We start from the raw sequence: 202,992 nt of genomic DNA on the forward strand, positions 1-202,992 counted from the left end.
ACTTTTCTATTCAAATTAATTCTTTTATATTCTTATTTACTATTATAATTTTAGCTTCCATTATATAGAGAAATATCGATTTCTATTTTATTGAAAACTATACTATAATATCACTATATCTAATAAAAACTACTTTTTGAATAGATTTTCTATTAGCTGAAGATCCCTATATCGAATCTATATAAACTCAATATTCATATAAAAGCATATTAAGTCGATTTGAATAAACTATACCAATTAAATATATATCAGTAAAATATTAAAGCAAATATTTTGTAAGCATTAAATAACTTTCCCCTAGTATATATATAATATAAACAAACTAGCCTATAATATATACTATATTGAATTATATATAATTAAAGGAATAAATAATACTACCAACAATTTAAAGATAAAAAATCTTATCATCTTTATATAATAACTCTTTTTTCTCTATATCTCGAATTACTATACCTAAAAATAAAAGCAAATTCTTAATATTAAAGAAATCAATTCCAAATCTATATAAAATCTTCTTTATATAATTTGATTAATATATTTTAAATGATTAATTCTATTAATAATACTCTATCTAAATGTCTAGAAATATACTGATTTTATCTAAATCTTTATATTTTCATTTACTTGAAATCATCTTTTTTATTAAATTCACATTAATGCGATTTCCTATTATTAATAGATTATCTATATATAATAAAATATATACTCCCTTTTTTATAAAGAGATTTGAATTTATTATAGATTCCTTAAATCTAATCTTTTTGAAGAATCTTTGAACAATAATTTACTAAACTTTTAACATTTATTTTAATCTATAAAGTGACTTTTTCAATTTGAGGTATAATTTGCTTTTGAATCTGATTTCAAGAAAGATTTCTTTGAAAAATTCTAATACTTCTATAAGGATTTCTGTATCCATTAACTTATCATTCAAGAAAGTAATATTAATATTTATATTATTAATTTCTAAATCTTTTATAATAGCTTTGATTAGTAAAGTACATAATATTGAATATCTTATTATATTAGTAAAGGTTTTTTGAAAGTTTATTTTATATCTTTAAAGATACTTCTTGATTACTAATTTTGCTTTTTTTCTAGTTAATCTATTGAATTGATTTAGTTTATTTTTCAAAATATATTTACTATTTAATAGTTTTTGGCCTATAGATATAGCTTTATTTATAATCTCAAAGATATTATTATTCTTTAAACTCTGTAATTCAGATTTGATTACTTTTATTTATACTTGAGCATTCCCTTATATAACGTTTTCGAGTTCTATTAATTCTTTAAGTATTGAATTAGAATTACTAATTGAATAATCTTCAGGATATACGAAGGTAGTATGTAGTGTAATTATATACTAAATAATCTAATTACTAAAGATCTTTCTCAATTGTTTCTTGCAACTCTCATTTAGAGCATCTCAGACCAGAATAGCTATTAGAATAGATCTAACTCTTGGAATTTCTACAACTATTTGTATTCTTTATCTTGAAAATAAAGATATTTGTATATTTTGTATAGGGTGTTTAGTTTCCTATAGTTGTTGTTGTTGTAGTATTCGCGAAGAATAGATTCGAGCTTTCTCTCACTCTTTTTAGATTTGAGCTTCTATTTACTTATTGATATATATATCTTTGTATATATCTTCTTATACTACCAATTGTATTCTTCTTTTTGTAGTTTTTTGTAAATTATATAGATAAGATTTCCTTTTCCTTTTTATTCCAGGTAGTTCTGAAATACTCTTTTCTTTAAGTTTTTTAAATAAATATCTATATTTATTGAAGTTAGTATCTACTATTCTAATAATAGTTTTGATATAAAAATTAAGGAGGCAATAAATATTATTTCCATCCATTCTAATCATAATATACTCTCTTTTGAATATTCTAAACTCGAATTTCTTAGTTATCAAACCTGATTACTAGAGGTTTCTAGTTTATACTTTACAACCAAATATCCTAAGCTTTTTAAAATCAGGCTATCTACTATATATAGCCTCGTATAGCATTATTACTATAAAGAGCGTTTTTGTCTTTCCAAAAGATAATACTTTAGTAAATAATCTATTCTTTAAATATACAGTATATTTAATAATAAGTTCCTATATATTAGACTTAATACCTAATTCGCTTAATAGTGATCTTACTATAATACTAATATCTTAAATCTTCTTTTTAGCTATTTTATTTATAAAATGCTTTTTAGGAAATAAGGATTCGAATATTAATTCTTTCTTTCCAATCTCTATTTAAAAAGATATACCAAATTCACTCTTTCTATTATTTACTCTAATAATAATAACCTTACAATTAAACTCTTTCTTAATCTAATTAATAAGATTTATTAATATAGATATAATAATTTCTACAGATTTATTTTTTATAAATCTAAGCTAAATTCTTTTTATTATATTATCAACAATTGTAATAAAATATCTATTTCTATTTTCAGAAGATTCTTGAATTTCTAATAGATTTATATATAAGTGTTATAGTTTTATAAGTATATGAATAACTATGTATTTATTGAAATACTTATTTATCCTTTTTACAAAGTAAGACTTACAAGCTTTTTGATTAGCACTTTTCTTTCTTTTAGTATAATGCAATTCATTTGAAGTTTTTTTTAGCTTATTCATTTAATTATAATTGAGATAATCTAAATAATAATATATAATCTCAGCTTTATTATTATTTATATTAATCTCTTCTATTTCTAAATCTATATCAATTATATATACTTATTAAATAAATAATTATTGAATAATATAACTACTATTAATATATCTTATAGCTATTTCTAACTAACCATTTTTCTAGTATAATATTGAATCTCTTTCGAAAATAACTTTTTGATTTGTTTTAACAAATATTCTAATTGAAATGAATTGATTATTCCGAAAATCCTTAATATATTAGATATTTCTTAATATAAAGTTTTTAATAATAGTTATTTTATATATAATACTTATAGAATATATATTATTTGTAATTTTGATTTTTTGTGGAATATCCCATTATATAATATTAAAGAGATTTTCAATGAAACTAGTAAAATAATAAGAAGCTTTTGAATTAAGAATCCATATATTATTTTGGACTTTAGTATATATTATAATATAAGAATAGAAGAAATCAATATATTCATTTATTATAACTATTTATACAAAATTATCATTTTTAATCTTTTTATTTGAATATAAAGCTTTTTTAACTTTATTATACTCCTAGCAAGTATTTTATTAGTATTCTTTTTTTTTATAGAATTTACAAATATAAGATTCAGTTTTAATAGCTTTGTTAGAATTTGGTAAAGTAATATAACCTTTTTCAGATATATATTTTCTTTCATTTCCATAATATTCTCTATATCCTTTTTCGTTTCTTTCTTAAGCTCTTTTATTATCTCTTTCTCTTATATTTCCTTACACAATATTAACTATTATTAAATAACTTATTATATTTTAAGAAATTCTTTTAGTTTATTATAGAATATATAGTGTATCTTGTATATTCATATTTAATAATATAATAAAGTTTTATTATATTTACCAGATTTTTATATTTAGCAGTGTATTCAAAAGATAAGAATAAATCTCTATTTCGAATAGAGATTGTATTATTATAAATAATTTATATTGATAATTGAGGAGTTGATTGAAAAAGAATTAAATTGTTTTTATTTTAGAATCGAATTACTTGTGGGCGAATTATTGCCAGAGATTCTGAATATGTTGAAGATTTGTATTATTATTGAATATTAAGAGTTTCGCTTAGGTTTCTGTAATGTTTTCTATATCAATTATATATATAAATTGAAAGCAATATATAGGAATAATACAGGAATTGATAATAGAGAATATAATTCCTACTTTTCTATTCTATTCGATAATATCGGCTCGATTGCTTACTAATCTTACACTTCTCTCTGTATATAGAGATAATATAGATGCTGCTATTATAATAGTTCAAATAGCTTTATAAAAATCTATCCAGTTATAATCATTAAAAGTAATTAATATTCCCCATTTTATTTAAACTGTATCAATAGTAGTCTTGCTTGTTATGATATCAAGAGTAGGGATAGCTATAAAAAAATAAGAATTCAAGATTCAGGGGATATAGAGGTATAAAATAAAGTTTATAATAACATAGCGTTTATAACCTATTAAAAGTAGATAGCAAATTATATATAATAAGTAATATATTAAATATATATATTGAATTTATATATCCGGAAATCCCAAAAAAGGAGTTTTATAATGATATGCACGTGCCACACACGTACTACACATGTGAATTCCAACAATAAGTAATTATAAAGATTTTAAGAATTAGATTTATTTCAATAATTATTTTGGTTTGAAATACTTTGAATAAAAGTTATAAAAAACAATTAAAAAAATCTTTAATAATCAAATTATTTAGTATATAATTGTATTATATATTACTTCTGTATATTCTGAAGACTATTTAGTTAATAACTCTAATTCAATATTTGAAAAATTAATAGAACTTAAAGATACTATATAAGAAAATATTCAAATATAAATGAAAATAATTAAATCTGAATTACAAAGTTTAAAGAATAATAATACCTTTAAGATTATAAATAAAACTATATCTATAAATTGAAAACTATTAAATAGTAGATATATTCTAAAAAATAAATTAAATTAATTTGGTAGATTAACTAAAAGAAAAGTAAAACTAATAATTAAGGAATATTTTTAAAAATATGAAATAGATTTTTAAAAAACCTTTACCAATATAGTAAAATATTCAACATTATATATTTTATTAATTAAAATTATTATAAAAGATTTAAAGATCAATAATATAAATATTAATATTGCTTTTTTAAATAGTAAATTAATGAATATAGAAATCCTTATAGAAATATTAGAATTTTTCAAAGAAATCTTTCTTAAAATCAAACTCAAAAACAAATTATATTTTAAATTAAAAAAATTATTTTATAAATTAAAACAAACATTAAAAGTTTGGTAGACTATTATTTGAAGATTTTTCAAAAAGATTGAACTTAAGGAATTTATAGCAAATCCAAATCTTTTTATAAGAAAGAAAATATATATTTTATTATATATAAATAATCTATTAATAATAGGAAATCATATTAATATAAATTCAATAAAAAAGATAATTTCAAGTAAATGGAAATATAAAGATTTAAATAAAACCAATATATTCCTAGATATTCAAATAAAATACTATCAATAAAATTGATTATTTAAAATATACTAATTAAATTATACAAAGAAAATCTTATACAAATTTGGAATTAATCTTTTTAATACCAAGAATTTACCCCTACCTCTAAATATAATAATTCGAGATATAAAAAAAGAAGAGTTATTATACAAAAACAATAAAACTCTTTATTTCCAAATTGTTGATAATATTATTTATTTCTCTAATTATATATAATTCGATATAGCATATACTATAGGCCAATTCATTTATATTATATATATATTAAGGGAAAGTTATTTAATACTTATAAAATACTTGCTTTAATATTTTACTAATATATATTCAATTAATATAATCTATTTAAATCGATTTAATATACTTTTATATAAATATTAAGTTTATATAAACTCAATATAGGGATTTTCAGTTGATAGGAAATCTGTTTAAAGAATAGCTTTTATTAGATATAGTAATATTATAGTATAGTTTTCAACAAAACAGAAATCGATATTTCTTTATACAATAAAAGCTAAGATTATAATAGCAAATAAAAATGTAAAAGAATTAGCTTGAATAAAAAAACTAATTAAAGATTTGAATAAATGCTCTAAGGAAAAGTTCTTTATTCCAATATTATATTACAACAATACAAATGAAATCAATTAAATACAAAAAAACAAGTTTTATAATAAAATAAAGTATATCGATATTTGATAATATTATATTTGAAAAAATATAATCAATACAAAAAGGCTATATATTATATGAATTCCAGGAATTAAGTAGATAGCTAATATCCTTATAAAACAATTTATATACTCTAACTTTATAACTCATAAAAAAAATCTAGGATTAAATCTGGAATACTAAAAGTAAGTATATCAAAGAATATCAATAAATACTAATCCTGAATTCAATTATATTCTATATTTTAGTTGATTTGATTAATTTAATTCTTTATTAACTAAATTAACTAAATTAATTAATTAAATTAATCAAATTAAATAATTTACCCAAAATTAATCAAAATCACTAAGTTCACCTAACTCTTTAATTTTATTAATATTATAAGATTCATTATAATTACCAAACCCATCAAATTTATCGAAAATCATATAAATTAATTGAATTAATCGATTTATTATAAATTGACCAAATCAATTAACCAAATTGACCAAATTGACTATTTAAAGGAAAACTATATAGGGTAACAAATAATCTAAAGGTTTATTTATATAAAATTAGATTTGGGTTGTTTACTATACTAAAAAAATAACCATATAATTCGAAGATAATAAATCTAAAGCAATCTATTAATATATACACAAAAAAGATTTTATAAAAGTAAATTGAATTTGTACTACTATATCTCTTTATAATAGATTAGATTTCATTTAATATAAACAAGAAAAACAGAATTCAAATAAAAGAATACTCTTATACTACAATACAATATTAGATTATAAAATTATTAAATTCCATTAGAAATATAGAAACCATAGATAATACTAAAATATTAATATTATTATAGGAATTAATAAGATTCTTTATAAATATATATATATATATAAAGTTTATATAATTTAGATAATAGATTTCTATTATAAAAAAGATATTAGAATTTATATGTATAATATATATATAATATATACATACTATTATAAAACTCTTTCTTTAGGATTCCTGAATATATAGATTTAATATATATATTCAATATATTACTTATTATATATAACTTACTGTTTACTTCTAATAAATATATAATCTTTTTATATTAACTATATCTTTCTAAATATAATATTATTAAATATTAATATACTTTACCTTACTATAAAACTTATTCTTTTGTATTTAATTAACTCTATTTATATTATTATAATATAATATTAGAATAAAGGGTTTTTTCTTAAAGCTTTTATTTAAATCTTTTATTAGCTTTTTTATTCAAACTAATTCTTTTATACCTTTATTTATTATTATAATTTCAGTTTTTATTATATAGAAAGATATTGATTTCTGTTTTATTAAAGATTACACTATAGTATTATTATATTTAATAAAAACTATTTCTTGGATAGATTTCTTATTAATTGAAGATTCTTATGTTAAATTTATATAAATTCAATATTTGTATAAAAGTATATTAAATCGATTTGAATAAATTATATTAATTGAATATATATTAATAAGATATTAAAGTAAATATTTTATAAGTACTAAATAACTTTCCCTTAGTGTATGTATAATATAAATAAGTTGGTTTATAGTATATATTATATTTGATTATATACAATTAAAAAAGTAAATAATACTACCAACAATTTATAAATAAAGAGTTTTATTGTTTTCATATAATAGCTTTTCTTTCTCTATATCTCGAATTACTATATCTAAAGAAAAAAGCAAATTCTTGATATCAAAAAGATTAATTCCAAATCTATATAAAATCTTTTTTATATAATTCGACTAATATATCTTAAATAATCAATCCTATTAATTACATTTTATTTGAATATCTAGAAATATACTAGTTTCATTTAAATCTTTATATTTCCATTTACTTGAGATTGTTTTTTTTATTAAATTCATATTAATATAGTTTTTTATTATTAATAGATTATTTATATATAGTAGAATATATATTCCTTTTTCTATAAAGAGATTAGGATTTACTATAAATTCTTCAAATCCAATCTTTTTAAAGAATCTTTGGATAATAATTTATTAAACTCTTGATATTTGTTTTAATTTATAAAGTGATTTTTTCAATTTGAGGTATAATTTGTTTTTGAATCTGATTTTAAGAAAGATTTCTTTGAAGAATTCTGATACTTTTATAAGAATTTCTATATCTATTAGTTCATTATTCAAGAAGGTAGTATCAACATTTATATTATTAATCTTCAAATCTTTTATAGTAGCTTTAGCTAGTAAAGTATACAATATTGAATATCTTATTATACCAATAAAGATCTCTTAGAAGTTTATTCTATATCTTTGAAGATACTCTTTAATTACTAATCTTACTTTTCTTTTAGCTAATCTACCAAATTAATCTAATTTATTTCTTAGAATATATCTATTCCTCAATAACTTTCGGCTTATAGATATAGTTCTATTTATAATCTCAAAAGTATTATTATCCTTTAGACTTTGTAATTTAAATCTAATTGCTTTTATTTATATTTAAGTATCCCTTTGTATAGCATTTTTGAGTTTTACTAATTCTTCAAGTATTAAATTAGAGTTATTAATTAAATAATCTTTAGAATATACAAAAGCAGTATATAATATAATTACATATTAAATAATCTGATTACTAAAAATCTTTCTCAATTGTTTCTTACAACTTTTATTTAGAGTATTTCAAACTAAAGTAACTATAAAAACAAATCTGATTTTTGGAATTTTTATAATTATTTATATTCTTTATCTTAAAGATAAAAATACTTATATTTCTTGTGCTAACTTAATAATCTATAGTTATTGCTATTATAGTATTTGTAAAGAATAGATCTAAGCTTATAGCTTATTTTGAGTCTAAATATTCTGTTATTTATTAATATATATTTATATATCTTCTTGTATTTGTTATACCCTTTTTCTTTTTATAACATTATCATATAAAGAAGGTTTTTTCTTATTCATTATCCCAAACTATTCTGGAATTGCCTTTTCTTTAAAGTTTTTAAGAGAATATCTGTATTTATCAAAATTAGTATTTATTATTCTATTTATAATTATATTATAAAGATTAAAAAGAAGATAAATATTATTTCTATTTATTTTAATAAAGATATAATCTTCTTTAAATATTCTAAATTCGAATTTCTTTATTATTAAATTAAATTATTATAGATTTCTAATTTATACTTTGTAATCGAATATCCTAAGTTTTTTGAAATCAAGTTATTAATCAAATATAATTTTATATAATATAATTATTAAGAAGAATATTCTAGTTTTTCTAAAAAGTAGGGATTTAATAAAAGATTTGTTTTTTAGATATATAATATACTTAATTGTAAACTTTTATATATTAAATCTTATCCCTAATTTGCTTAATAATGATTTAGATATTATATTAATATTTTGAATCTTTTTTTTTGTAATTTTATTTATAAAATATTTTTCTAATAATAATAATTCGAAAATTAAATCTTTTTTTGAGATCTCTATTTGGAATTATTATTCAAATTTATTTTTATTATTATTTACTTTGATTATAGTAATTTTCGAATTGAACTTTTTTTCAATTTGATTAATTAGATTTATTAATATGGGTATGATGGTGTTTATAGATTTGTTTTTTGTATATTTGATTTATATAGCTTTAATTATATTATTAATAACTATAATAAAGTATTTGTTGTTATTCTTTGAGAATTTTTAAATTCCTAAAAAATTTATATAAAAATGATATAGTTTTATGGGAATATGAATGGTAGTATACTTATTGAAATACTTATTTATTTTCTTTATAAAATATAGTTTATAAGCTTTTTGATTAATAGTTTTTGTCTTTCTGGTGTAATAGAAATCATTTGAAGCTTTCTTTAGCTTCTTCAATTGATCATAATTGAGATAACTAAATCAACAATACATAATCTCTATTTTATTATCATTTGAATTAATATCTTTAGTTTTAGGATTTAAATAAACTATATAGATATAATGAATAAAAGATTGTTTAATAATATAGTTTCTATTGATTTTTTTTGTAGATATTTCAAGTTATCCATTTTTTTAATAAAAAACTAAGTTTTCTTTAAATATAACTTTTTGTTTGATTAATATAAATATCCTAATTGATATAAAATAAATAAATCCGAAATCTTTAATATATTATACATCTTTTAAGATAAGATTTCTAATTATGATTATTCCGAAAATAATATTAAAGATGTTTATATTATTTGCAATTTTTATATACTAAGGAGTATTTCAATATATAATGTTTTGTAGATTTATAAATAAACTAATAAAATAATAGAAAGCTTTAGAATTAAGTATTTATATATAGTTATTAAATGCTTATATATATATAGTATTGGCAAAATAGAAAGAAGTAATATATTTCGATTTTATTATTGTAAGGTATATAATAACTATATATATAGAGTCTTTATTGATTGTTTTATTATCTTTTATTATTTCTTTAGTTTTAATATAAATAAAGCAATCTTTTTATATATATCCTTTTTTTTTATAGAAATTATAATTAGAATTATTTGTTTTAATGATTTTGCTAGTTTTTGGTGGATATATCTCTTTATCATTTCCTTGATATTCTCTATAACCTCTAAATCCTTTTCTTTCTTAAGCTCCTTTTAATCCATATCTCCAAAAAACTTTTTGTATAATATAAGCTAATATAGAGTTTGTATTAGCTTAAGGAATTTTTTTAATTTGTTATAAAGCATATAGTATATCTTGAAGATTTATATTTATAAATATAATGAAATTGTATTATATCTACCAAACTTCTATATTTAATAATATGCTTAAAAGCTAAGTATAAATGTTTGTATTAATAATAGATTGTTTTATTTTAAATATTTTGTATTTATATTTGATGAAGTGGTTAAAGAAAAATTGGATAATCTCTGTTTTTGAATCGAATTGTTTGTGAATAAATAGTTTTTGAAGATTTTGGATATATTAAGGATTCATAATATTATTGAATATTAATAGCTTTACCCAAGCATTTGGAAGATTATTTATTATAAGTAGAGATATCAATTGAGAGTGATATATTGGGGTTAAATAGGAATTGATAATATTAATGACAATTCCTTTTTTATTCTTTCAATTTATAATTTTTAAACGAGGGTTTACCAACATCTCTTTTTCCTCTGTATATATTCTTAATACATTAGCTTTTAGTATTACAAATATAATATATTTATAGAAGTCTATCTAGTTGTTGCCTTTGAAGATAATAAGAGATTTATATTTCGATTTAACTGAAGTCGAATTTATTATATTTGAATAACATAAATTTTTGTATCAAAATGCATTATAAAAGAAATAAAAAAGGAAGCTTTTTATAATACAATGCTTATAACCTATCAGAAGTAAACAACAAGTTATACATAATAAGTGATATATTGAATATATATATATTCGGGAAATCTGAGAGAGGAGTTTTATAGTGATGTGTATATACTATATACATGCTATATATGTGATTTCCAACAAAGATATATATGAAACACATCAAACTAAGCCTGAATATTCTCCGGAGTTACTTCTTTAGTCTGATTAGACTCTAATTAATATAAATAATATATTTTAAGTTTTGGATATTGTTTTTGGAATCTATAGATCTATTTATAATCTATAAATGGAATTTCTATCAAGATAGGATTTCGAAATAATATAATCCAAATATATTGAAGACGAATTTTGTTGACTATTTCTTTTATTAATATAAGTGTAATAGAAAATCTAGTAATAATAAGTTATGAAATCTATTATATAAAAGTATTTTCTTTTGTATTTGAAAGAATTTGAGCTATTTCATAGGTTTGGAAATGTATTTTCTTTTTAGCTAGTTTATCAGTTAGAATAGACTTAGGGATTTCAAAATGCTTTATAGTCTTTTTAATTGATTTAAATTCTTTCAATTGAAATGAAATTATAGTTTTTTGAAGTTTTTCTTTAATTTGAATAGATGTAGAAGGTGATTGGGTATATATAATAAAAGTTATTATAGTTTCAAGTTGGTAATAGGCTAAAAGTGTTCGAGTTCTCTATATGTTCGAGTTCCCTATATGTTATATTAGATAATTATAATATTTAGAGAGAAAAAATAAATTATATTAATAAATAAAGAAAGTTTATAATTATATATAAACGAATTTTGTATGTAAAATGAGTGATATATTTAGTGATATAATCTATTCGCATATGAATCACATTATACTAATAATGCATGTATATCTCTGCAGCTATCAGTCAATCAATTGTTTCCGGAAATCTTATCACATGAACAGGGGGTGGACAGGCCTAAAACGACCTTCTCTTTCGACTTCGAACACTAAAGATTCGCTGTATAAAGTTTTCGACGTTCAAAATCTCAGAGATCCAAGTCAAAAGAATGGCCGTCCTCGATTCTTTCTTGATTATTCGTACAGTAATTCTTAATCGGAACCACTACATCATTCTATCGTGTTTTATTTTCGTTAACAAGTACATACGCTTGCTCACTCCCCAGGATTCCCGAGGAATTCTGCCATGAAGTCCAAATTGTGATTGCCTGGACTTTCGAGAACAAATATACTTTTCACCCAATCCTTTTTCAACTTATGGAATTTTTAGTTCAAAGGTAAGCAAGCAAGCAATCGTGTGGGCAAGCTAGAAGAGTAGATCTTTTTTCTTTGACAACACTCATACCTGAATAGTTAACATTTATCAACATGGCAACAACTGTGACGACACATTTTCTCTGACGTTCAGTGGCAAAGAAGTTGGATGGAGTGATAGTATCATTTAGTTATAGAGTTTGTCTTTCCAGGAAATTCCATGGTATCGCTTGTCTCGTGTCATCTTTCTCAGCTATTTCTTTGCGCCCGTTTGGCATTGAATTTGACATCGCGATTCAATGAAGTTTTCTTTGAATGTTGCTGTGCGTCTCGATTTTTAGGCCACCATATCCTATAAATTCTCTATCGTCTGCTTTTCCAAATTTCTCGAGATCCTACCGAGTACATATCATTATGAATACTTTTCTGCCATCTGGTCCATGGGAACCAGCCATGTCTTCAGCAATGTCATGATTTAAGTTTCACGTATAATGATTCTAGATTCGCTTCCTTTCTTGCCTGGTAGATCTGAGACGTAATGGCATATTGATAGCTTCATCTTGTAGGCCTTTTTGCCCTCCATTCATCCCATGTAATCAGCGATACATTTTCTTAAAACCGGGAAGGTCATCTCAACTGCTGAATCTATCAAGAGCGAGTCCTCAACCAAGAAAATCAAGCGCTATGTGAGTCTTTGCTAATTACTCTCTGTTCAATTCTGTATCGCATTCCTATCTTTCCATTCCATAGGAACTCTCGTTTTTGTCTGGTTCTATCAAGTCTAGAGCCAGTTTCGTGTTTTGCGATAGATTCAAGAGGTATTTGTCTTGGATTCGCGACGTCCTGAGACTCGGAGATAAAGATCTAGATGTCGGTATTGATATTCGATAAACGTCGCCATAACATTCGATCAATGTTTCTTGGTTCTTTGGATACTGCATCGAATGCCGTTAACTTCAATCTTCGTGGTTTAGACTTTAGAGACTTCAATTCATGTGCCAATACCCGCGGTATTCTCAATCGTTCTGACTGTAGAGCGAGATCGAATCCGGAAGAGTCCGAAAGTAGCGTGTCGAAGATGGATGGTTTTTGTCATTCAGTTTCTAAATCTTGAGCTTTTCAATTGCTTGAGGGTATGAGTCGAATTTAAAACTCGAAGCGTGTGCTAATAAGCAATGAAATTTTTCATATATATTTGATAATAGTATTCGAGTGTTCAACATTAAATGGTAATTGTTCTTTCATGTGTGGTCTCTTTCAGAAAGATGAAGGAATGTGAGCTATTATCACCTCATAAATAAGGAAGGTGCAATCATGCCATGTCTCGCCGCCCCTATGTATCTGCCAATAGTCTGAGCTTCGCAACCCGTTTCCGTAACTTATCGCAATGAAATGCTGCATCTCAATGCTCAGCATACTTAACATGGATTCACATTGGCCTGTTCATTTCGCATATCCTCGTGGGAACAATTCAACATGTGATCTAGTATCGCCTTCTCTCTTTTTACTTCATGTTTAGAGATGTGTTCGATTCCTACCAAGTACGTCCCCATAGCATCTTCACGATCGATCCAGACTACAATCTATTTGTAATAACTCGAGTAGCGTTGCCGTGAAAACACCGATTCCATCCTCAGTAACCAATCCTTTCACTCGAAGTATCTTTTCAGGGGGATTTAAATAATTCAACCATACGGACATTCTCTTTAACCAATGCTATCCCTTGCAATATATCGTTACGTTTTTTAGGGGGTATTTTGGACAATACTATCGATTTTAGTACACTTTTACATTATCTCAAAGGACCATTGGTTGAATTTTGAAGCCGCGAAATTTCGAAATCCCCCCTCATGCAGTTCTCTTTTACCAAGTTTAGCCATGTATGTCCTGTTTGCTCAAAATTCAGGAATCGCACTAAAAGGTTTAAAAGAATTATTTTGCCTATAAGTATCATCATTTTCCCCCTCTCTCAGATCTTTTCTTCTTCTTCTTCATTATACGAGTTTACTTGGGGTCAGCTTTGTCTGATAGGGGGTGGTGGCCCAAGTACAATTCAGCATGCTCAACGTAAGTGTCAGTTGCAACTACCAACGAGTTGATTTTTTCTTTAGAATTTCGATCACGACCGAGGGCGACCGCGATGATATGGAAGGGAGGATAAAGGTAGGGCGTGTGAACATGGCCTCATATCGTACAGGCAGGAGATGGGCTCGTCTCTGCAGGTCAAATGCGATGTGGGTGGGGGGCATTGTTTCTCTGGCTCTTTAGCTGGGATTCGAAGCCTACGATACAATTTAGATGAATTGGATTGTTACAAATTCGGCTTTTTACTGTTGTGTGGGCTCTAGTAAGACAATTCGAGGCGACTCTGGTTATCTTGTAAATTATTTTTATATGATATGTACAATCAATATGACCGCAATCACGCTGTGACTTCAATTTTATCGAATAAGTATTTCTCAAGTGGCTTGTTGCTGAATATATGCCATTTATCATTTGCTTCACTGACGCTGCGGAATATCGGAAGTCTAGTTGGTAATGGCATTATACTCGAGATGAGCCACAGCCAATAATTGAAACCCTCGCATTTCAAGCGGAAAGCTCCAAGAGTATTATATTGCATCTACTGCAGCTAAATGCCTGTTTTATAAGCCTGATCAGAATATCAGGAGTGTTGGCCACGTTAGATTGAAGTATTGGTGAAGCATAGTAATCGAGCGAAACCACCTTATTGTACAAGCATAGAATATATATTCATGTACTAGCCACACTAATTACTTTCGCGAATTATGTACATTAGTCACTCGACTAGACACTCTTCAAGTGAAGGGATGTGCCCAGTAATATGCAGCCAGTCACCCAACTTAAAACCTCATCGATACAATTGCTCACTATAGACAATCGAGTCTGTTTACATCTATCGGTACTCAGATTATAGACTCTCTAAAAGGTGCAGAGATGTAACATGAAGTTGTGGGCCAATGAATTTCCATCTGAAATTAAATTCTCGCTAAACTTTATTTTAAGGTTTTAGGGGGAACATGGGGTAATCTTAGCGATGGGGTAGGTGAAGGTAGGATCAACTTGGTCTAGCGTCCCTAGTTAAAGACACATTATAATAAATTTATGTGATGCTACGAGTTAAACTGCAAAGATCTTTTCCTAGTACATACCATTTACGACTAGTACATGATGTTCTAGTAAATCAAATGATGGTAGCACGACTAAATGTGAGTCGGATATCTTGATAGCAATACAGCTGTAAGTTCTCAGTCATTGTTATTGTACATACAAGAAACTTCTGTACATGGTCATGGTTCAATTGCCATCGGTCTGCCTCCTCGTAACACAGCACATCGAGGTCGCCAACTAGAACCTCTCAAAGTTCGTCCGAGCACAGACCACCATTAACATATCGTCCTCGATCACCTGAACAGAAAGTCCAAATGCTGACTGATTACGCTTATAAACCTTTTTGTTTCTGAACACCGATCATGCAGTCATCCCGATCGATATCCTTGAGTAGAAGATGATTAACTCCTTATCCGAACTCCGCTCTGTTGATGTTGAGAAATACAATTGTCAGCAACGGGCGTATTATTCATGGATTCGTAGCTTATAAGAACGGATCAGGTTTTCACGATTCTCACAATTCACCTTCAGAACTGTTGAAGGTCATTCTCAGTTTGTTATCTTACCCCAAAATGAATTCCACCCCAGAGAACTACGGAATTGTCAAAACAGCTGTTGGAGAAGCAAGATTGCAGCCAATTCCCATCCCACGACTTCGGGATGGTTACATTTTCGTTAAGACAATTGCCGTTGCAATAAATCCCACAGATTGGCAAACCGTAGATGAAAAGTCCAGTCCAAGGACAAAGGGTCCCACGCTTTTGGGATGTGATTTTGCCGGGATCGTGGTTGAGGTTGGGAAGGGTGTGGAGAAAGAATGGAAGAAGGGAGATAGAATAGCGGGGATGGCACATGGAGGTTCGTCTTGTGTATAATGAAATGAATCTGTTTGACAAGTGCTGATAACAATATAGGAAATGACCTCGAGCCTGAAGATGGAACATTCGCAACGTATATTGTGGTCAAAGGCGATGTTGCATTTCACATTCCGGATAATGTCAGTTTTGAGGAAGCTGCATCGCTTGGCGTCGGAGTCACTACTGTTGCATTGGGCTTCTACAAATACTTGTCTTTAACCCTCCTGAAATTTCCGCTTTCCATGCCGAATCGTCAGCGCGAGCTCCCTATTTTGATTTATGGAGGAAGCTCGGCAACTGGAACATTAGCCATTCAGTTTGCAAAGTTGTAAGTTCTCTGTCCCCAGTCAACCATTTATTAATAACTAACAGATACCATAAAAGGTCCGGATTGCAAGTAATCACTACGACGTCACCGAAGAACTTTGAGCTGTTGAAAAGCTTAGGTGCGGATCATGTTTTAGATTATGTAAGAGAAGACAACTTTTGGCTTGTGGAATTTCTTGACTAAGTCGCGGCTTTGTCTGAAGATTGAATCTACATCTGAAATGCTCAAAACTCCAAGATAGCGTGCTAATATCATCCAGCATGATACCAACTGCGGAGCCGAAATCCGCTCGCTTACTCAGAACAAACTTCACCACGTCTTCGACACAATAGCCACCCAATCCAGCGCTCAAATCTGTGCCAATGCACTATCTACCTCCGGCCACAATCTTTATGTAAATCTCATGGGTATTGAAATGCCCAGAGATGACGTTAGAAACATTTTCTTCCTCGGATACTCGGTTACTGGCGAAGAGTATGAGATCGAAGGAGAAGTATGGCCAGCTGCTCCTGAAGATTTTGAACTCGGGAAAAAAGCTTTTGCACTATTGGAAAGATTGTTAGAGAATGGGCTGATTAAGAATCATCCGGTGAAGATAATGCATGGTGGCTTGAAGGGAATATTAGAAGGAATGAGAGAAATGAAAGAAGGAAAAGTAAGCGGGGAGAAGTTGATTTACAGAGTTGGGGAGCCTTGATATATAATTGAGGGATAATTATGTCTTGGAATGAATTCCCAGTGCTATCTCACCGTTCCAATAAATGAACTAAACTTCAGGGTGCTTCTCACAACATATCATATGGGTGTGGGTACTTATGGCTTGGCTTTGTATGTAACTCAATCTGATGATTCTGACCGCGTAGTTTAAGAAAAATTCGGCCTTTGGTGCCACAAAAAGGTGATGGTCCAAGTGATGTAGATATCGACTACATCTACTCACTCAACCTTCTCCTTGATTCACTAAGCTTTCAGTCTAAGAATGAACCATTGGTCTCTCCTCATACAAGCAAAGTTTTCTCAGCTTATGTGATAATCGCGGATTACTTGACATGAAATCAATCAATTATGTATAAAAAGTTGCTTCATGTAGTTCAATGTCCCATTCTCCTCATGATTCTAAATGAATATTTGTATTTGGTCTTTGTTCAAATGATTTCTCTGGTTCGATGCAGGACTATTCACATATCATACCATTTTTGAAGTCGATTGATTATCATTGTAGGTCAAAGAAATGTGTTATGGTGCAAAGTCTCTTATATTAAAATGCGTCCGTAAAGAATGAATGCCCATAATCTTAAAGTGAAGTTTTGACCATCTATTACATATAACAGCACTTTGACACCTCGAAACGTGATCATCTTTCAATACCTCAATCGAATTCACATGCGACTGTATCTTGAATGAAAACCGAGTCCCCTCAATATTCAATACCACCCTACACGATTTCAACACTCGCTTGTTCCATTTCGATTTGACACCTTCGGTGGGAAACCCACCACCTATGGGTACCTAATATTCATCGACAAATAATCTTCATATATCTTCCGCAAAATCATCTTGTGATTCTATAGTCAGACTTTGGATAATAGATCTGGAAGCCCACCTTTGGTACTTATCCACGTGCGGGTTCCTGTACGATTTCCAAGCTTGATCTAATGCAGTAAGACCACCGTTATTCACAATGGAAGGATCTGCACCTTGTAATAAAAGAATTTCCACACCGTCTCTCGAAGAAAATGGGAAGAAAACCTCGGCTGCAAGACTCAAAGCAGTATCCCCTTCATTATTCTGTGCATTGATAGGCGTACCGGCATTGACAAGTACTGGCAACAGCTCATTCACACTGTTGTCACGATGTACAGCAACATGCAGGGCTGTGCATTGAGAATTATCAACCGCCGCTATGTCTACGCCCTTGTGTATTAGATATTCAATAACCCTTTCGAAGTTTTCAGGATAGTAGCCTCTCATATAATTATGATTTTCCTTAGCTATGAAATGTATAAGTGTGGCTCCTGAAGGATCCTTGGCCATGATATCTGCCCCAAATAAACAGAGAATATCTAGGATGGCGATATTGCCTTGTAATACAGCAATTTTTAAAGGTGAAAAGTCTTGGTTATTTTGTTTGTGTACGCTTTCGTAATTGTCTTCCAAGATTCCATATTCATCGACACCCACAAGAGAAGAAATAACACTATTGGTCTCACCATTCGAATTGGCTCCATGATGAAGTAGAAACTTGACCATTTCTTCGCGATCTTTCTGAACAGCTATACCAAGAAGACTGTGACTTTTGTATCGATGTTTCAGTTCTTTTGTGAGCGAATCGTTGACATCTATCATGAAATAGTCAAGTAGAGTCTTCGCAACTTCAATGTGTGAGGCCTCGATAGCTTCACCAAGGCTCATGCAGATAATCTCGTGCCCGGGACTGCCTTTCGCATAGTAGTCACTATATCTGCTAAGAAATTGTCTAACGATCATGAAATACCCCTCCTTAGCTGCATACACCAATGGGTAATATATTTTCCCAACAGAATCGGTCATAGATGCATTCCAATCAATATTTTTGTATGGCAACAAAGTCATGATAATTGCCATCAATCCGTATATACAAGATATGTCTTGGATATGTGGAGGGTTTGTGGGGTCAAATTCGTAGCTTTTGATTTTACAGAAATCTCGGCGCCGCTCTGTAACTCTGGTGGTTTCAATCCACTGTTCGTATGATGCACTATGGCCCATATCTAGATCATTACCGATAAATTTTTTCAAAAACTCGCTAGTTACCACATCTGGCTGCCCTAATTTACAATGTTCAGGCCAGTACTTCACTGCGTAATATTGAAAATATTCACGTTGTCGAACAATTTCGTGTGCCTGCTCTTTGGAAGTGATGGCAATGCGATTACGCAAAAAAATGTAGAGACATCGATTCATCATGAATAATTCTCTGGATTGGATGCTGAAATAATCTCTTGGGGCGCATTTTTCCAGAAATTCTCGGACCGAAAGATGTGCAAAGCGTAGAATCCGTTCTTCCTCATCAAAGATTATCAAGTTGCAACAAACGTCTAGTAACTCATCAACTGTAGAGACCAGGACATCGTTTGTGTCAATATCAACAGTGACTGCAGCGAGCATCTCAATCTGACTGAGTTTCCGCCTCGTGCTTAATAACACCTGTAATGTCCTGATGGCGGCTTTCTGACTTGGCTCTTCCATGTTCATAATATCTTGATAAACAAGATGATGAGATTCTTCAAGCGATTTCGGGAGCTTTCTGAGAACACTATCAATATCTCCTTTGACCCTAACCTGCTTACACAATTGCTGTATCTGCAAGGTCACCCATCTAAACCTGTTTAACGGTTCATCTTATCAGTAACTGTCGTCTCCAGAACAGAAGCAGATGAACCTACATTCCTTGAGATCCATCGATAAGAGCTTGAGTTATTTGTTGCTCTATTTTCTTCTTTTCTTCGGGTAGAAGTTTTCCTTTAACTATCCTTTTCTTTTCAATTGCCTCGGAAACTTCCTTTTTGACATAATCCTCAATATCTTTGGAAATGTGGCTAGATTGAATTGAGATGCATGGTGAATCGTCAAGTTGACTGACTATGTCATTGTCTCTCCTGCTCGAAATGAAAACCTTGACAACACTGGCAGATTCATCAATGATGGTTTTCAAAGATTCAATAAGGCTGTATCTCTTACTAGGGTCGCATTCATCTAGTGCATCTATCACCACATAGAAAGGATCTACTTGAAGTATCTTAAGAAGCACTTCAGTAGTCTCATTCGAATTCAAGAGCTCCTGTGGAGGAGAGATTCCTCGGTTCTCTTTTATCAAATTCTTGAAAATCTCAACAACAGGCTTTCTGATTGGAAGATTAGCGGTATTTGATGATACTTGCTCTAAAATACTACGTAGAACTTCTTCGGGGTTGGCTCTCTCGGGCTCTGCAGTGTTACGAGAACAATAGAAATATGCGACTGGAGCCGCAGTCCCCATGCTGGAAGACTCCTGACAAAGACTTTCGATCACCGCGGATCTGCAAATGCTGTCAGAACTCTGATTGTGTTGATATCTCAGCTGGCGTTACCTACGTCAAGACGCTTTTCCCGCAACCGGCTATTCCATTGAGCCATAGTATAGACGACGCACTTGAATCCTTCCACTGGATGTAGTCTGCCGAATTTAGAAGCCATTCGCAGGAGCCTTCAAGGCGCTCGCTCCGCTTTAGTTTGTGATGCTTTCGGTACGGTATTGTTGAGAGCCATTTTAACAACGTCTCGCGCTCTTGAAGTTCTAAAGAATCTTGGTAGTCCTGCAAAATTGTTGCGCTTCTTACGATTGGTTGTTCAAATTGTCGAAGAATATCTTCGAATTGACGAATGTATTGAGCGTCAATCAACCTGGTACAATCTGCAACTCGTTGATGTTTGACCCATACCATTTTAAGGCCATCTTGTAATTTATTCGAGGGCAATTTGATTGCCGAGATTAGACGGTTTGGGGTGCTTTTTCGATATATTTGAATTGCATGTGATTTAAATGTCAAAATCGCCACATAAAGTTCCAGCAAGGCTCCATCAAAGCCCGTGTCATGACCAGCAGATTGTGAGTACAGATCTTCGAGCACCTTGCACTGAGCGATCAACTTTGGGATTTGTTCCAACCCCTCGATCAAAATCCCAAGCGACTGGCTATCTTCGACTGCAATCGTAAGAAGCAATCGTACCGCTGCCTAAGGGAGAGCTGCATGGCCAGGGTCGTAACTAGCGATAACGTCTCCCACATCCTTCACTTTATTCACCCAGATAAGGATCTTTTCGAAGAGATCTCGGAAAATCACAGTTGTGCCATTCTTCTTTTTGTATTTCCAAGCTTTTTCTATGCACAATTCCCACTCTTTGTGGAAAGATTGTGGATGTCTTAGAGAATGTCCAAATAACCCGTTCGAATGGGGTCTAGTTTGATTTCGTCTTTGTCTTCCTTCTCCAGTGATTCCCAGGCTTGGTGCCATCGTTTCTCGGCCACTGTACGCTGCGGTATCGTGGGAGTTGAACATGAGCTAGCCATTTCGAAAATTATACAATTTATATATGGTTGTAAAATATTTGGGGGGAATGAATTTCTTCTACGTTTTTGGGGCGTTGCCATTTCTGCGAGGCTGGCCTTGGTTGCCATCACAATTGTGTAACTATCCAGAAGGAGCCGACAAACTCACTGGCCAATTAATAACCTTGTCCATTTCGAATCCCACAGTTCAAGTGGACTTGAATAATCAAAATCACAGGGGTGGAGGTCACATATGATTTGCTGGTTATTAGCCCAGTGACCGCAGCTTGGCAATAAGCTCTACCAACCTAACCTTGTATTTGAGTTCTTGATTGAGTGAATTGTCGTTCTTTCTCAGTTCGAGACTATAAGGGATATACTTCATTAGACCACGTTGTTTCACACACCTTCTCTAGGTATATAAATTGTGATTGTTTTGGTTCCAATAGAAGGAGGTGGAACCTAAGCCTTAAACCCTAATTTAACAAATCGCGACGGCTCTCGGGCTGATTTCATACCGTATTGTCTCGGACTCAGCTGCTAGATACTCAAAAGAGAGCTGGGTGTTTGCAGGATGCGCCGTGTACAGGTGTTGAGTCTTCGCACCCTCTTGTTCAGGTATGGGAAGAGTTATAGTACCTCGAGATACCTACCCTCCACAGTCTAAACTACAGGTTTTATAATTCAATACCAAGCGCGTCGATTGATCCCTCTTCGTTTTAGTCTCCTCTCCACCTCCTCCGCCACTCCCACCTTAGACGATTTCTATCTATATCCTCCACTCTCCCCCAACCAACTTCACACCAAGTTAAAACCACACATTATATTCAACTCAAGTCAGTTCAGCTCAACTCATCCTCAACCCTAAGCCCTCGGTCCAACCACTACCAAACAAATCCCTAGCACTAGAAACATCAAAATCAAAACCAAAGAAAAATCAATCCAAAACCAAGACTAGATACAAAACCTGAAGTCAATCCAGAACTAATTCACCACCACACCCCCTCCCCCTTCCCCTCCTCGAACAACCCAAACAAAGATAAATCCACTCCCCAAATCCACCAATCAATAAAGACCCTCCTCAAAATCCAAGAACAGGGTAAAGTAACAAGCACGGAACAGAAAGCTTATCCAAAATTACTCGACGACTATAGGTAATTAGACGAGCAAGTAAACCGAGGAATTCAAACCACAGCCAGGGAGCCTCAGGAGTGAGAAGATAAAACATAAAAGAGAAAGAAAGACGACAGGAACGAGAAGAGAAATATAAAAGATACGATGAAAAAAATATATGTAAAAAACACGGATGAGCAAGTTCCCACTCCCATTCTCCTTCTTCCCCTTCTTCTCTTCAAAGAGTTCCTTGCCTCTAAAAGTTGAAACTCTTAACTACTTATTTTGCTACTGACAAAGTGTATATAGCGCTGAGTATGCATCATCATCATGTATTTTCGACGTTAAAGACTGATGTAGAGAAAGATATATTCAAGAGTTGATATCAAAAAGATATGAACTGAGATCAGAAAACTCTCCTGCATTAATATGCATACCTAGGTACCATCACATCATACAATTACCCATACCAAACAAAATCACACTCAAATTTCACAGACACAAAAAACAATAGCAACAAGCACATTGCCACAAATGAAGCAGAAAACTATGCAGTAGTCAAAATAACCATCAAATTGATATGTTCATGACTATCCATCATCTAGTGATCTGATTACCCTCTCCAATGGATTCATTGTCCACCCTCATATCTCTCAAAATCAATTCATGCATCCCTCCAGTCTCATACAATCATGCAATGCATCCTTATGAACCCATTCCATTCCATCCCACCCCCAACCATCATTTGAGTCGTGAAGATAACTATTTGAAAACAATGAATTTGTGTGCCTTTTAGAAGAGTGAAAACAAATCCAGCCAGCCATAATGTTGATATAAATCCAGATTTGTTGAATGTGCAATCCAGATTTTTTGCTTGTGCATCAAGTCGTTAGACAATGAAAATAAAGAAAACAATAAAAGCAGGAAAATGAATTTTTGGTCGTAGTAACACAGTTAATTTTTAGTATGAAGATCGAATTCTTTCCCTCAAGAAAGATCAACAACAGCTACCAAAGGATGTGCAAGCTAATTTTGGCCAAATGAATTAATGTCCATAGTTGCCACCCCATCCACCACGTTGTTGGTTATTACCAAAACCCTGGTAACCCCCATAACCTTGGTAGCCTCCATATCCACTACTCTGGTGACCTTGACCAGCAGCCTGGTGACTTCCAACACCTCCAAGACCACCATATTGGCTACCAGCTTGGCTACCATGGAGTCCATGTCCTTGAAGATGACTTGGGTATCCACCATATCCACCTTGTTGAGATTGGGGTGGTGGCAAGACTGATCCAGGGGTGGCATTGGTGGCAGAACCAGGACGTCCAGCTTGGGACAAAGATGGGCTTGGTCCATTGGTTGTCTTTGATTCACCGAAAGGTTTCAAGTCATCACTAGCTCCTGGTTGGCTACCTTGAGTTGCATTGTAGTGCTGACCTGAAGGATAAGCACCACGGCTAAATGCATCATGAGAACCGGCACCGAAACCGCCGCTTCCACCTAATGCTTGAGGAGTCTGGGACGATTGGGACGATCCAGCTCGGCCATACTCGCCCAACCCTCCTCCGACTGCGGAATCGCGACCATGGAGAGAAGATCCAGCGAATCCTCCAGCAGCAGGGGTAGAAGTGTGGTCATATGGTGCACCAGGGGACATGTAACCTTGGTATGGTTGACCATGAATGCCACCCTTTCCACCCCCATATGGAGAGCCACCGTAGCCACCGTAGCCCCCGGCTTGTTGGAATTGACTCATGTAAGCATTGTAGTATGGGGTTTGATAGTAAGGATGACCATATGGATAGGCTCCCTGGGGTTGTTGTGAATGGCTAGGTTGAGGTTGGGTCGTTTGAGCAGCAGCACCAGTTTGTTGTTGGCTTTGAGCTACTGGGTTAGGAGTAGTGTGTCCACTGTTCTGTCCTTCTCCTGCTCCTGCAGTTGCATAGCGAGATTGGGATTGTTGACCAGAAGTTTCAGTTTGGGGTCCATTATATCCACCATAAGATCTTTGAGACGATGAAGCATCTTGACCTTGGCCACCTTGTTGCAAGTTATATTGTTGCTGGTAGTAACTGTTGTAGTTTTGTCTTTGTGGATCAGAGGTGTAGTAAGAAGAGTAATCGTTGGGTGCAGAAGAGAATGCACCAGATTGTTGCTGTGCCTGGGATTGAGATTGGCTTGGGTAACCTTCAAATGGGCTTTGCGAGCTTGGTGCTTGTTGACTGAATGCATCGTATGGCTTCTGTGGTAATGAAGACTGCTCTTGAGATCCTGGTTGTCCATATCGGCCATATTGACCCAATTGAGAGCCAGCTTGAGATCCTTGTTGAGGTGCACCTGTGAAGTAGAAAAATTAATAGCTGCTAAGTGAACGTGTTGGGCGCGAAACTTACTTTGAGAAGAAGGATGAGTTTGTGGGGAAGGAAGGCCGGGGGCAGCTGTTGGGTGAGTAGCAGCAGGCAATCCTGGAGCTTGCTTTGGGGTTGGCAAGGTTTCAGAAACTGGGGCAGCTTGTTGAGGGGCGGGAGGCAGAGTAGCTCTTGGTGCTACTGGGGAATGCTGAGGTGGCTGAGCTCTAGTTTCTGGCTCTTCACGATCACCATCAACATCATCTTCGCCTGTAAGGTTGAATGCGCCGAATTGTACAGCAGCTCTATCCACTTCACGATTTCCTGGCATGCGAACAGCTTCTTCCTGGTCGAGTACGCGGCGTTGAAAGCTTGGTGTGCGACCTGATGATCCGGTAGCCTTTAATGCAGAAGCTTGGAAACCACTGGTTGGAGCACGGGAAGCAGCTGAAGTTTGAGTTGGCAATGCTGTGTAGGGTGTAGAATTTCCAGTAGCATTTCCAGGAGCATTTCTTGGGTCCCAGGAGCTTGCAGCAGTGCTTGCGGCTGTCGCACTTGGGGGTGGAACAGATTCATCTGGAACTTGTTCGAGATTCGTTTCCGTCAATTCGTCCTTCGATGGGGTGAGATTAATATTAGCTTCGGGCTCGACAGGTGGCTCGACAGGTGCAATAGGTTCTGGAATTTCGATGGTTTCTGGTTCGGGAACAGAAGGCTCTGGCTCTGAAACGACTGGGGCTTCAACGGGTTCCTCTGGCTTGGGGAGCTCTGCAGGCTTTTCCACGGGTTCTGGGGCCTTCTTTGGCTTAGGTGCTGGTGCAAACATACTTGCCCAACTCTTTTTGACACCATCAGGAATAATAGTTGAAGCGGCACTTGTAGCAGCGGCAGCAGTTGTAGCAGCAGCGTTGGTTGCTGTAGCACTCCAAGTGTTATCAGCCTCAGCAGGTTTGGAAGATTCCGCATCGGCAGGGGTATCTTTAGTCGTGTTTTCAGTAGTGGCAGCAGTATCCCAAGCGTTGGATTCAGTTGTAGGAACAGAGACTTCGGCAGTTTCGTTACGTGTACCATTTGTATGCGCAACTGGAGCTCCACGAGTTCTGCCACCTCTGCCTCTTTCGTTACCGCGACCACGTCCTCTAGTACCGTCGAATCCACCTCGACCGCCCCGGGAAACTCTTCCAGTGTTGGTTGACTCATTAAGAGGGGCAGATGAAGTTGAATCGTGAGCTTTGGACTTAGATCGGTCTTTCTTATTTGAAACTTCTCCCCATTGTGAAATGGTACCTTTGATGGTGAAAGGTTAGTAAACATAATTTAGGAAAATAGTCTTGATAAAGATTGTTGAAAATTGAATGAAATTCTTACCTTCCGAAATGCGCTCAACAGTACTTTCTAAATCTCCATCGGTTTCCTCGAGGGCCATAACGACATCCTCGTCTGTCCAGCCTGGAAACAATTCTTGGATGGTGCTCACTTTACTACCATGCTTCTTCTTTAATTGAACGACTTCACTATTATTTTGCTCAATTGATGCAGTAGTAGATGTGTTCTCGTTGGTTGCATGACTTCTTGCTCCGCCGCGACCACCAGCTCTTGATGTAAAACCTCCACGACCACCACGAGCTGAACCTCTGCCACGAGGCGTTGGTCTGGGTTGTACCTCTGACATTTTATGAGGGTATGTGTATTTGTGTAAGCAAGAGAAAACGTAATAGGAGAAAAAGAGTTGAGGGAAATGTAGAAGATTGTTGGATTGTGGAGGGTTTTCGTTGTATTGTTAGAGAGGAGGAATGACGCTTTTGGTTTGGGATTTTAGGTGAGGTAGGTTAAAAAAGGCACAGGGCACAGATTTAAGCTCTCCTTTTAATAAAATCGGCTTGTCGCGTCAGTTATGTAGGATTATCCACGAGGTTTACTTCTAAAGTAACAAAATTTATTTTAAAATGCGAAAACAAAAGGGTTTGTTACACAATTGAAAAATTGCAATAAAAAGAATAGACAATTATTGGAAGTTATTCAAATGAGCACCACATAGCAAGACATGGTTGATTTCTTACTCTCAAATTTTGAGAAATTCTGATTCCTTTACTACAATTGAATGTTCAAAAGTTTCCTTGGCTCTGAATTTTAGCGCAATAATCACGTGAGATTAGATAATACCTTGGCTCTATGCATCATTTTCATGGAGCAAACTCTTATAATTGGTTGGATTTATCACCAAGGGCGTTAGGCGGCGGCAAAAAGAGCAAACCACAAAAGACCACAAGATCACGGCAGACGAAAAGTGCTTGGTATGAAATAAGGACGGTAACCTGGAGACGAGAGGAAGTGGGAGAGTGGCTCAAGCATTGCACATTCGAATGCACTCAGGTATTGATTGATATCTTATAACACTTGTTACTGAGTCGATTACAATGTGAAGCTTTCTATCTGACAGAATGACAAGCGTTAATCGTGGCTATCTAGATTATGCATCAAAACAATGATTCATTGAATTGATAGAAATCGAATAATTCGAAGAAAGCAGTGATTTGTTACGTCCAGAATGTGGCTGAGGCTGAGGACTGGTGGGTGGCACGAGTGGGGTGGATACGACGATTATGAACATGCGCTGATTGCTGGTACAACATCTTGAAATCTGCGGATTATCATTATCGCAAAAGATACCTAGTCACTGCTGCTGGCATACCTCAAATCCTATCATTTGACTTAGGTATATCCTCTAATTGCACTACCAATCTTACTCATCCCCACCTGTTACAGATGTGGTAGATGAGGTGTACACACATACTGACCGTGCAAAGGTTCCTACTGCAGAAACCGAGGAAGTTGGCGTTCACTCACTCCCCTGACCGTTCCACCCACTTTCAACTATTCCATAGTTTGATTGTCATACTACGAATTAAGTAATCAGAAGAGGGCCTGCATCATTACGTCGATCGTTCTACCTTCAATACGACTTACCATAAAACATTCTGCTTCCAGGGACTGCATTTAAACAATTTAAATTGCTCGCAGACCGGACCTCTTGACGATGTTTCGAACTACTCCACCAAGTCTCTTTCGCCAACTGCCCGCCCTTCTCAAATTTAAGCTTCATCAACCCCTACCCTTAACTCAACGTGAATCTACACAATTACTCGAACTTCTCACGACATCGTTCCGACAGCAACTCGACTCGGAGCATGGTCCTTCGCACACGAGTAGCAATGTCGAACCAACTCAATCCAATAGACAGTATCAAAATGGCAGACCCAGACGTCTCTCAGACTCTGGTCATAAGCACACCGATCGACACATCAAGTCCATTCTCACAAATCCTCTTTTTAACCAACGAACGCAACAAAGGGGCGAGCCTGGATCCACGCAGGATCCAATGGATACATTTGATAGGGCTGTTGGGCGCGGAATGATGACTTTAAATTATGCAAAAGCAATTTTGATGGCAAAAAAGAAACAGCTTCAGTCTTCGCACGAAACATTGGAAGAAAGTATGAAGAAATCAGGCGCCGGACTCAAAATTTTGAAGTGGTTGACGTCAAGTGGTATAAACCAGAATATTGAGTTCTTATTGCAAGATCAAAGATTTGCAATTCTACTCTTTGAGTTCATGCGTGCAGAAGGTTATGAAGAAGTATTTTGGGAGTGGATAAGCAAAGCCATTCACAATACCAACGCTACAGAATTTGAATTCCGTGGTGTGGCTCAACTCCTTTCTAAAATTGTTACACTTACAGCCAGACTCGAGGCATCGTTTAATGATTCAATCTCTATTTTACTTCGAATAACAAACATGGCGAAAGACTTGCGATTCGAAAAGGTTCACAGTCTTTTAACACAACCCGGACAGCATGTATTTCACTTAGTTGTCGAGTCCTCTCGACAAGTGCGAGAAGCCACTTCAATAGAAGCTTTCAAGACATTCCAACAAATTCTGCCCGCGTTTAGCATCCATGATGTTGACCTGCACACTTTAGATTTGTATTCCCCATACCATCGATCCGCAGACCATTTCTTAGAATTCCTTCGACAACAAGATTCTTCAAGAGGGTCGGAAAGCGAGGACCTTGTACAACCATTTGAAAAGAACGAGGCGAAGAAGATGGTTTCGATATCTCTGATGGCAGCCAAGATTCTACTCGAGCAGAATCGGGTCAACGATGCAACTTGGGTAATGGAACACTTGCGCACAAATTATCCCAAACTATTAGGAATTGAAGCAGATAATCAGGAACGGAAAGGAGAAGTTGATGAGGCATCAAGTATTCAAATACTAGAGTCCTTCAGCATAGCTTGAGCCGTAGCTTGATTTCTAGTTAAGCTGGCGAGCATTTTGATGTATTTATATGTAATTGGCGTTAACGGCGGGTTGACCATTGGTCAGTGGATGGTTGGAGGGATAGGACACGCATTGCGATACCGATACATCAATGGCCATGTTTGGAAATATAACATGAGACTAAAAATCAAAGTCTATAAACAAATGCTTCTCTCCTTGATGACTTATTGCGGAATATTCTGGTTGGTATTAAGATTTTTCAATCTCATACCGCTCTCAATTACAATACAAGTCACCTGTTGAGCTGGAGCATAGTAGAGCATGGTAGAATGTCATTAGCAACCCTTTTACCGTATTGATATACATAAACAGTTCACAGGATATTTTCCTTTCATCTTCATACTGCTAGGCACTACATTCCACTTTGGTAGACACAGCTCTATGTTCTCTATTGCAGTGCGTAGAATTGTAAGACAAGTGATGACGTTATAATTCTGTTCAGTCCTGGTCAGCATCACGTGAATAAACGGGTCTACCCATGCATTAGCTTGATGTTCTCCCCTTGCAGGTCTCGGGATCAGGCACAGGACAAAACTCTTCATCATCAACATTAACTCTCATGGATTGAATTGAGTTTCGGGATCGGGTAATTGAGGTGAACACATCTCAAATCATTCAACATCTCTATCTCTTCGTGTCTCTCATATCATCACAACATTACCTAGGTATTGATCTTTTCTTCAATCATTTCTGCAGTGATATAAATATGTGGGAATGCATCCAAACCCTGCCACTTCCCCGCAATTCAGATCGGTTTTTGATTGCGTTGATTGCGCCTCAAGCACCTAGAAGATTCTGCAGAAACACAAGAAAAGCCGTAGCCGACCATGTCCGATCAAATCAAAAGACAGAGGAAAGAAAAAAAAGAAGAAGGAGAAAAAGGCAAAATAATTTGTGGCTCAATCAGGTATTATATTCCTCTTTTTTCCAAGAATTCTCGATGCCGTAATCAAATTCTTGGACGTCTGATTCGTTGATCCTACATCTTAAACTTGATACTTTGACGTATTGGGTGTAATACCCAAAGGTTGCTAGAAAATCTAATCCATTTCCGGTATCCCCTCTCTACGGTAACCTGGAACTAACCTTGAAAATCATTGCAAAAGCTTGTAGTGCCCGAGAGAGCTTGCAAGCTTGGAGCGTCATATTTCACATATTTACTTTGCTTTGCTTTTCAACGTCAACTCTTTGATTATTTCTCGGTTTATTTTGTCGCAACGCTTCAATTGATACGAAAATTTCTATTTGATTACTCCGATTGAATCGCAAGAGACAATTGAAAAGATTGTGGAATTTGGATTGATATTTTTATCTTGGGCAACTAAGTTATACTGAAAAATTTGAAGATTCCCTAAAAGACCTGGAAGACGAGACGATTGGAAAAGATGGCTGACAATAAGATCGAAGAAGGCGACAAAGGTATGTTGAGATCTATCACTTGTTTTCTATCTACTAGAGAGAAGAACTCTGGATTTTACCACCTGAAAACTTCTTGATTTGTACAAACTTCCCCTCACAATCGCTATTTCCATTCTCGCAAGCTTTGCGCTCCGAGATTCCTTCAACTTCCTCAACTTCTTCAACTCCACTCCACTTCACTCTACTCCTCCCCCATTACTTCACTTGCGCATCATTACCCTTTCACGCAAGACAATGGCGATCTTCAATTTACCTCGGCTTAATTTCACACGACTGACAAATCTTCGTACAGTTTCCTGGAGCTGGGGCGGCGCAAATCCAGATGGAACCGCTGCAGAAGTCAAGCCTGGTGAAGTCTCAGTCACTAGTCATCGCGGAAATGAAATCAAAAAGACGGGGGATGAGGAGAATCCAGCAGTACACATTGAGAGAAGTGGGAATGATGTAGTGAAGTTGGCTAGTGAGTTGAAGGTGGAGGAGAAGGGTGAAGAGAGTAAGGAGGGAGAGGAGACAAAAGAGGAAGAAAACGCCAATGAATCAAAGGAAACCAAGGAGGAGACCAAAGAGGAGACCAATGGCGAATCAAAGGATGAAGAAATGAAGGATGAAACCAATGGTGAAGCCAAGGACGAGGAGAAAAAGGTCGAGGCAAATGGTGAATCAAAGGATGAGGCCAATGGTGAATCAAAGGATGAGGCCAATGGTGATTCAAAGGATGAGACCGACGGCGAAACAAAGGTCGAAGAGGAGAAGGTCGAGACCAATGGTGAATCCAAGGATGAAGAGATGAAAGATGAAACCAATGTTCCAGACGAAAAGGTCGAATCCGAGGAAGAAGATAAAAAGGAAGAGGACGTGGAGATGAAGGATGGTGAAGATAAGGTTGAGGAACAGATCACTGAAGAAAAACCCGAGGAAAATGCTGAGGAAAATGCTGAGGAAAATGCTGAGGAAAAACATGTCAAGGAGGACGAGAAAAAAGATTCAAATGGCAAAGAAGATAAATCCGAGACCAAACCCAAGGCCGGCAACAAGCGCAAAGCAGATGAATTGGAAGATGAAGCAGAGAGTCCAGAAGAGAGCGGCACCAAAAAACAAAAGACCAACGCTACTTCTAATGGCACTGCTAATGGTACTGACTCGAAGAAGAAGCCTGGTAGACCAAAGGGTGCATCCACTGGTACACCTGCCAAGAGGGAAAAGAAGCTTCCTGCTGTTGGTCAAGCTCAACGAAAGACAAGAAGTCAAGCACGCAAGGAATCTGTTTAGGTCACTCAAGAGATCACATTCTCTCCAATTGAAGGCTTGATGAACTTCTCAATTTTTGCACACATTTCAGACAACGAAAACCCCACGTGGGGCGAATGACGAATATGATTCCTTTCAATTGGAAAATTCTACGATATAACTTTGGATGCGTTTTCGAATAATCAGACAATCAATCGAATCGAATCTTCTGGGTATATGGGGAAATATAGTGGTCGGTTTTAGTGGTTATTTTATTGTATTGCATTTTTACGCTTTGTATACTATTGCGGGAAAGGAAAGCTAGGTACCGAGATTCAATGATTCTCTGTACTGAAATTATTTGATATGGATTGAGAGGGGCATGAGAGATGAGAGACGGGAAATGACGAATGATGGGATTGAAATGCGATGCAATGCAAAAGTGGAGCGAGTTATCAATAGGAAACCACCCGAATATGCAGAATGAAATTATTATTTACCCGATGTGAAATGCCAATTTTGAACTCGATCTTCTGTTGTAGGTTATTGAGTACGTGAACTTTGTGATATGTAGTTTGTGACATGGTTCGTGATTTGTGATACGGGTTGGTGAGACAAAGTGAATGTTGAATGGGGTAATGATCACATCACACACTCTCTGTGAATTGAATCACGTTGGTAGAGTTTGAGACATGGGATATATGTGTACTGATCTGTAGGTCGGTCGGTCGGTAGGTCTGTAGGTAGGTATGTGATATAACCTTAATTGTATACCTAGACACCGGTATCTAGGTAGGTGGTGATAGTTGATGAATTGTTGTGAGCGGGTGGTGGGTTTGTGGGTATGGGTATGGGTATGGGTAGATTGGGTTTGTTTCTTGGGTTTGGGAGAGTTCAGGTCGATGGGTGAGTGGGTGAGTTGTATTGTATCTTATGTTTTATGTGTATATCGTTTGTTGTAGGTGTATGTTGTATGTTGTATGTTGTATGTGTATGTTGTATGTTGTATGTGTATGTGAGAGGAATGGAGATTATTGATTTATTGGAGGGGGGGGGGTTAAAAGATTGTTTTATGTTTATGGGAGGTTATGCGGATGGATTGAGTATGTATTTGAGTACCGGTGTGGTGGATGGATAGAAAGGGAATGGGATGTGGAAATCAGTCACAGTCTGTATTTTCGTAGATGATGTATTGTAGGGTAGATTGGGGGAGAGAGGGGATGAGTGATAGAATGATAATTGATGCTGCTGCGGGTGATGATGATGTTGATGGTAATACTGGAACGTACTGACGAAATAAAGTTTACATACTAGGTTAGGTATATAGAGTACCAACGCAACATCGTCACATGGATATTCCCCGGTGTGTGGATGGAGCGAGTGGGAAATTCACGGATTGATTGATGATTGTTGGTGGATGTAATGGGTGATGGATTATAAAATGGTACATGTATAGTGCGATGGGTGGAGAGGGAGCGGGAGAGAAGAGAAAGAGAGAAAGAGAAAGAGAAGGGTCTGGACTGGACTGGACTGGATGTTGGATGTTGGGATTGGATTGGATTGGATTGGATTGGATTGGATACGATAGGGATGAGTGGTGTTGGAACACTGCCACCATTTTTATGTCGGTAGGTAGATACTAGGTAGGTAATTGTCTTGTGTGAGTTCGTGGAGGTAAATTGGTAAAGTGGTAAATTGGATAGATAGATAGGTAGATGAAGATATATATATCTATTTTCTCCATGGGATATTAAATAATACATGTCATTCTGAGATATCTCTCTCTCTCTACCCATCCATTCACAAATGTCAAGATTGTTCTATAAATAACCACTACAAAAACACTACAAAAACACCACAAAAACACCACGCAAACGCCAAGAACAACGACGGTATAATTCTCGGGATACCATTTTTGCGAGCCAATGAGAGAGAGAGAAACGTTACTGATTTCAACGTTAATCCATTTGCATCCATTGTGTGGTTGAATTTTCGGGAGAGGTGACGAGTGAGGTGTGATAGGTAGGTAGTTTTGGTCTGGTAGGTAGGGAAGAGAGGATAGGTAGGGAAGTAGAGACTTGGATTTGGTAGATCTTGGACGGATGGGGTTGGGGTGATGACGATGGGGGTGCTTAGGGGCGTGGTGGTTTGGACTGTGGGTGGATTGTGGATTGTGAATGTATGGATGTATGGATGTATCGGTAGTGTGTTGGGAATTTGAGAAGGGAGAAGGGAGAAGAGTTCTCGCGGCTGCGGGAATCTATATTCGAGGTAGACATGATGCTTTGGATGACTGGATGGATGGACTAGATGGACAATGCAACGGACTGAAGACTGAGTTCTGTGTTGCTATGGCTTGGTATGGCTTGGTTGATGATATCTTTAGAAATACGAACCAAGGAGATGAGATAGCGAGGTCTATGTTTATTGTTGGTATTTTGTAAATGTAACTGAATGAAAGAATGAACAAATGACTTTCCTTTGATGCCATTCGAATTCGAATCCGATTGTTCGTGATTCATTCTAGACTCTCTCCATTTTAGTCTTTACTATTTTTTCCCTTCCTGAGGTCATTCTCGATATTTATCATACTGAGTACATCTCATTGACATTGGTACGAATCCGGTTTCAATCAAATAGAATTCCTATCCATCGGTACTTCTCATTGTGGCTTGCCTCTGAACAATTTTCCGAAAATACTTTGATTTCTTCATTTACTTCAAAAAGCACCCCCAGGGAACATTACAAAAACCTTGAACGAGCGTCATTTTCATAAATATCCTAGTCGTTCATATTACAACATTACATGCGGTATAGGCTGGGTCAACAGGGGTCAGTTTGGGTGAAAAAGAATCTGTAGGGGTTGAACCAGACCCCGTATCGCTATCAAGGGTTATTAAGGAACGACATACCAATACTGAAATACATACTTACTTTCATTTTCATACATACATTCGACCCCCCTCGATCTTCATCCATTCAATCCTCACTCACTCGCTCATACAGAGGATCATACACAACGTCGCTTTCCGAAGAGGAGAGAATCGTCAAACGTCTCGTTATCATTCCACTACTTTACCTGCAAAAGGATAACACGCTCTTCGCGCATACGAATACCAACTCCTCTTCTGCGTTTGGCCTTGGGCCTGTCACTGCCACTCGCTCTATACAAAACGTTACATGGAGATATCCAAGATGGAGGTAGGAAGTACGACGGGAGTCCTCGCCAAGAGAGTGTCGGATACACAGAAATTGTTGGATTTGTTAGCAAATCCTTTTCGAGCCCAGGTTTGTTTGTCCCCCATGATGTTTTCTTTTTCCCTTGCGAACATGCATATCTAATTGTTGATTGTTGGGTCAGTTGTCACAAAATTCCATCTACGCAAGTCTCGGCACATCGATAGGATTTACCTTGTTACTCGCCATCGGTTTCTCTCTTCTTCGTCCGTACAATTCTGTCGTGTATGCACCGAAACTCAAGATTGCAGATGATAAACATGCACCGCCGCCAATGGGAAAAGGTCCTTTGGCTTGGTTGGGGCCGGTGCTCAAGACCAAGGAAACCGAGTTGGTGACTCTCATAGGGCTGGATGCGACCATATTTTTGAGAGTGCTGAGGATGTGTCGGAACATATTTTTATGCATAACGGTGGTGGGCTGTGGAATATTGATCCCGATTAACATGACCAAGGGTCAATATACTTCGGAAACGGATTTCGTATCTCGAGTCACGCCGGTCAATGTTTGGGGTTCGAATAATTGGGGGATGACCATCTGCGCTTGGTTATTCGATCTCATTGTTATTTTCTTCCTATGGTGGAATTACAGGGCGGTACTCAATTTGAGGAGAACGTACTTTGAAAGTGCGGATTACCAGGCCAGTTTACATGCGCGGACGTTGATGATTAACGATATTCCCAAGACGCTACGCACGGACGAGGGAATCGGTAGAGTGATTGATGTTGTGGCGCCCCAATCTTCATTCTCGAGAACAGTCGTGGCGAGAAATGTCAAGGAACTTCCGGAACTTATTGAACAGCACAATCAGACAGTTCGTGATTTGGAGGGTTATTTGGCCAGATACCTTAAGGATCCTGCGAATCTACCTCCCAAGAGACCAGAGTGTACCCCTTCGAAAGATGATCCTAATTTTGGATCATATGTCCGAGGTCAAAAACTCGATGCTATCGAATATCTTACTGCGCGTATCAAGGAATTGGAATTGGAGATCAAGGAAGTTCGTTTGTCTGTGGATAACCGAAATCCTTTGCCCTATGGATTTGCTAGTTACGAAGCTATTGATGAAGCACACAGTATCGCATTCGCAGCACGGAAAAAGCATCCCAAGGGAACCACGATTGTACTTGCTCCTCGACCGAATGATATTATTTGGCAGAACATGCCGTTGAGTAGGCAGACCAGAAAAAGGAAGAGAATCATGAACAATATTTGGGTCACTTTACTTACAATTGTATGGATGGCACCGAACGCTTTGATTTCAATCTTCTTGGTCAGCTTAACCAATTTGGGTAGTGTTTGGCCTGCATTTCAAATTTCGTTGTCGCAACACACGGTTTGGTGGTCGATTGTTCAAGGTGTTGCTTCTCCCGCTGTTACATCCTTGGTCTACTTAGTACTTCCAATCATGTTCCGTCGAATGTTGGTCAAGGCTGGAGATCGTACAAAAACTGCCAGAGAAAGACATGTTACGGGAAAGTTATACACTTTCTTCGTCTTCAACTACTTACTTGTATTTTCGATTTTCAGTACTGTCTGGACCTTTGTCTCTACCGTCATCAACAAAACCAATGATGGAACTACAACTTGGGAAGCTATCTACGAAGCAGATTTAGGACTGTTGGTCTTCATTTCACTTTGCAACATCTCACCTTTCTGGGTTACTTCGTTACTTCAACGAAATTTGGGAGCAGCTGTTGATTTGGCTCAATTGTGGACTTTGGTTTGGAGTTTTTGCGCCAGGAAATTCTCGAGTCCTACGCCTCGTGAGATGATCGAACTGACTGCACCACCTGCGTTCGACTATGCAAGTTATTATAATTATTTCTTGTTCTACACTACTATCACTCTGTGCTTTGGTTGCATTCAGCCTCTAGTCATCCCAGCAGCCGCTATGTATTTCTCTCTAGATGTTTTCTTGAAGAAATACCTCTTGCTTTATATTTTCATTACCAAGACAGAATCTGGTGGTATGTTCTGGCGTATGCTGTTCAACCGAATACTTTTCGCAGCAATTCTCGCCAACCTTGTCGTTTTCCTCTCCACTTGGGTTCATGGAGATGGGTCACACATGGAAGCTTATGCTGTAATTCCTCTTCCATTCCTGGTGCTTGGTTTCAAATGGTATTGCGCACGTACCTTTGACGATAAGATTCACTACTATAGCGTCCGCAATATGCTCAAAGATCCAGAATCTTCGCGATCCAAACTCTTTGGTAGCAAAGGCGATCGTCTCGCTTCTCGCTTCGGTCATCCAGCATTATACAAACCACTCATTACACCTATGGTTCATGCCCGAGCTCAAAATATTCTAGCTTCTATTTATGGTGGTCGTCTTACAGATTCTAACAACCACGGCTCGGGCGATAATATGTCAGTTTCGGGATATTCCGATACATTTGCCATGGATCCTATGCGTGCGGGACAACCAGGTCGATCTGCTAAGGGGGGCATGCCTGGATTTGAAATGGTGCCGGAGAATCGTCTGGATTTCTCGTATTACAAGGGAAGAGCGGAATTTGCGGAGGAACATGGTGGTTCGGGTGGAATTTATGGAAAAGCGGAAGACATCATCAGGTCGGATACACCAGGTAGTTCACGCTGGGGACCAGATTCAAGACCAGGTACACCTGTTAATGGTTTGGGAACGCCAACATTGCCAAGTTTCAGGCCAGGGACACCGGATAGTGTGAAAGGGGATATTGGTATGAGTGGGGGATCTGGGATGGGGATGAGGTATTATGGAGAGAGGAAGGATAGTTCGGGAGAGACGATTGGATTGGTTCAGGGTGCACAGGATATGCCTGCAAGTTCCTTACCGGGTGTGCAGGAACGAGCACCGGGTTTCTTGGGTGGTGGACCAGGAGGATATGGTAATTTACCGCAGGAAGATATGGATGGGAGGGGAAGTGTGGATCATGATCCGATGAGTTATGATTATTTCCGTTCCAGGAGGACGAGGAATTAGATGTCGGAATGAAGGGGATGGGGGTGTGGAGAGTTGAGAGCAAGGAGATGAGAAGCTGAGAAGGTTGTATAACAGGATATGCAAGTGAAATGAAATGGTAGATATTGGGAGGTGTATTTTTTTTTTCTCTCTCGGCTTTATATGGAGATTAGCGATGGGAATATGAGTCTTGAAAGGCTCGGGATTAGCATTGGTATGCATGTATGCATGAATGGAAAGGGTTGGGATGGTTGGTTGGCTAATGGCGTTTTTGGGTTGTTCTCCTTGATTGAGAAATTTGAGGAGTGGGTAGAGTGGGTGGGGATTGGGGGTTGTAGATGGGCGGGAGATGGAAAAGGATGAGTTAGATGAGAGAAAATAGAGGGCAGATTAAGTGACGTCACTGAGTGTAGTTGGTTGTAGGTTGTTCTTGTGTATACGTAGGATAGAATAGGATAGGAGGGATTTTTGAAATTAGACAATTGAATGGGAATATGAACAGGGATCATGAATAAAGGATGAGATTATGAGCATGGAGATGATGTGATAGAGATGCTGTGAGCGAATACGAAATTGAAAATGGATCTTAAGTGATATAGGTAGGTGATGATTGAATACTCGCTCGCTTGGTCGATAACTCGCTCGCTTGGTTAATTGGTTGATTGGTTGGTTAAATATTTGTTTGTTCGCGTGATTTATTTTTGATTGATTTATTTTTGATTGATTAATTGATTGATTGATTGATATGGGGATTTTGACTTGGGATTTTGACTTGGGGTTTTGGGTTTTGGGTTTTGGGATGATGGGATGATGGGAAGGGTTGGAGAAGGGGTGGAATGAGGGAATGGGGAGGGAGAGGAAATGGGGAAGGAGAGGAATTTAAAAGGGGGGAGGTTGTGGTAAGCGAGCGAGAGAGAGAAGAAGGGGGGGCGGGGCGGGGGTGGGTTACTTTTAGGAGGAGCGGTTGTTTTGTTTATTTTGTTTATTTTGTTTTGTTTATGGATGATTTTCTATGGGAGGGGGGAATCTGGGGGTTCTGAGTATGCTGTGTTATTGCTTTTCATGTATAATCTATTGGTTGTTATTTGATGATTTGATGATTTGAGAGAAGAAAGAAGGGAGTTTTGAAGTGAGATTTAAGGCATTTCGGAAGTGTTGCGATTGGGGGGAGATTTATTCATGGGGTTTTATTTTGGTTGGTTGGTTGGTTGGTTGATGGGTGAGTTGCTTGGTTGGTTGGTGAGTTGATGGGTGTACATTCTTCCATTTCTTTTCTTCTTTCGGTGGCAGAGGGGGAGAAGTATGGTTTTTAGGAGAGGATACGATATCTGGTGTTTGGATGGAGATGAGATGGTGATGGATTGGTCATGAGGAGGGATATGAAGGGGTATTTGTTTAATGTGGTTTTTGAGGAAAAGAGAAAAGAAGATGGTTTCTGGGCGGAAAACTGTCAGTGAGGTGATTCTTGAATCTTTGCTATAGGTAGGGGATAGGGAATGAAGTTTATGTAGGGAATGAGGGGGTGAATTGAAGTGAAGGGTTTGAGAGTAGACTCGGAGTTGGGTGTTGATTTTCTTGGGGAAGAGATTAGGGGGGGTTGTGTTTAATTCTTGTTTGTGTGTTTATTGATGTTGATGTTGAAGCCCAACAACAAAAACCGTCCGTTTCCGAAAGGGTTGATAAGCGATACCCTCACACCAGACCCTATCATCACAGTCCAGGAAATTGAGGATTCGGCGTACGATACGAAACAGCTCCTCGACCATGAAAAATTGCTTCCGGGACAGTTCAATCTAGGTCCTAATTTTGTACCATCTTTTGCAGACCAGGTAGAAGTGCTTAACAACCATGTAGCCGCGGCTCGCATCTCTATGACCGGTGAGGTAGGCCTCAACCAAGATTTCTTTGACACCGAACCCAATTTCATAAATCTAAAGACTGCCATCCGCGGGGTTTCAAATGCGCGTCGGGCGAACTTCAGCAAGCATAAATTAGGTCAACTATTTACAAATTGGCGAAGTCAAGGAATTACTCCAGTTTGCAAGACAGTCGTTGCAGTAGATTCTACACCTTATTTTGATATTGACACGGCCATGACAATAAGTGGCTCAGCCAACTCTGCAATTGACGCGAAAACCGTTGTGGATAGAATTATGGCTGGGGTTGGACCCCTGGTCCAAGACAAGACCGTTAGAAACCACGCAGCTGTTATCAGCAGGCTAGACCAATGGACAAGCGACCTTAACGCCCCTTGTTGATTTGGTACATCGGAGTACAGGCGCCATGGTAGATACATTTGCAACCAATAATTGTTTCAACATCAGGAAGCTGTATGGTCTTTTCAACCATCAAAGTCTGCTGTAGTTGGATGTGAATTTTGCTAGGTCAAGCACGAACCACTAGATACATATCCATTCGACATTCCATAACATACGGCTTTAGATAGTACCTACTAATTCACCGTGATCAATTAATAATCCAAATACAAAGTTCACCGTACAAAGCGCCATTATGATTTTATCCAGCTCAAATATCTTACTGTATAAGAGAGGCTCCCCGCTGATGCTAAAGGTTCTGCATTCCACCTGTTTAGGAATCCCATTCTCTTAACTGCAAGCCCGGTTTCCGAATCCTCTGTCGAAATCGATACGCACTCACCATATCATCCTATTGTACTTCTAAGACTATATCATGGCGACCGAATTTACTAAATTTCCAGAATTGCCATTAGAGCTACAACGCAAGATCTGGAGGTTTTGTGCCATGTGGATCGTGTCATGGAGCTTGACTGCCCGGATCCAGAAGTTATGAGAACAAAGTGTGTCATGAAATTGACATCCAATGCAAACGCACAACAGCCAGCATATAGTCTGGTGTGCCACGAGGCGCGCGATGCCGCATTAAAGGACGGTGGGTATTTATGGAACCTACACACGTTGTGGAAAGCAAAATGATTCCAGAAGAAGCCAGATTGGGAGGACCCAAACCTGCTCAACAATCCGTGGTTTAATCCAGGAAAAGATATTATGCATCTCAATGGGGATCAAAGCGATGCGGAGGACTACGAAATATCTAGTGATCAAATCCCACATCAAACTCTCATTGCGTATGCCAAAATCGCTCGGGGAGGCTCATTCATGGCAACTCTTGTACATCCTTTCGAGAAGCCAGGGTATTTTTTCTCTTCCCAACCCCTCATTGACGAAGTCAAGGGCAACTTTCCACTCATTGAGCAGATGAACGGCTTCAAAGTCTGTCTCACGGTCATTACCATTCATGCCACAACAATACAGGTTGTTGAACGCTCGGCTGTTTGGGAGTTCGGCGGCGCCGGTCCAACTCGTCGAACCCTCGGATCGAGAGGCCATTCGTCGTATGTACGAATTGTGGCTCACTACTTTCCTGGAAGATGCTAAGTTAAAGGACTCTGAGCCTGTGGAAATATTTGAAGAAATGATTCCCACCCCCGATGACTTCGAGGCTCGTGTCTGCAAATGGCATGAGGAGTATGAACGTGTATGGCTCTGGTAAACATGGACCGAAAAGCATCGCTATGGAACTTTGAATAGTATTGATTCACCCCGAGATGTTTGGACTGGGCCAGACTTTGACCATCTAGGACGACCAATGACGGGCCTCAATCCGGAAAATATATATATGCCCAGCCACGAATTCAACAGGGCGCACCCGTGGCTTCAATCTATACTTGATAAGATGCCTCGTTTTCATCCGGTCATCATGTTCAGGTTCTGTGAAGCCAAGTGCACAATCGAGTCATAAAGCCATATGATCCTTCAACAGAGTTCCACTATTTTCCGAAGAAGTGAGGCGGCAGCAATTACTGAATACAGATAAAGCTTTCATGTGATCTTCTAATCATCGTCTGCACACAGAGTGGTAGATCCTTCAGGAAATGACCAGTCCCTCGTCGAGATTCGAGATAGCAAGTCTCCCCGCTAGTACTTTTGGTGGGATATGCACGAACAAAAATGATGAATTATTGGTACATGATAACATCTATTTTCAATACACAACCACCATTTCTCGTGAGATACTAGGAAAAAATCTATGGTTGGATTGGACATTCACTTTCTCCGACTATTAGTGGCAAACTTAGGGAGGGTTGCGATCATCCGGGCTACAAAAGTATTCACACACTAGTAGCAGCGAGGGTGGAGAGTGAATGGAGAGTAAATATAGCTATTTATTACCAAAATCATCAGACAATGTATATGAGAATATCATCAGTGACGATGTGAAGCTTGAAACCAGACATGACTATGAGTAATAAAAAGAATTGCTGCAATGTTAAAAATTACTAATCATTAGCTATTCCTTCATATATAATCAAGAAATTACAATCACGGATACGCTTCTTCTGCAATCTGCTCAAGCCACTTCTTCAAATCATCTGCAACTCGCTCTCCCATTTCAACATCACAGACAAAATCCTGCCAACTAACACCCACAGGTAATCCCGCTCCCTTGACACTAATAAGCGAGATCACAAAAGCCGGACCCGTAGTCTCCGCACTCGATGCGAATCCCGCTCGATGAAGTATCCATTCATTTTCTTCTTCCTGCTCGGCTTCCGCAGGCGATATCTGACTCTCATTATCGATTTTAGATTTTCCGTCGAAGGTCCCAGCATCTGTGATTGACCATGAGAATTTTCTGGGTTTTTGAGCCGCGTTTTTTATTCGTTGTCGCTGATTTTCTATGAATTTTATTGCTTCTGCAGAATCATTCTTCAAACCCCTCGCTATCCCCCTTTCAATTTCTCCACGAATACCTGCACCAATTCTCCAAATCTGTCTCAGCTGTCTGGGTGACAGAAGTAAATCCTGATTGCCATCTCCGGGGATTTTATCGCGTAGCTGGGCTATAAGTCTCTTATCAAAGTCATGCGAAACTGAAGTCTCGTAATTCCCCATCATTCTCTCTACATTCAATCCTGCCCAGCTGGACCTCGAGGAAATAGACGGTATGAATCTTCGCATATCCAGCGTCGTACAACTTTGAAATGCAGATGCTGTGTTATCGTCTAATTGTGACGCTAGTGAGATAGTCATGAGTGCGTGCAGAAGACTGATAAGTGTACTTTTTTTCTTGCGACATGCGACGTGAATATCGTGGAGTGTGGTTCTGGAGATGAAGAATGAGCGATGTTGGGTGGAGTATGGGATGAGATGGATGGGTGCCCAGTGAGCTAGAGTCAATGTTTTCCGTGATATAGCTGCTGGATGGAATGATTCCCAGAGAGTTTTGGCGAGGAAAGATATACCGAGAGAAAATTTATGGAGTTTCTCGACTGGTGGCGGGAGGATTGGAGTTGGATGAAGTGGAATGAGAGAAGCTGCTGTGGTGTTATCTCCAGTGGCATCATGCTGAACTGTCATTTTAAGAGGTCGAAATAAATCTTCCTGGAAGATGCTCCCGCTGATTCCATCGCCATACACTTGACTCCACGTAAAATGTACTTCTATTAGATTAATTCTTTCTTGATATAATACAACAACTCTCCACCCTGGTTTTTCTTCAATTTCATAAAAATTGCTATCGATTTCGGAAAGAGTGAGTTCTCTCGAAACATCATCGAAATCCTCGGGTGTTTGCAAAAAACGCCATGTGAGATGTTCATTTAGATTTAAATGTTGTAGCTGTTTCCACGCTGGATTTTTAGAGTCCGCATCAACTGTTACAGCTTGTAAGATTGAATGAAGGAGAATTACTTCGATCATAGCGGTTTCGAACATACGTATGAGACGGTTGGGATTGGATGAATGGTTCGGGGATGATGTGTAGCGACAGGTGATAGATTTGTTGCGATGGCGATCTAGTTTATGAAGAGCTAGGTAGTACGCTTCTCTATGCTTGTCAGTATGCGTTTCCCAATGTTAAGAAGTGGGTGTACTGACTTGTCACCCAATTTGCGGAAACTTTTGATTTTCTCGCTGTTATCGGCTGGTGTGGTCTTTGGGCCAAACTTGAACATTGTGAGAATACGAGAAGAGTCGAGATGAAAACGGGACTTCAAATTTGGGAAAGCAGGTTGAAATGACTTCGAAGTTTACGCAGTTTATGATAGTGAGGGTGATTATTCTTTTTTCGAGATTTTTGAGTACCTCTATATTCTTACGGCTAGATCGCGGCATATTGGATGGTTGACTTGAGAGTGAATTGCATGATGTCGTTGATAACTTCAGTTTCGCGGTATAGATAAATGTGAGCCGATACTCTTCACAGAGGTCGTGCATGAAAATAGTGAATAAACGCAGGAGAGAATAGTGATTGCGGGGTGATAAATGAATGCAAATTAAAAAAGGGAGGCATAAGATTAACGCCCCGACACGACCTTCGGTGTTTGAGCTCTTAAATGTAAAATTTGGGAATGAAGAACTTCGAGTAATGAAAGAAGATTCAATATTTTGACCTATTTTAGTGTTTGAAACTTCTCCAGTGCTCACAGTCTGGTCGATGTCAAATGTATCATCAATATATGAGCACTACCTATAGTGTTCAATGATTTTAGGTTCCTCAACTTTCAAGTCCTAGATATCCCCAAGCCTATTGATGTTTAAACTCCTCCGATGATTAGGTAGAAATGGGAAAATTGATGACCTTCATAAATCTGCATCATCTTCATCTGGGAGTGGCATTTGATCATGACCCATCCCATCTCCATTGTTTTCAAACGCGGAGTAATCTTGAAAGCCAAGAACCTCAACAGCAGGGCTAAAAGGCAAAGTTCGGAAAGTTCTATCGTCAGGATCCGTATTCGAACTTGTGCTAGTACCCAGATCTTTGTTCTCCGCCCCAATCTCTTCCTTAATATTTTCCCTGTCCTCCTTATTCTCCTGGTCGTCATCTTGATCTTCTACGTCACTATTATCAGCATGGCTATCGTACTCTAAATCGTCTTCGTACACGTCTTCCTCCGCGTTATCGCTATTATAAAAATGCTTGTCTTTTTCCATCGGAAGCCAAATGTCATCATCTTTATTCGAGATCAGAAGTTCTAGGTGGTCGGGCAATAAGTCCTTGTCAAGTGGAGTGAGAGGTTTGTGACCAACAACTGTCGGCTTTTGATTCTTGACACACGTAAATAAGGAAGGAGTCCTGCCTGGCTTTGCTATAACATATCGTATGATAGGTGGATACTTGAACCAGGTATGTTTATTGATATTTTCTTGATAGTCTAACACAATTTGATTAGTTACGTATGTTTTGGAAAATCCTCTTGACGGAAGGACCCAATTACCATCTTCGAACTTGGAGAGTTGTTTTCTAAAGTCTTCTAAACTTTTCTTTCTTCGTTCTGCTTCTTTGAATAAAACGGAGTTAGGCTTCTCATAGCCCTGGGAGGTAAACCTTCGAGAGGAAAGAGGCTCATCACGACCATCTACTGGCTCGACAAAAGTGACGCCATGGTCCAGGGTAAAGGCTACATCATTTAGAACGACGTATATTTCCTCACACATCTGGTACGGTAGAAATGCTATTGTTCCTAATGTCCAGCTCATTACGTTGCTGTCCCATTGCGGACGCGGATCATGCCATAGCTGATGGTTTATGGCAAAGATCTTTACCATACGATATGAAGGACATCCTTCATACAATGCCAAAGAGGTAGGAAGTTTGCACTCAGAATTGTCAACGAGCCACATGATATCGGCGTCTGGGTTCATGTAATGTTTTGGAAGTTGTGCATGGCAATTGTCGTCCCCCCACGAACCGTAATTGCAAAATGTGAAATGAGAAAATTGTAGCTGAATGCCCTCATCATATGCCTCCTTGCATGTTTGCATAATTTCCGTAATCCTGCTACGAGTTGCCACGTAGCTAGATACAATGTGAATGTGAGGACCTATCAAAGCATGTTTCCAGATCTGACGTCGAATTTCCAATGGAAATGTCGAAAACAACGGAAAGGAAACGTCCTCGTGTAGAGTAATACTGGTACCTAATGTCATCAAAGAATTAGAGACATTCAAAATACCCCAAAAGCTTCAAAGTATAATAGTCATTCGGAAGCTTTCGGAAATTCTAAGTACCTGATATTCCCAGAGAATCTGACAACACATTCAAAGGTTCTCAAACTCTGTATGATATTGCACCTTCGAAGGATTTCAGCTTCTGAAAGTGAAGTAGACTTTTGCATACCAGTAAAACTACCCATTACATTGCCCAATTCATTCGTAGCATCCATATTGCTGATACCGATGGCTTGAGACAGATTCTGACGATGATGATATCGCGGAAAATATGGCAGTCCCCAAGAGTGGTGGTGATTCAGCCCGCATCAGCTAGAGTATCCTAGACGAACTCTCTGCTTGGAAAGATTGAATAAATATTGTACTTCGAATGATTTCTAAATATTGTTGAATGATTCTATTGAAAAAATCTGACTTAATCAGGTAGAGATTAGTTATATCAATATTGATGAGTAAATGGTGTTATGGCTTGTAACATAATCCATGGGTAAAATAGTAAAACATGATCCAAAAGACAAAGTAAGCTTACCTAATGGCCCGTGAAGCTATCCGATTGCCAACTCTGCATAAGCGTTATGTCTCTGAGGCTTGAACTGTAAAGAATATCTTTGACTGAATATTGAAGCTGAATCTTTTAGATAGGAAAGAACAATGTATATAATGGTTGACTGGAAATGTTATTGTTGTTTTTGCTCTACTGTGCTGCCTTGGGATGAGTACAGAATCTCGTTTATCAATCGCGCTAAACTCAATCAATCTCAGTCATTTACTATCACGTGCGGGCGAAAAGACCGCTCAACACATAATGATTGATTTACTCCTCAAAAGAGTTTTTTAATCTATTATCCGTTTTGTTTGACAAAAAAAGAGTATCAGCCCACTCGATACTGGCCGTCGTACTCTAAATCTGGTGTTGACTCAAGTAGTAAGGTAAATAGATGGTTGAGCCAACAGCCGAATCCAAGAAGATGCTTCGGTACATGTAGCGAGTTTGTTCTGAAGAGTAATGGACCTCTTTGACTTCAGTTGCTATCATATAAAGGGTAAAAATCATCTCAAATCATCAAGACACTAAGGTTATCAGATAATTAAAGAATAGAAGCTCATCTTGCAGCTCCTTCGCTACCCAGGGTTTTAACTCTATATGAGCCTGTCGTATACTTGTCAAATATGCTTGCAGAAAGAGATTGCTTGATACTAGAATCTTCGATTACTCAAGTCATCAAGATATTAAAAGAGTGAAAAGTCAGTTCGCTTTGCATTATTCAACGCATTAACAACCCGTGATATTTTTAACAGTGCTAATCAAATTCCATCCATCTATGCTTAATCGGATATGGGGTATCATTACTTTTTGCAGATTATCCTTTTCTTGCGTCTGCTACCATTCATATTCATCACTTTTCTTATGCCATTCACCAAAGCCATCTTCTACACGATTTAGCTCCACACAAGCACTTCTCACTTCCCTGCTCTCCATCATCCTTCCCATCCACATAATCGAAAGTTAGCTCCGTCATTGGTCGAATATCTTCGATTGCGAAGAAAGCCAAATCATGAAGGTTTTTCTCAGAATAATCTCCAACACGAGCAAAGATTCTCATGTTGGCTTCACAGGAATGGTTAAAGAAACGACTAGGTCCTGCGTAAAATTCTCCGTCGATAACATATGGATCACCACGTAAAGTCTCGTCGAGACTGTCCGGATCGGTGAACTTATCGATGTTGAAGAGGTAAAGATCTTTTCTTCTACTGATAATTGCATTGTCGCGACGTCTGTCGGCCTCCTGAGCGGTGATTATCTCGCCAATATAGCAGTCGATAAATGCACCGGCTTTGATGGGAACTTTGCTTCTGACACCTACGATTCGTTAGATTGTTGATTCTAAAATTGGAGAATAATAGACATTACGTACCCCAACCACGATTTTCGGTGCGAAAGACTTGTAATGGTACGCGTCGTCCTCTTGCAACAATTCGATTATCACAAGTTTCATCACAAGCACAGGCTTCATGACACTCGTAGATAGGTGCTTTGCTATCCAAAAGCTGCTCTTTCAAACATCCTTCGCTATTGCCCCCGCTTGATAGGCATATACATTATGATCTGGTAGATCAACCTCCGAATCTTGGAGACAGTGGCAAGTCAATCCATGGCAGTTGTGACTGCATTCACATCCGACTCGAAACTCAGGATCAGCCCGGGAAACTCCTTTCCTGAGAATAGACTTTTCGATAAACGTGAAATCCTCAGGAAGAGTTAAGCTTTCGTCTTTGCAGACAATGGAGATTGGGTATTCCTTTGCATTGGAGAAGCTGCGGATTTGACACCAGTGACAGTCTTTGAGGGAGGGCTGAGAGAGATAAGTTAGTTGTTGCTTGATTGATAGAATTCAGGGGTCAAACAACAAATGAAATATTCAAACGATGAAAACATTATAGAGTTTCAAAGGAAGAAGTCCAGACAATAGAAACCCGCTTGATTCTACTCAATGTTCGGGTAAAACTCTGAAATTCTCGAAAAGTATCCGAGTAACCTCCCAAGCCTCGGATCATTCCCGAGAATTCTTGTGAATCTGTCATCTTGCTCCATACACCACTGTGAGCAGTGAGGACAGAATATCTTATTCAAAATCATTCAATCTCCAACAACACAATATCATCTACTCATGTCTCCCCACCTTATACACAACAAACCTATACCCACAAAAAGAAACAAGTACAAGTACAATAACAACCTTTTTTTCATCCCCCTCGTCGCTATGATTCCAGAGCTTCATTTCCCATTTTCGTCAAACTACCTACTATTGTTCGAAAACCCTGGCTTTTCTACTCACTATTCAAAGCCCACTCAGACTCCTGTAAACCAGACCACACCACACCATAACCTCAATCACCAGCTCACCCAACCAAACCAAACGAAACCAAATTACAGAACGAACGAACGAACGAACACAAAACAAAGCAAAGCAAAGCAAAAAAACAAGAACTCACAACTTCATGACCAAAATAATGATCTCTATAAGTCGGCGCCATAATCTTCGTCGAATAGGTTTTCAACATACGTGCTGCTTCTTCTAACTTCTTCCCCTCTTTCAACTTCTTCAAATCACTATGGAAACTCGATTTACTCGACTTGTCCCATTTATTCATTGTGGTTGGTTCGCTTCGTGTCTCTGTCTGGTGGAGAATAGATGTAGTTGAGAATGTTAATAGAAACACACCTTTGATATTGTATTTTGAAATTGTATTCATCTAGAGTTTTGGAGACGAAGATAAAGTAGATATACGTAAGGATCTAGCTATCTATAAAGATCAGAATCACCTCTCAAAACCCTTTCTAAATCACAAAATTATTATTGTTTGCCAGTCCAACCTAGTAATTCACTCAGTACCGTTTGCTCCCGGCAAGGGGTGCGGATAGCTCCTTCCCTAAAACCACACCACATCAAATAGCTATCCAATCGATTATCCCCACAAAAAGCGGTCAACATCTTTACTCGCGGCAGAATATATTTTTATTTTCGACTCTGGTATCAAACCATCTCCAGATATCTTTGCGCGGGGAATTTCAAACACATCTTTTTTCCCATTCCCAATTCAACAACTCCAACTCCAACTTCAATTCTAACGCCAAAATGTCGACGGATATCAGGGATACGAAGTTAATCAAGGAGTTAGCTGCAAATGGTATGTTCTATCTCCTCCTAACCCTACAATTCCAATCCCATCCTAACCCCCCCTCCCAGACAAAAAAACCCGCGACGCCGCCCTCCTCTCCCTCCGCACCTATCTCTCCGCCTCGCGCTCCCTCACCCCCCTCGACTATCTCAAAATCCACTCCGGTCTCTTCTACAGCATGTGGATGTGCGACCGACCCCTCCCTCAACAATCCCTCGCCAATTCTCTCGCCTCTCTCCTCTCCTCCCTCTCCCCCTCCACCCAAGCACCCTTCTACACCGGATTTTGGGAAATCATGTCTAAAGAATGGGAGCGCATTGATGTGCTGCGCATGGAGAAATTTCTGCTGCTCGTAAGACGCTATCTAGCCGCTGGCTTTGAGGTTGTGGTTTCCGGCTCTTCAGCTTCTGCTGCTGCGGGAAAGAAAAATAAGAAAGCGTCGAAGAAAACTGTTTCGGATGCTGGAGAACAGATATTGGAAGTTCTGTCTTCTATTCCCTGTGGTTCGGGTCCCGATGCGCAACGCACACCGAATGGAATGCGCTTCCATGTAATCGATATCTGGATTGATGAGCTTGAGAAATTGGGTGCGATTGACGCAGCAAAGGAGAGTGAAGAGGGCGCGGAGAGATTGGAGAAATTGTTGGAGCCGTTGAGGAAATTAAGCAAGGAGAGTATTAATAAGACGGTTAGGAATAAGTGCAAGGAGGCACTAGGGGATGAGCGCCTGCCGGGGAATGAGAAGAAGGAGGGTGCGGAGGGAGATGATGTGGAAATGAGTGATGCGAGCGAGGGGGAGGAGGAAGGATGGGGTGGGATTGACGATTAAGGAATGAGAATTGAAGGGCAAATGTCGAATGTCGAAAATAGTGAAAAGCTGAATTCACATGGAAAAACATTTCTTTCGGTGTTAAAAGAGGATCTATGGAAGAAATTCCACGGCGTCTAGGGGTTATTTTGAGGACATTCAATATCCAATGTAAAAAGTCATTTCACATTCAGAATTTCTCATAGTAGAATAGAAAAGATCTCTAATTTTGACAATATATAAATATCAAGTCGCTGACGCGAATCAAACCATCTTTGGGTATCATTTGAGGTCAACTATAAGTACCACAATGTCTGAAAGAAAATTTAAACGCCTCGCCCAGATCCTATCTTACCGAGAGCCCCTTTCCCCCCCATGCACACATAACAACCCATGAAATTATGAAAAAGAAGTTCACCCACGAGCCAAGGAAGACTCAAACAAAACCATGGGACTCATACATGTGTCCTGTTTTCGAGAGTACCGTACCCAATCCCTTATGTACCTCGACTTGAAATGGTTGAAAGGGAACCCTCTCCCCATCAATACTTATATACCCATCCCCTTTCTGTTTCGGGATGATTCTATATCCGAGTATTTTACGATACCATACGTCAGGAATATCGAACAATTTTCCGTTTTCCACCGACAACATCATCTTGATAGCTGAAAGACGACTTATATCGCCGTTGATACATACGAGATCCATGTAACCGTCACTTGGAAGGGCAGCGGAAAAGAAATTGGCATCTGAGGCCATGTATGCCATCTGGATTCTTGTGTTAGCATTTGTGTGATTCTGGCGTGCAGATCAGAGTATTCAAAAGCCGAGAAATCCTCAAGATGTTCAAACTTTTCAATGTTTAAATAAAATGTAGGATATCCGGGAATCGCTCAAGCCAAGAGGATGAACTCACATTTCCACAGTAGAAATTTCCCAATTTATCATATGGAACCATTTCCCAACCCTCCGGCAATTTGTCGCTCACAGTACCATATCTCAACGGAGGCAACCCATCTTCCGTCCCACTGCTAGCCGAAGCATCGTCATCTAAAAGGTATCTGTATCCCCTCCTCTCGCTTGCCGGTTCGTGATTGCTCATCTCCTTTCTATAATAATCTTTTATACTTGGTTTATCTTCTATCGCAACCTTAATAGCAATATCACATGGATAAATTGCTTGTCCAATAAGTCTCTCTAGGAACCCATATGTGAATCGTGCACTTCCCATCCATCTCAAATGTTCGGTAGCTAAATCAGCCTCGGCCACAATCCCTACAGATTGAGATAGGAAACTGATTGTTCGTGTTTCTCCTTGTGTGACCGACATGAGATCTAGCGGCGTGGGAATCCCCTTGATAATAGCCAAAGTAGCCAAACTTGCACTGGCCGTTCCGTTCAAATTCATACTCATAGCGTTTCCACTTCCGCACGGTACATGCGTCACTGCAATCTTCGATAGGGCTCTTTTCGCATCGTGTCTCTTCCCCAGGCCGTTGAATACTTCATGCGCCAATCCATCTCCGGAACAGCAAACCACCATATCGTAAGCTTCAACATCCATATCCTCGACAATCGTAACCGCATTCCCCTGAAATTGCGTCTTCACCATGTCAATACTACAGTTCGCTGCCTTCAGAAGTGGTTCCACATCCCGATCATAGTATTTCTGCGCGTTTCCCTTGCCACTATGAGGGTTCACCAGGACCTTTGCTCGTTTTGTTTGTTGTGATTCGCCGTACGATCGATCTAATAATTTTCCAATCCATTTCTCGACTTCTTCCGCAGAATGTGATTCAATCGCATATTTCAGCTCTGTAGCTTGTACTCTCGATTTCGATGTCGGCGCAGCATATCGAATCGCAAGCTCTTTCGTGTCTAATATCTCCGCCCAGAGGACGTTGTAGAAAGGAATTGGTCTGGTATTCGCAGAACCTGTGCAAGATATCAGTATGACGTAGATGTACAGGAGACACTTAGCCGGACTCACTCGAAGCAAAAGTCCAAAATCCACAACAAGTTGCGCTCTCCTTTTCAAAAGCCTCATCTTCATCCCATCACATCAGTACAATTACTTCAATTTCCCTAAACTCCGACCCTCAAAACTCACCAAGCACAATCAAAGAGTCCGTTCCCAAGGTCAAAGAAGCATTTCTTCCTACCGTCAACGTTCCATCAGTCACAAACGCTTGCTCCCGCACATATTCGTCACTAGTAATTCCCATCGTATCGATAAACGGATGATTCGAATCCATAGAAGAAGCCATGGTCACCTAAACTGTGTCGATATCCCAAGCATTCTCTCACTTCCTCTCTCTTAGTATAATGACCTTTCGTCTCTGTCTATCCAATCATAGTATGGTGCTTATTGTAACGAGTGACTATAGATGGTGACTATCAAAATGTGTCATGCACAGAATATGAGATAAATTTAAGTTCAAGTTTCTCGAGACTTTTTTTCTTTGTTCAATGAAGGGTGGTTTCCAAGATTTCGTAGGGTTATCGTTAGTACTCTCTCATAGTACTTACAAATGCAAGGGGCCCGTCACAGTTCCCAAGAAGCCGAGCTTCAAAACAAGATGGATGATGATGCACGGAACACAAACTTCAAAATTTCCGATCATTCAACCCAGTCATGGGTTCCCTTCTTCGATACTCGTAAATGTGATGGATTGTATGGAGTAATCGAATTTCTATTATTCATTAAGGTGAGGGGTGATACGTTATGAGGTCGTTTTTTTTTATCGCTGCTACTACCTACCCGGCCAAGCTACGTGGGTACTACCTGCTGCGTGAATGATACTTGTTATAATTGCATGATTCTGTGCATATTCATTCAATTGGTGCAAAGGTCCCATGGAAACTAAAATTGAGTTCTGACAACGTGCAGAACCCGAAAGTCTTAATTTTGCCTCTCGTTTCGTGTGCCAACAGGAGCGGAGGATATTTGGCATGGAGGCAAATCTCACATGTTAGGTGTAGGTAGTATGTACAAGCGAGCAATAGAACTTCAATACCGTATTGGGAGAATTCAAAATATTTTATGGTACTCGAGTAATGCCTCTCTGGTTCTAGATAAAACTCCTTTTTGTGCCTTTTTTGCGCAAAATTCCCCAATCATCATCATTTCAACGACCAAAATAAAAGGCAGGCTTACATGTAACACAACACGACTTGAACTAGATTGACGCCTTTAGTTGAGCCTGCTTCAGCCTTCCAGTGGCTTCCTATTTTTCTCTCCATCTTCATCTTATTAGCAGTTGTAACTGTTCCCCAATGTCCATTAGTCCAGACGCAATAAATTGATGATACAGGTTTGTCATCATTTTTGGCTTCCTTATGCAACCTCTACAACCTTATTTAACCCCTTTAATGACCCCAAACTGAGTGCTAAACCTTGAGACCTGCTTCTGATACGAACAAATCCAGTCACTGGTCCATCCTCACCTTCTTTCTCGATGCTGAGATTAGCAAGAGCGTCCTCCCCTAAAATGTTGTTAGTAAATGATCACATTTCGTAGTAGTAGAAAGGATGTAACTTACCGAAAACACTTCGAGCATAAAGATTAGCACTCAAGAATTGACAATCGCCCTTTAATGAAGCCTCAGGAGTCAAGCAATTCATATTTGTGCAAGCCATAAGTTGATCTAAGAAATCTCGTAATGTCTTGGCCTTTGAATTGATGTTGACTTTGTTCTCCCACTCGAATTCTGTCCACATTGTACGGAATTGAGTTTCGGTGCATACGGCAGGCTGGATGTAATCCATAATATCGACATGTACATCATTCAAGATGACCACGTTATTCTCGGTTGAGCTTGCGCCATCATAAATGACATTTCCGAATATGACTCCAGTGTCCGTTGAGGAAACCTTGATGGTAGCTTGTACATTTTGGAAATCGTGTGGGCCAAGATTTTGAGTAGTTGGCTTCTCCACAACCTTGAGATCTCCAAGTGTTGCAAATTCGACAGACAAGTTCTGAAGAGTCTCTGTGGTTTGATTTACCAAAAGGACATCTAGAACAATATCAAATTGATGTACTGTAACATATGCTTCAGCGTAGACCGGATCAGAGAAACCAGTAAGTTGCACGACTCGGCTAAGTTTTGATGAAAGATCTTCCACTGAAGAATCTCCTCCAGTCGCCTTTTCAAGGTCTAGTTCGATCTCATCTGCGCCATCAATCGTGTTCTTCTTTGCAAGCTGTCTAATGGAGACGACGTCATCGACTTGAACAGCCGATTTAGCTTTCTCCACTGCTTCCTTGGCTGCTCGCTTCTTCTCCTCTACTTGAACCATGTCTCGGAATGCTTTTCTGGTATCCTGTAAGAACACGCTTTCGAGTTGCTTATTTTGGGCCACCTCGGCAAGCGATCTAACACAAGACATAATTCTGTCCACTGAATCTTCGTCAATTGGCGCTTTGACAAATTGCGATTGTCCTACACGAATGATTGAAATCATGATCAACATGGCCTCGGCGCGTAAGGCATTAGTTCTAGCAGTATCTGATGAGATTTCAGAGTGGCGCATGACAAGTTTTGTAAGGGTAGAAGAAAGAACAGAAGCTAAATAATAATCTCCATCGAGAATAAGTTGACGAAGAGGTGGTTTTTGAGCGGCCTTGACAGCCTCCAATTTGGCTGTGACAGCAGATTGACTTGTGAGGGCGCTTTCAGTGGCATAGGTACCGTCTGCAAGGACTCTCCTTGAACCTGTTGGGGCGGCTTTGGAATGCCCATTGGTCTGTTCTGGCTCTTTTGGCTCTTGCCCATCAGTTGCTTCATCGAGGAGACGTTGTTCAGAAGCCAAAATAGGGATTTCGCCCAAGCTAGCTCTTATACGTCTCCAAGCATCTCTGATATCATTGGCCTCTAGAGAATATTCTCCAACTATCCAGAGAGCCCCCCTGTACACTTTTCCGGCCCGAACTTCGCTTAAGGTTGACACTAAACGCTCAACTATGGATGGTCGAAGTTTGGGGAATTTCTCGACTACCTCCTTAACAAAGGATATAACATCCACGGCTGATGTGTTATTGAAATCGGCGATGAAGTCCATGAGGAGATCAACAACGCTTTCAGCGACTTCTGAGAATTTAATTGCGCATTGATGTATGGAGTGAATCAGGAGTTGTCGATACTCGGCGTTTTTCTCGTATTCCTGGTCGACAGTCTTCGATAACTCTTTCTTTAAGAGTAGGACAACATCCTCGACGTTCTTGCTAGACACCATCTCCAAAGCTAAATCCAAAGCCTTCTTTCGTACATCGATGTCGGTGCTTGACAAAACGCGCAAAATCTCCATGGTCAAATCGTCCAGAACTCCCTCATTCTTCTGTCTTAATAAGTCCACCTTGTCGAGAACAATCAACTTAACGTTGTTGTCGGCCTCCTTGATACTAAGTTCAATAAACTTCGAGGCTGCCGCCTTCACCGCTACCGGGTTATTGGTCAATGCTGTGAGAGATGAAGCAGCTTCGTAAACGACAGTAGAAGCGCCGGCTTCCAAGAGGTCGAAGATGAGTCGCAAGTATCGTGCCTACAGATGTTAGCAATGTTTTGTTCCATGATCGTGGAAAATACCTTATTCTGTGAGTTCTGAACCGCATCCTTTCTTATGAACTCTAGCTCCACAAGTTGTAGCAGCTCGTCTGCATTTGGAATGCCATCAAAGACACTACTGAGATATGCCAAAGCCTTGTCATGGCTAATGCTAACCAATGCAGCAAATGCATTGCGCTTGCAGGTATGATCACTCTCCGTCTCCAAGAATGCGGCTATCAATTCAGGGGCATCTGGGATCAAACTCTCGGAGTGTTGGAAGATAGAAGCCACTGCAAAAACTGCATTCTTACGGACATATGCATGACGATGCTCAAGGCATGCTTTAGTTGGGGCGAGACAAGGTTCGATAAGTTCTGATTCGCGGAGCTTACACAAAAATCGCAACGTGTTTCCTCTGATGTATTCGTTGGGATGTTGGAGATCGTTTCTTATACCATTACTGTGGCACATGTCAATACGAGTATCACAAGTTTCGCAGCTCAGAGTGGTCTTACCAAACCAAGATCATTTCCTGCTTGAGTTTCCCACTGGCATCTAATTTTGGGCATATTTCGTAGTAAAAGTAAAGAAGCTTCTTCAGTGGCTTGTACTTCGAAGGCATAACAAATCGAATGATATGCATAAGTAATTGAGGCATTGGATCTCCATTCAGCATGATTGTGAGAATGCGCTTCATAGTTTCGACTTTACTCTCATCTGTCCCTTTCTCCAACTGCGTCCTCAAATCTGACATTGAAGGTACATCTGCTGCATTGTCCTGATGTACCAAGCTGTACGACTGTTCTAAGAAGGTCGCCATATTGGCTATATTTGTAGCTGCAGAGCTGGAAGGTGTTTATTTCGTTCTTGACTATGTATTAAGGGTGGATTTCTGAATTCGAGGTTGTTTGATATTTTGAAGTTGCGGCAGATTGAGATTTGGAAGAATCTCAAGAAGTAGGAATCGGTAGTGGAATTAATAGTAATTTTAGATAATGCGTTGGGAGTTACGCATCGAACATGCGTGTTCTTGGGAATATTATCACGACTGTGTCCAGCTTCTGGGTGCTGTGTTCGAAAGACTTAGCGTGGCCTGTTTCAGCCTTAGATTGTCAGGCACAAAATGGTATCCCCGCCAGATTCTAGCCTTAAGCTAAATTCATGACCGAATCTCAAGAAGCTATCAAAAGCTTCAGCCTTCTTTGTCAAATAGACAGCAGACACAACTAAAGGTCTCCGCCATTATGTCTACTCTCAACGAACCCTTTTATATTCGCTACTAGTGAGTTGATGCCAATTCTTGAGTCTGAATTTACTAATTTATCTCAATAGTTCTGGTCACCAAGGTCGACATGGACACGAATTTCTTGGTGAGGATTGAGAAGTTGTTTATAATTTACGCGGATATTAACAACGGATTCAGAATTCGACTTTCGAGTCTTAGGAGATGGAAGAAGCGCATCCGCGCGTTATGCCAACAATTCCAATTATCGAAACGATTCCCTGATCCGCAAAGAAAGTATGTGGTAATGGTGCTCTACGGATCTCTCCCGAACTGACTTTACGGTTCATAGTGAATATTAGCTCTTTGCTGGTTGAGGAAATCAAGAGGATCATCAAAACAAGTGAGATCATGAAGTAAGCTTCTCAAACTCAGATAGCGTGGCACACGAAGCTTATATCAAAATAGGGAAGACGATAGCAAATGGCCTCAGAAGAACAAAGATGGACGTCAAGAATTGGAAATCAAAATAGGCAGCGAAGTCATCTCCTTCGAGGTATGCATGGTTTTCTCGAGTGTAAGATTGTGTCACTGATCAAAACTAGACCGCCAAAATCGGATCTCTCGTTGATGTCACAGAATCTCAAGACCCAGAAGGCCTTCGGGTATTCTACTATCTTGTGCAGGATCTTAAAGCATTAGTATTTTCATTGATAGCATTGCACTTCAAGATCAAGCCTATTTAAAGATTTGATTTTAAGAAAAGTCCAGGGGAAGAAGGAGTTAGGCGTTGATTTATTTGCAAGACAAATGGATACCAATAGAGGAAAAGCCACTTGTTTGTCTACAGTGCTAATGATACAAAAATCTACTCAATTTTGTCAAACTTTCAAAATTATGATATGGTAGTGCTGTCGTGTCTGATCAGCCAAAACTGACCAAGCTGGATGTCGACACGCAATCCCTTCTGCTTCATCGAGTTGTACTTGGATGAGGTAGCCACTTCATGTACGGCTTCTGGGATACATCACATACCGAAACATCATTTTTTATTTCCAAATCAAGGAAACTGTTCATCTATCAGGTCCGGGACGAGAAATGGAAGAGTGGTATAGTACAAATCAGAAAAATGATCGAACCCTCGAAGCTCGGTTTGCGTCTTTAGAATTGATATGATATATTGTATGCCGTTCATCCTGTACATTGCATGATGTTTATCAGATATGCCAAGTTGACTTGCGTCGGAGGTATTAAAAGACTTGTCATTACTGTACATTATGTTATGACTATGCCTGGCATCACTGCATGCATGAACATCTTTACCGAATTCTCTACCTGACGAACAACTTCACTCGGTCTTCAAAGCACTATTTCTCTTGCAACCAAGGAATCAAGCCCCGCAAGATAAACCTACTCCCATTAGATGTATGTGCCAGCAATTCAACACGCACCCGAATTCTGTAGAGGGTAAATTGAGGGCTGGATCGAATTACTGAGTAAGGATTCCGGTATTCATCCAGACTAGCATCTTCAGATGTGCTGTCGAATCACTAATGGTACCGTTGACTCCTTTTTCGCCCCTTTGGGTTGTTCATGCTTGCAAATACATGTGACTTATATGTTAATTGGAAGGGACCAAAGTATTGTCGATTCATGAGCGACCACTTCGGCAATGGTACATACGGATGGTATGTGGACCTTTTCAACAGTTCAATCAGATAAATTCCTTCTTTCCGGAGTGACACTAAAAGGTCTACAGTGACAACATTATAGAAGAAGTCTTTGGGTAACGAGCACCAAAATTGAAAATCATAAAATGATCAACGGGATTGCTCCACTTACTTTAGAAGTCCAAGTAGAGTATCACCAATACATGGTTTTCGAAGTATAAATAGAAGATATCGATGAAGATGGTATGGAAGGAGTACTCCCTACCTGTGTAAAGAACATGGAGTTCTTCATCACCGTCCATCCGTCAATTAATCAATTTTGTTCTTTTTTTGGATTTACTTGCGGGGAAAAGCGGAATTCTGAAGCTAAGCCTCATTGGAAATAGCTTAGAACACTTAAGTCACATCTTAGCGTTGTGCGCCAATGACCGTGCTAGAGTTGTATTGCCTTTATCATATCTGAACATCTTTTCGTCTTCTCATCTTTTCATCATCTCATCTTCTCGACAATTTCAAGGCATTTCTTCCATTTAATCATATCGGTTCTATTCATCTAATCTTATCATCAACACATTATTGTTTTCACACTTCAGCTGTATTATTAATTTCTCTTTGACAAGCTTGGCTGGTGCCGGCGCGATTCAATGCCCACCCCTTCTTCAAATAACGAGTCCAGAGTTGGAGCTACGATATCGCACACATCGTGCCCCCCTGAAGATGACAGGTCTACTTGGAGCATACCAGAGATGGAAGGTACACTCGATTCTCCGATTCTAGATTCAAGAACTACACAACAACCTACACCTCCACCTCATGATTTACGAAGAGTTGATATGACACCGACTTCTCAATCTCATCTGCGAAACACCAAAAGCATGGATATTGATGAAGAAGCAAATGGACCCGACATGTTATCTCCTGTCAGTGCGGAAGGAGATAAGCAGGATGAAGCTGAAATGCATACCGCCACTAATCCACGGATTCCTTCGCCATCCTTGGGTTACGATTTCTCGAACGTTAGAGTTAGTACAATTGACTTCGTGCTGATTCCTTGAAACATACTGACAAAGTACAGTTATTACCGTCTTCACCATCTTCCAAATTACGACCAGGTAGCAAATTTCATGGCACACAGCAATCAGAACGGCAGGTCTATGACGTACAGGTCGAAATTAAACATGTCGACATGAGAGAATCATTTTTATGTGGATACTTACGCATTCAAGGTATGCGAGTGTTCAATATGGCACTAAAATCTTCGTACTAATCGAATACTCTGTCAACAGGCCTGACCGAAGACCACCCTACCCTTACGACCTATTTCGAAGGTGAAATCATTGGATCCAAATATTCATTCTTCACTCAACACGAAGATTGGGGGTCCACAGATAAAGTCGATCTAACACACTGGGCAAAGTTCCAAGCCTTCCGTCCTTTTCAGAAATCTGCGAAGAAAGGAAACTGCCATATACCAAATCTAGCACAACGAGATAATATTTTTATGAGATGGAAGGAACACTTCCTAGTTCCTGATCATCGTGTTAGGACAATTACCGGTGCAAGTTTCGAAGGGTTCTATTACATTTGCTTTAATCAGGTTGAGGGGAGAGTTAGTGGAATATATTTTCACGCGAAGAGCGAGAAGTAAGTCCTGGAAGGCTATTGTAAATCGTCAACTTTGAGCCGGGACACTCATGCTAACACGATTTTTAGATTTCAACAACTAGAGTTGAAACATGTTGAGGACAGGGGGTGTTTCCAGGCAGTGGAGTTTAGATGAATCACGAAACCCCGACTATTTAGCCAGCATTTCATGAATCTTCCAGCGCATTTGAATATATCAGGAAGATTTGATTTCCCACGACGAAAAGAGAGCAGGTATACGGAGCACGGTGTTAAGGATTGAGGATACGATTTGGGATACAGGGGTGCGTGCATATAAGTGGAAGGATATTTTGAAGGCTCGATTTACCATTGTCACGGGTAGCATTGGATTATGATACTTACTGATGTCATAAGCGATATATGAAATGAATCGCATACTAGCATGATAATTTGAAGAAGTTATTCTGCAATACCAATGCCAAAAGTCGGATGCGACTGATTATCAAAATGATGATGATTAGTCGGGGCCAACTGTTAGGCTTGGTAGTCTTGAACATTTGAAAATTACCCATCATATGATCTGTCAAGCCAATTGTTGGACTAAACGTGTACATTGATCCTTGGTATTAACCTTTCAAACTTATGATGATAAATTTCAGTCGACTAGTCCGCAATGGATACTTGATCAAATAGTATCTCGAGCTTCTGTTTTAGTACACAGATTGGGCCTTCGTTTATCGTGTGATATGGGTTTGGAAATTCTTAACAGAGTAATAGACGATGATGCTCAATTGTACCATTCCGATTTCCAATAATAATTCCGGGCGGGGCCAGTAAATTCTCCGCTCTTATTACTAAATAACTGGACCCGCTGGCGTGACACTTTGACTCCGCCATTGAAAGCCACTGCGGTTGATATGCATAGATGCCTCAGGCCTTCTACTGATAACAATCAATGATCCACCATCAAACAATAATAATATCGTAAAGCGTTTATCGCGATAAAACAAACATCTTATTGGGATTCTTCAACAAGCCCTTATGAAAAAGAAAACGGAGACTTTTTCGTTTCAACAAACGAATCCCTCATGATTTTATGATCTGACCTGTTAATAATAAGTCCATTCGAAGATATTTCTGCTATTATAACATCTTCTTTCGCATATCTATTATTCAAAACTTACCCATCACCTACTCATATTTTCACATCTACTCGTCGCATTCCAGCAATAGAAGAAGATTTAAAGATGGATTTTGCACCCTATCAAGCTTCCCCAGAAGAAACTCGCGCTCTTTCTCCACCACCACGTACTTCTACCTCTTCTCCTCGTCAAAGTATCTCGCCCATCCGTAGATCCTTCAGTCCCGGAGTTCGCAGTCCGGCATTCCTGCAAAGTACCAGTAATGCTGCGGCGAAGAATGGAAATTTTGCTCCAAGTACTACTCCGAATCCATGGGCGCAGAGAGAACGAGAGAGAGATGGATATTTTCCGACTGTAAATACTGGTGATGGCTATCAGGATGTGGAGAGCGGGAGGGTTGGAGGGGGGTATAATGTTGGGGGAAGTGTAAGTGGAGGTGCGGGGTATGGTGGGGGAAGTAGAGACGGTTTACATGAGTTTGAAACAAGTCTCCCGTTGCGGTTGGATTATGAGGCTTGTTTGGCTTATTTGCTTTTGCCGCCTGCTGGGGGTGTATTGCTGCTGGTTCTGGAGAGGAAGAGTGATTATGTGAGGTTAGTTATGAGAAATAGCTTTTTGAGTGGGAAGGGAAGGTCTTTATGTCGAGAGGCAGTGTGATGATTGTATGAGACACTACTGAACAATGGTGATAGGTTTCACGCTTGGCAGTCCGCTTTACTGTTTACGGCTATGTTTGTCGTACATTTGATGTTTTCCTGGAGTGAGTTTTCCCTTATCTGCCTTAAGACATGCAGGAATTTCTCGAGAGAAGACTTAAAATCCTATGGTTTAAGCATTGGTATTAATGTTAGACTTAGGCCCATCCATGTCATGGTTATTGCTCCTAGGAGACATCAGTTTGATAGTGTGGCTAACTAGGAGAGCATATCTAGATGGTAAGTTCTCTATCTTCTCAACTCTATCTTCATTTTATCTATATCGGTAAACATACTCCATTTCCAAATTAACACGTCTAATCCCCCTAAACAGCGGATACTCTAGACCGATGCGAAGTCCCAATTTTTGGTAGACTAGCTAGTAGTATACTAGACGACGAGTAGGAACGAGGAGTGAAGGCGATAACCGAGGACGACGAATTTATGCGCAAAGTTACGATACCATTTCTTTCTGGGGGCGAATTTTGCCTCATATTCCTGAGTTAGCACGAGATACCCTTTGCCCTTGTGGTACAACTCTATTTTTATGTTATCTTTTGAGCGCATACGAGATGGAAATACTAAGGATATTTATGTATATCCTTACTTAATATCTAATTCACAAGCTTGATGATTGCCTGATTAGGATTTGTTTTGGTGAGTTTGAATGTATATTACAAGGCTACATGTGAGGTTAAGCTACATCATTACAGATGAAAACTTATGATTGGGATTATATTAAATCAAAAGTTAGTTATCCATAAACACATCCTACAAACGATTCAAGGAATCTTTCAATTCCACACAAGCTTATCTATTTTGAATTGTCCTAATCCTCATAACAAATGATTTCCGCCTATCTTCTTCTCATATTTTTTTTCTCTCCTCGTCTGATTCACTTCTTCAAGTATAGGTATTGACCTCGAAATTATATTCAAAATCCCTTCTCAGCGTCCATGTTTGATACATCGCACGTTCTTCACCTGAAGAATTTCCTCAATATCAAGCTTTTTAGGTGAATAACATCTACGCCATATCCATACCGACATCGGAAATTGTACCCTCTTGTTGCACATCTGTGTTGAATCAACATTAGCAATAACCGAAGGCTTGTTGCATATCTCATAGGTGCCCTGTTTTGGTAATTAAAAAATGGGCTAGACGTCAAATAGACGCTGGAAGATTTCTCAATACGCAAAGTATACAATGACCCATAAAGGGGCTCGTCTCAACTCAAGATCGCTTATGCTCAGAATTGCTACATTTTGTATTGCGAATTGAACAAGACCCATCTTCGGATGAGAATTTTATCTAATCTTAAGGGGTCTCCCTTGGTTCTTCAATTCCCTCACCAAAAATACATGAACGCTACGTTTCATACAGCACTCCACCTGAACATTGGCCTTCAATCACCTTGTACTTTACCACCTCATAGGATATGCCTGTGCGTCGAGTGTGGCATACCTTCTAGCCGCACGAGTAGTGTTAATATCTTTTCGGAATCGACGAGTACACTATGTACGTATCGTTTTCGTAACACCTTACTATCTCTTTCTCATAATATACTAATAAAATAACTCATTTGTACTCCTCATTCCATCATTATTCAACTCCCTTCTTATACTCTACTCACATGTATTGTCTACCTCAATATCCTCCTCTCCTCCCCCTCCCCTCCTTCTCCGCCTCCCTCCTCCCTTTTATCCAAATGGTTCTATTAAACCTTATAATTCTTTATACAATCTTATCAAAACCATTTCATATATTTATAAAATATCTACCCAACCCTACACAAGCATTCACATATATTTTACAAATTTTGCATCATGGTCCTCTTCATTTTCTCGCATCCGAATCCTTTTTTGTCATTCATCATGTAACTCTTGAACATTTCAGAGTTCTATTCCTTCCTATCTTTATCTTCACCTTCTCTTTTCATCTCTTCTTTTTTTGTTCCATCACAAATACATGACACCGCATATAGATCACCATCTGCCGAGGTATACAATTCACATTCTCCAACTCCTTCTATTCTCCTTGTAGCATATCATGTTTTATCCACACACGTTATGTTTACTCCGTCATGATGTATAATGTCTATTCATCAGATCTTGTAATGTAATCCTGACAGACATAGACATGTAATAGCATGATTACTATCATGTACACAAACTTCTTTTACACAAAGTACAACAATAAAGAATAAAAGAAACTTTCGAATCTGAACACGCTTTGAATATATATTTATTCCGCCATGCTGACTTGATTAATCAGATCATCTAGTCCGAGAATGCGTTCCAAAATGTTGAAGCAAACAGTGGAGAATGGAAAAAAACTATCAATCACGAACAACCTTCGAATGTGTATTTGAATATCCACATTGTGATCAGAGATTCGACACTTGTATCATCCTGAGTAATTCTCATCTTCGAGTGGAATTTAACAAATCATGTCCTTTCACAGATATCTTGCGATCACATCATTTCGATAATTCAAAGCCGATCAGCTTCAAAGCTTTATTATTGTCTCATCTCTCCGTTGACTATATCCAAAGCTGACATATAAATCTCAGTTCCATAGCAACCTGCAAACGTGCTAACGATTCCTAATTCTTTTTCAAAACAAACTCCAACCAAATATTGGAATTTTCAAACCACCATCCAACCACCTTGTGGATCCAATAACCTATTGTCTTCCATTTCCAGAACTCCCCTTCCATAAAAGAAATGAGAGTGATAATTCGAACGATGCCGTTGCTCAAGAACTCAGTAGATCCTTAACACTCATTCCTCGAACTCCACTAAAACTCGTGCCCCTGCGATCTGAATTAAGCATTAATAACGCCGCACTTGCTTCCTCATCTATATCCCTTTGATCTCTTTGCGGTATGAGAGCAGGACTCGTGAGCGCCGATCCTATCGACGCAATACTCCGAGCATAATCATAGACTGAAGCGCCTAAAGCGGGAGATGTGGTTGATGAGGTACTGATACTATAATGACGAGAATCTGTTGAGTACGAGGAATATGAATCCTGCCTTTGACGGGAATCTTGTGGGAGCATAGCGGGCGATGTTTGTTGCGATGGGGGTGTAGGTGTGGTGTAATTGGTAGATGGGTTTTCTGAACCAGCCATTTCTATATCTTCTTCTGATTCACGTGTGGAAAATTCATGTCTGGATGGATCATAACTCCCACGATGTGCTGATGGCGGTAACGTAAATTCTTCTGTGGCTGTGGAGAAGTTACCCCGAGAATTCTCGGCCTTCAGCTTGGAGACACAATCTTCGAGGTATCTCACGTAATCGATAGATGCCTATTAAATATTAGCATGTGAAAATTGATGGGATATCTGATCTATTACTCACTTGCAGAATTGCTAACTTATGCATTTCTCCCGTGCAAGCTGGTATCATGTCTTTCAATACACCAAATTCCTCATTCATCTTTGACCTCCTACGACGCTCAATCAAGCTGTGTGCAGTTTTCCTTGCAATCTTTCGTCCAGCCACACTTGTTGAAGAGGGTTGCTTCTTTTTGGGCGCATTCGAGGTAGGTTTCCCACCAGACTTCGTATTCTCTGCGGGTGTATTCATGATCTCATCACTCTGCCCTCGAGGTTTCATTTGTATAATCTTTCGGGATCGAGTAGGCGGAGGCGGTAGTGCGAAGGAATCTTTCGCAGTGGTTTGTGTAACCGGTCTTCGACGAAGCTTAACAGCTTCACTAGCAGGTATGGCTGGAGAGATTGGGGAAGCGGGTTGATATGAGGAGGCAGATGATGCTTGGGTAGAGGAACTGGTTGGTCGAGATTCCACTCCTGCTACAGCAGGAGGAGGAAGTTCAAATGACATCTGTAGTGAAGAGTAATTCGAACCATCTTTTCCCTTGATTTCTGTTGATGAAGCCGGGGTAGGAGGATGAGCTGGGCGAGGCATTATAAAATGAGGTATTTAGGTAACTTGACTTGGTCTTGTGCTCAATATAGAAGGTCCTACCGCGTATTACGACAAAATTGACCCTTTTGACTCAAATTGAGGTAAATAATCTCAAGATATGAATAAGAAATGACTGAAATATGGCAAAATGTGAACTTTTGGGAAGGAGGCGCTTTGTTAGGAGCGTGAGGGTAGTCAAATGTTGAAGAACATAAAATAATCTCACTCAACTTTGGAGAAATCAAGAGAATTAGAGGATAATGAACGAAGGAGAGAAGAACCAAAGCGATTTGATCTTGCTGTAACACGACCTACATTATATCTTCGAACAATTTCAAAGACTAGCACTTCCGGCAGCTAGAAATGATATCGGAAACAATCTCATATCTTTGCGCAACTTTATCGAAGATCAATTGCGACTTTCACGCCCCTCAAGGACGATATAAATGTCGCGTGCTTCATTCGATTGGTTATGAGGCTTTTATTGATGTTGCTCAGATTATGCTGACCACTGAAATTGCGAGTTGACGAAACGTGGTGGGCTCGGTGGGATGGGTAAAAGACTCAAGGTTAAGATTTGGGTAAAGTGGCACGTGCTTGATAACGATTGCTGGTTTGTGCGTAGGAGCTTGTAGCTCACCGGGAGTGAAGAAACCTAAAATGTGAAATTGCGCAAGATCATGCATAGAGACCATATATTGACAGAAATTACCATCTCTGCGATTTCCAAAACCATCAAATTCCGCTCCATTGTCCGGAGTTTGAGTCCGTACAGAATAGTGGTTACGGCAATCTTATCTACTGACACGCGTCAGGTTCTCACGAGCTTGAAACTGTTGTCCAGCATTGTACTACTCTACAGTCTGATCAAAACGACTCTGCAGCAATTCTAGCAGCTCTCTGCGTTCGATTCAGGAGTGTTCTTCATGAATGGCAGAATTTTTTCTCTCCCAGGATTTAGACATTCATTGAGTCTTCGGAGTCCCTCTGATAATACGGAACCTTCTACAGCATAGCAAATGCGAAACCAGCCTGGCTCTGTATAGTGGTAGCTTGTCCCTGCACTGAGCGAGAGACCAACTACTTTTAGTCTCTTTTGGAATTCCTTCTCTGTTTGAGCTTCGGCATTTGGACAAAGCTGCGCGAATACAAACATGCCTGCGGTGGCAGGAATGAATGCGATCCCATTAGCCAAAAGAAAGTTCTTCACCCTCAAATATGCTTTTTGCAAGATTGCACCGTTATGAACCACCACAAAGTCTATGTTTTCCGGTCGCAAAATGCTTCTAGTTGCGAAGAGACTAGCGGCAGAAGAAACCTGGCCGTGAACTGTAAGAGCAGCACCGAAACGAACAGCGACATTGTTTTGACTAATAATTGCACCCTATGTCTCCATATTTGAGATTAGCGGCATGCTTTGGGGATTGACAAGTGGATGATAAACTCACGAGACGTATTCCACTACAGCCAAAGTCCTTGCTAAGACTATAGAGAACGTGGACAGAACTTTCATTGTAGTCTATTGACAAAGCCGAGATAAAGCCATCTTTCTTCTGGAGTAATGCATGATCATTATGAACTGATAGCCCATACACTTCATCCGAGATGTAATGCAAGCCACGTCGATCACACATGGCTAGCAATGCTTGCAATACTTCCTTGGGATAACAACATCCCAGTGGATTGTGCGGATTACAGACAAGAATGGCTTTGACGGGAACTAAGCTTTCATCCATGGCTCGCTCATAGAATGGAATACTCTCGACTGTGAACAATTTCTCTAGAGGAATATGCACAGGTAGGGTAACAGCATCTTTGTGTACAGATATAGCAAGATCAAGCCCGGACCAGTATGGTGTGGAAATCATTACTGCATCCCCTGGATCGCATAATTGTTCTATTAGGGCACTCAGTGCGCCGCTGGCTCCTGGGGCAAGTACAATTTGGGTATCTTGTACTGAGCTCCTAGGGTTAAATACCCCAGTTGTGTTGATAAGTCCAGCAATAGCTTTTCGAGCTTCTAAATTGCCCCCTATACCTTGATCGTATGAAAGGTCCTATCTATTCAGCATCATAGCATGTACAACTCAATTCGAAGTGGTTATATGAATGGCACTTACACATTCTCTGATCCCCTGTTCTGATTTCTCGCAATTCAAAATACGATCTCTGATTAGATAATTTTCTGTAGTCCCAAAATCGATCAAAAAAGGATCATTTCTCATATGCTGATCTAACAAATGCGGAATCAGGGTTTGGTTTCTTGTCCGGCACCTTTGAGATGGTAACATGATGGTGTGCAAAACGACAGATTCGAGTGTTGAATTTTTTGGGAGGGGGAAGTCCATCGATGAAAGTTGTAAGTCGGACGAGTAATCGCGTTTTGTTTCGGCTAATATATGGCATTCAGTCGCCGATGAGAGAATAGCCAGAACAACCAGTGCCAGGCTAGCTAAGACAAGCCGGGATACTATTTCCGGTGTCTACTTCACTGAGTCAAGATAAGTGTCTTTCGATCTCGACCATCTCTCGCAGCAACAATCACCCGCAATTTGCAGTACCAGCCTTTACAAACATCGCGGAAGCTGTATGAACTGCGTCTGCTTTACATCTGTTCATTGTCGATGGCACTCCCGTTATACAAGTCTGTTCGCAGGCTACTTTCGGAATATGTTGCAAGATTACTAGTAGGTGGATCTTGGAAGTACAATATGATATAATAAATTATTGATTGCATTGCAGGATCAGCAAGCCTACCAGGCTGAAGCGAAGAACCTCATCGACTCGAGCAAAGGGAGCTCATCTATTGGATATGAGGATACGAGCTCTTCGCTTTGGGATGACGACATCGGCGCTATGCTTTCCTCAATGTTACGAATGGCAGGGTACACCCCCCACATGAATACCCGCCATCGCGAACTTTTTGCAAGTTATATAGCTCCATCGCTCGGAACTCACCCCAAGTTACTAGGCTCAAGCGAAGGCTGGAGGAGCTTCATGACAGATGACTTCACTCCAGTCGAGTTGAGCTGGCGTTGGTCGCCCTCTTCAGAATTACCTTCTGTTCGTTATTCAATAGAGCCTATTGGTTTATGTGCTGGGTCAATCCGCGATCCTTTGAACACTGAAGCAAGTATTGACCTCATCGCTAAGTTAGAGAAATGCAGCGCAAATCTATCGCTTGATTGGCATCGTCATTTCAGCAAAACTCTTCTTGTATCGGGACAGGAGTCCAAGCCTTGGGAAATTGGGACTTCCAAAGTTCCTCACAGTCACCTATCTCAAATATTCCTCGCATTCGATTTAGATGAGAGCTCGCAGTTGAAAACTTATTACCTACCTATGTGGAGAGCTGCATCATTACAGAAAAGTACTTTGATGGTGGTTGGGGAATCCATCAAGAGTCTCGCAATCTCATCACCCAACCTTGGTATTGCTTTTGATCTTATTGCGCAATATATTGACTCGTGTGCTGTTGGTAAGAAGCCCCGGATCGAAATAGTGAGTACGAATTGCACTAATTCATCTGATCCCTCCATCAAAATATACTTGAGGTCACATGAGACATCTTTAAACAGTGTCATTGATACCATGAATTTGGGAGAACGGCTTGTAAACTTAGAACCTTCTTTCTTGTCTTCCCTGCAAGAGATATGGTGTCTTGTGTTAGGGATCTCTCCCTCGGACGTATCCTCTCCCCTTCCGGAAAGGACTCATGAGACTTCGGGTATACTATACTATTTCGAAATCAAATCCAGCTCTCCGTTTCCAACTCCTAAAGTCTACATACCTGCGAAACATTACGGTAAAAGTGACCACGAGGTTGCTAAAGGTCTATCTACATTCCTGGAGCGGAGGGGCAAGAGACTGACGAATGGGTCCTATTTCGACGGTGTGGCAAGTCTGTGGTAAAGTAATCTCAATTATTGTTTAACTTTTAGTTTCACTAACTTTTTCAAATAGTTCTCATCGTTCACTCTCAGATGGATTGGGAATACATACTTACATAAGCTGCGCACCTAAAGGGCCTGATTGCACTATTACATCATATATCAACCCCGAGATTTATCATGCCTCGCGGAGCTTACGAAAAGGGATTTGAGTAGAGATTGCAGATCGGATTGTACAGATATCATTTCGTAAACTATCACGAGTAATTTTACATGTCACATGCCATTATTTTTGGTCCATTCTGACTGTTGAGAGCCTTCGGCCTTTACTTTTCAACGATCGCCGAAGTAATGTGAGATTAAGATACATTAAATTCGAATCGGCAGAAGAGAACTGTTTGCCCAATATATGCCTTCCAATAACGCCTGTAATTTTAATTGTTCACAATGGGCTTCATTGTGATTTGCATCTTCATATTGGTTTTGTTACTGGGGTTTACCACTGTGTGGCGCTACTCAGTTTCAACATTTGTCGGGGTGAGTTTTGCCCCCTTAATTAGTCAACAGATTGTTGATAACCTAGGCTATTCTCGCCTTCGTTTACAAGATAGTAGATTCTCAAGGTCAGAAGATACCTGGGCCGTCATGGGAATGGCCGCATGGTCAATTCGTGGATAAATTCATTGATGGAAGATCCAAAAGCTCACTTTGGTATGGGTATGGGTCTGTGTATCGAATATGGTGTCGTACCATACCGGAAGTGTATGAAAAGTCTCTTTCCTTGATGGCTTATCTGACTGGGTCCTAGTGTCTTGACGAGCTCAATAGACGTGAAAGAGTTTTATTCCGATGCACGCGTACACGAGAAGTCTCGTTCCAGCAATGGGGGCTGGTATTTTCATCAGATCTTAGGAGATTGTCTAGGTCTCATCAACGGCTCGAGACATAGAAGACTCAGAAACATTTTTGAGTCCCACTTCACTCGCCGAGCAGTTGCTAATCGATGCTCTCATATGAATGACTACTCTCTGTCTTTCCTTCAATCAATCCCCCCAACCGAAGGCAACGAAAGCTCTGTCCTTCATGCATCCAGTGCATTTATGAAATATCCCCTGTTGTGTACCGCCGAAATCATCTACGGTCCTATGGAAGAAGGCGAAAGAAATGAACTCTGGGAGATTGGACCTGGGAGATTGAACTTGATGCGATATGTCTTGAGCTATAGGTCATTCTGCACGGGTATAACAGCGATATATGAGCTTTCAAATTTCAAACGCCGATGGAAAGATTTCAATGCTAAAATGGCAGAAAAGCGAGGGAATTCGTTGCCTTTAACTCCCATTGTCACCTCGTGGCAATCTATTGAGCGGAAGGAAGTCACAGAAAATGAAGTTAAACTTCACCCAAAAAACGTTGCAAATTAATGGTCGACTGACTAAGCCTCTAGGTTCTTCAAACACTAGATGAGATGCTTTTCACTAATTTGGACGTCACGACCAATGCGTTAACATGGCTAATAATTCTTCTCGGTGAGAGTACGGAATGTCAATCTAAACTACGAAATGAAATCCATGACTCGGTTGATCTTGAGGCCTATTGCAATCGACGAGACACATTTTTGCATTTATGTTTTCTGGAAACTTTACGCGTTCGTCCCATAGCAGGTATGATTCTATATGCATCAAGAAATATACTTATAGATAAATAACTATATAATTCTAGCCTTCACAATGCCTGAATCATCGCCAATGGACAAGGTTTTGGGCGGATTTCTGGTCCGAGCGGACGTAAGAAGCTGCGATCAAATGTTTTGATGCAATTGGCTGATTGTGTTCTTCACAGACCTCAGTCACCATCGATACCCTACAAATAAATACTGGTCATGAATTTTGGGGTTCTGATGGCACAGATTTTCGACCAGAGCGATTTGCAGATATCGATCAAAGCGCTGTGAGTAGCCTCCCTTGTGATCTTGTCATTTGAGGTGCCATAATTTGTTAACTTAGGCAATGTAGTTAAAATATAATTTTTTCACATGGGGATTTGGAAATCGTAATTGTCTTGGGCAGCATTTGGCTGAACTTTCAATCAAAATTATGGTTGCCAATCTTGTCAAGGGATATGAAGTTACGATTTGCGAAGCACAAAAGTCAGACGGAGAATTCAGATTAGCGAAAAATAGTTGGGTTCCACTTTCTAACGTGAATATTCGGATATCTAAGTTATGTTAAGACAAATTCACATTTAAAGTATTCTACCATCTCAATGATTGATCCATCAACGGCCAAACGTTGTCACCAGTTCGAAGGAAGTGATGATCTGTGGAAGACCGAGAAGTTTCCGGCTCCATGCTTGCAGTGAGGGATATTCACTGAAGTCAATGCCTGCCGATGCCGCAATATTTTCGTTTGCGAACGGTAGGATAGCAATATCAGCGATAGTGAGGCGGTCGGAAAGAGCGATGTAGTTCTGCTCAGTAATTTGAAGCCGATTTTCGAGAATGGAGTATTCTTTTTTGATAGCATCAGCGAAAATTTCAATCGCTTCCCGCATGGAATCTCCGTGTTTTCGCTTCAACACCAGCCACCACTTTCCAGTTGCGCTGTAATCATCAGTAAAGGTCTATTTAAATTTGCTAGTAGTATCTAGAACATACCCGAGACCAGAAGTGTACGACATTAACCAGCTAGAGACCTGTGCTCGTTCAACTAGATTTCTCCCCCCATAGAGCCCGTCATTATCATATTTATCTACCAAAAAGGCAAGACATGAGCAGCTCTCAAAGACATTCAAAGGCTTTTGTTCTTTTCCTGGCTGCTCAACGTAATCTTCACTTTCAATGGCCGGAACCATTCTGTAGGGATTGATTTCCCAAAACCATTCATCGTCGCTTGGAGATGGTACCACTTTCACCGCATGTGGAATGCTAAGGAGTTTCATCAGGATCAAAATTTTGACAACATGCGCCCCGGAAGTCGGAGTTGCTTCAAATTCCGTATTAGATTAGAACACTAGGGCTTGAGAAACAACATACCAGGAACGACATAGAGGGTAACTTTTCCCGGGGAATTGCTTGACTTGGCATGCGGGGGTGTCTGTTCCTCCGCCATTCTGTTGGTTTTTATTCGAAGATGTGCTCTGTGAAATTCAAACTGATGCTGAAGCTTTGATAGGTAGGTGAAATCATTGAGCATTTAAATTGAAACCTTTTACATCGGCATGTATTTCATCACAAATAGTCCGTAGTGCCAATATGAGCCCGAAAGTTCGGTCATATATGCGTGTACTATGTGGAAACTCGGTCTATATTATAGCGTGTCATGCGGACATTTTTGCTCAGAACGATTTCTTTCGCCTACATATTATGTACACTATTATCTAATTTTAAAATCAATGTCATACATGTTATTGAAACTTATTTTCATCTAACAAAATATTATATTATTATCTAATCTTTTCTAATAAAATTTGATTATTATTGTTTATTTAATTCTTTGAATCTATTTTTAAATCTTTTTTGAACCTTTTCTAAAATCTTTTCTGGAAATTCCTTTTTTATTTATTTTATTATTCTTTATTTAAATATAAATATAAATTTATTTAAAACTTGTTTTTTTATAATACTTAAAGAATTGTTTGAGATACAATCTTCTGTTAGAGTAGATAAAAGTAATGAATCAACTAGGTATTATGTAATATAAAGACTTTTCATTAATTCCTTTAAACTATGAAAATTCTACAACTTATAATTGTACGCAGGCTAATATCGGTACAAAGTGGGTCTATAGGACCTACTCACATGCCTCCAGTGGCCTTCTAGGACTTGACCGTGACATCTTTTATGTTATTTTTGTATTTCTATGATAACTTACTTTTATACTGTGACAAACCTAAAGCTCTCTTCTTTACTATTAGACCACAACCCTAAAAGGGATAATTCAAAAGTGTAAGCTCTTAAAGAAAAGAGTCTATATACTAGAATCATATAACTCGTTATATCACCCCCCTTCTAAAGATTAATTACCCTCAATCGATTAATACTAGTTACCTATAAAAACGAATCAGATTCAGATATAATCTAACTCTAACTCCTCAATATCTATTCTCAAAAAACTAGATTCTTTAAAAGCTATCCTTTTAACCTAATCTGAATAGATTTCAGACCTACATATAGAAATATGCCTAAGCATGATTTCTCAAGGGTTTCAAACCTGAATTATATTATCTCTAGTTTTCAGGAATATGTCTACACTAATACAACCCTTAAAGATTTCAGATTCATATTAGGAATATATCTAAATACAACCTATCCTAAAGGTTTCAGATCTACTCTAAAAAATATACTCTCAGTACAACCTCTATAATTAACTAAAGGAATAATTATTAACTTTTGAATAATATAATAAACCTAAAGCTCTCTTCTTTACTATTAAGTCACAACCCCAAAAGGGACAATTCAAGAATGTAAGCTCTTGAAGAAGAGAGTTTATATACTAGAATCATGTGATTCGTTACAGATATGTAGTTGTCTTTATGCCTCAAGTATAGACTACTACTATACCCTCCTTCTTATAAGTAGGGCCTCACTCTTTTATAGCTCCTCTACCCTTATGATACGATATAAGTCTTTACCCGTACCTTGATAAAAGCAAATGTATTATATATAATTCTTTTATATTTAATATATAATCCATAAATAATATGGATATTATAATACTTATTAATCATGAAAATCATTATATAATATAGATTTTATTTGAAATAATTTATATTTAATAGATAAAATAATATATATCATTTTTTATTAGATGAGATTTGTAAAGGAGCGATGTATCCCAGATCACGTGATATCACACTAGTATGTATTAGCATACGAATCCAGAGGATTCCTTTTAGTTCTTCATAGAATTCTATATACTATTACTCGACCCTAGTTTCTCGTATACTCTTAACAAAAATATAGATCAATTGAAATTAAGAAATCTGATTATTATTATCTAATATCATTTTAAGTAAAAATGTCCGTATGACACGCCATACTATATTCTTCCATTGTTAATCACAGGGTTTACAAATTATCAAACAGTTGATAATATCGCCCAATATTTATACATAAAAACACCGTCACAACAATTAGAATCTCCAGAGAGAAATTTTTGCAGCGATTTGAGAACCCATGCAACCCCTTCCAACACCGGCTGATATTTATTCTATACTTGCATTCCACCTCTAGTGCGAGATGGATATTGGTCCATAGATATATCAGACGTGCGATCATTGCTTCTCGCGCTTTCACTGCTCACGGCAATGTGGCTAGTAATGGCAATATGACTATCGCTTTTGACATTCATGGAATGTTTTCCCGAAGACGAGTTATTAGAAGCTTTTCCAAAGTAACCCTCCTGACTGGGAAGAGGATCGCTTCCCAGCGTTTGGCTCTGGGATTTGAATAGTAGAGAGCTAAGTAGACGCTTCGTATAGGAACCGAAAGGCGAAGAGATGGCCTTGGTGTACACCGCAGGAAGTGATGGGAGGCATACACATATGATGCCAGTCGCGACCTCGAGCATCTCGAAAAGAAAGCTCATCCATGACGACAGTGTGAAATCGGCATGGTTAATCTTGACGAGTCCCACAATGCAACTTATGCGCAGAATAGAGCATACCGTCGCGCTATAATACATTAGTATGCTTTCACAAAATTGTTGAAGGAATGCATACAATAGACCCAAGGCGAAAATGAAGCTTATCTGTAGCTTGCGTGCTTTTGCCATTTTCAACTGCCATATCACAGGCATTGGAAGACTTAGAATTATCAAATCAATGATAATATGGGCTATTCCAGTCGAACCACAAGCTTTGTTCTGGTCGACGCACTTTCCGGCAAGCATCGGGTTCCACAGCTTGTCAAGTGGAACACAGTCACCCATGGTGCCTCCGAAGAAAGCTATCCACCATGCCACGCATATTCCCATCACGATATAACAACATATATTATGCCATCTCGAGACTTTGAATAAGCGGAGGTAAAAACTTAGGATCGAGAGTTGAAGTAAAGTTACTGCTGTTCCGTAAATTGCACCACTGGTTATCAGAACCTGTGGAAATATAGGGTCAGCGGGTATTCAGTGGAACATCTCCTCAGTGTAGAAAAACATGCCTTTAGGTAAATCACCATATTTGATGGCTGTAAGTACTGTGCAGAGACGCCTAAGCCACCATAGGCTACACCAATGCACAGAGCAATGTGGAGCCCATATGCAAACGGCTATATCTATCAGTAAAGTTCATAACTAATTGCAAGAAGCGTACCAAAGATGCCAACGCCAGCCAATCATCTAATCCATACTTGACTCTAGACAATGTACGTGAATAGAAACGCAAGGCAACCGCTATTGTGGTAAAAGTGAGAGCGATAGTTGGAACAATAATTAAAACAAGTTGAGGAGCTGTGTTGATGTCGACAGAAGGCGCCATGATGCTAGAATCGTCAATACTGAAAAAACTGAGCGTTCAGCACCAGAATCTCGAATCGTGTTACTATTAAACATGTTAGATTTCTCCTTTCCAATCCTCCGGCCTTCTATTCAAGAATCCTACGCCGAATCGGTGAATATTGTGTCAGCTTCATCAGGTTTATCACTGCCTAAGGCAGAGGAAACGGCTTCGGCCAACAAGATTATGTCATGCCATCTGCGGCACATTGTTCGTCAAATTTAGAAATAGACCACCCTAGCACCTCTCCAATGTTGAATTCCTTCAAATTTAAATAAAATTTCACGCTACTCTTCCTATTTGAAACATCCTGAAGTTATTTTCAACAACTTATTTGAGACCAATTTTGACAAGATGAGTTCCTCAATTGCAGCTGATCAAGCTGATCCCCAGCGCATCGCTCTTTACAAGGGGATGGAAGCTAGACAGGAGAATGAGTACGAACGTTTGCGCAAACAGCATGAGCTTCATATGACAGCAATGGACAGAGTTCTCATTAGAGCACCTCTTCCAAAAACAAAACCAATTCGTATCCTCGATTCCGCAACCGGCGATGGTCTTTGGATGGTCGATGCCTTGAAGGAGTTTCCGGAGGCTTCTTTTGTGGGAACCGATATCTTTCAGAAGCATTTTGAGCAGATCCAAAACTTGCCAAGTGCGATCACATTCAAGGTCCAATCAGTAATGGACGAATGGCCTGTGGAAGACCAAAATGCCTATGATCTTGTCCATCAGCGTTATTGTCTCGCTATGTTCAACCCGGAAAAGGAATCGGCAATAGTGAAACGGCTTTTTGGTTTAGTCAAATCAGGTGGCTTTATCCAATTGGTAGATGCAGATCTTGTATCTTACGATGGCGGAGAGGAACATCCTGGTATGACAAGAATGATGAATTACATGCAGCGAGGGTTCACCGAAGCTGGTATGAACCCTTCCCCAGGACCATCTATCGCGGGCTGGCTACGTGAGTCGGGCGCCGTCGATATACAAGAGAGAGTCTTATCTTTCCCAATGGGGTGCCAGGCCGCCACGCTTGAAGATCAGATAAGCACGACGAATAATCTTACCAATATGATTGATAACTTTGCCATGATTGGATCAAGTAAGATAAACAATTCCGGCATAGGTGATTTTCAATGCTGACATCTTACAGAAACCCCAAACTATTGGTACACACCTGAAGAGTTTAAGTCCCTCAAAGAGGCTGTAGTTAAGGAGATGGCGGAGATTGGCAATACATGGAGGTTCTGGGTGGTGACAGGTCAGAAACCAATCTAAAGTAATCGAAGCTTTGAAAACAATAATGTTGCCCGCGCGCTAGTGTAATCGAGAAACATCATGCACGTCAGATAATACAACATCAATTAGTCATGATCCTTGAGGTATTTTTTCATGCGGTTCTGCTCCTTGACAGACACGCGGCTCCATCGTTGACTTGTGGCACATTTCTCTGGGCGTACTAAAATATGACTTGATGTCTTCAAGGAATTGTACGAAATTGTGCAAATTGAAAAAATAAATCCTAAGCGCCCGTTTGGCTCGACCCTTGCATAAATATTAGGCTATGTGCGTATAAGTCAAAGTGTGCACTTTTCACTACAATTATTGAAGTGTAAGAGTGTTTGGCTAGTATAAGTACAAACATTCGATTCAAGGTAGTAAGGTTGATAAAATTGAAGATATAAATTATTTGAAGGTAGTGAGGCCAAATCTTTTGCGAACTTAACACCTAGAGTATCCGGCTTTCTTATTGGTCACAATGTCTATCGGTGGAATCTTGATGATATTATCCATAATGTGGAAGGTGCTCCTGTATATTACTCGCTTGGATCATCCATTATCTAGTAAGCATTGCCTATCTTTGTCAAATCAGGTTATGATAAATGTCCTGCAAGGATTCCGAGGGTGGTAATTGCGACGGTAGTATTTTTGTGGTGTGTGAGTCACGAGTAGTCTGTGGCCGGATAATCTTTACGAATTTCTACATTAGGCAATACCCGCATCTCACTCCCCGCGTTGTGCTCGGCAAATGCTACGGGGTTGATTCTTCAAAACGTTACTATGACCGATCGTGTAATTCTACAATTACTTCTACTTCTGCTGCAACATCAAAATTTCCTACCAAAGCAGTCCTGCGGCGTGAAAATTAGTCCTAGTGCCGTCGTATTGTGATGGCATGACATTGAGATATGAGATGTAGTGATTAATTAATACTGTGTGATGTTCTCTCTTCTCACGTTTCAATCATCATTTTGCATAACCTCACAACTGATCATCGCTTTAAACTCGCCTGTAGATGCCGGAACAACCACAGCCACAGCCAGAAATGACTGAACAGAGCGCTAAGAGATATAGAGCCGCTTGCGACAGATGCCACAGTGCCAAAATTCGATGCACGGGTGGAAATCCTTGTATAAAGTGCCAAAAAGAGTGAGTATACTTGATCTCACCCCTGTCAATGAGTTGAGATTCTAGAGATTAACAAATGTTGAACAGTAGTGTTTCCTGCCGCTTCAGCGTGCGTGCCAATCTAGGTAAACCAAAAGGTAGTTTGAATGCGAAAACAATAGAAAAGTTGAGAAGGCTTGTCGATGGATCTACCACAGAGACCGAGGAAGTTCAGCACGCGAGAATGATTCTCGCTTTGAGCAGAAATGGGCGTTTAAGAAGCGAACGCTCATGTAGCATCGGCTCTACAGTTGTCTTAGCTCAGTCTCCCGAGTCCAAGGGGTCTGAGACATTGAACGAAATCACGGAAGTAGCAGAGAAATCACCAGATCCGTGTGATTTTAGAAGCTTCGAAGATCAATCCCAAGGGGCGCTCGACACGTCTTTGCATCAACAGTACCCAATGCTTGACATGGACTTTTCAATCACGCCAGATATCAGCATGTCCGATATCATGGAACAGTCTGTATGGTTAATCTCGAATTGAGTCTTAGACTTGTACACTGACCACTTTGTAGCTTGATGATTTCTTGGATCCTTCCCTGAGACATCTGCTGTCCCCACCAGCTACGCATTCACCAATTCATAATGGCATGAATTCCGACTTCTTGCCACTTGGGCATAAAGATAATCAAGATCGACTAGAAGCATTTAACTCCCTCGCAGCCGCATGTATACGGGGCCCTTTAACACCCACTTCTTCGACACTTGTAAGCTTCGAGAACGCTGGAGGATTAATAAGTCTATCACAGAGAAACAATGATTATCCGATACATTCTTCAAGATCTCCAACGAAATCGTGCAGATGTATGCAGAGTCTCATAGATTGCATGGGTCAGCTTCGGGCTATAGAGCAACGAGAGTCGCCAGTGGGAATAGAGGCAAAACTTCACCATAGTCAAAATGTTCTCACAACTTCTTCGGCCACTCTACAATGTCCCTCATGTTCTTCCGATCCCCAAACTCTTCTTTTGTCCTCAATTGTTATGACAACCATGGTTCATTGGGCGGACTCGCTGGTTTCTCAACGAGAGTTTGCTCAATTCACGGTGAAGTACGGGGAGTATACTGCGTCGGACGAAAATTCCACAATAGTAAAGACAGTCTTAACGGCCGGCGTGTTGGCGAAAAATACCGCAATAATTGACAGTTTTCGAGAAAGAATGGAAAGTTTCAAAGGAGAGGAACATCAAGCACAGTACATAAAATTGCAGGTAGATAGTCTCGCAAGCTTACTGAGCGAGGCGAGGATGAGATTCAATGCCTCGAGTTTATAATTTACACCAGAGGATATATTGAATTTGCCTGATGATTCGTTTGTTGCCATTGTTCTATAGGTTGAGACAATCTCACAAGCGGACACTCTCTCGGTATAATAAATGTCGGTGAGTTTTTGTTTCGCCAGGAAAGCAATAATCACCGAAGGAGGCGGGGAAATAATCGCATTGGTATTATGCCAAGTTCGCGATTCGATACTTTAAAGTACCTATATATATGTTACACATAAAATGGATTCGGAATTGCGATAAATAATCAGAAACAATCATGGACACTACTTCCACGACTGGAAATGGCCCCCTCAATGAAAAGGATACCTACAAAGGTCCACGGCACACGGGAGAATACGAACGCCTCCGAATTCAGCATGAGCTAGTCAAAGCCAACATGGGCGATAAACTTGTGCTCGCGCCTATTGATTTCTCCAATCCTCATCTTACGGTCCTCGATTCAGCCACTGCTGACGGATATTGGTTGACAGATTTGGCACAGTCACTATCCCCAACTTCAAGACTGATAGGGGCCGATATCTCCCCGCAGCATTTTCTTGGGGAAAACCCAGCTAACGTCGAGCTTATTGTTCACAACATCTTCGATTCTTGGCCCGAAGACTATCAAAACTATTTCGATTTAGTTCATCAAAGATTCGTACTACCAGTTTGCAATGATGAAAAGAGTGTTGATGCAATCGGTAAGCTCTTCGCCTGTGTCAAGGCTGGTGGATACATACAACTTCACGACGGAGATATGGAAACAATTCTCGAAGGCCCTGAGTACCAAGCTATGCAATCATTCCGCGATACGATGGCAAAAGCTTGGAAAATGATGGGGCACAATCTCAGTCCCGGTCCAAAACTTGTGGATTGGCTGAAGCAAGCCGGTGCTACCGAAGTGCACGAAACTATCATTGTAAATAAATGTGGACCACTTGAGGAGGATGAAGCACAGAGCGAGAGAGCTATTTCGGTACTTCTCGCTCTACTTGATGGTGCTCAAGTCCTTCTTGGTAGTGAGTTATTCTACTATTCTAGGTTCATTCTATTCCAGCGTAGACTAATATATCAAATAGCATTACCAGGCTTCCCATCAGCGCAAGAGCTCAGCCAATTAAGAGTAGACTTGGAGAAGGAGTTGAGAACAGTAGGGAATTGCTGGCGTACTCATGTTGTTGTTGCGCGAAAGGATCCCCAGACTGAAGTTCATGCATCATTATAGGAATCGAGTATCAACTAGTGGAGTTTTGAAATTAATTCATTTTTTCTGATATTTATATTTGAAATCAATGACAAGAGAAGTCGAACTCTCAGGGTTCAAGCCTAATTTACTGCCGCGCATGGCCGTGCTGGTTGTCTGTGGTATTCTCGCGAGCTGTGCAAATCCTTTCGGTGCTTAAATTGTCTTATTTTCTCGCATGGAATAGTAAAAAACATTGTGTAAATATAGGCGCCGAGTCGGATTCCAATACGAAACCAAGCTAGTTGTAAGACTTTCCCATTATGCCCAGAATTTGTCCTGGCATTCATCTCAATCCTTTCGAAAATTATCATTCGCCATGGCCTGTTTTAGCACCGAGAACCTCAACGAGGCACTTGATATCTTGAATTCCGTGCCACTTATCGGTAAGAGCGGTCACTCATTGCCACATTGAAAGAGCCTAACGCGTACTGGTATTTGTAGATGGCCATAATGATTGGCCTCATCTTATTCGAGCATATTATCAAAACTCTCTGGATGCACGATTTGAGCCACATAAAAATCTGGCAGGTCATGTTGATATTAAACGACTTATACAGGGAAAATCAGGTGGCGCATTCTGGAGTGCTTTTATGCCTGAGTAAATTGTCCATTTCTTTCCTTGAGATGCTGTATGAGCTAATAAGCTGATGCATTAATTAGTCCACGAACAGACGATGATACCAATGAAAGTAGCTCTTTCGAGGCTGTCAAAGACACATTACAGCAGATTGACTTGATCTATCGATTAGTGGAGCTTTACAAAGAAAAGTGGGAGATTGCTAATGAGGCAGATGATATTTTGAGAATATTCAAACAGCGCAAATTCGTCTGTCTCATCGGCGTGGAAGGTTTGCACCAAGTTGGAAATAGCAGCAGTGTCTTGCGTATGTATCACAAGCTAGGAGTTAGATATGTGACTGTTGTTCATGGCCAAAACAACATGTTTGCAGACAGTGCAGTATGGTTGAATCTAGATCATCTGACAAGCACTTGCTAACGAAAGCGAAGACGGCAAAAGCGCCTGCCCATGGAGGATTGTCTGAAGCAGGGAAGGCAATGATTCGAGAGATGAATCGGATAGGAATGTAAGTAAACTGCTGAGCGCAACAATCGAAAGAAATGTTATAACCAGATGTTAGGCTAGTCGACTTATCACATGCGAGTAATGATACAGTATTAGACACGTTAAAGGTTTCTACCGGACCCGTTGCCTTTACTCATTCTTCATGGTAAGTATCGTAACTGAATTCAATTGTTGCGTAATATATTGGACGGTAGCTGACAGTGATACAGTCAAGGAATTGTGGCAAGCGGCCGAAACATTAGTGACGAGGCTTTAGATAGAACTAAAGTCAATGGAGGAATTGTCATGATCAGCTTCATTCCCCCTCTCAATAATGTCGACCCCGAAGCTGCTAGCATTAATGATGTTATCAACAACATAATGTACGTTGCGGAGAAGATAGGATTTGATCACATTGGTTTAGGATCAGACTATGACGGAATGTTTAAAGCCGTAAAAGGCTTAGAAGATGTCTCGAAATATCCACACCTTGTGGCTTCGATGCTGAATAGAGGTATTTCAAGAGAGAACGTGGAGAAGATCATTGGATACAATCTCATTCGCGTTTTGAAAGAGGTAGAAAAAGCAGCTGCATGCTATGGAAACAAAATACTCCCCCTGGAAGATGAGGTTAAACCACTGTGGGATAAAGAGCTTTGCGCTTTAGTTAAATCAGTATATCCAGAAGCAGAATCATAGTTCAAGAGCATATAATTGAAATGAATTTTTACGTTAAGCATTGGAGACCATAGTTAACGCCCATCACCACGGCCCCATAAAACCCCGTGAATATAGTCGTGATGCGCCCACATGAGCGTAAGTAAACAGTCAAATCCTATCAGAAACCACCTTGGTACGTGGCCCGAATCGCTGCGGTATTTACGTACACCTGTTTGAATGAAACGACTAACTGGATGCCATACTGCACCGAACAGCCATCGACCAAGAAGCCACCTCTTTGTTTGTATAGGTTTAAAAGTAGGGTGCTGAAGAAGCATATCTTGGTAGTGCTGGGGAAGATGATGCTCACTTGCACCATTAATCAACAAGGTCTATAGGTAAAGTCAACCCATGATTCAGAGATCAAGATCACAAGAAAGCAAAAGCCAAGAATAGAATGGTTCTAGCTATACATCTTACCAGATATCGCGGAGAAGGAAGGGCTTGGGCGCCATACGCCACAGGCCGCCGAGGAACTAAAGTATACACAGAAAGATTGGATCCATCGCTGAGAAGGCTTACATCAATCTGAATTGATCGATAAGCGATACCTCCACTTGCCATATTTAGTCAAGCGCGAATTGGGAATGGAAACATTCGACTTACCCCTCGCTCGCTATTAGTCGACTGAACTCTTTCTCAGTGAGCAAGTACGAAACGCCGTACACAGGCTCTTGGTCCACGTCAACTCGTTCACATATACCACCCATCGCTGGCTCCGTATATGGAATTCCAGGCACATTGAAGCATAGAGAGTAGGTCTCCGAACAAGCGACCTCCACGCGGCGCGGGTTTAGATCGCCGCGTTTCATCATGACAGAGAGTGACATGTTGGATCCATAGGAAAAGTACCATTTGTCTGTACTCGAGTCGAAGAGATCTACACCGGCCATTTCTAATGTGATAATTTCCGGTGCGAATAAATTTTTGTGCGTGTTTGTGATTTCTGGCTGAATGGGGTTTTAGCCAACAAAGTACTCGCCGATCGGAGTTCTATTTTGGCAACCCCTGGACATTGCGTGCGGCGTGAAAAAATACCCATGTTTACTTGCATTCGTCTTGTAACTCTTGTTGTCAATCTAACAAAAAATCCAGCTCATTTCCCATCGAAATGTCTAAGCAGGAAGAATCAAGAATCTCCCTAGAGCATTCACATCAAAAAATGCCACCTGATCAAAGTGAACAGAAAGACGCCACTGAAACTACATCGCAAAGACCAGTCGCTGCTTCTCATCACGATGATGAAAATAACCAACAGCATCAGCCGCATCAATACCCTGACCCGCTAAGGTTGTCTGCTATTGTATTTTCACAATGTATGGCAGTGTTTCTCTGCGGTTTGGTACATATAACTACCTACATCCTTTCAAATCTCTCATCTGACTAGTCTAAACACAGGATCAAACCATTATTGCGACAGCCGTACCAAAAATATCCGATGATTTTCATGCGCTTGGCGATGTCGGGTGGTGGACATCCGCCTACCTGCTTACCACTGCAACATTTCAACTCTTTTACGGGAAGATGTACAGTCTTGCACCAGTGAAATATGTATACCTCGGCGCTTTGTTAGTATTCAATATTGGCTCGCTCATATGTGCAACAGCACCTAATTCTATTGCTCTCATTCTTGGGAGAGCTATCGCTGGAGTCGGCGCTGCTGGACTTATGTCAGGAGCAGTTTTGATTCTGGCACAATCTGCACCGCTAGAAAAGCGAGCAGGTCTTCTCGGCCTTGTTACTGGGATGTTTGGGTTGGCCAGTGTCGCTGGACCCTTTATTGGCGGAGCTCTTGCTGATAAAAGTACTTGGCGATGGTGTTTCGCGATCAATCTTCCCCTCGGGGTTCTTACTATGGTTGCCGTAGCTTTTTTTGTGAACAAGATCTCCAATCCAAGTACAGCAGGCTTTTCTGTTCAAGAAAAGATAAAACGATTTAACCTCCCTGGGATGATCATGGTTCTTGCGTGCTTGATATGCCTCATTCTAGCACTGCAACTGGGAGGCTCGAAGGACCCTTGGAATAGTGCTCGGGTCATTGCGCTCCTTGTTGTGTTTGGGGTTCTTTTCCTAGTTTTTCTCTGCATGGAGAAATGGCTGAAGGGATCCCAGACTGTATCAACCGCAATCGTTAAGAGTAGAAGTCTGTGGTTTGCAGGATTATTCGCTGCATGTTCATCTGCAGCAATGTTCGTCGCCGTTACATATCTCCCAATATACTTTCAGGCTATCCGGCACGCATCCGCGCTCAGATCAGGTGTGATGCTCACTCCGCTTATTCTTGCCTTCATTGTTATGTCTGCTCTTGCGGGAGCTCTCACGAACATGATTGGCTATACAAACCCAGCGATGATCACAGGAGCTGTACTGACATCAATTGGTGCCGGTCTCCTCACCACATTTGATGTTAATACAAGTTCATCAGAATGGATTGGATATCAAGTCCTCTTCGGATTTGGCATAGGATGTAGTCTACAGCAACCTATGTTGGTTGTCCAGGCGGTGTTACCAAGTGAAGATGTCCCATTTGGTGTGGCCTTGATAAGTCTCTTTCAAATGGTTGGTGGTGCAATATTCGTGGCGGTATCGCAAAGTGTCTTCCAAAATGGGTTGGTGGATATACACACGGTGTTTCCGAACGTCGAGACGAGTACTCTACTGCAGACTGGCGCAACCAATATTCCGATGTTATTTGATCAAAGCCAACTTCCACGTGTGTTGGAGATATATAGCAATGCTGTTGTTAACACATTTTATGTCGCCCTGGCATTAAGTTGTACATCTATCATCGGGGCTCTAGGAACAGAATGGAAATCGATGAAAGGGGCTCCCGCGGATGATGGATTGGTGAAGAACTCTGAATCATTGGAAAAGCCATCGAAATGAGTTGTAGAGAGCGAATTGCGATCAGTTCGAATGAAAAATGAATCCTTTTATCCTTTTTCAGCTACTTATGTACTCATACTCATTAATGCCAATATTCTAATTTATGTAACAGATCAGAAGTTCACGATGCAGAAAGTCTTTTGATAGTTTAATAACTGTGCTGTGCTGTGCTGTATTTCCTGTGTAGTGGTTTGGGCCGCCGTAGAAATATGTCAGAGCAGCCGAGGTTCCTAAATTAGAGCGATAGACGGTCTTTGCAACTCCCCAGTCAGTCTACAGACATCCTTCACTATCGGCTCATTCTCCCTCGAACATATTAGAATCCATAAAGATACTGAATAGCTATTCATTCCATATACCCTATATAGTATGTGTAACTATGATTCAGGGAATTTCCTTTCCAGCCAAAGATTCCAACGTCTCTAGCAAAATACCAGAAAGAGCAGTGATCTCTGCGGAAGTGACCATATTTGTGGCATAACTTATCAAACATACCATTCTCATACTCTCTTCGAAGAACTCTATCATCAAAGGAAACTGTACTCCGTCTGACTTTTTAATCACATTGGAAGCTTCGATCTCAGGTATGACAAGATTGCTTCCATGTGAATCTTCTTTCTTGTGAAATATGACCATGACGTCGAATAAGTTCTCTGCATCCATCAGAGATGCAAGTTCGCAATAAGGCACAACATGAGCTAACGCAGATTTATAACTAGCTTGGACAGAGTCAACGAAGCTCTCAATATTATAAATGTTTGTGCTGCTGCAATCGATCTTAATTGGCACGCGATCTAGGAAGGTCCCCAAGATATTATGCGTCTCTGCTTCCATTCGATTGCTGTATGGGATACCGAGGACGACATTATCTACATAGAACAGCTTTGAAATGGCAATTGCACATGCGGCGAGATAAGTACCGGATACGTTATGCGGCGAGAGCCTCTCACTTATGTCCAGATACTGCGACGCCCCAGTGGCGATACCAGATGAGAATTGCCAACGTGGAAATAGCTGCGGGAGTGGCTGTAGAAATTCCTCCCAGAATTGTTTCGTTTGGCTATTTGACAGCATCGAAGGGCTTTGGGGGAACCAGCTGATCCAAGAGTTATACGATGGATCTGACTTGCCCAGATCTGATCGAGGCTGTCGGTATTTCATATCGATATAATTCCGAGATATCTGGGTCAACATGATGTTTAAAGATCTTTTGTCTGCGATAATATGATGTGAAACGATTATCAGAATGGTCTGATCGTATTCCTCCGCCACGACTGATCGAATGAGTTGATCGTTAGACAAGTCGAAAGGCGCATTGATTAGATTTCCAATGGACAACTCATTGGCGGACTTCAGAATCTTAGTTGGGAGTACATCCTCGGAAACAAATCGTTGTAAATGGCCATTAATGGTTTTATATCGAGTTCTCAACATGTCATTCGTGGAGATGAGAGTATTTACAGCTTTAGCGAGAAGCGTAAGGTCCAGACTTCCCCGTAGCGCAAGTTTGCACACTATATTGAAGCTCGAAGAAGATGGTGAAGTGACCTGGAGGCTGTGTATCTCCTGTTCCAAATAAGAGACAGCACTATGTGGAGCTAAAAGCTTCCCATTAAAGGCACGAAATGCGCGCCTCCGATCATGCGTGCAATATTGCTCAAGCGTCGCAGCCAGACTTGAGAGTGTCGTGTTACAGATCAGAAGCTGCAATGGTATATTGCAGGCCAACATATCCGACAGCTTCTGTAATGCTTTGATTTGCATTAAAGAATTGCCGCCAAGCATTGAAAAATCGTCACCTGTCCCAATCTCAACGAAATCGCTCAGATTGAGAATTTCTTTCCAAATCCTCTCGATCAACTTTTCCATTACAGTGCTAGCCCTTTCTCCATTTGATTGGTGTCCATTTGATATGATCAGGTCCCGGAGAACATTTCTGTTGATTTTTAGATTCGGACTAAGTGGCAAGCGGTCCATTGCAAATATTCTAGTAGGCAGAGAGTAATACGCCAGAATGTTCTGCAGCTCACGTTGTATGGAACCAACATCCACAGTTGCAGGAGTAGCAAATGCATAAATGTTATCATTCTGGACTACTGCTGCTGCACCTGTTGCCAATCTGCAAACTGACATAATTGCTTGCTCGACCTCTTCAAGCTCGATACGGAATCCCCGAACTTTGACTTGATTGTCTTCTCTGCCCAAATACCGCACCTCTTTTGATTCTGTCCATACTCCAATGTCTCCAGTGCAGTACATCGTCTGTCCAGGACAGAATGGATCGCGAACAAACCGAAGGCAGGTTTCCTCCTCATTGTCAAGGTATCCCTGCGAAACCGACAGTCCGCTGATACAAATCTCTCCTGGTAGCCCTATCGGTACTGGTCGTCTCTGAGAATCCAGTATATAGCAAGCAGTTCTTGGAACAGGTTTGCCGACTGTTGGCTCTTGATTTCTCCGAAGACTAGCGATGAGAACGACGATCGTGCACTCACAAGGCCCATAACCATTGTACAAATTACGACCATTTACAGCCCACCGATCTACAAGCCCTTGGGTAACTGCCTCTCCGGCAAGAAATATAGTATCAAGATTATTGAATTCCTCAGTTACAAGGCTTGAAAGCAAGGATGGTGTTGCCATAGTAGCGTCAACTGTGGTGAGATGTGAGAATGGATGCGCCGGATTTTTTAAAACTAGGGTAGCGCCATAGCAGAGTGTGCCGAATATCTCAGCGATGCTGACATCGAATCCGACCGATAGCATTTGTGCATTTCTTCTCCCAGGTTTAGAATGCAGCCTCGACTCCGGGGATGCAAGATAAGATAAGATCGGTCCATGGCTTGCTTTGACTCCCTTAGGATGGCCAGTCGAACCGGAGGTGAAGATCAAATAAGCAGCATCACTGGGCTTGTTTTTTGTTTTCAATCTTGAAGTATTGAGAAGTGGCTCTTTGATAATACTTCTCAAGAACAAGGTGCGGGTTCCAGCGATTCGCAGGCTTTCGCCGTAGTCTTCGTAAGGGATTATATATATCATTGCCTTTGCCTGTCGAATTATTTGTCCTTTTCGCTTTGCCGGAAGCTTGGAGTCAACAGGTGCGTAAATACCACCGGCTTTCATGATAGATAAGACGGTTACAATCCATGACAAAGACCCATCACTCAAAGTTGCCACAACATCATTCGGTTTAATGAATTTAGCAAGATATGTTGCAACATGATTAGCCCTATTTTCCAATTCTAGATAGGTGAGTGACCCATCATGCGACTCAAGTGCGGAGAATTGTGGCCACTGATCTGCTGCCTGCTCGAATGAGTCTTTTAGGGTTTTCATATCATCCAAGTAAGGTCCGATCTGTGGTGGATACACCAAGCTATCAACTTCTGCTTGATTCATCATTTTGTCGCGGACATGCAATGTAGTATCGGTCGACTGGTCGATGATGCCATGAATAATGTTATGAAAATGCTGTTGCATCCGTTTCATCAGTGCCGGTTCGTATTCTTTGGTGCTATACTGAAACTGTGTGAACATTTCACCTTGATCTTTTCCAATCGAGATGGTCAACCCGGATTCCACAAAGGATTTATACTGGAACTTCCATGTTCCAGAATTGATTGGACATGGGATCTCGGGTAAATCGTATTCTATGGCTACAATTGGATTCAACAGCCAGGAGTTATCACCTGGAATAGATTCAAGATAATCTGCCGCAGACCATTGTTGGTCTATGATTTTCAGCAATCTTTCCTGCACATGATTAAGCAAATCCATCTTATTCGTTGAGCCACTTAAATCCACGGGAAAGGGGCATGTATTGATGAGTGGGCCGACGGTGTTGTGAATAAGAGGCACCGCTAAGCTGCGTCCTGATATGACTACTCCAAAATTCACCTTGTCATCAGCCAAATAAGTTCGAAGAAGTAATGATAAAGACGCATAAATGATAACAGGGACTGACACTTTCAGTCTTCGAGAGCTTGCTTCGAGGTTTGCACAAGAGATCCCGAGTTTCAGGACCTCATCGGGAAATGAAATCAATTCATCTTCCAGTCTATTCATATCAGGCTTTGATCGTTTTAGACTGTAGGTAGGGGAGTGGCCATGGAAAATGGTTTTCCAAAAGTCCACTGATCCTTCACGCGTTTTCTCAACGTACCGACTTCGCTTATGAACGAAATCGGAGAATTTTCCAGGGCAGGAGAGTGCCTTTCCACCAAGTACTGCTTTCAGGTCTTCCATCAATATACTCATAGACCAACCATCTATCTGGCTATGATGTACAAGCCACAACAAATTGAAACTTCGTTTGTGATCTCGAATTACTCGAAATGCATTGACAGGTTGAAAGGCATGCCCGGTGCACGGAGTCTCAGGTAGAGACAACAGCTCATCCGATACGTTACGGATAGTAGATTCGATATTTTTGCTATGGCTCGAAATCTCGATCCAGTCAATCTCGCTTACTTCAGAGGTCGCTTGTGTGCCTTTGAGAAGATCGAAGGTAGTTGAAAATATAAGGTGCCGCTTTATTATCATTTCCCATGCTCTCTTCAAGCGACCAGCTTCTAAGACTTCGCAGTCATCGCATGATATAGAAATAAGTAGATAATTAGCAAGTGGCTTACGCAGACATGCTTTGATCATGCTTGATTGAACTACCGTCATTGGAAATTCAGTTAATTGATGTGAAAAGCTGTCCATTTTGCTTTCATCTTGCGATGTAGTGATTTGACTGGTACCAGTGTCAATAGCGTGGACCAACGAGGCTGTGAGGCGGAGGCTTTGTGAGGAGAATAGATCCACAACAGATAGAGTCAAGTTGTGTTTATGTAAGTATGATAAAAGCTTCATGGCAGACAGAGAATTGCCTCCCAGGTCCCAGAAAGAACTTTTGGGACAAATTTTACTCTCAGAAATACCAAGGGCCAGCGCGACTCCTGATATTAATATTTGCATTGTTGTTCCTCTTTTGTTATCTATCTCTTGGGGTTCTGGAACATCTTGCAACTGGCTTCTTAGGTATGGTATATCTACTTTTCCATTGTGTGATAGAGGGAGAGAATAGAACGAGTGAAGGATGTCAGGGACAAGGAACGTATCGTAATGTCGTGCTAACCAATTGCGCACTAGGGATGGCTCAATTTTAGGCGCAATAAAAGCCACCAATCGCCCTTCGTGCAACAAGGCGATAGCAGCGGTAACACCTTCAAATGCCCTCAGTGCAGGTACCACTTCAGTCTCTAGATTTATCAGGAACCCTCGATTCTTGACCAGGCTATCTTGTCGTCCTAGAAAAATAATACCATCTCCATCAACATTTCGACGGCCAAAGTCACCGGTGCGGTAAACTCTTATTCCTTTCCAATTGATGAATTTTTGTTTTGTCATATCCTCATTCTTGAAGTAGCCAATCGCGAGTCCTGGGCCGCTAATGCAAATCTCACCCTCAGCGCTTTCCTCGAGATTCTCATCGAGAAGCAGAATTCTGCTTCCTTCCATGGGGCTGCCCAATAGTATTGGCTGATCCTGTAACACCTCAAAGATGCTAGATGAGATTGTTGTCTCGGTTGGGCCATAGGCATTAAAGATCTTTCGATCTGGTCTCCACCATTTCTTTATTAGAGTGTGATTAGGTGATTCTCCTCCTAAAAAGATAGACTTGATGTTGGTGAAACTTTCTGGATACTGGATTGTCGCTAACACTGATGGTGTAATGGGCAGTATATCACATGTCTTCAAGTCGTCTATAAATCGAGTTTGACTAGAAAGTACTAGCTGACCACCATTGCATAGAGTGCTAAAAAGAACTCCAGTGCATGCTTCAAAATGTTAGCGCTGCACGCATAGACTCAAGTGATTGGTGGCACAACATACCGTCAAATCCAATTGAAAACAATAACACCACCTTATCCCCTGGCTTTACGTTCATATTGAAAGGCTTGGATACACCACCTTGCTGCACATAGTTGAAGAGGCTTGCATTAGAGATCACTACCCCTTTTGGCACTCCTGTCGTCCCAGAGGTAAAAATGATGTACGCGGGGTCCTCGAGGTTCTCATAACCCACGTGATGATACAATTGACTTTCTCCATTCCTTTGGCCTAGGGTTGCTTCAATTTCACTCTTCAGAACCATGTTGTTACTCACTATTGTCCCCGTCTCAGACTCTGTGCTTATCATTATATCCGCGTTGATAGTACTAAGAACTATACGGATCCTCTCAGAGCTCCAGGTGATGTCCATGGGAATGTAGCAAGCGCCAATTTTGGAGATCGCTAAGAGACACACCACCATTAGTGAGCACCTCGATGTAAGAATTGGCACCTTGTCTCTGGTTCGAACGCCTCTGTTGTAGAGAAGGGTCGCAATTCGTGTGGATTGCGTTTCCAGTTCAGCATATGATAAAGTGTCGCCGTTATAAGATAGGGCAATACTGTCAGGATGAAGATTGGCATGTTGAGAGACCAGATTGCAGAAGGACTTGCAGTCTCCATAACATCCGGGATCTACTTGCATGATCATTTGGTACAGTTCTCGAACAATGTTTGACGGTAGGGTACGGGAGATTGAACGAGAAATAAATGAGGCGAGCTTTGTCACTGGATGTACTGAATTGCAACTACATGAGAAGGGTCACTTTCAGTCTTACATAGATGATTTGTAATAGATGGGCACAATGAATACTTTCAAATACACATACTACAGTCAGATCTGCATTCCATCATCCGATAATGATTTCTCCATGGCAAATGAAATCCCACTACCCAAAATCGTTTCCGGCGTTCGTGAATGTTTCGGTGTTTCAATTCGAAATAAACGCCGAGAGGTACTAAACTAATTGACTGTCTGACAGGAATTTTGAATGTAGCTCATTGTATCTTCAGTAATTCATAGCAATCTTTCAAACTCCTCAGTCTCTGTCGGCCATGATGCAAATTAATCCATGGCTCTCTTTTGTCATCTGTGTTGCCATCGTCGCCTTCATTGCGGTCCGGGTAGGAAATGGTCACCCCACATACCCCAGTGTACCAAAAATTACAAGGGGATTTCTGAAATCTTTGATTGACTGGGAACCGACTGCTTTTTTGCGTCTTCAGGATTATGAAGCTGAGGGATACAAGAAGGTAAAGTTTCCATATGGAAAAATGCCAGGCGAGCTGGAAGCTGACCATTGCTGAAGTTCAATAAACATGGGCTTCCATTTGTGGTTAAACTGTTTGGAGTTGATGCTATGATTATGCCCCCGAAATATTTACCTTCACTGAAGAAATTCGATCGTCATGCTTTAAATTTCGCTCAGCACCTCAATGATGTAAGTGTTTTTCTGTGCTCTCGGAACGAAACATACGAGCTAATCTTTGAAACTTAGAATATGCAAATGGAGGCTACTGTGGGCGATACTGCAATTGCCAATGATATGGAAATCGATTTAGTCGCAAGACATATGAATCTTAAAAGTAGTAAGTATCTTGGATGAAACACCATATTTGGTCAATCGTTGACTTCTCAGGCCCCATAATTGCGCTTCTGGCAGACGAAGCAGAATATAAGTTTAAGGATCAGCTGGGGGAATTGCATGGTTCGTGTTGACCTTATTGAATATTTTCAGGAACGGCGACTTCTTGCTAACTTCTCAAGAGATTACCAAACTTTTAATGCTTATAGTCTTTGTACAAATCTAGTGCATCACATCTCTAGCAGGGTACTTGTAGGAAAAGAATTCTGCAGAGATGCAGAATATACCAAGGTGTGCCAGAAATATACCATGACTGTGTTTATCAGCGGTGTGCTGTGGAACTTCCTACCACTTGGTCCGTTCCGAAAGTCCTTTTACTGGCTAGCCTCTGTGAAGTTCCGCTGGGATCTTCGGAGAGCCACAGAGTATATTGTTCCTGCTATCCAGAAAAGAATGGAACAGCGTACAGCACAGGTGATGGATAAACCCATAGATGTCATACAATTTGCAGTGGATCAAACGTTACCATCACACCGAGAAAATGATGCCAGACGACACGCAAAGCGTATTATTCATTTGAGTTTTGCTGGTACAGGGACATCTATTAGTCTGGTTTATAATCTGATCTGGAAGATATTAATGTATCCTGAATATCTAGAACCTCTGAGGAACGAGATTGACCTGTCTCTTCAGCAACATGAAGGATGGAATGACAAGAAGATGCTGAGTTCTCTGAGACTTTTGGACAGTTTCATTAGGGAGACACTCAGACATAACCCTGCAGCCTGTTTCTCAGGACAGCGCACGGCAATGGAAACGCTTACGTTTCCAGATGGCTTTACCTTAAAGCCTTTTAGTCGGATAGCATTCCCAACCGTCTCCACTAATATGGATCCCGATAATTATAAAGATGCATCTATTTTCGACGGCTTCAGATTTGCTGGACCGGAGTTCTCGTCACGGAGCGAAGGAAGGATTCATTCGTCTGCAGTAGACGAAAAGTTTCTTTCGTAAGTTTGTAGCTTCCTTCGAAATCCGATACCATGTGTGGAGTGACGTCTAACTCTTGGTTTATAGGTGGGGATATGGAAAACAATCATGTCCAGGAAGGTTCTTCGCAGTTCGTCTTGTGAAGCTCGTTTTTGGTCGGCTGATCTACGAGTATGATATTGAATGGGCATCGGAAATTAGACAGTCGCCCAAAGGGATGGCAATTGAAGGTACATTTCTGGCAAACATGGATGCAAACATCAAAGTGCGAAGTCGTCGCGCAAAGTCATTGTGACCGTAGGAGCCGAGAACTTTAGAATACTACGATCAATAGAAGGTTCAAATCGTTGTCTAAGATACCATGGCGAAGTTGGGATACCCCCCAAGAAAATTGGAACATAAGTTGGCGACTGGCGAGATCAAGCAAAATGGAATCCTAATAGAAATATTATACCGGTGGTCTAGAAGCTTTTTTGTGAAGACACGCAGCATAAGTCGCCATTCCCTATAAGCTTCAGCTTAACAATCTTTCTGCTTCCCACTTGAAGATCAAGCTATCTCAACACAATTCTCGAACTCTCTGACACCCCATCTAAACCCTTGTTCCAATTCCCACAAGAACTCTCCTCGCTCTCCAGACTCTATCAGTCGTTTTTTGATCCAAATTTCCAAGGATCCAAGTCTATCTGCTCCGCCCTTTTCTCCCCTCCATTCAAAAAATGCCGCTGCGTCCTCCCACCCGACTTTCCACCCCTTTTCATACAAGTCATGCCGAAACTCCTTTTCAGGATCTTCATGCGTCCAATAATCTACATGGTCCTTCACCATCTTCTGCATAATCTCATCCTTCTGCATTTCTGCCTTCATCAATTTTTCTTTGACTTCTTCCACAGACCAGCTCATATAAGCCGGAGCAATTATATTCCCCTTCTTAACCTGTTCCACAAACCCCCATCCTCCTCCATCCATCCACTCCATTTTCCATGTCCAGAAATAACTTCCCGCACTACACCCCTCCGTCCATTTGTTGCATTGATGCCGTCCGAATTCCCGAGTTAATTCTTCTTTCATAGCAGGTGGAGATTTTGCCCAGCTTTTCTCGTCAAGCACACAACTGTATTCGCCAATTACAATTTGGGTTTCTCCGCCAGATGAGAGATGTGTGGCACTTGGGCTACAATTAGGTAGTTCGCCGAGTTCAGTAGGGATTTGATGGATTAGCTCTTGGGCGCTTTGTGAGCGATGCTTCTCCGCAAACGTGTAGTACTTGTGTGTGTCAATGACGACGGGGTTGCTGGGAACCTTTCCAGATTTCCAGTCTCGTTCTTTGGTCCACTTCAAAGCAGAAGAGAGATCCCATGCATCACTTATGTAGATGGGCACTTCGGAGTCGATCTCGGAGATAGATTGAATGACGGAGGTGTAGAAATCATACATTCCTTTCTTCCCGGCATCCCAGCATGCTTCGTTACAGAGCTGAATACCGATGACTCCATCCAATTCCTTACATTCTTTTGCGATGAATAAAAGCGCCTTTTTCGCAAGCTCGAGGTTCTTTTTAGAACCCCAAAGTTCTGCTTTTCCGGTACTAGATCCCGAATGCATGTCTGTGTTTGCACCTCCAGGTAGAGCGTGGAGGTCCACGAGGACCCCCACTCCAAGTGCGCGAGCACGAGTGATGAATTCTTTAACTATCGTCCAGGAATTTTGATAGACGTCTTTGGCACTCTCAAAGGGTGTCCCAACACAGAATTGTGGTCCGAGTGTGAAATACCCGACTGGTAATCGGATACTGGTTCCTTTTGCCGATTTAGCCAACCACCCGAAAGCTTGATCGGTAACTGCGTTTTTCCAGTGTCCCTCCCATTTTTGCCGGGTAGCTTCCACACCATTGTTTTTAACAGAAGAAGTTACAGCGTCGAGCTCCGAAGACGCACCTCCTACAAATTTAGGGAAAAGCCATGGTTCGAGAACAAAAATTGAACCAAGATTGACACCAAAGTGATAACGATAACGGAGAATTTCACTAACAGTGGGCTGAGAGATAGTGGAGGGCCGAGATTGATGAATATTATTAACGGGGCGAGCAGAATCCGAAGGGGAAGTCTGAGAAGAGGATGAACCAGAACGTATATGATCCTTGGCTCTTTGAACGAGTTTCTTCATCTTCAATCGAATTTTTTTGGTACGACTGCTAAGTTCAGTCATTTTCGCAAGCTGAAGAGACCATCTTCTTTTATCGTCAGGAGCATATATACCTACATCATCAAAAAAGCAAGTTTTGTTAAGATCTACGGGACGATCGACATTGCTTTCATTAGGTATGCAAATTTGAGTCTTTTGCGGCAGTTATGTCTGTTGGTAAAATGGAAGCCAATCATTTCGATGATCTGAGACAGGGAGGCTCTACGTGGCCGAAAAAAACTGGCGGCATTTGACGGCTCTCAATGTCCCTGAATCATAGATCCATTTCAAATAATGTGTCAAGGTCTGAAACAGCCAAACAAAGATTCAGAAATTCTCTATTTCGAAAACAATATTTCGTTATCTTTATCATACAGCGAACCCACAAAATATAAATATAAATTCCTTCTAATTAGAGGCTGGTCAATTACTGCCTATCATTTCGGCTATGTAAAGTAGTCGGAAGTGGGGGTCCAAGCACGGTGTCGCTTATGTAACATTTGTATCTATCTCGGTACACAGAGTTTTCCCGATTCGGATTCCTAGATATTGCAATGCGCACATAGAAACTTGAGTGAATTTATTGACAAGACCTACAGTGTCAAGGATGCTGTGGTCTCTAAAATTAACGGCAATGCCTGGAATCAGGTTTTCGAAAGCTAGTGCTCGTTCAGCACCTACATCACGTGTGAGGTACCAAGAACCACGAAGATTTACTCAGGGGTACATAGGTTAGAGTGCAAGATACACACGACTTCCTGGCTCCTTATATTTAGCGATTTCGAGATTTACAAAATTGTCGAAACCTTTCCAAATGTTGTACCATCAAGTATGAATTAAATTGACACCAATGTCACCGTCGTGATGGCTACATCTCTCGAAGAAAAATCAAATTAGGATCCAAAAACAGTGGCCGAAGTGACGGAAGTCACAACCAATCATGTTGATGGTGCACTGCAAGAAACAATTCTCAAAAATATCGACGAAGCTATTATCGAAGGAAAACCCAAAAAGTTACTATCTTTCAAGCTTGCTTTTACAGGTCTCGCTGCCAGTATGTTTGTTTTCCAAATAGATGCAACGTCTCTTGGAATTGCCCTCCCAGTGAGCCCCTCTAGATTCCTCACCTCCTTATACCGCATCTATCTCAAGCTTATATCTTCCTGCAAAAGACTATAAGACTATGCTAATGCTCATTCTTCATTTAGATTGTAGCGGAAGAATTGCATGGCGAAAGTTTGCAGAGCTTCTGGGCCAACATGTCCTATACTCTGTGTGGTCTCATCATGCAACCACCTTGGGCCAGTATGTTAGATGTCTTCGGTCGAAAGACATCTTTCTATATATGCATTGTATTCTTTTTCATCAGCTCAATCGTTTTTGCGCTTGCAAAAGACATGAATGCCATTATCGTCGGTCGAGTGCTTCAAGGATTTGGCGGAGGAGGAATCGACGTGCTTGTAGAAATTATACTTTCGGATATTACAATATTGAAAGAACGTTCATTCTATCTTGGATTAATGGCAATTCCAATGCCGTAGGGAATGTTCTTGAACCGTCAATTGGAGCCATTTTTAGTAATTATGCAAGCTGGAGGTAGATTGGATGGGTGAACTTGCCAATATTAGGAATCAGCGCGCCTCTTATTGTTTTCTTTCTCCATTTACGACCAGTTGAGCTCGATGAAAAACTATCTGCCAACCTAAAAAAAACTCGATTGGGTTGGAATGATGCTAGTTGTAACTGCTATCACCATTTTCGTTCTACCACTCAGTTGGGCCGGCTCTCTTTCCCCCTGGAAGTCGTGGCAAACGCTCCTCCCAATACTTCTAGGTGCCGCTTTGCTTGTTATGTTTGTGTTATATGAAGCTAAGCCCAGTGTGCCTATTCTACCTCATCGTCTTTTCCACTCGAGAACTGCAAACATGACCTTAGCGGCGGCCTTCGTACATGGCATGATCCTGATCTCGCTGTTACAGTATCTGCCTTTGTTTTGCCAGGCCGTGGAGCTTGAGACAGCGATTCGATCTGCGGTCTCCTTATTTCCCACCGTCGTCATTAGCGTAGTATTCGCAGCTATCTCGATGATGATGGTCTCGGTCGTTGGAAAATATGTCTAGATTATACGATTTGGCTGGATTATCATAATCCTGTGAACTGGATTGCTACCACCTGTTGACGTCGGCTCGCCATCATCACTACTATTTGGCCTTCCTATTCTTTGGGGAATGGGCGTGTCTTCACTTCGTCTCCTTTTGCTTCCTATTTAGGCAAGCGTAAAAAATGTCGATGATACCGGCTTGGCAATCGGACTATTGCTGACGATTCGAATGTTTGGAGGTCTCATTGGACTCACGGTTGCGTCAACGATATTCAATTCTGTATTTTCTGCTTCCATTACTTCTATTGAATTGACAGGATCTCTGTCTCAGCTCAATAACCCAAATAAAGCTGTTTCCTTCATTTCAGAGCTGAGATCCCTGGAAACATCCCCAAAGGTCCTGGATGCCGTTTTGAGAATTTATCTTGGGTGCTTTAAGACTATTTTCTGCACGATGGCAGGGTCTTGGTCTTATTACTTCTCTTTTTACTGAAGACCTGGACTTGAACAAGAATAATGCGCAAGACCCGTCTTGATGATCGTGAACTTAAGAGCTGGATGCGTAGATGATGGCAGAAGGATAATTAGATCTTAATAAATACGAGCTCATTCAAAGAGTCCCGATACTCAGAGAGACAGCGCATGGTAGGCGCAATAAGATATTGCATCACGTGTGCAAGCTTGGCAGATGCGACTCAATGCTCCTTTCCCAGTTTAATATTTTTGTTCTGCGGTCACTTTACTTGAAATTCCCTTCGCAGTTCTACAGAACTGTTCATCAATACCGACAAGGAAAATGCGCAGTGCAATAGGTAGGTAGAAATATGGAGTTCGTGTCTTTTCTTTGGCTCAGCAGTAAATTGGCAAATGATGGTTGCATTGAGGCTGACAACCACGTGATGCTGACAAGGTGTCATGCACGCAACATTTCGAGCATCGCAGCATGATGACGACTGCGACGAGTGTTTTTGATTATCCGACTCTAGAATAGTCTGTAAGTTTTGAGAACTTTAACAAATAGAGACTCAATAATGGCGTCCATTCAAGAATCATCAGCAGCCTTCATGGCTTTGGCGAATCAGAATGACATTTTGTGAAAAGAAGCATATGAAAAATTTAAGCACGAAGATTTCGATCTATACGAACGATTGCAGTCGATCATAAAAAAGGATTCCAATTTCAAGAACAATGTGGGACAAGAACAAGAGCTTGGCGACTTACTTTTTAGAAAGCGTCGTATAATGGAGGACAAGCAATGGGTGTTTTATTGGCGCAAGAAAGCAATTAAAATTGGACCACAGTTTGATAAGATTGTAAAAATCTTCAAATTAATCAAGCCAATTGGAGACACAGCCGCTGGACTTGACCCCATTCATGCAGGAATTCCATGGGCCTGCGTATCAGTTTTATTACCGGTAGGTATGATATCACTCTCTCTTGACTGGCGCTGATTTTCATAGCTCATTTTGAACCACTCCGAAGAACAGGAGGCGGCATTAAGTGGGCTACAAAAAGTTGTAGAAATCGTCCAACAATTTACATCTCTCAGCTGGGACTACCTCAATTTCTCACAAGGCAAATCGGAGAAGCAACTGAAAGAATCGATTTCGACTCTGTACTGGAAGATACTTCGGTATGAGGCGACTGCAATTAATAATTTCAACAGAAACACAATTGTAAGACACGCTGCATCGATTGTCAGGAAAGATGAGTGGAAAAAGTTGCTCGGTGAGGTCGAAGATTGCAAGAACAATTTCATGAGCGATCTACAACTCAATGACTCGCAAAACCACAAGCGATTTGAAACCGAACTACGAGAGCTGATTTTACAGCTAGACAGGACCGATGAAAAAAATCTTGAAGTCATTCAATGGATATCTGATAAACCACATATTTCACAGCATTACACTGCTCGACAATTACTTTCGGAGTACCCACATGCCGGAGAATGGATTGTCGAGAAATATACCAAATGGCTGCATCAAAATGCAGCGCCTGTGTTTTGGCTACGAGGGACTATTGGAGTTGGAAAGACTTCAATCATGTCTACCATCGTTCAATCGTTCTATTCTGATGTAGCCAGACAAGATGATCAGCGCATGATTTATTTCTATTGTATCTCGCCAACAACATCAGATAATGTTATTCGAAGTCTGGTGTCCCAGCTGGCATGGACGTTAGATGGAAATGCAATAGAAGCTAGCATCGTTTCCATGTTTAATGATGCAAAGCCACCTGACCCTACTATACCGACAACCGATGAGTGGTCGGCCGCGCTTCTAAAATTGTGTCAACGAGTCAGTACAGTCATCATTGTCATAGATGCCCTTGACGAATGCGTTGATTTCAGCAAGCTTCTAGCAAAATTGAGAAAGCTTCAGGCCAAGCAGCTTGATGGTATCAAGTTTGTTTTTTCAAGTCGATTGGATGTGGATGTGGACAAGGTTTTCACTGCATCAGAGGGTGTTATTTTGACCACCGAAGATACATTGAAGGATATGACTGAGTACATTAAAAGCGAAGTGAAATCTAAAGAGGAAGACATTGGTTGTAATGACGAGAAAACCAAGCGACAACTCATGGATCAGATAGTGCTAGTTCTATCAAATCTTGCAGGTGGAATGTAGGTTGTATACCTATCCAATACATGCAGAGTCATTAACGCAATCTTAGGTTCAAATGGGTCACCTTGCAGCTTGCAATAATGTTTCCGATCGAAACTCAAACATTTTTGCCCGAAGATATTGAGATCCAGCTGTTGAATATTAAAAATCGGAACACTTCCTTGGAGCAATCCTTAAACAGTGCATACGAAACGGTATATTTGATGAAGACAAAGCCAGGAGCTTACAGTACTAGCGTCTTCAAGTCAGTTTGCAAATGGCTATTATGCTGCAAAACTGCACTGCGCGCAGACGAGGTTCTTAAAGTTATCGAGCTGTCGCTTGATCATGATCCTAAACTTCAGAGAATAACGCGAAGTCCTTTGAGCACAGAAGTTGTGTTGCATGTAAGATGAATCTTGGATAATGGTGCAGCATTATAGTAAACACTAACCTGGTTTCAACTAGTGCTGTAGCAACTTTGTTATTCAAAATTCGGAAGGCAATTTTCGATTCGCCCACTTATCGGTCGAGGAGTATCTCACCAATCATTGCGCTGTGAAAGTCGAGTTTCAATGTGAAGAATGTCACTTTTTTGTGATGAAGACCTGCCTAGCTTTCATGGCGCCAAAAAGATTTGAGTCGGTTGAAAGAATAAAGCACGAATATGATGTCAACGTGAGAAACCAGACAAGGAAACTGGGTTGGGAGTTTTTTACTTTTGAAAGATATTCCATCTGTTATTGGGCCTATCATGCCAAAAATTCTGTCCCAGGAAGGAGATGCAGGGAACCTCTCTATAAAAGCTTTGCTCTTAGTGCCAAGCTGAGCCCTTCATTAAAGTGGTGGTTCGCTCAAATCGACGCCTATAACTACTCAGGAAGCATGGAAAGCCAGATCACGGATGTTGTAGACGAGGTGTTGGGTGATCTTCCACAATCAAATCAATATCCATCCAAGAGTCGTCTTAGAATGCTGGGAGCAGCCTTCAATCTTCCTGAGATTTTGGAGAACGGGATCAACAATTATAAGGAAGAAGTCGATGCGCCATTACGTGATGGTCTTACCCCATTTCTTGTGGCAATTAGACATAGCAGCCCTGATTCAGTGAAGTATCTTCTGGACCTCGGAGCTAATCCTAATCGAATATCCGACACTCTTCGCGAATGCTACGAGTATGAACCCCCTTATATGCATGACCTAATTCCTGTTGAAGACATGATGTACTGGGTGGCTCCCAGGAGTCGTAACCCCCAAAGACAGAAAGTACGTAAGGAGGTAAAAAATGTCCTTCTAAATCACGAGAAGAGTCGAAACCATTTTCTCAATCAACTCGAAAAGCGTTTGAGAGAAGGCATTTATCTTGATTTATCACGAGCTATGAAATCTTTTTATAGAGCTTCCAATGAGGTACCAATATCCGCAAAGATTTTTGAGGACAGTATCAAAACCAGAGGTCTGGGTGAGCTGGCTCAAGTTCTTGATCTTATGGACGAAGAGACTTTTGATGAAGAAATGGTAGCGGAAATTGTTCGTCATGATTCTTGTGAAACCGTAAAGAAGTTTTTTGAGTTCAAGCACGTCGACTCGATTACGGAGCAAATGGTCAGGAATGCCTTCAGAAGCTATGACTCAAATACCATCACATATTTTATGGAGCAATTGGGTCCTGGTATTCTAACACGAGAGATAGTGATTGATGCAGTGCCTCCATATTACCAGGTTTGGAAAGTAATACTTGGTGTGAAGGGGATCCAGTTCGTCAACCAGGAAGTTTTTGACTCGATGATCAAAAATTCAGTTACCATTGAGACGTTCACCTTTGTTTTGGATTCTTGTGGCACTGAAATAGTCGGAAGTTCACATATTGTACTTATAGCCGGTTCCTGGGTCTATACTCTTGAGGGGTTGAATGCCATTCTTCGTGTAAGAGGATCTTTGGATGATTTGATCACAGAGGAAGCAGTTTTCAAAGCTTTACTGAATCGAAATTTCGATGTGGCAACATTTTTGCTGGAGAATGCTGAGGATGCTCCATCGTTGTTAACCGAACGGATCAAAGATGTTGCTAATCATAGTGATAATGCTGGGATGCTGGTTCTTGAAAAATTTGCCAACAGTACTTGTGATTGATGATTCCGATTGGAAGTTCTGCAAATTGTACAACTTGAAGCTGTGCAGAGAAATAAGACGGATTGCTTTGCTGAGAAGTCTATTTATGGAAGGGTGTTGGGTGAATTTAAGTTTCACACGCTTACAATCAATGTTTTATAGCCTTCTAGCAGGAGGTCCGAACAGTCTGGACTGTAGACCAAAAGTTCAAATTCCTGGAATCTCCAAACCTTTTGAAATGCTGAGATCATTTCAAATATTGAGATAGTTTTGGTTGTTGATTTTTTTTTAGGATAATGAATGCATGGAATTGACAATAGCATTCTCAAAATCTCAAGATGAAACTCTTAAATTAAGCTACACTCCGGACTATTGGGAACACGTTCTCCAAGTGCCAGTGTATCAAAAACAGAACTTAGTTAGATGCCATGAGCATAAATTCCTTTATAATTGAACACTAGCTTGCATACTACGCCTCTATTTCTTTAACACCACTCTATTAATCATCTTTAAATACTCCGGTGCTAGCTGTAAAGAAGACTCTCGAAAAAGGTGGCCTTGCCATGCCTTTGAACGAGCTGGTATTTGTAGGATGTTGGCATCTTATGATTCTGTATGTGCAAGATATTTATGGAGGGGGAAGTGGGTTTCTGTTTATGTCTTGAATTTTTGAGCTTAACTTTGATCATTCATAATACCATCCATCAAATGAGCCACCACCAAAACGCATGATATCTATCGTCAAGATCACCCCCCTCCCACCCCGCATCAAACAGGCCCTCATATCACTTTCCGGCTAGCAATATCAATTATAGTAGAGATATATAACTTCTACTATAAGTATTACGATATTTTGCAATAATTTCGTGCACGCAAGAACCACATAGGTGAAATGAAGCTTTGAAACGAAGAGCGCGCTTGACTAAGCTGTAAATGTATGCAAGGAGATCGATTGGGATAAGCTCGCCTATCTCGTCAGAAGAGCCAACTTTGATATCGATGATCATAGTAGCTGCAACGACGATCCAGATGATATTACGGGCAAGATGCAGCCCAGGATCTCTCTTCTTTCCATGGCCACAAACAGCAGAGGGGGATTCTTCCATCGTCTTACCATGCTCCTCGAACCAGTGATCTGGTATGAAATCATCGAGGTCCGCGCCGAACAGAGCCTCTTCCCAAAAATTACTATACGTATAAGGTATAAGAATATGGTTAATTAGAATGACATCTGTTGTAAATGATCTCCTTGCTTAAATGAGAAACTCAGAAGCGCGTACAATTTTTATTTTCTAAGGTGTCAAGTGCTCTTAAACATTTGAGAAATATCGCATCAAATACTCATGTATAATGAAACCCATAGTATAAATTGCTCCCAAACCTTGTATTTCTGTTCACTTCGAAATTTCGAGCAATAGACCTTGTTGGGTAGATCTAATACCAGTCCAGTTTATGCATCTCAGTTGATAGAATTGAAAGATGCCCACTTCACTTGAAAGCTTGAAATTTGAGGTATCGCTAAACATAACACAAAAAGTTGCCCAATCGAAATTGTTCATCATATAGTTGATTATTTTGTTGTAATTTGTATCTACAACCAACTGACCTGGCCAACTTTTGAACCCAGCCATTACGCCAAACACCATACTGATAACCACATACTGATGATCATGCACAAGATATTCCTTACTGTTATCATCCAGCAAAATCTATTCCTCCATAGCCTCATCCTTTGAAGAACTATCTCCCCATAGTCCCTCCAACTTGAATTCTTCAGCCCACTCCTTAACAATCTCCTTTTGGTCACCCTTGACATCCTCGCCAACGGTGGCACCGGCAATCTTCTCTGGTGCGATGGCCAAAACAGGTGCATCCATCCATCCTTGAATTCTACCATCTCTCCAATCTGTGATGACTGTTGTGGCAGCACTGCTAATATTTGGTACACCACCCTTTCCAAGTCTTCCTCTCTTTCTGGCGACTTGGATCAGGAAATCGGAAGTTGAATCGCCATTGATAGAAACCAATGGCGGTAATCCATAGACATCCATAAGCTTGTTGAGCATATCTTGGGAGGCGCTCAATCTCTTCAGCAACAATGTTACTGCGGGTACTGGGTCCTCAATTTGCTTGGGGGGAATAGCGTTAAGGAGAACAAGTCTGGCTTGCTCTTCAATTTTCGATGCCTTAGAGTTATCGCCAGCGGTTGGGAAAACAATACCGGGAGAATCAAGTAAGGTCAATTTACTATCAATCTTAACTGATCGGAGAGATGTAGTAACACCGGCTTCGGCACCAACTGGGCATGCTGCACCAGCACCACCAAGACGGGATGTGAGGGCATTGATAACAGAAGATTTTCCAACGTTGGGATATCCAATAACACCAACAGAAACAGAACGTTTGAGTTGTTTTGCAGCGGCAAATGATTTCAAAGCCTTGAAAAGTGTTTGCGAAGTACTCTTAACAGTCAATTGACTGTGGTTGAAAGTGTGTGCGTTTGCCGCTGGTCCAGAAGCTCGTAATGGTAAGGTTGGGAAATATCTTCGGAGGTGAATGAGCCATGCTTTGAGGACTGGAGGAGGAATAAGATCGATTTTGTTGAGAATAAGAATCAATCTCTTTCCACCACTTGCAGCAGCCATAACCATACGTTCGACTTCTTTCGATCGGGTACCTTCGGGATCGCGAGCATCGAGGACATATAGAACAACATCTGCTTGATCAACAACTTGCTTGAAAACCTTGTCGAAAGCTTTTCTTGATCCATCCTTTCGTGTAGGTAATCCCGAGAGCTTAACACCATCGAATGCATCATCTTCTTCCGATTCGGAATCATCATCCTCGTCCATCTCATCTCCACTAACAAGGTCGTCTTCGTATTGCGCAGCAGCAGCTTTGGCACTGGCAAGTAAAGCTGCCATAGGATTGGACTCGTCATCGTCATCGTCCATATCCTCGTCCTCATCCATAAGCTCAATATCCTCCTCATCAACACCTTCCATTCTAGCCTCTACCTCTCTCTCGACTTGTTCTCCAGTCTTGGTAGCCTTCGCATCAGCTCGTCGTTTCGCAGCCTCTTCAGTCTTCCTCCTTCTTCCTTCCTCAATCTCTTGCAAGATCTTATCTTTATATGGGAACAAATTTGGAATTCCAGGATCCTTCTTTAATCGCGATCGCCATTCTGGATTTTTCTTTCCTTCCTTACGAGCTTTCTTTTGTTTTGCGACTGATGCTTTCTCGATCTTGTGACGAAGACGCACTGGAACACGTTTACTCTTTGGCTCTGAATTGCAAATCAATTAGTTATTAATCCTTCGGAACATGATAACCTATGTCATTCACTTACTTCCGACTTTAGGCATCTTGAGTACTGTTGTGCAATTCTCAAATAGATGCTGTTGTTGATCTCAACTGTAGTATTTTCGATAATGGAATTTTTCGATTTTCCAAATCCTTATCGCACTAAAATTATTTTCTAATCCATCAACGCTAAGCCATTTTCTCTCTAGCTTCCTTCTACTAATCCCAATCACGCAGCTCCGACAACAACGTCACATGATTCCGCCCGCTTCAATGGAGATGAGCACACTCCCTTATTAGACGCTTCTACTTATTGCTTGTGCTCCCCGCCCACGTCAACTTCCTTCATATCGAGTCAGAATCAAACATCATTACTTTCCTTCATTCTTCATTCTCTATTTAATCTTGCCACCCCCCAAGAAACTTTTCAAAAAATTCACTCAACGATTTAACAATCACGAGGTCTGAATCTATCAACAAAAAAAGTTTTGTTGCATATCTGATTTGAGGAGGAGAATTGCAAAGTTTTAGTCGGATTTAGACGGTTCAAAGGGTCTCTCTCGCCAATTTCACATATCTCAACATCCACCCCACCAATTTACTTACGGTTACTTGGGTTTTGATCCCCGCGATCTTCTTATTATATTCGATTGAATTAATTTTGTAAAGGAAGAGATCATGGGTTCTATTCCACGAGAGTTTTCTGCTCCACCTCAAAAAGTGGTCTTTAAAGGGCTACTTTTCGATATGGATGGTACTATCATTGACAGTACCGATGCTATCGTTAAGCATTGGCATCAGTAAGATTCTCTTTTCCAAATATGTTAATGAGAGATCTTGAATAACAAAAATTGCCAGGCTAGGTAACGAAATAGGAGTAGATCCTAATGTGATTTTACAGACAAGTCATGGGAGGAGAAGTATTGATGTCTTGAAGATTATTGCTCCAGAGAAAGCAAATTGGGATTGTAAGCTCTATTTATTATCTACTCCCAGTCTCGAACTTCCAAATATCTATCAACTACTCTCATCCTTTTTATCTACCCTTAAATCGGCAAGAAGTCTTTTGCTTGGTTTCTTACCATACTACCTACTAGCGAGGCCTTGAAAGAATGCTTCGAAAACCAAGTTTAGTTCTTAAGTATTATTCCATCCGAAGGGGTGACAGGGTTAAAAGAGAAGTGGTCGATTCTCGATCCGAGTGGAATTCGTATCCTAGCTAGATCACGAATCGTGTTCACATTATTGAGCGGTCAACCGTCCCAGCTCTTCTCATTGAGAATATATTTATTCAAACCCACAAGGGCATCCCGCTATAGTTCTGCTCCTTTAACTTCAAACAACCATCATGATACCATCCCATCAGAACGCCTCCCCAAATTTCAACCCCCCACAACCTAACACTCCACCCAGACATAAAACACATGGAAGGACTCCTCCCCAAAAACTACGGGGACGACGCCGTCGAAATCCCCGGTGCTCGCTCCCTCCTCACCTCTCTAATCAGCGCCTCCCACCCCTGGGCCATCGTAACATCCGGCACTTCCCCCCTCGTGACCGGCTGGCTTAACGTCCTCAAACTTCCCATCCCAGAGCATCTCGTCGTTGCAGAAGATGTTCCAAATGGAAAACCTGATCCGAGTTCGTGTCTCTCCCCTATCCTCTCTTAGAACCCCAACCCCCCAAAATACTAACACCCCTCCTCCCAGCCTGTTACAACATGGGCAAATCCAAACTCAACCTCTCTTCCGCTCCCGATGGCTCCCTCCTCGTCCTCGAAGACAGTCCTGCGGGTATCCGCGCCGGCAAAGCAGCCGGGTGCAAAGTGCTAGCCGTAGTAACCACACACACCATAGAACAAGTCGTCGAAGCCGGCGCCGACTGGGTTGTGAAGGACTTGGAAAGTTTGAAAGTTGTAGGAAAAACAGACGAGGGTGTTGAGTTGGAGATTTCGAATGCTTTGGTTTAGATTTGCGGGGATAGGAAGAGAATGAATACTAAGCGTGCATATAAATAGATAGATAGATAATCAATCGTTGAAAAGTTAGTAGTAAGAATATATAGAATATTAGGATACATTTGCGAGACTCGAACAAAAACCCACTCATCATTGCTTTCTTATCCATATCCATAAACCTCTTCCGCTTCCATTCGAACACTCCCCCTTCCCCCACCCTCTTACCTAACAACAATTCAACATCTCCTCTATATCTCCCTTCTCCCTTCCCTTTTCAAATCTAAGAAAAAACCAACATTTACATCCTCAACCGATCTATCTCCCATATTTCTCACATCCCCAATTTACATCTCTAATTGTTCCCATATTCAAACCCCCCTATCCTATCCTATTTCATCTCATATTAGAGTGTCATACAGCTGGGACATCGTATAACAATCTACACACCCCATCACATCCCAGTCCCCCAACCTCACTCCATCCCCTCATTCATCCCATCTCACCCAACACCTCATCATCTCAAGCAACTCCTTCACCATCACCTCTCCCCCTTCAAAGAAAGTAAAAAAAAAAACAAGAAACAATTAAAAAAAACCCCAGAAATTTCAATCCTCACACTCTCCCTCATACCCACCTATCCAAAAGAACCCACAAAACAAACCCCAACCCATTAGCAACACTAACCCCAACCCTAATTCCAACACCTTAATAACACTCAAAGCCATCAAACCTCTACTCTCAACCCAATCCCTCTCAATATCCTCTCTCCATTCCATCTCATCCCATCCCATTCCATCCTATCCTATCCCATTCCCAAACATCTACCCATCTACCTACTCAGGCAAATCTCAAATCTCAAATCTCAAATCTCAAATCTCAAATCTCAAATCTTAAATCTCAACTCCCCAACTTCCCAATTCCTCAATCCAACGAGAAAATCGTTCCAAATTCCAAGCAGTACACATTCACTGATCAAGTTGATGAATCATGTTAATCAATCTCGATATGACGATTAAGATTATGATCAAGATTAATCAACACCAATACCAACCACCATCACCTCACCTCCACCATACTAATATCGACCACACCAACATAAGTTTAAGAACAATCGCAAACACACCCAACATCAACAGAATTATTGCTAATATTTCAATATTTCACTTTCCCCAGAGTATGTATGTTATTTGCACATCTCTATTTCCATTTCCACCCGTATCCATGCATATATATACCCATTCCATCCCATTGCAGCCCATTACGTTTCATTCCCTCATATACCACCACCTGATCCCACCTCTCACGTACCATTCCTCATGCATTACTTCACCTCACCCCACAAATGCACATTCACATTCAACTCAGTATTCCCTTCGATCATCATCATCATCATCACGCACAACACAAAAACCACACCGCCACCATCGATCCACCCATCAATAATGCAACGACACGCACCACACAAATCATTGGAATTATCAACTCAAGATAAACGACACAACATAGAACAGACGACAAACAGTCAGGACTCAATAAATATGTCCTTAATAAAAAACGAAAATGTTTACAAATTTTCAAAACACACAAAACAAACAGAGAGGTATTCCCTTCCAAACTCCATCCCCCGATCCCACCCACACAGTCACCCATTCGACCCTTACGTCCAATATGTGCTTTCATGACGGGTATAACCCAGTTAAATCAATCCCTATGCGTCATATGCCAAAGCCTTGCACGTAATGCAAAAGTGTATATCCTAACCAGCCATAATACCCCATGCTCTTGAAATCGGCAAGAAGTAAACAAACAAATCCATCGATGCATGCCCTTGCTTAGATAAAAAAAATTCAACGAAGCTAACCCTTAGCTCATATGCATTTCGTTGCCACCAAAGAATTCTCACACATTGAAAGTTGGGAGGTAAAAGAGAACAAGGAACAGACAAAGGTAGTTAACGCAACAATGAGAACAAAGGTGCCAGGGTACCTTTCATATCCAAAGAAAAGGCACTCGGGAAGAAATTAAGTGGTGTGATGTTAAAAACAGAAGAGGAAAAATACATCGAGAAAGAGAAGCAAAAGAAAAGGAAAAAGAAAAGATAAGGTATAAAACTGAAAAAGTTATTGAACGAACAAGCGATAATAAATAAGAGCCTTAAGAGAGAAAACATGCCATAGCTATACAGAAAGGCAGTCCATTTGGATGCTTAGCATTTGAAAATGCTTTGGCATGGGAGAACCGAAATAGAATATTGCTGTGTTGTGATGTAACCCCATTCCACCATTGCTGGAGAACATTCGATGTAAGATGCGTTGGAGCATGGACACATCCAGATCGAGAAGTAGCATAGGCGATCATATTGATCTCGAGAGGTGTGTCATATCCTTCGTTTCATTCCCGTTTTCTGGCATGCATCCTACATTGTGATGCCATCATCTAACGTTGACTATGTAATATTCGTCCTTGTAACTCCATCTATTGCGGTTGACCTGTCCAACCCCAGCCAGCACTAGTTCCAGTAGGTTGTTGTGGAGCCCAGCCTTGAGAGCTAGGCTGGGAACCGGAGGTTGTAGGTTGCATAAATTGCTGATTGTTTGACTCAGGTTGATAAATATTTCGATTTGGTGCTGCGTAATTTTGCCCCATTCCTTGCATACCAGAATATTGTAATGCGGGTTGCATTTGAGGATTGCTTCCTGGTTGTCGAAGTGTTGGAGGGGGAGGTTGATGAGGAGATTGTTGTATATGTGGCGATTGTTGACTAGGATGGGGTGGGTAGCTTGGGTTAAACGCATGTTGCTGTGGGGACTGCTGTGGTTGACTTGATGGCCACATCTGATTCTGAGACGTGAATTGATAAGGATTCGTCCCTTGATTCATATTGCTCGCAGACGCAATTGGTATGCTGGGAGATCGCCCTGCTGCCTGCTCCTGTCTTGATGGTGCACTTCTGATCGGAGGCTGTGAAACAATACCAGGTTGATGAGAAGCCTGAGAGTATGAAAGATTCTGTGGGTTCTGATGTGCCAGAATTGGTTGCTGCGCAATACTTTGTGATGCTCGTGGTGAGCGCAAATTTTGTGCAGATGGAAGACCGTCGTGAATACCCGTAGCTTGCACAATGCTACCTCCAGAAACCTCATGAGGTTGCCTCCACCTTCGTTCCAGATACTCGTGACTACGGCTCCGTTGTTGATTGATCTGCTTACTATATTCAGCTGCTTGATTCACATGATTTGATAAATCGGCATGTGAACTAGGCTGAGTCCTATCTTGGTACGCGGTCCCGGCTAGTTCTTGTCTTGGTCGTTGAATGCTGCTATAGTCTCTCAAACGCATATCTGTTTGTTCTGGCGCAAGAGTGGTTATCATGGGCAGTGGGTTAGTGGCACTAGGAATACCCATCATAGCAGATGGAACCGCTGCTTGCGGGTACCCATAATGTCCCGGGCCATTGCTATAAATATCGCCATGGTGGTGACTTGCAGCAAGAGCAGCGGAAGCTTCGGCAGCAGCGGCGGCATCTCGGGCTTTTGCTGCGCCCGGTCTCTTTTCCCCGGCAAGATCATCTTCCGTGAACCCTTGCTTGCGTGCTTTCGTTTCCCAATAATCATCTCTGACCCGACGCCCATTAACGATAACTCTGCTACCAAATTGCCGGAACATGGATTTTGCAGTCACGATCGCTATTTGGCGAGAGCGGTAAGAGAAAGGTAAGATTTCTTGATGGATTAAATCTTCCTTCTCTGCTTGGGTGGCGATGATCTTGTAGAGAGATCTGTTCTTGTTGAACAGTAGATACGAGTCCCGATATCCTAGTACTCTGGCACACTCTGTTGCTAACATGAATAATTTATCTCCTCGATTTGGTACATAGAATGTTCGACACCTGTATTCGCGTCCATCTGTCAAATGTCCCATAGCTGAAACCTTTTTCTCACCCTGCTCATCATATTCTCGTGGAATATACTCATCTCCCTCTGCACCTAACTGGTCGGTGGTGTGATCCCTCACAGTTGGTAAGGCTTTGACAACTGTCTTAGGAGTTGGCTTGGGAACGGGCGTTTGAGCCAAGTTTGAGCCTGGTGTACGGTTATGAGGTAAGACCGTATGCTGCGACTGAGGAGTCTGCGGCTGGCCACTTTGGCTTGAGGCTGAGGTTGAATGTGGCATTTGGCTTTGTTTAGAATTTTCCGAGGTATTGACGGCCGACTTCAACTTCATGGGTCTTCCTCTCTTTCGGGGCTTTAAGTCACCTAGAACAAGATACAAGCGTCAGCAATTTTTTTTGAAAGGGTAAAGTAAGTGCGCATGTAACATATCGTTACGGTAGGTGTGAATAAAGCGAACCCCGAATATATGAGGAGTGATAACATACCGTCATCTATATGATTATCCACCTGTGGTATTTCATTATATGTATCTGGAGAGCGGCTTCGCTTTATTCCTCGAGGACTTTCATTTGGTGAAATTGCTTGGGCGGGGTTGAGAGCTCCTATCGCATCGCAAGATTCAGTCAGTCAAACGTTCATAGCTTCTCAGGATAAGAACATATAAATATACTAAGTAGATATATTCATTTGAGGAAGGAAAAGGGAGCTTCAAAAGATATTTCCAGTCTTATCAGCATTATCTAATAGAGATTATAGTCACCTTGATTCAGAGCTTGAGGATTGATAGTTGTGGGTTGAAATGGAGCTTCATTACCACCCCCTCCAAGACCATTTGTCACGGCCGAGTACATGACGAAATGCGCAACGGAACGGAACGCAACGCAACGAACGGGTCGACGAGAAGAAAAGTACAAAGGAATAAAAAATTCCAAAATACTTTTCAAGGACAGTATTGGGCGATGAGATATATGATATTAAACTTGACCCCAACTCCTAACACTTTTCACGTTCGGCGCGCGTTTGCGCTATCGTCGCAAAAAAAAAAAAAAAGATGTAGGAGGTTTGAATGCAAGCTCCAAGATTTGATGACTGCGGCGTAGAAGCCGTTCAGCTGCATTAACGAAGCGATTTGTTCTGCACCATGCATGCGGGCGACTGAAGAATCCTGTAGCTGGAGCTTTTGGTAGTTTAAGGGATTTTAATCAAGTAGTAGTGTCGTAATAGTAGTGTAGTGGAAGGTGGTGTGAATAGTGTACAGTAGTGGATAATGTGGATAGTTATATGTAGGGTGAAGGGTTGCTGATACCAGGCCGAGCGGATAAGGGAAACGGACCCTTGAACGAAAGCCAAAAAACCAGATGTCGATTAATTGGAACCCCGGAAAATGAACGATGTATATGCAAGAAAAGTGTATGTAGTATGTGGTATGTGTGTGTGTGAAGGATCAAGGTCACAACGAAAACAATTCCCAATCATATAAATATGAATATAAATATAAATATAAATATATAATTTGGGGTCTTTCCTCCCTTTTTTCTTGCGAGTAGTTATTGAAGGACGTTTGGGTCTGAAAGTACTAGGTGGATAGGATAGGTGATAAGTTGTGTGTGAAATTTCGATGGTTCCTTTGTTGGATGGTGGTTGGTGGTTTGTGAAGAGGAAGAGGAAGAGAATGAAGAACAGTATTAGGTATGGACATATATGTAGGTGTGTTATTGGGGCAAAAAATCAATAGTATTCCGTGATACTCCTTATCAAAGTAGATCAGTATAAGATACCTGAAAGGTAGTAGAGTATAGATGATTAGATCGAAATCATCTTTCGATAAAATTGAACAGGATATATGACAGGTTGCGCGACGGCTATCCTATACTCTCTCAGGTACAGTCTTGTAATTTGGTACCTATGGCTTTTCTTAGTCGACTCGGTCTCGGTAGTTATATGGTAATCGTGGGCATTTGTAGCTGTTCGTACGAGGGTCTTTGGGATTGATCTTGGGGTCGTGTCGATGAGAAATGAGATCAGGTAAGCATGTCATTGATCAACAGATGGCCTTTTATTCGCAACGAACTCGTGGGAGAGATGCCGTGTATGGAGTAGTGGTGGGTGGGAGATATAAAAAGATTATGGTCAATGTGTAGTATGCACTGTGGTATGTAGTCACAGGAGGAATTATGAGAGGGAAATCGAAGCTTGAATATCTGCTGTACTAACAATAATAATAATAATATTAGCAAAAAGAGACAGAAATCCTTCCCTCGAATACAACAGTAGAGAAGAGGTAAGTCAACTACTACCTAGGTAGGCAATGAACTAATGATGATAGAATGACCGAATAAAGATTGATTGGTTCAACTTACTCTTTACCTAGATAGGTATAGATGAAGGGGCTCAGTAGGTTTCGAAGCGAGTCCGTCTTTCTTTTCGCCTTTGCTTCAGTCTCTCTCTTCTTTATACAATAACAAGACGTGGGAATGATGAAGAGAGGATACCAGTAGGTAGAAATTCGGAGTTATCAAATGCTCAAAATGATAGGTGGAAGAGGAGTCAACACTAAGAATCAAAGCCGAGTTAGTCCCGCACAAGTATCGAGACACTCTAGAGGAAAAGAACGCGACCAGAAATCCAGAAAGCTAGACAAGAAGGCTTCTCTCTCTTCTTTTCCGCTATGTCGTTATCATACATGGGCCTGACTGCGGAAACTATGACCCTGGTAAGCATTGCGACAAATGCTACTCAAGGACTTGCTGCGCCAGACGCAAGGACGAGGTACGGTACAGGTAAAATGTATCTTTTGAAGCTGGGCGTTCCAAGGTATTTTTCCGACTCGACTTTGTGATTGGAAGATCCAGCTGACAAGGGACAAGTTGATTTCTGGACCGCCAATTAAATCGAAGAGTCAAGTTCCTTTCAATTGTCCGAAATGAGAAGTAAATAATTTACATTACAGGATTATTGAAAACCCTAGGTAAACGAAGGAGGAGATTCTATCTGATTCGAAAGTGCTTGATTCTGAAGCTTGAGATATTCGCATGGTATCCTTTATTGTGGTTTAAGTCATTCTCTTACAGTTGGATGGTTTTGTTGCTTTCCCAAGTGTCCTTGTTTTGATTGATATTGGTAGGTATTCGCGATTGGCAAGGCAAAAGCGCAATGGATCTTAATAATAAAGTTTCAAGGTTGAAGGGGTCCCAAGGTCGTATTTTTCATGTACTGTATCTTGATCCTGGTCATGTAATGTTATTGTGCACGATTTCATCTGCGTCTTTGGTAACTTTTGGTACTTCTCGTGCTTCTCGTGACAGCCTCTGAAATGCAGATACTGAAGATCTAAGTAGACTTTTTGTCCGATTGGTTATTGGTAGTTTTGACTGTCTTTTACTCTTTCATTGAACATGAGCTAATTTATTACCAAAGTATCCGATCTTCGCAAGATACTGTACGGTACTGCACTGTGTGTATGTGGACTTTTATGTGTATGCATTTATCATTTGGCATAAATTCGTAGGATCTGTTCGCTTGAATGTGATCAACCGGGGTATTGAGAGGATGCAAGTTTGATAGGATCCTCCCTTCAAGCGAACGGGTATGACGGACAGCTCCCCACGAGCTTGATTGCTTGCATATAGATTGTTGAAGAATATGCAGTGATTTGCTCTGAGGAACTGAGGAATGAAAAAGATCGCTTGTGAAGTTGTGGAATGGAAGTACTTGAAGCAAGACTTTTTTTAAGCAAGCTGACGGCCGAGCCACGTTACGGGATACTAAGACTAAAGGGCTTTTTGGACGGGATAGGAGAGATCATAAAATTATGAGACTTGTAAGAGGTCAGAGACTCCAGAGTTATGTAGTATTGAAAGTAATAAGCGCCGCTTTGCCTTAGTTTTCATGCCACTTCTTGATCGAGTCAACCTTGGAACTTTTCCTACCCATTTACCAACTGTTACTTCGGAAGGAGTCAGCCGTTAACACCTTCTCGGTTATATCTGCAGATGAGAATCGGAGATGAATAACCTGGAAGCTCTTATTCTCTATCTTGCTAAAAGCTGGAAATGATTATTAGGTATGTGCTCAATCTTTTTGTCACGCGATACAGTAAAAAGAATCGCGTATCAAACTCAATGTTCTATGTTGCAAAATGATCTGAATTTTACATTCTTCTTCAATATCCCAATTTAGAACATCAAATGGTTTATGTGGCTTGGAAATCGTTTGATACGCTGCTCCCCTCGTACACACGCGTGGGAGCATAAGTTACATACACACAGTACATACAGTGCATGCAGTGTAGGAAGTTTCCTTTGATCTTCGGATACAACCTTAACCTTCAAAGTTCCAGATTATGCGCGTCTCGAGCTCCCAATCGTATTTCGGCCGCCCGGCTTGAAAGTTTTGGTCACCGGCACATATGTTTTATGGAGAAGCGATAACATGTCTCAAATTGTACAATCAATGACGATGTTATATTATTGCTGTCCAGATTTGATTTTCTTGACATCTACGACCATTTTTGCGAAGGTTTGCAGTAGCCAGGCTTACAACACCAAAGATGTCAGGGATTCCCACTTTTTCTTCAAGGATATGATTACATATGAATGAGATCAGCCTGCAGTACCCCGGTACGTTTATCACGATGTTAGTGGATCTCCAAATGTTGGTAATTGCCTAATGGGGTACTATCTGCAGCTTCAAACCTTTGAGCGTGCCTCTCGCCCAATTTGGAGGAAACGACCGTCGGGTAAACGAGTTAGCCCAATCTTTCTCTTCTTTCAAGGATTGAGAACTCAAGCAAGTGTCAAGCAATCTCTTTGCATGCTTTCCGGCTGATTTGACACGTTGTCACGATGTATCCGGGCTTGAATATCACAACTTTGAAGCAAGCATGTAGTAGATTCATGTCCGACGCAGAGTGTACGGAGGTACATATGAGGGGCCCCTTGAAACTATTTCTAGCGCTGACAGTGCAGACGAATCGAAACAAGTTTCTTATAATGTCACTACAATCATTAGAATGCAGTTTTGTACGAAGCATCGATGTACCGAACAAACTCATATCGTCACAGCAAGGTTGCCAGGCTGCTCAGCTATTGAGGTATTAACAGATATCTAATGCATTTTTGAGAAACCTCAACAACAGATGTCCAAGAATCATAGTTGGATTTGATTGGGGTACTTGATGTTCGTCCAAAGTATTAAAATATTTCAATATCAAAACTTCAGATGGATTCTAGCTCAAGAATATTGATGAGATTCACACCGTATTGGTCAGGGGATTTGCAGTCATGATGTCGACAATATTTCCAAAGCCCCCAATTGGCTAATGTCTGAATGTGGGCTAATATTGATGAATTCGTAATTCTGTTGAATCACAATCGCGAAAGGCAGTGTGGGACCCCTGTTCTTCTCAAGACATACAGAGATACGTTACGGTGCGGCATGTTCGGAAACTAAATTCTCCATATCTTTTGGTCAGGGGAGGTTTCGGCATCTTTCTACAAGGGAGATCTCGGGGCCGTGTCTGCCCTATTAAGACCGGCTCAGGTCCAAGTTGTTTCCATCCTTGTTTCATCCTTATCACTGCCTGGCCTTCAATAATCAATTCACATGCTTCTCATACTACGCCGTGGAGATCACCAGAAGATATGACTAACTGAATGTTCTGGACGTGATTAGTATGTGAACAAGGTCTACGAGAGACTACGACCTTCCGTATCCCATCGTGGCTGAAAAGTATTACTGCCTTTGCGTGAACAGCGCCTATCATTTCTCAAAAATATCCTCCAAGCCTGATCTTGTTTCTGTATCGATATCATCGATATTAAATCGGTAGTGGAAATGACTCTTTGCTGCATCTACCGCGCTAGACACTGTCAAAATTGTAGCATCGCTTCGCACTTTACGAGGAACATTACACAAAAATATTTCTGAGAGATACGATTGGTCAAAACGTGAGTTTATAGCCAAAAATTGCGGTTACAGATGACTCGAGTAGTGGTGTATCCACTTTTACCTAGAACGCGGCAGATCTACCCAGCTTCCCTTTTTTTTTATCCTTTGCCAATGATTTATTTACGATTCATGATTAACACGGGCAGAGCCGCGCTTGCATATTCTCTATATTCTGAATGTGTACGAGGAATGGTCATAGGATCATTTTAACCAGGTCCATTCAAAGCTAAGACATTTTTTAGCGGACCTTGCTGTGCTCCTCGCCTTAACTCTAAGCCACTAGCAAGTCTGCTTCCCCGGTCAACATCGCATTTCGAAAGGGTCTGACTATTCGGCAAGCAATGAGATGTCAAGAATTGACCAGTCAATGTATGCTAAGTGCATGAGAATGATTTTCTTTGGTTGGTCTTAGCATGCACAACATCAGGCTGTGCGTGGAGGCTTACGGGCGCATCCCTCCCGATTTTTCATCCTGGATTACCCGTCGAGCCCACCACTGTAAGCAAAGAAGTGTGTCTGAGCTTCTCCCGCAATTCAATTCGACTGTGGGTGGGTTTGGTGCTCCAGTTTCTACGGAGTTTATGGTGGTGGGTGTAGAAGACCACCTGCACAAGATTTTCTGCAACCAACCACATTCATGATGTCGGTTCGCTAGGATAGTATCTGTGATATTGAGTTCAGATGGACCCTTTTTTAACATTTTAGTTCTGACTTCTAAGCCCAAGGCCCCATGAGATACATTAACTCAAACCTTCTCCCATTTCATGCTTCAGCGGAAGCTTAAAAACTTTTGAGACATATCCTTATCATATTGCATATTTGCTGCATTCTTCGTCATCTCTAGAGCTTTCTAAACTGGGTTTCTTTCCCACTTCGGATCTATTTCGCATGAAGATGGGCTAGAAGCAACTCTAAACAGCAGACAAGCTTAAAAGTAAGACAAAGTCTCAAATTCCAGGTTCATCAAAGTGACTCATTACAAATCGGAACGTTCCTTTGCCACGAGATACCTGCTTCCAGGATATCGGAAGTCAAGTGACACATATAGTCTGGCTGCTCGTTTGGCCGGCAATTCGTACATTCCTAGGTGGGTAGGTATCCTATGCAGATGGACATCACGTGTACGAGATTGCAGATGAAACGGTCATTATGCATTATCGGGAGGGACCTCTTTGTGTTTCTTGTTGTGTATGTCCTTAGGGGTGAAGCTTAAGCTTCGAAAATGGAATGTGTGCACGACATTTGGAAGGGAGGGGTATGAGCATTAGATTTAGATCACTTGAACCCTCAAAACGGATTTGCTTGGATGTGAATGTACTGGTGATGTCAAATTTGGAGGTTATGATCTTTCGAAGTACGTTTTGGCTATGTCCATTTCATTGGATGTACGCTGAGTGTAAGAAAAGAAACCCGTTGAATACAATATGACATTGTTTCTGTACAAAGGATTCGAAATTGTGAGATGGTTCAGCTTATTTGAAATGTGATATATCAAGCTTCACTAGGTGGACGATAAGCTCTTATCGCTCTTACCCAGTGTCCGATAAGATCTATCGTAGCCGCGTACAAGCGCATATCGCGTCTAAATTTCCTCAATTTGCACACAAGCTGTCGCAAGCTGTTGAACAACCCTTCTGAAACAATCCTATCATTCAGCCAATATGACGAGTCTCAAACGATCTATGGGATCGGATCCCTACTCCTCCAATATATCAAGTAAAGTCTACGTACGATCTACCAAAAGTGGCAAAGTTCAGAAGATTGTTCGTGAATTATATCTTCGACAAGATATTCCCTGCTCATCCAAACTTTGCGACAGCTGCCTCAAGACTGCGCCACCAGATGCGGGTGGTGTTGGTAAGTTTGATCTCGATAATGTATATGATACATGTGCATGATAGAAGACTTACTTGAATGCAGTACCACCATTCGTTCTATCGGAAACCCCTGCTGGCACGGCAGCATACCCTCAGGGACATTACCTGGTACCTGATACCAATGCGTTATTGAACGCCCTCGATCTTTTCGAACAGGCATCGGCCTTCTACGATGTTATCATCTTACAAACTGTCCTTGAGGAATTACGAAATAGATCACTGCCGCTTTACAATCGGTTGATAGGGCTTACAAAGAGCGAGGATAAACGATTTCATGTTTTCTTTAATGATTTTCGTCTGGAGACTTATGTGGTTCGGGAGACTGGAGAAAGCATAAATGATAGAAATGATAGAGCGGTTCGACGCGCGGTCAAATGGTACGATGAACATATTACACAAGCAGTAAAAGCTTCGGGAGGACGTTCGAAAAAGATACCTGCTGTTGTAATGCTAAGTGATGATAAGGAGAATCTCAGAAAAGCAAAGCGTGATGGTATTCAAGCATGCTCCCTTCGGGAATATGTTAGTGGATTGGAGGATGCAGATCGATTACTGGATATGATCAGCGCAGCACAAGAAGACAAAGAAGCCCGAGATGCTAGAACTTCTGGAAACCTATACCAGGAATACTATTCAGTATCAAAAATGATGACTGGTGTCAAGAACGGCACGTTACATCAGGGTATTTTCAATGTGTCACCATACAACTATTTGGAGGGGTCTGTAAATGTCCCCGCTTTCGACAAATCATTACTTGTTCTTGGCAGAGAGAATATAAATAGATCTGTTCAGGGTGATGTTGTTGTTATCGAAGTATTACCAAAAGACCAATGGAAAGAGCCTTCTACAAAAATCATCGAGGAAGAAACCTTGAACAAGGATGAAAACGCCGATGCTGAAGAGGGAGAAGCTGTCGTCACCGAGAAGGAAAGACGTGCGCTGCAAGAAGAAGTAAAGAAGACCCACAGCAAGGGTACGGAAAATCGTCCTCAGCCAACTGCTAGAGTAGTTGGTGTGGTAAAGCGTAATTGGAGACAATATGTCGGTCATGTGGACGAATCATCTGTTAGTCAGTCGGTAAAACAGGGTCGCAAGCAACAAACTGTTTTCCTCATTCCCATGGACAAGAGGATACCAAAAATTCGTGTTAGAACGCGACAAGCTGGTGAGATATTAGGAAAGCGGGTTTTAGTCACCATCGATTCGTGGGATAGAGATTCGAGATATCCGGTTGGTCATTTTGTTCGTTCTCTCGGCGAACTGGAAACAAAAGGTGCCGAGACAGAGGCTTTACTTTTGGAATACGACGTACAATATAGACCATTCCCGAAAACGGTCTTAGACTGTTTACCTGCAGAAGGTCATGATTGGATTGTACCTCCAAGTGTGGATGATCCTGGATGGAAAAACAGACGCGACCTTCGGGGTTTAAACATTTGCAGTATTGATCCAATAGGTTGTCAGGATATTGATGACGCATTGCATGCGAGACCTTTGCCCAATGGCAATTACGAAGTGGGTGTGCATATTGCAGATGTCTCACATTTCGTCAAGTCAAACAATGCAATGGATGCAGAAGCGAGTATACGAGGGACCACCGTTTATTTAGTAGATAAGCGAATTGACATGTTACCGATGTTACTTGGTACGGATTTGTGTTCTCTTAAGCCATATGTCGAGAGGTATGCATTTTCTTGCTTGTGGGAAATCACACCGGATGCCGAGATTGTTAATTCAGAGTACACAAAATCTGTCATTAAATCACGAGAAGCATTCAGTTACGAAGATGCTCAAAAGCGTGTTGATGATGCGTCGGCTCAAGATGAACTTACTACCAACATTCGTACTCTTCTTATGTTGTCTAAGAAATTCAAGCAAAAGCGTATGGATGCTGGAGCTTTGAGTCTCTCGTCACCAGAAGTTAAAGTGGAGATGGAATCTGAGACTTCAGACCCAATAGATATCAAACAGAAAAAGCACCTTGATACTATGTCATTGGTCGAAGAATTCATGCTTCTCGCCAACACTAGTGTAGCAGCAAAGATTTATTCTGCCTTCCCTCAAACGGCCATGCTTCGTCGTCACGCAGCCCCTCCCAAGACAAACTTTGAAGAACTTGCCAATCAACTGAAGGTCAAGCGTGGCCTTGAGCTTAAGGTTGGCTCATCGAGAGAACTTGCTGACACCCTTGATGGATGCGTCGACCCCGCCGAACCTTTCTTCAATACCCTCGTTCGTATTATGGCAACTCGTTGCATGATGTCTGCAGAATATTTTTGTTCAGGCACACAAGCATACCCTGAGTTCCGCCATTATGGTCTTGCATCTGAGATCTATACTCACTTCACATCTCCCATTCGTCGTTATGCAGATCTTGTCGCTCATCGTCAACTGGCTGCCGCAATCGATTATGAGCCCCTTGCTGCTAGTGTCCGCAGTAAGGGAAAACTTGAAGGTGTCTGCAAGAACATTAACGTTCGACATCGCAATGCTCAACAAGCTGGTCGTGCTTCCATAGAATATTATGTTGGTCAAGCACTCAAGGGTCGTATTGTTGAGGAAGAAGGTTTTGTCATGAAGGTTTTCAGTAATGGATTTGTGGTCTTCGTACCGAGATTTGGTATCGAGTCACTTATTCGTCTGAGAGATTTGGCGGATCCAGAACCAGAGGGTGATTTTGATGCGGAGAATTACGTTTTACAAACGAAGGGAAGTAGAGAGGTTAGAATAGAATTGTTTGGAAAGGTGACGGTGAGGATTAGTGATGTTAAGGAGGAGAGTACGGGGAAGAGAAAGATTAAGGCGGAGTTGGTGGAAGTTATTGAGGGGAAGAAATAAATTTGGGAATGGGTGGAGAGGTTCTGGGGGTAATTGAATGAGGGGGTGTATCGAAACGAATTGGGATGACTGGTATACTAAGGTTAGATACGTGTATGATTGAGTAGAGATATCAATTTGAAGAAATTTTTTACGCTGAGGATTTGGAGGATTGCGGACTATTACAGTGGGAATGGAATCATTGTAACTGTGACGTCTTTTCTATCGCTGGGTTTCTTACCTAGACTTGAATCGACAATCAATACATCTTTCCTTGAACTTGAATAGTTTATCCTCGCCGTCTTTATTTCTCATATAATGTCTATAGCCATCCATCGATGTTTGAATCGGGATCAGATATCTGCTACGTAGTAGATCGAGATTGCATCAATGGACATTGAAGGATCATTTGGAAGTCTTTGAACTGTGTGAATCGGATTGCATGGGATTCATGGTTCAGTCACTTCAGTGTAAGTGTTACTATACATTTCTGTGAACGGAAGATCGTAAGATAGGTAGGTAGGTGTATAAGATGTTTGGAGATTGCAAGATGGGGCAGAGCAGCGTCGAGTGGAATTGTTGGAGTGTGAATTATGGGGGGCTGGGGAGGGAGTATGTTTATGTGTATGATAGTTGAGCATTTGTTGTAACTTGTAAGGGAGTTGGGGTGGTGGGAAAGATGGAGTGGATGGGGTGAATCTTGAGGGATCGGAAGTTGTGGGCTTTGTGTTTATGGTGAGTTGGTGAGTGAGTTGTGCTTTGGGTTGTTTTTGGGTGAAGTATCTGTGTTGGATAGTGCGGTAGTTTGGCGAGACTGGGTGAGACGTGAGCGAGATATTGAGGGGAATTCCAGGTCGTTGTGAAGTGTACGATTTATTAACAGAGATTGACAATTTCCTTCTAGAAATCGTACTTACGCTCTTGTCAGTGTATACTGTGTGACCTCGGCAGCGAACCAAATATCTGGGTCGATTTCTATCCCAATAACCGGCTAGACGCGATTACTCCCGTCATTTACCCTTTCATTCTGGGCTCAATTACTTGTGTTTTCTGGTATGTCTTGCTTCATTCACTAGTTACAGTTACATGGGTTGTCAATAGCGAATTAAGTTGGTATATTGTAATTGCTTGCGCCGCAATGTGGCATGGAATCCAACACTTACAACGCCAACAACAACAATAATAACAGTTGTCTACTTGCCATAGTTAAATTGATAGAGCTATTGTTTTCTCTCCTCAAGCAGCTCCAGAACAACAGACACTCGAAATTTACTTCTTATTCGCTTCATTCTCACTTCTCATTTCAAATACAAAAATGGCATCTTTTGATATCAACACAACCGGAGACGATGTGCTTAAGCACTTCTCCAAGTACGCAGAGGTCAAAACATGTTTGTCATTATCCTACGATCATTGTACTTCCTCGCAAACCCAGCTAATGAACATAAATAGTTGTCATGACCGGCCCAAGTGAAAACGGCATCGGCGCCGAATCTGCAATCACTCTCGCATTTGCAAGCCTCCAGAGAATCATTCTTGTTGGTCGAACTGAAAGTAAAGTTATTTCAGTGATTGAAGCTATCAGAAAGATCAACCCAGATATTGAAGTCGCTTTCGTTGAAATCGACCTTATCATTAACAAGAGCGTTCGGCAAGCAGAGAAGACGAAGACCTTGACGGATAAGATTCATGTTCTTATTAATAATTCTGGTGTCATGGCTGTAAAACACTATGCTACATGTGTCGATGGAGTTGAGAGCTAATTCGCGGCTAATCATCTTGGTCATTTTCTTCTTACCAATCTGCTAGTTAAGGAAATAGTAGCTGCCGCTAGTGAAGCGCAAGAATAGTGGAGGTTGGTAGTTTGGGATATTAGCTCGGAGAAACTAATATTGAGGACATTAATTTTAAGGTTTGTTGATCACTGCTGCTTCATGCTTGCAAATATGTGTACTTGATGTGCAAACTGACTTCATTTTGCTAGGATGGAGAAACATATAATCCCTGGGTTGCTTACGGATAAGCGAAAACTGCTATGATACTGTTCAATCTCGCTCTTGACAAACGATTGGAGCAGAAAGGAGTCACGGCATTAATATGCCATCCTGGTGGTACGTCAATTCCTACATTGCGTTTGTGCTTTACTAACAAGTGGTTTAAGTGGCCCTGGAGAGCAAGTTATTGGTCAATTCAAGTGTAGATAATGAATCGTTTGTAGATGCGTATGTTTTGGCGATTAAATGCAATGATGGTATGTTCTCTCGCACCTGCTAATTTATGTATGTGACAGCAAAGCTAATTGTATATCAGGAAACCCTCTTCCCCCCCCCCCCCCCAAAATATGGTGACTTTGGAACAACAGCGGGAGTAGTGCTTTTCACGGCATTGAATCCATCTCTTACAGGTATGAGAATCCCAGTCTAACGTGTGCATTAACCAACCTAGAATATTACAGAGGCTGCACCAGCATTCATCGTTGAAAACGCAATTCACACGGAGACCAAGGATTATGCTCTCAATAAGGAGACAGCCAAGGGATTATGGAAGCTCAGTGAGAAGCTTGTGGGAGAGATGTTTGTTTACTGAATTGGGGGGCTGAATGATGAGATTTGGATAATGAATTGCTTGGTGGCCTAAAAGGAAAGTTTTAGGATAAATGTACCAGATTCATAATTGAAATGAAATGAATTATGAACTATTACAACTTGAGAATTTTACGCCCCTTTTGCTTGTCGACAAAAGTTTTCGCATAGTGTATAAGGGGAGATTGCACCGTCTTGGCTTGACTCGGCTCTACTACCATTGGCTTCTTTCTCAAGACGTTTGATATTTGGGATATTCACTTAACTCTAGAAACATCATGTTTCTAGAAGCTAGTCTTTCAAACTCATTCCTGGGTATTCTGTTCTATATCGTCAAAATCCAAGTCAATACTCAGACCAGATAGAAGCTAAGTACATATAAACTAGCCCCCATTTACCAACCTGAAGTAGATAAGACTGACTCTATACTGGCTTAGAAGTTGTGCGAAAGAAACCTCTAATCTCAACTTTTTGAACGATCATACTATGTGTCTGTATTTTGATATCGTGTAAAATCTGACAGGTTGTATCATTGAACGTCAGATCTCTCGTCCAAATTTTGAAGTCTCGAAGTATTGAGGAATTCTCGGAAGTCTATAAAGCGTCTCTGAGTAATCATCCACTCATCTTATTCATAAGCGGTAGAAACCGCTCTTTTGCGCTCATATCGAAAACCTATTAAAGTCATCTCATCATGTTGATTTGAGAAGGATATGGATGACTTAGAGCCTGAAATGTAGGCTCAGATTGTCGGTGTGTATCCCGTCTAAAGAAGCTAGCTATTTACAGGAAGAAGCAAGCCTTAAATAGGCATTCCTATAGGACTAGCTCCTTTGTCGTAGGCTATGAATGACTTAAAGTCATCCATCCACTCTTTGTTCATGCACATCATAATTTGACTGGTTTGAAGCCAACTTTCAAGAGAATATATCGAGCCTAGATAGCCAACTTTAAGCAATGATTGAGGTTAATACCAGATCTAAGTAGCCAGCTGTCCAGAATTACGATAAATAGAACCAGTATATCAACATGTAGATTAATTTTTCTCCTGGATTGAATTCATGCGAAGCAATTGTGAGCTCTCTTATCACCTACAGGTTGTCAGTAGAGTAAATTTAGCTATAGGAGATTCGCGTGTATGTAAAGCAAGTTTCTCCAAGTCGAAAAACATCTTGTGAACAGGCTCGAGATTACTCAAGTGCTATTGACAGCGTTGTTGTAGTCATAGTATGTTATGGCTATTCAAGATAGTACGGCCATATCACAACATGTTTGTAATGCTGTGCGAGCATCCACGTCACTGAAGATCTAACCTCGTAGTTGTAGGGATGCTGCCACGTATATTTTCTCATGACAGTTTCTCGACCCTTCTTTCAAATCAGTAAAGAGTTGTAGAATGACGAAGCTAAACATCTCGAATCATCTAACGGAATGTTATCATCGAAATTAGCTCAACTTGAGCACAGAGCCTTGTCAACGAGTATCGGTGTAACAAAGTCTCAAGAAAGTCATAATATTATATGAAATGTCTCTCAGTCATCGATTATTGTGGCTTTAAGGGCTCTTGAAAATGACGACAATCTCCGGTTCCAAAGAATTGTGGCATGCTGGAGAAAGGTGATTGGATGTTATCCACAGAAGAACTTCATGCATGAAAGTGATAGCTGAAAAAACTTACTGAAGTTGCTCAACAAACCAGAGATAGCGAATGATTTATGTATTGCGTCCAAGAGATTTTTGTCTGGCGCGGCTGTATTTTTCGAAGAGGGAAATGATGAGAATTCCCTTTGACTGCATGCTACCGGACTCGAATACTTCATGTTTGACCCTGGCTATCCTGGGTCGGCATCTACAACTCGAGGACTACCACAAGGTTTTTGCCTTGGTCTTGACGAAGTCGCAATTAACATACAAGAAGGTGGGTATTTTGAGATTAACGACACTTGCTTTTACGCGGATGAGGTGCTGGGCAATAGGAATGATATTTTGAAGAGTGATGCCTAAGTGATTGAACCATGCTTTGGTTTGGAACGTAACAAAGCGAGAGTAAGAGTTAAAGGTTGTGGTGTACGTCGATTCTGAGTAGACTGCGTGGACCCTAAAGTGGAAAAAGAGGGGCAAAACTGAGTACGCATTACTGGCCATTATTTTCTCAAGCTTGGAGATGCTCAGAAGTCAACTAAAACTATCCCTACTAAAGCCCACTTGCGTTTAATGTATGTACATTGAACTGTAAGGAATTATTTTTGTGGCAAGGTCAAATGCACCAATATAGAATCAACCTCCCTCGCTTACCCCACAAAACTCAATTACTCGCTACCAAAATTGTGTGCAACTCTTTAATAACACTTCTAAATGTACCAAAAAATCAACCAAATTAGTTCTGGAGCGGCAGAGGATCGAACTCTGGACTTCATCGATTTTCAATTTACCTAGTTCCCCGTAGGGAACATGGTAATGCAAACGAGGCACTCTACCACTGAGTTACGGCCCCTATCACAATTAATACGAATTACGCTTTTCTAGGTATATAATCAGCACGTGAGGATGAGCGACCCACAGAGCCCCCAGTGAGCCAGATTCCGCACATCCCGTACCGAAGTTTAACCGGCACTGGCATCATTCAATATTATATCGATATGTCAGATTCCAATTTCATCTCAACAATAACCACGTTGACGATATCATAATGATAATTAGGCATAGATTGACCATTTTACTCTGCATCGCAGTACTTGGACTTTTCAGTGTTGCAAATGCGAGTACTGGTGATCGATTGCCTGAATTTAAACAATGTGTTGAGGTATGAATTTTCTTGGAGCTTTCGTTGGGGTTTGTTTACTCTGTGCTTGATACTAATAAATATTTAGGTCTGTCAACGAGAGAATTGCGACAATCAAGTTGGGGGCGTTACGAAGATCCGTATGTCACTTATTCATTCCTATAATTCCTGCTCTTTTCCTTCGTACATAAAAAAATAACAAAATGACACAGCACTCCACCATCGACTTCTCCTCTGGACTTGCCCAGCCGAATGCGATTATACCTGCCAACATATAATTACCGACTCGCGCGTTGAGTCCTCACAACCTATTGTTCAATTTCATGGAAAATGGCCCTTCTACCGTTTCCTCGGTATGCAAGAGCCTTTCTCCGTCCTCTTTTCACTCTTCAACTTCATGGCGCATCACAACGGACTCGCAAGAGTAACTACTCAAATCCCAGAGGATTATAGTATGCGGAAATACTATGTCATGCTATCATATGCGGGAATGATGAGTTGGGTGGCCAGTATGGTGTTTCATACAAGAGACTTCGCTTTCACGGAACAAATGGATTATTTTGCGGCAGGAGGAAGTGTTTTGTACGGTATGTACTATACTCCAATTCGAATCTTCCGTATGGATCGTGGTGGAAAACGCACAAAGTCTATATTACGTGCCTGGACTCTTCTATGCATACTCTGCTATATCGCACATGTTGTTTATTTGAAGTGGTGGGATTGGGATTATACTTATAACATGGCTGCAAATGTTGTGGTTGGAGTAATACAAAATTCTTTATGGAGTTGGTTTTCATTTGAAAAATACAGGAAGAGTAAGAGAGTATGGGCAACATGGCCAGGGTTAGTAGTTGCGTGGATTTTTATGGCAATGAGTTTGGAGTTGGTGGATTTCCCACCTTGGTTGGGATGTTTGGATGCACATAGTTTGTGGCATTTGGGGACGGTGGCTCCAACTATGATTTTCTATAGGTATGTTTCCCATGGTTTCTTCATATCGTGATTTGGTGCGGTCAGTGAGAAATGCTAATTTAGGTTTAGTTTCTTGATCAAGGATGCTCAAGACGATATAGCTGGACAAAGATTGAAGGCTTAGACTATACATGAAGTGAGGTGGGCAATCATGGAATGGCTGGGAGGGGTTTGAGAAAGAGGTTTAATGTCAAAATAATAATACTGGAACATATCTGAGATCTTTTCCCTACAGACGCGGGAGCTAAGATGGCGCTAGAAGCAGAGGAATAGGCGTCGGTGAGTCGTCACCCGTGTGGCGGTGAGGTTATGATAGTAACATCGCGAATCTTCAAATCTCCGTACTGTTCTGCATGAAAGACATCCTGAATCATGCTAGCTTGTTCGCAAAAGGTAGCATAGACTTGGGTTCATTCGGATGCCAAAATGTGAATGTTCAGAGCGGTATTTCAAAAATGATCGCCCGAAGTTGAGTGGAACAATAGGGGTTCAACGTTGAAGATTGAGTTGAAGATCGAAACTTGATGTCTCAGGCTGAACGGCAAAACGGAATCTTAACGTTCAACACTGGATGGAACAATGAAGGAAGGGTGGATGTTCAAAATGTGCTGGGCAATCTAGCCTTGATCCCTTAAGAACCAATCCTCAACTTTCCATCACGCATCAAGAAAACTGGATAGATACATTTCCAATGTCCGTATCGAAGTTGTGATTTTACATACATAACAGAGATGTCTAGAAGGTCTTTTAGTTCGTCAATGATATCGAGTTGAGTTCAGATGAGACATAACTTTTCAGAGTGAGCCTGACAGAAAGGGGCGGAGATAACAAGTAGAAAGCTTCATGTGAAGGGGTCAAGCCAACTTCCTTCCGTACAGTAGGAAGGATAGTGTAATCGATACCCTTCCGCCCCTGGTTATCCAACCAAAGCATCAAGATAACAAATAATCACAATTTCAGTAATACTTCAAGGTTCACGCATGTATTAATATAGTAAAGAGTATGTTGTAAATGAGTCTTCTAATTCAGCGAAGCACTATACAAACATCACATAGACGAGCAGACAAGACGAACAGACAGACAGAAAGTAAAGAACCCTTTCCCCATCAATCCATCCATGCCTATCCTCCCTTCCCAAGAAGACCACGCCGTTCCTGCCTTCCCAGAAACGCCATCACATCCCCAACACCAAATAAAAGGAGAAAACAATGATTTTTCTTTGAGAAAAAAGATTCCTCTGCTGAGACTCAACGAAAAGACTTTGCCAAAATGTATCCTGCTTTTGGGGGTATATCTTCCTTCCCTAATCCTTCCCTCCTTTCCCCATTCCATTCCATTCCTCCCCGCCTCTTCAAATCCACATTCCTTCTCCTGCCTCTCCCCTATATATCATCAACATTAACAAAAACGACACGAGACCCATGTCCTCCAGAAATTATTAATTATGTGAGTGGGATCGTGTCACCAACCAGGTGAGAACGATTGCAAATAGAAAATTCAAAAGACAAAAAATGCGAAGGTACACAATGAAACGCTTGGATGCCAACACCCGTGGGTGATTGTTGCTAATATACAATGCCAATTATTTTAAATCGAACTGGTCTACGATTTGTGGGATATCAATGCTTCGTCGATCGAAGACGGGTGCCAATGTCAAATAAATCAAAACGCCGAAACAATTACGCTGCCGAATATTTTAAGAGCGCGGTTCTCAATCGTCAAGCCTGAGAGCCCCACTGCAAAGATGGAGTTTTCTTGACTCTTTATTTCTCCGAATAGTCAGCGGGAGTGACATTGGAAAATTGATATTGTTTCTGCTTCGTCGTCATTGTTGGAGAGCTGCCCACCAAGCCAATGTTTGAAAATTGTGCAAGTGCATCATGTGGGAAGGAGTATTCAGCAGGTCCGCCATTCGACAATGTGTATAAAGGGCTGGCGTTATTGTTGAACTGTGGAGAATCATGACCGTTGCCTAGAAGGAGACCTCCTTGGTTGAAACTACCAAAAGCAGGTGTTACTGGTTGGCTGGCATACGAAGGTTGAGGCATCGACAACTCGGCCGCGAAATGATCGTGGCTGGGTGTGTAGAGAGGGTCATCTGGAATGTCGTAATTCCAATGCTGCTCTGTATTGTTGTGCTCAATATTATTTGGCCATCCGGATGTGTTTGTTTGTTGGAGTCCTAATGAGGCTTGTGGTGTCTCTGGGGGCGTTTGGTCGGTGACCTGATTAGGGTCTATCAAAGTGGGAAGACCATCATGGTTGCTAGACAAATCGAACATGAAATTCAAATCATCTTCATGAGATGATGAATTCTCCCTTTTCAGTGTCATCTGTCTCTCTCTAGGCGACATTGGAGTTGGTGGTGCCAAGCTACTCGTGAGAGATGAACCGGCTGTTAAGCTAGGTTGGTTGATCATGTGGTAATTTTGCTCCATGAAGGAACTAGCATTTTCGAATCCGTGTATGTTAATAGGTGACCTCTGCGCAGACTCTATTCCAGGCTTTTGAATACGACCAGTAAGAACATTTCCCCCCGCCGAGACAATCCTGCGCATGGGTGAAGGTAGAGGACTGGCAACTTGACGACGGAACCCATCTACATTTGACACAGTCCGTGGTCCCATTGGTGGCCTACTTCTCATTGTATCGGTTCCCAAGGCGGCTGGTTTGACCTGGACCTTCTTCCGCCTGGCGACTATATCTGTTGGAGGACGTGGAGACTTGAACGATCTCGAGGAGGGTGGGGGAGATGAAAACTGAAGTGTTGTTTCGTCGCTGGTGTCGTCTACAGATGGGATTTTTGCTGGTCTGTATGTAACAACACCCGTGAAAGGTTGAGATGAAGCGGAAGCTGTAGAGAGCGACCTTGTAGTGCTTTCATCAGAGAATGTATTAAATGCTGTTGGTGTATGACTAGATTCGCCAGTACCAAATGGCTCTAATTGCTCTGGTTCATCGAAGATATTTTGATTGAATGCAGGCTGGAAATTGAAAGAATCGTCATAATTAAAAGCATTGGCAGTTGGGAACTGAGCACGATCAAGATCAGAAGTCTCTCCCATACCTAGCATATTTGCGAGCTGAAGAGGATCGTTGTGATGTACATTGAAGTTGCCTGAGAACTCTCCATTTTGATTGCCAGCTTGAGCAGAAGCCATGGTACGCTGAAGAGACTCGAGACTCGCGTTGGTAGGGTTTGCATATTGGGGATTATAAGGTGCCGTGGCTGGTGGAGGACCGGATGTAGAAAATGACATCGAAGAAGATTGTTGTGGCACCATTGGATAATCGATATTGTAATTGTTTTGAGGAAAGTCCGGAGATGAAGGCGCGGAGACCGAGTATCCCAATGCTTCCCGCGCTTGACCAGCCTCATATGCTTCCGTTTTCTTCTCTTGCTTGCGTTTGGCTCGACGATTCTGGAACCAGTTCTACTACATATCAGTACCAAGATTTAAAAGCTGATTTGAATTCCTATCCTTACATTGATTCTTGACAACTCGACACCCATAGTATCAGCGTAACCACGCTTAGTTTGAGTGGTTGGCTTTGGGTTCTTGTTGAATTCAAACTCCAAGATGTCAACTTCATCCTTTCCTAGACGAGGCTTCGTCTCGTTGGTTTTTTGTCCAGTAGCCATACTCATCATGTTAGGTTGATGCTGCGGTAACGAATATCCACCGTATTGATGGTCGTTGTAAACCCCGCCTGATGTCATTTGAGAAATTAATTGGTCATGGTTATTAGGATGATGCGAAAAGTGCTGAAAGGTGGGTTGAACGTAGTCCATTTTTAAGTTGGGTGTTGGTTCGAAAGCTAAACCCCCACAGCGTAGTTTTGTGGAAAATAGAAGAGGAATCACAAATTGATTCGAAAGATAAATGCGAAAATGATATCGGAATCAAATAATGTTGACGATAAACCGAAACTCATGTATATATTACCCGTACGATTTGGATATGTCGTTCAACGATCTCTTGAGTAAGTATATATGTATATGTATGATGCGGTGGGCGGGATAAGGAACGACTGTAAGCCACTTCTACAGACAAATGAATGGAATCTGAATACGAAGTAATTCAAATAGCGATAAAATTAGTATATATTGGAAGATGGAAATTGTCGAAAATGATTGAAGGTGTATCGCAACCGCTCGTTTCGATATCGGTTTCAGTGATTGAATGATGAGGGCGCGTATATATTATAGGTGTGTGGTAGAATGGATCGTAAGTTTACTACTTGCGGGCAGGCGAGGAATCCGGAATTTCGATATCGTGAATCAAGAAAGTTGATGCAAGGAACGAAAGTGGTCAGTCGTCTGTAATTATGGTTATGGTCAGTCAACTGGAACGAAGGAGAAAGAAAAATGTTGTTCGAAATGAAAAAAGATTGGAGAAGTTGGTTTGTGAAGGGGGAAGAACTAACGGGGTGGTCAATTGTGACTAAGGCGACTTTAGCAGTTGGCTGCAGATCGGATCTGTGGCTGTATTTGACTGGTACCTGGGCGTTCATGCCAAAAATTAATCGAACCTCTCTCTTTTTTTCCTCTAACGCAGCGGATAAGATGATATTATACAAGTGCGGAAAAGGCAATGAATATATATATATATATATATCACAATGCAGACAAGCAAGTGGAGTGATTGTAAGTGTAAGAGTGAGGGGCGGGAAGGGTGGAAGAAGGAGCAGCGCGCGCAATTCAAGGAAAGAAAGAGAGGTGTGGTAGTCGTTGATCTGAAGTAGGTGGTAGTAAAAGTAAGATATGGATAGAAGGGTGGGTATGGATATGGATGTGTAGGTAGGTAGGTGCTTTAGGTTGCTAGTGTACTACTACTATAGCTCAGATGTATGGATTGTAAATAAATTGTGGATTTCCTGGTGTGGTGTGAGTGGGTATGGGATGTGTTGCTCACCACTTCGAGCTCACTGGGTACTGCTCGTCTTTTTTGGTGGTTGTTCGGTGGTGTATCTGTATGTACATACGGGGGGGTTTGTCTTGATGAGCGATCTATAATCTTGTTGGTACAGGAAGCTTACAAGCCTACAAGCCTACAAGCCTACAAAAAAGCCTGTGCTTTTTTTCTAAGAAAAACAACAGGGGAACAATTGTAATCCCTCGCTGTTTTTGCAACACTTTGTTAACCTTGACCTGGCACTCCTTGACTTGACCTACATGACCACAATCAGTGGTGTGGCTTGGCAAGGGTTTACTCCCCGGGACACTCTCTCCTACCTTCTTTTTTCTCTCTTGCGATATCTACTCTGTATCAATCCTTGGTTGGAATTCCTTGGGGGCCTGAGATTCAGCGCGTGGTATGGACCCCTTCATCGCCTCGGTTAATGATTTGCCTATGTAGGATAAGGGCAATCTCCATATGGAGTATTTGGTTTGTATTTTACTTTACTTTGCGTTGCTTTGCTTTGCTTTACATCTTGACTTCCTTGCTAATTCTACTATTTGACCCTCACTTTACCCTGAATCAACTTTATTCATATTGATTCATTCCTTGGATCATGAGAACGATTCCGAATAAATGATCATTGTGATGATGGTGGGCTCACTTTGAAGTTTCGTATTCACTTCACATATCAAACCTTTTACTATCTCCGTCATTTTCATAGGTATGAGATTGATTATTTGACGGTAAAAACAAATCTATTCCATACTTATCCACTGCAGTTTTGTCCCTTTCCAAAGTTTCCATAGCTTATCCATGTCATTCGGATACCCCCAACTGCACCGTGCGTGGAAAACAACATCAGATATGATCCATAGAGAGACCGAGAGCGAAAGAGAGCACTGTATTCGAGGCGAAACAAACACCTTTAATGATATCAACTGGGCTCTGATACAAAGTGGGTTGATTTCCAAGTAAACGAGTGTACTGTATTCCGGAAAGAATCAAAATTTAGGCTTCGGCAGTGGACTTTTACATGTAACGTCGATTTCCAACTCGGAAGTGATTGAGTTTATCAATCATAGAATTAACCCTACCCTACTATCCATTTATGGGGGTCTCCGTACCATTTTCAAGTTCGTGTGATATCGTCGTAAGCATTTGTTACTTGGGTATTATTATTTTGATTTTGACCAGAACTTGTTGTTCCTTTTGTTCTGCGATCTCTTCCTTAGTGGCTAAGTTCACTCGCTTCTTTCGCTTCGCACCTGCAGAAAGCCGGGCGGATCACACCAACTCAGGTACGAGCAAGGTTCCTAGCTCTAGAAGCACTTAAGCACCGACCTTACTAGTCCTTTATGATCCTCAACTAGGCCATAGTAAGTAATCATTCGCACAGCAAGCAAAGCTTACCCACCCTCTTTTAGTATCCATGTTCTGGGTAACAGTGCAACGCAATCAAGATACGTTCTAATTTCTCAGGATACAGCCCTTCGCACCTAGAAGAAGCAATTCAGATGACCTTTTTCGCCCAATCTCGATCAAATGGGGGTTTAAAAGAACAGATCATACCTTTCGCCACTTCCAAAATTGTCAGTCAACTTCCTACTTGAGCTTTTAACCTGGTCCAACAGGCTCGAAATAGCTTGACCCAGCATCTCGGAGAGTAGGCCGAGTTCCTAGAGCCGAATTCAAGTACTAAGGAAAATAAGGATGTGTGAAGCCTTGAGAGGTACCCTTGATGATTGGCGGTCATTATCAGATGAGGGCTTCCTAGAAGTACTAAAAGTCAAACTCAATTTTATTTCCCCATTTCTTCCCCACGTACAGTTACGACAATGACTAGAAGATCAATTCTTCTCTCTGGTAAAGAGATGAGATGAGATGGAAATCGGATCGTGATAAATTGGCGAATATGATATCATGCCGTCAAAGTATTGTGCTGATCACCCGTCAGCTATCGTATTTGTTCATTCAATCTTTCTATCCAAGATCCCCAGAAATTGGTGCCAGCTTACCACTGCCAAAGGTGCTTCCGTAGCTAGAAGACGGTTCCTGAGCCTAACACATAAAAATAAAAGCAGCATGAAACTTGCTGTTCTGCACTGCCATCACGAAGCAGTCATAATTACCCTTGAAGATAGCATAAAAAGTTACAAGGTTGCACAATGAGAGCTATTTTCGGTCTCCACTATGCTTGGTTGTGCATATGCAAGCCAACAGACAAAAAAGGTCTACCACACACTGCTGAAATGTGCAGGCTCGCAAGATAACTTGGAGAATTCGTGCTGTCTGAGCGTAGCATTCTGAGAATGTTCCTCTCTAAATTTTACCTTATTCTCACCTGAGAGAAAAAAAGGTTTGTTAATGGATCATAGTTCAAATTCTGGCTGAAATATGTTGTTGAAAGGCGATTTGTCAGGAAAGCTAGCATATGCAGTAGTCTACCTGTAAGCTTTTTAACAACTGAACATGAAAGCCGTTTTATCAATTCCAATTCGTACGGGGAAGAGCGATACTCAGCGAACCACCACATTCAACCCAACCCCCCTCCTTCGCGGGACAGAAGCACGAACAATCAAAATATTTTTCTATAACCCGAGCCCGGAGAGGATGACAAAAAACACGAAGACATTTTCCTTTGCATCTCCCTGATAAGACACAACCAATGGGACGTGTTCCCAGAAAACTCTCCCTGATCACGCAAATCGCGAACTTAAGTTGGACACTTCTACACTTAATAAGATGTGCAATTAAGAAATCTTACGCTTCCGCTTCGCCGCATTTTCAACGGGAACTATTCTGAACATCCTCGAATGCCACGAGTGTCCAGCGCCAGCGCCAGAGTCAGGGTGGTAGGGTGGTAGGGTGCCCACAGGAGCTTTAGAGAGGTCCTGTATCTCTTCCTTTAAGGGGGCTACAGACTACAGTGGTTCCAGCCTCTTTGATTTCCAGGTGATCGTCATGTGGCTTTCTATGTGGGAGAAGCCGAAATTAGGATATACGTCTACACTTACTTCATCATTTTCATGATTAAAAATACAATGCAAGATATGTAAAAGAATTAAAAATAAACAATAGCATAAATAACATAATACGTCAGAACAATACATGCGTCTTTGAAAATTCGATTGGAGGTATCGACACCTCGCACTTTTCCCAGGAATTTGCAATTCAGCTGGACCCCAAAAGTCGCGTAGAAAAGCCAGATTGGGAAATGGGGTAGCAAAGTTAATTGTCACGATCGTAACGTGGAGATATACCTTTGACCTTTGTTACCACTCTGATTCCCTTAGCGTTGGTACTGTACGCTGTCTTTCTGTGATGGGCGCTTCTAGTCTTTCTTTCTTAGTATCGCTTTCCTTTTACTTTTTTCTATGTTGCGACCGACATTTAGACGATAGAATCGGCGGCGTATTAGTATGCCATCAACCTTCGGACAATTTCAAGTAAGCATAACGCTTTCCCTTCGCATTGCAGTGCAGAGGCGGGTACGGAACAGTACTTGTCTTTCAAAAAAACAGTTGGTTGGTGTCTGAGTCTGACTTGGGATATCAACGTTGCTGCCGCACGTAGGCTTGTTCTTTAATCTCCTTTCTTGCTCATTACTCGCTGGCTCTTTTCATCACGGTTCACACACAATCATTTTTTTCGACTGTCGGACTGGTTCGGAGTTGGCCTCGTGCTGGCGCGCGCGATGGACTTTTTATGCAAGTAGGTGCGAAGATGAAAGTAGTGTACAAGGGGTATTCATACGGTCGTGTCCCTAAATAAGGAATGGTGAAATCCCCAAGAGGGGGAAGCGAGTTTGCAAGGAGTTGTAACTTGTGACATCCGTTACTCTAACGAATTCAATTGGTGTATGTACGACTGGGATGTATAGAAGTAGAACTTCGGTCCGCTGTCTAATTCGTAGTTGCCGTGATCTCTAAGTTTGGTATTCCATACGTACTACTTCGCAAAAAGATTTTACTTGTTTTATCTGAAGTTGAGTATTGCCGCTGGGCAAGAATACTTTGAAAGGTTCCTTTTCAAGGGTCATGTTCTTGAATGTCTCTTAATGATGCTTGATCCTTGATTCCCGCATATCCCTCGTCGAAAATCAATCTTGATGTATTCGATTTATCAGTCAACCCTGCAAGACGTAGATTGCAATGGAGAATCATCGTGGCAACGGGGATTGTGGATTGCGAAAACAAAAGGAACCTTTTGGTATTGCTGTAGACTTTTATATGAGCGGCTTCTTGAACACGGCTCATAACGGGGCGATGGAGATAACCCCCAGCTGTCTATGGGTTCGTAGGTTCATTCTATGATTCGAATATGGGAGGATATGTTTTTAGGGTGCCTTATTGGGCAAAAGGAAATGCAAACCCAGGAATGAATCAACAGCATGTTCGCCGACCAAACCTCGTGGTTCAGGGGTTTCTTGAACTGGGGAAAGGAAGAAAGGATAATTCCGTTCTTCCGTAGCCTTTAAGACATATTTTAATCCAAGGGACCATAAATGACCAACGCAGACGAGCATAACTTGTTTCAAGATTATGTTAAACGCTTTAACCCTTAAGTATCTGTTGTAGGCTCTAGACCTAGACTCTTGAAAGTAGGTTACAACAATCTTTTTGCAATGCCATTGAACTCGATGGCGATGGCGACGGCGACGGCAACGCAATATCTCTCTCAGGGTCTGTAATGAAATTAAAGTATTCTGAAAATTTCATCATTATCCTGTTGCGCGTCTGATCATCTGTAATCTCCCCAAAGTTAAGCGTGGAGGCCAAAGCGATGTAATAAGAATGGTGGTGGGGTCTATTTAATGATTAATCCCATGTACTTACGAGATGCAAAACACAAGCCGAGGAAGTCATATAAAATTATAAAGCTGGGAAAAGGCACGTAAAAAGCCTCGAAAGCCTTCACACAAAGGAGTCTGAGCGGCCACGTGGAAGGTCGAGGGTCATTATTGCCAGTGGAAAAATGCAGGGAGAAAGGGGGGAAGGAGTTGGGGGACCTTGTGTTGGGGGACATGCAGGTACAAGAGTCGTTCGTACCCAAAGTAACAGGTAGGTAGGTTATCATACGGCAATGCTACCTGCGCCTTCCCATTTCGCCATCATAAGTATATGCGAACATATCATCTGTACCTATGTATCTGCAAAAGTATGATGGCATACAACCTATCAGATGATCTTGATGACTATCATCGCGCGTAAGTTTTGTTTATCACCGAAATTTCGGGAGTCGGTATTAGTCGAAGGAAATGGGTAGGATCCGATGGATGGAAAAATTATTGCTAGAGCTGATTGGAAGCCGAGTCGTGAATATCAACACGAGCGGCACGGCCATACTAAGTTTGTCCTTTGTTTCTAGGTGAGTTGTTGTGAGATTGATTACTTTACTTAAACATGCTTCGTTCATGGCTGTCATCAAAATGTTCTGATTTGTTTAATGTTGACTGACACGGTCGGTCGGCCTCATTATTTTACCTTCAGTATCTGCAGGTCGCTCATTATGTTCGTACCTGCATTATGTTGTGTTCACAAGATTTTGATCTCCATTTCCCAGTTCTGAGAAAGGAAAATGGAATAACATCTACCGAAAATACCGGACATACAGACCCATGAAGTTTCCATGGGTCTTTCATGCACATCAATCAATTCTCGCGATGAATTATGATGATTACTAGAGTACGATCTGGAAGATCATGATTAACACAAGATCAACAGGGCCACTACGGTGAGCGCCCGGGATTGGGATTTACCTTCTAGGTTTTGATGGGCATGCTCGAGGGATGTTGCAACTTATCAGGCAAGCTATTCATGTTGATCTTTACCTCGAACTGCTTACCTGCGTGATATCACTGTATTGTTTACTGTTACGATACTTTCATTGTATGCTTAAGATACCAGCGAAAGGAAGAGGAGGAGCCACAGCCAAGTCATGGAACCAGCAATCTCATCCTGCCGGCAACTCTGACCTACATTAGCGACGTCGCACAAAGTCCAAGAAATCCAGACATCCTAGTTTTTCTTCTGCCTTCCAAAGAGCGGTCCGTATCCTATGCATGTTCTGCTTCCTTCTCATCGTTCTCATTTTGATAGCATCCTCTTTCTATTCTGCTGCCTGCGATATAATTCATACTTTTCAAGGTTGTGTGTCCAAATATACATTATCACTTCGTTAGGTGAATAAACGATTCGTTCCTTTCTGCATAAAGTTGATGCAAGCAAGGTAAACTAGATTCCAAAAATGACAGGTCAGAGATCCCATTAGATCCAAGTGGATAGAGCCTCAGAAACTTCCAGGTACACGCTTAGTCCACAAGCCACAGGCAGTTAATGATTCACATCTAGGGATTGCTTAAGGCGGCCTTCTTGACCGATGATCGTGATTCAGACCATATTTCGAAATTAAACAAGAATGCATTCGAGGCTTGAAGATTGCTTACTATCCTTGTTATCCCGAATAATGGAGATGAAAATAGTCTCACATGACGAGCCCATTGCTTGAACGCTGTGAAAATCCTTCGGGCTGATACATATTCCAATCAGTCACACCTTGTTTGTTCCTTCCCCAGACAAATTATAATTCTTCAGCACTTACCGATAGTTGTGATGGATGATCCCTATCACAATAAAGTGAGATCTTCAAATGATTGTCATCTGCGCGCCCAATATCAAAAACACGAAGCGGTATTCATATTCATGTTCCCCGTCTGGAGAAGTATTCTCACTATCGGGATTCAAGTTGGATTCAGATTCTGAATTTCATAATTGTCAGAGGCCATCGATCTTGGCTAGAAAAAACGGAGGCACTTCCGTTACCTTTTTGATCCTTCTTCCGACTGAACAAATGGGTACGGCAACCTGCATATTCTGTGCACCAGATACCTTCTCCAATTCAGTAGTACAGCAGTACGAATCCGCGACCCAGTTCCGTAGCCCTGGAAATCTTTCGCACCTGCTTCGATGTTATTGTTGCATAACGGCCTACCCTTTCCGTTCCATTTTCCCACTTTTATTCGCAACTTCAATTCCTTTTGGCATAAGTTTATGTTGGACGGAAGAGTGTTGTGGAACCACGCTACCCGTTCGCCCTTGATAATTCCTCAAAAGCTTTCCTTTCTTTGCATGACGATACGAGTCCAAGTGGTACACATGTATAAATTGATGCCGATGGAATGGTAAATGGATACATGAGGCGTTTTCCAGTGACCATTATTTTGGTGTTAAGGGATCTTCTCTATGGACATCCGGTCGTAATTTTCCTCTTACCGTGGGTGGGTACCGGTGTCTCATTATTGTTTCCGTGTCGCATGTTGTCGAAATATAACGAACGGTGTATCATTATATGCGGAGCTTACCGTGGCTTGCCTGGAATTCACAAAAGCCTATCATCCCATCTATTTTCCAGGTCATGGATATAATGTTCGGTCAGCAGCACATATTTGGTCGGAGATGAAATCTTAAAGGCATCTCAGGAAGAGTATATTTCCTTACTATTGAATTCTTCTCGTAGGCACTGATTCAATATCCCATGCGTTTCATTGAAATGCCAAGTTGTGAGCCCCTGGATCATTCGCGTACGCGCGAGTTGCGAGTGTAGGGATGGACACAACCTTACGTTTGGAGGGCAAGGGAGAATTGATTTATCAGGATCAGTTGGAAGAATGGAAAATTTGGAGAAATTTGAACGGTCGTACCCAGGAAAAGATAGAGTTTGTTGGTGAGCTGTGTTGTCATTGTCTACGTTTTGTCGACGAATGATTGTATCAATGCTTAAATCATGTTGCTGGCAATGATCAATTATCATGAACAAAACACATATTAAATGTCACCATATATTTTGATCTCTACAGCCACCTGACCTTCTCTTATCTACACTCTTTCCGACTATCTCATGAGCATCAATATCGTAATCCAAGGAAGCACTGAACAATAACCTAACACCCTCTCTTAATGTACTATACTCAAGCTCTCATCTATAGAGCCATACTTCCTCGTAAATCTTTCTGTAAACTCGTAATGACTGAAATATTTACTCTTAGTAGTAACGTACACATGAGTTATATCAGCACCCGAACTCTAGAGTTAGGATAGGGATACATGTGATGCTCAGTCTCAACATCACCGTACTATAAATACTTCAAATCCCTCGCTGGAATATACATATGAATGGCGATTGAAATACCATGCATGACAATAGATCTTCCTACCTAATATTTTTCTTCTTCGCTGCAGTAATGTATTGTATCATTTACACTCGTACCTGCTGACACTCAAATACGTCTTCCCAGGAATGGCAAGACGAGATATGTTAATATCAGAACGATAGCTACTAATGTTACAGCATCCTCTCCGAAACAAATCTAAAATTCATTTACGATAGAAAGAGAGAATGATTGTCGTCTTGTAGCATTGAGGAGATGATTTCGACGCTATATAGGTGATTGATCTCTGAATTATCGAATTATACACCCTATGTTCTCTTCTGATTTCGACATGGGCATGCATAAAACGGATTACTTTAGTTATTGTTGAGCCTTGTGTGATTTAAAATGTGTAGATTGTGTTGAATAGGAGTAATTAATACTCTCGATATTAGGAAGTGATTGATCTGATGGTTATTCAATGTCTGCAAAAGATGTATACAATGAATGTCCAAAGTCCGCAATTGACCCAGTAGATGAAAGCTCGATATCAGAACCCAGAGTTCCTCTTATCTTACCTATAGTGATGTTCTAGACATAATCTACCCCTCTCGATTTCCTCTCCTTCCTCTCTAATACCCCTCTCTCCTACTCCAACCACTCCCCTCGACTAAATTCGGCTTCCGATATCCACTCCAAATAGTTGCATTAGGAACCAATTCAAATCCACCAATATTCGCTCCTTCACTATCCAAAGACCAAAGCGTTAATGCTACCGTGTTTATGCCCTGGTGATTAAGGATTCCTTCAGGAATCGGGAAGCACGTTTGCGGGCCTAGGTTATTTACTATAGGTGGGGGTTAGAATGATGACATGAAAGGCGGGGGAAAAGAGATGTGGAAGCGAAAAGTGGGAGGAGAAGACAAATATGAAAGGAAACAGGGGGATATCAGGAAGATGCATACCATATTTTCCAAATTGCCACCCGTTAACAAAAAGCTGAGCTCTAGAATTACCAGCCGTTCCTGTCCGGTTAAAAACGAATCCAAGCGGTACATCCCACCCTTCTGGTATACTCAATTCGAACCTCGTAGTAAAGAACCCCACTCCAGCGCTGTCAATTCCGTCGCTGACTGGATTCCTTACTTCCCACGCTTCACTTGGCGGATTTGGTAGATGGTATCCTTGTCTCTCTGCGAACATCGCTCCTTCATTTCGAGGACCTCGTGTTTTATCAATGAACTGTTCTCCACCTAGATTTCCAGTCATTTTCCAGGTAACGTCGGTTTGAGGATGTGAAGAGAGAGAGTAATCGAGGAATCCACGTGGAAATTTTATAGCGTCAGTTCCCGGGGCTTCTTCATCTTGGCCCATGTGATCTATTAATACTGTGAAGACATGGGAACTTCCAGACTTCAGGGAAGGAAGTGAGAATGTTTGAGCATATGTCTGGTTTCCACCACTGCCAACCCAAGAGCCTAGAAATGTAGAATTAAGCCAGATGGAATGAGCAAATCCGGCGCCACCCGTTGTGTTAATAAAAAACGTAGTTTCATTGCCGGTGGAGAGAAAATGACCACGATAGATGAGGGAACCGGTGTGATAACCGTAGTCACTGGCGTACATTGAGGTAGGGGTTGTGAGATTCAGGGTGTTGTTTGTGGTTACGTGGTCTAATGGTGTCCAGAGAGAATCATTGTAGTGAGGTTGAAGTTCGGGGAGGGAATCGATGTAGTGCCATTGTTGGGTTGTGAAATTGGGAAGATCAATCGATGGAGGAGAATATGATATGTGAGCTTGGAGATTTCCGTTCTTTGACTTTTCGCTATGGAGTAGCTTGCCATTGAGAAGAAGTGAAGTTACTTCAGTAGGTGTGGAGATAACTTCAAAGTTAGTCGTGGCGTTGATGTCCCCCGTAAGTTTAAGTTGTTTGCCTTCAATACTAGCTGTTCGTAAGAGGTAGCCACCATTGACGATGATCGATGATTTTGATGGAGATGTATGATTACCGATTGGTGCCGGTGCTTCCAGCTCCAAAGACCAATAATTATATGCTTCATTTCGCCATAATAAATAAACCCTTAACTTTCCGATTTGGACAACTTGTCTCTCTTGATTTACAGTCCATTGAAGTACCCAAGCCCCACCAAGTTTTCGAATATCAACCCCATGTCCTTCTAGAACGTCAGGAACACCAAGAGAGACTGGGAAGGCAGCTTCACTATTATCTCTATTTCCACCATAGAGAATCAGAACTCTTCTATCATTGTGATTCTTGGACCATGAGAAAACCTCGGCTGACGAATAGATCATGTTGATTCCCCCTATATCGTAATCTGTGACGTGTATCTTAGAATCTCGACCATTCATTACCAATGAACTACCAAGCTGAGGTATTGTAATGTTGCCATGAGATGTAGTAACTGTAAATTTATACAATGTCCTTGCGAGAGACGTGAAATCTGCATGCCGGACCACGTAAAAGTTGGATCTAGTGCCGTTTTGCCCCTTATTAATAGCGCCAAACAATGGAGTTACAGCAATTTCAGCCGGAACACCAAAAGTACCATTTTCACCATGTCCAGCCGTAGCTGTCAAGTAAGCAGCAGACGCTTTCAGAAAGTTTGCTTCCAGTTTCATTTCACTGTACTTTTCGCGCCAGACCTGACGATCTTCGGTTATTGATGCTCCATAATCATAGGAGGTGTATCCCCCATGATACCCAAGATTTCCCCAGTTGGTACCACCGTATATCTTTCAAAATTTGGTTAATCAAAGCGGAGAGCTCAATAGGAAGCTACGGATCTTACCATGTAGACATTGAATATTGCAACTCCAAAGCTGTAAGTATTCTTAAATTGCACCTTGATCGCATCATTGTTGGTGAGAATTGCGCATCGATCTTCTCCAACGCCGCCCCTAAGTTATACATTAGCGATCAATACGTTGAGTATTTTTGCAGAACCTACCATCCATCTCCGCCTCCACCCTGGAATTCACCAATTGTAAAGGGTGTCGATGGACTATAATTCGCATGACTGATGTCCCAAGTCTTCGGAAATCTATAAGTTGGCCAAATGTATGGATCACCACAATCATAACGCATAGGATAAGCATCAATCCCATAAAGATCTACCTCTGCGAGCCCACTCCTTGGTGCAAAATTCCCAATATTCAAATTATCATTCACAACAAACGGAACCACAATACCCGCATCCAGGAGCTGTTGCTCCACAAATGCCATGTAATCTTTATTCATTTGACTTGGAAAGTTAGTAACACCAGGCCATGACGCGTATTCATTCTCAGGTTGGACCATGATAACCGGGCCGCCATTTGTGATTTGTGCTTTAGCTATAATTTTGCCAATCGTAGAAGCATATTTTTGAGTGGAATCAAGATAATCTTGATCAGTTGATCTTATGACTCCTTTTATTCTCAGTACCCAGCCTGGTATCCCCCCAGCTGCCGTTTCTGCATTGATGTATGGACCAGGACGAGCAATCAAGTAGATTCCGGCTTGCGTGGCAGCATCGAAAAACTCATCAAGGCTGAATATCCCATCTGTTATCACTTGCCCAGGGTTGCCTTCAAGTAATCCCCAGTATGTATAGAAAGATACACCAGTGAAGCCCATGGCTTTGATTTTTTGAAAAACATCGAGCCATAATCCTGGAGATGGAATACGGAATGGATGGACTTCACCGGAATAGATCATAATACGTTCACCACGAATGATAATTGAGTGTTCATCCCAAGACACCTATGAGCATATTACGGATTAAAATTCTTACTTTGGAATTTGCAGTGCAGACTACTGACCAAATCTTGTAGAACTTCTCTTTTGTGCACCTTGATACGTGCATTTTGAATGCTTCCGACTTTTAGAGCAAATATACCTTGTATCCACCACACAGAAATAAGAAATAAATTGAAGTATATCAACATAATGAAGTATTGGTGGTGTGTACTTCAAATGACCACGTAACAAATATACAAGCAATGAAACGTTCCCACAAAGTAGTACCGTTGTATCCTTATACTTATCTTTTTGAATTCGCGTTGCGTGTTCATTGAAGACGTAATTCCGCAGAATTCTCCAATACATGATGGGTGAATTTGTCCAACTGTTGAGGCAGAGTGTAGAGTGGGACGGATGTATAGCCTGAATGCATACTCCGCACCGGCAATGGCATTCACGTATGATCTGCAGACTTTATGCAGCATAACTATCAAGATATCTTTGAGCTTCAGTAATAAAGACAAGGATATATTCAGTGATTCCTAGAGGTTTGGATACGATGATAGTTGTAGACATTTCCGAAGTATGGTGCTACAAAATCTAATCATGAGGTTGCGGAAGAGGAGTACAACCACACATTGTTTACCCGAATATATGCCGGGGAAAACAGACATATATTTACATGCACCAATAGAGTGATTTCTGGTGAGGCTTAGCCTACCTAGGTCCACTCTCTACTCCACCACAAAGGAAACATTGACACCAAAAATTGAGTCAATAGAGCACAAATCACAATAGCAATATATTTCATTTTATTATTCGGAGTCATAACAAAACAAATAATCTGGTGTTGTGGTTTAGTGGTATAATTCTTGCTTAGGGATATATCAGTCTTCATCGACTGGTTCTCCATGTAAGAGGTCCCCGGTTCAATCCCGGGCAACGCCCATTTGTGATGTTTGTTTTGCCTTTTCTTTTGTCATCTTTGTTTTTCCATAGAGGGGGAGAGACATAGTAGTTCGTAGATAGACAGTGGATATACGAAGAAGAGACACTCAACAACTGACTGTTAACACAGGACCAATAGAAGCTTGTTTTGAACGGATATATTCCAGAAATTAGACAAGTTTACTCAAGAAATCGCAACTATCTATATTTACCCGATTTTGACACATGTCAAGGACTTTTTTGCTTTTTGATATGGCAGCAGTAATTTTAAAGGCAAGACAGACCAGACCTCCCGTTAAGTGACATGAACCTCCATTAACCCCTTAAAAAATTGACAAAAGCAAAATAACCCGCCATCATTCTCTCAATTGACTCATTAAATTCCAAGGGCATCAAACACACCCGGGTAGATCTTGAAATCTCCTACCCACTTATAATTCGAAAAAGTACCCAAAGCATCAGGGGCAGCAACCTCGATTGACTCCGTTGTCACCACCGCACCAGCCAGGGTACTAATGTCAATCTCAGTGCCGCCTTTTTGAGCCTTCCACTCTAGATTAGCAGTCAAATAATTAATGATAGTATCTTCATTAAGATCTGGTAGTACACCTTCATCATGCTTCTTGATAAGAGCGTCGGTGAGATGCACATTGCTTGAAGCAATAACATCATTGGGTGCCATGCTCTGTGTACCAAGTGTAGCATGCATGCCAACGTATGCCGGATCTTTCGCCCACTCATCAGGTCTGGCAGAGCTCTTGCCGAGGAATACTCCGACACTGTAAGTACCGTTGAGAGCTGTCCACGGTAAATCAATCTTCACTAGGTAGTCGCGTGGAAGTGAGGTTGTGGTGGCTGCTTGTCGTTTCTTGAAGCTGGTCGGGGACTGGCATAAATTGCAGCAATGTTTTGTTGGAGAGTGGTGTTGTCTGGATGATTGATTATCTCAGGGTAGGAATAGCCAAGTCTTTCGACGTTGCGCACATCAGCGGAGGAGAAGAAGTTGCCACTCGTATCTCGATGGAATGGAGTCAAAGCTTCGTTGTATTAGTATGCGAATACTGCGATGAAATTATTCAGGGGACTTACGAGAGTTTTGATCTTGAGTAGAACCCGCTTGGATGGTGAATGTGCCTGCTCTCTGTTGTGTTGGTTCGACATATGTATCGGGATATACAGCTTGCCAAAGAGCGATTAATCTGTCGATATTTGCATGGTGAAACCAGAATATTGGATCAAATGCAGCGACTGGAACGATGGACCTGTGTGATAAACCTCAGTCAGTATTACTCCTGAAATCATTTTCCTCACAGCGCTATATGGAGAGAAGGAAAATTCTAAGATTGCTAAAAAGAACAAGATGTTCTGGGAATACAACTAACATGTGACCATAGTAGATGAAGCCTCCGGTCAACGTGTGAACAGTATCGTGAATCGATTCTATCGACTAATTAGTAACCATTTCCATTTGGAATTCCACCATACGCTGAACTTACCAACGTTGCCGAGGCCAGAGCTACCAGATCCCTTGTTGCTAAATCGGTTATATGGCTGCAATGAATTATTAGCATTGATAAACTAAAGGTGAACATGTTCATGGTTTCACAAAGTAGATTTCGGGCGAACTTACTTGCCAATTTGCAAAGAGAGTCATGATTTGTGTTCTGAAATTCGGTAAGTTGGCTTCGAATTGCTCTTCCGCGAGGTTGTTTTGACTTGTGGCATTGGCATTGTTTGATGTTGGCCACCGAAGTGTATTGTTCCATATGTTGAATGGAGCAGAATTCTATTTGAATCAATAAAGTACCATTTTATGAGCGAGTTCTTACTTACTTGAAGATCGCTTGGTATTAAGGGATGAAAGCTATAGGAGTACAATGGATTGGGTACTGTTGCCGTACTACCATTGGGATAAGTAACAAAAGCAGTTGGGTTGCTCAAGACATTGGGGAGGATGGGCCCATTATTGGCAGGATTGGCAGCCCAGTCCCAATATGGCATTCTGAGAGCCAAAGATGCCTGTTGATATGCTTCTGAGTTACTACCCTTGAATTGTTGCGCAATTTTGACACCCCAGGCATGTACCTGTTGCTCGTGTAATGCAAGGTAGGGTCTATGCCAAGGACCAAAAAGATTAGATCCATGAGTACAATACCCACTGGTTCCAGCTCCTACAGCCTGGACTCCGTCCCAGGGCTTTAAGGGGTACCCGTGAATACCTGAGATTCATCAGTCTGAAGGCAATTCATCACTAGAGTAGTTTTATCGTAGCGTACCTGCAATTTGGTAGAAAGACGACAATTCATTTTGATCGCTACCTTGATATGCTATCATGGCTAACAAAAACAAGTTCCATTGAGTGGAATCAGCGGCGAGTGATCGAATCTCAAGACGGGGCTGTAAACCTCCATCCTGAACACCTGTGATAGCAAGTGTACCTGCTCGAGACTTCAAATGCTCGGGTTTAGATAGCGGGGAAGCTATGACAGAGCTGAGTAATAATGATAAGGCCCCGAGCCTTCTGATGAGACTTGGTCCCATGTTGAGCTTTAAAGAATGTGTATATTGTGTCACTAGAAATTGTAGTCCCTAACAATATGCTAGAGTCTAAGGAAGTGGCCTGGTAATGAGAATGAATGCAGAGTAGAGTTGACTAGGAAGGTTATGATGAGCTTAAGATACTCTTATATGTTGTTAAAGTACGGATCAATAAGCGAATTATTGTTGAAGCAAAAACACGAAGTAATCGCCAATCATCTCCTGTTGTATACAGAAGATCCTCGCAATGCCTTTTCTGTGCCTCAATAAACGCATGGCGCCGTAGACTCAGCCTCGTATAAATGTAAGACCTATGTGTAATAGCCTCGACAAAAGACGAGGATCAACTAATGCCATCAAGGAGAGCAGGCTTGAACGCAACATCAGGCAATGAACGCATGGAATGGCGGCTCCTTGGCCAGAACCACTTCCATGCGCTGATTCTGGCATTTGCGGTATTTTTGATCAAGCCCTATATGAATGATTTTCCCAACCTGCAGCTTTACAGCACACGAGAAGCTATTCTTGTAATGAATGTCTTCCACAAACCTGGCAACCATGTGGCTTCAACGCCCTAGCTTATACGATCACGACACCGAGGTCGCACTAAACGTTCAAATCTATTGATTGGCGCGTGGTTTACATCAATGGAGTGACTGGCATAATCTTGGCACAGCTGATGTCAGGAACGCTGTCAAAATGTGGTAGACGAGCCGTCTTCTCATTGGTATCTTCGCAATTTCATCCCATCTCTAGCATCTTTTGAGCTGAATATGTACAAGAATTCGACCTTATGCATACTCGAGCTGCAATTCGAAGGATTCTCCATGATCAAGAACAAGGAATTCTGGAACCTATCCGAAATGGAACGTTTCTCAATGTAATAGAATGGCCCATTGAGTAAGAATGCCGAGGTTTAGGGAAACCAAACCACCCGTATAAACGTTTCTTGACAAATCGGATGTCATGCATGCTTCCCATCTCTTGGGTTTCTGCAGAAAAAGTAATTCAATCGGGTAAGACTACGCCCATATATTATCGGAACACAGGCCGAGAAGTCTGGGCATCAGGTATGAGAATCCTGCATTAAACCTTTCGTATAATGGAATATGATTCCCTCTTCCCCAGATGACCATTTCTCATGTCATACCGCCCCGAAATTTCGAGGCATATCATCATAATGCAACGAAAAGCAGGAGATGGTTGTCATAAACTATCTTTCCTACGCTCATTCTCGGATATTGTAAGACTAGTCAAATGTCACACCCGAAACCAGTTCCTTGGCGTTGGTCGGAGAAATTTCGAAATCTTACTCCGATGTTGAACAAGCAACCTCTTCTTCCTTTATCCAATATTGACACCTCGAATAAACGATCAATTATCTGGACTTCCAAATGTCTAGATTTCCTCTTTCTCTTCATCAGACACCCCTGGCAGAAGGTTTGATTTACATACAATTCGTCGATCAAATTGAAAATTAGAAAGTACCCTGGCGTGTTTCTTATGGTCGAGGATAAGGGGTCTTGTTGTATTTGACATATCCAGATCGAAACAGTACCGGATCTGATATTGGTTAATTGGTGTCAAAGTATGGACCTTGAAATGCTTTATGGTATTTAAAATCTTGAGCTTGAATCGGTAGTCTTGGCAAAGAAATCTAAAATCGGTCCGCAGTAAGTGACGGATTAAGGAACAGTTGGTGTGATATCCAGAATAAGAGTGAGGAACATCAAGGGGAGATCATCTGATTTGGGACTCGATTGAAGCACATCTATCAAACTATTCGTCTATTTTCTCTTCCATGTACCACACTTTACGGATACGGATACGATACGCATCTAATCAATAGATCACAGAAGCATCCTGTTGTGTACTTATCTAGGATCCAGGTATGCATGAAGCATCAAACAAGCGTGTCTCAATGGTGTGCACCACCACCAACGACACAACACACCACCTATGCATAATGACCTCGTTCGCAGTATATGCAAAGCAGTCATGCTAAGTTATGGGTATTGGATTGGAGGCTGTTGTGATTATGGCCACATTGACCGTCCTGAATAAGATACAGTTGTTTTCCTTTTATCAAACACTATTTTCAGGTAACGAGATAACAGGTACCAAGGAAAAAGCGATGCAAGTCAGCATCGAAATCTACATTTCTAATGACTTTGTTGTCACATCACTCACAAGGTCAAGCATGGGATATAACAATCTTTAGTTGAAGTTGTTGAGGCTGTTGATCTTTGAAAACAGACATTGCGATGATTCATAATGCCAGTGATTATCATCTTCTCAGCGGTATACTCTCAAATGACAAGATGATAAGTACGTCTCCATCATGGCTGAAGGATTTGCATAAAGAATCTAAAAAAAAACAATGGATACATTTGTCAAACATTACATACAGAGTACTGCCTGAAACTCTTGAAAAATACGGTATCTAGAACGAAAAATTGTTGCCATAATTAAACCAGAATAATTTTTTCTGGTTTAAAAGCACCTGGTGGTTTTGGGTGATAGTTCACGGGGTTCCCACTAGCATTTCCCCTTTGATTAGATTCAAACCTCATTCCACCATGCCTAGTTTTCCCGTAACGCGGCTCATTCCAATGTGTATGGCCCCAAATCCAAACGTCTCTCCAGTCCAAAAGAGGCATTGTAGTTTGAATCGAACTATGATCATAGCCATGTCCCTTGCAGCCATCAATTACATCACTGCCATGGCCATCTCCACTACTGAAGTCACGAAGCTTCTTTGCGGTCTGTTCAGGAGGCGAAGTTCCGCTCTTAGAAGGTGGCATGTGCGTTATAATAAGTATGCGCGTTTCAACTTCATAGGGATCTTCTCTAATTTTCTTCGTTTCCTTCCTGATCCATTCGCAAGATGCGTGATGCCTCGCAGTTCTTTGCTGGTTATTTTGATCCCTCGGCTCACGACCTCCAGATCTCCGCCTTTCAGTCCACAACGTACAGCCCAGTATCACAACCTTGCCTCCATTCTCCTCAATGACAAAGCGATCGTTTTCCATGAACACCAGTTTTCCTAATGTATCCGGATGTCTTGCAAAGCCTCTAAGCATTTCTATTGTCCCTTCCACCGTATTACTATTGGATGGCCAGAAGTCTCTATTTCCAGCGACGAGAAAAACTCGTTTGAGTTCTGCTTTGGCGCACATTCTAACTAGAAATTCCCGATATTGAGTCTCACTTTGTTTACCAGTATTCCCTATGTCGCCGGCGAGGATCAAGTACGGAGCACGCGGCTTGAAGTCAAAATTCAAATAGCTCGTCTGCTCCAGATGTAAATCAGAAACGTAGTGAAACGGAACATTTTGCTTGACTGTGGGAGGAAGAACGATGAGATCATTTGGCGGACCAAAAGCCTTCCGTACTTCAGCAGCCGCGGCTGCATCGCTGGAAGGAGTGATAAGACCATGTATCAAACCCCCTATCTTATCTGTCAACCCTCCAAATAGTCCCCCACCCGGTGTAGCCGGGGCCGCTGGAGTAGATACTGTTGGCCTGGATGTTTGAGGAGGTCTAGGGGCGGTTGCGAATGGATTGATGGCGACCGGTGCAGTTGTAGTTTTAGTATCTACTTGACTCGATGAACCCGTGATCAACCCAGTTCTCAGATTTTTGATATAATCTGCAACTACTTGCTCATCCTGAATTGGAAAATTTCCTGTTGCAGTATTCCCAGATGTGGATCCGACTGGTGGGGGTTTTGATGCTGGATTGGGTGAGGCTCGGAGTGCCGCCAATATACTTTCGAAAGTTATAGCCCCAGTGGTTTTGATTCCTATGCCCGAAGTCAATTTTGAGATATTGGGCAGAGGCGCTGCCGGAACTGAGGTAGTTCCAGACAGTGGAGCTGGTGAGCTTGTATTAGATGGAGACGGTTTCACTCCTTGGCCGAACAGCTGGGCGTATTTCATTGATTGGCGGGCCCTTTGAATTATAGCCTCTCGTCCTTCCTTTGTAGTCCTTTCGATCCTGGCTCTATCAAATTCTTCTTGAGAGGGTTTTACATAAGGTAAAATTCTGTCGCCATAGTATCTATTCTTCATGTTTTGGAAAAACCAATAAGGATGACCGGTATCTCCGGATAGACAGTCTTTATAAGCTGGATCTCTCACGAATTGTCTGTAGAAATCATCATAAAATACAGGCAGATTTAATACTTCGAATGATTTCAGAAGCTCATCAGCACTGATACTGACATCGCCTTGCCTTTCACGGGCAAGTGCCATTGCCCAATCAGTGTTTCCCGCCTCCCATGGTATCCAAAAGTCTATATTGGGCGGTATCAAGGAGTGAGGTAATCCACTGGAGTCTGGTCTTGTCGAAACCGAAGAAGTTATACCTGAAGTCACAGGCGGCGCGGATATTATCCCTATTGCTCCTCCTGTGCCTGACCTTGGTGGCGCAGATGTGATTCCTATTCCTCCTCCTGCTCCTCTGCCTGGTCCTGGGGTCCTGGTGGTGCAGGTGGTATGCCTCTTCCAGCACCTGGACCTGGGGTTCCTGAGGGCTCTGGTCGACCAGTTGCTGTCCCTCTTCCTCCTCCTCCTCCACCTGGACCTGGAGGACCTGGAGGACCGGATGGACCTCCCGACGGACCTCCTAGTGGCGGGTGCTGAGGCGGCTTCCTCTTATCCGTCCACAACGAAAGGGGTGTCGGTCTCAGTCTCGAAAGAGGCTCCAATTGCCTCCTCCCAATCTCTCCATCACCAGTAAAAGCTTTTCCCTTTCCCCTATATTTTTGTGCACTTTGACGATTACGGTTATAATCTAGCACGAATCCCTCATTCGATTCATATCTTTTAACTCTTTTGGGTCTACCTTGATTGACTATCTCTTGTCCTGCTTCTGGCAATTCATCTATCCTGACAGCGGCAGTAAGTTCCCAAGGTCGCGTTTTGCGCTTGTCAGGATTGACTCTTTTGGGAAACATGGTGATGATATTGATGATGATGGTGAAGATGAAAAGTAGTATTGCACTAGTTCCGACGGCAGCGGCGAGAGTTCGGATTCCTCGTAGAATGTCGAGTTCAACTGGCATTTATATGATATTAATGAGTTGAGTCGACATACTTTGGTGATGGATTTCAAACAAGGAACATTTTATTATTTGGAGCTCTTTATGAATTATTTTCTTTTTGAGTTTGACGAGTTTTGCCGGAACAGGTATAGGTGTTCTTTATTGAATGTAAGTCAAAATTTTGTGATGGATTGGGATGGGATGATTGCTATATTCTTTGTCAGAGTAGACAAGCAATTGACACGAAGGAAAATATCGAGCGTCTCTTTCATATGCCAAGAAAAAGCTGCGTCTGCTGGTATACTAGGAGTCAATTGACTTGAAGATGCATATCTCAATGTAATGACATTGGGGATTGCCAGTCAGCAATTGTCATTCGTAATCTTCACGCCAAGTGCATTTCCTCAACAACTCTTTATCTGCAACTAACAGTGTTCACCAATCCGTCATGAGTTTCGCGAATTATATGCACTTTGTCTCCCCTTTCTATCAAACAGTCTAAGCAAGAAGGACGATAGTCCTAGTTTCTTTCTGCCCAGGACAAATACTCATAGATAATAATCACCCGAATATTCAGTGCCAAAGCCCAAGATATATTTGAGCAATATAATAATCTTAGCATCCCCGATGAAAACTCCTAATTGACAATGAGATATTACACTCCCACATCAATAATGAAAACCAAAAACTCCATAATCACAACAAGGAAACAACAAGGAAACACAACTTAATTTTCCCTAATTTCCCAACTCTCGAGAGCGTTTCTCACAAACTATCGATTCCCAATCTCCTATTGCTCTAACAACACAAATAATCACCAAACTATACCTAATCATCTCGCTAGCACGCCCACCAACTCCCTCTTCACCCGTAGCGAAAATCTCTTTCTTTTCCAAGATTTCCTTACTCTAACTATAAAAGAAATGAAATTTCTAAGAGGAGTAAGGGAAAGTGCAACAAAAAGAAACAAATTATCCAGAACAAGAAGGTATGTAGGTGTCTCGGTGGCAGGTATGAGATAGAGAATTTCTGTATTCGTTTTAGAATAGAGGATCGAGGTCGAGGAAATACTTCGTGGATATTGTGAAGTTTTGCCGTGGACAGGCAAATGCTGGGAAATTGATAGTGGATTGTTGCTGTTGTGATATTATATTAATATCATTGACAGGTGGTTACAGAGAAAGGAGATTTCCATAACAAAAATAGTATGTATCTCCAAGTCCAGCGAACGACAACAAGAAATCGCTTTTCTCGCACTCCGAGAACCTTACCGTTGACTAAGTTTGCAAAGGCATTTCTCTCCCCATAATTGAAAACGTTATAGCAGGAATATTATTACGCTCGTCTTACAATGAAACTCTCAAATGTGGGGTTTTATGTACTTCTCTATCCAAGCCCATTCATTGAACTTATCCCTATACTGCCATTTCTCATTCTATAAAATTCGTGAATGCTATTCATAGACATCTACCAATATATAGTTGAGACTCCTTTCCCTCCTCGTTGATACTAATCAGTGAATACATTCACATAATAGGTAATAACAGCATAGCATAGCATAGGTAACCACTGGATCCATAATACCAATTTAAACAACCTCTTATACAATCAAGTTTCTAGCATGATTTCAGAAGTTAATATTTCCATCTCAATCTAAACCTCTATTCCCATCCGTAACAATACTACCCCACGAATCCAAGTCCCCACAACAAAGCCAAATATTAAGAGCCATATCTCGCCAATTTTTCAACTTCAGATCAGATCAGATCGGACAATATCTCAAAGTCCGAGTAGACGAAACGGCCGCGTCAGCGTCTAATTTACAATATCAACTCACAATTAACATCGGTACCGACTGAATATTATTATTACTATACGCAAGAAAAATAAGATAGGAGGATAAACTTTGACATTTGTTTCCGCCGCAACTTCGGGGAGGTAGGAAGATCCAGACCTTGAAGCTGCAGTGGATCATGATCGCTCGATGAACTTGCGTCAGCTTTCTCGGTACACAGCTCTTAGCGCAGAAAGGGGGGTCCGGCACTTATACATAGATAGATACATAAATTAGTATTTCCCTACTCGCGTACCTAGGCAGATTCAATAATTCGATTTCCATTGCTTGCACCCCAAAACTAGCTTCGTGAAACATCCTGGCCAGGAAAACCAAGCAGTAAACCAAAATGCGATTCTCTACTCTCAGTGTAGCGACAATCAGTGTGGCTCTCGCAAGCGCTCAAACACCAGCTGATAGCTGGCCAATCACATCTCGTAACATTGGGTGCGCTTTCGGAAATGTAACTGTCACGCCTGGAAAATGGATAAGTCCTTCTGGTACGCTCCCTGCACCCACTCCGTCCCGTCCATCCCATCCCTAAACAAAACAACCCCCTCACACACCCCACAGACGTAACCACCCAACCCTCCATCTACCGCACCACCTCCATCCCTAACGCCAACACAAACACAACCTACATGCTCCTAATGCTCGACCTCTCGATCCCCTCCTCCGATGTAACCACCCCTCGCAATACTCCACCCTCATCCCCGGTCTCGCCCCCAACACCACCACGCGCCTCCACTGGTGGCAAGGAAACTACACCATCGCATCTCCCTCTTCCTCTCCGCAAACCCCAAACACAATCTTCTTCAACACCTCCGACAGCATCGCAGCGTACACCGCGCCGCGCCCGCGCGACGCCACAAACCATACCTACGCATTTTATCTCTTCACACAGCCGAAGAATTATTTTCCAGGGGAGGAAGCGGCGAATGGAACGTATTATGATGAGACGACGGAGGCGAGATTTAATTTTTCGCTAAAGGGGGTGGTGGAGAAGGTGGGGGAGCCAGTGGCGGCGAATTGGTTTGTGAGTAGTGCGTGATGTGGTGATGGAGTGTGGGGGATGATGGTGCCTACCTAGGTGAAAGTCTTTTGATGACAGTTATACACGGAGAGCTTTCTGGATACTGTTTGATCTCCGGATTTGTCGCACTGTTTGAAGAGAGATGTTTGTACCAAAAATCATTTTATATTTCATACTCAGGTATAGTGCTACCCCTTCAATTTCGTAATTTCGTAATCCCATAATCCCATAACGTGATATGAAACTATTAATACACTCATACACCGATAAACTTATGGACTCTTTCGTATACTATTCCATCCCTATCTTTTTCAATCGCACACAATTCTTTTCATTTATTAATTACCCTTCTAAGCATTCTCTCCACCATTCTTTGGCACACTAACGACAACGGGCACAACCACACTATTAAGATTTCGAAGTGCCTACAGATCCCACCATTAGCAACATACACTTTGCTCCTACCCACCCATCAATCAAAAGAAAAAGATAAACTCACCTTAACGAAAAAGCCCTCACTAGGCACATTCCCATTCCACGCATCCTGAACCTTTGTAATCTTTCCCTCTCCACCCTGTTCTTCCGTCCAAATACTCACCTTGCTCTCGACAGTCTGCGCCATACCCCCCTTCAGAACATATTTCGTCTTCAGATCCATCTCGATTGGATTCCCCGCACTCGTGACCTCATGTCCTAGACGTTCTATATTGGTACAAACAGCTTTTAATCCAAACCATTGAGCAGAATATTGCTTGCGTCCTTCGGCATTGGTAATTTGATCGGCGAAGACGGCGTTGTCAGACCAGAGAGATAGTTTTTCGAGGGAGGGGAGACCTGCGAAGAGCTTGCGGGAAGTCAGTTCCTTGGTTTGAGTGCAATGAGGGGGAAGGAGGGAAGGGAAAGGGACTAAAAGGAAGGGAAAGGAGAAAGCCAAGAAGCAAAAGCCATAAACAATACAAGAAAAGGAACAAAAAGAAACTCATACATCCAAAACACTTCCCACAACCACCTTCTGTTTCTGATTCAGTTCCACCCCGGGAGCCGTGTGAACATTCGTATTTTCAATTCCCAACTCACTGAATCCCTCTGTGCCAACACTTCCAGAAGTTGCATGTGCAGAGCCCGAAGTCGTACTATACAATCTACTTCCCGTTCCCAAATCGTTTGAGCCTTTACGGGCGTTATCGGCACTGGGGATTCCCGACGACATATTGAGGTTGGTATGTGTAGTGTGAGAGATTGCTCTTGCTCTCGCTGTCGATGTATTGAAAGAAGATGTGGCAAAGTACGAAATGGGTGTAGTAACTTTACTTCCAAAAGTAATCTTTCTCGCAGAAGTAGATGTAGACGTAAAAGTTATATTTCGCAGAGACCTTGAGAGTGAGGAACGCATTAAGTACTTGAGCGTGATGATGAATTGAGCAGGGACGTTGATGAAGGGATAGATAGAAACTATGAGATTGAGAAAGAAATGTAGAATGTTTATACCTGCCTTGTCTATTTTATATGTATAAATCACGTACTACTTAGTACCTAGTATTTACAGCCCCAAATTATGATGTAAGGTAAGGAACGTATTCTCCGGGGCCATTACCCATCTACCTATCTAGATGCTCGTAAATCGATACGAGTCTTGACATCATTGATGTTTAAATCTGGAAGGGGTATGGTGAGTGTATTACCCCACATGATTTCTCCAAAGCTCCCATCATTAGTGTCTGATTAGACATCAACCTCCGTGATATTAAACTACGGACCTCTTCCAGATATTACCTGGTAAATACTTGGGTATCACAATGGCTACGCAGCAGAAAGGAAAAGGGAAGATCGAAAACAGAACGTGCAAATCGAAATGTGTAAAAGATTACAAAACAAACAGCTTTTTAGTTTGAAAAATCAATTGTAATAATGCTATGCTTGCTATCATCTCTATCAATCATGGGTATTTTCCCCATGTATCATCAATAACGTCTCAACTCCATTTTTGGTATTCGTATGCGTTGCATATTCGTGATTCATAATTATCCCTTCACTCGCAATTGTCCTCCCTTGGTCACCATAAAGACCTAACCTTTAATGCTTCCCTCAAGCTTGCACAAGGAAGCTACCTTACTTGCAAGATCATCAGCTTCACTTCTTGTGGCAGCTTCGGCATATACTCTCAAAGCATCTTCCGTACCACTTGCTCTTGCGAAACTTCTACCATCCTTGAATTTGGCGACAAGTGCATCGATTTGTTGTTGTGTACCTTGTGGCTCTACGAGTTTTCTCTCGGCATCGGTTGTCTTGAAAACGTTTCTATCGGCAACTTCAACTCGGACAAGACGATTGGGTAGGTCAATATAGGTAGAGTCCCATTCCTTTGGTGTCCAAGACTTGTGGGCCAGGATTGTCTCAACCAGTAACATATCAGAGAGTGCATCTCCAACAGTTTGATTGATCAGATCGGTGAGAGCACGGAGGGTTTCCAAGGCGTTGGCCTGAGCAGGAGATTCTGGGGTCGTACTAGCAAATACTTTCAAAGCTTGTTGGGAGAAGACTACAGTGCCGTGGCCATTTGCTTCGAAGTAAACACCAACATCGAATTTTGTAGCTGCATGATGTAACCATTTGACACCAGTGGGAGTACAAACGACAGGAAGCTTCAAGGTCTTCTCAACATACTTTGTACTAGCACCATTGGCGTAAGCAGTTTGTACAACACCGATTCTCAATTCATCCGCCAATCCAGCTTCTCTAGCAAGATCACCAATGAATGAAGCTGCGAGTGTAGCAATTCTATCACCATCCAATAGACGGAAACCATGGTCAGAATCATTAAAATAGTAAATGATTCTGTCAGCATCTCCATCTAATGAGCAGCATCGATCATTGTTTCCAGCTTTCGATGAAGGGGGAGCTCGTTGCTTGGTCTTGACATAATCGGCACCGCACTATGAAAGAAAAACATTAGTCATTGAAATCAAACAACATGGAATTTACTGACCTCGTGATTTAAGCTCTCTGCTTTCAAAACATCATCGTTGAGTACTTTGATGTCGAGAATTCCCTTTGGTAGATACTTGATCAACTCAGCCAATTTAGGACCTCCAACACCGTTGGCACAATCGACGGTGACTGAACCAGTAGCCTTCTTTCCCTTCATAGCTCTCTCAAAAGCCTTTGCCAACTTCTCATAGTATCCAACCTCACTAACATCTCCATAAGCTTGTGGTGTACCCTCAGTGTTCGTGCATCTAGTCAAATAATGCAATTGCGGCGTGGTAAGCAACTTGTAATCTGTATAATCCGTTCCCGTCGCCTCAAGAGCAGCGATGAGAGCCGCCACCAATTTTGGCCCCGAAGGTCTAGTATCTCTGGCATAAATAACTCTCGCAGGAGTTTCCGGGTTGATTTTCAAATCCTTCTCCAACTTGCGGTAAACATTCACCACATCCTCATTCTTCGCATTGGCCAACTGTGTACTGTATGCCTCCCAACTGTTCTCCAACATCTCTCCCATCGGATCAACTAACTTTACACCGTTATCCTCAGGTGGGTTGTGCGACGCCGTAATCATAACTCCGATAGTTTGACCACCCAATTTGCGCGATCGAAGAGCAGCGACGAGACCAACGCGAAAGACGACGGAATCGAGAAGGTTAGCCTTCATACGAAAGCCCGCAGTTCCATACTGGAAAACCCGATCGGCAGGTTTGGGGTGCTTGTTTGAAGCTTCGAGAATTTTGGAATCCATATTGTCTGACTTGATGAGCGAAAATAAAGACCTGTAATAGAGAGAAAGACTGGGGGAGAGAGGAAGATTATAAGAGGATTGTAAGACCCCAATATAATTATCCAGTTTAAGGTGCTCCAGAATGCGTATTTTTATTCCTGATCTCCTTTTCTTATTACCTTATGAGTATTCAACGTACCTTTGTTGAGATTTGTCTATGCGTTTCTATGCGTTGGACATAAAATTTGAGGGGCTGACATTATCAGGTAGGCAGGTAGGTATTTAATTTATGTTCTATTTAAAGATTCACTGATTTTGTTAGGAGCTGCATAATTTGCGCATAAAATGGCGCAAAGTGCCAGGTGGTGGTGACCTTCAGCTACTGTGAAGATTATGCTGTGGTGCGTATTAGTAAGCAAGTTCCCAGGTTATTTGAGCGACTAGTAGGTACGATTCCAACTGTAAACCTCACAAGAGGACTTGACTGAATATCTAGCAGGTGATGTATGTATCTTGCTATTTGAAACCTCGCTCATTATTAGTATCAGAGTTGAATTTATTTCTTTTGTGTGTCTTGAAGCTATTACAATCCTACATGCAAAATGTCCGGAAAACATCTGTCTCGCTATGCCAGATTATGTACCATCGCTCAGTTGCGAAGTATCCTGTGAAACTCCTGTACTGTATGCAGTGACCGCCCAGATACTCCTAAAATGCATGAATATGTGCAAAAGATACCCCCTTTATAATTTTCCATCCCACAACAATTATCACCTGTACCCCACTTCCCCGAATGAGGTTGAAAGCCTGTGTTATAGTGAACACTCAACCATACAACTCATCCTCATCGATATCACCCATACCCATCGCGTCGTCTTCATCATAGTCATCTTCATCATAACCATTACCATTACCATTCACTTCACCTCTCCAATCGTCACCAGCCGGCTCATTTGTCTCATCATCAACTTCTTCGACGATTTCCTCCTCATCATCGACAATACTACCTGCAACTGAGCCAGGAGCTGTGGATGCATCTCTACTGGTAACTTTGCTTCCAGTAGCGACACTGCCAGGTCCAGATCTAGTGCCCACAGTCTTGAAAATATCTCTAATGGCTTCATAGTTGATCTTCTTACTCCAACTTCTCTCCTTCATTGCATTGACGGCTGCTTCTGCTGGTGTGCTAGCTACACTGGTTTGTCCTTCTCCGATTCTTGGCTTCTTCTTTCTCGCTCTAGTAACCTTCGGTGGACCCATAGCAGCCTTTCTCTTTTCGAAATCCTTTTGTTGTTGTTTGCGAAGCCAATCTTTATTTGCATTGAGCCAGATTTGCTCTTTCTTGGCAACTTCAGCATCAGGTAGCACACAATTCATGACTTCTTCATCATCGGCAAATTCATCCTCTCCAATATGAGTATCCATGCTAACATACTTTTGAGGGTGGTTTGCTTCCGCGTAGAGAAGGTGGATGTGTGCTTTCTTTTGGGCTATAGCAAAACTAATTGCATGCTCCTGTGTATGAGGATCAGAAACCATTTCTGTGATTTGTTGCTCGAGTTCATCTTCTACTGCGAGCCATTCCTTTGGCATTTCGATAGGAGGTTCATCATTTCGTGGACGACCGGGGCCTCTAGTGGGTGCACCGGCGTGTTCTTCGAGTTCTTTGTCAGCTTCTGCATCGGCAGGCTCAACATCGCCAAATTCAGCAACAAGTTTGTTGAACGATGTGCCTGATTCATCTTCAATGGCGTCGTCCAAAAGTCTTGGATCGATGTTTTCCTCTCGGGAGGTAGGAATTGCAGGAATAGCAAAGCCATCGGCGTCGCGTCGTACTTCGGTTGGTGGTACTGGAGCTCCAGATGTAGACTTTTGTCTCTTATTGCTCCCATCATTTTCCTCTTCAGTATCCTCTGCATTGTCTTCCTCGGTCTCGGTTGCTTTGCCTTTGCCCTTACGCCTGCGCTTCTTCTTTTTCTCTTCCATTTCTTTGAGGTAGGCTTCGGACTTTTGGTAGAAGGAAGGAGGGTCGTGTGCAGATTCCAAGAACTCGTTGTTAAGGAACTCTTCAACTGTAAGAGCACTACTTGGTGTTCTCTTGAATTCCTCCAGACGCTTTTGAATAGTGGCTGTTGTGACTTTGACGACATAAACTACTTCGGTGACTGTTCGACGAAAGTTATTCATTCGTGCCGCTAGGATTAAACAAGCACCACAGACACCAGAAGGTCTTCTTCCCATAACCATCCAATCCAGACTCATTCTTCGAACCATACGAATCGCATCATCGGCGACCTTTTCGGTTTGTTCGTAGAACTCGAGTTTGGAAGCAAATTTCCAAATCAAATCCTCGGGAAGAACTGGTAAAATGCCATCTGTAGCTAATGAAATCTGTTTGTGAAGAGCTTTGAAATATTTACCGAGTGTGAATACATTAACCTGTGATTGTCAATAAAATGTCAAATGGTATGCCAAGGATGCGAACATACCTGGGACTTGTCGGCAAAATCAATAAGCATAACTCTGCATGGCTGTTCCTTTCTACAGGCACTGTACAAGCAAACAGCTGCCACAAGATCCGTTCTACGACCTTGAATAAAATTGTTCATCGATGCAAGTTTGAAGATTTGATGACCAACACCGACGACTTGATCTGAGATCCCAAGTTGATTTGCTAAAGCTTGCATGACACGTTTCCCTACGTGGTATCAGCTTCAAGCAAAAGAAATAGGGGTTTTCGCCAGCACTGACCTTCGCGAAGAGTATTCTCCTTGTTACTTTCCCCTCCACCAGCTCTCCTAAAGGCAGGTCCCATGGTTTGAGCACCACCCTGATCCGCACCAACATGACTTCCTTGAACAATTGCAGCACCACTGCTACTTTCTCCAAACTGAATCTCCGAAACAATATTCGAATCATCGACCACAGTACCACAGTTATGACATACACCATCTTCGATCTGAGGTTTAGTACATTGTGGATTTGGACAAGCTGGTCTTGCTTTGCCTCTTGCAGCACCCATGGCAGCTTTTCGAGAAAGTGCAGTAGGTGCATTAATTGGTTTCATATTCCTCAAAGGATTGGGCCGCGCCAGCGGGACTTTGGGTCGTGGAGGCATTTTGATAATGTCTAAAGAATTGAAGAATTGAAGAATTGAAGAATTAAAAATTGACACAGACAACCAAGTATAAATTTACCCCTCTACCCCGCGATATTTCTCTCTTGCCTCCTAATGAATTTGGATTAATGCTCGTCGTAGCAAAGCAGCTGGTCAAGCATCAATTACTACACGTGATAGTAGCATATGCTTGATGAAAAGGATTGGTTGAAATATTTGTTTCGATGGCGACGTGGAAAGGAAGAGTTGAGTTGGGTGTTGCTGTGTGGAAGGCTGCGAAGGTTTTCCAAAAAGAGAGAATGGATTTGTGTTGTTTTGGCGTAGTGGTTTGCTAAATGAACTCGCCCTTTTTTTCACCATTCGTTGGTGGGGTACGGAACGAGCTAAACCGCTTTCATAGCTTTAGCGAACAGAAAAATTATTATTTTGGAACCTTTCCTTTGAAGATTCACTCACTTCACTCATCAATGGTAAATTCTATTCATAACTATTGAAGCATTGGATATAAAAATATAGAGAAAATTCTGAAGCACTAAGAATTCATATCACGAGTAATCTGTGTATTAAGATCGGAGATTACAAGAAGTCTTGGTGAATTACGACATGTTTCATACCCAGCTATCTACTGCGTAGGGTAACTTGGAGTGAAGGAAGCAAAGAAAGAGAAGACAGCATTGAGAACAAGGTCAAGCTCCGACTTTCCGTTCCCTCCTCCTCTCAGTTAGTGTCACCCGAGCGAGGATTGCCTAGATGCTCTCGATGCTGCACATTGTATGTAGTCTTCAGGCTATCACTTCGTAGGTGTACTAGATAGCTACTAGACATGTGAGATGAAGTGTAACAATTGCAAGCACCTGCGAAAGATATCAAACTGTTGAATTCATCCAAAGCAACGATGATCAAGTCATCTCTGTTATCGTCTCTACCATCATCTCGACATACACCTAGATAGCTAAGGGATTTCAGTATCATGATATTGACCTGCGAATTCGTGCCATGAAAAATATGTACCAGGTCGAATTCTGTATTTCCTGGATTTTCCCCAATGACTTTCTATCAAAATGTTGTTCGACCTATAAATAATCTCCGAAATCTAGAAACCCAAAGTGGAAGGCGGTGGTAGAATTTCGGCCGCTTGGTGAGAAAAAAATCCCTGCATATTGAGACATTTTGGTTGTTTTATCAACCTTGAAATCTCTTGAATAAATACAAACATTTTATCCTTTTTCTCTTTTTTCTACCACCCTTCCATCACCTTTACTCTTTTTTCTTCCTCTCCCTTTTATCATCTTTTGTGCTACTTCCAAGCACAATACATACACAATCATGGCTGACGATCCAATGAAGGGATTGGAGCATTCCGAGGCTCATTACTTCAACAGGTGAATATATACTCTTCAATCCAATCTTTGCCGATAAGGACGGTTTATGCTAATCTTCAAAATAGTTACAACCATCATGGTATGCAAAACATTCAATGAGATACCAAGGGAAAATGCTAATCAATACATAAAGGTATCCATGAAGAGATGTTGGTACGTAATTTACAAGCAGGAAAAAAACTGCTTCTCTCAAACTTTACCCCGCTTGCTAACCATATAAATAGAAAGATGAAGTCCGCACTCGATCATATATGAATGCTATTGTGCAAAACAAGCATCTCTTCAAGGACAAGATTGTTCTTGATGTAGGATGTGGTACCTCCATTCTCAGCATGTGTGTATTTTCCCTTTCCAGCATCTCAAAATTCCAGAAACTGATGGGATAAAAGGTTCGCTGTCAAGGCCGGTGCTAAACACGTTATCGGTGTCGATATGTCCACCATCATCGAGAAGGCCCGTGAGATTGTCGAAGTCAACGGCATGTCCGACAAGATTACATTGCTTCAGGGAAAGATGGAGGAGGTTGTACTTCCATACCCAAAAGTTGATATTATTATCTCTGAATGGATGGGTTACTTCTTGCTCTATGAATCCATGTTAGATACCGTTCTCTACGCTAGAGACAAGTACCTTGCGCCAAATGGTCTGATCTTCCCAGATAAGGCTACCATTTTCATGGCTGGTATTGAGGATGGAGAATATAAGGATGAGAAGATTGGATGTAAGTTTTCCGAAGATTTTCACATGGCCAATATTTTCTCCAACGTTCGCATACTAACGTATAAAAGTCTGGGACAACGTTTATGGTTTCGATTATTCTCCTCTCAAGGCTACCGCTCTCACCGAACCTCTCGTCGATACCGTCGAGATCAAGGCTGTCGTTACCGACCCAACCGCAGTCCTTACCCTCGATCTCTACACATGCACCAAGGAAGATCTCGCTTTCTCCTCTCCTTTCAAGCTTGACGTGCGTCGCAATGATTTCGTCCACGCTCTTATTGCATGGTTCGATATCGATTTCACCGCCTGCCACAAACCTATTAGATTCAGCACTGGACCTCACACTAAATACACTCACTGGAAACAAACTGTTTTCTATTTGAGAGAAGTCTTGACTGTTGAACAAGGAGAGCAAATTGTTGGAAGATTGGACAACAAGCCAAACGAGAAGAACCCAAGAGATTTGGATGTTAAGATTCAATATAAGTTGGAGACTACAGATCCATTAAGACAAGCTGAAGGAGGTGCTGAATATAAGATGTGCTAGAGAGCTCTCCAAAATTCCTAAATGATGAAGGAGAGAAGAGACTTTCGCGGCTGAGAGCGCAGTCTCTTTGAGGGAATTTAATTCTCTCATTAGTCAATCAAGAGATGATTTGATATTTCTATGAATGAACTGAACTGGGTATTTCTTTTGGCGTCAAAGATGGACCCATTCAAGATGAATAAATGGTTGGTTGGATGGGAGTAACGAGATCTAAGACATGGGCTCAAGATCTTGAAAATCATAGCATTGCATTGTAGCGCAAAATAGCAAGCGAGCTACGCAGTTGATAATATCTAAATGCAAATAAAAGCCATAAAAGACAAGACCTTTCCCTCGATGTATGTGACATGAATGTAATGAAAGCATTGTGCGCTCTATTCAGGGGTCAAGTGAAGAGACTTTGTTCTACTCTTGTTCTCAGACATAGCATGTTCTATCAAAATAAAGAATATCTGTGAGTGATCTACATCTGCATTTTACACCACTTAGACTGGTAGAGAATCCCAGGAACCAAGCACAAAGATACTCAAGTCTCGCTCTTGGAAAAGCGCGAAATTAATGGGCAGGTGAGTAAAGATTCTCTTTTTCTTCAACACCCCCTCCCAAGTTCATCCAAACGTTTCCTTCTTCCCCCATTCCAATTATCCCCCAACGCACCGCAACACAAAAAGTAAAGTCCAAAACCGAGCCTGAACCTCTACACCCTTTTCCTTTCCCATGTTTTTTTTTCATTCGTTTGGCTCCGTTCTCTATTACTGTTTCCCTCACCATCATAGATTCGGATAACATGCCCGGGATATCCTCCCCCGCTCCAACTCAAACAATACCCCCCCAAACCTCCGCAATCCGCGCGCTCAATGCACCCTGGACCTTTTTATTGCCTACCAACGCGCCAATCTCATTTGACACCATTTCTCTCTTTCGTTTCTTACTCGCTTCTTCGGGATCGAGGAGGAGCGCGGGGCCTTTTCCTTTTCCTTTAGATTTAGCTTTTGAGGTATCGCTGACTTGGGCTCCGGCTCCTTCGTCGCTATCGAGATCTTCAAAAGCTTCTAGGAATGCTCGAGGGGTAGCCCATCGCTTCTGTATCTCAATTGCTTTGCTGGCTGTGACGCCCCTGGTTCGCATGAGCATTTTGAGGAAAATGTCTTTGAGGGTTAGGTTTTGAGATTTGCTGGATAGAGCGTCGAAGGCGTCGAATGTGATGTTGTATTCTCGATTTGGTTCTGTTTTTCGAAGATGTTGCATTAAGGGAGTGTAGTTTTTGACGGATAGCACTTTTGTGGGAATGATATAGAGAGGGTTTTCCTCGTATTGTTTCTTGAGAAGTTTGGTCATGCGCTCGATGTAGTTGAGACTTTCGTTCAGATCGAGTGTTTGTTTCACATGTATGCCGTCTTGAACCATCATTTTGGTAATGGAGGTTGTGATTCCGTCGCCCCACTTATCTAAGATATCTGCGTCGATTTTCTTGTGTTCGACTAGGTATTTGACGTTCGTGATACTGGATCGTTTGAGACGGAATTTCTGCTCTTCGTATCGACCATCTTTTATAGATCCGATGAGATCGTCGAGTCGTTTGCGCTCCATAATGTAGTCTAGCATGATGAGATTAGAAGCTCCGAGATTGAGCCACTTGGCTTTGTCTTCGCGGACGCGTGCTACCCAGAGAAAATCGCCGAGGGGGAGAGCGCGAACGGAATGGGGAACACCCATACTGGTGAGTTGGTTAGGGATCCCGTCGCGGTCTTTCTTGCTGGCGACTTCGCGGTTGTCGAGGATGAGTTCGACGGTGAAGGTACCGGGGCGCAAAATGATAGGTTCGAAGGTTGGGATGCTCGTAGTTTCTCCATTGGGTATGTCGGGAATATTGGGATTTGATTGGGATGATTGACGGGATGGAGAATTGATTTCTTCGAGTTCGGAATCGGAGTCGTTGTCTTGCTTTCTTGTGGCTGTATTGGATGGACCTGCTACAATAGGTTGGAAATCATGTGCTCTTCCCAATGTAGGATCACCGCTAGCTTTGATGGTATCGGCAAGATCCCACCCCTCATCTGTAAGATAATATCTGCTTGCTGGATTCTTTTTCGTGTACACAAAATCTTTGTTGATCAAAGTCTTCATAGAATTCCATGCCGTGAAAAATTCGCTGGGTCTTGTTTGTGTGAAAGAAGTATCGCAAAAAGGTTCTGCTAAAGCGATGATCTCCTCCTTCGTAATTCCTATCCTGCTATTTCGTGGTTGAGTACCCAAAGCCAACATGATAGCATAAGCACCCGATCTCAATTTCGGAACATAGGGTTTAGGTTTCCTCGCTTTCTTTGGTGAAGGCGAAGGCGTCACAGATTCCCCACCATCATCAACAGCTACCGATTTTCTTTTTTTGCCCCTCGGCTTCTTAGGCATAGGAATACCCATCTCATCGCAATATTTCTCAAGGCTATCAGTCAATCTCTTAGCAAGGCCCTCTCCAAGCCCATTCAAGCATACTGCTTCACTAGGGTGATCAAATCGCATGGGACATGCTTTCATTGAATCGCGAGCTTTTTTGACGGTCGGAAGAGATTTGTATCCCCGTTCTTGTGCTTCGACGACCCATTCCTCAAGCCATTTGAGCAGTAGCGGATTCCCGCATTCAATTGCAGGAGGCATTATGTATGTCTAATTGATGACTGCAAGTGGGAGTGGAAAGGCAAGGCAAAATTAGAGAATGTGAAGGCGAAAAACAAGTTGTAGGAACAGTTTTGTTGCAATTCCTAAATGAGCGAATTGGAAATTGCATGCAAGAAATCGAGCTTTGCAATCATAAACTGTAGATTTATTGTTATTGCATTGAATATATGGTGGAATAGCGACAGTCAGTAGTAAGTGAAGAAAAGTGTTACAAACAAAATTGAAGACATTCCGTCGACGCGACAACGGAAACAATCACGGCCGGTTGCGCGTAGTCACATGACTATTGTTATGCTCTTTGCACAGAGTGTTATGAAAGTGACAGAGAAGTACAACCTTGTCGTCATATGATTACTAAGCAATCGAAAATGCATTGCGTTTAGTGACTTCGTGTGTACAAAGACATGACCAAGTAGGTATCATTGGGTTGTCAGATCCTTCTGCTGCGCAATTTCTACTTCATCGGACTTGCCTACCATATTTAGCAAAGCGTTCGAATGATATCGTTCTGTACAGAGTCGCCAAGTGGCAGTATGGTTCAAGTGTATGACTTAACCTTCTTAAAACAGACGCTTCGAAGATTTCAGCATTGTTGCATTTCCTTCAGGCTAGGAGGTCTGTTTGTGGTCATCGTTGCGAACAGTTCCACTGTTCTTGTTCAAATCTAAACTTCTTTGTTGCTTCTCTAGGATGGTGGAATTTGACAAGCTTAAAATGCAAAGTGGTCCAAATGTGCCTTGCCTTGCCAAATAATGAAAGTGGGACTGGTCCGAATAGCGTCGAACTCTTAATAGAGGCATCAGATAGCATGGAAATTATCTGAAGATACTAGCTCTCGAGATCTACTTGCGAATTTCTCGCAAAATCTTACTACTGAGGTAGCGGCCGATATTTTCAATGACTTTCTTGAAGCCGGAATCTCCTTGCCCAAGAATATTACGTACTTAACATATTGCATAGAAAATGTGTCTTCAAGCACTGGTATCTGTTGACCCAATAATTGGATGTCAGAAAGTCCTGTCATGTATGTAAATACATCAAGTCTTACATCTCACCAATGATACTATGGTCATCTCACATAATCACCTGTTCTGACATGCTCAGGTCTTGAATAACCCCACTTATCATGTCTTCTTCTTGGAGCTGAACACGCAGAGCGGCATTAACCTAAATGTATAAAATATCACAAAGATCACCTGTTAGTCTTCTTGGAAGACGCAAATAACTTAAAATGTCCTTCGCAATTCTCCCCTCCAAGCCACAGGCTTCAATTTCTTACAAGCTCTTTGAGGGCCAAAATTTCAATCTGGATTTTCCACTCATCGTGTTCATTAATGGTCTTGGTTTACCATCTGTATCGTGGGCTCCCACAATTGCTCTTCTTCAACAGTCCACTAGTTCTGTAAAGCCAAACATTTTGACATACGATCGCTACGGTCAAGGTTCCACGACCTCTCAAGATCCAGCCGATAACATACCAGGAAAAGACCCTGGATACGGTCACGATATGAACGATGCAGTCAACGATCTTCACGAGCTAATCCAAGTCACCGTTCTGGCAAACCCTAAGCTTGTTCTCGTTGCAGCTAGTATTGGTGTTCATATCGCTCGACTCTACGCTAAAAAACACCCAGCCACTGTGGAAGGTCTCTTATTCCTGGATTCAAACATCGGCAATGCCGAAGCTACGGATCTTTGGCCAAATCCTCATACTCCTGACTTTAAAGAAAGCGATATGGTAGGAGATGATTGTACGCTGGAGCAATACATCCAAGCATACGCTAGACTGGGACGAACATTCAACACTGATGTTAAGAGCCCTGAAGGGTTAGATAGAAGAAATATCCTGCAACTTTTACCCAACCCTTCCTCTCCCAAACTCCAAGGATCGGATGGCAAAGGGCCATGGTTGAAGGTCATTGGGCATGACCCTGAACCTTTTGCAGAAGAGATGTGGATGATAGCAAAGATACCGAAAAGTATTGACAGGAAGTATACTCAACCGTAAGTTTTTCCATTCCTGTAGGGATGATGCGATGTATTGACATATTCGCAGTGCATGGCAAAAATACAATGAAGAATTGTTGAATCTCACAGACGCTGACCGTTCAACGGATGAAGTCCTCATTGCTCCTGGTTGTGGTCATTTTATTCAGAAGGATAATCCTCAATTCGTTGCTACGCAATTGGAGGATCTACTTTCGAGAATTTAGATTCGAAGCTGTGATTTGCGGTCAAGTATAATACGCGCGAAATTTAGTGCGAAATCACGTACAACCTGATTGCAAAGAAACCTGGTAGTCCTCAAAGAGAATGGTTGGGGTGGCTGGAAAAAGAAATGGGAAAAATCGTTATCAGTATGTTCAATGGTTCAACTCGTTTTAGACTTTTGAGTATATAGTCTGAAGTGTCAAGATTTTTGAACCGGATTTGCTTAGATATCACAACGAAAGCTTCAAGATATCATTTTTTCATAGGCAAAATCAATTTTTTCTGGAAGAAAAACGTGACATTTTGAGTGTTTGCAGTCCAAAGATTCAGCTTGTTTAATATTCAGAATTTGTCCGGCGACCTAGATTGGAATTTCCTAGGCTATTGCACTGATCATAATCTCTAATACATTCATTACCACGCACTTACAGGTCTCCGAAATGGACTCTAACGTTGTTACATATCTGAAACGCTGGCCTCATCACTGCAAGTGCGATACAGCCCCGAAATCTACTCGCAAGGGAAAGAACGAAAATTTGTAGTTTTGAAGCTATAGTTAGCTCCTTCCGACCTCTTCCAATTGGAGCCAAAAAGGAGGAATTTTAGAGATTTGTTGCACACCTTGAAATTCAATGTGCATGCCTCATCCTGGCAACCGCTCTCTTTAGGCCTCCTAGTGGGAGGTCTCTAGATAAGTTGTTTCTTTCGTTCTGGACATCTCACGGTGTGTTTTTCACATCAATTCATGGAAATGCAATTCGGGAAATTAGTCATGACAATAGAATGGTTATGAACGTTAAATTTTCTGTATATACCCCTTATGTCATTTCCTTGACTTCAACATTTATCATTCAAGAAGTTTCCCATTCTTTATAGCAAGCTCCCCCCCAAAATTCTGTGCATCTGTGTATCTTTCGAAGCGATCATTCTAATCGGTGAATTAATGGGTGTACAGTATCCGTTGTCTTCAAATTTTTTGATAAACTTTCTGGTCTGATGCTTTCCTCTACCGGCTCTTGCATTTTGGACCAGTCTCGCATTTTACATTGCTCGGTCTCATAAAAGTAAAGTCTTGCCTGTCTAACAGCGCTAGAGTAATCCTAGAAAGTTCCCAGTGGAGTAATATTAGCAGTATATCATGATTGCCAAGTTTCTAAGCATCGACTAGTGAAAAGCCTATTAAAGACTCGTTCTTTCTTGGCTCCGATAGTTGGAGCTGGCCCTGATCACTTTCCAATTACAGTCACTGGTCTCTTGCAATATAGATTATTTGCACACCTTGACACCTTGAATTATAGATCTCATCCTGACAAGTCTGTAAGTATCATTCTAAAGTTCACAAGTCATTATTTAGGCGTTGGACTGAAACCTTTACTGACCTTGATAATCGGAACTATCTTAGAAACACGCACCAGTTGGAGTCCTCAAGAACGATATGTTGCACGTCTAAAGACAAAAAGCTCAAGGTCTCACCCTGACTAGCGGTATAAATAGTGTCCAGCATGTAAAGAAAGTTGGAACATAACTCATCAAATCGACCCGCGCGTTTTTCAGCATCAATTCAAGAAAACTTAGTTTTCAAAATCATAAATAAAGCCATCAAAATGACTTCTGTTGCATGTCTACAGCACTGATTTACAGGGGGTATCCTCACAAGGAAATTAGTGGTGTTATATATTTTGAATACTCACTTCCTATACTATTGCCGGTGGTAATTCTAACCCGTTACTTCTGGCAATGACATCCACAAAAAAACTTTGTTAAAGCCATCAACTGATGCACTCCGAACTGTAGAAACAATATTTTATCTCTTTAGCTGGGGTGACTGGAAGTGATATTGTTCGTAGTTCCACAGCACTAAACTCATGCACCTAGAAGAATTGAAAATACTTCGCGGCTTTTGAATTTTGGAACTTTCTCCATAACGTCGTGACATATCATCAACCATTTCTCGACTTGGAAATTCTACACCGTGGATGCTAACTAGCTAGCGAAAAGTCCAATTTCTGACAGTTCGCTTAGCATCCTGGCAGTGTGTTGTAAATTGATGCCCTAATAAAAGGTCTAATTCTTAGTGATTCGTTTGATGACGGTCACTTCATTTTAGGTCGGTGGGTATCATATTTTACCATTTAAAGGACTCCGTTTCTTCATGTTTTCGGGAGAGTAATTCTATACAAAGTATCGATCAATAATCCCAGGGAACTTGATTCAGAATCATTCTTTCATCTAATTTCCCAAATAAGTCCAACAGTTACCGATATTCCCCTCTTTCGCCTTCTCAAACCCCATCCACCTAGATCTCTCATTTCCCCTGAGTTGCAAATTCACACGCCCCAATAGACAAACATTAACGATCATCTCCACTAGCGTGTCATGTTAAGAACTTGCAATACCTTAAACTCAAATTAAAAATCCGGTTAACCTCCCGTCTTTCCACATCTTCCCTTGATAATATTCAAGAACTATCTTGTTGCATATCTAAAAATTCCATGCACAGGCGTCATCCCAGCAAGTATATAACTCATACATAACTTCACGACCAGACTATAACTCTAGTCAGTCGACCATATTTTTCAGATGCTCCAATCAGATTTTTCACAACAACTTTGTTGCATGTCTACAAGTGATTTCCATATAGTTACTCCCAGCAAGTAAAGATACCATGCAGTTATTCCCTTCTAAGCTATAACTATTGGTGCAAGGCCAGCGCGGCTTTTAGTTTTATCTCGCGCTCGATAATCAGAAGATCTACCACGCGAAGCTCTTAAAGAAGAACTAAAGGAATCATATTGATCCTTTGATCTTTATTCTGCACACTATATCCCTCTCTAAACATCAATGATAATGGAGTACTACTACTCTTACTCTATGCATTCTGGACTCTAACTCATGATGGAGCCACACGACATTGCGCTTTTAGATTAAATAACCTCTACTCAACTCATTTTCAATTTTCATGATTCTTCCAATCACAATTCTCGAAACAATTTTGTTGCACATGTAAACCTGGAAATTGCAAGGTTAACTCCGACAAGCGTGTAGGTAGTATTTCATAGCCCATCAATCACTGCAAGAGCCCTAACTTAGAACGGATACATAGCGAAATAGTTCCTCGGATCCAGTGATTACAAGTATAAATTCATCCATAAGTTGGCTTCTACATCTTAGACTTCGAGATATTTTTAGTTCATACTTGAATTTTTGCATCGCAGGTATTTTCATGTAATTATGAGGATCCCGTATGGATGATATGCATACATTATTCATCCGGAAAGGATAGTAATTTGTTATCATTATGCCTCACTCTAGAACCTTGAATCCTTGTTGTCCGTACATATTGCCTCGTACACACACCCTTCCAATCTCGTCCCGCACCCCTATACTCAAAGTTCGTAATTGAACCCACTCAGAGATTCTCACTGCTGTATAGCGGCCTGAATCTGGATATCTTGTGCTAGATCTGATTCGTAGCTCACGGAATGTCATGTTTCCCTGAGATCTTTAAAGGATATAGAGAGGTACAATTTTGTAGGTGTGGCAAGGGCTGTTGAGATTAAAATGGGACAATACTTGTGCAGAAAATGGAAACGATAGAGTAATCATACTTCGAGAGGATCAAGAACTCCCGTCCATAGCATCATTACATACTAACATACATCATGTCGATACTTGCATACTCATGAACAACCAAAACTATCAAGTCCGCCGATATCTCAACAAATAACATACTAATCAGCGGCGATATTAACTAGTGTATCGCCTACTAAGTAAGAGAGTAAGCATTGTACGCGAGTGGGGTATCCAAAACAACCAGCCTCCCTTGAATCTCCTATATCATATATCATATTCTATTCTGCATATGATCAGCTGTAAACGTCATCCCTAGAAAACTGTCACTCATTTACTCAGTCCGTATAAAATCTCGCCACTTAATGTCAATATACTCTGAAAGGCAGTTTCAAGCCGACTTGTTTCAATTGCTTTCGTATCTCGGTCGCTTCATCGATGTAAATAAAAACCGTACGAAGGTTAATGTCGCAGATCGTCGCTCGCGAGAACTGACCTGTCAGATATGGTTCGAAAGGGGGGGATACAATATGGCCCCTTGCACACCATTCGTGTCCACTTCACTTTCCCTTTCTACACCAGGCTCCACTTCCAAATCTGATCTCATCATCTCGACGACTACTCCTCTCTAAACCCCCGTTTTAGTCTTATATCCGGCCAATCCCAACAACGCAATAATGATAAGTGACAAGTTGATGACGGCCAATAAGCAAAGTCGAACCGTATGCTACCATTGTAACCTGCGTAAAGGACAGCCTTTTGACCTTCCAATTTCGGCGTCAATCATGTTGGATAAGAGGAATCGAAGAGGACATGTTCCGTTAGCAGATACAGATTGAGCGGCCGAAGGGGTTGCAAAAATGTTGGAGTGATGGAATCGCAATCTGCATCCTTGCATTTTTCCTTGTTGCCGTTCTCCTTCCTGTTCTTCTCTTCGACATCTGAACGGCGAGGAATACAACTATTTGCTGGTGACTTCTCTCTATGGGGCTGAATGCATGGCGAGAATACTACTCTACGTTGAATTTCAGGCTTTAAATGCGAAAGTGTGTTGATATGTTCCACTTATGTATATTTCATGCGGAGAACTGTTGGTCACACAGGGGTAATTTATAAGCGAAGTTATTCTAAAGCCTTGTATGGCTGGTAATTAGGTACCTTGATATCACGTATACATATTGGGGGTATATCAAGACGTAAGGAAGACAATCAAAGTTCCGATTAATCAATCAGATGATAGGTAATATGTCAGCGAATGACCAATCATTTATCAATCATCACACCTCTCAAGTTTGAAAGTATCAGATACTTGAAGATATTTTGTTTCATCAAAAGTCATACAATCAATCGAGCATTGCATTTTGAAGGCTTGTTTGCATGATATCTGAGACATAGTAGCTACCCTGCTCACGTTTCACGGCATGAGGCATAAAATTCAACGAAGACATGATGATGTGTGGATGGTGGCGTATTCTAGGGGCTATGAACCCATACTGAGCGAACCCAATGAAGACTAGCTCTGCAGTCATGCAATCAAGGCACGAATATGAGATAATTCGATATTATGGTGATATGTGGTCCACTCGGACTCTTGCCAGATGATACCCCTGCAGTTGGACGGATAGTTGCAAGCTTAAGCTGCGAGAGGCAGCGAAGGGCTACGAATCACGATAGCAGGAAATTCGTGCTACTCTATAATATCGAGATTAAAGCTCACAAAAACGGGTCCCATGTGAGCTTGAAGGATACTTATCCTGTTAAGCGAACCACACTTGAGAATTCTGGGTATCGGGAGTTATGGTTGCACCACACTTGAGAATTCATGTGCTTACTTCATCCTGGGTATCCAGAACCAAGGTTGGACCACACTCTTTAGATGATCGTATTACAACATGATAGATACATCAATGCTGTTGAAGAATACTTCAAAGAAAACTTTTCACTGGAGAGTATGCGAGTACAAGTAAAGTATTTATGCAATAGCAAGAACGTTCGAAGATAATAGGGAAGGTATCAACGATATGACACTATTTGGAATAATGTTGGAGAGCCCTGAAAATGCATGAGATGTAGGAGGAACTTACGGGTAAACTTCGCCACACTTAACCCCGCCACAAATTGATAAAGCCACTCCCACTAAAATCTTGCCCGCAAAGTGAAAGACGTCACAACATCCAAGCTTCATTTTGAGCTTCCAAGAGCTGCTGTGCGATTATTCGTGGTAACACCTTTATTGAATCGTACCACAACCAACAAGGCAACACATCTGCACTTATTCTCACCGGCTTCTTAAATTCTTCTCCTACCTCAACGTGTTGCTTTACTCGCTAATATGGTTCTTGAAAACTCCTCATCCAAAGAGGCAAACGGATCGTTCGACTCCGCTCCTACCTCCGATAGCGATCCTTATGCGCCTTCGGAACAAGGCAAAGGCCAAGCTGCCGGTGTTCAAACATACAAAATCGATGGCAGTAAGATACCTCAACCACTACCGGTATTCGGTCCTCTGTTCGGGTTCAATGATGCCCTTTTAACCAAGATCATCAATGCCCGCATTCAAAATTCGAGTAAAATCACCAATCGTCCACTCAGACAAGAAGAAATCGATGCCCTTGCATTTCATACTGCAAAGATAATTAGGATCAATTCATTTGCACCTGTTGCAGGTTTATCTGCGGGTATTTACAGAGCAGTTCAAACGGCTTCCACCTTTCGTTTTCCATTCTACCAACCAAACCTCGAGGCTTTCAATTCAAGCGTCTTTCCCCATGCGAAAATGCCGTATATCAAAGGACCTCCGGCACTAATTGCTTGGCATGCATTCAGAGGTTTATGTTATGCTTACATAGGAACGACAGTATCGAAGTTACTCTTTGGGGGATATGCAGCTAGTGTTGGGGCCGTAGGACAAATGGGCGATACGCGATTGAAGGATATCGTAAAGGCTACATCAGAAGAAGTTGCGAGACATCAGAAAAATCTACCTAGTCCTGCAGGGATTCCCAGACCCCCCATGAAGCCAGGACAAGGACAACCGCAACCACAGACTCGAAGTACACAAGGATATGATGATGCTAGTCCGACTGGGGAGGCGGAGTGGTCTGAAGAAGATAATGCACCTGCATCTGCACAGACAACTTCTCAAATATTCCCACAAGCGAGAGGTTGGCCACAGAGAAAACCAGTCCCTGCACAAGCCCCAGCACAAGAAGAGGAAAAACCGTTCGATTTGTTCGATGATGCTTCGCCTACCAACGGCCAAGGAATGGCTACCGAACCAACAACACCCCAATCTTCTAGACAGACAGGTTCAGCATGGGATCGAATCCGTCGTGGCGAAAAACCAGCTTCGAATTCCACTACCACTTCATCACAACCACCAAAATCTGGATGGGCAACAGTACAAAACAGTAAACCTAAAGCATCGAGTGATGGCACATCGAGTGCAGATAGCTTTGCATTTTCCAAGACGGAGGAGGAGAGAAACCTGGCTCAAGTAGAAGCACAGAAGGAATTCGACGCTAGGGTTGAAAAGGAAAGGAGAGGGGGGGATTTTAGTAGTGGTGGAGATCAAAAGAGATGGTAAGGGATTGAGGAATTGTATTACTAGTATTTGGGAGGAATCATCGTTATTGTATAAGCGTTTAGAATGCATGAAATGGAAATGGAAATAGCAACGGAATCAAGAAATAATTAAAGTCATAGGTTCACTTGTCAAACATAACATTATATCATACTGTTCACCTCACTCATATCCCATCTTTTAAAACTCTCTATCAATTTTTATTTCAAATTCCTATGTATGCTTAAGTGCTACATATATAGATAAATATCTCATCGCACGTATTGAATATTATTTCATCTCATTCATCTTCTCATTCCTCATGTCCTCTCCTCTATCTACTTCCCCCCTCCCCCATCCCTATATTAAATCCACGCATGGAAACCATGTAAAACCCCCATAAATAAAACAGTTCTGTTCTTTTCCTGTAATTAAAACCCTCGCTCCAAAACCGCAGAAATTTTTGTAAAGTTTTCAAAAGCAGATTTCCTCCCGTTGCCAGCTTCCCGTGTGTTCGTTCGTGTTTATTCGCTCATTATTTCCTTGCTTCGTTCCTTCTCCCATTTTGATCGTGATTGCGAATAACTTTTTGAGGGAAAGAAATGCACCCCCACACGCATTCGGCCATCCAGACTGAAAATTTGAAACCCAAATATGAGAACTGCAAACGTATATCCATCCATCCATCCATCCACATTAAGACAACACCACCTCATCCTCACACCCCATACTAATCCCGGAATCTCGCCTCAACCCCCTCAACCTCTCTTCTTCCTTCTCCCTCTCCTCCACCCTCTCATCACAATACCCCAACGTCACATCCCCCAAATCCCCACGCCCTTATACTTCGCCAACTCCCCATCCCACCCGCGAATCTGTTTCGCCATCGCTTCCGCATCCGCACTATTCACATCTACTAATCTCTCCATATACGTGCGTACTGTAAACAGCACCGCGTTGGATTTCGGGAGACGGGTAAAGGTTTGTCGTTCGCGACGGATGTAGATGTCGGAGGGAGTGAGGGGGGAAGAGGGGGAGGGAGGGGCTTCGGGAATGTCTTGGAAGAGGATGGGGGTGGCTTGGATGAAGAGGTTGGAGCGTTCCATGCAGGTGCGGGGGGTGAGATGGGTGAAGTATCTGGGGGGTGGTTAGTATGTGGATATTCATTTTTCTTGGGAGTTGACAAGATGTGGGAAGCAAGTGGAGAGGGAAATGGATGGCTTACCGATTGACACTCTTTCCTAGCTTTTCTTTCCATCCTGGGACGGGTTTGTGTAGTACAGCCATATTACTACCAATTCTCTCCTGCAATTTCCAACCTGCGGGAAAGAGCGTGGCGGAAGCCATTAATTTCCATTCTCCGTCTTCTTCGGATGGATCTTGTAGTAGGAGATTGAAATCTTCCATGCAGAGACGCGCGGCTGTCTCGAGGGGATTTTCACATTTCGATCCAATGATGGATTGCTCTCCGGTTAACTTGTTGAGGATTGTGTTTTCATCCACGAGGGAGAAATCATCCGGATATCGTTCTAGGAGAAACTCAATGACCATTTCGAGGAGTTCGTACGTGGCTGGGACGGCGGGGGGTAGGACTTGCAAGACGCATGGCCCATGTGTTTCGAGGAGTGAAGCGCGGAGTTCATGCTCGGGGAGATAGGTGGAGTCGATGGTGAGCCAATTGGATTTATCGAGACGCTTGAGACCCATTGAGGTTGGATGGGGAGAGGTGGGTTTGAGCGGTGGGAGAACATAAGCTGGTTTCTGAGGACCAGGTTGGGTTTTGGGTGGTTGCTGGGGTGGAGTGGGGAGAGAGGTAGATGATGTGGATGAGCTACATGATAGTAGGTGGGAAATTTGGGCGAGAGGGTTATGGAGGAACTTTGTAATGTTTGATGATGAATTTGTAGAAGGAGAAGTTCTCTTATGACTTCCATTCTGAGGACGTCGTGTGTGAGTCTTTCGTTGAGAGCCGAGAATATATAAAATGCATGCCGTAGCAAAGAAGATGAGAGACTCCGCAACCAACATATTGCTTCCGTTCTGTGTTCCGAAGGCTGATGATGATGATGGTGATGATAAAGATTTGAAGTCCGGGTATGGTATACTATCTCTTGAGGACGAAGCCGAAGATGAATTGAAAGAGGAAGTATGAGACTGTGTTCCCTCTGAAACCATTGGAAAGTCTTCATTTATATTCCCCGCAACATCCTCCTCCTTCTTTGCATGCACCAAAGAGATTCCAGGAACTCCCAACGATGGTCCAGACCGACTCATCGAAGCCCGGGCAAGCATTTCCGATAATCCATGCGCAAGTGGCGTTTGCACCTGCATGTCCGGAGAATACTTGATTGATAGATTTGACAAGATGCCGATTCCGAGCCGTTGCATATGTATGTACTGTAGGCACTTAAAAAGCAAAGGTCTTTATTTTTTTTGGAATCGGGAAAAGTAAATATATAGCAGGGAAGGGAGGACTGGCAGAAATATATCAAAAAACTTGGTCGAATAGATTAAAAGATGAATAAAATCTCTTCCTTGCTACCTAAGGGAGGGATTGGTTTGTGTGATAAAACGTAGGTAGTATTGCTACGTATATGTGAACGTGTAGGGGAAAGAAATGGAAGGTGAGTGATGAATAATATTGAGATCAAGATGTTGTGAAAGTCGTGTAGATGTTTGTATGGACTGGTGTGACTTCAGGCTGCAAAATCTGCAGCAAAAGTAGGACGACAGGTAGATTCAAGGAAAAAGATAGGAAAGATGGATGGAATGTTGAAAAAGAAATAAAAATATAAGTACAAATGTGATAAGTGGCAGTAATCAGTCCCAGCTACACGGGTTGGGAAGGTTCTTTAATATCACAGAACCAATCTGGTCATGTCATATCAATTATGCCACTATGGAGTATTAGAGAGACAGAGAGTTAGAATTTGCCTGGGCTCAAGCGCTCAAGCTCAGCCATGATTGTTCATCAATCATCAACCCATCTTCTTGGGTAATGAGAATAAGAAGCTACAACCTAGATGCATGGCCACGGCTGTGATTAATTGCATCTTGATTCTTGATAGATCGGATTATTCATGGTCCACTCGGTCCGGGTCAAAGCTATTGCGTGTATAGTATTAGAATTACGAGGGTGGACATGGGGAATCATCAAACCGGAATCCCTTGATTAGAAGTGTGGGAAGGGCTAGGAATGATGAGCAAAAAGTTTGACATGAAAATGATCCAAGTAGATCTTTATTTATTCAAGACAGGTATGACCTTGACACATATCTGGATATTGTGGCAACTCGGCTTATAGTACGACACGCGGTAGCCGTGTAACGTAAGTTGAAAGGGGGGGCAGGTCATCCGAGAACCAACACCTGGGCCGAAATGGGTAATGGGTGGAAAGTTTATCGGAGTCGGATGGATAGAATATCTAGAGTTAGGTAAGTGCGACAGATGGCTCGCATGTACGGCATGGCATGGCATGGTAGAGAGAAATGTCACGACAAGCAAGATAAGACGGTTGGATTCCCAACATCCAGTCAATTGAATGTGATTTGTGATCTTGGTGATCATTCAGATGGTCATGGATCATGGAATGAAAGCCGGCAAGGTGGGAGGTGTGGGTGGTGGGTGGTGGGTGGTGTGTGGTGGACTCGATGGTTTTGTATCGGAATATGTAGCTTTGGCTTTCCGAGTGGATACTTTCATTCACAACAGGACCAGGACCGTGGCAGACTCGCTGGTAATGAGAAAATATGGGGAAACGTGGTGTCAAGCTTGCCTGGATATTCTTAGAAGTAGATTCTACCTACTCGGTCCTATGGAGAGTAGCAATAGTGGAGTTGGCAAGTTTGGAGTTGGAAACACGAACCATACGAACCATACGAACCATACACATCATACGAATTCGAACGTCTGGTGTCGTGTGCGTTTTATTCTGTGTACGATATGGGTATCACGTATCACATATCATAACAACATCACAACATGGAAAAGTTGATATTGACGACTAATCCATTAGCTCGTTAGTGAGTATTTCGTACAGAAAGTAAGGTACGGTACGTGATGAAATTTAATATATTCAAGGGGCAATTCGTGTCATGATTGGTTCCATTGACATCGGAAATCGGAGAGATCTTGAGAATCTTTCTTGGATGTTGGGAAACTATTGGAAGTTGGGGCTGAGTTTTACTCCCAAGCCATACCAGGATCTATTTTTTGAAGTTGACCGCGAAGACCGCGGGGGAATAATTACTATGGAGAACCAATTGAATTCGATTGTGATGGATGATGAATAATGGATCTACACATGCCTGGGTGATGGATAAATTGAACTTGCGTCAAAGAGAACGACCAAAGTCACCAAACATCGTTCGTTTGGCGGTGGCAGGTTTCATTGGATTCATCGAATTCATGACTCTGTTCTGTGAACCGGTGAGATATCTATCATGTATGAGACAGAATATTCGCAATCTGATACGATAAGGTTATCATTTCGCAATAAGTACTCCATTCACACACATGACGTTAATGTAAGTACTGGGTACGATGTGATATCAATGGAATACACGAGAGACTTCATTGCTTATTCTAAGCATCTAAAGTATCTGGTACTGGATCGGTATTGGTATTGGTGTTGGCGAGATGAGAGAATCTAGATGGCAAAGCGGACGGAGATGCATTCACGTATCTAGATTCCAAAAAGGTTATCTCTATCTGTCAATCCACAATATGCAGCCACCGACAGCTTACCTACCGTATGAAAATCCTCTATGAATCGAGTAAACAAGTCCCGTTTGACTCAAAGCCATTAACGAGTCTACAACGTCTACATGCAGTGAAACCAAAAAAAAAAACAAAATACAAAAAACCGTTTTCCAAAGCCTTTTCATCACTCGTATCACATTGTACACATAGCAGAAAAACAAAATGTCTCTCAATCTCAACACCAAAAATTATGGTTCCCTCAAATTATTCTTCGCGGCAACAGCGGAAAATCATGAAACTTGAACAATTTCTGCGGCTGAACGCTTCCAACCTTCTTTTCATTCTAAATGTCATCACTTCGAACCTAAACTTTCCACCTCTCAACTCTAATCTATAAACGGATATCGCGCGGATTTCCTAAATTCCACACAAAGGCCATGGCGCATTTGGCGTGAGGTACAACTTTCCATACCGAATGATCTTGGCGATGCTGGCTTTATTGGCAATTTCTGGTGGAGGGGAACTCTCCAGACTTTTTGATTAATGAATCGTTACACCGCAGCTGTATGAAATACCACCGACGTACCTGCTCAGCACACAGGCAATAAATATATATCTGCATGACAGTATCCACGGTACGCTGATCCGGGCCCAGGAAATCGTTTCGTTTTCCCAGGGTGGGGGAGGGGGACTCCTTGTCCGCCATGGCCTATCTAGGGTTGGGATATGTCATGGTCGTACATATCGCCAATTGCAGCTACGGCGATTACTACCTCGGGCCTGCTCATCACGTAATCCAGTAAGCGTGCTTCTTCCATAGATACCTGGATATACTGGATACGGTACTCCGTTTATCGTACACACCTCCATCCTCCACAACCAGCCAAATGGAGACGTCTGGGATACCTGGCAGACAGCCCCGGCAGACCGAGGTGCATAAAAGTCAATGCGGTTTCATGCAAGAAATTTCATGGTTGGTGGGTGAGTGAGCGAGGGAGGGAATGCCGGTTGGTTGGATCCTGTCATGATGCTGGTGCGAATCACGTATAGTGTGTTGTGATGCGTAAATGCTTGCAATGGAATGCAAACGGGTGGATATATGGTTCGATAGTTGCACAGGTTCTAGATGGATACCCTAGTATGTGGCTTTTGGGGAATAGGGAATAGTGACATTTGACATTAAGAGAAGGGTGCGAGGGAATCTAGATCTTGGTTGTTGTGTTGAATTTGGGAGGGAGAATGAGGGGGTGAAGTTCTGGGTATGCTCTGGTGGTGGGTATGATGTTGTAAAGATGAGGATTTGTTACTTCATACTCCGGTTTTAGAATGGGAATTCGCGTTTGTAACGTTCAGTGTGCGTTTGTGGATAGTTGCATTGTGTCATTTAACGGTTGAACCGGTATTGGCTCCTCGGGCTCTTCTGGGCATACTATGCATATTGACTTACCACACATAACAACAAGGTGGAGTGGAGTATGATACATGTGTTTACAATCTACGGTCTGCGGAACTCGTCGCCAACCTCCTCTACCAATGAACAAGGCTTAGAAAATCCCGAACATGGTCAACATCGCCACGATAACCACGATGATGACGCTGAGTAACATAGAACAACATCAGAAAAATCCCGACAAGTCAACCTTTCCTTACACAAACAAAATACTCCGGAAAATACATAACAAGGCGAATATTTACGTGGATGCCGCCGGAGCCACATTTCCGGTTTATACTGCCGGGTCAGACTGCGTTTGACCAAAGTTCAATTCTCGAGCTATCATATTTCGCACCGAGGTTTGGAGCCACCATGGCCATCCTCGGATTGTGCCTAAGATGCTCATATTCTTAGGTAAGATGATTTGGCCACTTCTTCCCGCCAACACTTGATCAACAACAGCATTAGAAATGGTTTCAGGTTGGAGATATGGACCTTTGAAGCTGGCTTGCGAGATAACATCCTCGGCCAATGGTGTCCGAACCCATCCTGGATTGACAACACTATTTCCTTTGTGAGTACGAAATACAGGTGGTAATATCGGGTGGATGAAAATTTGAGGACTTACGTGGTTCGAATATTGGGCGCGTTGTATAGAGCTTTCAGTTCTGATGCAAGTCCTTCATGAAACGCGAGAGCACTTGCTTTTGAACAGGAGTAATCTACATTGGCAGCGTGCACTAGGTAACTTGCTAAAGAGGCAATCGTCACTATGTGACCATGGTTCTTCTGGATCATCGCCGGGACGAATTCTCTAGCCATGAAGAAATGGGATACTGTATTAACCTCGAATGTCTTTCGGGTTTGTGCTTCACTGCCTTCTAGAATGGGCATGAGAGTACCAATTCCGGCATTGTTAATGAGCACGGTAGGATCTCCATGACTTTTCCTTATTTCGGAAGCTGCAGAGGCAATTTGGGATGGTGATGTTATATCAACTCGATAATAGAAGACGTTTGATGCTTTCATATTGTTAGTCACCGTTGTACATGATGTGCTCCCGAAGGTAGAAAAACTCACGAAATGGCATCTTTGGAGGGTTCACATCCATTACCACAACCTTAACCCCTTTAGATGAGAACTCTCTTGCCATTGATTCTCCTATCCCACTCGAACCACCCGTAATTAAGACAACCTCCTGACTCTTAATAAATTTCGCATTGCTTTTCCAATTATTCAACACAAGCTGAGATAACTTGTTATTGACCCCGCGTACAATACCCAAAACGAGGAGGACTTTCAATGCTCGAATGAAGGCGGGAGAATAAATATATGGCTGAATCTTGGTCGGTACAATAGATCGCAATTTATCTGGGTAGTACCGAAGGGCTACAAGCAAAAGACCTGTGAGTTTGGGGTCAAAAGGGGCACCTAAAATTGCTGACATTTTGGCTTTCCCTGCGATTTTCAATATAAACAGTAATGATGAAGGAGCAGATGAATCAGTAGGTATGCCGGGTTAAGAGTTCCAACATAAACTTAGTGCAAACAACAAATACAGTGGCTCCAAGTTTCTCATAAAGTATCTTGAGAGTAGTCGAATTCGATGTCGACGACTTCATGAAGATACCGAGGTTTATCAAATGGGCGGTGGACGAGACACATGTGTTTAGGAATGTGGAGCGTGCGGATAATTGGAAAGCGCGTCAATTTCCGGTAGATATACCTAGAATTAACTCTCTTGGGAACTTACAGTAGATCATATACCAAATATAACTTGGTAAACTCATAAGTACGTGGGAAAACTCTTGGTGACGCAAATTTGTCATGGCAAGCACCATTTCATCTCACCACACATGGAATTGTGAAGTTGAGTGAGGTGTGTGTACACCTACCTACAAGCACAAAGATCACGGGACTCATACGCGTCACGTGAACCATTGCCGATGGATTCTTCCTCTTTTCCAGCTACCCCGCCCGCCACAGGATATAACCCCGCCTTGTACTACCCATCATAGGCTTTAAGCATATCACTCTATTATATCCGAAGAGTGACATTACTCAGACCACGAAGTAAGTTGTCTTTTGACATCCAGACAATCATTCCTTCTTCACTTCCAACGTCGACAAGAACCACCCCAACAGATTCAATATGAGTTCAAACAAACTTCCATTCGACGTAAGTTTGAAGTCTCAGGGGCCATTATCAGATCTCTAGCTCGCAAGACTAACGTCTCTCATTCTAGCTCAAAAATGCATCACTTTTCCACGACAAATCTTATGTTAATGGAGAATGGGTGGAAGCTAAATCTGGCAAACGCTTCGATGTCTTAGGTTCTTATTCCCTTACCAAACCACATTTTCTACTTCATCTCTTCCTATCTAACTCCTGAATCTTCATCAGATCCTGGGACCGGTCAAACATGGGCCACAGCACCCGATAATGATGCGTCCGACGTAGATGCAGCCGTTCAAGCCGCTCACACAGCATTTCAATCTTTCAAGAAAGTTAATCCCAGAACACGTGCTCAGTGGCTTTTGAAATGGGACTCTTTGATCAGAGAGAACAAGGAGGATTTGGCGAAGATTGTTACTTACGAGACGGGAAAGCCAACCGCGGAGAGCTTGGGAGAGATTGATTATGCGTTGGGTTTTACGTGGTGGTTTGCTGGGGAGGCGGAGAGAATTTCGGGGACGATTCAGGTGCGTATCTTTTCATCCCTTTTCATGGCTGCTACAAAATGCTCCTTTGGGCATATGGCACTTCATGCGTCTTCTGAGATAATCTTTGATGTTGCACAGCGTCTGTTCTCGTGTTTGCAAAGCACTAACTTGCCCTTCAAATCAGACACCAGCAGCACCGGGTAGGAGAGTCTTCACTGTGAAGCAACCAGTCGGTGTAGCTGCCGCACTAGTCCCATGGAATTTTCCAATTGCGTAAGTAATTCCATCCTAAGTAACGTAGTGACTAACGATCTGTAGAATGATCCTGCGAAAGGCTGGAGCAGCATTTGCGGCAGGTTGCTGTATGGTAGCAAAACCATCACCAGAAACACCACTTTCGGTGTTATCCTTGGCTTTCCTTGCCGAGCAAGCAGGATTTCCAAAAGGTGTATTTAGTGTTTTGACCACGAGTTTGGATAACACACCTCCATTAAGTGAGGCACTGTGTCGTCATCCATTGATCAAGAAGGTTACATTCACTGGTTCTGTAAGCTTTTCTTGCCATTTTCCTGATTTGACCGAATACTGATGAGTATCAAGACACGAGTTGGCAAACTCGTTGCAAAGTTGTGCTCCGATGGATTAAAGAAAGTTACTTTGGAACTAGGAGGCAATTGTCCTTTCTTGATATTCGATGATGCAGATTTGAACCAGGCTGCTGATGGTACGTGATCTATTCTATATCAGAGGGAGCTTAACCTGTATCTCTGACAACTGATTATACTTCTCAATGTCTTTTTGAAAAGCTTATTAACATACTCAGCTCTCATGGTCCTCAAATGGCGACATGCTGGTCAAGCTTGTATAACGGCCAATCGCGTTTATGTACAATCTGGTGTTTACGATTCATTTGCTTCTCTCATCAAAGAAAAAACTTCCAAACTCAAAATTGGCCACGGAGCCAAAGAGGGAACTACAATCGGTCCTCTCACCACTCCTCGAAGTATCGACAAAGCAGAAAACCAAGTCGAAGATGCCAAGAAGCATGGTGGAAAAGTTGTACTCGGAGGAAGTAAAGTAAAGGACACTACCGGGTATTTCTTTGAGCCGACTATCATCTTGGGTGCAAAGAAGGAGATGTTGATCACGGAGGAGGAAACTTTCGCGCCAGTGTTAGCATTGTATTCTTTCGATACGGAGGATGAGGCTGTGGACGCGGCAAACAACACTAGTGTAAGTCTTCTCTACAAGTTTCCGGTAAATGGTATGTGAGATGGCGCACTGACAAAAATACTATAGATGGGCCTAGCATCCTACTTCTTCACCAAGAACATCGATCGTACATGGCGACTTCTTGAGAACCTAGAGGCTGGTATGATTGGTATGAATACTGGTACGTAGTCTTGGTCTCCCAATCCTTCATTCCTCAATATCGGAAGCTTTGTGCTAAATATTCAACTATAGGTAATGCATCAGCAGCCGAATCACCATTCGGAGGAATCAAAGAATCGGGGTATGGAAAGGAATCTGGGAAAGATGTCGCGGTCAATGAGTACCTTATTACAAAAACGGGTACGATGACCATTGATGGACATTATTAGGTGGGAGTGGTCAACCATCCGTGACAGATATATAGGATTGTGGCCCATGGGATTATGTATTTACGAAAACATGTTGATGATAGCGTTGTCATGAATGAACATTGTGTTGCACATTTTGTAAGGAATCATGTGAAAGTGGTTGGATCATTCGCGTCTGTGTAGTCTCCAGTCCAGCCCAATTGTTCTGTGTTGTTCTCTGGCTTGCAGTAAGGGAACTGTACTCCCATATCATCCCATCATTTCTTATGCTATGAAACGATAATGAACTTTCTCACCTCACCTCATCTCATCTCATCTCATCCATTCCACCAATCATCTCGGAACAAAGAAAATAAATCTTGATACATGGATAATATCTGCTCTTTCTTCATACTAGCTGTATACTTGTTATCGCAGTCGCAACACGACTACGAGCACATATTCCTTCTGTGGCATTGATGGTAGGTTATTAGGTTTTCAAGAGGAGATGAGGGTGGTATTTCTTGTTTTTGAGTTTGGTATACGGGTGATGAGAGTGGGGAAATGGGGGGTGAATGGGAGATGGGGAAGGAGAAGTGAATCGACCTGAGAAGATGCGGTGGCCCTTCAGTGAATGGAAGATTGAGATGAACTAGAGTGAATCATTTGAGCTGGGGAAAGAGTTGGAGAAAGCGGGGTGTGGAGAAAGTATCCGGATAGTCTTCACTCGGATACTTTGATAACGATGAGGGGGGTTTTTCCTTTAAGTTTCTTCTCCTTGCGTTCAATCTATATCTATCTATCTATATCTATCTATCTATCTATAGGTCTATATCAGTTCAGAGCGAAATAACACAGCCATCATGTATTCCCACAAGGTTTGCGTCGCAGTTGCGCGCTTGTGATCTGAGCCAGCCTGACTTCGTAGCTGGCTTTGTATTCTTTGTGTGAAGAGGAATAAAGGTACCTAGAGACATAATCATAGAATGATCCCAAAAGAACAAATGGATAGTGGATGGTTGTTAAATAACAACAACGATCATTAGAAATTTTTATTCGGCGAAATTATATCATTTTGAATTTCTCCTATTTTTCTCGAGGAAGATAGAGCAGCTTTGATTTTATTTTTAAGATATAAATGTATCGTTATTTATGGACTCGAGGGTATCTCTGGATATCCATGGTCCAGTTTATCAACTGCATTGACAATATTATTTGAAAGCCCAGAGTGTGTGAACAAGGGCTTTCATAATGGATGTTTGAGGATTGTGGAGAACAGGAGAAGGGGAGGAGGTAGATGAGGAGGGGGATGGGAAGATGGGTGGAGAAATGGAGAAACGGAGAATTGAGGGAATGTTGGGATATCAGAATCTGAAAGTCTTTAATAAGTAAATCGTATGAGCAGTCGATCATTGATGTTTCCTTCTATTGAGGAAATGGAGTTGTTATTCAAGACTCAGATTGATTTCGTCCTTCTATCTGAGTACCTTTGCAACACGAGAAGAGTACCGAATGCTTTCATAATTCCGGTGTTTCTTTTCCTTGCGGTCATTCGTATATGGCTCCTATCGGGTTTTGAGAGTGGATGATTATCGATCTTTGTAGGAGGATTTTATCATAGGGAACGGGGTGATTCTTCATTCTTCTTCTTTTTTCATTTTCTCTGTGTTTGGAATTGACGACAAGTAAATATCAAGCAACAGTTATATATTCTTAAATAATCTTTCCATCAATTGATAACAAGGAAAATGATATTCCGAGATTCCCCGCTTATCCATCCTGTCGCTTGAACGCATAGTATGGCCCCTAATAGATGAATAGTCTCGGTTGGTAGGTTAAGAGCTTCGCATCCACGCATATGGCTCATCAAGACGTGACTGAGAATCTCTCTATGGCTGTTTTTGCTCGCCAAAAATGGATAGTGAATATGTTCAACGAGTGCCGAATTCCAAGTGGGACACGAGGACTCGATGGTTATATAAACTCATGCAAACTTCACCACCGTTTCGGTACGATCGGTTTCTTTAGTCAATAGTAGTATCGATTAAGCTCAAAATTCCGTCGCTTTGTTGATAAAATTTCTCATTTATAATTTGACTAGAATTGACGGTTTTTCCAATAACAATCCTCATGGGAACGAATATGAATCACTTTCCCGCAGTACTCGTCCAATATCGCTTCATTCTACTGTACATTGGTAAGAACAATACAGAAACGACAACAACAAATCTAATTCTCGATCTGAAAATCTCGAGAATTCTCAGTCCTAGTAACATAAACTCCCCAAGCAACGTATTGAACCACTGAGAATTGGGCTTTGAGCATGACTCTCTCAATGCCTATCTCTAGATAGTTTCAATCTTTCCATGTAAACACAAACATATTCATCTTGTGAAGAAATGGCTCTTTTTTGCATCTGTATATCATGGCTTTTGGGACTTTTGATTGAGGTATTTGATCATTGTGTCTGTTCTTCAATTTGTTTTTCGCACCTGGCTTTTTGCTTGAACCGGATAGGCAGTGGACGTTACCAATTTTCAGTAACATGAATCTAGAAAGTTCTGCTGATCACTTATCATTGAGCATAGCATGAGCATGGGCATGAGCATGGCTTTGCTATTTATGTACACTATGCTGTATCTCCCCTTGATGTGGGTTTCATATTTCGAGACACTGCATGAATATTCCACTGCCCTAGAAAAGAAGAAACGAAATAGATGTGCTGTTGTGGACTCTAACAATAATCAATAATTTTGGAGTTCACTCGGTATCCCAGAGACTCATATGTATGTGAGCAGCTAGATGAGTGATCTTTCTACACAGAATGAGCTATGCCGTATGCCGGGCTTTTGGGAGGCTACCCTCAGGTCATTTACTAGCACAGATATGGAGTACTTGTTGTGTACAAGTTGTAGACAATCATGACAATTTTGCTTGCTTCGTCTTTTTTTATAGAATTAATTTATTCTTCCCTTGCGGTGAACAACCTCGAAGATACGTAAAATAGTTATTCGAACTTCGAGATTATTTGGTGCCAAGCAAGTATCTTCTTGCCGGCTACATAACACAATCAATGCCATGAGGTCGGCTGTTGAAGAGCTGAGCATTCTTCGTCGAAAGAGAAGGCTATTGAGCACGATATATGCGCTCTTCCCCCCTCCCTTTTCTTTCTCTCCAGAGATACTTGGCCCAAACTCAGTCTCGAGAGGCTCTAATGTGATGCAAAAAAACATCATGGCTTCATAGATGGAATCTAATCACGCCCCTCTTTTTCATTTAAAAATGGCGTGACTAACAGTCGATAAATCTGCCCTTCAGCGAATCGAATCGTCGCAATATTCAAAAGATATCCCATCTCGGTAAGCAGACACCTGCTCAGCCGAGTAACTTATCTTGATGCTCATCGATTTTCTTACTTTCATCATCACATCAATATCAAAATTCAATACACCTTGCACTACTTCGATTCCTGCTCAACCATTCCAACAATTTCCAACATCATCCAACAGCTTCTAAACCCAAAATCATACCTTCGAGTTCTCAAAACTCCATGCTTTTAAGCGGTGGAAGTGGCCGTCTTGCTCATCATATAGTTCAACAGTTGATTGAAGATCCCGAATTCTCCAATATCTTCGTATTCGATATCAATACTCCAATCAAAGTTGACCTAGTTAAATATCTAGAGAGCAATCTCACATCGCGTGAAGCCATTCTCAAAACAATCTAAGAAACCGACACTTGAAGAGAAAGCCGACGACTCCTCAGGTAATAACCACTTCCTCGGAAAATAGAGGACGGGAGTGTCACGCTATGTTTGACGATAATGCTGAGTCAGCTGGAGTTGCGATTGTAATTCGAGAAAGGTGGCGCCGCTTTGATACCCATGAACCAGTGGCTAGAGCGGCACTAGCTTGTTGGGAATTTCAAGGCTGGAGATGGGTTACGGTGAAGTCAGGCAACAACAAAGTGTGTTGGTGGTAATTTTGGGCGTGAATCTTTCCTAGAATCTTCATTAGTATGGACAATACAGAGCAAGATTGAGAGTCCACTTGAAGACGCTGTAATGTATCCATGTGTTATGAGGGTCCGATCTGCTAAAATTCCATGGGAATTCAATGACCTGGGGACCAATGATGAAAGTCACAAAGTGTTTGCGTAGAGTTTGTTTTGAGTAATCTGAACCAGAATTGCATTTGTTCTGAAGTTCATTCATTATAGCATGCTAGCAAAATTCCATACTCCTTTCACAATTTCCTCAGATCTCAATCCCCAAAACCCAAATCCGCTTAGTCGTATATGCCGCAGGAAACAATCCCTCAACGAAGCCAATCCATGCCATGATCATCATCACCATAACTCCTTCATCATTCTCGTCTTATCTGTGTTCGTCGTACCATCACCCGATAGTATCACCACGATATTGCACAGCCTCATCCACTTATGGAATAGCTTCGTACGAGCCGCTTCCAGAGTTGTGTGCCTCTCTGTTCGAGAACAACCAATAGACGACCAAACCGAGAATAGGGAAGAGGAAGACGACCAAGCACCAAAGGAGTTTGTGGGAAGGAGGACGGTTGGATTTGAGGACCTCGACTGGAGATATATGGTTAGATTTATGCTTGAATGAATGGAATGGAAAGGACGGGAAAGGGGAGACATACTGAAGACGATAATATCGAGGATTAATACGATAAATCCAATAACTCCACCGCCGGAACCGTATTTCCATGCATTGCCATGTCCAGCAGTCTCAATAGGTTGAGCAAATGCCAAAGCGAAGAAGAAGAATTGAAGGAGAAGGGCGAGGGTATTCTGGAACATGATTACTGATTTGCTATATGGCAATTCGTCGTGTGGTGTTGTATATTGTTTCGGTGTCGTGTGCTTTGTATTCCTCAAAATGTCTTTCAAAGTTGATGAAAGTGGAAGGGAGAAAGTGGCTGTCGTGAGATTATAAGTTATTGATCGGTTTGTTTGTAAGAAGGATCGCACAGAGCTAATGGTTCTAGAATAGCGCCATTGATTGACGTCATATTTGACTTTCAATTCGTTACAACCAAGGAAATCTGCTTATGCGGGGGCGGGTCAGCTGATGGAGGATTTCATTGGTGAGATTTCTTAAGTGGGACGCGCGTATTTCCAATTGAATCGTCGTATTGATTGCTTACCAAATAAAGTACGTCGTGAATTGTCAGATGCGAAACACACAGTTTTGACCGTAGGCTGTGTTATTGCAATTGTCCAACAGTTGCATATTTAACGCCATCAATTGATTTTTGATAAGCCAGCAGCACAGGCGAGCATTCAACTGTATTGGCTCCAGGTTTGCCCAAAACATTTTCTCGTCCTGCTGAAGTTACGCTCATAGCAACAGCCCAAAGATCTCGCCTTGGGAATGTGAAGTCCTCACACAAACCCCTTGAAGCATTCACCGTCATTTTGAGTTGTCGCTGTCTCTAAAACTACACATTGATTTCAATTGCGCTTAGCATTGATTCTTGCCGAGTATCGCAGATCCTCTAACCTCTAAATGCTAGCAACCTCAGCCCTAGTGAAGCAATAGCGCACTGAGATTCTTGCTCGCCTGACATGGATTTATCGTGCTAGGCCCGGAAGACACGAGTAGCGAAAGTGCCTACTGTACCCTCGGACTCCCTGCAATTGTAGACTTAACCTCGGATTCTCAAAGGAATATTGAAGGGATGATTGCCAGCATGATTTTATATCTAGAAGGAGATCAAATCTTTCCAAGGCTGATGAAAATGAGAGTGCCTACATGCTCTCAAGATAAGCTCGAGAATCTTGAGGATCTGACTATATATATGAGTCTTCTAGGCTTGACTTTTTATTGCAATTTTTGGAACCACCTCCCACAACCAAGTGCCCTACATGATATCCTTCGAGCTATACTTCACATGCTGAGAATGGATGCTTGTTAAGGAGAACTTTGAGACGTCAATCCATTGATAATTCATTGTCGTCCGTCGGAAATGAAGTCGTTACTGTCACAAGGCATGTGTAATTGTTGAATATATCTTTGTTGTCTTCTATATCAGCCAAAAAAACTACATAATGTGTGCTCTCTCTTATTTTCTAGTTTCGATGGTAAACAAATGCGAAAAAACAAAGATTAAACTAAATTATGGCACTTCCAGTTCCACAAACCTCGCTGCAATAATATGCTCTTCAGTTAGCCATACTGGAATTCGATATTCAACACAACTGCGAGCTTTTATATCTGGAGTCCATGGGCGGACGATGAATGGCCTGTGCTATGATCCGTTGCATACCTAGGTACAATGTAAAAGTTAGAACCAATGGATCAAAAAGGAATGTAGCCTGGTCTTCCATGCGCTTTCTCATATGCTCCTCCTTTGATTTTCAGATGTGGAATATAAAAGCACCTCGATCAATCAGAAGTGCAGTAAGTAAGGGTTCCAGATGAATCTAATTTCAAGGCTTCAGTGAAGTATCTCTTGTAAAATTTGTTACTTTAGACGCCTACAGGCATACCTTGGGTGATCAAGAGATTGAGATGGGACAAAGGACCGCCGGTTTCAATGAGAAAACCTCTCATCGTTTAGATCCGTTGACTGTATTTATTATCCGGCAATGAGACGTCTCAATAGCAACACGAACTCACATACTCGCAACTCAGAAGCTATCATTCTTCCTTCAGCTTCTGTTTAGTTGGCGGGAAAGGATTATAATCATGGGCTGAAAAGCGCATTGCCTCACCCTTTGATATACTCTGGTATAACGTCTCTTCATCTAAATAACATTGAACGAACAACCGATATAAAAGCTATAGTTAAGAAACAACTTGCCTTACTAAAACCATGCAGTGTTCATACTCCAATAGTTGTTAATGTTAATAGTGCAATACATGTAAATAGAGGCATCCTCATCCTCATCCTCATCCTCATCACTCACTCACAACACAACATCACTTCTCACCTCTTCATCAAACCACACCAATGGCAAATACTCCGATCCCTCACCGCCTTCTTCCCCAGATTCACTTTCACCCCTTCAACCAATAGAATCAACTCTTGAAAATACCAAAAAGTTTTGTTGCATATCTCAAATTTTGGTAAATTTTTCCAACGTTCACCATGCTCAATTACTCTAAAATTGTGACATTTTCCATCGACTGGAAATAAGAGGGTTTTAGAAAGTTATTTCCGGGTCGGTGTTTGGGGATGTGGGTGGTGTTGGTGGTGTTGCGTGTCTCATCTGATATTATCTTATTTGGTTTTGTTGTGGTTAGATGTTTTTCTAATTCATGGAGATTCACTCTTTGTCTTCTTGGAGCGTTGCATTCGGTCACAAAATATTGTGTTATATATCTGGGTACCTCTTGAGTTTGCGGACTTGGTGTGCTTGAAATGTGCTATATATCCATACATCCTTGCGATTACTTCATCATTTCTCCATTCGCTGGCTGAAACTTATCGTTGAGTCGCTGACAACGATAAGATTGATTCTCCATAATGTATTCTCCATGTGTGCTGTTCTTCCTCGTCTGAATTTGGAGGTTATCAGATGATCTCCCACCTTTTTGTTTTTGAAGAGATATGTATTTGTGTCAAGGTGACTTGGAAGTCATATATTATGGAGATGCTAAACAAGTTACAGATTACTGAGACTTGCTATGAGATATGCAGCAATGACATCGAGGTCACCAATTTCTTATATCATTTCCTCGAGTGGACCAAGCTGTCGACCGCCTATTGAAATGCGGAAAACTAGCTACCTAGTCTCGACTTGACAAGATCTTCCATCCTTTGCGAGAAGATAGGCGGGAATAGAAGGTCAATACAGTAGAGCCCAAGTGGATGATTCACGGTCTTCTCCAATTTTCAACATACCCTCTTCAAATACGAAATATCGAAGATAAAGACCTCAGCACGAAGTTCCATTTCTCCATGTCAGCTTTTTTGGTAAGGAAGGCGATTAAATGGGAAGATTGACATACATGGTACTTCCATTGCGCAATAGACGGCAACGAATAAAAGCGGAAGCTCTATTGTAGACTTATATCTAATCTTTGCTGTTGCTGTCGTCGAAGATGCGTATCTTTCTGTCATTTTTCTGATTCTCTTCAGATGATTGACAGAGGTGAAATTCTTCAAACACTTTCTATGTGAGAAATATTATGTAAACGTCTCTCGATAAAAGGTTGCGGATCAACGCCAGCGAGATTGTCGACGCATCTTTCTGGCGCCTCTGAGTATGAAGTTTCGGCCTATCTGAGTAATCGATTGACTATTTGTTCCAGTTCCCACCCCTTAAATAGTCACGTATATAAAATTCTTGTGGCTATTTCGAGCTTGCTGAAAGGTTACTAATAGTTCATGTGCAAGTGCCGGGAGCGTACCAAAATATATGTGTAGTTGTAAGAACCCAACTTCTCTAATCCTCTGCGCAACCTGTCAAGACCAGAAAAGACTGTAACACTCCTGAAGAAGGCGGATGCAGAATGCGCGATGTACCATTTGACCATATCGGCGAAAAGCAATCTTTCATAAGAAGCCTAGAGATATCCCGGTTTCATGCTACTTATGATATCTGCGTTTTTACCGTTGCCGATTTAGAACTTTCTGTTATCTCCTCACACTCTTTAATTACTTGAGATGATCATCATCGAATGGTTTCTTGTTGTATATCTTTTGCTTTCAAGGGAGTGAGTGATGTGTGTCAGTTTTCACGACCGTGATTCCCCCGATTCCGAGCCTTCTGTTTTTTGCTGAACAAACAAATGCCACTTCCCCTACGACCATCTTCTCCTTATTGAGCAGTGCCTTCCTGTTCATGGTCGAGCGCTTGTGCGTGTTTAAGTAACCTTTCTGATTGAGTGAATGATGATAATCGGCATGTGGGAAACAACAAACCTGGTAATTGATGGAAGTGAATATTATTGGTTCCATTCATGTTAAGGTAGATACCTAATCAGTTTTACGGTACACACCTACATATATACATACACCACCAGAAATAACAATTTCAACCTTCAAGGTAGGAACAAGAGCAGACGAAATATGTGTAATCCCACACTCTCCGCGTCTGACCACAAGTCAGATTAATGGAGGATTCATTTACATGATCGATCGCAAATCGAGAGATGGGATTCTACAACACAATGACAAGAAAGCAAATTTTTGTTATCATTTCTACAACCATCTTTGTCGTTCTCTTGAGAAGCTTTGGAATATGAGATGAGATTATCTTGAGGATTGCGAGAAGATGAGTTTTACGTGCCTGATTCTTGTGGAAATAACAAAAAGACTCGAACTCTCTCAATCCTCCATTAAATCAATTCAAGTACAAGACGTGGCTCATGAAGTCATCTAATTAGAAGGACCAACATGTGGTTATATGATTAGACATTTTGCAATATTGCCCCTTTGGAAGTTGAAGGGAGTCATGATACTTGTAGAGATTAGTAGAGAGAGAGGTTGAAGAGGTAAATGTGTGGACTTGTAGTAAGTGGTATGATGAAGATACAAGGAGGGGTATCCGAGAGGCTGAAAGGGGTAGTTAGTGGATGGGCATGTCAAAATGTTCTATTGAAGAAGAATTATTCACTTTAGCAAATCCCTTCTCGCACCCTTCAGATACGTAGGTATGTATGCAAAACTCGGATCCTTCTCGACTTCAGATCTTCAAGACTACGCAGTGATGACCTTGGCTATGCAACGCTAGGCTGGTACTTCTATGACTGTGGCTCTGTCATCTTAGCGGGTTTAGATTCATAATGTATGAGAATATTTACGATTTCTATCGTTGTCGTCAAGTTCGTAATTCTCGCTGTCTATTTCACCAAGAACTTCTTCAATTATGAGACGATAGTCATTGCTAAGAAAGTTCTTACCTGCAAATATAAGCTCATAACAGCAGAACTTCTAGCAAGTTTCCTTCCTCATTAAAAAGAAACTAGTCAGACGTGCATACACACCACTTGAGTGTTGTCGTCAGCCATCATCTGGTGGTGTACTTCAGGATGGTTTGTCCGTTCAATCCTATTCAAGCCAGGTATTCTCACAATTCGTCGGTAGGGGAGCTGAGGTATTCGATTTGAGTGAATAAGAGATCATACGTATCTAGTTGTGGATACGGGGCTAACTCCTACTTGCTTTAGCTGGGTATTTAGGCACCTAGGTAAATTGCTGGTATTGTGACATAGAATTCATTGACGATGACTACCCAAGTCCGGAATGACCTCTATATGTTAGTGGCAAAGCTTGTTATACAATCTATATCCAAGAAAATTACGAAACGTCCGGAAAAAGAGCAGATGGTTACTCTGCTGCCGTCAACTAGCGCCATATTCAATATCTATTTCCTAGCCTAACATCTCCTGGATTATCCCCGCAATCATCCCTATTCTAGGTTTACAAGTGTAAAACCCTTTTTTTTTTGTCATTGCAGAGCCTTTGCTATCAGTTGCATCATTTTCAACACATCGGAGCATACTATAGCACTCTACACTTATGAAAAATATCGGATAAAGAAGTGCATAGAGCGTTAGATATTTTAATGGCAGGAATGTCTTATTTCTCAATATCCTATCTTGTGCAAGATTACCAGATTTACTTGAAGCACGGCATACTGTCATGTCTAGAAAGAGATACAAAAAGTATTTGATAGGAAAAGGTACCGGACAAGGAAGTAAGTTGGGAATCCTGTGATTTTCCAGTTGATCCAGTTGAACATGCATGGTTGGAGAGTGCTAGGCTGCGCCAAATTGCTCCTCTTAAATATCCAGCTACCTAGGTAGTACAACTTTGTTCACAGCAAGAACTAGTCTTAGAGAGGTTATTAAGCGATGGGTGAATGATGCTCCCGAAAGGTACGTGAATGACATGTGTTTTTGGAATGTTTTTGGAATGTTTTCGAGAACAGTGAATAACCAGCAAAGTCATAGTTGCAGCAAATAAGCCCCATAACTAAGAAGCTGAGCATAGTCTGATTAAGATTCGATAAAGTGTTGATCGACTCTTCCTAGGAGGAGTTATCAAGACCCCGATTCACCCATTCGCATAGCATCCACATTCCGATATAAAATTACCTCCCGGCTTCACATGTATCGTATGAACCACTACCTAGCTAGGTATTGACTGCCACCCCCTAATACTTCGATCACGACTTCTTCCCACTCCTTGATCTCTCATAAAAGAAGAACTCAATCTTAGGTCTTTCCTCCCTTCCCCTCCACTTCTCCGGCACATCAACCTCAATATACCTATCTGGCACCGCCTTAAACCCATGACTTTCATATAAGTGTTTTGCAATGACCGTCCCCTCGATATAAGCTGGTAGACCAAGAGAATCGGCTATGGCAGTACCGTATTGCATTAAAAGGGTACCAGCACCAAGACGTTGGTAAGAGGGATGCGTGGTTAAGATGTCAAGGACTACGAGATATTAGAAATGCGGGTATAAGTTATGGATGTGATCAGAAATTGGGATCAAGATAGGAGGAGAAAGAGAAGAAAGAACTCACTGACGCAAGGTTCGCCTTTCGTTCGACTAATTTGGTGTTGATGAATCCAATTTATTAGATACTCAGCCCATTCATTTGAATCTTGATTATCGTGCCAGTCAACAGTAATTCGTTCTTTCTTCTGTTCGTCGCTCAATGGTCCCATATGTATGAGCCATTTGGCTGCACTTATGAGTGTTCCTTAATCGGTTATTAGTATTTTTCTTTACATTTGTGTCCTTAACCTCTTCAATTACCCCCCAACTTAAAAGCACAGCAGAGAAGTGAAGTGAAGCTCAAACATACCATGTCCATCAACAACTTTCACATACTTCGCCCTCTCATCTCCCACCCAATTATCAACCAATCTTTTGACTGCCTTTTCCCTTTCTTCTGTTTCAGGAAATAAGACAAAAAAGAATGGTTCATGAGGGTTACTGAACGCGGCAATCTGTTGAGCGAGGATAGCTGGACCATCCGTCAGTGGATCACAGGGAAGAAGGCGGAGATTGAATTCCGAGCCGGTAATGGGAATAGGATGAGGGATACTGGTGGGGGGTGGGATGCCATCTTTGACGGTTATGGCGGGGATTATGGAGGTGAATATGATCGGAAGATGAACAGATTATGCTAAGAGCTATGATGCATGAATAGGAAATGTACGATCACCCTTCCAATACATTGATTAATTTGCAATGTTAGTCTTACGGAACGAACCGCAGATCCGGCAATTGCAATTAAGTATGAAATGAACCACCAATAAAGGCATATCAAAGCACAATTTCGAAATATGCATACACACAGACTCAGACGCCACCCGTTTGTAACCCGCAAATCGGCTTATAGAATACTACTGTGATCGATTCCAGGGCTCTTACAGGCTAGGTTTAGTTCTCATACCGGGGAAATAATCTAAAAGTCCTGAATCCCTGTGCGAATTTGACAAATTTTTGGAATGTATGCTTAAATCAGTTGATGCACAGGGAGTGACAAAGC

The 202,992-nt window shown here is 41.1% G+C and overlaps 59 protein-coding genes across 59 annotated transcripts; 30 read left to right on the plus strand and 29 right to left on the minus strand.

The window, feature by feature from the left end:
- Positions 1–16,239: 16,239 nt before the first annotated feature.
- Bfra_010450 (putative zinc-binding oxidoreductase protein) lies at positions 16,240–17,549 on the plus strand (the record flags this gene model as incomplete). The annotated part of the gene is made up of 4 exons (XM_037340782.1): positions 16,240–16,525; positions 16,582–16,852; positions 16,909–16,993; positions 17,112–17,549. The coding sequence occupies 4 exons, from the start codon at positions 16,240–16,242 to the stop codon at positions 17,547–17,549; spliced, it is 1,080 nt and encodes a 359-aa protein (XP_037186425.1).
- Positions 17,550–18,385: 836 nt separating this feature from the next.
- Positions 18,386–21,930, minus strand: Bfra_010451 (putative ankyrin repeat protein; the record flags this gene model as incomplete). Its single annotated transcript, XM_037340783.1, has 4 exons — positions 18,386–20,216; positions 20,278–20,910; positions 20,966–21,606; positions 21,676–21,930. 4 exons carry the CDS (start codon positions 21,928–21,930, stop codon positions 18,386–18,388), a joined length of 3,360 nt encoding a protein of 1,119 aa, XP_037186426.1.
- A 2,148-nt stretch (positions 21,931–24,078) lies between these two features.
- On the minus strand, positions 24,079–27,056 carry Bfra_010452 (putative rnapii degradation factor def1 protein; the record flags this gene model as incomplete). Its single annotated transcript, XM_037340784.1, has 3 exons — positions 24,079–25,373; positions 25,430–26,671; positions 26,753–27,056. 3 exons carry the CDS (start codon positions 27,054–27,056, stop codon positions 24,079–24,081), a joined length of 2,841 nt encoding a protein of 946 aa, XP_037186427.1.
- A 1,365-nt stretch (positions 27,057–28,421) lies between these two features.
- Positions 28,422–29,684, plus strand: Bfra_010453 (uncharacterized protein; the record flags this gene model as incomplete). Its single annotated transcript, XM_037340785.1, has 1 exon — positions 28,422–29,684. The coding sequence occupies one exon, from the start codon at positions 28,422–28,424 to the stop codon at positions 29,682–29,684; it is 1,263 nt and encodes a 420-aa protein (XP_037186428.1).
- Positions 29,685–31,111: 1,427 nt separating this feature from the next.
- Positions 31,112–32,414, plus strand: Bfra_010454 (uncharacterized protein; the record flags this gene model as incomplete). Its single annotated transcript, XM_037340786.1, has 2 exons — positions 31,112–31,145; positions 31,438–32,414. 2 exons carry the CDS (start codon positions 31,112–31,114, stop codon positions 32,412–32,414), a joined length of 1,011 nt encoding a protein of 336 aa, XP_037186429.1.
- A 3,153-nt stretch (positions 32,415–35,567) lies between these two features.
- On the plus strand, positions 35,568–38,577 carry Bfra_010455 (putative duf221 domain protein; the record flags this gene model as incomplete). Its single annotated transcript, XM_037340787.1, has 2 exons — positions 35,568–35,660; positions 35,734–38,577. The coding sequence occupies 2 exons, from the start codon at positions 35,568–35,570 to the stop codon at positions 38,575–38,577; spliced, it is 2,937 nt and encodes a 978-aa protein (XP_037186430.1).
- A 1,607-nt stretch (positions 38,578–40,184) lies between these two features.
- Positions 40,185–40,814, plus strand: Bfra_010456 (uncharacterized protein; the record flags this gene model as incomplete). The annotated part of the gene is made up of 1 exon (XM_037340788.1): positions 40,185–40,814. The coding sequence occupies one exon, from the start codon at positions 40,185–40,187 to the stop codon at positions 40,812–40,814; it is 630 nt and encodes a 209-aa protein (XP_037186431.1).
- A 519-nt stretch (positions 40,815–41,333) lies between these two features.
- On the plus strand, positions 41,334–42,336 carry Bfra_010457 (uncharacterized protein; the record flags this gene model as incomplete). The annotated part of the gene is made up of 4 exons (XM_037340789.1): positions 41,334–41,466; positions 41,527–41,933; positions 41,974–42,072; positions 42,103–42,336. 4 exons carry the CDS (start codon positions 41,334–41,336, stop codon positions 42,334–42,336), a joined length of 873 nt encoding a protein of 290 aa, XP_037186432.1.
- Positions 42,337–42,917: 581 nt separating this feature from the next.
- On the minus strand, positions 42,918–44,551 carry Bfra_010458 (uncharacterized protein; the record flags this gene model as incomplete). The annotated part of the gene is made up of 2 exons (XM_037340790.1): positions 42,918–44,424; positions 44,475–44,551. The coding sequence occupies 2 exons, from the start codon at positions 44,549–44,551 to the stop codon at positions 42,918–42,920; spliced, it is 1,584 nt and encodes a 527-aa protein (XP_037186433.1).
- Positions 44,552–45,179: 628 nt separating this feature from the next.
- Positions 45,180–46,765, minus strand: Bfra_010459 (uncharacterized protein; the record flags this gene model as incomplete). Its single annotated transcript, XM_037340791.1, has 3 exons — positions 45,180–45,754; positions 45,818–46,519; positions 46,720–46,765. 3 exons carry the CDS (start codon positions 46,763–46,765, stop codon positions 45,180–45,182), a joined length of 1,323 nt encoding a protein of 440 aa, XP_037186434.1.
- Positions 46,766–47,965: 1,200 nt separating this feature from the next.
- On the minus strand, positions 47,966–49,703 carry Bfra_010460 (putative histone-lysine n-methyltransferase protein; the record flags this gene model as incomplete). The annotated part of the gene is given in 4 exon segments (XM_037340792.1): positions 47,966–48,411; positions 48,467–48,599; positions 48,614–48,904; positions 49,545–49,703. The coding sequence occupies 4 exon segments, from the start codon at positions 49,701–49,703 to the stop codon at positions 47,966–47,968; spliced, it is 1,029 nt and encodes a 342-aa protein (XP_037186435.1).
- A 485-nt stretch (positions 49,704–50,188) lies between these two features.
- On the plus strand, positions 50,189–51,060 carry Bfra_010461 (putative ribosomal rna-processing protein 1 protein; the record flags this gene model as incomplete). Its single annotated transcript, XM_037340793.1, has 2 exons — positions 50,189–50,240; positions 50,300–51,060. The coding sequence occupies 2 exons, from the start codon at positions 50,189–50,191 to the stop codon at positions 51,058–51,060; spliced, it is 813 nt and encodes a 270-aa protein (XP_037186436.1).
- Positions 51,061–51,475: 415 nt separating this feature from the next.
- On the minus strand, positions 51,476–53,307 carry Bfra_010462 (putative sphingosine kinase protein; the record flags this gene model as incomplete). Its single annotated transcript, XM_037340794.1, has 4 exons — positions 51,476–51,808; positions 51,957–52,975; positions 53,031–53,087; positions 53,151–53,307. The coding sequence occupies 4 exons, from the start codon at positions 53,305–53,307 to the stop codon at positions 51,476–51,478; spliced, it is 1,566 nt and encodes a 521-aa protein (XP_037186437.1).
- A 1,070-nt stretch (positions 53,308–54,377) lies between these two features.
- Bfra_010463 (putative coatomer beta subunit protein) lies at positions 54,378–57,410 on the minus strand (the record flags this gene model as incomplete). The annotated part of the gene is made up of 4 exons (XM_037340795.1): positions 54,378–54,526; positions 54,584–56,585; positions 56,630–57,050; positions 57,106–57,410. 4 exons carry the CDS (start codon positions 57,408–57,410, stop codon positions 54,378–54,380), a joined length of 2,877 nt encoding a protein of 958 aa, XP_037186438.1.
- A 424-nt stretch (positions 57,411–57,834) lies between these two features.
- On the plus strand, positions 57,835–58,602 carry Bfra_010464 (putative mago nashi domain protein; the record flags this gene model as incomplete). The annotated part of the gene is made up of 6 exons (XM_037340796.1): positions 57,835–57,872; positions 57,923–57,960; positions 58,014–58,109; positions 58,165–58,228; positions 58,281–58,368; positions 58,418–58,602. The coding sequence occupies 6 exons, from the start codon at positions 57,835–57,837 to the stop codon at positions 58,556–58,558; spliced, it is 465 nt and encodes a 154-aa protein (XP_037186439.1). The 3' UTR covers positions 58,559–58,602.
- Positions 58,603–60,126: 1,524 nt separating this feature from the next.
- Positions 60,127–63,329, plus strand: Bfra_010465 (putative vesicle-mediated transporter vid24 protein; the record flags this gene model as incomplete). The annotated part of the gene is made up of 8 exons (XM_037340797.1): positions 60,127–60,504; positions 60,558–60,708; positions 60,769–61,126; positions 61,196–61,234; positions 62,208–62,822; positions 62,922–62,989; positions 63,087–63,164; positions 63,259–63,329. The coding sequence occupies 8 exons, from the start codon at positions 60,127–60,129 to the stop codon at positions 63,327–63,329; spliced, it is 1,758 nt and encodes a 585-aa protein (XP_037186440.1).
- A 2,352-nt stretch (positions 63,330–65,681) lies between these two features.
- Bfra_010466 (putative helix-loop-helix dna-binding domain-containing protein) lies at positions 65,682–66,861 on the minus strand (the record flags this gene model as incomplete). Its single annotated transcript, XM_037340798.1, has 2 exons — positions 65,682–66,239; positions 66,292–66,861. The coding sequence occupies 2 exons, from the start codon at positions 66,859–66,861 to the stop codon at positions 65,682–65,684; spliced, it is 1,128 nt and encodes a 375-aa protein (XP_037186441.1).
- An 889-nt stretch (positions 66,862–67,750) lies between these two features.
- On the minus strand, positions 67,751–69,152 carry Bfra_010467 (putative 1-aminocyclopropane-1-carboxylate synthase protein; the record flags this gene model as incomplete). The annotated part of the gene is made up of 3 exons (XM_037340799.1): positions 67,751–68,245; positions 68,310–68,918; positions 68,982–69,152. The coding sequence occupies 3 exons, from the start codon at positions 69,150–69,152 to the stop codon at positions 67,751–67,753; spliced, it is 1,275 nt and encodes a 424-aa protein (XP_037186442.1).
- A 333-nt stretch (positions 69,153–69,485) lies between these two features.
- Positions 69,486–70,773, plus strand: Bfra_010468ca (putative dimethylallyl tryptophan synthase protein; the record flags this gene model as incomplete). The annotated part of the gene is made up of 2 exons (XM_037340800.1): positions 69,486–69,548; positions 69,604–70,773. The coding sequence occupies 2 exons, from the start codon at positions 69,486–69,488 to the stop codon at positions 70,771–70,773; spliced, it is 1,233 nt and encodes a 410-aa protein (XP_037186443.1).
- Positions 70,774–71,198: 425 nt separating this feature from the next.
- Bfra_010468cb (putative cytochrome p450 oxidoreductase protein) lies at positions 71,199–72,175 on the plus strand (the record flags this gene model as incomplete). The annotated part of the gene is made up of 3 exons (XM_037340801.1): positions 71,199–71,288; positions 71,335–71,468; positions 71,560–72,175. 3 exons carry the CDS (start codon positions 71,199–71,201, stop codon positions 72,173–72,175), a joined length of 840 nt encoding a protein of 279 aa, XP_037186444.1.
- Positions 72,176–73,028: 853 nt separating this feature from the next.
- Positions 73,029–73,861, minus strand: Bfra_010469 (putative glutathione s-transferase protein; the record flags this gene model as incomplete). Its single annotated transcript, XM_037340802.1, has 3 exons — positions 73,029–73,353; positions 73,408–73,735; positions 73,786–73,861. The coding sequence occupies 3 exons, from the start codon at positions 73,859–73,861 to the stop codon at positions 73,029–73,031; spliced, it is 729 nt and encodes a 242-aa protein (XP_037186445.1).
- Positions 73,862–75,961: 2,100 nt separating this feature from the next.
- Bfra_010470 (putative integral membrane protein) lies at positions 75,962–77,228 on the minus strand (the record flags this gene model as incomplete). The annotated part of the gene is made up of 4 exons (XM_037340803.1): positions 75,962–76,424; positions 76,473–76,849; positions 76,927–77,019; positions 77,064–77,228. 4 exons carry the CDS (start codon positions 77,226–77,228, stop codon positions 75,962–75,964), a joined length of 1,098 nt encoding a protein of 365 aa, XP_037186446.1.
- A 372-nt stretch (positions 77,229–77,600) lies between these two features.
- Bfra_010471 (putative methyltransferase domain-containing protein) lies at positions 77,601–78,524 on the plus strand (the record flags this gene model as incomplete). The annotated part of the gene is made up of 2 exons (XM_037340804.1): positions 77,601–78,348; positions 78,400–78,524. The coding sequence occupies 2 exons, from the start codon at positions 77,601–77,603 to the stop codon at positions 78,522–78,524; spliced, it is 873 nt and encodes a 290-aa protein (XP_037186447.1).
- A 1,018-nt stretch (positions 78,525–79,542) lies between these two features.
- On the plus strand, positions 79,543–80,971 carry Bfra_010472 (putative transcription factor c2h2 cys6 protein; the record flags this gene model as incomplete). Its single annotated transcript, XM_037340805.1, has 3 exons — positions 79,543–79,676; positions 79,743–80,160; positions 80,213–80,971. 3 exons carry the CDS (start codon positions 79,543–79,545, stop codon positions 80,969–80,971), a joined length of 1,311 nt encoding a protein of 436 aa, XP_037186448.1.
- Positions 80,972–81,239: 268 nt separating this feature from the next.
- Positions 81,240–82,187, plus strand: Bfra_010473 (putative methyltransferase domain-containing protein; the record flags this gene model as incomplete). The annotated part of the gene is made up of 2 exons (XM_037340806.1): positions 81,240–81,981; positions 82,042–82,187. The coding sequence occupies 2 exons, from the start codon at positions 81,240–81,242 to the stop codon at positions 82,185–82,187; spliced, it is 888 nt and encodes a 295-aa protein (XP_037186449.1).
- A 337-nt stretch (positions 82,188–82,524) lies between these two features.
- On the plus strand, positions 82,525–83,970 carry Bfra_010474 (putative membrane dipeptidase protein; the record flags this gene model as incomplete). The annotated part of the gene is made up of 6 exons (XM_037340807.1): positions 82,525–82,591; positions 82,650–82,806; positions 82,869–83,166; positions 83,217–83,293; positions 83,348–83,437; positions 83,502–83,970. The coding sequence occupies 6 exons, from the start codon at positions 82,525–82,527 to the stop codon at positions 83,968–83,970; spliced, it is 1,158 nt and encodes a 385-aa protein (XP_037186450.1).
- Positions 83,971–84,023: 53 nt separating this feature from the next.
- Positions 84,024–84,884, minus strand: Bfra_010475 (putative gliotoxin biosynthesis protein; the record flags this gene model as incomplete). Its single annotated transcript, XM_037340808.1, has 3 exons — positions 84,024–84,323; positions 84,412–84,547; positions 84,598–84,884. 3 exons carry the CDS (start codon positions 84,882–84,884, stop codon positions 84,024–84,026), a joined length of 723 nt encoding a protein of 240 aa, XP_037186451.1.
- Positions 84,885–85,102: 218 nt separating this feature from the next.
- On the plus strand, positions 85,103–86,877 carry Bfra_010476 (putative mfs transporter protein; the record flags this gene model as incomplete). The annotated part of the gene is made up of 2 exons (XM_037340809.1): positions 85,103–85,333; positions 85,390–86,877. The coding sequence occupies 2 exons, from the start codon at positions 85,103–85,105 to the stop codon at positions 86,875–86,877; spliced, it is 1,719 nt and encodes a 572-aa protein (XP_037186452.1).
- Positions 86,878–87,261: 384 nt separating this feature from the next.
- On the minus strand, positions 87,262–93,400 carry Bfra_010477 (putative nonribosomal peptide synthase -like protein; the record flags this gene model as incomplete). Its single annotated transcript, XM_037340810.1, has 2 exons — positions 87,262–92,702; positions 92,758–93,400. 2 exons carry the CDS (start codon positions 93,398–93,400, stop codon positions 87,262–87,264), a joined length of 6,084 nt encoding a protein of 2,027 aa, XP_037186453.1.
- A 410-nt stretch (positions 93,401–93,810) lies between these two features.
- Positions 93,811–95,625, plus strand: Bfra_010478 (putative cytochrome p450 protein; the record flags this gene model as incomplete). The annotated part of the gene is made up of 6 exons (XM_037340811.1): positions 93,811–94,008; positions 94,065–94,196; positions 94,254–94,344; positions 94,395–94,463; positions 94,525–95,350; positions 95,418–95,625. The coding sequence occupies 6 exons, from the start codon at positions 93,811–93,813 to the stop codon at positions 95,623–95,625; spliced, it is 1,524 nt and encodes a 507-aa protein (XP_037186454.1).
- A 254-nt stretch (positions 95,626–95,879) lies between these two features.
- Positions 95,880–97,538, minus strand: Bfra_010479 (putative glucan -beta-glucosidase protein; the record flags this gene model as incomplete). The annotated part of the gene is made up of 1 exon (XM_037340812.1): positions 95,880–97,538. One exon carries the CDS (start codon positions 97,536–97,538, stop codon positions 95,880–95,882), a length of 1,659 nt encoding a protein of 552 aa, XP_037186455.1.
- Positions 97,539–98,121: 583 nt separating this feature from the next.
- Positions 98,122–99,055, plus strand: Bfra_010480 (putative mfs multidrug transporter protein; the record flags this gene model as incomplete). The annotated part of the gene is made up of 3 exons (XM_037340813.1): positions 98,122–98,245; positions 98,425–98,618; positions 98,723–99,055. 3 exons carry the CDS (start codon positions 98,122–98,124, stop codon positions 99,053–99,055), a joined length of 651 nt encoding a protein of 216 aa, XP_037186456.1.
- Positions 99,056–99,244: 189 nt separating this feature from the next.
- On the plus strand, positions 99,245–100,108 carry Bfra_010481 (putative major facilitator superfamily protein; the record flags this gene model as incomplete). Its single annotated transcript, XM_037340814.1, has 2 exons — positions 99,245–99,616; positions 99,785–100,108. 2 exons carry the CDS (start codon positions 99,245–99,247, stop codon positions 100,106–100,108), a joined length of 696 nt encoding a protein of 231 aa, XP_037186457.1.
- A 748-nt stretch (positions 100,109–100,856) lies between these two features.
- Positions 100,857–104,351, plus strand: Bfra_010482 (putative ankyrin repeat protein; the record flags this gene model as incomplete). Its single annotated transcript, XM_037340815.1, has 4 exons — positions 100,857–101,030; positions 101,076–102,238; positions 102,289–102,625; positions 102,687–104,351. The coding sequence occupies 4 exons, from the start codon at positions 100,857–100,859 to the stop codon at positions 104,349–104,351; spliced, it is 3,339 nt and encodes a 1,112-aa protein (XP_037186458.1).
- Positions 104,352–106,039: 1,688 nt separating this feature from the next.
- On the minus strand, positions 106,040–107,695 carry Bfra_010483 (putative nuclear gtp-binding protein nug1 protein; the record flags this gene model as incomplete). Its single annotated transcript, XM_037340816.1, has 2 exons — positions 106,040–107,616; positions 107,680–107,695. The coding sequence occupies 2 exons, from the start codon at positions 107,693–107,695 to the stop codon at positions 106,040–106,042; spliced, it is 1,593 nt and encodes a 530-aa protein (XP_037186459.1).
- A 616-nt stretch (positions 107,696–108,311) lies between these two features.
- On the plus strand, positions 108,312–109,602 carry Bfra_010484 (putative glycerol-3-phosphate phosphatase protein; the record flags this gene model as incomplete). The annotated part of the gene is made up of 4 exons (XM_037340817.1): positions 108,312–108,433; positions 108,492–108,601; positions 109,047–109,274; positions 109,343–109,602. The coding sequence occupies 4 exons, from the start codon at positions 108,312–108,314 to the stop codon at positions 109,600–109,602; spliced, it is 720 nt and encodes a 239-aa protein (XP_037186460.1).
- Positions 109,603–112,065: 2,463 nt separating this feature from the next.
- On the minus strand, positions 112,066–114,334 carry Bfra_010485 (putative chromatin remodelling complex subunit protein; the record flags this gene model as incomplete). Its single annotated transcript, XM_037340818.1, has 3 exons — positions 112,066–113,846; positions 113,969–114,085; positions 114,244–114,334. The coding sequence occupies 3 exons, from the start codon at positions 114,332–114,334 to the stop codon at positions 112,066–112,068; spliced, it is 1,989 nt and encodes a 662-aa protein (XP_037186461.1).
- A 6,759-nt stretch (positions 114,335–121,093) lies between these two features.
- Positions 121,094–124,147, plus strand: Bfra_010486 (putative mitotic control protein dis3 protein; the record flags this gene model as incomplete). Its single annotated transcript, XM_037340819.1, has 2 exons — positions 121,094–121,289; positions 121,353–124,147. 2 exons carry the CDS (start codon positions 121,094–121,096, stop codon positions 124,145–124,147), a joined length of 2,991 nt encoding a protein of 996 aa, XP_037186462.1.
- A 1,294-nt stretch (positions 124,148–125,441) lies between these two features.
- On the plus strand, positions 125,442–125,889 carry Bfra_010487 (putative short-chain dehydrogenase protein; the record flags this gene model as incomplete). The annotated part of the gene is made up of 2 exons (XM_037340820.1): positions 125,442–125,517; positions 125,579–125,889. 2 exons carry the CDS (start codon positions 125,442–125,444, stop codon positions 125,887–125,889), a joined length of 387 nt encoding a protein of 128 aa, XP_037186463.1.
- A 272-nt stretch (positions 125,890–126,161) lies between these two features.
- On the plus strand, positions 126,162–126,712 carry Bfra_010488 (putative short-chain dehydrogenase protein; the record flags this gene model as incomplete). The annotated part of the gene is made up of 4 exons (XM_037340821.1): positions 126,162–126,237; positions 126,288–126,377; positions 126,489–126,530; positions 126,582–126,712. 4 exons carry the CDS (start codon positions 126,162–126,164, stop codon positions 126,710–126,712), a joined length of 339 nt encoding a protein of 112 aa, XP_037186464.1.
- Positions 126,713–129,397: 2,685 nt separating this feature from the next.
- Positions 129,398–130,604, plus strand: Bfra_010489 (putative mn2+ homeostasis protein per1 protein; the record flags this gene model as incomplete). The annotated part of the gene is made up of 4 exons (XM_037340822.1): positions 129,398–129,511; positions 129,579–129,630; positions 129,703–130,462; positions 130,532–130,604. 4 exons carry the CDS (start codon positions 129,398–129,400, stop codon positions 130,584–130,586), a joined length of 981 nt encoding a protein of 326 aa, XP_037186465.1. The 3' UTR covers positions 130,587–130,604.
- A 1,621-nt stretch (positions 130,605–132,225) lies between these two features.
- On the minus strand, positions 132,226–134,255 carry Bfra_010490 (putative homeobox domain-containing protein; the record flags this gene model as incomplete). The annotated part of the gene is made up of 2 exons (XM_037340823.1): positions 132,226–133,896; positions 133,950–134,255. The coding sequence occupies 2 exons, from the start codon at positions 134,253–134,255 to the stop codon at positions 132,226–132,228; spliced, it is 1,977 nt and encodes a 658-aa protein (XP_037186466.1).
- A 5,139-nt stretch (positions 134,256–139,394) lies between these two features.
- Bfra_010492 (uncharacterized protein) lies at positions 139,395–139,891 on the minus strand (the record flags this gene model as incomplete). The annotated part of the gene is made up of 2 exons (XM_037340824.1): positions 139,395–139,648; positions 139,738–139,891. 2 exons carry the CDS (start codon positions 139,889–139,891, stop codon positions 139,395–139,397), a joined length of 408 nt encoding a protein of 135 aa, XP_037186467.1.
- A 4,253-nt stretch (positions 139,892–144,144) lies between these two features.
- Positions 144,145–147,460, minus strand: Bfra_010493 (putative beta- protein; the record flags this gene model as incomplete). The annotated part of the gene is made up of 5 exons (XM_037340825.1): positions 144,145–144,359; positions 144,478–146,266; positions 146,323–146,431; positions 146,482–147,275; positions 147,335–147,460. 5 exons carry the CDS (start codon positions 147,458–147,460, stop codon positions 144,145–144,147), a joined length of 3,033 nt encoding a protein of 1,010 aa, XP_037186468.1.
- A 1,118-nt stretch (positions 147,461–148,578) lies between these two features.
- Bfra_010494 (putative tyrosinase protein) lies at positions 148,579–150,743 on the minus strand (the record flags this gene model as incomplete). Its single annotated transcript, XM_037340826.1, has 8 exons — positions 148,579–148,981; positions 149,026–149,239; positions 149,292–149,464; positions 149,585–149,642; positions 149,699–149,780; positions 149,833–149,988; positions 150,036–150,421; positions 150,479–150,743. 8 exons carry the CDS (start codon positions 150,741–150,743, stop codon positions 148,579–148,581), a joined length of 1,737 nt encoding a protein of 578 aa, XP_037186469.1.
- A 2,465-nt stretch (positions 150,744–153,208) lies between these two features.
- Positions 153,209–155,808, minus strand: Bfra_010495 (putative ser thr protein phosphatase protein; the record flags this gene model as incomplete). The annotated part of the gene is made up of 2 exons (XM_037340827.1): positions 153,209–155,214; positions 155,256–155,808. The coding sequence occupies 2 exons, from the start codon at positions 155,806–155,808 to the stop codon at positions 153,209–153,211; spliced, it is 2,559 nt and encodes an 852-aa protein (XP_037186470.1).
- Positions 155,809–157,970: 2,162 nt separating this feature from the next.
- On the plus strand, positions 157,971–158,610 carry Bfra_010496 (uncharacterized protein; the record flags this gene model as incomplete). The annotated part of the gene is made up of 2 exons (XM_037340828.1): positions 157,971–158,121; positions 158,195–158,610. The coding sequence occupies 2 exons, from the start codon at positions 157,971–157,973 to the stop codon at positions 158,608–158,610; spliced, it is 567 nt and encodes a 188-aa protein (XP_037186471.1).
- Positions 158,611–158,827: 217 nt separating this feature from the next.
- Positions 158,828–160,047, minus strand: Bfra_010497 (uncharacterized protein; the record flags this gene model as incomplete). The annotated part of the gene is made up of 3 exons (XM_037340829.1): positions 158,828–159,079; positions 159,154–159,498; positions 159,640–160,047. 3 exons carry the CDS (start codon positions 160,045–160,047, stop codon positions 159,005–159,007), a joined length of 828 nt encoding a protein of 275 aa, XP_037186472.1. The 3' UTR covers positions 158,828–159,004.
- Positions 160,048–160,720: 673 nt separating this feature from the next.
- Positions 160,721–162,390, minus strand: Bfra_010498 (putative n-acetylglucosamine-phosphate mutase protein; the record flags this gene model as incomplete). Its single annotated transcript, XM_037340830.1, has 2 exons — positions 160,721–161,587; positions 161,641–162,390. The coding sequence occupies 2 exons, from the start codon at positions 162,388–162,390 to the stop codon at positions 160,721–160,723; spliced, it is 1,617 nt and encodes a 538-aa protein (XP_037186473.1).
- An 804-nt stretch (positions 162,391–163,194) lies between these two features.
- Bfra_010499 (putative brf1-like tbp-binding domain-containing protein) lies at positions 163,195–165,487 on the minus strand (the record flags this gene model as incomplete). The annotated part of the gene is made up of 3 exons (XM_037340831.1): positions 163,195–164,808; positions 164,859–165,067; positions 165,121–165,487. 3 exons carry the CDS (start codon positions 165,485–165,487, stop codon positions 163,195–163,197), a joined length of 2,190 nt encoding a protein of 729 aa, XP_037186474.1.
- Positions 165,488–166,813: 1,326 nt separating this feature from the next.
- Bfra_010500 (putative hnrnp arginine n-methyltransferase protein) lies at positions 166,814–168,136 on the plus strand (the record flags this gene model as incomplete). The annotated part of the gene is made up of 6 exons (XM_037340832.1): positions 166,814–166,869; positions 166,935–166,948; positions 167,003–167,022; positions 167,094–167,203; positions 167,259–167,590; positions 167,658–168,136. The coding sequence occupies 6 exons, from the start codon at positions 166,814–166,816 to the stop codon at positions 168,134–168,136; spliced, it is 1,011 nt and encodes a 336-aa protein (XP_037186475.1).
- An 816-nt stretch (positions 168,137–168,952) lies between these two features.
- Positions 168,953–170,791, minus strand: Bfra_010501 (putative crossover junction endonuclease mus81 protein; the record flags this gene model as incomplete). Its single annotated transcript, XM_037340833.1, has 1 exon — positions 168,953–170,791. One exon carries the CDS (start codon positions 170,789–170,791, stop codon positions 168,953–168,955), a length of 1,839 nt encoding a protein of 612 aa, XP_037186476.1.
- A 1,252-nt stretch (positions 170,792–172,043) lies between these two features.
- On the plus strand, positions 172,044–173,025 carry Bfra_010502 (putative prolyl aminopeptidase protein; the record flags this gene model as incomplete). The annotated part of the gene is made up of 2 exons (XM_037340834.1): positions 172,044–172,816; positions 172,869–173,025. The coding sequence occupies 2 exons, from the start codon at positions 172,044–172,046 to the stop codon at positions 173,023–173,025; spliced, it is 930 nt and encodes a 309-aa protein (XP_037186477.1).
- A 5,900-nt stretch (positions 173,026–178,925) lies between these two features.
- Positions 178,926–180,179, plus strand: Bfra_010503 (putative endo beta- protein; the record flags this gene model as incomplete). The annotated part of the gene is made up of 1 exon (XM_037340835.1): positions 178,926–180,179. The coding sequence occupies one exon, from the start codon at positions 178,926–178,928 to the stop codon at positions 180,177–180,179; it is 1,254 nt and encodes a 417-aa protein (XP_037186478.1).
- Positions 180,180–180,970: 791 nt separating this feature from the next.
- On the minus strand, positions 180,971–182,486 carry Bfra_010504 (uncharacterized protein; the record flags this gene model as incomplete). Its single annotated transcript, XM_037340836.1, has 2 exons — positions 180,971–181,292; positions 181,381–182,486. 2 exons carry the CDS (start codon positions 182,484–182,486, stop codon positions 180,971–180,973), a joined length of 1,428 nt encoding a protein of 475 aa, XP_037186479.1.
- A 4,094-nt stretch (positions 182,487–186,580) lies between these two features.
- Bfra_010506 (putative short-chain dehydrogenase reductase protein) lies at positions 186,581–187,735 on the minus strand (the record flags this gene model as incomplete). The annotated part of the gene is made up of 3 exons (XM_037340837.1): positions 186,581–186,851; positions 186,917–187,310; positions 187,369–187,735. The coding sequence occupies 3 exons, from the start codon at positions 187,733–187,735 to the stop codon at positions 186,581–186,583; spliced, it is 1,032 nt and encodes a 343-aa protein (XP_037186480.1).
- A 705-nt stretch (positions 187,736–188,440) lies between these two features.
- Bfra_010507 (putative succinate-semialdehyde dehydrogenase protein) lies at positions 188,441–190,553 on the plus strand (the record flags this gene model as incomplete). The annotated part of the gene is made up of 9 exons (XM_037340838.1): positions 188,441–188,467; positions 188,535–188,622; positions 188,693–188,991; positions 189,137–189,225; positions 189,271–189,499; positions 189,553–189,676; positions 189,776–190,185; positions 190,252–190,345; positions 190,417–190,553. 9 exons carry the CDS (start codon positions 188,441–188,443, stop codon positions 190,551–190,553), a joined length of 1,497 nt encoding a protein of 498 aa, XP_037186481.1.
- A 4,160-nt stretch (positions 190,554–194,713) lies between these two features.
- On the minus strand, positions 194,714–195,434 carry Bfra_010508 (uncharacterized protein). The gene is made up of 2 exons (XM_037340839.1): positions 195,173–195,434; positions 194,714–195,104 (listed from the first exon to the last, which is right to left on the minus strand). The coding sequence occupies exons 1-2, from the start codon at positions 195,330–195,332 to the stop codon at positions 194,950–194,952; spliced, it is 315 nt and encodes a 104-aa protein (XP_037186482.1). The 5' UTR covers positions 195,333–195,434; the 3' UTR covers positions 194,714–194,949.
- A 6,219-nt stretch (positions 195,435–201,653) lies between these two features.
- On the minus strand, positions 201,654–202,564 carry Bfra_010509 (putative gnat family protein; the record flags this gene model as incomplete). The annotated part of the gene is made up of 3 exons (XM_037340840.1): positions 201,654–201,928; positions 202,018–202,197; positions 202,303–202,564. Coding segments are annotated over 3 exons (717 nt in total), but the record flags the coding sequence as incomplete, so codon positions are not given.
- Positions 202,565–202,992: the final 428 nt, after the last annotated feature.

The sequence above is a fragment of the Botrytis fragariae genome (genome assembly GCF_013461495.1).
Source record: "Botrytis fragariae strain BVB16 chromosome Unknown tig00000797, whole genome shotgun sequence".
NCBI classification, from domain to species: domain Eukaryota; kingdom Fungi; phylum Ascomycota; class Leotiomycetes; order Helotiales; family Sclerotiniaceae; genus Botrytis; species Botrytis fragariae.

Coding starts and splice junctions, on each gene's coding strand:
- Bfra_010508 (XM_037340839.1), bottom strand. CDS start 195,332: ATGTTCCAGAATACCCTCGCCCTTCTCCTTCAATTCTTCTTCTTCGCT. Junction 195,105..195,172: donor CCTCGATATTATCGTCTTCA/GTATGTCTCCCC, acceptor ATATATCTCCAG/TCGAGGTCCTCAAATCCAAC.